The sequence below is a fragment of the Pseudopipra pipra genome, chromosome 9, assembly GCF_036250125.1.
Source record: "Pseudopipra pipra isolate bDixPip1 chromosome 9, bDixPip1.hap1, whole genome shotgun sequence".
Lineage (NCBI taxonomy): Eukaryota > Metazoa > Chordata > Aves > Passeriformes > Pipridae > Pseudopipra > Pseudopipra pipra.
In genome coordinates, this window is record NC_087557.1 from 1,741,221 (window position 1) to 1,971,793 (window position 230,573).

The window sequence follows — 230,573 nt, forward strand, 5'->3', positions numbered from 1 at the left end:
TTGTTTCTTCCATTTCAGTCACTCACATGGTGGCACCAGAGCGCTCTGCATTTTCCTCTCCAGACATGGAGAAGTTCAGTTGGTTCCGTTGGATTTGGGAATCCATCCTTCTTCCAGCTTTCCTTTTTAGACCTACAGCATCAGATCCCAGGGGCTGCCCAGCTAAATCCCGTGGAGGCAGTTAGAGAGAGGAACCACTGCGAGACAGTGGTAACTGGGAGTACTCACAGGAGTATTTCATTCAGGGGGGGGTTTTGCCTCTGTAGCTGGAGACCCCAAACTGCATATACTCCTTTTTTTAAGCTTTTACACACAACTTTGTGTTTGCCAGTGGCTGTGCTGCAGTTTTGATTAGCAAGAGAGGTGGGCCTTGCTTTAATGATGGGTTGGACTGTACCTGTGCAGTCCAGACCTCTCGGCACCTCTGAGGTGCTCTCTTGAGCCCCTTCTTGTGATCTGAGCAGGAGGGCAGGACTGTGCTTTGTGGGACTGGGCCTGCTGCTCAGCGAGCTGTTAAAAGGTTGGGAGGGGGCTTGGCTGGGTCCTGAGCTGGCTGAACCGCCCTGAATTCCAGGTGAGCTCTGCACATCGGATGTACTGTGCTTTTCCATAGACTGTATACAGGTATATATTTATTTAAATTGTGCTTGAGATGGATTCTACTCAATGTGTCTTCTCTTGACCTGTATGTAAACGAGTCTGTAACTTCAAGTGGGATGAGAAGCTGTTATTAGGGAAGCCATTTCAAGCCACTTAGTGAAGCTATCAAGAACCACAGGAGCTGTGCAATCCTCACTCCTGTGTGCTAGCTCTTCCCATTTTAGGAGAAATCTTTCCAATGAAATGCTATATATATATTTTTTTTTAAAAACCCCTTTTGATTCTTACATATTTTGTCCAAGAAATTAGCTGAACTTGGTCTCAAAATTAGCCCAGTTTTATAGTCCTTGCATAGGGTGAAAAATCCTCTGATAGTGTCTTCTCCTTGCAGCAGTTGCACATCATCACTTCAGAGCACTTCTTAACATTTGCTCTGTAATCTGAACAGCCTTGGTGGTGTTTCTGATGCCCCCATCATCTGACTGTTCATACATTATCATTGGAATCTGTGTGTTAAAGAACAATTCTTTTTATCCATATTTTTATCTGCAAGTAAGTATTCTTTCCCTTTCTAATACTAAATGTATCAAAGTAGAAGAATCTGGCACCAGTTGTGGGTGGGAGATGTGGAATAGCTGAACCCAATGATCTGAGAAGTGATTGGAGCCGAGTTAAGTGTGTCCAGACATGCAAATGTGTTTATAAAAGCCTGCAGCCAGTTAGGGATTACATTTACCATAATTCCCAGGGCATGGCTGGATACTCTGCTTGGATGTGGAGTTTATTAGTCCAGCACTGCTGGAGGTGTGATCCCTAACACCCCACTGAGCTCTGGCCGTCAGCTGCCACTCTGTGGTGTTTCCTTTCTGTTCCAGCTCACACCCAGAACCACCCTGTGCCTCAAAGTTTGTCCAGGGATACAAAGGGCAAATAAAGCCATGGGTGTCCTGAAGCAACAGCTCCACATGAATGGAGAACTTCTGTGTATGCAAGAGTTGGAACTGTCTCTGATTTCCCAGCAGGAAATACAGCTGCACTTCAGCAAGTCACTGAGGCTCTTCAGCATCAATGAACGTCGGTGAGGAAGGTGTTTGAGGTTTCCAGACTCCAGGGTGGTGCTGAGTGACGGTCGATGGTCTGTTGGGTTTTGTCCCCAGTCAGAATCTCCGCTGAAGCAAAGGCCGAAGGCCAGAAGGCTGGAGGAGCCAGAAACAAAGCACAGCCCTGCCCAGCAGCACTCGCCCATCCACACATCTGTACATCCCAGGATCCCAGCAGGGATAACTGGAAATGTGCCAGGTGGCTTCTTGTCATCCCCCTCGCCCGGCGTGTCCTGTTCCGCCCGTGTGCGCCTGCGGAGCAGGCCTTGGAGTGCAGCCCCACCACCTAATCCGGGGATCTCAGAGGTTGGGCTGTGCCAAGTTTGTATTGGCAGCAGCCTTGGATTGGAGCTGCCAGAACTAGAAATGCCTGTGAAGTCAAAGGGTAGCAGAGCTCCCCCTCAGACCCCGGGAGCAGAGTCCTGCCTGGAATTGCCACGCCAATGGGAGCGCTGACGGCAGCGTTACTCACCATCCGGCTCTGCTCCTGCTGTCTGGGTCTTGCTTGGCAAGTGGCCTTTCCTCAGTCAAGCACTGCTGCTCTGGTCTGTCCTGAGCATCCTTCTCACCTGGTAACTTGTTTTCCCTTTAACCCACAGGGCTGTGCATCCAGCATGGATTCATTACTGTGCCCGCTCCGTAGCTTTTTAACTCAACTGGTGTGAAGGAAAACCAAACCTCAGTGGATTTCCTCTCTCAAGGGATGGGCAAGCTGGATCCCTACAGGTGTGTTGGGATATTCCTTGCTGGCCTCTGGTTCCTGGAGACCTGCCATGTGCCTCACTTGCCCAGCCAGAGGTACAGAAACCTGATGGTGTATTGGGGTCACCTTTTAACAGGTGGTGGGTGTGTATTTTCTATCCTCACTGGCCCTGGTTGGCCCTGGTTTCATCCCTGAATTCCTTTTCCTGCCTTATTCTTCTCCTAAAACTTAGATTTGGAAGGAACCACACAGTTTTTTTGCCAAGTGCTGTATTTTAGCATGTAGTTTCCTTCAGGCTTTATTAAGGAAGGAGTGTTTGTGGAAGGAAAAGGGAGTCTGATTGTGCTCTGGCAAAGGCTTGGATGTAGCAGGATTTTTTCCTGGAATACAGGCACGGGCTGAGTGCTCTCAGGCATTGCTGCAGCACCAGGTACCTAAGGCATGCCCACCAGGGTGAGCTCCAGGAGACTGGTGTGCCCAGCTGCTGGAATGCCACCAGCTGTCACACTGAAACCACCAGGAGGTACAAATTAATCTCCACGGGGGATAGAAGCGCTTTTGCCATCTTTCCCAGGGTGTGTTTGATCTCGATAGTGTTGTTAATTAAATGTTGCCATGTTTGTGCCTGGGTGAGGCCCAGGGACAGAGGAAGGAGCCACTGTCACAGGGCTGTGTTTCAGGGACAGGGGCAGGAGAAAATGCCGCCCCAGGAAACCCAATGAGCAGTGGAACAGGAGGCTCCTACAGAAGGATGGCAGCACTGAAGCATTAACTCTGTGTTCAGCACATCTCTGAACTACTCCACAGCAATTTTGAACTCCTTTTGAACTATTTGGTGTAGTGTTTTTCTTCTAATAAGAACCTCAGATTCTCATATACTCATATGGTGTTAGGGAGTTCAAGCCAGTGTTAGACAGTGCTGGCTCTGGGATTAAGTAGGTATTTCCAGAGGGCCTTTGCTCCTTCTGGGATAGACATCACGTCTATGATTTAACTACTTAACAAAGTTCCTAGTTCTTTACCTGGGGCCTTTCACCACTCCCTCCAAATGCAAATCACCCTCTCTCCTTCCACAGTGGTTTCCAGGTCTCTGCCCTCACTGTCTGTGTACTGACCACAGACAGCACCAGGGTTCTGTTCCTCAAGCTGAACAATGAACAGACCTTTAACTGTGGTCATTAATGGCCAACATTCTTCCATTCAGTCTTGAATTAAAATATATCACAATGTTTAAGGCCAGAAGTTCCCTTTCAGCATCACAGGGGTAGTCTGGACTGTACCTGCAGGCAGAGTTAGTCAGAATTAACTGTTTGCATGTTCTCCATCCCAATTTTCACCTGCATTTCCTTTTGTATAGAATTTGATATAGGTTTGTTCCTGACAGGAGGGCATTTGCAAATTGTCTTGTGATAAATGATATGGTGACCAAATCAGCCTTCCATGGGATTGCAGTGAACCTTTCACAGTGCAAATATTGCTGCAGACTAATGACAAAGTGACTGTACAGCCCTTAGCCACTGAAAATTGCATCCCAAGGTTTGGTCAGCCTTACCTAAAGTGGTAATAAACACAGTAGAATATTTGTTGTATTTATGAAATTTAAAATTTGCATTTATGGGCACATAAACACATACTAACCTGTCTCTTGCCTCTCAGCTTCGACCAGAAAAACTAATAATAAACAGTAGCCTTTCCAACCTGTTTGCAACAGGGTCAGGGAGCTTGTGGAGGTTGCTCTGATATTTAATTACCATGTCTGCAACTCTTCTAATAGAGCAGAAGAGAAATTCATAACACAGATCAAGGTCCAAGGAAGAGAAAGCCACGGCCCGAGTTCTCCTTTATCCAGCACTTCCCTCCAACCATCCCTGAGTGAAGCCGCAGAGCTCCCAGTGACCCACAGCTCCCCGGGCCCTCAGTCTGAGCCATCAGCCAACACCTTCCACGTGCACAAGCAGCTGCTCCCTGAGCTGGGCTCCTGGAAAGCATGGGATGAGCAGGCAGACACGGGAAAGGAGCTGTGCATGTGTCAGTGCTTCGGTGACTTCCGTGTGGTAGGTGGCTGACCCTAAAAGTACTAACAGATTTGCCTTTAAAGGCTCTCCACTCTGTTATGGAGGGGGGGGTTTTCCTCCTCACAAAACATCTCAGAATAGAAATTTCCTGTTGTCTGTGAGTGGAGTTAAGAGTCCCTTAAGGACATCATTTTCAGTGTGATTCTCATCCTTAAAAGACACCGAGGTAACTACCCATACTTATTACAGCTTGCTCTCTCCTCCCTTCATGTCTTTGTCAGGGAATTTGTTTTCCTTGATCTGCTTTTATTTTTCAAGTCAGGCTTCAAGCTTGTTTTGCTTGAAGTCTGACACTCATGTAAATTTGTATAAAGAGCAAAATGGTTTTAAGTCATCCTTGTTTTGCAGGACTATCTCACTTGGTGCAATGGAAAGGGAACAAAGAGCAAGGTTAGGGGAAAATTGGTGGATCTTTCACTGGAGATAATATTATTCAATAATACACACAAAATGCTATTGGGAAACAATTTGTCCCTGGGGCTAAAAATATACTTTAATGCTGGTGATATAATCTCTTATTATCCCTGAGTGCCAGAAGAGGGAAAACAGCTGGAGGTGCTCCCTGGTTTGCTGGGCACAATACCTTCTGCACTCTCCCCTGGCACTCAAGGAAAGAGCTTTACAAAGGGGAAGGAATTTTTTTCAAAGATAAAACTCCCAGCAGTCACAAAGGTAATGGGAACCTTTATTTTGATTATTTTCATTGCACTGACATTGTCCTTTTATGCAAACTTAACTGTAAAACACTCTTGAGATACTGCATAGAAAATACACATAGGAAAAAACACATATATACACGTCCATAAAAATAGAATACATCTTGGCAAAATTACCTGTGTACAGTGTATTGACATTATTGAACCAAACTTACACCACCTTGGGAGAAAAATGTTCCATGTGCGTAAAAACCCAGCACCTTGACTGAGTTGGGAGTACTGCAATGGGTTAAATAAATGGCTATACCAGAATGGCAGAGTAAAAACAACTTATAAAATACCTGCTGGATAAAGTACAAGTAGCCATGTTGTTTTTTTCTTCCAAAAAATAGTGGCATCTCTACACTTGCATGGAACCCAAAGGTACCAGTTCCAACTCTCCTGTAATTTGTTGGCTGAAAACAGAGTTTAGTATCATTTGTTTCAGCGTTTGCAATCCCTGGGCACGGTGGCATTTGGTGGTTTTAAGCACACAGCACAGTACAGCACTTGTACTAATTCTATTGGGTGTTGAGAAGGAAAAAAACCTAATAGATATAAAACGGTAAAACACTTTGCAACCTTTAAAACCTTTAAAATATGCAGACCACTTGTTTTCTTCTGGTCAGGCTTTTCTTCAGTTGCTTTCAATGGAGGCTGCTCCTTCCTTACTGCTTTGACCACGTGGATTTTCCCTGCTGGTTTTCAGAACGTACTGTGGAAAATGACTACTCCAGTGTAATAAATAAAGCAAGCGGTAACAGGTCCTCAAAGCCACGGATTTTCCTCTTGAACTGGAACAGTGGGCCTGGGGAGGCAGCCTGGGGGAAGGAGCAGAGCGTGGCACCCCTGTAAATGGCAGGGGGTGTCAGTAGGGGTAGGCGGACACGGCGATGTAGACGATGAAGGTGGTCTGGTACTCGAGGCTGCCGTCGGCGCCGTAGGACAGGGCCCTCACGCCCATGCGGTACGTCCGGGGCTCGCGCAGCGCCCGCCGCGTGAACACCACCCCCTTGAGGTTCTCGTCCCGCAGGGCGAACGGCACGGCCGGGTCCTCCTCGGCCATGGAGAAGGTGGTGCGCGGGTGCACCACCTGCTCGTGGGTGTAGGCCACCAGCCGGAGCAGGTCCTGCCCCGCCGCGATGCCGAAGGGCAGCGAGACCAGCTTGTACTCCAGGGCGTAGGTGCTCAGGTCACACTCCAGGTCGTTGGCCGGGCAGCTCTTGAGACAGAACCTGGGAAGAAGCAGAAGACTTTAGCTCGGGGACAAGGCACAATATCCTCAGTGCTGCAACAGGTCTTAGAGGAGAAACTCTCCCCTGCTGCAGATTAAAATTTCTCTGTCAAGTGCTCATCTACTCCTTCATCCATTGTTCCTTTAAAGCTACAACCCCTCTACTGTCCCATTTTCCCTCAGTAGGATCACCTCAGAAACACACTGGCTACGTTTGTCATCAAAGTCAGGGTGTATGTCTTAGTGCCCACACTCTTAAACAGCAGAGCAGGTGGGCTGGTTTAAAATGTCCAGGGCAGCTCCATTTGAGGTGTCTGTCTGTTAGATCTTAAAGAATTTGGAATGAAGGGCGCAGAGTAAATTCTACTTCTATTAATCAAAACTTAAAATAGGAGAACTTTGCTAGTGCTGCTTGTCAGTGCAAACAAACAAGGGTCAAAGGACGTGACCCATGTCAGCTTAAATGTCACTGCAGTTGAGTTTGATCCCAAAAGATGGTTTCTGACTATGAATCAAGCTATTTCTTTGAGTATGTTAAAAGACTAAAAGAAATTAATGTGTTGGGGTTTTTTCCAGAAGAGGGAAATAACAAAACTTATCAGGAACTGCAGCATTATTTTCATGACTAAAAGAATATATTCGATGCTTTGAAGCTGGTAGCAAGTCAGGCCAGTAGAGAGATTCAAATATCAGGAATTGTTCCCTGTGAGGGTGGGGAGGCCCTGGCACAGGTTGCCCAGAGAAGCTGTGGCTGCCCCTGGATCCCTGGAAGTGTCCAAGGCCAGGTTGGACGGGGCTTGGAGCAACCTGGGCTGGTGGAAGGTGTCCCTGCCCAGGGCAGGGAGTGGCACTGGATAGGCTTTAATGTCCCATCCAACCCAAACCATTCCATGAGTCTATGATTCTATGATTTTTTTCAGCTTTACTGGTGTCTGGCAAACTTAAAATGTTCTTCTTTAACAAACACAGGTCTCAGCTCGGGATGGGTGAAAAAAGGCTGAAAATAAAACGTACCCAGAAAGTGGCTCTCGCTGGTAGTTGGGTGGACAAGGTGTGTCTATGCATTGGTAGCTTCCTCTCATGTTGAAACACATCTGATTGGATCCACAATTAATGTTCTGTTCCAGGCACTCATCAATATCTGGATGGAAAAACATGCAAGGGATCAATTGTTGGCAGAATTAGAGGGTAGACACCAAAGTGGGTAAAGGCTGAGCAGAGCACAGAGGGTGCCTCTGCCTGACCCTGGAGCTTGGGGCTCAGCGTGTAATGTGAGCTCACAGGGGAACTTCAGAGAATCAGAAGGTGCAATTGTCTTGTTTGCTGCTGGTTTAGGGAACATTAAACTGTGGAATATAAAACTTCTGAAAATTGGAATTTTGAAGGCTCTCCCATGAGCAGCTCAGGGAGGTGGCTGAGCCCCGTCCTGCTCTGTAGCTGGTTCCCTTGCAGCTCTGCCCGCTGCCCGTACCTTGGCAGGTTTTGCCGTTGGCCATGAGGCGATATCCCGAGGGACAGGCACACTGGAAGCTGCCCAGGGTGTTCCTGCACTCGTGCTGACAGGTGTCCCTGCTCTCACATTCATCGATGTCTGTGGAGAGAAGCACCATCACGTCAGGATTACCTGACCCTGGATGAACTGTTCAGGTGTATGGACAGAGCTGGGGGAAGTTGTCTGGATCTTGTTTCCTGATGGGGCTGAATGTGTCAGACTGGAGTGTCCTCTCCCCTTACCTGTGCCAGCCCTTGTAACTGCAGTACCTACAGCCAGCTCTGAGGGGGTCCTGCCCTCTTGGGACAGCAGCTGTAGCACACAGCCCAGCTGAAGGGAGCGGGAGAGGAGGGATCTGTGTCCACTGACAGGGTTATACAAACACAGATCTGCCCCCGAGGCAAGCAGAGTTGATCATCTGATAATCCGGTGTTAAGCCACATGCTTGGGGAACACCCAGATCAGTTATCTTGCCTTGACAGTGGGGAACTGGTTCCTACAGTCAGTCCCTCCTCAGGGAACACTGTTTCCCTTCCAAACACCCTTCCTATGCCACAGGGATGAGTTAAGCTCAGTATCTGGAAAGACTATCAATAACTGCTCTTAACTTTTTTTTTCTTAAATCGCCCTCTCAAATACAGAAGTACCAGACCACATTATGTAAAGTTTGCAAAGCAAACTAGTGTGATTTAGACACAGATAATTTATAATTATAGTGGCTTTTCAAACATCTGCCTAATTCAGCACAGCAGTACAGTTAATCTCATGCAAGATTTCAGATTTGCATGATTAAACCAGTGGCAGGAAGGTCTTGGCTTCCCTCTCTCTAATTTACAGGGGTTGCATTAGATCAAAATGTAAACAGAGAAGAGAAGCAGATGTGAACAGAAACCTCTGGTGTGTTATTATCAAATCCTGATGGTTGTCTGTTGAAAGAACTTCAACAAAAGTATCATTTGGGTGTATTTTTCATATTAAACAGTCATTTTTAAACCTAGATGATTATTACACGAAACAAAAGTACAATATTAACTAATTCCAATTGGAAACTGGGATGAAGATCAGAGGTTGGAGCTTCCCCTTTCCCTCAGTGGGAGCCGTGTCCCTGGGCCTCTCAGTTCAACTGCTGTACCAACCCCCAGGTATGTGACTACTGAAATCTCTTTATAACTTCAATACAAGGTCTGATGTCTGCCTGGCCTTACATTATTTATGAAATGCCTGTTCATGTGTGTCACCATGATATCTCACTGTATAATCCCAGCAGGAATTCTGATGCTAGAACCTCTCTGCAGATCACCATTTACCCTGGAAGGATGTTGTGCCTACTGGGAAGTGTCATTTCCTTAAGATACTCAAAACATGAGATAAGCTGGCAAAGTCTGGCTTAGAAGAAGTGTATTTCCAAAAATTAAGTAATTTTTTTTATATCCCCCAAAAACCAGGGGCAGAGCTTGCCAGTTCCTGTAACTGCCTAGTCTCCTCCTCAGGGAAGAAATGCCTGTGCTGTCACTGCCACAACTCCTGAAAACCTATTTGTTTACTTACCATCAGTCTATCCAGGCTCGCTGAACTATGCTGTAACCCCTCTTCTTATATAAAATAACAATAATCTAAAAGCTTCTGTGCCTACTGCCCATGTGACACTGACTGTCCCTGTAGCAGTGCTGGCACTGGCCCCAGTGTGCCCAACTCTAAAATCTTTATCCAAAACTTTTCTGAACCAGATTGTTGCTGCCATCAGTGGGAGTCTGACAGAAGCAATGGGACTAGACTGGGGCTGCTGGTGGATTTTGGAGCATGAGAAGATTCACCAAGGTGAGCTACTGTGATCAGGAGAAAGAGAGTAAGGGAGAGAATAACTTGGCAAACACACAATATGAAGCACAGTTAAAACAAGAGGTTACAAGGAGGTTTGAAAACATTTTTGCTACAAGGTGAGCAAAGACAGGAGAGGCAAGAACATGCAGAACCCTCTGAGTACTGACCAGGGTAAACAGAAAAAAAACCCCACAGCACCACAAACCCTCAGCCCCTGGTAGACATCAAAGAGTAACCTAAGAATAAGGCCCAAAACAAGAGAGTTGCAGAGATAGACTGACATTTACCTACACATCTGCCATTTCTTGCCTCATAGCCTTCAGGACAAGTTTCTCTAATGTTCCTTCTAGTCCTGGAGAAAGGTATTCTGCTGTTCCTATACTCTGAGAAGGAGCTGTAGAGATTTGAGGAGTGCCTGTAATAGTGCTGCTGTTGCTGGTTGTCTCTCCCAGGGGAGAACTGAGCATAGTTATAGCTACTGTAATAGGCCCCAGAACTTGGCAGCCTCTCCAAGCCGGCGCAAGATTTCCCATCACCCAGCAACTGCTGCCCAGGTGCACAGAGACACTTGAAGCTGCCGGGGGTGTTGGTGCATTGAAAGGCACAGGGTTTAGGCACTTGTTCACATTCATTAATGTCTGCCCATGGCACATGATCCAGAGCCACAAACCATGTGGAAAGGAGAGAAAACAAACAAACAACAACACGTAACTATACGTATATATACACACAGATACTTATCTCAGTCTGAGGAACACGCTGAAGACACAAAGGTGAGACTTTGAGGGCAGTAAAACATGGAGAACACGATGCCAAGCAGGCAGGTTATGCTGTCCTGGACTGTCCCACACCTTTACTCTCTAAGAAATGAGCCTGTGAGGCTCAGTGTGACTGTGCTCCCTCCGGACAGGAGCCCTGCTGAAGGGCCTGCCTCAAGTGTGCAGTGTTTCAGCCTCAGCTCTTCAGTACTATTTAGTAATGGTTTGGGTTTTTTTCCTTAAGTGCTACACACTTGAGGATGAGTGGGAGAAGCTGCCAGGTCCTTCTTTAAAGGAAGATACTTAACACAGAGCCTTCCAGAGAAGTGCAGTGTTAGAAATTCATTACCCGGCAAGGAGGGAAGAGCAACAGGCTCCAGTGTGGTTACTGTGGGGAAATCCTGGAATGGTTTGGGTTGGAAGGGACCTTAAAGCCCACCCAGTGCCACCTCCTGCCATGGGCAGGGACACCTTCCACTATTCCAGGTTGCTCCAAGCCCTGTCCAACCTGGCCTTGGACACCTGCAGGGATGGGGTCAGGGCTGGAGGACGAGTTTCAAGGCTGCGGGGGGAAGAGGTCAGGTAAGTTCTAACTTGTGATTCTGTTATTGGTCATCCCAGCTGTGACAGGTTGGGGACTTAACAGCAAATATTTAATTCACTTTTATACAATTAAGAAATAAAATTATTTTTGTTTTCTTAAGCAATGCATTTTTTTTAAGTTGTTTTCCTTTAAATTGCAATCCAAAGTAATTTGACCCACCCCATCCTTGAATCAAACCAGAGTGCTGAGCAGACAGAGTAAAGGGTTTAGGGTACAACATACTGAGTGTCCTTCACTCTGAGTAAACTGGGAGTGCTCTCAGGACCTGACCTGCCCCCACAGGTTCTCTGGCACTGCCAGTAAGAAATTTCCTAAAATTATCCTCAAGTTACTTCAGGCCCAGCTGGAAATTTGACATCACTGTATTTCTTTTCAAACTTACAGTCTGTCTTCACTAGAAGAAGACAAGAATCTGCAAATTCCAAACAACTCTGCAATGTCCAGAAATAAATAACCCAATATTAACACACATCACAACATATGTATGACATATATTATAAACCTTTTTCTAACTAGAAACTAAGAATTATCTTAATAGTGACTCAATTATTTAATATTAGTGGATAGTGTATATTCTTTCAACTATTATTGTAAAAATGCCATTAAGCCAATGTTGTTACACTTCCCTCTGAACAGAGGATTTGAGTTTGTAACACTGCAAGCCACAACTGCATGATAATGGTTTTTAAAAAGCAGTACTGTCAGAAACATAGTAGAACATTACACTGCATTTTTATGAAGTGTTTAATATCTGATATACTTAAGGTTTTAAAGAATTAAGGGGGGTATTAATAATTAAATGTTTTAAGAGTGGGAAATCCAGGAGTAATTACTGCAGAGTATTACAGTATTTTCCAACTGTTATCTGGCAAACAAACAACTGAAGCTTTATAATATATATATTATCCTCAGGGATAAAATCCTCAGGGTAGAATTGTCAGGTTTTGCAAACAAGAGAACTTCACTTTTTGTATGGCAACAACTAATCTGTATTTTAAATGTATTAATTTCATTGTTTTTCACCCTAAAACTTATAATTTCCTTAGCACTTAAGTGCTGAGTTTTACATTCTGTACATGCATAAAAGAAACTAACAATAATTCTTTACGACAACCAGTGTCCCTGGAACAAGTTGTGAATGAGCAATAGAAGATTATCATAGAATGAAAGAAAACAGGTGAAAATTGGAGCAGTTTCTTTTGCAGGAGCAGCCTGTGCAATACAAAACCCCAGAGAGTCACCTGCATTTACCCCATGGCTGTCCCTGTGAGAAGAGCTCACTGAGGGGTGGCAATCCTAATATTTACAAGAACAAGGTAAAATTACTTTGAAATTAAAATAGCTACATTTTCAGGCTTTCTTAAATTTGAAGAACAATATTTGATTTTATATTCTAGACAGCCTTGCATGTGTTATATACAAACATGCTTTATAGCAGCTTTTTGTGATGCCTTTCCACCTGTGATCTGGTATGTTGAGATTCCACAGAAATGCTGTAATTCAGTGGATTTTATTAACATATGAACTAATGCTTTGGATGAACCTATATTTTAAATATGTTTTTAAGCAGATAAAAATTGAAAGGATAAAAATTCAAGTCATACTTTTAAGAGGGAGCTTTCAGTGGTCCTTGGTCAGAAGGCAGCTTTAGGACAGTTGCTGGTGCTTTGTGGAAACCCACAGTCCTAGACTTCATCTAGCTTATTCCTGCCAGAAGTTTACATGGTTTTAATATATGTTAAGAAGTCTGGGATTGATTTTATTTCAGTAGAGATGCAGATGGTGGAAGTAACATCTTGGTCTACAGCCAAACACTTTCTTACTGTAATTTAATCTCTTTTTAAAAAAACCACCCAAACATTCCTGGGTTTTGGTAGTTCAAAATCTTAGGTTGTTAAAGAAAAATAAAATAAGAAAATAGCTATTTATCACTTAGGAAAGCTAATCTTGAAGAAGTCATGAGGGAGGAATAATTCTCTGCTCTGATACATGAGAGCGACCACAACCAACCTCACTAAATGTCAAATACTGACATTCAGGAATCATTAGCAGGGTGGATCAGCTATTTTGTTTTAAATATTCTACATAAATGCAAAAAAGGTGATGCTAAATGATTCCAGTGCCTTCCTGAGGTCTGTTAAATGCCAGGAAGTGTTCTGTGCACTGACAGCACATACTGAACTCTTGCTCTCCACGTCAGAGCTGCGAGAGCCTCCCGAGCTGCTCCACCCGTGTGTGGGAGAAAGCTCTGCAGGGCCTCGTGCCAGACAGCTCTGCACAGCTGGCACAGGGCAGTGACTGTGTGGTCAGCATTCCTGGGACGGACAGGAACGCTCCTGCCCTGCTCTGAGCCACCCACACCAGGATAAACGCGTTCAGCTCCCTCTGCTCTACCGTGTGGGGAACCCCCCTGGCAGTGCTGTGTGGGGAGGGGTGTTTGGGATGTCCCTGAGCAGAGGTGAGTTCTGGGTCTATCCTGCCTCTCACAACACTCTCCTTGGGGTGCTCTCCATAGGGGAATCCACGTGATTCCCCGTGTGACTGCCTTCACGTGTGAACCAGTGCAGGCCAGGGGACAGCCAGGCACAGCAACAAATCTCACCTGGTTTTTATAAACGAAGCCTCTTGTGGAAGGGTCACTCGCCACATCCATCCACCATTGCCCTGAGACCCTTTTACAGTTTGCTTTCAAAGCATGGCCCCAAACCAATCTCCGTTTGGAACCATTTAGCTTTGACTGCTTTGAACCGGATGCTTTGTTTTGGATGGGCAATTTGGGACTCCAGAGCAAACTCCTCTCTAGAGCACAGCGTTCACCAGGAACAGCAGTGCCGTGTGCCAGAGCAGCCAGCCCAGGCAGCAGCAGCAGCAGGGGGTGACAGGAGGGTGATTGCAGCTTACCCACACAGGGCCTGCCCATGCCCTGTGCCCGGAAGCCCCGCGGGCACAGGCAGCGGTAACTGCCCCGCGTGTTCTCGCACAGCTGGGGCGCGCGGCACTGGTGCGTCCCGGCACGGCACTCGTCCACATCTGCAGGGACAGCAAAGCAACAGTCACCAGGGGCTGGGGAAGGCAGGCAGAGGAGCCTGGGTGCATCTGGCCCTCTGAATGCACACTCTTCTTCTTCCCTGGTGCCCGAGTCAGGCATTACTGTCTAACGTGTGGCACCAAGTACAGCCTGGGTCTCACAAGCTGAAAGTAGGTTTTGGGCAGGTATAGAGAGAAATTTTCAACTGTTTGGCATTTACAGACACTTTTTCCATAAATTTTCAAAACTTGTCATTGAGGTTTCCAATGTGATGAGCTATTCTAAAAGAGAGACAATCCATCTTCCTGTGATATCATATCTGGGATTGCTCAGCCTGGAGAAGGCTCCAGGGAGACCTCATTGTGGCCTTTCAGTACTTCAGCACTTACAAAAAAACAGGCAGAGCAACTTTTACATGGGCAGAACAGTTTTAAACTAAAGGAGGAGAGATTAAGTTAGTTATGAGGAAGAAATCGCTCCCTGTGAGGGTGGGGAGGCCCTGGTACAGGTTGCCCAGAGAAGCTGTGGCTGCCCCTGGATCCCTGGAAGTGTCCAAGGCCAGGTTGGATGGGGCTTGGAGCAACCTGGGCTAGTGGAAGGTGTCCCTGCCCATGGCAGGTGGGCCCCTTCCAACCCAAACCATTCCATGATCCCATGAGAGTAAAAGCTTTGGTAGCATCTATAACATCAGCTTGTTAAAAAGCCTGAAGACAGAATTATAGAATCATAGAATCAGCCGGGTTGGAGGAGAACTGTGAGATCATCAAGGCCAGCCCTTAATCTGCTACCACTGCAGTTCCCAGCCCATGGCACTGATGCCACATCAGTCTCATCTTGGAAACCTCCAGAGACGGAGAATCCACCACTTCCCTGGGCAGCCCATTCCAATGCCTGATTACCCTCTCTGGAAAGAATTTCTTGCTAATGTCCAACCTAAACCTCCCCTGGCACAGTTTAAGACCGAGCCCTCTTGTCTTACTGATCACTGCCTGGGAGCAGAGCCCGACCTCCCCTGGCTCCCCCCTCCTGTCAGGGAGTTGTAGAGAGTGAGAAGGTCTCCCCTGAGCCTCCTCCTCTCCAGGCTGAGCCCCCCTCAGCTCCCTCAGCCTCTCCGCATAGGACTTGTGTTCCAGTCCCTTCCCAGCCTCACTGCTCTTCTCTGGCCCTGCTCCAGCCCCTCCATGTCCTTCCTGAGCTGAGGGTCCAGAACTGGACACAGCACTCCAGGGGTGGCCTCACCAGCTGAGTCCAGGGGCAGAATCCCTGCCCTGCTCCTGCTGCCACACTGTTCCTGATCCAGCCCAGCATCCATTGGCCCTCGTGGCCCCCTGGGCACACCTGGCTCATGTTCAGCTCCCTGTCCATCCCCACTCCCAGCTCCCTTCCTGCCTGGCTGCTCTCCAGCCCCTCTGGCCCAGCCTGGAGCTGCTGGGGGTTGTTGTGGCCAAAGGGCAGGACCCGGCCCTTGGCCTTGTTGAACCTCATCCCGTTGGAATCAGCCCATGGATCCAGCCTGTCCAGGTCCCTCTGCAGAGCCCTCCTGCCTTCCAGCAGATCAACACACCCCCCAGCTTGGTGTCATCTGCAAACGTGCTGATGATGGACTCAATCCCCTCATCCAGATCATCAATAAAGACATTAAACAGGACTGGGCCAAACTCTGACCCCTGGGGACACCACTGGTGACCGGATCCCAGCTGGATGCAGCACCGTTCCCACCACTCTCTGGGCCTGGCCATCAGCCAGTTCCTAACCCAGCACAGAGTGCCCCTGTCCAAGGCTTTTCTAGGAGGATGCTGTGGGAGATGGTGTCCAAGGCTTTGCTGAAATCTAGACAGACACATCCACAGCCTTCCCCTCATCCACCAGGCAGTGGATAAGCAGCAAGGACCTGGGATCTTAATTCAGAGCTTCTGAGCCAAACTCTTAAGAAACAATGGATAACCAGAGGTGGCAAGGACACATCTCTTCTTTTAATACTAATTCACAAAAGTTAAATATGGATGTTAAGTTAAAGTTGAAAAAAGTTGGTGCCTTAATATGTGCAAATGTTAATAACAGGAGATGGACAAGCCTCAGGATTATTTAAAAATCACCACTGTCCCTGTGTTTCTCATCACCATGGAGTGAATCAGTGCTGCTACTCACCAATGCAGGTCCCATTCTCTGCTTTGGTCATTCCACTGGGGCACAGGTCGATGCACTTGTAGCCACCACGGGTGTTCTTGCAGAGCTGATCAGGCCTGCACACGTTCTGCCTGCACTCATTAACATCTTATTCAAACAAAAAGGAAACAAAACAAACAAAGCTTGGCCTCTATATAATGAAATTACAGCTGACCATGCCTTTGGATCATTTCATGCTCATGCATCAGTCAGCCCAATTCCTGCTTCCTCTGGTTTTTAGGAGTGTTTTACAGATTCAGAAGTACAGACCAAGTGTATCATCACAGCAGGACTTTCCTTCATAAACAAACAGAGTGACAAATAAATGTTGAACTCTGCTGGAGAAAGGGAATGGACACTCAGCACTTCATCCCTACCCACGCATTTTCTGCCCTTCAGCTGGAATCCTGGGTCACAGCCACAGTGGAAACTTCCTATGGTGTTGAAGCAACGCTGATGGCAGGAGTTGGACTCTTGGCACTCGTTAACATCTGTGGAACAACACAAATCCTTGACACTGGGACTGGGAACTGCCCTGTGGGCTCAGTTACCTGAGCTCTGGCTGTTACCCCAGGGAGTTCTGCTCAGGAATGTTTGCTGCTCTCCCATCTTTGTAGAAGACAAACCCAAGAGTGTTAAGTTATTCCCTGACTGGATTTTAAATTTATTGCTAAAGACAGAAAAAGTAAAAGGGTAAAAAAAAAAAAAGGCAAAAAACCGCCCATTAAAAAACCCAACCCTCAAAGATCCACAACCTTAATAATGAAAATTTATAGGCAGATATTTGGAGATGCACCTTTAAAGTCACTTTCAGTTGCATGAAGGAGCATTTTCAGTTCCTGAAAGCCAACCCCCAAACCCCCATGTACCCTGAATCCAACCCCCAAACCTCTGTGTACCCTGAATCCAACCCCTAAACCCCCATGTACCCTGAATCCAACCCCCAAACCCCCCATGTACCCCAAATCCAACCCCCAAACCCCCCATGTGCCCCGAATCCAACCCCCAAACCCCCCATGTACCCCGAATCCAACCCCCAAACCCCCCATGTACGCTGAATCCAACCCCCAAACCCCCCGTGTACCCCGAACCCAACCCCAAACCCCCATGTATCCCGAACCCAACCCCCAAACCCCCCATGTACCCTGAATCCAACCCCCAAACCCCCCATGTATGCTGAATCCAACCCCCAAACCCCCCATGTATCCCGAACCCAACCCCCAAACCCCCCATGTACCCTGAACCCAACCCCCAAAGCCCCCATGTACGCTGAATCCAACCCCCAAACCCACATGTACCCCGAACCCAACCCCAAACCCCCATGTACCCCAAACCCAACCCCAAACCCCCATGTACCCCAAACCCAACCCCAAACCCCCATGTACCCCAAACCCAGCCCAAGCCCCCATACCCTGGCAGCCGAAGCCGTCGGCCGTTCTGCGGAAGCCGCTCCCACACCGGACCACGCAGCGGAAGGAGCCCATGACGTTCTCACAGTCCTGGCCAGGGTGGCAGCTGTGCCCTCCCAGCGCACACTCATCAATGTCTGGAATGACAAACAACCTGAAAACCCCCAGCACAACGGAACACAGCACCCTGAGTGTGAGCAGCTAGAAACACTAGCTGATTTCATTCAGGGATGAAATAACTACAATACCACCAAGAAATTGCATTCCTGTAATGAGAAATGGCCTAAATAGAACCTTTCCTTAGCAATGTGAGTGACTTTTAAGGCATTTTAAGGCCTTAAAGTATTTAAGGGGCGCTTTGTATCCGACCTGTCCCCAGCAGCACCTCTCTTACCCTGACACGTCCTCCCGTCAGCAGAGATAGTGAGGCCTTTGGGACAGGAGCAGTAGTAGGATCCCATGGTGTTATGACAGGTATGGGAACAAGGATTTCCCACAGCACATTCATCTTCATCTGGAACAAGGAAACGTTTGCAAACCCAGTGAGACTTCACAAGAAACTGCACCAAAGCGACCCTTCCTCAGAGGTGTGTGACTGATAAAGTCACAGGGCAAAACTGGACCCAGTAATGGAGCAGCTTCTGTACAACTCCCTTCATGGACAACCTTCCAGGGCCAATACAGTAAGCCAATGAAGTATCTCAGATGATTGCTCCCTAAACCAAGCATGACAGTCAGCTAGAGAGACAGCCAGAACGCTCACACCCTTCCAGCAGGGATGGAGGTAGAGAGAACCATCCAATAGGTTCCCCAGCAGGAACCTGTGGGCTGTGGTCTGGGTTGCCAACACTCATCCTTCTCTCCCACAGGTCAGGTAAGTCCTTTCTTGTTCTGCAGGTGCTGAGGCTCAGTGTCCCTCAGGTGTATCTGAGGGACTGAGGAAAAGGCTCTCTGGCACTACTCACATTTTGGGTGAGGAGAGAAGCAAGGTCTTCATCTGCCATTGGATCCACACCCTTTGTCAATGGCACTGACACTTTCAGAAGTACTGCATGGTTTGAAACTCTAACTAAAGGTGGTGTAGGTCCCGGGGGCGAGCACTGTGTCCAGCTCTGGAGATCTCAGTACCAGAAAGACACGGACCTCTGAGAGCAGGTCCAGAGGAGGTGATGGAGGTGCTCTAAGGGCTGGAGCACCTCTGCTCTGGACACAGGCTGGGAGAAGAGAAGGCTCCAGAGTGACATTATTGCAGCCTTCCAGTACCCGAAGGGGCTCCAAGAGAGCTGGAGAGGGACTTGGGACAAGGAAATGGAGGGACAGGACACAGAGAATGGCTTCCCGCTGCCAGAGGGCAGGTTAGATGGGATACTGGGAAGAAACTCTTCCGTGTGAGTAAGGCCCTGGCACAGGTTGCCCAGAGAAGCTGTGGCTGCCCCATCCCTGGAAGGGTCCAAGGCCAGCTTGGACAGGGCTTGGAGCAACCTGGGCTAGTGGAAGGTGATCCTGCCTGTGGCAGAGGGTGGGATGAGTTTTAAGGTGCCTTCCCCCCACCCCATGAGTCTGTTATTACATCACCCCTGTCCATCAGTACCTGAGCAGTAAGGTCCAGACGAGTACAAACCAAACCCAGCAGGGCACTGGTTGCTGCGATCCCCTGGATGAGAAAGGAAGCACACATTACTTGGGGATAAAAATATGGCCATTTTACTACTTTAGCACTAAGAATTGCAGCCCAGCTATTTATAAAGTATTTACTATACTTGAACACCAAAACAGAAACTTTTAAATCCAGCCTTCAGTAGTTTTTCTACTTGGGCTGTAAAAGTCAGTAATACATGTTTTATGCTGGTTTGAATAACATCAAATGGTGTGTGGAGGTTCCCCTTGGAGTGACTGCAAGTTCAACCTCATTACTACCTGATTTATATTTATGTGGGTTTTGCTGGGGGGAGAAAATACACAATCCTTTTTCTTAGTAGGTATGGGAACACAAACCCAAACATAAAACCCACCACACAAAAGCACCCTGACCCCACAGAAAAGCAACAGGTTGGACAGGGCTTGGAGCAACCTGGTCTGGTGGAAGGTGTCCCCACCCTTGGCAGGGGGTGGGACTGGATGGACCTCAAAGTCCATTCCAACCCAAACCACTCTGGGATTCCATGATAATTTCATTTTAGAGACTGAAAGGGACATGCAAGGAAATGGAACTATTTCAGGTTAACTCTGAGGCTGCTGGGGATGCCGTTGGCAGTGTGGTGAGAACCAGGGCTGAAGGAAGCGCAAACCGCAATAGCTCTTACGTGTTAGTCCGTGGGTACATTAATGAGACAGGTAGGTCTCAAGATCTACAATAAAGTTACCCAACTTTCACAGAATTTCCTTTTGAGGCTACAGGGAATGAATTCTAGGAGAAGAGATTATTTTGCCATTGTTTGATTTCTGGGAAAGACTAGAACAGTACCTTTTGCAATGGAAGCCTGGATTTTGAAAGCCACAGCTTCTTCCAGTGGGTTGTAGTCCGTTGCAATGGAGGAAGCGTGGAGTGTTTCCACCAGGAAGGGCATCTTGCCCTTGGTGTAGTCGTAGGTGACGGTGTGGTTCCAGGTGTAGGGAACGCTGACTCCATCCATGGTGAAGAGCCGGGTGGAGTGGGCGTACAGCTGCCCCGGGCCAGTCTGGATGTAGTCCTCAGTGTAATCCTGGAACAGCAGGATTTGGGCATCAGCTGCAGAGTGCAGCCAAAACCTGGGCCATCTTGCATTTTAAAGTTGCATGAGAGTTCAGAGAAAGGGTTTGATCTGAACAAATGGTATTTCACACACACATGTCCTTTTCACTCTTGTTTTAACTGCTGAACCTTAATGGCACGTGGTGCATTTCTTTAAACAAGATACAGACTGATGTACTGAGGAGCCTGATGATGGAGGCCACAGCACTGCCAAAAACCTGAAAATGATCCTACTCTTTAATAACAGTCTTTTCAGGTCAGAATATTTTGTTTGTATTCTAAGTCAGACGCTGACAAACGTGCTAAATAAACACTCAGTAGAGAAAAATTCTGCCACTAAAAAGAGGTATAAATATTGGACATACAGCACATTGCAGTGTAGCAAAATATCAACAACTGTATGTATATTTATTGTACAGTGGGATTAACACAGAGAAATACTGGTCAACTGCCACTAACTAATGACTAAGTCAGAGAGGTTAAAGATGCCCCTTTCCAGCTCTATCAAAAGCAACACCAATGTGCCTGCAATAACTACCCTAAAGACCCTTCTCAGCACCACCTGCCAACATCTCAGATTCTTGAGAGACCAACATCACCTGCCTGATGACGACTTTTTGCTTTCAAAGGCAACATCAGCATCTATCAGTTAAACCAGGCATAAAACAAGCCACATACAGTACAACAGTTTTCAGGAGTTAGTGTTTGCTGCTTTACCCTAGATGAGGAGGGAGGGAGGGATGGCAGCTTTACCTTCACGTTGACATCAGCCAGGGCCGGGAGCTGCAGCACGTGGCCGCTCACAACCACGTCCAGGAGCAGGGCCCCGTCGGAGTCCAGGCCCCGCGCGACGTGCGTCAGCCGCAGGACCTCACCTGGGGATTGCAGAGCACCTTGGTGTGTCCAGCTTCCCAACCAGAGACTCCCGTTACCACAGGGCACCAGAACTGGAATCCCCTGATGAGTTATTTTATACTTGCATTTTCTAAGGGGTACTATCATCAAAACCATGGCATGTTTCAAACCACAGCTCTAAAAGCTGTATTTAAGCCTCAGACACAGTCACTCAGAAAATACTGCTGTGAGCACAAGACTCAAGTTTCAGCAATGGTCCTGTGCAATTTTTTAAGAAATGCAGGATCTATCCAGCTTAATGGACACGGAAAGAGCTGGTCTATCCCAGGGAACTCACCAGTTGCAAACTCCACTTGAGTTTCCCTCTTGAAGACGGCATCAGTGAGCGTGAACCCGTTCATTGCTTCCCCAATTTCTTTGGCAGTTGTCCAATAAACTGGGCTGAGTATGGAAACGAGCTTTCTCATAGCTGGGCCTGAAAGAATGACCACAGAACATCAGGGAGCTTTAATCTGAACATCATGGGACCCACATCCCCAAGAGTGAATGCAGACCTAAAACTAAGGTAACCCTTCAGATCTAAACCAGAAGACAGGATGTACTGGTGTACTCAGAGCAAAAAAAAAGTGATCAAAGTGAAAAAGCCTACCAATGCTCCGAGGGACGTTTGTGATCTTTGCCTGTATGACTCTGGTGTCAGAGTCTGGGCTGTCCGTCACCGTGGCGTTCAGGAAAGCAGTCCCAAATTCCACATCATTAATGTTGCCAATGATGCTGCCCTTGGCACGGGCAGGCCCACCTGTGCAGAGGGGGGAAGGAGGGAGGGAAAAAATGGGCCACATGATGTGTGCTGTTGGATATTGTAGGGGAGATTGAATTGAGCTTAAATTGCAAGGGAGGTTTAAGCCCAAAAAATTAAATTACTCGGTCATCTGGGCAAGACATGAGAGAGCACCAGTGAAATCAGGAGAGCCACAGGAGGCTATCCCCACACCGCACAAGCTGTAAATGAACTCACCAGGACACGCTTGGGTGTTGCACCGGGATATCTGGGAGGAGTCCCCGGGGCAGGGCCGGCCGCGGTTCGATGGGGCGGGGCTGCTGCACAGGCGTACCCGGCTCTGCTCTCCCCCTCCACAGGAGGCAGAGCATGGGCTCCACGGCTGCCAGTGCCCCCAGTTCCCATCCACTGGAGAAACGGAGAACGAAGAAAGCCATTTTTCAGTTTAAATGTTTCAGGCTGCATCGGTTATGCTCAAGTTCATTACTTCTTGAGGGAACCAGTGTGTTAAAGGAATAGTTCAAAGGATGACCAAACCACCTTAGTGGGCAGGTGTGAACCTTCTCCCTCAGAAACATAGTGGAAGAGACATTTTCATATGCTATGTCCTGGTTTGATTTATTCCCTCTCCTTTTGGGAAAATTTAACATGTGAAGGGCAAAATCCTTGTCAAGTGACAGTCATTTAAAAAGGCAGAGGATTATTAGATTGTATGAAATCCTAAGGAATTATAAGGATTTTCACAGAATCTCAGAAGGTTTGAGTGGAAAGGGGCCTTAAAGCCCATCCAGTTCCACCCACTGCCATGGGCAGGGACACCTTCCACTAGGCCCAGGTTGGTCCAAGCCCCGTCCAGCCTGGCCTTGGACACTTCCGGGGATGTTCTACATTCCTTCCACAGTATGAAAATCTCCCACACATTATGGGATGCCCTCCAGAGCCAGCTGCATTGGCCCTGGGGCAGTGAGCACTCACCTGGGCAGGGGTCGGTGCTGCACCTCTGGCTCTGCAGGTCGGGCCCGGCGCAGCCCCTGCCGCCGCTGGCGGGGCGCGGGTTGTCGCAGCTGCGGTGCCGCCGGGCCTGGCCCCCCCCGCACGTCCGGCTGCAGCTGCCCCAGCTGCCCCACGGGCCCCAGTTGCCATGGACTGAAAAAATAAGTCACATCTGATCTGTCTTCCTCTTAATAACAGTTATTTCAAACCAGACAGTAAAGCAAGGAAAACACTTCTACTGGAGAGTAACTTCTTAATCTCTTTTCCCAAAATAAAAAGAACCACAGCTAAGAAAGGGATCCGTTCAGCCCCCTGGTTGTTGTGGGAGTGTGTGACTTGTGCAGTGCATCCCTCCCCTCCTGCACTCCCCCCAGGAAGAGGGTGAGCAGCCCGACCCGGAGCACTTACTGGGGCAGGGATCGCTGTTGCAGAAATCCATCTGAACGTCACTCCCTTCACACTTGTGTCCCCCGAACTGCGGGGCCGGGTCCGAGCAGAGCCGCGTCCTCTGCCTACTGCCCCCCCCACAGGACACGCTGCAGGCGCTCCAGCTGCTCCAGGGGGCCCACTTCCCATCCACTGCGGACAGAGAAACGGCACAGTTACAGCCTGACTGCGGGAATGACAAAGCAAAGCAGTGCTACCTAAGGAAAACTGACCGGGGGAGGTCACGGACTCTTTCCAGAACATCTCGGCTACACAGACATTCCTACACAGGGACCTGGGGGTTCTGCTGGATGAGGGATGGATGTGACCCATCCACGTGCGCTGGCAGCCCCAAAACCCCTGTGCCCTGGGCTGATCCCCCAGTGTGGGCAGCAGGGCAGGGGGGGATTCTGCCCCCCCAGGTGAGACCCCCCTGCAGAGCTGCTCCAGCCCTGGGGAACAGCACAGCAAGGACATGGAGCTGCTGGAGAGAGTCCAGAGGAGCAGAGGGATGGAGCAGCTCTGCTGAGAGGAAAGGGGAGAGTTGGGATTGTTCAGCCTGGAGAGAATAATCCAGTGACATTATTGCAGCCTTCCAGTGCCTAAAGGGGCTCCAGGAGAGCTGGAGAGGGACTTTGGACATGGGCCTGGAGGGACAGGACAAGGGGGAATGGCTTCCCAGTGCTACAGGATAGGGTCAGATGGGATACTGGGGGGAAATCCTGCCCTGTGAGGGTGGGGAGGCCTTGGCACAGGTTGCCCAGAGAAGCTGTGGCTGTCCCTGGATCCCTGGAAGTGTCCAAGGCCAGGTTGGAGCAACCTGGGCTAGTGGAAGGTGTCCCTGCCCATGGCAGGAGGTTGGAACTGGATGAGCTTTAAGTCCCTCCCAACTCAACCCATCATTCCATGATTCTATGACTTCCAGGAGTGACAGAGAGAAAGAGATGACCTGTCTTTTAAATAACCCATAAGCCTGACCAGAATCCTGGTCCTCTGGCTGCAGCTGCACTGTCTGAAGATGGAGCCATCACCACCTTCTCCACCCCCTTCCTAACCCACCTGTGACTGACTGGTCCTGCAGTTTGGATAACAACATCCAGCACCAATGGACATTGCTACTCTGGGATCTCACGTGGGGCAGGTCTGAGCAGCTGAGCACGGGGGGCTCTGATCTCCTAAGATGTGGTGACACAAACTGGCACAATCACATCCATGTGAGCACTGGAGCTGGGGGCTAAGAGGCTGAGTAGTCCCAAGCCATTTGTAAGCAACAGCATCCTCAGCAGCAGCACACGGAGCTGTATAAACGTGTAACATCAGGCCCTTGGGTGCTCCACTACCACGAGGTCAGTTCTCCCTCCCACCAGCTGTAGTCACAGTGGGGACTCAGCGCAGGATCTGGCATGTGAAAAATGGAGCATGAAGCCAGAAGGCTCAGTCTGAGCTACTGCACATTCCACTCCATGGAACTTCCCTTTGTTATCCCTGCACTCAGCCAAATATAGAGGTCCTGTTTCAAAATCATGAGTTTTCCTATCCACTCACGAAGGACTCACTGAAAATGTGGAAGGAAAGAATAAATGAAAAACAGATCCTAGGAAAATTAAAAAAAAAAAAAGTTTAGGAAACCTGTAATTTAACTGCCAAGGATTTAAATTGCTGCTTTTTTGGGGTAAAGGAAGAGAAGCAAGGACAGGAGAAGAAATCCCATCTCTAGGGTCTATAGAGGGAGGCTGAACAGTGACAGGGCCAGGACAGTAAAAGCCTCGAGGGGGAATTTGTTCAGTGCCCCGCGTTCAGAGCTGGCAGTGTCAAACACAAAGGGAGCAGACAGACGGTGTGAGCAGTGCCTCCTCACCTGGGCAGTGTCTCCGCTGGCACAGCTGCAGCTGGGTGTCGGGGCCGCGGCAGTGCTGCCCGCCGTGCGCGGGGGCCGGGCTGGCACAGAGCCGCGCCCGCCGCTGTGTGCCCTGCCCGCACGTCTCGCTGCACGGGCCCCACGGCAGCCACGGGCTCCACTCCCCGGCCACTGCAACGGCAGCACACAGCACATCACACATCACACCGCTCCTCGGGAGCTGCTCAACACCACAACGGCAACAACACACACCCTGAGCGTGCCCTGGACACCTCTGCCTTGAGCAACAGCTGAAATGGGTCAGCGGTTTGGTTTTTAATGCATCACCTCGCCGTGACCTTGGAACAACAGGACCGACAAGACCCGAGGGAATGGCCTGAAGTTGTGTCAGGGGAGGTATCAGGGAAAGGTTCTTCTCCCAGAGGGTGGTTGGCACTGCCCAGGCTCCCCAGGGCAGTGGGCACAGCCCCAAGGCTGCCAGAGCTCCAGGAGGGTTTGGACAACGCTCTGAGGGACAGGGTGGGATTGTTGGGGTGTCTGTGCAGGGCCAGGAGCTGGACTGGATGGTCCTTGTGGCTCCCTTCCAAATCAGCATAGCTGTGATCCTGTGAACACTTGATCAAATCTGGCATCTCCCAAGTTCCCTGGTTGGGCGGGAGGTCTGAGCCTGGCCAAAGCTGGCACACAGCTCCAGAGCCAGAGCTGATTCTGCTGCCAAAATCTGGAGAAATAAGTCTCAGGCCCATGGATGAACATTTGGAATCATGAGTTCAGGAAAAAGGGAAAAATCAATACAGTGAAAATTGTACAGAAGGGAACCTCTCAGTGGTGAAGGTTCTGAATAAACTACAACCTCTCCAACATAGGAAGTAATGAGACAGGAAGGAAACCTGAACATTCAAATAGTTAGCAGGAAGATGTGGCTGAAAATTAAAACAACAGAGGAAAATATACAGATAAAGTAATAAATTACCAATGATCATTATTTACATGGTTTTTAAATAGTTGGTGATTTGGGTTTGGTTTTTTTTTTAACTGGCTTTGCAGAAGAGGTTGAGAGTGGTGAATTTACTCTGTGAGAATGTGAGTATCAAGTACTGGAAAACATCAAAATACAAAATTTACTTTTTAGTGATGTAAAAAAAAAAAAGAAATTGCTGAGAATATTCCTTGCCGTTACTTTTGTGATTTCTGTTTCCAAGAACTAGTGCCATTCAGTGAATTACAACCAATTTTAAAACAAAAAAAAACAATCCCAACTTAAATAAGCTGAGAAAATTTGGGTTTGGAGAAAAAAAGAAATGTATAAATGACGCCCCTTGTGCAAATAACTTAAATTCCTCGTGTCTTACCTGGGCAAGGCTTGACATTGCACATGACTGACTCCACAGCACTGCCCTTGCAGGGCTGTCCCCCGTGCTGGGCCGGGGGGGCACTGCAGGTCCTGCTCCTGGTCCTGTTGCCGTGTCCACAGCTCTTGGAACACTCTTCCCACGGTCCCCACTCCGACCAGCTGCCATCCACTGGGAAACAGAAACACCCCCAGTTTTCTTTAAACAACAGTTTTTGGTATTTAATGAAAATTCCTCTTTCTTTACATGAAAGACAAAATCAGTTCCAACTGCTTAGAAAAATGAATCTGCCATGAAGGTCTGTGATGGTGATGATTCATTGCCTGGACACAACACAAGGCACACTAAAAATATCAATTCACTGTGGCCTTTTGATACTTAAACAGGGCTTATAAAACAGAGGGAGAGAGACTTTTTACATGGGCAGACAGTGACAGGACATGGGGGAATGGTTTTAAACTGCTAGAGGGCAGGGGTAGACAGGATATTGGGAAGGAATTGTTCCCTGTGAGGGTGCTGAGGCCCTGGCACAGGTTGCCCAGAGAAGCTGTGGCTGCCCCACCCCTGGAAGTGTCCAGGGCCAGGTGCAACCTGGGCTATTGGAAGGTGTCCCTGCCCATGGCAGGGGTGGAATGAGATGGTCACTGCGGTCCCTCCCAACCCAGGCCGCTGTGGGGTTCCAGCTGTGGCAGAGGGAGTACCTGGGCAGGGCCTGCTGTGGCAGCTGCGCACGTCGGTGACGGGCCCCTCGCAGGTCCTGCCCCCGTTGGCCGGGAGGGGGTTGTTGCACTGCCGGACCCGCTCCTGGACCCCCTGGCCACAGGTGACGCTGCACGCCCGCCATTCCAGCCATGGGGAGAACCCTCCATGCACTGCAGGGAACAGGGAGGCTGCTTGGAACGTGCTTGTGCTTAAAACTCTCTTAGATGAGTGAAAAATGCTCTCCCTGAGCTATCCTTGGAAATCAAACTCACTTCATGTCTTCACTATTGCAAAACTATCTTCCTGCAGCTCGCAGACAATTACTGCTTATGCTCCTAAAGGCTGCTCTTTTAGAGGCACAGTTCAGTGATGTGTTCTGAGCATGGGTTCAACACCCTTTCCATTATTATTTATGTCTCTCACTCCACACCCTCTGCCTCACCCAGCAGGATGAGTATAATGGAATCAAATGTCATGAAACAGAATCCCACTGACATCTCAGACAAGGCTTAACTTAGACCTCATAAGGAAGATAAGATCGAACCTCTTATCCATAAAATGTGGGTAGGATAAAATCCTGGCCCCACTGGACCTCAGGGAAGGCTGTAACGTGCCGGTGTGGAGCCACCGTTGGCTGGGCTGTGCACGTACCCTGGACGGTGAGGGGCACTGTGACGAGGACGGACCCCAGGAGGTTCCTGGCCACGCACTCGTACGGGGCCGTGTCCTCACGCCGCGCGGCCGCCACGCGCAGGGACCCGTTGGACAGCACGGCCACCCTGTCGTCGCCCACCACGGGCTGGCCCTGCCGGGACCAGCTGATGGCAGGGGCAGGCTCCCCCCTGGCCTGGCAGTGCAGCAGGGCCGTGGCACCGGCGTCCACAACGGTGCCCACGGGCTCCATGGTGATCACCGGGGGGCCTGCAAGGGACAGATCTTCAGGCAACAGCACTGCATACAGCTCCTTGCTGATTTCAGGTCAAAGGGTTGGGCAGAACGGGCACAAAGAAACCTTAAGTCAGTTCACTTCGACTAAAATTATTATTCTTGCTCTTCCACTGGTAAAACAGAATCACGGGATCCTTAAGGCTGGAAAAGACCTTTGAGATCAAGTCCAACCATCAACCCACCATGTTCACCACTAAACCATGTCCCCAGGTGCCACCAAACAGACACATGTTACAATGCACACAATAGGCCAGTTTAAAATGGTTTAACATCTGACGACCAAAGCTGGGATTGGGGCCCCACTATAAGAGCACACGGTCATCTTTATTGCTAAAATGTGGGGTTTTTTATAAAACAGGACGATACTGTTAATCATGTCCAGAAGCAACTAAGACATAAGTAACAGACCCACGGTGCTTCCTACAGGAGGAAGGGGATGTTTAGAAATTCTCCCAGTAGCAAAAAAAAAAAAAAAATTCTACCATATTATTTCTGCCAAAAACAAAACATCGTCACTAAAAACTGGGATTCATCTCCCATAAATTTCTTACTTTAGAAGCTGAGGGTCTAGTTCAATCCAGCTGTAGAAATCCTCTCTAGTTAACCAAGAGAAACAGGCCCTTCAGAAGGCCTGAAGTTGCTCTGCTCAAAGATGAGTCTCAATCCCCTTCTGCATCCTTCTCTTCTTTAACTTTAATCACAGCTTAGACCAGACACTTAAATATTCATGATGAAAATTCTCACAGCCCAGAGAAGCTGTGGCTGCCCCACCCCTGGAAGTCTCAAGGCCAAGTTGGAGCAACCTGGTCTAGTGGAAGGTGTCGCCGCCCATGGCAGGTGATCTTTAAAGTCCCTTCCAACCCAAGCCCTTCTCCGACTTTATGAAAGATGAGACAAGTCTTAACCTACAGGGCATTGCCCAAACTCCAGACCTTCCCTGGGAGCTGCCTCCACTACCCACGGGCAGGTGATCACCCCATCTGTGGCACTGCCCCTCCCTGAGCCTTACTCTGCAGCGTGAGGGTCAGGCTGCGCTCCACCACCCCGGCCTCGTTGGTAGCCACGCACTTGTAGTCACCAGCATCGTCGTTCTGGAGAACAAAACGGGGTCACTGTTCAGAGCCCCTCCAGAGGGGGAATTTTCTGTGACTCAAGGCAGCACTCCCTGGATCTGAAGGGCTCTGCTGTTAGATCCTCAACGTTTTGCCTTTATTAACAGTAAGCTGATGTGGTGCATTATTTTTATTATTCCATTTCTAATTTCCTTCAACTCCTTCATGCTAATTATCAAATTAATTTTTTAAACTTAAAGAAACTCAAGGGAGTTGCTGTTTTTAACCCCATTTCAAAACACAGACAAGAGTTAATGGGGGAAAAAAAAGGCCTTATTCTTCATATTAGGAATTTAGATGCTGAGGTATTTGCACAAGGAGAATGCACTTGCTGACCTGACTTTGTAGAATCTAGGGTCTTCTAAGGTTAAAAGCAAAAGTCCCATTTAATTGGGCACGACCAGCACACCAACAATTAGCACATAGATTGAGTTCTTCTGACAACCAAAGAGAACTATGACCCCCTGTTCTTTTTTGGTCTCAGTACTTCGAGTCTAATTCTAGCCTGAATTAAAACATTAGTTAAAGGTAAAAGCAAAAGTGGATTAAATGTGTAGCCTCACTCTTTCCAAATGATGTGATTTGGAACACTTTGAGTAAGTACAAGACAGAAGCTCCTGGCAGCAGAGCAGGACTCACCACGGTGCCGTAGATGGCGAGGGAACCGTTGATAAGCTGTCGGATCCTGTTGCTGATCTGAACCCCAACTCCCTTCTTGCTCCACTGGATGGTTGGAGGGGGATCTCCCCTGACCTCACAGTTCAACATGGCATTGCCCCCCAGGGGCTCGATTCGGCTGGAGTGGAAATCCCCCTTGAACACTGGGGGCTCTGGAACACCAGGGATGGCCGAGAAACAGCAGAGGCAAAATAAAATGCACTCAGTGAGATTGCTGGTTGGGATCATTCACCTCGGACTTTCTGAAGTGGGAATTTCAACCTGTTTCAGTGTTTCCCATTTAGCCATAGATGAGGTATCAAATGCTAGGGGGAAAGGTTTTAAACTGAGAGAAGTCAGGGTTAGATGGGATACTGGGAAGGAATTGTTCCCTGTGAGGGTGGGGAGGCCCTGGCACAGGTTGCCCAGAGAAGCTGTGGCTGCCCCTGGATCCCTGGAAGTGTCCAAGGCCAGGTTGGACAGGGCTTGGAGCAACCTGGGCTAGTGGCAGGTGTCCCTGCCCAGGATAGGGGGTGGAATGAGGTGACTTTACAGACTCTTCCAACCCAAAGCATTCCAACTCCACTCTGCAAGCAGCTGGCTCTGTGAAACTGCCCAACAGTGCCCACAGCTGCTGGCACTTCACATACCTTTGACATACACAAAGCCAATGGCTTTGATGGAGCCCACTGTGTTCTCTGCTGTGCACACGTAGGTGCCAGAGTCGTCCTTGGAGACCCTGTCGATGAGCAGCTCGCTGTGTCCATTGACGTCGTCGTACTGAGCTGGGGGAGCACAGGGACAGGGTCACTGCCAGGCCTCACACACACAGGCCATCAGAGGGTTTCTGTTCAGCAGCACTGCTCAGGGCCCCGTGACACTGCAGTTCTGAGACACCCCAGGAGAGCACAGAAAGCCACTACTATGACATTTGCCCACATGCATCTGTTCACTGAAGTTGTTCCTTAGTTTTGTTTATCAGTTGCTGGATGCTGAGTAAGCATCATCAGATACTGAGTGTTTTAATGTGCTACATTATTGGCTATAGAAGAGGAACAATTTCGTAATTATTTTCCTTACAGCTTTGTCTCAGAAGCCATTTAATTATATGATTGCATAACAGTGAAGATATTCCTCATGCAAACACTAACAAGCTTATTCCCTCTAGATTTTTCTTCTTCCTTACCTTAAACTACCTGCAATGCTGCATGGGAGAAAACTCTGGAGCAGAATGGCCACCAGGGACCTGGTGCTACCCACCTGGAATGATGTTATTGTTGAAGGTCCATGTTATTTTGGGTACAGGTCTCCCAGTTGCTTTGCAGGTTAACCTGAGCTGTTCTCCTTTGGTCAAAGCTACATCTCCAGGCAGTTCAGTGAAGGCTGGCAGCACATGGACTGTCAGGGTGACCGTGTGTGTGTCCTCCCCGGCAGCATTGGCAGCCACACAGGTGTAACTGCCAGAGTCTTCAGGCTGCAAGGAAACATGTGGGGGCAATTTCAGCTGTGATATATCCTACACAACACTGCAACTCCTAACAGGAAGAGAATCTCCAAAGGTCTGGAACAAGCATTCAGCAGAAATGCTCAGCGGAGCTCTTTCACTTCTCTAAATTTTTGGAAGTATGACCAACACTTCTTTTCACCATTCCTGAGAATTTACCACAACAAATTCTTCACAGATTTTACTCCTCAGTGGAAAACAAAACTTTCATAAAGACTTCGTAATATTAGGAACAAGAAATCAAAATAAAACTTTGGCTAATCCAGAGGTGGATTTTATCACTGCCAAACCTGTCCAGTAATAGCTTAGACTGAGGGAACTTACAACAACATTGTCCAAAATGAGGTCTCCACCTGGCACAGTCTGGTATTTTCCCACTATCTCTGTTAACAGCATGTTGTCCTTCTTCCAGTTTATTGTTGGTGCTGGAATCCCATCAGCCACACAGGACAGGACAGCCTGGGAGTCCTCCGTGACCGTGTACTGTGTGTCCGTGCTGTGGATCCTGGGGGGAACTGTGGAGAGGTTTATTACAAAGATTTACCTCTGTGCATTATCCCAGCACTCTTGTAAAGGCAACACTGGACTGAAGGGAACACTGCCTGGATCTCCTGTATTGTCCATCTCCATCAGTGACACCACCAATGACCACATTCCTAAATTCAAGCAACTGGCTGATACTACAGCCCAGTAACACTCCCCTATTAAGTTGCACAATTTTCCTGAACTCCTCCTGTTCATCCCAGCTCCTTACTTTCCATGGGGTCACACATCGTTCCCCCGCTATTCCACTTATCAGAGATTCCCAGAATGGTTTGGGTTGGAAGGGATCTTCCAACTCATCTCATTCCACCCCCTGCCCTGGGCAGGGACACCTTCCACCAGCCCAGGTTGCTCCAAGCCCTGTCCAACCTGGCCTTGGACACCTCCAGGGATGGGGAGTCGACAACGTCCCTGGACAGCCCGTTGCAGTGGCTCCCCATCCCAGCAGGAATGCCTTACTGTGCACAGCCAGCTGGGTGCTGGAGGAGCTGGACCCCGCCGCGTTGGTGGCTGTGCAGGTGTAGCGGCCGCTGTCCCCGGGCTGCACAAACACGATCTGCAGGGCACCAGTGCTCAGCACCCTCCTCCTCAGCGACTCCAGGATCTGCTGCCCATCCTTGTGCCAGCTGATCTCCGGCCCAGGGGAGCCCTCAGCCTCACACTGCAGAGTGACAGACTGATCAACGGGAACAACATATTCCTTCGGGTGGGACTTGATAACAGGAGGAACTGAAAGGAATTAAGAAATTACTTGAAGAATTAGAAACGTGGAATGCTTTTGTTCTCAGTGAAAATACTCCTAAAAGCATATTTTGATCCTAAAGTAGACACAGAACTAAAGGGAATAAACCTCTTGGGCTCTATTCAGTGTCATGGCAAACAGGAAAGCACCAGGTCCCTTTCAATTGCTCAGAATCGTGTTTGGACCAACAGAAAGAGTTTAAAGATGATTTACCTTGAACTTTCAGTTTGATCTTCCCCAGAGCAGTGCCAGCTGGATTCTGAGCAATGCACATGTAAGTGCCAGCATCTTCCACAGCTGTTCTGGCAATCTGCAAACTGCCACTTGGAAGAACCGTGTAACTGTTGCCTAAAACAAATATAAGCAAGGTATGATCCTTTGGGTTTGGTTTTTGTTTTTAAACAAATACACAGGAGGAACCCAAGCCTGCACATCAGAAACAAGAATGTCAGTGCCTGAGTCACAGCAAGCAGGTTGAGTTCCAGGGTTAGGATACCTGAGGTGATGATGTTGATGCCCTCCTTTTGCCACGTGATCACGGGCTGAGGGGTGCCCGTGGCCTCACACGGCAGCACGATGGGATTGTTCATGATGACATCCAGCACCCCTGGCTGAGCCTGGATAACTGGTGGCTCTGTGGAAAAAGGGAAAGGCAACAGGCTGAACCTTCAAGGCTAGAAAAATACAGAAGACAACTAAAAGTGCATAACCTGAGCAGGTTGGATGAGCACTGTGTGCTGGCAGCCCCCCTTACCCTGTACGTGCAGCGTGACGTGCCTGTGGGCAGTGCCGGCGGCGTTCCGGGCCACGCACGTGTACCGGCCCGCGTGGGCCAGCTGGGCAGAGGGCACCTCCACAGCTCCTGGGGCACAGACAGCATCAAACACAAGCTGCATCCTCTACTCACACACTTCTCCCTCAGCATCCCTCCCAGGAGGGCCACATTCTTATTCTGAGCTATCGGAGAGGGGATTCTGGGGGGTTGTTTGCACTGAGGTAATTAATTACGTCAAGATGTGCCCAACTGTACCCTCCCACTGGTTCTCTGCAGCACAGTACCTGAGGAGAGAATTCTGTACCCATCTCCTCTGGGAAGCAGCTTTATGCCATTTTTGGTCCAGTGGAGCGAGGGGACAGGAACTCCAGAGGCAGTGCAGGAAATCAGGACTGAGGACAGCTTTGTTACCAGAAGGTCTGTGGCTTCATCTGCTATAGATGGGGGCACTGGAAATGAACAGCAGTGCAAAGGTTACTTGCCCACGTTCACTTTTATAAATTCTTGGAAATAAATTATCTTTCTTGGGAATACCAGAGACTTATGGATATCAGTATCATAAAGAAATGAAATAAAAATCTCATCTCAACAGAAATTCTGGGTGCCACACACATGTAACAGCAATATCCCCTCTACCTTGAACAGTGAGCTCAACTGCTCTTTGATCTTCTCCTGCATCATTTGACACAGAGCACTCATAGACAGCAGTGTCATCCACAGTGGGAGAAATGATTACTAAGGAACCTGAAGACAGAAGTCTGAACAAAGAAAAAAGAAAGTGAAAGTCATTGAAACACTCCTTTTCAGGTCATCAGCCCACTGAATTTGCTGGCTACATAAGATTACATTTATACATGGCTAGATTTTTAAAGTGCCAAAATCATCCCTAAAAACTTTAAACCCACAAAGAAAAGAAAACACCTCTCACCTGTATGTATTCTGGTTCTGGTCAACACTAAGCAGGTGCCCGTTTTTCTTCCAGCTAATTGCTGGTCTGGGAATTCCAGTGGTTTCACAAGGCAAAGTGGTTTGCACATTTACAGTAACTGTGATATTCGTCTGCCCAGGAGCAATAGCTGGAGGAACTAAGGACAAACAAAGCCTAATTATTCAGAATAATTATACAGAGATATATATATGCCCATACATCTCTCTCACATCTAATTATATTGAGCTGAACTGTCTGAACACATTGACTTAATTTTTATAAGGAGTAACTTGACAGTAACAAACCTACTAAACAGGTAGCATGGGATGTGTCAGGTCTTTGTAGTTCAAGACAAGGAATAAATATTTTCTTCTCATGAACATTTGGGTTATATTCCTAAGGCTGGACATTTCTTCTCTGTTTGTTTTTACCAATGCAGCTAAAAAGGGGCTAATTTAAAATGGATATAAGTGTATTTCAGAGCTGTAAGGCCCCAGTTTTACCCAGGACCTGCAGGTCGATCCTCCTGCGCTCGGTGCCGGCGCTGTTGGTGGCCATACACACGTATCTGCCGGTGTCAGCAACCTGTGCTGAGGGGATGTGCAGGGACCCATCCTCCAACAGGGAGTACCTGAAACAAAGCCAAACACTGCTGTCCACTCTCCAACCAACAGGGCCACGGGTTATCCTGGCAGTGCTGAGGAAAGATGACTCAGGACACAACCAGTGGCCTAAACACGGGGTGTCTCAATTTGTCCACACGGAGTTTTCTCCTTTATTGCACTTATTCTGACTTCACTCTTCCCCAGAGGAATGATGAAATCTAGCTGACATAGTGATTTCACATAAATGATACTGGATTTACAGAAAATGGCCAAACTCCTTTTTTATAGTTTCTCATTTAACCTTAATAAACCCTAATTAACGCTTGTACTTTTTCTTCGAAATGTAACTGAATTCCTTACATTTGCTCAGTTCTAGAAAATGCCAAACTGCTTCCCTTTAAAACAGTCAGAAGATAGAAACCATTCACTGGTATAAAAGTTGGTACTAGAACATGTATGAAAAGTTTTATGTATTAGAAAATACAGAATACACTCCAGTAGCTTTTGGCCTACATGAAATTGCTTTTCTTCATCCCAAAACTCCATATATACATATATATATATATATATATATATATATATACATACATATATATATAAATAAATATAAAGATCATTCACATTTGGTGTTCAAAACCTTCAATATTAGAAGAATTACTATTACATTTAGCGCTAAAAGGAGGGGGTTTTTGTCCTTAACAATAAAAGGCTGAAACCTTTGCTATGCTACTTCTCTGTAGAACAACTTCTGGTCCCAGCCCTTGGAAGGGGGTTGGAACAAGATGGTCTTTAAAGTCCCTTCCAACCCAAACCCTTCTGTGATTTTTTGATTCTATGACATTACACTTTCTATCACTGTTATTTTTCCACATTTGAGAGTAAAAATATTAGTTCTGATCTGTGAAAACAAAATTGCTTTCTAAGTCATTGATGTCTAATTACACTTTCCACAATGAATACATTCTTAAATAGCAATGAGGAACATTTATGTTGACTTCAGGACAATACCTTGTATTGTTTCCAGTAAAAACAGCCCCATCCTTCCTCCAGGTGACTCTGGGGGCTGGGACCCCTCGTGCAGCACACTCCAGAAGGGCAGAGGCATTGATGTGCACCACGGCAGTCTGGGGACCACTCCGGATCGTGGGAGCCACTGCAGAGGGAAAACTGCTGATGATGCAAAGAAAACAACTTTACACTGCAATGATTGAAACTAAACACATGAAAACAGAGGCAGCAGCAGGTTTGGGATCACTGCAAAGACAGGAACAAGTTTCTTACCATTTTGGGCAGCACACGGTAACTGCCACAGCGCAGCAGGGGAGGAGAAAGAAACATTGGCTGAAATGCACTGCAAAGGTCAGCTCTGCAAGTTATAGGGTGGGAATCAAACAGAAATAGGGAAAAAACTCCTTCTCATCACCCGAGTGTGAGAGCAGAAGAGTTTCTTATCAGACTGGAGGTGAGAAAATAAACAGGTCTAAAATGGAGCTCAGGGCTGTGGTAGCACAGGACAAGTATCAAGCACAGGGCCCCTCAGGCCCTGCCCTCTCCTGCTGCAGGTGCAGAGAAGCTGCCACAGGTTTCAAGGAACCTTCCAAACCAGTGGCCAAGCCAGCTGTGAAACCCTGTCCCCAAGAGGCCAGTGAAATGCTTTCAAAAGAATCTCTCTGAATTTGCCCAGGAGCATTTCTCAGTCCTGTATCTGGGGGTTCCCTCTGGATGTATCCTGACTCCCTATCAGGATGATGGCCAGATGCAGCTCCATTAGCAGGAAGCACAGACAGATGGAGAGTGAGCCATGGGGAGACCCCAACAGGTCCTTTAGTTTGGGGACAGCTGTGGACTCAGACATGAGACCACACTCACAGTCCCACAATTTAGGCATGGCCTGAGTGGCCAACATGTGGCTAGAAAAAGACCACTAATATTTGCTTCCTGCTGCCTGAACTCCTGCAGAAATGCCATGCAAAGATGAAGGTGCACAAGGCTGATCGGTGATTTTACCATGCACTGTGAGCAGGAACTCCCTGGTCACCTCTCCTGCCACGTTCCTGGCCACACAGGTGTAACTGGCTGTGTCCCCCAGGTCAGCATTGTTGATCTGCAGGTACCGCCCGCCTGACAGGATCCGGACCCGCGGCGTTCCCTGAGGGCACAGACAGACACATGGACACATTTAGAGCTTTCCCATTGTCTTCCTGGTGAAGACAGAACATTCTCTCATTGCAGAGCAATGAAAACCATGAAAGAAGGGCATAGATAATTCATTTCTGGCTTAACTTCATTTACATCCCTCAAGATAAGAGGGTAAGCAAAGTTTTAAAAAACTATCATTGCTCACTGGTTCCCCCTTGAAACCCTTCCTGGGACTCATGCCTGAAGGAGATAGCCTTTTGGGCTATACAGCCAAAGGGCTTGGGAGTTTTTATAGAAAGGGGCAACTAATAACACAGGATTCAGTTTTTTATTATTATTTTTTTAATCTACGCACGCTACAGGCAGAAGGAATACAAGTTTCTCTACACTGTTCTTCCAGCATCGTAGTCTTGTTCAGGTGGGAGCCAGGATAGACTTAGCCAGCTAAGTTCACCAGCCAGGAGTTCACTAGCCACAGTTCTGGATACAGGCTCTGTATCCAGATATCCAGCAGTTCTTCCCAGCCCTACAGTGACTCCACAGCCCCTGCCACAAGGGCAGTTCAGTCAAAGCTTTCTTACCACAGCCAGTCTGGGTCACGTCTGCATGAACGACTGACAGTAACATCAACTACAAGTGCTCAAAGACCTGAGTGGATACAACCCAGTAGAAAAAAGAGCAGGAATTCAAGCTTTTCCAGTGTGTGCTACCCACCCTGTGGATAGAATTGAAACCTGACATCTACTCTTTTGCCTAAGGGTCTGAGCAGAGCACTACAGAGGTGACACTCCTCTGGTTCTCACTGGCACCCTGGAACACTGGTTTCATACCAGACACCAGCCCCAGGCCTACAATGCAGGACAAACAGCAGGGCTGGAACCTCTCCGGTGACATGAGTCATCCCCAGAGTGGATTAGAGACAGATTTTGGGTAATCACTGGTATTTCCTGTTCAGAACACAGCCTATGTGATGGTTTCTAAACACAGAGGCATATAGATGACAGAAGACAGGGGGTAAAGCTATAATTTAATCCTTATGCTCTACTTAAGTATGTTAGAAAACCTATCTTGGAAAAAACACAAATTCAGCAAGTTAAATAAAGCCAGACTAGGTCAAGAGGCTCCTGCTTACATCTTGTGTTAACCTTCAATGTGCATTTCCAAATTTATGAAGAGTGTCAGGACTCTAAAGCTGCTGGAGGCCACATCTTCCCACAATTCTGCTACCAAAAAAGGTGGTGCAGCACAATTCCATCATTTAGGATGCAGAAGGGGACTAGAGCAGACCTCATACTAGTGCAGACCTCAAAATCTGCCCAGTGGAAGACAAAAAAACCACAAGGCTGTTCCCAAAGAGCAGTGATGATATAAATGGAAATAACACTGCAACCTGAGAACATGACTTTCCCCAAACTTCTCTTGTCACTGTGAAACCTCAACATTTCCAGGATAAGGAGGATGATATGTCAATAAGCACCTCCCTTTCCACACCAAGGGCACCCCTTTCCCAGCTTTTTAGCAATAGAAGGCTATTACATTTCCCTGAGGTTGAGAAAGCAACCAGGCATTGGGAAGGACAGGATGTTCTCCTGATATCTGGAATATATCTTCACACAGGTTCACGAGTGGGGAGGCCCTGGCACAGGTTGCCCAGAGAAGCTGTGGGTGCTCCAGCCCTGGAAGTGTCCAAGGCCAGGTTGGACGGGGCTTGGAGTAACCTGGGACAGTGGAAGGTGTCCCTGCCCGTGGCAGAGTTGGAACGAGATGGGCTTTGAGGTCCCAAGAAGCCTCAGCCCTCACATACGGACATCAATGCACGAGGCAAGAGGAGAACTCACATTATAAAGCTAATTCCCAGGTTCCCAGCTCAGTACCTATGGCCATCACAGCCTTCCTCTCCTGCTTTGAGCCCTGGTGAATATTTTTAACAGTGGCTGCCTTTCATGCATTGTTTTCATTAAGTACTGCTTTTAAAACAAGAGCTTTCCAATGAAGACTTAAGGCAAAAAGTATTCATATATTTCATTTCCAAGCCTTGTTAGACCTTGTTTTCATAAAACCCCCCACTACTCAATTAAGAAATTAACTGTTCAGAAGCAGGTTTCTGTTAGTTTTGTTTCTAGCTGGTTCTTGGGCCATATTCAAGATCACAGTCTCTAGCAGCAGCTTGTAAGATATTCACCCACCATATTCTTACTTCTTCCAATAATATTTAATTCTTCTAAATTTACACTAGAGAAAGAGTCTGAGGAATGGTATGTCAAAAGGAAAGCAAACAAGGAGAAATTTGGGTGAACATTTAGTGATGGATCACAGTTAAGGGAGACAATTCAAAAGCTGAATTTGTTTCCTCATTAAAGAATAAAGATCAACTGAGGGAAAATTATCAAATAAGTTCAATCAATAACTGAACTTCAACGTTCAGTTGAGTAGCACCTGTTTTGTGAGTGATCCCAAGGATGGGAAGTAAAAAATTCTTTCTGTATAAACCATCCCCCTCCTGCTAATTGTCTCTCAACCAGCAAAGACTGGTTCCACTATGGAATTCTGAGTGGAAAAGATGCATTTGGTACAAAACTGTGGTGATTAGCAACCCATTTGCTTTGAAAGAACTTCCTTTCTAAATGCTACTAGAGTAGGAGGATGCATAATATAGCCAAAGGAAACATATAGTGTAGTCTTTTCTCAGCTACCTTTCCTGGGAAGCCATTCAGGAGTTTACCGAAGGCTTCTAGCATTGCTCAGAGGATCCAGGAGGAGCAAGGGATCCCCCTAAAGGAAAAAAGAACAAGTAACAGCGGGATGGCCACTTCACAGGTTTGCTGGCTTCAGTCAGGGCTACCTGGAGTTGGGCTGGGGCTACTCAGCTCTCTGGAGCTCATGTGCTGCACGGGAGGGGCGAGTGAGAGGAGCAAGAACCCTCAGGCACTGTGTGTAACAGCTACAGGGAGCCAGTGCAAACAAGGAACCTCTGTACCTCCAGGAGCACTCCGTTCTTCAGCCACGAGACGGTGGGAGGGGGCACAGCGTCCGACTTGCACTCCAGAATGACCTGTCTGTTCTGCAGCACACTCACATCCTGGGGCCCACCGGTACCAGCAATGTTGGGAGGAACTGGAACAGAGAACAAAATCAACACCACACATATGCTATCACAAAAACTCCTTATTGAAAACTTCCAACTTAGTTCTGAAGTTTAAAATAAATGCGATGGCTTGATATCATTAATTAGTTCTAATTTTCAATACCTGTGCTAAATGTATCAGCATATTTCATCTCCGTTTCACAATAAACTTCCTAGTATTCAAAAACAGGACTTGGAATTGTAACAGAAATCAGGTGGAAGTTTCCCTTCTAATTGTGTACCATGCTCAGAATAACTATCCTTATTCAGAAATGTTAGCTATGATCATATGGTGCAATATCACAGAGTATGTCCTTGTTAAATGAGATGTTGATTTACCTTAGCAGTTCACACTTTGAAGGAATAACTTTTTTTCCTAAACTGAACTTACCATGCACTCGCACTAAATATTCCTTATCATCATCCCCTGCTGGGCTCGATGCCAAACACGTGTATCTTCCTGTGTCCTCCACCTAGAGACAGGGACAACTTCAGCAGAAACCTCAGAATGTGGGAAAAATTCAGCAAAACCAGGAAATACAAACATGGCAACGACATAGGCAGCACTTGAACACAAACACAGCAGATAAGGAATGCCTGGAAAGAAAATGAAGTTCTTGAATACTTCATTATTTTACCATGCTGGGATTGTTCAGAGATGGCTTAGGAGCTGCAGGCCTCCATAAAATCTCTCTAGATAATGTGTCTCCAGCAAGAAAGATGGAACTGGCAGTGGGATCAATCTAAGAAAGGGTCAGGTCTGGGTACTAAGGAAATCCTTTTGTGCACACACAGTCATTAAATCCTTTATGGTTTCTCCTTCCTGTAAACTCCTCATTGTAAAGCCAAGAAGTGTTTGTTGTACAGACAAATGAATCCCCAGCCCTATGCCACTGCTGTTTGAGGAACTTCACCTGCCCACAGTTGGATCCAGTCTTTAGTTTAATGGTGAAGGTTTTTAAAGGTTGTTTTCTTGGACTCTTTTATTGTATGAATTAATCTGAAAGTCTTTCTAGTGTCTTTACTACTTTTTCCAAACTTGCAGTCAGAAGGCTGCAAATGCAGTTTTTCTGTGTCATCAAAGGGCTTTAGGAAAATCCAAGCTAATGGGAAGAGAAGAAAGGCTGAAGAGGAACTATAAATCACAAAAGAAAAGCAAGGGATAGTAACAAGAGTCAAATAGGTAGAAAATGAATAAGAACAGATCACAGACAGATTAAAACCATAAAATGATTAGTCCCAGCATTGAACTCTGAAGTGAACATGAAGTAAAAAAGCTCAAAAGAGGCTGAAGTGCTTGGGCACTCTCATCCCAGAATATTACTGTGTGTTCTGTATGGGAAACTCCAAGGCAAGGTGATTTTGTAGCAGGTTTTTAGGACATCTCTTAGGACAGTCCTAAGGCAGGCACTCTTTTGGGAATGCAGATCTGAGCCTATCTGGACACAAATACTCCACCTGAGCGCTGGTTATTCTCAGGGTTTCTCTCAGCACATGAACATTATCAGTCTGCAGAAGTGGGCGCCCATCCTTCATCCAGGAGATTTTGGGGACTGGAACACCAGAGGAGATGCAGAGAAGTTCAAGTGGGTTGTTAATGACGACAGAGAGTTCTTCTGGTTCATCTGAACCATTGATGTGAGGTGGCTCTGGGGAAGAAAAAACATTTGAGTTCTTTATTGACTCAAAAAACCTAACAACTGACTGTGAAAGCCTATAAAACATCATATACAGCCTTGGGGGTAGACTTAGTAGAATTAGTCTACATTATATTATTTCTGAGTGTGTCATGAACTCCCTGAGTAACTCAGGTAATTTCCATCTGCCTCTGCCTATTAATTTGCATATTTTAGGCATTGCAATTATTCATTAGGAAATGTTTTCAAAATCACAGGTAAAATATATTTTTCAGTTTCAGTGAATATATTTATTCATATATTTATATATTCACTGTTGTACTTTCAGCTGTGCATCTTCCAGTCAAGCTGAATTTCTGCTAACCAAAGTTCTTAATTTATAGCATAAAGTTGTATTAATTACAGCATATTTCAGTACTTGGGAAATATATATACTACATTATGCATTCACATCCTTTTAGGTATCTTTCACTTCTTTATTTCTCTCATTTATCATTTATTGAAAAGGCCAGGTTGGATGGGGCTAGTGGAAGGTGTCCCTGCCCATGGCAGGGGGTGGGACTGGGTGAGCTTTAAGGTCCATTCCAACCCAAACCACTCTGAATAGAACAGACAGATTCTATGAGTCTATAAAAACCCTCCTTATCCCTAGAGATTATTTGAGTGCCATGTTCCTGCTCCCATTTTGCCGCACTCCCAGGTTCACACTCACCCAGCACGCTGAGGACGAAGTGCTTGCTGGTGTCTCCGGCTGCATTGGAGGCCACACAGGTGTATCTGCCCATGTCCCCAGGCTCTGCCTGCACCACGTGAAGGACCATGCCCTGGTTGTTGGAGGTCAGGTGAGCCCCCAGGCCCAGGGGATGGCCATCTTTAAACCAGGTCACGGAGGGGGCAGGAGAGCCATCAGTGAGACACTCCATGGCAGCAGCGCTGCCCCTCAGCACCGTCACCTCCTCCGTGCCCCCCGCGTTGTCCAGGCTCGGTGGCACTGCCGAGACACAGAGAGCTGGGTCACACACGGCACAGCCCAGAGGGCAGTGCTGGATGGAAGACAGCTGGAATGCAGCCACCTTTTGGCATTTCCCCACTCACATTCATGTCTTAAAATTCACTGAGAAATTACATAGTATTCCTCTTTCTAAAAAACCTGTGATGTGTCATGGGGGTTGGAACTAGAGGAGCTTTAAGATCCCTTTCAACCCAAACCATTCTGGGATTCTGGGTGACAGTTCAAGTAAGGACTCTTCTAGGGTTAAAACACTTTCCATTTAGAAAAACCCCAACACATTGAAAAGCCAATGCTTCCCTCGTGATTATAAGATATACTTGTGGCTGTCTGCAACATGGTGTTGGTGAGAAAGAAAACTGGTTTAAGAAATTAAGAAATAAGATTCCCTTGCATAAAGCACTGAGTGAAACTCACCAAAAACTTGCAGGTTGTAATGTTTGTTGTCCACTCCGGCCCTGTTAGATGCTACACAAGTGTACACACCAGTATCAGAGATCTGGACTCGGGCAAGTCTAAGGAGAAAAGCATTTGAAGCAAGTTGTAAATGGAATACATGGAATCCACTACGGCATGGCTTAGACCAAATTTTCCTCTTGCTTCCAAGAATACTAGAAGATTTATGCTGATACAGTAAATGAGAACAGAAAACTGAGCTAGTTAAAATAGATGAAAACCAACCTGAGAACCTGCCCAGCTGACAGCAGCCTGATTTGAGAGGAGACAGACAGAGGAAGGCCATTCTTCAGCCAGTGTAGCTGTGGTGGGGGGGTCCCAGAAGCAGCACATTCAATATTTAGGGAGGTGTCCAAAAGGGCAGTGAGCTCCTCTGCTTCAGCTTTACTATTGGCTATTGCTGGAGGCACTACATTTTGTAAATGTTGAAAAGGAAGATATTAAAACCGACTCTTAAAATCATTGCTCATGTGTTACCTCGTAGGAAATCCTGCACCTAAGGCCCCACAGGTAACCTAGGAAGATGATCCTCATTTTTAATAGAGTAAAACCTCTAACAATAATATTGAGCACTAATAAATTACCCAGTTACATATTTAAAATCAGATGCACTTTAGAAGGACAGTAGAATCCTCCCTTTGATTTGTCAGGCTGTGGCAAACAAGAGGGAGCTCAGAGCCTGAAGCTCATGGAAAGAGAATGACAGTGCAGGAAGGGCCAACCTCGAGGGGACAGGCTGAACCCAGGGACAGAAAGGACCTGGCACTGAAACCTATGTCCTTCAATAAGACTTAAATACAGGGAAGCCACACAGGAGGAAAGTGAATTTATTAACACCTAGATTTATCTGCTGCCTTCATTTTTAAAAAAGGAAGTTTCATAATGCCTAGTTAAGTATTCCAGCTGATTATACAACAGAACTGCTTTGGGGGCTTTTTTGGTTTTATAGGTTAGTGTGAAAACCATGCTCTTGAGGGTTCACTATACAAAGAAGGCCCAGCCATGTGCAGCCCCAAGCTCTGGCTCACTCACCACCCAATCACACACGACAGCTGTGTCGATAAGACCATTTAAGTTGGTTATTGCTTGAATTTCAACCACTGCAAACTGAACAAAAAACTCTCTGCTGCTGTGCAGAGCCATTCTCCCCCAAAAGATGTGATGTGGTGACTAAGGATTGTTCCTTATTATATCAAAGATCATCTCATGCCTGTGTTCCCATTCGTTCTGAGGCTGTATAATGGGACAGATCCCTGCACAGCTGTGGATCCCTGCCTACACAGAACTCTCCCCTCTTCGCTTCAGTCATTGCACCTAATAAACACATTTTTCACAAATTAAAATATCCACTCTCTACGCTGCTAAAGAACCACACTCACTATCTTCTGGATGTCAAACTGTGGAAGAGAAGAATTTCCTTCAACACTCCATCATTTTTCTTTTAAACTCAGGACCTTTAACTATTAGTTCCCTATACACCACTCTGCTTTTAGCTGATGTACTTTGACTGGAATTAGTGAAGATATGCTTGGGGCTGATTTCCTATTATACTGCTTTTTTTGTTCCATTAGTTTATCTTTCTCTACAAGAAATAAAAAAATCACCACAAGCAGAATTCCTCTATTATGAAACCCACTAAAGGAATTCCTGTTTATCCCAGAACACATTTACCAGCGATTTCAATGCTTTTGTCACTGACAGAACATCCTGTGGATACACTGTGATATCTACAGTACATGCAATTGGAAACACGTGTATTTAGTATTCCACTGCAGACAGACATCCCTTGGGAGTGTGTACAAAGATGAGATTATGCACAGATTTTGGTTTCACATCTGGGAGAACTCACCATAGACATTCAGGTTGAAGATCCTGTCCTCCTCTCCCGCAGGGTTCGTAGCTACACAAGTGTATTTCCCTGTGTCCGAACTGAGAGCTCTGGAAATGTTTAATGTGCTGCCATCTGGAGTCACTCTGCAAGGAGCATCACAAAGCACAGTGAGTTTGTTTAGTATTCCTCTGACCTGGCTAATAAACAGTCCATTTTGGACGGTTAAATAACTACCTCTATCCTCCTGGGAATTTGGTGAGAGAACCATTGTGTTTTGCAAAATATTATTGTTAGAGATAGGCTAGGAATTTTTTCCTAGAGATGATCTGTTTAACTTTGTTTTAGGATTCAGTTCCAGCCAGGCTTTTGAAGGACCCATAATGAAAAGCATCAAGTAAAATGTTTCCATGCCTCAGATCTTTCTCCTCCAAAGGAACTTAATGGAACTTATTGACCTTAATAAACTTTCAGGAAGCTGATGAACTTTAATGGAATTTATTAACTGAGAAAGAAATAAATATCATATACTTATCTCTGTTAAAAAAATAGAAAGAAAAAATCAAAGTAGTAAAAAATTATACAAGATTTATAGAAGTTAAAGAGGGAGATGATGTTCTTAACTTGGCTAAGCTCCAACTCTGGCCCTCCTCACACTCCCTTCATAGGGCCCTCTTTTATTCCCCCTCTGAGCCTGGAAATTATAGAAGAGAAGGCAGTGTCTGCTTATGTTTGCTTGCCTTATTCTTTGTAAATCATCACTGGCAACTGTTTTTCCATCCTTAAGCCATTGCAGGTCGGGTGTGGGCACTCCCTGGGCACTGCAGACCAGCTGGATGCTCTCTCCCAGCAGGACACTGACCTCACTCGGCATCTCGGAGCCAACAATGTTGGGAGGAACTGGAAAAGCACAATGGAGGGAAGAGGATTCAGCAGCAGAAACATAACCTGAACTAGAAACAGTCCCACTGCAGTAGCTCAAGAGTGCCAGCATTTAGTGCAGCACCTGGAACAGGTTCTGGGCCGTGGCACAGGTTGCCCAGAGAAGCTGTGCCCCATCCCTGGAAGGATTGGCAGGGCTTGGAGCAACCTGGGCTAGTGGAAGGTGTCCCTGCCCATGGCAGGGCGTGGGATTAGATGGGCTTTAAGGTGCCTTCCAACCCAAACCATTCTGGGATTCTATGATAGTCCTGTTAACAGCCACACGATTATTCCATCCCAACCACAGCCATTTCTAGCCTGTTTTCTGGTAAATTTTGAGCATTTCAAACAATTTCAGTCACATTTACATCTTCATATTCAATTCCTAACCTTGGGGAAAACCTGACACACAGAGGCACAACTGATGGGGATGAGTCATTAGGAACAGAGGAAAACCCAGCCCTGGGACCCCCCCAAAGGCCCACAGGTGACCCCAAACCCTACAGGAGCCCCCTCAGACCCACAGGAGCCCACAGACCTCTTTATTCCCCTTTTTTAACTATTTGTTACTTTTCCTCCCCTTATTTTTAACCCATTTTATCTTTACAAGAAAGGAAACTGGTGTAAAAAACACAAGAAATGGATTTAAAAAACTGGAATTAAGGGGGAAAGAGGTCAAAAGAGAAACTTGAGGGCAAATCGCTGTTTGGGGCCAACTTTGGGCCGTTTTGAGGCCATTCCAGCAGCTTGGGGGCTCTGAGGGGGTGAGATGGGTGGAGCCAATGGGGCATGGTCTGACCCTAAAAGGTGGTGAGGAGGCGTGGCCTTAAAGGGTGGCGGCCATTTTGTGTGCGGTGCTGAGGCGGAGCCGCCTGTCCACCATTTTGGGTGTGGAGGCAATTCCACTGTCATTGGAGCCAGGGGGGACAAAAAGGTATTCCTAAGGGAATTCTGCCAGTATGTCTTTGCTAACTCCTCCCATTTGCTCTGGCAAGAAAGGCAACAGGGTATCACAGCTCCTGAAGCCACCTGTGTGTGGTGCTCCAGAATCCTCCAAAGCTGCTCGGGTGCTCCACAGGAGGAAGGATGTGACCAGGAGCAAACACACACAGCCTGCATGACTGCATTCAAGTTCCACAATCAGAGGTTAAGAATATTCTTTTCCATGCAAATTTCTAGCGGTATAACCCTCTAACCATTTCCCACCCAGTCACAGATCATAAAAATAATGATCTGAATTCTCCACTTTCCTACATGTTCATGTTATCTCGGTGCTTCTGGCAGAGATACAGTGTCACACTCGCTGAATTTTTGACCAGTTCTGCTCACTGAACCCTCATCCCTCACCTTGGATGGAAAGCACATAGGTTTTCTGAGCTTCTCCCTCTACATTGGAGGCAATACATGTGTAGGTCCCGCTGTCCAGGAGCTGGGAGTGAGCGATCTGAAGTTTGCTTCCACCAGACAAAATGTGAACGTCAAGGGAATCCGAGTTTTCTGAAAATATGTAAACAAGTCATCATTGCAAACCGGGCCACGGGAAGCAAACATCTCTTTTGGGAGAAATTCTTTCCTCAAAATTTCCAAACAAAGTTTGCAATCAGTTACCAGGAGAGTCTGTGTAGAGACAGATGAAGAAGAAACAACCAACAGACAGCAAATAGCACAGTGGTGCCTCAAAGAGGGGAAAACAAGGAGTGAAAAGCATGAAGAGAATGTTTTACCTATTGGTTTTCCATTCTTAAGCCACGCTAATGTTGGTGGAGGAATCCCAGTGGCATCACACACAAAGGTGACAGGGTTACTGACGGATTCACTGACCAACTCTTGTTCAGGGCCTTCAATACTTGGAGGCACTAGGAATTGAACAGAAGCAAGAAAAATTGTTTGGTTAAACAAACATATTTTGTAAACTGGTTTTGCATTGTCTAATCTACAAAGTCTATGGTTTGATACTATTGTAGATAATGCAGAGAGTGCTCACCATAAACATTAAGATGGAAATTTTTATCATCTCGCCCCGCAATATTTATGGCTCTACACGTGTATTGGCCTGTGTCAGAAACCTAAAATTAAAATATATTCAAAAAGAAATCATTATGGAGTCTGATTTTAATCCTACAGTTTAGAGACACGAACACCCTCCTGTGCTTCTGCCAACTCGAGGTCCTTTTCACAGCAAGAAAGGCCTCCAGCAAACACATCTACCAACAGCAAGTAAAATATACCAACACAGATGAAAATAATTGCCTAACAGCAGCAGAGCAGTGGCAGGTGCAGCCTCCCCACGGCCTGGCCTACCTCTGCACCCTTGATGCGCAACGTTTGCCCATCTGCCAAGATCTCCACGTGGGCAGACTCGGAAATGCTGAGCCTGTTCTTGTACCAGGTGATGACCGGGGGTGGGATGGCATTGGACTCACAGTCCAGTGTCACCGGGGTGCCCACCCGCACGTTCAGCACTGTCAGGGAGGCTCCACTGTGGTCCTTGATGCTTGGGGGCACTGCAGGAGAAGCTCAGAGTTACTTCTGCCTTTGTTTTGTTGAAACAACCCAGTAAAACAGATAAACCCCCTGTGTTTTCCAAGCAATAGGTATTATTCCAGAAAACAGCAAAAAACAAACCAAGGACAGTTAGGAAACTCTTCTTCTGGCTTTCCCCAGCTTGGTTCCTGGCAATGCAAGTATATTCCCCATCATCTGGTAGCCTGGCTCGGGGAATCTGCAGCGTCCGAGCACCTGAAGCAAAGAGGGAAGGCTGCAGATTTATCCCGTGGGGATTGTGTTAATCCCAAATGCTATTTTAAAACCGCAGGTCCAACAGGCTTTATAACTAGTGGCCATGGGCCTTATCAAGACAAACCACACAGAAGTTGAGCCCAAAGGCTGTAGAAATAGCTGAGATTCCTCACCAGGCACAATGAAAGTGTTGGAATTTGAACTGAGAGGTTTTCCATTCTTGAGCCAGCTGAGATCAGGAGGTGGAAAGCCCGTGACCTCACAAGTCAAAGAGATGAAATTATTCACCACCACAGTCAAATTCTCAGGGTTAGAACCAACAACACTTGGAGGAACTGTGGAGAGAAACACACATTAATAGGTTTACACTGCATCAGCAAAGGATATTCCACCAGATCCTGGTTTCCTAAAATAAAGCTGCATTGATGGGTTTCACCAGAGGGAAAAGTCACAAAAATCTCTCCCATCCCATGAATGGACCTGCTGTTTTTTGGATGCAGCTGGAAATATGACTGAAATCAATCTAACGGTCATTCCAGCTCCTGTAATTCATAAAAATGTCAATTATTTCATTTGTAGTCCTTCTGTGCTTGAGATTGGGGAAGGCTAATGAGCCTCCACGAGGCCCTCTCAATTTTCCAACACTACCCCATCAGACACTTGCTGTATGAGGCAGCACAGATCAGATTCCCCATGGCAGGATGTGTAGGATGACTGTCACTCCTTCCTGAATTCTTATTGCTCCTATTCTTCCTGAAGTAGTCCATTTTCTCATGATAGAGAACCCAAAATGATTCCTCCTGCCTCAGTTGAGGGCTGTTCTGTAACCACACAAACCTGTTGTTTAACAGTGAGCTAAGCACTTTTAGAATCCTGGCCTGCACCACTGCTCCAAGGGGTGCACTTTTTAAGCTCACAAGTCTCAGTACTTTTAAATCAAGAATATTTTGACATGTGACCTTTCTACAAGAATGACTTAAAACGAAATGACTGTAAATCTCTTCCTTTTAATAACCCCCAAGTTTTAGTTGCCATGTTTTTGCAGTGGGGATATATAAAACACTTAAGAGGAAAGCAAAAGCATGTTTTTGGCTCTATAGGGTGGAAAAATCATTCCAAAGAACACATGGAATCCTCTTCTTCAAAGACAGAAACGTTGAAGTATTTTGGCCCATCTCCACCCAAAATTCTCCAGCTGTTTGCTGTCACTTGAGTGACACAAACCAGTCATTAAGGCAAGTTTATGGCTCCTCTGGGCACTGGAGAAACAAGGAGTCCATGTAAATGGGGGAATTCAGTCCATATTTTTCAGCTTGGAATAACTGAAGGATATTTCCCTGATAAAGAGCATAAAATGGTTCACTAGACTAAGTGGAGAATTCTGATCTGATGACATTTCATAGTTATTTATATTTATTTACTTTTACAGTTCCTTTGCCACAGATGTGATTATTGGCAGTGGGTAATTCAATATACAGGGCCAAATCTCAGCTGTCTTGAATGTAACTTACTTAAAAAGTGGGCGATTTCAATTTCTTCAGCAAAAAGCCCCCCCAAATAATCTGCATATGCAAATTTATCGGTATGTGCCCACAGATGCAGCAATGGGCTCAATTATAGCACTCAGGAGGCAAATTACCTCCTTATTCTATATTAAGGTTAGAGGTTGAGATTTTAAAACTGGGTGCTTATTTTCAATGTTTTAAAAGGTTTTCTGTTAGTTTTATCACTCACCTTGGAGTTCAGAAGTGATTTTTCCAACCTCTTAAAGAACACCATCTTTAGTATTTTATTGAAATGTATGAAAGCAGTTCCATTAGAAACACACAAAAATGCTGGAAATAAGCCTTTTTTTTGACACTGACAAGACACAGATCATGGTGCTTAGTGATTTCCCTCAGTGCTTCACCCTGTGTGGTCCCTTCCTGAACAACTACACTCTAATTTTTCAAATTAAACTGTATTAAGAATAATAGACCTAAATTGGTAATACTGTTGAGCTAGAATTGAAGCTTCGGGCAAATATTTCTTTTAAGAGAAGAGGATTAGACTACTGTCACTCTAAACAAATATTTTAAAGACAAGAAGTTTAAATTAAAACACATATGTCAAGAAAAGGGAAATATTTTGATTTCAATACAAAACTCACACATCAGAAAATTTGGACAGGCGCCATTAAAAGAAAATAACTTCTCAAAGAATGACTCCAGGGCAAATTCTTCCCATGACAACACCATTTTTGGCTAATTGTATCACTGAATAGAAAAAAGGGCTATAAATCTGTGCCATTCAGGATGTAAATTTGCTGTATGCAAATGAGGAAAAGGGGAATTACTGTGTATGGAATAACCTGAATCCTCCCATTCCTGGGATGCTGGTCCTGCACTGCAGTGAGAGAGAGAACACAGCCCTTGTTTTCTATCCAGACTGGACCAAGAGGCTTAGCCAGTGACAAAGGACACCAACCCCATGGAGAAGGTTGGGATACAAGTCTGCAAACCATACTGTAAGAGCAAATAGGGATGGAGCTGCCAGTATTCCCTGGGAGGTTTAACCATGGAATGGTGCACAGGAATTGGTGGGAATAATGCTCCTCTGTTCTGCAATTCGGGATGGAAATCCCAATGTGGGGGGATGGAGAATGGGCAGAAATAAAAGGGGAAGGTTGGGTTTACTCTGAAATGTTAATTAGAGAGGTCCTGGTTTTCTGAAGCTACCCGGAGAGGGAAGGGAAGGTGGTGGAGGTATTATTCTTTTTTATGAAAAATGTCCTAATTTCTTGATTGCATTTGTTTTAGACTTCTGGTGCTTAAGGCCAAAATTTATTTTAACTCCATAAGAAAACCAAAAACAGAGAACAGAAAGGAACTCAAAGGGCGCATTTCTAAAAAGCAACCTTTTACGACGCTGTGTATCTTCATTTAATGCTTTCTAACCATTAATTTCCTTGGAAAATTAATTTTATGTACACATCAAAACAGACTATAATTCAACTTACTTGTAATTCATGATGTCAGAGCTCAGCATCCCCCACAGGGTGAGCAGACACAGCCACTACACCAGGCTCCCTCAAAAACAATTCCCACCTTTCTGGAATGCCTCTAAGGAGCCAAAGCCATGTGGGATCAAGAGCCACGTGTTGCCAAGGTACTTTAAACTGATCCTTGATTTCTGGTGTGTCAGAATGCCCATCACACCCAGTAAGATGATTTCCTGACATAAAGCCAAGGGTGTGCCTGAGCACTCCAAAACTCACACACCAAGCTGAACTAGTATTTGATGGAAGACAGCAAATTATGGGTTATTGTACTTACCATGAACGTTAAGATTAAAATACTTCTTGGCACTTCCAGCTATGTTTTCTGCAATGCAGATGTACCTGCCAGTATCTGTTATTTGGGAATTCAAAATCTAAGGAAAAAAAGAGAACATATGGCTGTGGAACTAACATAAAGACAACACTATCAAAGAATCAAATGGGAAGGATTAAGACCAGCTCTCTAAGTGGTTTGATAGTTTTACCCAATTTATCGATAGAAAGGGAAAGTTGTTCAGAATACACTATTTTCTCCACAAAAGTCAATATTATTTTAAACCAAGTGATTTCAATGAATGGTTCACAGCATGACCCCACAAAACAGTTGAGTCTAAGGGAACCCCACGGGAATGAGAGAGAGGAAGAAGGGACAAATTCCTTATGTTTGCAATACCGTGCAGGAGAGAGCAAGGATTGCACACTCAGCAAAACCAAACAGATCTGTGTTTATGGGCAGTTTGGCTTGTGTTTGTGAAGCCAAAAATCAGTTTTGCACTACAAGCTACCTGTAACCTCCTTCCACTAGACAAAAAGGTGTGTTTGTCATCTTCTGGCAGGAGCTGGCCATCCTTCTGCCAGGTGATGCTTGGAGAGGGGCTCCCACTGGGAACACAGTCCATCACTGCCACCCTGCTCACGAGCACAGTCACCTCCTCAGGCAGGTCACCCTCGGCTCCACTGATGGACGGGGGAGCTGCAGACAGAGAGAACACAGTCATCAGCACCTCTCAGGGGTGCTTCTGAAATCAGACTGGGTTTTCAGAAGGAAGAAGAGAAATCTCCAGTGAATCCAGTGAAAGATAAAAACACCCCAGGAGTAGTTCAGCTGGAACAATTCAGTATAACTCAAAGGACTGCAGCACAACTACATTTATTCACAGCAGCCAGGAAGAAGTAGAGGTGAAACTCATTTTCCAGTTAGCCCATCATGTTCTTTGCTATCAAAATAAAAGTTGATTTCCGAGGCATAACCCCTTCATAGCAATAAATCCATATTTTCTGTGGCATACACAGCAATGGAGGTAAAGAAATGTGTTTCCCAAGGCCAAAACCTTGAGTGCCTCAACGGACAGAGCAGATGGTCAACACGGTTGTGCAGGCATTCTTTGATCTAAACCCTCAATTTCCTTCAGCCTTTGGGAGTTCTGCAGGCATTTTAGAAAATGATGACCAAAATAAAGAGAGAGAAAAGCCTTGGTCAGACTTTTCAACGGGAAGCTGGAGAAGGAACAAGAGATACCAAGATAAAACCTGGATTTCTACCTACACTTTTCTTTCTGGTGAAGGGTGAGAGGGGTAACAATGGAGTTCCTATAAGAATAACAACCTAGAAACACTCTGAGCTAACAACATTTTCACACAATTCTGTGTAGTTCTACAACTCCAGCACCCTAAACTCATCGATTTAATAATTTACAAATACACAGACTTTAAAAACATGAAGGAAACCTGGGCTACAACGTTCCCTTAGTGAGCAGAGAACTCTTTTTTGCCACTAGGAGGAGAAGGGGAAGCAGGGGAGCTCACAGAGCACGTGGACATGGTAGTGGATGGAGTCCTGCCCGGCCTCGTTCTCCGCCACACACGTGTAAGTCCCGGCGTCGCCGGGCTGGGCCCGCGGGATCTGCAGCACTCGGCCTCCTGCAAGCAACACACACCAGGGAACCCCGTCATTCCCACACCACGGCCCACCAGAGACCTGAGCAAGCAAATTTATGAATGGGCAAGCATTTGGTCTGAATTATAAGTAACTAAAGGCTTTTATTTTGCAGCTACTTTTTTCTGCTGGCGGATCCTTGGAATTGAGCCATGTTCATAGTGGAATGTTAGAAAAGAGCAATTAATTCCACAGAAAGGAGTAACATTCTGCAGCAATTTGCAGCCAGGCATTATTCTTCCATCAAGAAGAGAAATATTTGTCAGTTAGACGGCACAGGATAGGCAAAAGGAAATATAAGCACAGAATATTCTGTTCCAAAAGATTCACTTGTAAGCTTAAAGGTACTTTTCACTCTATTCCTCATTAAAGCACTGCCACATAAGTCACTTCAGAAGGAGAGGACATCTTAGGAACACGTTCTGGGAGTGGCTCTCATTGCTCTCCCAACAGATGAGCAAGGGGGACAAGAAGGCATTACCCTCTTACCACTGCCCTTCTTTACACCCCCCATCCCAAAGCAGCTCTGCACAGCAAGACTCCCAGGACTACAGGCAGCCCTTCCCCTTGCCCACATGATATTAAGTAGGAGCTCATGGCCATTTTTCTGCTGGAAACATGATTTCCATGCTTCACTGCTTGGTTAAAAGGCTTTTCTACTCCAATTACAATTCTGTCAAAGCAAATTTAATAAGGAAATAAATCAGGAACACATCAGAGAGAAGGTATTGCTGTATTTTATTTCTCAGCACATGGAAGTGTTTCAGGCCAGACTGGATAGGATTTGGAGCAACCTAGTCCAGTGGAAGGTGTCCCTGCCCATGGCAGGGGGTGGAATGAGATGAGCTTTCAGGTCCCTTCCAACCCAAACCAGTCTGGGATTCTGTGATTCTCTATAAAAGTTAAATGGTGACCTTCACACCATTTTAGTGACTACTTTTTTAAATAAAAGGAAACAGCTTAAGGCCAAGGACTGGAGAGAAACATTTCCAGCCAACAAAGTCTGAAAATAACATTAAAGGAATGTTCTGAAAGGGAAAAGTGTGTTATTACTATACAAATACCAGCACTAAGGCCATTTCTTCATCATAGTATCCCAGAATGGTTTGGGACAGAAGGGATCTGAAAGCTCATCCAGTGCCACCCCCTGCCATGGGCAGGGACACCTTCCACTAGCCCAGGTTGCTCCAAGCCCTGTCCAACCTGGCCTTGGACACTTCCAGGGATCCAGGGACAGCCACAGCTTCTCTGGGCAACCTGTGCCAGGGCCTCCCCACCCTCACAGGGAAGGATTCCTTCCCAGTATCCCATTTAACCCTGCCCTCTGGCAGTGGGAAGCCATTCCCCCTTGTCCTGTCCCTCCACCCCTTGTAAACAGTCTCTCTCCATCTTTCCTGTAGCCCCATAGGCCCTGGAAGGCCACAGTCAGGTCACCCTGAAGCTCCTCTCTTCCACACTGGACAATCCCAATCCCCCCAGGCTCTCCTCCCAGCAGAGCTGCCCCATCCCTGCTCACCTTGGTGGCCTCAGGTCAGAGAGGGCCCTTTGAACACCCACCTGGCAGGATGAGCACTTTGTCACTGGAGCTCAGGGCAGAGCCATCCTTGTACCAGGTGAGCACGGGAGGGGGGACAGCGTTGGTCTCACAGTACAGGGAGAGGGGGTTGTTCACAATCACATCTTTGCTTTCTCCAACTCTTCCCCCATCCACCGTGTTCCCAGCTTCCCATTCCCTGTAAGGCTTTTGGAAACTAGGAGGGACTACAACAAAGGAGAAGAAAAATGGTCACATTTTGCAGCAGAAATGGTGAGCTTTAAAGTCAAGAAATGAAAAGGTATTGAAATATTAAATAAAAGCAATAAAAAAATAACTCTATTAAATCAACTCTTCCCCCCCAATTTAAGTTACCCAGGAAAATTCTAGTTCTTCTCATCAGAATGAACAACTGAGCAATCTACTGAGCATTTTCTCAAGACTAATAAATAACAGTGTAAGAAGACCTGCTACCAAACCCAGAGGACATCAATCAACAACACCACTGAAACAATAAGGTATCTGGTTTCACTCAAGTTCTCATTTTGTCTAAATTGTCAGAAATTACTCATGATTGTTTTCTTGTATTCACACAGAGTGTGTAGGCCAATGGAATGCTGATGTCTGGGGCCTCTAAATACTACTCAGTAGAGAGAAATAAAACATGATGTCTTAGTTTGAGTTAAACAAAAACCTTTTCTTGTTATTAGAGGAAGACCAGAGTTGTTATGTCATTCCACTGACTTCTGAAAAGCTCCATTTTTCACAACATATAAAAGAATAATCAAATACTGTATAAAGATCAGCAAAATATACGTGAAATAAAAATCACAGAAAAGACAAAAGTATTGGATTAGACCAAACGGGGGTGAAGGATATAAAACTATAAATTCCAACATCTCAGGAGATTAGAAAAGGAGGTTAGCAGAAGAATTTGATTCTCTTTTCACCTTGTATATTGACATCAAACTCCAGCTCATCCTCCCCAGCAATGTTGGATGCCAGACATGTGTAACGCCCAGTGTCGGACACTTGGGCCTCCTTGATGTGCAGAGTTTGGCCACTGGCCTGGATCAGGACATGGTCATCTGCCTTAAGTGGCTGTAATGGAATTTTATATGAAAATTAATACCTAGTAAAACACACACTAGAAACAGCCACATTTGTGGAAGTAATATGAGTAAACTTGATCGAGCTCCAAGGTCCTGGAGGCAATTTTCTTTTCATGGTTGTCAGAAACTGCATCTTCACCCTGACTGAGGTGGCTGGTCTGCTCAAGGATGGGGGTTTACATCACTCCTAACCCCAGTCAAGATGCTGCTGAGAAGAGTGATGCCATCCCCACCAGGGCTCTCCTGACACTGGATTAAATCAGGCTGATCCAACCCCTGAACTCACTGGTCAGGTCAATGAGCTGATGGGAGATCTACATGTGGAAAACCAGCAGTGTTCTGTGAGGTGAACAACTGGAGGTGACTCACCCTACTGGACCTGCTGCCCAGCAGGGACGTGGTGTGAACATGAAAGGACAGAGCAGCAGCACAGAGACACAGCACTGCATGTTACTGTCCCTGAAGACACATCACACAGGACAGCCTGTCTGTCTCAGGGCTGAAAACGGGACACCGCAGGTGTGCATCTGCATCAGCAACCTGGGCTAGTGGAAGGCATCCCTGCCCAGGGCAGGGGTTGGAACTGCATGAGCTTCAAGGTCCCTTCCAACCCAAACCATTCTGGGATCCCATGTTTCCACAGTTATGGAGCTGGCACTGAGCTCCCAGCCTGCAGGGAACAGTTCAGTCAGTCCCTGATGGGAGTGAAAGCCATTCAGCCAGGGCAGCCTAAGGAGAAGCAGCTGCTGTGCCCGTGGCAGCCAGCTGTGGAGAGCCATTGCTTTTAGGGACCTCTCAACCCCTCCAACATAATTTTTCCTTGGCAATCCGATCAGTACTCCCAGGAGATCCCAGAATTACAGTGCATGCTTGAATGAACCCGAGGCTGTCCCCACAGTCTCCCTGTGACTCCAGGCTGTTTCCACGTGCTCGGTGAGTCCAGGAATTGCTGATTCCACGATGATTGCCCTACCAAGAAGAGCTAAAGCAAGAGATTATTCTCTCCTCTCTTACAGGAGTTGCACCATTTCTTTCTCTTTATTTATGAGGTGTTTGAGTGGGGCCCTGTGCCCTGCCCTCCCCAGCTGTGCCGCTCCGTTCGGACACCGCTGTGTGCGGCAGGAATCGTGCCTCGCCCTCGCCGAGGGGCCACACGCTCCTGTGGCTTTGTGAGCTCTGCCAGGACCAACTGGGAGGTTCTCTGCAACTTCTGCAAGGGCAGCACTTGAGGGAACCATCTGTAACACGGTCTTTGGGGTTTTACACAACAGCCAAGGGACTTGTGGTAATACGTGGGATGCTCCTGCCAGGCAGGGCCCTCCCTCTTCATAGCACAGCCCAGTGGAAGGCCTGGAAACTCCAGCACTGGTGGCTCAGGGCACTGCCAGGCACCCAAAAAAAAGCAAGGATGTGCATTGGCAGAGGTCTGGCCCACAGCAAACACCCCAAGATGTGTGAGGGGTGATGCTACCAGCAGGAGGGGGGGAAGTGCCAGTGAGCTGTTTGTTAAGAGAGACAAGGAATACAAACTGTGTCTGTACAAAATCCCCCTGGGAAGGAAGGAAGTTTGTGACTGGCCTGTCCATCCTTGTACCAGCTGATGGCAGCAGCAGGAACGGCCTGAGCTTCACACTCCAGGGTCAGGCTGTGGTTCACTTTGATCTTCACTTCCCTGGGGGAGAGCCCTGTCCCTGAGACATCCCCTCTGGCAATGGTGGGGGGAACTGCACAAAAACAAAGGGAGAGACTGTCCTGACTTACTGTCTGCTGCAGCATTTCAGAATTAACCACACAAAGGCAAAGCCTGGATGATAACCCCAAGGAAAGCAAGTTCCCTTATATAAACTGCCTCTTGCCCACAGCCAAATTCTTACTTTTATATATAAAGATATATATATGCATGCATTTTCAACCATTTTTAGTACATTTATTATATGTAAGAATATATAAAACCGTGTTCAACACTTTTAAACATGCAAACCTGACTACAGCTTACCTAACTACAGCACTTCATTATGTGCTTGAATGCCATAAAGTTCAGGTTATTGTAATCATTAAAAAGCATTTTAATGGAAATTAATATTCCCAGAAACATATGTTTGAACTGAAGTCCACACTCAAAGTAGCTGGTCAAAACTCAACATTTCCACTCCACTGAAACCCCAGTGTTGCAAAATGTTGTTTCCTTCTGCATGAGAAGGAAACCAGAACATTTCAAAATTGTTCAGCTGCCCCCCAGCCTGGTCTCATAATATCTTTTAAATTATTTTGGATGCTTTCAAAGTATTTTCCACTCTTTTTTTTTTTTTTCCAACTGGAAATTTTAAACTCTCCCTAATGCTTACAGAACCCTAATAACTGACAGTTGCAATGGCACTTGGGGCTGGGGGGCTTTACGTTGTTACATAGCTATGCTTCAGTAATGAACCCTTTTGTCATCTTCTTATTATTCCAAATCCAATGGGGCCTTATTAGGGACTTAGTGTAATTAAAATAACAGTATGGTTACTGTAAGGGAGCAAACCAACTCCAATTCAGACTAGGAAATTAAAAAAAAAGGTAAAAATCATGGTTGACTGAGCTCATAATGAAGACTTTGAGCATTAAAACTAAGTATTAGGCACAGATGCTCAAAGGACAATGTGCTGACAGGATGCCTGGAAAGGGAAAGCTGTTGTGCATATGGAATTTTATGGAAGGATATAAAAATAGTATCCTCCTGTTTCACCTTACTCAGGAAAGTTTCCCAATAGGTGTTATGGGTCCCCTCCCCTACTGTTTTTCTAAAACAGTTTCTGTGCTCAGGAGATTCTCTGCTCACATCTCCCATTGTGCTGCACTGGTCTGATCTGAAAATCAGTACCAAAAAAAGCATTCCAGATGGAACTGCAGTTGAGTGTTCCTTCCATCTCCTCCCCCTGGGTGGTACAAAGGCTTTTAGCCCAACAGCAGCATTGCAAAGGATGCAACAGCAAACTTTTCTAGTGTCTCTCCTCCAGCCATGCCACAGGCCAATGCAGATGTTTGCTTAGCAAAGCCACTAATAGAAACCTTTGTATTCACCAGGACAGGAACAGTGCAGAAGAATGAAAAAAAAAAAAAAACAAACAAAAACAAACAAACAAAGAAATAAAAAAAAAGGAAGTATTTCCATACTGTAGACTTTCACTTCATAGTCCTTTGAGGTCTCTCCAGCCTCGTTGCTGGCTGTACAGGTGTAAGTGCCAGCACTGTCCTCCTGGGCACTCAGGATCTGCAGGGTTCTCCCACCTGCCAAGAGACACCAAGCTTTAATAGCACCTCCTCCTGCTTCCCAATTATTGAAATACTTTCTGCAGCATATTCTCACCCCTTTTGTCCAAACTGTGCCCATAGATGAGCAGGAAACCCTGTCTGCTTACCACCATGTGTACCAAAGGAGTGCATAATTCAGGGAAGTGCTGTGGATCACAGCTCCTGTTGTTTATAGATTCCTGGAAAATCTGTTAACACAGTTCTGTACACAAAATTCCTTGAAGATATTTAGACAGGGTTCATTCTTCCTCTGAGCACTTGTAGTTAACAAGGCTGAAGTACTTGCTCATCTACATTACTCCAGAGTTACCAGTGACCCTTGTTCCAGTTCTGCACCTCCATGGATGTGCCAGGCAAGAGTTACTCCACAAATTTAAAATGGCTAACTATTAATCACCTAGAAAAATGCCACCTCATTCTGTTTACTAATGCTGTCATTTATATCTTTGTCCCTCTAATTTCCACATTTAACTGCAAGTTATTTATATTCATTATTAACTCATATGAATTTTGCCATCACTTGGCTTTATGGAACAAAAGAATAAATACCTGAGAACAAATAAAATACAAATAAATAATCAGATAATTGTGAAAATATTGGAATGGGAAGTGCTACAAAACTACAAACATAGATTCACAAAATTATTTGAGTGGGAGGGGACCTTAAAAATCACCCAGTTCCACCCCCTGCCATGGGCAGGGACACCTTCCACTAGCCCAAGTTGCTCCAAGCCCCGTCCAACCTGGCCTTGGACACTTCCAGGGATAAGGCAGCCACAGCTTCCCTGGGCAACCTGTGCCAGTGCATTGCACTTAAAAGAAATATATCCTTTGATTTTTCACAGAAGTCTAACAACAACCAAAATGCTAAAAGAATAACCTGTAATGCTATTTCTCAATAACAACAAGAAGTTTACCTGGCAGAATGCGGATATTTCTGTTGGATTCTAAGGGATTCCCATCCTTCAGCCAGGTGATGGTAGCTGGAGGGTAGGAATAAGCCTCACAGAGCAGGGAGGTGGGGCTGTTGAGCATGATGGTGACACCTTCTGCATTCCCTTGGCTGTCTGCACCCACGATGCTTGGAGCCACTAGGAACAACAAATCATTAACCATAGGAAGGGCCTCTCTGAGCAGCCAATTTTCTGGTCCCTGGTCAGTCTAGGAATCTGGCTGCAGCCTCAGCTAGTTGGGAGGCATTCCTACAAGGAGCACTGAAACCCAGGGGCAGACAACACTCAGCTGCTTTAATGTTTTGTCCTGAACTCAGCAGTGATCCCAAGTCAGTGCAATCCATCCCCCCCCTTCCTTTGTCAAGCACAGGTCACCAGGAATTCAGCCACCACTCCTTGTGCAGCAGCTGGCAGAGCTGTTGCTTGATGATCCTGTTAGGAGGGGTGAGCCTGGGAATCCAGGCTATGGAAAACAAACTGGCCATTGTTTGCTCTTGGTTGTGCAATAGCCCTCATGGAAAAAACAAAGAGAACTGCAGATGGTTACAGCTTTTTTGCAGAGATCACAATCTGAAGGGCTCTTCAGATGTTCCTTCCTTGACTCACAATAAGCCAATGTGCTGTCCTGCCCATTCCATAGGGATGATATCCCGTTATGGTTCCCTATTTTCCAGCTCTGTACTGTCTGAGGGGCAGCACTGGTGTTTCTATTGAACCACTATCAGTTCCTAAGCTATACAGTTGTCGCTGTAGACAGGTGACTTGCACATTGCTGTCACTAAAGCACTACACTACTCCAGTGGGATTATCTTTCCTCCTGAGATGGCTGTTCCCGGCAGGAGCCAGCCCAGGTCCTCACCCAGCACGTTCAGGCTGTAGGTTTTGCTCCTGTCCCCGGCAGCGTTGGATGCCACACACGTGTATCGCCCGGTGTCGCTGACCTGGGCGTTGGAGATCTGCAGCAAACGCCCCCCAGACAGAGCCCTGTGCTCTCCATCCTCAGGCACAGGCTGCCCATCTTTCAGCCAGTTGATCTGTGGCACTGGGCTCCCTTAGGGCAGGAAAGAAAGCGGCAGATATAACCTCCAGGGTATGCCAAGATTTCTGAGAAACACAAAAATACAGTTTCAGGTGTCCTTTTAAAACACACCCCGTGGGGAGATGTTCTGGAACATGCATTATTGAAGACTTTGAACCTCCTCTGAAATTCCACAGGCTTTTGGAGAAGAAATACCACAGTAACTACCCTCTTGGTTTCATTTTATGCAACCTTTACAAGGAGTGCTTAGTCCTGCTCTAAGCACCAGGGTTAAATCTGAGATTTAAAAATTCCACTCAACTGAAAATTCCATTAAGAAGATGATGTTCAGCACCAAAAGTGATGGACACCATGGGTTTGACGAGCAAAGATAAGTAATAGAGTGTTCTTTTACCTGTCACTTCACATGTCAGGGTAACTGTGTGCTTCTCTTTCACTCTCACATCCTCCAGTTTGTCTTCCCCCACGATCCCTGGAGGCACTGCAAACGGGCAGGAACACAACAGCAGCATGGGTTACTCACAACATTTAAACACAACAGGCTGCCTGAAGATCCTGGCAGGAGGGATCCAGGATGTGGAAAACAAACTCACCACTGTTTGTGTTTGGTTGTACAATCATTGTCACAAAAAAAGAGCAATACAACAGATTCCCAACAAGTGGACGCTGTGTAAAGGCACACCCGTGTTTTATGCAAATACAGCTAATTCCATGCAGGAATAAACAAACTATGTAGGTCTAAAGGCATCTTGCTGTGGTACAAATTACCTTTCTCTAGGGAAATGGAAGATAAAACCCTTAAAATACCTATCCCACCCCAAAACAGCCAACTACGGGCAAGGCAGCTCTTACTGTATGGCTGACCTGGATGATGTTTCCAAGCAATCCTGATCAACATGTGCTTTTGGATGGGGGAGGACAGATTATTAAGGTGTGGTGGTTAAGAGCTGAGATCAGCTATTTCTTTTAAATAAAAGCATCAGTAGATTGAGGCCAAAAGAAAGTGGCACTAAAAAGCAAAGCAGGCAGGGAGTACAACAGGCTGAAAAGGAGACTTATAAGAAAGCAAGCTCAGTCTCCATGGGATTTTGGGAAGTTTATTCACAAAAATGCCACACTAAGGAGACAGATTTATACATTAATAACCCTATAAAATGCAAACTTTCATAGATAGAAGACCTAAAGAGAGAGGAATTAAAATATACATTCAGCAGCACATTTGTGATCTAGCACTACGTTGGAAGTCAAAGTTTTATGAAAAAACGAATCGTGGGAATATGCAGAATTCACTGTCAACAGAGAAAAACAATGTTACACCAGATTGCTGATACTTATGAAGGGTTCAAACTGGAGTGAAGGAAACAGATGGGGGCAAAACACAACTTAAAATCCTGAAGTTAAGGACTTAAGTGGGGCCAAATGTTACTATTCATAAACAAACACAGCAACTCATGCTTTGGCCCCAAAATAATACAGTAATATGTCAACACATATGAATTTCAAAAACATAGCAAAGCCACATCGAACCTTTTTCAAATATTGTGCTTATTACACCAAGCTCTCCCTGCAAACTGCTGCACATCCTCCAACAATCCAGAGAACCCCTGGCATGTCCCTGTACAGTTCCCAGTGACAGTGAGGTGGTGAGGATTCTGTGCCACCATCAGCCCACATTTCAGTAACTTTCCTCTAGAAAGACAAAGGAATTTTTGGGGGGAGGGAAGAGAAGACTGAACAATGGAATTTTCCACTTGAAGTCAGCTTCACTGAGCATTTTTCTTCAAGGCAAACAAAGCCTATGCAATAGAGGTTCCCAGAACCCTCAAGAACACCCTGCTACTAAAACCCTCCAAAGAAAACAGTCAGACAATGAATGCTCTCCAGTGTTTATCCATCTCTTCCATTCTACCACACTTACACTTCCATGAGCTCATCAAATAAACATGAACTGACATGAATGGGAGTTATCATGTACAGGCTGACTGTGCCCGAGTCAGCTGAAGGCAAGGGGGGCTGGTGGTGCTCAGCACCTCAGGGAGAAGAAAAATGATACACAGAAATGCTGTAAGACAACCTGCATCAGGCCTAAGAGTTGTTGATAAAAACGACAAACAGTTACTAAAACAAAAAGCTGTGTTTTCTGGAAAACATAGTGTTTTTTAAAACTAAGCAATGTGACCAAATTGCACGATAATGGTTCCAAATAGCCTCTAAAGAGCCTGCTGGACCACTCCTAGCCTAAATATGTCAGCAGGATCACCCCCTAACCCATTGGTCTCTATCCTTTGTCATACCAAAAGCTCTACTGACTGAAGGTTTGCACTGTATTAGTTGAGACTGTTGATCCTGGAGAAGAGAAAGATCCAGGGTGACCTTGGAGTGCCTTCCAGTGCTTAAAGATTGCTGGAGAGGGACTCTGGACAAGGGGGAATGGCTTCCCACTGCCACAGGATAGGGTTAGATGGGATACTGGGAAAGAATTCTTCCCCGTGAGGGTGGGGAGGCCCTGGCACAGGTTGCCCTGGAAGTGTCCAAGGCCAGGCTGGATTCCCTTGGAGCAACCTGGGCTAGTGGAAGGCATCCCTGCCCATGGCAGGGGGTGGAATGGGATGGGTTTTCATGTCCCTTCCAACCCAAGCCATTCTGGGATTCTGTGACGCTGTGTAGAAGAACCTTCTTTTTACAACCTAATTTTCTGTCCATGGCATCAAATCCACTTATTTTTTCCCTTAAGGACGTATGTTTGGGCTTAACGTTTTTAAAACACCAGCAAAGACCTCCTCCTTAGTGCCCACCCCCCCGCTGTGCTGTGCCAGAGCTGGTGCTGTACTCACCCAGGACGGCGAGGTGGAAGTCCTTGGCGAGCCGCCCCGCAGCGTTGGTCACCACGCAGGTGTAGCGCCCCGCGTCTGCCGCGCCCGTGTGCGTCAGCCGCAGCGTCCGGCCCCCTGGACCACAGCACAGGTCACACCCTGCCCTGCCACAGCCTGCAGAGCAAACTGCCCGCTCCTCTCAGCCCGCCCCAACCACCCGCACACGGAACTCCCGGATCACAGACACCCGGGAAGGATCTGTGCCTGTACTTCTGGCCAGGAAACTGGGACAGGACACAGCGTTTCAGCAGGATTGTCATTCACCTCAGTGCTTGGCCATACACTGAGAATCTACCTGAATATGCAGGAAAAATAATAAAGCCTCATCAGGAGGGGGGGCGTGTCTACACATAAAAATAAATTTATTTTTATAAACACTTAATGTTATAAATGCCCTAAAGATATTTTCACATGTATAAATGAGAAACAAAATTCCACTCCTCCCTTCTAGCACTTCCAATAATTGTGCCATCAGTAATAATAACAAGTAATAGCAGAACTGGTTTACATGTAGTGGTTTAAAATAACAGATTCCTTTTAACACTGTGGCAGAGCAGTTGTCAGGTCACCTTTGCACAGATATGTTAGTTTAAAAGGAATAACATCTGCAAGTATGTTTGACCAAAGGACCAGGAATATCCCTGCTTTGCCATGGCACAGTAACCTCTCTTCCCTTCTTGTTTTGGCAGAGGAACAGCAAAACAAACCTCAGGGAGCATTTGAGTGTGAAAACAAAGGTGGTGGCCAGCCTGCAGCCTTTCCCAGTTTCTGGCCAGCAGCTCTGCCATTAGCATTCCCACACCATACACCACATCCTAAACGGGCATCCCCTGCCTGTGGATGTCCCCAGGGGCACTGCTGGCACAGAGCCCAGGAACTGATGTTCCTGCTCATGCGCTCGGAAGGAAGAAACTGCCGGGCTGGTTAATGATGTGCCTCTGCCCAAGGAATTCTGCCTGGAAGGCTCAGTTCTTCCAGCCTCATGTCTCCCTGATCCCTTCTCCCATCCACCCCCTGAACAAGGCCCCAGAAGCAGCAAACTGAAGCAGGTACCTGGCTGCAGGAGACTGAGGCTTGCCCTGGTATCGCACACCAGAACACACCCAGGCCCCCAGTGCTGACGCAGCACAGGATTTTATATATTTAGCTCAATTAAAGCTTCTGTCCTTCCTAAAGCCAGTGTGCAGCTTAGGGCAGGGGCTGCAAGGAAAGCAGGTGGGCTACAGTGGAATGTTTTTCCTTTTTTTTTTCCTAGAGGATACACAGGAAGATCATCCAAATGAAACATCAGTATCAGCACAATGATCTCAGGGACAGGGTGGGATTGTTGGGGTCCCTGTGGAGGGCCAGGAGGAGTTGGGCTCCATGATCCCTTGGCCCCTTCCAGCTCAGGAGACTCTGTGATCTGAATTAGCCGACTAAAAGTTGCCAGCAGTGTGTCCACACATTGAAATTATCTGCAATGCCAAGTATGTTTTCAGTCAACAGAACCAAAACCTTGCTTTGGCAAAGTATTGAACTCCTAAATTAGTTGAAGAGGAGGATTTTTGTTGTTTTTTATGCTTGTACAAGCACAAATAAAGTTCCAAGTGCCATGATGGTTACACTTCACTCCCACAATGTGTAGCTTTCTGAAGCACTAGGTTTGCTGGCACACAAAGCCAGATCCTGGCATGTTTCCCCTCCCACAGCAGCCAAAATCCAGAGACAATAAACAGCCTTTTGTCTCCCCCCTCCCAATCTGTGATCCGGGTGGTGATAGTGGTGTGGGTGTAGAAACCCACAGACAGGACACAAACAATCAAGCCCAGAAGATGTTATTTGTGTTGATGGCAACTTCACACGAGGAGGAATGCAGCCAGCTCCCACTGCCAGGTTTATATGGATAATAATCACACCCCCACTCCTTTTCCACGTGCTGTATGTAAAAATGGAAAAGCAGAGGCCAGGACTACATGCAACATTAAAAGTCCCACTGATTAAAAACTCCTGAAACATTTCAGCTCTAAATCCAGTCTTAGCTGAGCTCCTAAATACCTTCCAGCTCCATTCCCTGCCTCTTGAGTTCATGCTGCAGGATGGTTTGGCTTTGCGTGGTGGCTATGCCAGAGTATCAGAAACTCCATCAAAACTTATATTCATGAGATTTCGAGCTGTGAGTGGCAAACCAAGCTCAAAGAAACACCTCAGTTGTCACCAAATACTTAACTTATAGAATCCTGGAATGGTTTGGGTTTGAAGGGACTTTAAAGATCATCTAGTTCCAACTGCCACGGGCAGGGACACATTCCCAGAAAGTTGATCCCTGAACAGATGGGAAGGCAACACAAAATGTGTTGGCACCTGCTTGGTACCCAGTTTGTCATCTCAGGGGCTGCTGACAACTCAGTTTCCTCCTGTAACACAACCCTTCAACCTCGGTGCAGCTGCCAAGCCAGTCCTCCCACTTCCCAACACAGCGAGGTGTTGCCACCTGAACTGCTTCTAGAAGCAAGTTCTGCACTAACACACACCAACAGCCAAAGCTGTGGCTCAGTCCATGTCACAGCACAAACATCACCAGCCTTTGGCCCATCCACTCAAAGCAGGTACCAACTTTCAGCTATTCAGCCAATCTGACCCCATTTAGGTAAAAACTTGGCACTGAGTAACCATTTCTCTTTTTTCCTGCTCCTTACAGATTCATAAACCAAACCTCCTCCTTTCAGGTGTAGATGCAGAGGGCCCTTCAGCCCTTTCCCTTTTTCATTTTTTATTTAAATAACTGCAGCTTTTGTACCTGAGAGGATTCGCACCGAGTTGTTCAGGGTGACGGGCCGTCCATCCTTGAGCCACGTTATTGCTGGCAAGGGAATTCCTGAGGCCTCACAAACCAGGGAGATGGGATTCTTCTCCACAATGCTGATGTTCTCAGGCATCTGCAGGTAACCAGCAATACTTGGGGGAACTACAGAAAGGAGCAAAGAAAAGCCATGCTTCAGAACAAATCAAAATTAACTTTGCTCACAAAACATAATTATAATTCACTGAAGCCAAGTTAGGCTTGGCAAGTGAGGAGCTACAGAACAGAGACATTTAATATTACATATGACTATTTCTTACTGTGTAGTGGTGTGGAAATAATAAACTTAAATTCTATCTACCACCTTTATTTTATGGCTTAAAAGCAAATAACAGTTATAGCAGTCCTGTCCAGTCTACACTAACTATAATTCCCAGCATCAAATGACACACTGGGGAAAATTCCTGCACTGACCGAATTATGACAGAATCTCCTCATGGAAAGAACAACCCCCTATTAAAATAACTACCACAAATTGATCTTTAGCTTTTCTTTGCTAGGAGTAAGAACATTTCCACTTTAGAAGAAGCTCTACAGTTCATACTTCAGAACATAAGGCCTGGGGTCAAGAATTCACCAATATCCTCCAGCACTGAGGAGGTTTGAAGTTTCTCTTTACTACCCACAAGTTTGATAATACAGCACAGCAAATATTCAAAACAAAGAATAAAACTGGTAAGTAATTTTGGCCTCTTGTTTTTAATAAGAATTCCTGTGCTCGCAGTAGAACATGAATATTCAGTGTCTGATGAAATGCAAAAGGTCATCTGCAAAAGGTGCTGTAAGATAATGTGACGTTCTGATCAATGCCACCAGTCCAACTGGATGAGTTATACCTGGAAGTACAATCTTTAAAGTGTTCTGACTGTAAAATCAGAGAACCTGATGCTCATATCCCTGTGATCCTGGCTGTCACTAGGTAATACCCCTGTGGTGGCCACTAGGAGGGTGGTCTCCGTTAAACCCTAATTTCTGTCTCCCACAGTAAAATATCATGACACTCACTCCAATATCATATAAAATGGTACCAGATCTTGGTTACCTTGGGAGATGAAGCAGCTGGGGGTAGGTTGATATTAACAGAGAGAGCGCTAAGATTTTAAAATATTCAGGAATTACACAACTGGATTTGGATTTTTATAACACTGCCTTTGAAACCGCACCAGTGACCTACAGGTGGAACTGCCCCCCGCAACAGATGCACTGAGCTGCACAAACAGCTGCTGTTTGGACAGCCTTGGGTGGATGTGGCTGTCCCTGTGCCCCCTGCCCCCCTGGCACAGGCTCACCATGCACACTGAGGTGGTACTTGCTGTCAGCCAGCCCGGCCACGTTGGAGGCCACGCAGAGGTAGTGGCCGGTGTGGGACACGCGGGCGCGCTCCAGCCGCAGGACGCGGCCCCCGCGGAGCAACAGCACATCCCCCCCAGCCAGGGGCCTCCCATCCTTCATCCAAGTCACTGCTGGCTCAGGAACACCCTGCACCTCACACTCCAGGGACACTTCACTGCCCTGCGTGACCACCACTTCCAATGGGTGGGGGCCACTGTTCAGGATAGTCGGTCGAACTGTGGAAGAACAAACACACCGCAGAGTCAACTGGAAGCAACACTTCAGCATCCTCACCTGCTTCTCAACAGAATAACAAGCAAGGCTGCCCAATCAGAAGGGCCAAGAACAGACAAATAATCTCTTCTTCCCTCCTTCCACCCCACAAAGTAAAAACGTTTTTTTTTAAAATGTTAACTTGCAATTCTAAAAACGCAAACAGGAAGAAAAAATTAAATCAAAAATGACGGCCCCAAACGCTGTCAATCCCTACTGATTTTGGGAGATTTTCTTTTTCATGGGATTGTTTCAAAACACCTCCTTTTGTTCCTGACCAAAACACAGTAAAATCTAAGGGAACAAGGGGAAATCTCAGTTCAGTTAGTTGTCATCACTGCTGCAGTTTGGAAACAAGAAACGTTATGCTACCTAAAAGGTTACAGCCCTGGAATCATGCACTTCCAACAGGGATCTGCAATGTCTTGGTCATGCTCTGAGTTCAGATTGCCAAAATTTTAATTACTTAACATTCTTCTTGGACTACCCTTGAATTGTCCCACAGCCAGCCCTCAGTCTCTGAAAACCCTGCAGCTCAACATCACTGCACTGACCACACTTCCATAACACTGCTGCAGAACTGGCACATACGATCAGGACTTTCCTGGTACTCACTGTGCACCTGCAGGCTGTACTCCTTCTGGGCACTCCCAGCCACGTTTGAAGCAATGCAGGTGTAAGATGCAGCATCAGACTTGTCAGCAATGGCAATCTGGAGCTGTCTGCCCCCAGACAGCACCCGCACCCTTCCCGACAGCTCCGGCACCAGGGGAGAGCCTGCAAGACACCTTCTCTCAGATCCAGCCACAGAAGAGGGTAAGGAGCACATGTGTCACCTGCTGTCAAGTCCACTGGCTCACTTCAAAAGAACTGAGCTGCAGAGCTGCCCATTTTACAGCTGCTCTGTCAGCGGTTTCCCAGACAGCAGGAACTTCACCCAAGCAGATTCCGAGGACTCCCCGTGTTAACTGCTGACTCCCTGGCCCAGAGCACCCTGAGCTAAAGCACAGTGAGTCACTCACATCCTCCCAGAGTGCTGGACACCTCCACTGAGCACAAAGTTCAGCACTTCCAATAAAATGTAACTCCTTTTTCAGTCCAGAATTGTCTCACCCAGCACAGCCAACGCTTAGAAACACCTGATTTAGTTTTCACCCCACTTGTGTGTGTGTCACACAGGGCACGTGCACAGCCTCCTGCCCAGGAAATCCTCAGCAGCCATGTGACAGCAAAATACCAGCACATTCTCTGAGCAGATTTTTCAGTCCTGGTGACCTCAGATGCTGAATCTTAACCTCTCCAAATCACAGGGGGACTTGCTGACAGAAGGAATGCACCTGCCATGGATCATTCTTACAAGCTCAATCTTCATTTCCCTCTCGTGTATTTAAAATCTTCTCTACAAAGTGCACCAAATGTCGAATGGGCTGACAAATCTACTCCTCCTCCTTTGTAACTGCTTTTCCAGGCTTTCCAACAAGTTTAAGTCCCCTTCCTGCCACTGAAGTGTACACATGCTGGTCTTGCAATGAATTGTTAGAACATATCATACAATCCTTTTTAGCTTCCAAGAGACAGGGTTTAGAAAGAACTTGATAAACTCCATCTTCTCTGAAAATGTTATGCATTAGAAATAGTGTTTTGTAATTAAAATCTGTTCTTTCCACGAGGCAAAATTACTTAAAGTACAGATATACACCACACTGAAATGTGCAGCCTAGATGAACACAGATCTAGGAAAGACTGATTAATAACAAAGGATTTACCACACTGAAAGAGTACAACACCTTATTTTGTCTTACATTCTGTCTCCAGAAGTGTCCTTGTTTAAAGGAATGTGCTAAAAAAACCCTGCTTTTGTCTAGCAATTCATAAAAACGTGTTTGGCAACGTTACTTTAATCCCTAAAGCAAAAAGGTGTGTAGACTGCTCTTAGATGGGATGAGAGAAAGAGTTCAGTAAAGCCCAAAAGCAATCACAACTCGATGCATTTTGTTACTTGTTACCCTGGCTGCAAATTTAAAAACAACTCAGAGGATCTGTCTGTTGTGCAGTGGATCACAGGGCAGAGACCCTCAACTCCACGGGGCTTCCCAGTGAGTCCCAGCCCTGCTGCCTGGGATCACAAACAAGTCTTACAGTCCCAGAACGGTTCAGGTTTGAAGGGACCTCAAAGATCACCCATTTCCACCCCCTGCCATGGGCAGGGACACCTTGTGCTGTCCTGCTGCCCCAGGGTAAATAAACACATTGAGAGGGGTTAAATCCTTCATAGTCCATTTCTCTGTCAGTTCAGGAATCTCTGCACTGGGCTTCTCTTGCACTCCTTTAGGAATACTGACACCTAATCCAGGCAGAGCTGAGTTAGAGAGAAGGGAATTATCTACTACCGGAGTTCATTTTACTCCACATCAGGACTGTGTAGATCCCTGCATGTTTTAGCTCCTCAGAACACACCATCCAAAACATGCACAAGCGAAAAAAGAATAACCCTCAAGTCAGAATTATCCCATTGGCTTTATAAAACAGACAATGGACAGTTACCCACCATTCTTTTTCCAGGTGAGACTGGGTGGTGGGATGCCACTGGACTCACAGATCAGGCTTATCATGCTCCCTTCAGTGACTGTGAGCTGAGAGTTGTCATCTGAGCCAGAAATACTTGGGGACACTGCAGAGAGATGCCAAGCAATTGCAGCATTAGAAAGAGCAGCTCATCAGCCAGCAGGAAACCCCAAACGACCCTCAGACAAATCTGCCCCACTCAGCTCTGAAGCAATGACAAGGATTGCATCCTCCTGCTGACAATGCAAACCAGGCCCTAGGTAGGGAATAATACACTTGGGAATGACTGCATCCATCCTTCCAGCTTCCAGGCTCTGCTGCATGCACAGGCTTTATTTTGGGCTGACTTTGAATGGGTGTCGCTGAACAAAGCTGGCTTGGGGACTTATGTCAACTGACTCCAACTCTGAGAGCCTGGCTCAGCCAGCAAACCTACAGAGATCATCACTAGACTTTTAAAATTCAGCCTATGGTTTTCCTTGGAAGTTTTCCTGCATCAGCACACTGGCTGCCACATCCAAGGTACGGACCCCATCCCTTCAAACACCCTCCTGCAGCACAGGGACAGCTTTGCTCTACAGCTCTGGGACTCTAAAGCAGCTGCAGATAAAAGGGACCAATGTTTTTCCTCTGATGCCTTCTAGGAACGAGGGAACCATTTTCATCAGATGGAAACAGTAGAGACTGAAAAAAAAAAGAGGTTGACACACACAGCAAATGGTATATGCTCCAGCATGGGAAAAGGGCACAGGGCTACAATATCCACCCCTAATTTAAATGCCATGAATGTTTATTTTTAATCAATAATGACAGAATTGAATTCTGTTCTAAAAAAATGTGATTTTACTGTTACAGTCCTTTTTGGATAATTTTAGCTGTGTGATTTCAAAGCAAGAAATTGATTTATAATAGCAAAAAAGAGATATTTCAATTTGCATGTGGGGAGAAAATGATGGTGCAGGAAAAAAAACTCAAAAATCAATTATTAAAATAATGTCTTAAGTCACATTCATCAGAGAGCCACAAAAAAATTTAACTAAAGCTATCTTTATGATTCAGCACTGATAACCTTGTAGAGCAAATAAATCTAGGTAAGGCAGCTTTTATTTATCTGAAAGTCCATGCTTCAGCACTTAAATGAGTGGAAAGTTGGTAGGTTACTTTAACTGGCACTAAAACTATGGATACAAACCCAGTTGGTTATCACAGAGTGGTTTGGGTTGGAAGGACAGTTAAAGATCGTCTCATTTCAACCCCCTGCAGGGATGCCATTCAATAGTTACAGCTCTAACTACTCATGCATGCAGACCCAGCCCAACAAAGGCCTAGGAAGTAGCTGCTATTAATTTAGAACTAAATTAAAGCAATTTGAAAAATGTGAGCACTTGGGCCTGTTCAAGTACAGCAAATACAACAACATCCCCCTGCAGGAGCCTCAGCAACTAAGTGCTGATGAACTAGAGAGGATTTTGGTGTCTCACACGACAATTTTAATAAGTCTTACCCCAAATATTGACATTATAGTTCTTCTCGGTCTTCCCAGCAACATTTGTGGCTTGGCAGGTGTACCGGCCCGCGTCCTGCACCTGAGCTCCTTCGACCTGGGGGGAAAGGAAAACCTGCATTTCTTCTCCTTATATCCTTACACGGGAAACTTGCAGGGACAGGGGGCTCAGGGTTCAACTTTATTTTTACATCTGTCTCCCTGAACATTAACAGCAGAGTATTAATGCAGCCCAGTGTGTCCCCAGACAGGCAGGTCTCTGAGCCCCCTCACTCCTCCCCCGTGACTCTGTTTTCCCAGAGCCCAGCTCTGTCCCATCTCCAGCGGTGCCCCTGCAGTGGGTGCAGCCCCCAGGAGGGCCCCCGGCCTGCCCAGCGTACCTTGAGCACGCTGCCATCCTCGGAGATGCTCAGCCCCGGCTTCTGCAGCAGGGGCTGCCCGTCCTTGAGCCAGCTGAGCAGGGGCGGGGGGACGGCGTTGCTCTGGCACAGCAGCTCCAGGGCCTGGCTCGCCAGCACCGACACGTTCTGCTCCTCGCCCGCGATGTCCGGGGGCACTGCAGCCATGGAATCACACAGCTGGGAACAGCCCTCTGGGATCAGCCACTCCAAACACCCCCCAGCCCTGCCAAGGCCACCAATAACCTCTGTCCCAAGGGGCTACAGACATAGGGCTTGGAAATCCCCCCAGGGATGGGGACTCCACCCCTGCCCTGGGCAGCTGTGCCAGGGCCTGACCACCCTTTCAGTGAAGAAATTTGTCCTAATATCCAACCTGAACCTTCCTTGGTGCATCTTGAGGCCACTTCCTCTTGTCCTACCACAAAGGACCTTTCAACATTGAAGGCTTCCCCACGTAAACATAATATGGAGTTAACAGACTTCAATTAGCAAAAATAACAGTTGCTGCCTTTCTGACACACAACTGAAGTCTCCTTTATATCACAAAAAGCACGAGAATAATGTTTTTACTTACAGAATATCCTCCACACAAGACACACACTAGGAAGGTATCAGCTACAGAGAAATCATCTAGATAAGCCAGGACTAGCTAAAAAAACCACCTTGAACCTTTGCTAGAAAGGAAAATCTCCAATACACAAAGGATGGGGAATGCATTCCTGCTAAAAGAGAAAGAGCTGCTGAGTGAAAAGGCTCACAAGATAATAATCAGCCCCAGAAGCTGAAAATGTCTTAAGCTGGTCCAGACAGTGCCAAGAAGGATAGCTGGTCTTAAGGAGAAATCTGACTTAGAGATGAATGTTGTCCAGAGATGGCCAAATGCAGATGGCAGAATAAGAACTTAAGTGGTGGGCAAGCAAATCAATGTGTTAATGACTTAATCATCAAGTCATAATCTACAATTAGTTTGTCTATCTGCTTTGTGTGGGATCTGCTAATTATTGCAGTTGTTGGCACTAAGCACTAGATTTAGATTTGTCCTGCAGTTTCAGTGATAACTTCATTACTACACTATTATTTCCCAATTATACAGTAGAAAAGTCAGCTTTTGGAATGGAAGTTTTCTGTGTAGAAGTAAAAACAGCCCAAACCCACTTGGACACTTAAGTGGAAGCCCATTAGCTGTTCTTGAACAGTGACAGGATTTAAGAAAACACATTTTTTTCCTCCCATTTTTAAATTTTGTGTTTCCACAACAAGAAAAACAAAGCAACTGAGAACCTGGAACAGCAAGTCAGCAATTTTCCATGGGGAAAGTGTTCATGGCTGGAGTCAAAAAGACAACGGAGGAAATATTATCCCCAGAAAGTTGACCAGGGCCAAATATAAGAACCTTTACTGTCACATTGCCTTTGCTTTTCAGTTTTGCAACCCATTCCTCCAGACATTGCAGGTCTGACTGCACAAAACCTTGGGGTGAGAAGGGACTGTCAGTAAGAACACCCCGGGCTTCCCTCTGAACCCAAGTGACTGGATCCTAACGAGCCCCAGAGTGGTGCCCACAGCTCTCGAGGTGTCCTGCAAAAGCCCACTGACAATAAAGCTTTGTGTTCCTTGCCCAGGAAGTTCTCAGCAGAGCTGCTGATTTCACAGTTTGGAAATAATTTAGGGAAAAGCCTGGTCCCTGTGGATAAGAAATAGAGTAAGCGAAAAGAAATCTGTTTATCTTTCTTTCTTTGTAGAACTCACAAAGGCCCAGATTCTTTATGAGTGCTGTGGAACTGAGAGCTGGAAGCTGATCCATTCCTGCAGAAGGCAAATTTGTTTCCAAAGACTTTTCCACCAATTACTTTTCCTCTCTGCTAAATGAATTGAAATGTGTTCAAAAGGAAACTGAGTTTGTGAAACAGAGAGAGACAGACATTAAAGCATTTATTTCTGAAGGAACAGGGTTTAAAATTAATCTAATTATGCTCATGGTAACTGTAAGTTACCCAAATTGTTCCACCTCCTGCCTCAGCACACTACACATTTCCAACCAACCCAGCTCCAACTGCACTCCAAATTATTTTCCTCCTGTGGCTTCTTAATTAGATTGCCCTTGTGAGGCAAGTCTGAAAAGCAATACTGCTTTTTGGTGACAGCTTCACTCAAGCTGGCCCTGCAGCTGAGCTCAACTCTGGCCAGCTTTTAATACAACACTAATTTTAAACATACACCACTCCTACCTAACTCTTTTCATTTCATCTGGCTAAAATGGACAGAGCTTCCAGAACACAAAAGAGGAATGACAAACATATCTGTGCCATGCTACACAGACATACACACCTCCACCAAAGGAGACCTTGATACTCCTTGTTCTGGACATAAAATGTTCCAGCCTAGGCTAACCTGGCTCACTTGCCATGGCACAGTCCTGGATTTCTGAACTGCCCCTTGCAGATGCAAAAGTCACCATGATTTGGGAGTATCCTAACCAAGGAAGTCAATTCTGAAGGCCAAACTCAAAAGTGAATAATCCCTGACTTGGAAAACATCCAGACTTCTAACTTTCCTCACAAGGTTTTCCAGAGTCATGCTCAGGATTGCCACAACGCTGGAGACTGGCACAGTCCAACCAGCTCTCTCTCCAGTGCCCCACTGAAAGCAGAAGCAGAAACACAAAGGTGCTGCGATTCCAAAACTCCCTCTCCACATCTGGTACCGCAAAATGGCAGATCACTGCTCATCCTCATTTCACTGGTGTGCACAGTCACTGAGCTGTCCAAGGAAACTCAAAGCTTGCCACAGCCACACTCCCTGGCACCCCTGGCAGCCCTCGTGCAGGAGGTCAGGCTCCTCAGAACCTGCACAGCACAACAAGCTCTGAGAACATGGTATGGGGTGACCTCAGAGCCCCTTCCAGTACCTGAGGGGCTCCAGGAGAGCTGAGAGGGACTTGGGATAAGGAAATGGAGGGACAGGGCAAGGGGAATGGCTTCCCACTGCTGGAGGGCAGGGTCAGATGGGACACTGGGAAGGAATTCCTGGCTGTCAGGGTGGGGAGGCCCTGGCACAGGTTGCCCAGAGAAGCTGTGGCTGCCCCTGGATCCCTGGAAGTGTCCAAGGCCAGGTTGGACGGGGCTTGGAGCAACCTGGGCTAGTGGAAGGCGCCCCTGCCCATGGCAGGGGGTGGGACTGTGTGACCTTTAAAGTGCATTCCAACCCAAACCATTCTGGGATTCCATGAATATGAAAAGGCATCTTACACAAGTCACAAACAAATCAGGATAAAACTTACACAAGTTACAAGAAAGCACAGAATCACAGAATGTCCTGAGCTGGAAGGTGACCCACAGGGATCATCAAAGTCCGATTTCTGGCCCTGCACAGACACCCCAATAATCCCACCATATGCCCAAGAACCTGTCCAACTCAGAAGGGAGGAGGAACTTATACGAGTTCAGACAATGAGATTTCAGAATTAACTTATTGACACAATCTGGAAAACTGACCAAGTACAAAAGATTTATTTCCTTCTCCTTGGAAGAGACCAAGTTGACTGGTTGTGCCCAACACAGCTCATAGCAGTGTCACTATCAGCAGTAAAAAAGTCCCCACCATTTAGGCAGGCAGGGCAAGGCTTGAGGATGGGATGGGAACCGCAGAGCTGGATGGGAACTCACAGTGACTCATTCTGCTGGAATAAACACCACTGAGCTCTGGCCAAAATAATATCTTTCACCTGGCAGATCTACATGTTTTTTACACAAACATGTATTTTCTCCTACCATTTGTAAATGAGCTTCTATGTATTCAACTTGTAAAGTCACTACTGCAATAATATTTCTTCAAGGACAGACAGCAGACTGCACCTGCAGGCTTTAATACATGGGGACCTATATGCATAAATATATTTTTACTTCTGTGCACACACCCCTCCTCCATCATGGGTTGGGACCATCTGTACTCGCTCTGCTCAAGGTCTGGGCCCTGGAGTGTTCAGTTCTCCTGACAGGCCGTGGGTCAGACACTCACCCAGCACCCGCAGCTCAGTGTCCCTCTGGCTCTCGCCCGCGGCGTTGACGGCCACACACGTGTAGGTCCCCGTGTCACTGAGCTGAGCGCTGGGCAGGGCCAGCACCCGGCCCCCAGACAGCACCTGCAACATGTTCAGGACACACCTCAGTTCCCCTGGGTCACGTTTTACACTATTAGTTTTCATTTCAAAATTAAATACTTGTACTACCGCTGCTTCCCACCATCTCCCTGCTCCCCACACTGCTCCCTGCACCCAGTGTTCTCTTTTGATCCAGACTTGCAACAGCAGAATTCTAACCTCAGGCAAGTCCACAGGGGACTCCTGGCATTCACAAGTGTTTGCAGGATCTGGACATCCCTCCCTCTCCCCAGCTTCAAACATTCTGTCACACCTTTAGTCTGTGCCCTGAGCCGTCTCCACAGAACACAAATTTCCCCTCTTCCCTTGCAGATCATAAAAATCAGCTTTAGAAGAGCAACCACGCTCTCTGCTTTTAGCTCTAAAATATCTCCTTATATCAAAGGTTGGGGGTTTTTTCTGAATTACTATAGTATGTAATGAGCTATTATGTGATCTTGAGCTCCACAGATCTCTTCAGCAGAGGAATACAGTCCAATTTCCTCTCCTTGCCAGTAAGTGGAAAATTGCTGATGCAAACTCTTACTCAGTATGAAATCAGTTGAAAGAACCACTTTATTTCAATATACTTCACACAGCAATTACTGGAGCTAAACTCACACCAATAACCCACAGCAAGCAGCCTTACACTTCCATTCCAGATCTTCTAACTTACTGTCTTCCATTAAACCTCGAAGGCTCCTCCCACAAGAGGGAACAGCACAGACAGAGCAGGATCTGAACCCAGTACCTGGAGTCCGTTGCTGAAGCTGGACACAGGGCTGCCATCCTTGAGCCATGTCAGGATGGGGGCAGGGATGCCTCTGGCTTCACACTCCAGCCTCACCAGATTATTGACCACCACTGTCACCGTGTCACTGCTGCCAGAGATTGATGGGGGGACTGAAAAACCAAACAGAAAAAGAAGCTGTAACAGCTCCCTAAGAGTGTAAATCACAATGAAATTCATTGTGCCGCCTGCTTTTGGACGTTATTTCTCTTCTCTCATGTTACTCCTACTGAACTCTTGTCATTTCTTTGCTCTGTGCCAAATCCTGCTCTTCCCTTGCATAAGCAGGCAGATAACTCCAGTGGAACTACTGTGAGCAAGGTATGTGGGACTGGGCCTGCTGCCCAGAGGACAGCTGGGAAACCCAGGAACCACCACTCAAAGCCAGAAAATATTCCCTCTAACTTCTCTGATACTCCATTTAGACCTTGTGAAAGGCATTAGGAGTGGCGGGGATTAAAGAAAGGAGTTTATCATGTAAACTACATAAAGCAAGTCCATACACAGAGTGATAAATTGGCCTTGCACAGCATATGGGAACAGTTTCCAGCTCAGATTGCATAACATCTGCCTGTCCGATGACACCAAACATCTTAATGGAACATCTCTAAACACTTACTCCAGGCACACAGGCCAGCAAATGTTGTAGGGCTGTGTCAGAATGGGAGACCAGAAGCATTAAAAAAAGGAAGATGTTTCTTTTGTTGAGAAAAATCAAACCAATTTTATTTGCTCCTACCACTAATAACTTGATGATAAAACTTAAAAGTCAGTATCAGTACAAAACTTAATATTTTAAGTCACTTCAGGAAAGGGATGAGAATGGTGTGAGCTACTCATACACATCCTCTGTGAGGGGAGAAAACAGGTAAAAAATTCTGTCCTGAAAATAAGACTCATTAAAAAATTCAGCAAACCTCAGCCTTAACTCAGGTTGTGGCTGCCCCACCCCTGGAAGTGTCCAAGGCCAGGTTGGACGGGGCTTGGAGCAACCTGGGCTAGTGGAAGGTGTCCCTGCCCATGGCAGGGGGTGGAATGAGATGAGCTTGATGGTCCCTTCCAAACTAAACCATTCCATGATTCTCCCTACTCTTACACACATTTCAGTAATAGCAGGAAGGGCAGAAAAAAAGCAAAGGATTTTATAATCTTTGTAACCGTTTTTCCCCACACACACGCACACAGCTCCCCTAATGCAGTGCAGTAGCATTCATTGTTCTCAAAAGCCTGAGAAAGTTACAGTGGGGAGAGAGAAGTGAAAAAAATTAATACAATAAAATCATATGAATATACTAAACTGGAATTCCACCTGCTTCCTTCAGCTGCCCTGCCTGGCTTTATTTAACGCTAAGCCTGCAGTAACAAGCATTGTTTTTAATGCCAAAAAGATGTGATAACACTATTAACAACAGAAATCACTGAATAAGACCAAGTAATAAGTAATGACCAAGGAAGGTGCTCATTCCCGATGCCAAGTGCCACATGGAAATCCAGAGCAGCCTTTCTGTAAATGCAGCCCAACTTTCTTGGCATTTCTGAGTCTGTTCTCCTTCAAGTAGTCATTGCTTCCACTAGGAAGAGGGAAAAAACTCGAGCTTCCTCTTCTCAAACTCATAAATTCCAACTAAACTGGATGACAACCCTGTTGATGGTAAATTCCAGCAGCTCCCCACGTGTGAGCTTGGCAGGACACAAGCTCAGTTAAGTAGGTTCAGGGACAGCAGTTTGGGTTTCCTTTGATGCAATTAGTTCTGCCTGCAACTGCACAGATTGTGTTCTAGAATTCTGTGCCTTAGTCAGAAAGTATTAGTTCCCCAGAAAACTCTGGACATATCCACTGAAATTCTGCCACCCATCAAAAGACACGCAGACACTGTGGGTTATTCTTCATTTAACTAGAATTATGAGCTCAGTTCTAAGTATTTCTGGGAATTAATCACTGGGTGGGGTTAATTGCCTTTGACCATGCCTTGAGCCATCAGTTTCTCCCCTGATGGTCATTAATTCAATGGAAATGCACTGCCCAATTAACATTAATAGGAACTAGATACTCTGCGTGCATCTCAGCTGGGGACACTGTGCCAAATTTGGGCCACAGTTCTGCATGGAAGACTCCGACAGAAAATCAGCTACAGGCATATGCATGTATCAAAGATAAGAATTTGGATTATGGCCACATCAAAAACCACTGAAAACAGTGGAAAAGCTCCAATTTGGCTTTTGCTCAGGTGTCTCATGTCTGCAAACACCCACACTTTCACTTCATCTTCTTAGACACAGTACATTTTTCTTTAAAGCTCTTGGATTATGAAAAAGCATTTCATCTGTGTCCTTTATCTACTGTGAGCTTCAAAGTCATCTACAACAAACCCCAGTCATTGCCAGGCCCTGCAAATTGCTGAAGTGGTCCCTTAAATAAAAGACCTCTTCCACAAATCTTCCTAGAAATGCCTTCCCTTTGCACATTTTCCTAGCTCAAAACACCTATTTCTAATGTCACTGATTAAAAAAAAGAGTGAAGAACATGGAATGACAGGACAAGGGGGAATGGCTTCCCACTGCCAGAGGGCAGGGGCAGATGGGATACTGGGATGGGATTCTTTCCTGGGAGGGTGGGGAGGCCCTGGCCCAGGTTGCCCAGAGAAGCTGTGGCTGCCCCTGGATCCCTGGAAGTGTCCAAGGCCAGGCTACCTGGAGCAACCTGGGCTAGTGGAAGGTGTCCCTGCCCAGGGCAGAGGGTGGAACGGGACAGGCTTTCAGGTCCATTCCCACCCAAACCATTCCATGATGCTGTGATGATGGGATGACTGACACCAAGTCTACTGAGCAGACCTGAAGCTTGAGGAGACCAAAGGCAGTGCGTGTACGTGTTATTCCTACGTGTCACGACACATGGTGAGAGCAAACGGCCTCAAGCTGTGCCAGGGGAGGTTTAGGTCCGACAGCAGGACAAACACCTTCACAGGAAGGGCGGTCAGGCACTGGCAGAGCTGCCCAGGGTGGAGGTGGAGGGATCCCAAAGCCCCGTGGCTGTGGCACTGGGGGCTGTGGGTTCCGGCCAGCCTGGGCAGCGCGGGGGGAACGGGCGCACTGGATGCTGTGCACGGGCTGTTCCCAGGGCAGGACGCGGCACCGCCCGGCTCTCACTCACCGTGGACCTGCAGGCTGTAGAGCAGCTCGGCCATGCCCGCGGTGTTGGCAGCCAGGCACCGGTACAGCCCCGCGTCCGAGAGCTGCGCGGCCTCGATGAGCAGGGCCCGGCCGCGGCCCCTCACGGCGCCCACGGCCAGCGCGCGGCCGTCCTTGAACCACGAGATGGCTGCGGGAAGGGACACGACACCCGTGAGGGGGGCAGAGGGGCTGCGGCCTTCCAGTCACACACCGACCCTTACAATGCCCCATCACCAGTAATCAGCGTTAACAACAGTGAAAAGCAACTCGAAATGAGGAAATGGGTAACATTTGTGCAAAATACTGACAATCCCCCCCAGAATTCAACAGCACTCTCGACACTATCATCTACACACATCATATATTTAAGGACATTTTTTACCTTCAGGACATTTTATCTCACAAACCAAATTTACTCATCTCATACCGAGGTCACAAGCAGCTGTTTAAAAACACACAATAATATGAAGGTGTCCCTGCCCAATGGCAGGGGGTGGAATAAGATGAGCTTTAAGGTCCCTTCAAGCCCAAACCGCCCTGGGATTCTACAATATGTATCATTTTTTCACCTTTTATCCTAAATTATCCCTACATTAAACTCAACCACCTGGGACAAAGAACCAACATGTAAGCAACAAAATCAAAGTTCAATTGAAAAAGAAAGTTAAAATAAAGAGCAGGAATCCGGTGCTGCTCCAAAAGAAAGTTTTACAGGAACTCTATAACCAGCAACATCTGAGGATTTTGCATCTCAGCCAAAAGATGGCACCAGCCATCAGGAGAATGAGCCATGTAGGATTTATGGTACCACCACTCAGTAGATGAAATTACCACTTATTGATTATCTGTAATACACAAGTTTATTTGGGGAAAGAGCTGCATTCACAAAGTGTTCTGGTCTCACTGATAAACAAGACTGTACAGGGCTCCTCTCTTTTTCAGTGGAATGCTGTGCTATCACTTTTCTTTGCTAATGTTATTTCTTGACACTATGATGTGGCATCACATCATACCAGAGGTGACCAAACTGTTCTTATTGCATAAATCATCTGAAATCCATCATTTTAATTGTTTGTTCTAAAATAATTGTCAATTTGGAAAGAAAAAGGAGGAGAAGAAAATAAAGAGAGTGTAAAACGGATATAAAATCCTGATGTTTTTACATTTTACTTACACCCTCAGTATTTTTAAACTGTGTTTTATACAAGTATAAATTATTATAGAAAACAATACTTTGCTGTGAATTAATTCTCAAAAAGGCAGAAAAGGTGAATCTGGATGTTCACCTGAAATGTAATAACACCTTTCTTCTGAAAATGTTGCTGTCATCAGCACGAGAATAAATTGCTATATTAGATAAGCTCTTAGTAACTATTCCTCCAGTTTTGCTGTACAACAATTAATATAGAAAATTGTTCTCACAGTAACATGGTATTTTTATATCTTATCAGAAGAAGGTGGGAGCAAAAACACACTCTAAAAAAGGTCCTAGATATGCCCACACTTGACATGCTCAATGCACCAGGTCTGCTCTACACTGTCAAATATTTGGCTGGCAGGAGATAAAAGGGGATGTGTTTAAAGCTGATTCCAGATGTTCCCCAAGGTGCACGTGGATACCTGGCAGAGGGTTCCCAGAAGCTCTGCATTCAAGATGGATTGGGTTGTTCACCACCACTGTTTCATTTAACATCTTTCCCGCATCTTCCAGACTAGGTGGTTCTGGGGAAAGACAAAGGCAGCAGGTTTGCATTAATTCAGCCACCCAGCCAGCACAGCATCCAACCACAAAGTCATCTGCCCTTGGACAAACTCTGGGCTATGAGTTGCACAACCTTCAGCTGCTGGATGACCAAGGAATTTCTCCAAGAAGCTCATCTTTGAAAAGGGGATATTCTCTAACTATATAACCACATTAGTGGTAAGAGGAATAAAATGTTATTTTTGTTACTTCTAATTTTTTTCGTGAAATTGGGACTTTAAAACAGAGTTGCAAGGAATGGGTGCACAACACAGAACAGCAATTCTTTATTGTGGCAGGAACATCCCACTTAACTGACTGTTGACACAGCTTTACCTTACTAACGTTTAGAAATCTGCACCACGTCAGAAACACCAGATAATGACACTTTGAACATGAAGACAGCAAAAAGAGACATCTCTGACATGGGGCTGACACTCAAATTAGCTGTGATGCAATTATCACAGTATAAGATGAGTGTGGCTTCTCTTTCTAAGTCTCGTCCATGGAGACTCTGCAGCTTCTCCTCGTTTCAGTTGAACATTTTCCAGATACTGAGTTGGTTTGGCAATAAGAGTCAACATAATGATACTCTGTGAGCATTTTGCCATGGTCCATTCCTACACCTCCTGAGGATTCCTACACCTCCTTTGAGGATTGGATCACATCAAGAATGCAAAAGCCAATTTCTGAGCCAAACATACGTAAATCATGGTGAGAGCATTTATTAAACTCACATGCAAACAACTGCTTCTCAAGTTTCCCCAACTCCTTTTATACCATTGTTAGCTGCAAAAGACAGTTCCCTTTAATCAGGCTGAAAAATCCCCTCACAACAGAATGTTTCTTTCTCAGAAAAGTCATTCCTGTAAAAATTTCCCATTGCAGGGTCACAGGGAATACCAATATCCACAGACAATTCGGATGAAATTAATAATGTCAATGGTGGTATATCACATACTGACTCAGAAACAGGTACCATTCTGAGGGGTGAGTTAGTGGCAATGTGTTTGGCTTTTTCGGAGACCTCTGAACAGCAATTACCTGGAAAGGGAATTAATTCATTTATTTCTGGGCCCTTGGTACCACAGGAGAGAGGCCAGATCTTAAGAAGAAGAGTTTTTTGCCTCACTCCTTACTAATGGAGTGGGACAAAAAAAGCAAGACAGCACAAAAGCCAGAGCAGAGGGCACCCAGGTGCCAGAGGAGCTGCCGAGAGCAGAGACGTTACCGTGCACGTGGAGCCGGACGTGCTGCTGGGCCTCTCCGGCTGCGTTGGTGGCCACGCAGGTGTAGTGGGCAGCATCCTGGGGCAGGGCCCTGCCCACCTGCAGAGCACGGCCTGAGGACTCCAGCTGTACCAAAACAGAGCACATGGACACGATGGCCCAGGGCAGAGCACACGCTGCCACGGAACACCGCCGGGAGCGGCTTCCCTCTAACCCAGGGAAGGGGTGTCTGGGAGTTCAGATGCTTCAGTAATCCTGGGACATCAGCATTATGAGCTGTACAAGTGTAAGGAGACCCATATGGCAGCAGGGCAGGTAGGCAAAGGGCAGAGGAGGCTGCAGTCAGGATGTCAAAAGCTGCTCCAGCCCACAGTAAATCAAAGCCATTGCAAGCAACCAAACCCCTGGAGCATGGAACCACTGGGAAGGGCTCTTCATGGAAAGGCAGGATGTCACCATCAGAAGGGAATTACAGGTAGCTGCTGCAATGGCAGCAATTATAGAACAGCTCATCTTAATGCCTCCTCACAGGGAAAAGTGGGCAGAGCCCACCTCACAACCAGCAGACAGCCACACCTCGAAAGGTTCAAGTAGCACTGGAAGGAGCCACATGCTGAATTTCCAGCCCTGGACTCCTCTGATATGAGCTGTCTAATGGGATTCAGTCTACTAAACACTGCTATAACCAGAGATACCACCCTGGGCAGGCAAAAAGCCCCTCGTTCTCCAGGATGGATCTTTAGCATCTTTATATCACAGCGCAAGGGAAGCAACAGGAAAAGACGCACTGACCTGTGTAATTCATTGTAACTATCTGTCATGGTTTGGATCCCACAAGAGAGTCATGCTTACTCTGAGGTTTCCTCTGGCTGTGTTTACTGGCTGTCCATCTTTTAACCAGGTTATGGAAGGGCTGGGAATGCCACTGGCTATGCACTGCAGTGTCACAGGCTTGTGGATCACAACAGCTCTCTCGGAAGGTCCAGTTGATTTGATGGTTGGAGGAACTGCAAGAAGTACCAGAAAAAAAACCGAAGTGTCATTTGAACATGTGCATTTAAAGATATAGAAATAATACCCCACAGGTGAGTGCAGTTCTATTTCTACTCCTAGATCAGGACAACCTGCTCTAGTGGAAGGTGTCCCTGCCCACGGCAGGGGGTTGGGATGAGATGGACTTTAAGATCTCCTCCAACCCTAACTATTCTATGATTCTACTTCAGCTTATCTCATCTACAATTTTTCAACCCACTAATACAAATAAGCATTTACAGGAGATCTGAGCACCTTCTTGCCAGCAATTTAAAAAGAAAAGCAGTCTGCTGCTTTCCCCCTTGAGTAACCTACCATGCACTGTAACATCAAATTCCTTCCCATGTTCTCCTGCCTTATTTGCAGCCACACATTTATAGTGGCCGGTGTCTGACACTTCAGCTTGTGAGATGACAAGTTTCTGTCCCTTTAATAAGATCTTGTGCCCAGCTCCCTCTTCAACTGGATGACCATCTTTCAACCACCTGTCAAAGAGAAAGTTCAGCCTCAGCTCTCTGTGAAAGAAAGATCTACAACACTCCTGAAATATGCACAACTCCATTAAACAGAACAGTTCAGTAACTCAATTTGCATTTCCAGGGAAGTTTGGAGATGTCATATTCCACTTTCCTGAGTGCCATGGACCAAAATGGTTTATCAGAAGGGAGTATTGGGGAACAGGCACTAAAGAAGACATCAGAAAGGTGACAGCAGGTACCATCAGAAGCAGAGAGAAATCTCCACAGCAAAAGCAACCCCAGGTGGCAGAACAAAAGTGCTCAGTTGCATTAGCACAGGAATGAGAGTTTTGGCTGCTCTTGTTGTCTATGCCCATCTCCAGAACGTGGACACTGGCACAACAAACCAAACTCATTTAAAATAAAATCCTGATGCTGCCCAGTGAGTGCTGTCTTCAGTGGAGCCAGGAGTTTGTCCTCTGCTCATTAACCATCACCAAACAACACAGGTGGCTCATAAAGCTCAATTCCACACTCCCCTAACCAAGCAGCAGATTTATTTATTTTCTACTGTCACACGAGTGCCCTTACGTGATAGTTGGTGAGGGTGTCCCTGTCGCTGTACAATCCAGCTCCAAAGGGCTGTGGAGAATCACAATGTAGTCCAAGAGCTCATCCCCACCTTCCACAAATGGTGGGACTGTGAAAGAGAAAATCCACAAACAGAAACATTTAAGTATCAGAAATATCATGACAGTCTCTCTCAAATAGCAATGTTAAACACACACTGATTCATTAGGAACCTCAGTTCCTTTCTGAAGGGAAACATTTACCCAGTAATATTTTGCGGTTTCAAATCATTCTTCTCTTTTTTTTTTTTATTGTTTCTCATTTGTTTGGTTTTCCCAGACTCTGTCAGAACAACCTTATGAATGGGTGGGGATGGGGGGGCCTTTTAGCACTCCCTGCCAGAAGAAGGAGAAAACAAAGGTGCAGAAGAACCTTTTCCAGGTCCTTCTTCACCCTGTCTCGTCCTCTCTGGGAAGGAAGCACTGCAACACAGCTCCTCACAGCTCCTCCACTGACCCAGACCAGTGAGATACACCTGGAGCAGCAGAATGGGTGCTCTTCTCCTGCATTCAATACTATGTTCTCCAAGAGAGCAATTCAAAGTTCATTACAGCTCATAAATAACTCCTGCCATGTCAAGAGAAGGTGGCTCACGTTTTTGTACAATTCTTTTACCTCAGGACAGTCAGCAGGGACTGCTGAGATGCAAACTGTGGTAACAGATTCAAGGGATACAAAAGGAAAAGCATTTTTTCAAGAGAAGGTTCAAAATTTGCACAACACAATTCAGAGAAAGATGTCCTCTCCTAGAAGCCACTACTCAGTGATATTTTTAATGGATACCCTTGGGGATCTATGATTTTCTTCTATGAAGGCAAGTTAAAAGAATTTTAGGGGTTACTGAGAATAATATTTACCAACCACATGCAAAAAAATCCTTCAAGAACTAACCTGAAAGCCTTCCAACTGTCCTGTAACCCTGGAGAGCAAAGTTGTACAGTGCTCAGGTTCAACTAAATATGGAGCCTGATAACTGATCTTTCACCAACAAAAATACAAACAGGGGGGTTTTTTGAATCTGTCCATATTAGGTTTATGGGAATGTGACAAATCAGTAGTTGTGCTGCTCACACACCTAAGATTTCAACTTCATACTTGATTTCTTGTTCCCCAGCTATGCTTGTGGCCACACACCAGTAGTGGCCCCGGTCGGCCTCGGCGGCGTTGAGGATCTCCAGCCTCTTCCCAGCAGCCAGGACACGGAGCCTGTCGCTGGCCTGCACGGGAACCCCATCCTTCAGCCAGGTCAGGAGAGGGGGAGGGTTGCCAGCAGCATTACACTCCAACGTCAGGGAATTCCCAGCAACCACCTGCCTGCTCTGGGCTGTGTCAGCATCGCCCTCGATCACCGGAGGAACTGGAAAAAGGAAAAAATACACTGCAAGCCATTAATTCTGTAGCCAGAAAATGAATTAAGAGCAAATGGTTTGGTTCCTCCCTCCACTTTGGCTCCCTAAGCCATTCTGTCACGCAGGATTTCATGGGAGAATTTGCTGCTGGGGTGGGACAAGGCAAAGGGAAACAGAGAATTCAAATTTTTTACTTCAGTATTGACCAGTTGTATAACTCACAGGATCTGCAGGGCTTTGAGAGGGAAAAACTAAATACAAAGGACTCAAGAGGGCATTCTAAAGATCCCCTGCAGACTGGGTATTGCAGGTAAGTATTGTTCAGCATACAGATGGGAATTTGAGAACATATACATGGAGAAGAAATAGTGCAGCAGAAGAAAGTGTGGTACCAAGGCTGGTGAAGGGACTTTGGACAAGGGCATGGAGGGATAGAACAAGGGATGATGGTTTTAAACTGCCAGAGGGCAGGGTTAGGCGGGATATTGGGAAGGAGTTCCTGGCTGTCAGGGTGGGGAGGCCCTGGCACAGGTTGCCCAGAAAAGCTGTAGCTGCCCCTTGGAAGTGTCCAAGGCCAGGTTGGATGAGGCTTGGAGCAACCTGGGCTAGTGGCAGGTGTCCCTGCCCAGGGCAGGGAGTGGAACTGGAGGATGTTTAAGGTGCCTTCCAACCCAAACCATTGCAGGATTCCACGAACCAAAGAGCTTTTTGAGAGTCCCACAAAGCAGAGGGTCTAAATCTCCTGTCCATGGCCCTGCTCAGAGAGGCCAGTCTTCAAACACAGTCCCTGCCAGGCTGCAGAGGCAGCAGAGCTCTCCCAGTGCAGCTGTAACCCAAACCCCCAGCCCAGGAGCTGTCCCTCACCGTACACATCCACGTGGAACACCTTCTCTGCCGCGCCGGCCGCGCTGCTCACACGACACGTGTACCTGGCAGAGTCTGACACCCGGGCACGAGGGATCTGCAGGAACTGCCCCCTGTCCACGTACAGAGCCTGGGGGCTGGAGAGAAGGGGGTGCCCATCCTTGTACCAGGTGATGGTGGGGACAGGGATGCCCTTGGCCTCGCATTCCAGGCTGATGAGGTTGTTGAGCAGCGCCGACACCTCCGTGGTAACGTTCCCTCCTTTGATACTGGGAGGGACTGTTTCAAAAGACACAACAGCAGCATTAAAGCCTTGGGTTACAAAGATGTGCAGATTTAAACGAAACATCAGAATGCTGTAAGAACAAAATATTTTAATCAGACTTCCAACCCTTTGCTTGTTTTTTTCCCCAGCAGAGTAGATCAGAGAATCACAATCACAGAATCACTGAGGGTGGAAAAGACCTCTGAGATCATCCAGTCCAACCTTTGACCCAACCTCACCTTGTCACCCAGACCATGGCACTGATGCCACGTCCAGGCTCTGCTTAAACACCTCCAGGGACGGGGACTCCACCCCCTCCCTGGGCAGCCCATTCCAAGGTCTGATCACTTTCTCTGTGAAGAACTTCTTCCTGATTCCAACCTAAACCTCCCCTGGCACAGCTTGGGACTGTGCCCTCATGTCCTACTGCTGGTTGACTGGGAAAAGAGATATATCACCTGTACAGCTCTCCAAGGCAACACAGGGTAGATAGCACAAAGAGAACACAACAAAAAGGGCCACCAGGCTCCAACCTGTGCCAAGTTAGGGCCTCCATGCATCCTGCAATGCATCTGGGCACCCCTCTTCCCTGTCTCCAAGGGGTAAAGAAAGAGCAATCCCTGTATCCCTGGGGAGGTGCATCCTCCCAGCAAGGAACCTGCCATTAAAAATACCAGATACGCCCAAGAGCCTCAACAGCTGCAGCGGGAACTGCTCAGGGCTCCAAACTTCTGAGGATGAAGTCACTTTGAGACTAAATATGAGCTTAACAGTCTTGCTTTATGCTCCTATTTTTGAAACTTTTTGGCCCACAGTCATTTCCCTTGCTCACTGGGCAGCAGGACTCAGATTCTTCTAGCAAACAAGCTCTGGTGTAAATCAGCCAATATAAAGAGTCCGTAAATCTCTATAGAAGTAATAAAAACAGAGTGCAATTGGCAACGAGTAAATTTATGACTGCTGAGAGTACCAGACACATCTGGCAGACACATTGACTCCTGTACTGCCAAAAATGCTCAGCACATCCACGGATTCCACTGACTTCCATAGTGGTCACTGAAAACCCCACTGCAGAGATGTAAAGCAAAGTGTCCGTGGACGGATCTACACCTGAGATGGGCCTTGCAGATTATCAAACCACAATGAAACATTTTACTAATTAAACTTTTTTTGTTGCCAAAAAACCTAAATCCATAAAACATGCTGAAACAAACCCAGATCAAAGGCAAATGCACTTTTCTATAAGCAAATGCTGACAGAGGATCCACGGAAATGGGGAATGGTTTTAACATGGTGTTTTGGGAAAATATTAAAGTCAAAAATATGGTTGAACTGCTAAAACAAAGTAAGAATGAGCAAGAATTAGCATCTAGGCTGCTCACTTACTCTGTGGGCTTCTGTTTGTGCAGCCAGGATTAATGAGAAATTTAAAAGTAAAGAGGTGTTCCAATCTACTATCACGAGTTCACCTCTCTTGCCTGAAGAATCTGAAGTAAATCTACTCATCCGTGAGAGTTTTACTTGGGGGCCTTTTTATTCCTCTAATTTTTATTCCTCTAACCTCCCAACAGCCACAATCACCTGCAAGTTGTGCCAGCATTTCCTTTGTTCCTGCTGGACACAGGCTTGCCCATGGCTGGTGTACAGGCAGTGTGCTGTGGCTGTTCCATACTTCAGGAATGTCCCACCATGCTACCTGAAGATCATCTGGAATATTCTTCTTCAAACACTATTTAGGTCTGACTCTTACTGGTTTTGCACTTTGCTTTATACTTTTGCACTAACTTTAACTTATTCCTGGCTGAATTTACTCCTAACACTAACTAAAGGAAAATAAGACCACAAGTATATTAAAACAAAAATCTTCTATTTCATTTTTCTTCTTCATAAGACAGATCAAAATTCAGCTGAAACTAATTAATAGCAGAATTTGAGAAAGCTTGTCAAGATTTTTGTCTCTCAACAGTTAGAAAATTATAAAAAGCACAAAACCACCACTTAAAGGCCAAGTCTGCAAAGACTGGACCCATACTTGACTTGATATGTATAAATGCTCAAAAAGGATCTCTTTGTCAACAGATGAATATTAAGTTATGCTTGTTTCAGTAAAGTTTCTTTTTTGAATGGATTTACTCAGACAAATACAAATTAAGGATCTGATCCTGCAAAATTTGTGTGCATCTGAGCATCTCCATTCCAAAAAGAAACCTTATGAGTAAAATCCAAGGATGTTCCAGGGCCAGGCATTCTGTAAACTCACCGTGGACAATGAGCTTGACCTCCTTGACTTGTTTGCCAGCAGCGTTGGTGGCACTGCACTGGTAACGACCCTTGTCACCCCTTCGAACACTCCTGATGTGCAGAACTTGATCTCTGTCCAGAAGCTCAACATTGGGATCTCCCAGAAACAAGGGCCTGAAACAGAGAGTGTTTTGCTTCCCAGAACTCTGACCCCATCCTTTCAGCAGTAATTTAAACTGACAGTAAGATGAAGAGGTCCTTTAGTGGCAGAAATTATCCCGTTCCAGAGAACCATTTAGCACTAAATTAACAGCATTAAGCACAAGGAACACCATCAAGTGACAAACTATTATAATTAACTCTATTCTTAGTTTTTAGAAGAAAACAAACCACAAAAATTACTTCACTCAGGTCATCCAGGATGCCAGCATCAGAGCCAGAGTCCTATGCTTGACCTCAGTTCTTTTTCCTAATATCCTTAGTCATGCCAGGCCTTTGCTGATAACAAAATGTCAACTACTAGTTGAAAGTGTCAATATATCCACACCAAAGAGTAAGGAATTGTCACAGCAGGATATCTGTGAGTACTAACCCGTGTCTGTACTGAACTATATTGTTAAACACCAAAAACACAGCCCAGCTGGATTTTCAGCTAATAGTCAAGCCACTAAGAATCCTTCTCCTGGTGTGCTTTCCTGGAGGATGAGGAATGGAAGCATGTATATATTCATATATAACCTTTAATGTAGATGTGCAGAGGTGCACAAGGCACTAGCTAGAAAAATGTCAAACACGTCAGCTAAACTGCATTTTAACTAATGATATGTTTAAAATAATCCAGAAATGGCTGAGATTATAATCAAATGCTTCAAGCGTTGTCTGGCTTAAAATATCCTAAGTGTGTTCTGCAAGTGCCAGTCAGGGGAGAGTTCACAAAGATGAGCAGAAGGTTAACTTTTAATTAAAGGACTCACCAGCTCACACCACCCCAAGTTCTATCTGAGGACAACACTAAGTAGTCAAACCAGAGTGTGCAGGTACAGTGCACTTCCTCCCCGTGTTCCAGGGCAGGAACAACCCAGGCACAAACCTCAAAGGTTGTAACACACTCACTTGCCATCTTTGAACCAGTGGATGTCAGGAACAGGGAAGCCTTTGGCTCTGCATTCCAGGCTGATTTCCTGGTTGAGGATGACTGCAACTTCCCCAGGGGTATCAGTACCTATTATGCTCGGGGGAACTTCAGAAAGACAAACATTAAGGAAGAACAGTGAGTGGAAGAATCTATTTATAATGAGTTGAAATTTACTGCCTGCTTAAATATCAACTGTTTTTCCAATCACCAACTTACAAAAAAACCCCAAACAAAACAAAAACCAACCCCCAAACCATGAACTGACCTAGTATATCTAGGTTAAACAGCTTCTCAGAACTTCCTGCCACATTTATGGCTTTGCAGGAATATTGTCCAGCGTCCTCAGTAGCAGCTTTCAGGAGCTTCAGTATCTTCCCATTGTGCAAAATCTGGACAGCACTGCTTTCCACAACCTTAAAAGAACCCAAGACATCAGCCTTATGTGATCCAAGTTACATCAGCCAAACAGCACAGCTGGATTTTTATAAGAAAATGGTAGTTTTAAGTTTAGGGATAATCTGTTTCCCCTCTCAGTTACAGCACTAATCCCCTGCACTGCTGCAATCTGTTCAATATGGTTTGGAGCTCACAGCAGGCAAGGGGGGAACCAAAGAAACCCTCCATCCATCAGCAAGGGGCAGTCACAAAGTGCATAAAGGGCTCTCTCCTCATCTGAAACTGTGACTTATCAGCTACAACTGGGAGCAGAGGACTCAAGGATAAATCCTGAGGAATTCAAATAGCCTCCAACAGTTCTTGTTTCTCCACCCATAAAATAAAGAAAATAGCATAGTTGGTCCCCTCTGGAAGGACTCTGGCATCTGCAATACTGGAAGATTATTAAGGCTAATTCCTAATGGAATCCTGAAAATAAAGAGCTTACTTTAAACTTATTGAATTCATGGATGAACCATATTTAGCTGTTTTTTTGTGGAGGTGTTCTTAGTGCACTACTAAGCACACAAAGGCAGGTACATGTATTTACTTCAGTGAGTTTTCACACCAAGCACTTCGAAGTCCCCCCAAACTGAGTGAGGCTGCCTAATTTCAGTAATCACACATACCTGGATATCTTCTTTATACCAGGAGATGACTGGGAAGGGGTTACCAGTTACTTCACAGAAGAGACTTACAGGGTGATGAACAACCACAGATGTGTTTGTCACCTTTTCTTGATCTCTAATTTCAGGAGGAACTGCAAGAAAACTCAAAGTCATGATTTCCCACTTTTTCCTTCCTCCTCACTGTCAAGGACCACCGTAATCCAAATTTCTTAGACCCTTTTCATTCCCTCCTCAATGCTTCCTTTTGCCTCTGGGCATATCTTCCTATGTCTTTTCTTATTCTTCTCAAAAAACAGTCTTCTCTTGCCCAGTAACGGACTCCCAGGGAAATTCACTCCAACAGAACAACCAGCAACATTTTTAATCTCAATACTGAATCTTAATGTTATTTAACCTTAAATTTAATCTTAAAATCTCCTGTTACTTGTTCAGCAACACTTGTTTAGCAAAGGAAGCAGATTCCAGAGTTATCCTTCCTCTTCACTGCTCCAGTCATGTTCCAGAACACCTGTCTAATATTTATCTCACTATGGATGCAAACAGAATGGCCTTATGTGGTGGATTAGAAAATCCCAACCCACTGACAAGTCCTGCTGGCACAGGATGGAATTCCTGCTTTTCTCAGGATAAAGATAAGGATATAATAATCCTGCTCACAGGCATCAGCACTATCATGGGAAGTGAACAAGGCTGAAATAAAAGTGCTCTGTACAAATCAATACCTCAATGCCACCCATGGAGGTTTTGTTTTCTAATGAGGATTCTGGAAGAAGAATATCAGGAACAAAAGTTCTCCTATCCTATGTTTAATCATATAAATAACTTTTCTCATATTTAGATCTGAAATGCAGACCTATCCCCCAGTCTTTAATCTCTACAGTACAAAAGTCTTCATTTGTTATTTGCATTGAAGATTTCAAGTATAAATAGTCTGAGATGCACCTGGCTCCTGGAGCAAAACAAAGATGGTTTGTTCCTAAAGTCATGGAGAACAGAAACAACAGAAAAAAAACAGAGAGAACATCTGAATAATAGAAATGCAAGTAGTTGGATCAGCTTTTATCATTTAACGGCACATGGGCAGACCTGGGCATGCAATTCCCAACAGTAACATCAAAGAGATTCCTCCAAAGCAGTTCCCAAGGCTTGTGTTTGTTCTGTACCGTTCACTTTGAGGCTGTATTTCCTCTCAGTGCTCCCAGCCTCGTTGGTGGCCACACACACGTAGTCCCCGCTGTGCGAGGGGGTGACAGCAGCGATGACCAGCAGTGTCCCGTCCTCCAGCACCGCAATGCCTGGCTCTCTGCCCGTCAGCTCCCTCCCGTTGTGGAGCCACCTGATGGCAGGCTTTGGAACACCTAAGGAGGCAAAGGGGAAACTGCCACAAACGCTTCGCTCGGCTCAGAACAAGAGAGGTTCACACAATTCCTGCTGCTTGCTGGAAGTCTTACTGCAAGGACAACACGTGTCCTTCCAAGAGGAAGCCCCAGCTGCTACAGGATGATTTTTAACATGAAAAATCTTAGTCCCAAACATTATAAAATCCTTTTGGCTTGCAATGACTTTCCACAAAACTTCCACACACGGTGGTTATTTAAGTTACCATTAGCTTGAGTTTTTCCAAATAAAGTATATATGGAAAATACTGTGTGGATTGGACATTTTTACAGGAACTTAGTAATTTTCAAAGGTCAACAGCAAAAGATACTTCTGGAAGTGGGAGCAGTGGCACACACCTCTAGCAGGGCACGGGAATGCCACGCGCTGGTTTGCCACTCTCTCTTGGAAGGGACTGTTGTATGGAGGGTCCAGGTCCTCGATACTGGGAGACTCTGAAAGAAAATCAGACCCCAAAAACTTCTTGATCTCTGCTCTCAAATGTAAAAATACAGTTTGGCAATACACAACACTCAGTCTCTCCCATCCACACGAGGTCAGACTCCAATAACCCCCTTTACACTGACTGGAATGTGTATCATACAAGCAGTCTTATTTCAACAGGAATATTTAGGAAGCAAGCGATACAAAGAGGCTTTCAAATGTGACTGCAAATGGTTCTCTTGAAAACCTGCTATATTTATTTTGAAGGCAGTGTTTCTGAATAATCTGAAAAATACTACTGAAACTGCTTTTCCCCAAACATTGGTGCTACTGCCATCCTTTGTTCTCGAGTCTCATTTCGAACTCGTGTGCAGGCTGACAATACACAGAGAATATTATTTATAATTACATAAAGTTACTGAGAGTTCTCTGTTGTCCGTAAAAAGTGTTTCTCAGCACCTCTAATCCAAAGGGATCAGAACACTGCCTTTAGACTATTGCAAAGAAGAAGTAGTTCCTGCTCAGCTGAAGTCAGTCATGCTCCACTGATGTCTGTGACCCCGTGACAGGTGAGGAGTTACACTATGGATTTAAACTGGCACACTGACCACTGTTACCCCATCACCATTGCAACACCATCTTGTTATTTAAATACATAGAGAGAGAGAGTTTCTTTTTTCTCATTTCTGCAAACTCTCCAAAGACTATTTGCTTATTCTAATTTTCCTTAGTTAACATCAGGACATAACATCAAAAACAGATGTGGATGTTACTTCACGTGACAGTCGGCAGGAAGAGCACTGCCCTCCCAGACACCAAGCAGAGAGCACTGGCACGAGATCCCTGCTGGCCAGGCAGGAGCAGAGTACCTGGCCAGGCAGGAGCAGAGTACCTGGCCAGGCAGGAGCAGAGTACCTGGCCAGGCAGGAGCACAGTACCCGGTCAGGCAGGGGCACAGTACCTGGCCAGGCAGGAGCACAGTACTTGGCCAGGCAGGGGCACAGTACCTGGCCAGGCAGGGGCAAAGTACCTGGCCAGGCAGGAGCACAGTACCTGGGCAAGCAGGAGCACAGTACCTGGCCAGGCAGGAGCACAGTACCTGGGTAAGCAGGAGCACAGTACCTGGCCAGGCAGGAGCACAGTACCTGGGCAAGCAGGAGCACAGTACCTGGCCAGGCAGGGGCAAAGTACCTGGCCAGGCAGGAGCACAGTACCTGGGCAAGCAGGAGCACAGTACCTGGCCAGGCAGGAGCACAGTACCTGGCCAGGCAGGAGCACAGTACCTGGCCAGGCAGGAGCACAGTACCTGGCCAGGCAGGAGCACAGTACCTGGGCAGGCAGGGGCACAGTACCCGGTCAGGCAGGAGCACAGCACCTGGGCAGGCAGGGGCACAGCACCTGACCAGGCAGGAGCAGAGTACCTGGCCAGGCAGGGGCACAGCACCTGGGCAGGCAGGGACACAGTACCTGGCCAGGCAGGGGCACAGTACCTGGCCAGGCAGGGGCACAGTACCTTGCACGTGCAGGGTGAGTTCGGCCGTGTCGCTGCCGGCGGCGTTGCTGGCCACACACGTGTAGGTGCCGGCGTCGGGGGCCTGGGCACTGCTGATGGCCAGGGCACCGTCCAGCCCCAGCCTGAACTGCCCCCCGCCCACGGGCACGGCAGCCCTGCCCCTGAGCCAGGTGACCGCCGGGGCAGGGACCCCCTGGGCACTGCAGGGGAGCTCCACACGGTGCCCGGCCTGCACCTTCAGGACTCGAGGGCCACGCTGGATCCTGGGAGGGACTGAGGGACACAAAGGCAGTCACAGAAACGGGGAGAAAAACAACGTACGAGATCATTCTTAAGGCAGAGAGAGCTGGGGGGGTTCACTTGGAGAAGGAAAGGCTCTGGGGAGACCTGAGAGCCCCTTCTAGTGCCTAAAGGGGCTCCAGGAGAGCTGAGAGGGACTTTGGATAATGAGACGGAGTGACAGCCCGGCTTGCCAGTGCCAGAGGGCAGGGTTAGATGGGATATTGGGAAGGAATTCCTGCTGTCAGGGTGGGGAGGCCCTGGCACAGGGTGCCCAGAGAAGCTGTAGCTGCCCCTGGATCCCTGCAAGTGTCCAAGGCCAGGTTGGACGGGGCTTGGAGCAACCTGGGCTAGTGGAAGGTGTCCCTGCCCGTGGCAGGGGGTGGGACTGGGTGACCTTTAACAGTCCCTTCCAACCCAAACCATTCTATGATCCCATGAAATTCTTTTCCACTTTTATTATTTTAGAAAATGTCCTTCTTTGTTCACCAAACCCCAGTTTCCTCAGGAGACTACAGAAGCAGACCTGCATGTTCTCTGCACAGAACAGGATGCAAGATATCCTGGTGCTTGACTTATTTGGAGAAGTCACATTTCAAATTCCACTGCATGACTCCCATGAGCACTGAAATACTCGGAGCACATTTGAAGAGCTGTAGGTACTGGCTCCTCATAACACAAAACAATTCAAAAGCTTTTATGATAAAGTTAATCACATTTTCCTTTTGACATTTTAATTTCCTTCCCCTAATCCCTGATCTTTGTATTCTTCCAAACACAAGTTCAGACAGGGAGATAAAATATGACTGGAAGTGATTTTCCTGGTCCTAAAGAATAATCTAAATCCACCCTAAGTCTTTTGCCACAATGTTTTTCTTTCTAAGGATCGTTGGCAATAAAAAGACTTAAAAAGAATGTCTGAAACAATAACAAGTGACATTTTTCCAGACGTGTCACTGTGCGAGTGGGTAAGAGAAGGAGGTTGGGGCCCCAGTGTGGGGAGAGCAGGGGAGAGACAAGGGAGTGACATGGGATGATTGAAGGAAAGGGGAAGCTCTGCATGATGCAAAATTCCATGTGGAAACTTGTGGCTGATTAACCTTGGAGTCCCAACTCACCATGTACACTGAGCCTCACGGACTGAGTCACGTTCCCAGCAATATTTGTGGCGACACAGAGATACATTCCACTGTCTGAAACTTGGGTCTCACTGATCTTCATTGACCCCGAGGGTAGGAAAGTGTGTCTGGAAAAATAAGAAGCAGATAAACCATATAAACATGTATGGAAAGGTGAATGACCTCTACTTACACACTGCTAACGATTGCTGTGAGCCCCAGTAACAGCATTCTGTGCCGTGTCACTCAACTAGGACTTACATTTACTCATTTTTTCTCCTTCCTGAGCCACTACATTCAGAATACACAGCAAACATCTAAAATCTAAGCTCCAAATTACAAAATTTGAATTCTAGCTATTTATAAGACACTATGATGTGATAGAGGCAGAGAAAAGGAGCTCAGAAGTTTTTGCTCAGCCCAGGTCAGTGAGGTCAGAAAGTTAAATAACTTCTCATACTGCTTCATCCTGGCAAAAAATGCTATCAGGTTGACTCAGGATGGAAGAGAGGTTCTGATTCAAAACTGGCACTTCTGATATTTCCTGCAACCCTGGCATTATCAACACCATGCTCCCACCAACTGAGCCAATGTTTCCTGATTCCTTCTCTGCTGCCCATATCTTTCCAAACATTTTGGGGTTTTTTTTCTTAATAACCCCAAAAGACAAATTGCTGGGGCTACTTCTCCCTCTTGATTTTGTCCAGTAATTACATTTGCTTTCTGATAGAAGTGCCTTCCTTTCTGATTTCCCTCTTCCTCTGTTTACTGTACACATTGCTAACACGATATTTGGGTGGTCTCAAACCATTTTGTTTGGATTAATCTTTAACTTTTGCTGCCATCTGTAAACAATTTTATGGAATGGGCTGAGCTGGACTTCAGTTACTCTGGATAACTTGGATCTCACCACAACAGCCATGAGCAAGTAGCCTAATTTATCAATGTCTCCTGAGGTAAAACAAGGACAAGGGACCAGGAATGCAGATCTGTCAGTGCAGGCAAGTGTTCACAGGACAGAGTAGAGAATTCCACATGGATTACTACCCACAACCCAAGTGCCTGTGCACGAGCCTCCTTCACCAGACACGGTGGCCAAGGAGCTGCTGAGGCTGTCCCAGGCTCACTGGAATGGCTCCAACGTGCAGATTTGGCCACAAGGGAAAGGGGCTCATCTGCCTGATTCCTTAATTCAGCTCAGACCCTGGCTGATCATTCCATGGATCACTGGGAGACACCAACAGGCACAGCCGTCACCACGGTGTGCCTGTGCCTGGCCCTACCATTCCCTGTTCTATGGATACAGCTGGAGGGACCTGGAACACCAGGAAGCACCAGCACAGCCCGTGACAGTCGCTGGCACTTCAACGGGGAACATCCAAGGATAATCAGCTGCTTGTCTTGTCTCCCCCCTTGTTCTGGACCACACTAAAACAAGGAGGGAGAACTCCAACCCTGCTCCACACTGCACACAGGACAGTCCCCAGAGCTCCTCGTTCTCTCAGGCTGTCAAGCTCAACACTTCACAAGCATTTAGTTGTGCTTTCACTTGTTCAGGAATATCTGGAGAGGTTTTGGATCTGAAACACGGTGAGCAACGAGCCCTTGTGAGCACACCCAAACATTTATTGTCATCTGTATCCTGCTGACAGCCCAGAACTCATTTGAATCACAGACAATGCTCCCCTGAGCACAAATGTGAAGTGCATAAGGAAAGAAAACCAGTTTTTAAACATCTCTAATCATGGCCAGGTGATGTGGGTCCCTGGGCACCGCCACAGTATGAACAGAACAGGATCTCTTCCATCCTGGCCCCCTGAGATTGCACACAAGCACCCTGGGAACAGGAGCTGTGCAGGGATGTATCCTTGGGAAAGAGGGTTTCAAGAGCCAGCACACGAAGTCATCAGGCAGGACAATGCAACACCTTCTGAGTGATCCTGAGGCAATCAGGAGTCACACCCCTCCCACAACCCTGACAGCTCAGAGGCCATTTCACTTCTCTTTGGTTTCCATCAAACGTTGTTACCTTGGAGAGAAGGGAGATATGAGCTGCATTTCTCTGGCCCAGCTAATGATGGGGGGTGGCAAACTCTTCACTTCACAGGGCAGTGTGACATCTTCCCCTGCAGTCACTGAGACCTCAATGGGTGCATTTCCCTGCTGGTCTCCAGGCCTGGACACTCTGGGTTTCACTATAACATGGAACACATTAAGAAGCTGCAATGAATAAACACATTTGCACAAATGTAACACCATACAATTTGACTTCAGAGCAAACATCTACTTTTTTATCAGGTATAAAACATTACAATCCTATTTTTAATGACTTGTCTGCAGCAGAGATAAATCCCTGCAGTGCTGATGTAGCTCAGGCACAGGCTGATGCCTCCATGTAATTCCACAAATACCAGAAAGACATGAGTATCCACCCAAAAAGCTGGATAGAACAGACACAAGTGCTGAGCTCTGTGTTGCACAGGTAGTTTGAAACTACTCCCTGAACTCTTACACTGCAGCACCAGTAACTACAAGCTATAAGAGCCTCACAAAGCTCACCTACACCTAAATCAAAGTTTTAATAATACTGAGAGATGGCAGGAAGCTTTGGGACTGGTGAGATTAATGGATCTTCATTCTTCTATTAGTGGGAAATCCTGTTCCTACACAGATGCTTCTTATCCACTTCCATAAAAGACAAAATTATGTCCAAGTAACTAGAGCCAGGTTTAAACCCCACGTGCACTGCGGGTGTGTCACTCCCAACCCACCTGAGGGGGTTTTACCACCCAAAGGGGTGCCCAGGGTGCTTTACCACAGCAGGGGGGCCCAGAGGACACCGGGGCTGAGTTCAGCTCCCACCTACCATAGACAGTGAGCTGGACCTTGCGCGTGGCGTGGCCGGCGGCGTTGGTGGCACTGCACGTGTACTCCCCGCTGTCCTCCCCCCCGGGGGACACCACGGACAGGCTGCCATCCGAGCCTGCAGAGAACCTCACATTGCTGGGAAGGATCACTTCTCCTTTCTGGGGAAAAATCATTCCACATTAATTCAGAAACTTGGCCCCGAAATTCCATTTATACAAACTAATTCATTTCTACTAACTTGTCACGGCCCTTGAGTGTCACTTTCTAAGTAGTAACAAGAGCAGAAACACAGGGATTCTGGTGCAGAAAACTTGCTACATTTTACAGAACACCATTCTTAAAAGAAAATTAAAAAAAAACAATCGGGATTTCGACTGAGTTAATTTTGACATTGACTTCTGATGTCAAAATGGATCTTTACACATTATATAAACTGTCAGTCAGCAGATTCTTCCTTGTCTGCACTGAATGTTATTAAGTGATAATTAAGAAAAACCACTCCTCCCGTGTTCTCTTCCCTCCCAAACCAACAGTTAACCATGTTCTATTCCTTCTTTAAAATGAAGCTGTTTCACATGGTCCCAATCAGCTACATCTGCACAACTTCTGAGGCCCTACAGTGCCTTCACAGCCATGTCATGTGAGCTGGAACATAGCCCAAATAACTGTTACTACCAGAAATTATTCTGTTCAAATAGGGGGGAAAAAAGAGCCTGACTTTCAGAGAAATTCCCTGAAAGACTGAGGTCCTCCTCAGTGTCAAAGATATGGCTGAAAAGTGACAGGATGCCATGATTAGATACACTTTCCTCAGAGGAAAAAGTCCTCTTAAAGCTCCAAGAGAAAATGAACTCTCAATCTGTGGCAGGCTGCCTAATCTCAAATTATCAGCTCCCAACAGGAACAATTTCTGAAGTGTTAAAAACACCCAGATACAGCCCTTGCAAAGAACAGAACACTGAGCTATGGCAGGAGCACGGCCAAAAGTCCTGCTCGGAGAAACAAAAGCAGTTCTGAACAAACAGTTTTCCAGGTCCCTCACATCTGACACTTTGGGCCATGTTCCTGGCATATAGTTTTTATGACAACTAAATGATGTGTTCAATTCATCTTTCACCATGAACCAGCTCAAAGGTGAGGAATTACCTTGGACCAGGCAATGGATGGCTTGGGAACTCCGCTCGCTTTGCAGGGCAGTGTCACTGGGATTCCTTCAATGGTGCTGAATATCTGCTGTCCGTGCTGAATGACAGGCAGGACTACAAATAAATGCAAATATTGAAGACTTGCACAAGACATTTCAGGCCATGGCACAGCTATTACAAAATTATCCTTATACTACTTCCTACAGGCAACAGGGTTTGGGACTGTTCAGCCTCTTCTCCAACCCTAACAGGGACAATGAGCAGCCACTCTCCATTCCACTCTCCAGCCTTTTGGGACAGGATAAATCCCTGTTCACTACAAAGCATGAAAGCCACAGCCTGATCACTGCATTAGGTATATGCAGTCTTGACTGCAGGTATTTCACTGACTGCAATTACTGCAGTAAGGCTTTGTCACATTATCCTCTGACAACGTTTTAGGCTTCACTTCCCAAAATCAGTAACAAGAGACAAGAATCCCAGCTCCCTTGGCTCAACTGAGCTGCCTTTGAATTAACAACAGAAAAATAAAATCAGATTTAAGGCTACAATACCAAAACCTAGAAATATCTAAACACATACAAAGGTGTTTCTTTTTGTTCCCAAGTTCTGAGATATCCAAAAAACTAATGCTGACATGGAAGACCTTATGAGTACTTGCTTGTATTAAAGATTTACAGCTATTCTTAACATAAAAGGATGTTCCAGAATCTTCAGTGAAGTTTAAAATAAACCTCCCATGATTAATTTAACATGTGAGCAAAATTAACAAGTGAGAAACCATGAAGTGCTTGTGGCCTCACAGACTTAACACATATATCTTCAGCTGAAATGCAGATGGGTTACACCACAGCGCTAACACTTCGTCTTGCTGTCAGTGCAATTTTTGATATGTTTTAATTAAAGAGAAAAAATAAGGGGGAGGAGAATGGGGATGACACCAAAAACAACAAACAAATTTTGAGTCTTGCCAAAACTCGTAATTCATTTTCTTTCATTCTACTTCTCCCAGGAGCTGTGCTTCCTTACACCAGTTCTGAACCACTCAGACAGCACTTTTCATGGGTTCCCACTTGTTAATAAAGATGAAGAGTGCACAGCCTGCCTTTGGAGGTGTTTAAAAATGAGGATGTTTTATGATCACAAAACAGTGTTGTTCAATTTTACTTTAAAAACTATATGGATGGCTCAGCTCTTCCCTGTGCAGGGGAATCTCCCCTCATGTTCCTTTCCAAAGTCCCACTGTTACAGCAGAGGAATGTGAGACATCAGTGCCACTGCCCAGCTCCAGTGCAGCTGCTGGGGGTGAGTGTCACCCCTCCCTCTCCCCCATCCCTCACCCAAGGGCTGTTCCTCACCGTACACGTTGACAGCAGTGGTTCTGTTGCTGGTCCCAGCCACGTTGGAGGCCATGCAGGTGTAATCCCCCCCGTCCTGCAGCCGAACCCTCTCCAGGTGCAGGCTCCCGTCGCTCCGCACGCTCACGTAGGGGTTGGGCACCAGCTGCCAAAAGAGGGATGGAACATTTGACTGGCAAGAATACTTGGGATAATATTTATTTGGGGATGCAGCGTGGCTTCACTTGATTATTTCACATACATAAAAATTCTGCGTTGGTGGAGAATTTTACTAGAGCTTTTCCTACTTTCCATCTTTCAGGGAAACGTAATTTTAATGAAGAATTTTGGCAGCACCTCGTATTTATTGCTGTATTAAGATCTGCAAGAGCAACTCTGCTCTGCCACAGCACATCGAGAGCTGCCACTCCTGCTTTTAATGGGGAACCCCAAATTTAGCTGAATTATTTCACTGCATTTGAGTTGGTTATTCCAGTAATTCAGCTTGGTCACAGATCAGCTCTTGATGAGTGCAATGACATGTTCTTCCACAGGCAGGTCATTTTTCTTTACAGTTACCAAAACCTTCCAAATTCCATATCCATCAAATAGAAGAGATCAGCCCTGCAGCAAACCATTTGGAAGGACAATTGTAAGTTCCACCAAAGAGTAACCCTCTAAGAGTTCTATATCCTACAGGAATACCAGAGATCCCTGAGCTCGGCAGGACAGCCTGGGCTCACAGGAGGGTTGTTAGAAAGCAAAGTTGTTCCAGTCACACTCAGATGAAGAATTCTTCCCTAAACACAACTTGCTCCAACACCTTCCCTGGAGTGCAGCTTTTCCCACCAGCTTACAATGACAGGAAACCAGCTCTGCTACACAGAGGAATTAGCAACTCAACAAGGAGGATCCTGCCAGTGTTCCCCCCCTCCTCGCACTCACACAGCCTGAGGAAAAGCCAGTGGTTCCCAGAGGCACCAAAACTGAGCTGGAAACTCCAGTAAGGGCCACGTAGTGCCAGGTTCTGGCACAATCAATTTAATTCCAGCTGTGGAGAAATGACTTCAGGGAGAAATGAGCAATCAAGATAAAAAGCAGCTCCACAGGGATGTGAAGTCAGTAATTTCACTGTTGAAGAAATGAGGTTTCATGCAGAAAACTAACCCAGGTGGGGTGTCTACATCACCTTTCTGGAATCTCCAAATGGCTTGGGTTGTAATGGACCTTAATGATCATGCAGTTCTGTCTGCAGGAGCAGTGAACTGGCAATGGTATGTTCCCAAGGGGAAAGAAAGCACAGTCATTATTCACACTCTGAGTAGAGCACCACTAGGAAAGGAGTACATGGAACAGGGGTAGTGACATTTACCTCATCCCATCAGAAACAGGAATAGCCATGATGTTAAAACACCTTAAAAACCTACAGAAATTTTCAGGTATGTTTATTTAAATTAAATATGTTTATTTAAATTAAAAAAAAAAAAAAACAAAAAAAAACAGGGAAAATAAAAGCTTTTGCATTGCCACAGTTTAATTTCCAGCATGTCATTCTGGTAGGTATATCCCACTAGCATTCCCATATTCAGAGCCCAAGGCTGAAATTTATGAGCCACAAAGCTGCATAAATGGAAGTAAAACAGAAGTAAAAGGACAATTCACCAATACTTTGGTTCACAGCTATTTTCTAGATCTTCACATCTCCCATTCTCTCATCTGTGCTTCAGGGTCAGAACTCCCCAGCATGGGCAGCAATCACATTAACTTTTGTAAATCAAACCAAGCTGATACTGTGCCTTGAAATGTCAGCTGGAGCTTTTCTGTGCCAATAAATCTCACAAGAAACAAAGTAATCTTACCACCACACTGTTTTTAATCCACCTCCTGTCTGGAATGGGGTTCCCAGCAAGCAGAACACATGGCAAAGTGAGCTGCTGGCCCTCAAGGACATTGGCTGTGGCTGGGCTTGCTCCAATCAGAGGTGTGACTTGAACAAAAGGAAGAATGAGTAGAATTATTAGGAGTTTTTATATTTCTACACACAGTACTAAAATTAGCATTACAATAAAGGCAGGGAAAAAAAGATAAATCAATGTAGGGGTGGGGTAGCACAGGAGAGAAGGGAAGCTGGAGAAACACATGTAGTGTGATCCTTAGCTGAAACTGGATTCAGCCAAGGGTTTCCCTGAGAGCTCGTGTTCCCTGACACCAAGTTGATTTTTCCTTACTGAGGTAAAATATTGAAGAACAAAAGTAGCAGGTTTGGAGAGGACAAAAAAGAAGTGGCCATTTCTTCAGGCATAAAATTATGAAGGATTAGAACAGAGATGACAGCCCAGCTGAAAATCTGGGATGATCTTTAAGGTCCCTTCCGACCCAAACCACTCTGGGATTCTATGATTCTATTGTCATTTATTGTCTTGTTGGATCACAAGGGTTCCTTCACAGTTACACCAACACTGGCACAAGCACATTCATTGCTGCCTTTTTTGGTGTTTTTTAAGGATGAATTAAATGGCAGAAGCCCCATCATTACAATGACTTCTCACTCCTCATTAAATTCCCTTAGGAAGAAGAAACAGAAGACAGGACAAACCCTGTTTAAGGTCTTTGTTACACACACAGGTGGAACTAATTCCAACTAGTGCAGCCAGTCAAAAGACAACACTCTTAACATGCAAAATCCACGGAAATCAATGACAATATTCCATGTAAATGCTTCCTAATTCTATGTGTGTGGATGACATGGAAGTAGAGCACACCGACAGGTCAGCAGGGATGGACATAACCCCCAAACCCCCCCAGCTCCCACTGACACCCCCACTCTCACCCAGTCCTGTCACTGTGACCGTGGCTGGGCGGGACTGGATCCTCCCAAACTGGTTCTCAGCTTCACAGACGTAAATCCCCTCATCACTGACCCACAGATCTAGAGGAGACAGAGAGATCTGACTGCAGCATCTGCAAGGAGTCCATAAATGATATATGGCAGTACATTACATCTCTGCACTACCACAAGAGTGCCCTGACTGGGAATATTGCCCAGTACACACTGCAGTGTTTCTGCATGTGAACAGACACCCACAAAATACTCCCTGTATGTACAGCAGAGAGGAACTGCTTCACCCCACCTGACACTGTCTAGAAAGAAATTCAAAAGCTAATTAAGAAAACAGAATAACATCACTTATTGTAAGGGTGACTGAAATGCTGCCAAATAATCAAAATCACAAAGCCACTTGCAGAGTGTTATCACCCAAATTAGGACTGGTCTAAAATAGCGAGTCTAGAACCAATTCTCTCCAAAAACCCAAACAAACAAAAACAAAACAAAAACAAGAAATCAAACAAAACCACTAAACCCCAAACAAAAAAAAACCACAAAAAACCCTCAGCTCTCAAAAAACACAATTCTCTCAAAAAAATACTGAAAATGAAAAGCCATAACCCCCGGATATTTACACAAAGATGTAATAACTTCCATGAAGAGTGAAGCCAAGACCAAACACAACTGATTTCACAAACTCATGGGAAAATGAACTGCATGTCAACATGAAGTCAGCATCAGAAACACAACCTGGGATAGAAATGCAGTGTTTTCACCAAGTTAACAGTGCTACCAAGCTGTGCAGTAACTCCAGTGCACTGCACATGTCCCGTTCCCCTGGAAGGTTTTGTGTCCAAGCTCAGGGTACCTACTGTGAAAGGCCAGAGCCCCTGTCCTGAGCTGGCTGGTGGAACTGGCAGTGAAGGGCCTGGAGAACAGGGGAGCCCCATCCAGCCTCCTCCAGGAGACCCTGGGCTCGGGATAACCCTGCACGTAGCAGGGCAGGGTCAGGTTGGAGCCCAGATCCGCGGATTCATCGCTGGGCTCCTGCGTGAAAACGGGGGGAGCTGGGGAAAGACACACACACACAAGGTGACCTGGGGTTCAACACAACCCTCACATCTCCTCACACCGCTGGTGACCTCAATTTATGCCCCATTATGCACAATTACTCCGACATTCCCAACTCTAGGAACACCTAGAGTAGCCCTGCATGCTGTTCTTACACTGGGAGCTCGGAAAGGGGATAAACATCTCATAAAAATGAAGACAGAGCCACCCCCATCATACAGCCCTGCATACTCAAGTGTTAGGGTTGTTAAGTTCTCCTCCCCTCATTGCTTCAGAAGATGCATGTCCCTGACAGGAACACTGAACAGCCACAAGCAGATGGAAAGCATTAGGAAAAGAGGAGAGGAAAGGCTGAGTTACGACAACCTCTCACAGTAATTCAAGTTTGTATAATAAATTCTCTATATGGAAATTTTGTTAGGTTGAGGTTTGAACAGTTTCCTCCTCCTCTGCCTCTCTCTTCCTTCCCATAACTTTATGCTTTGCAAAAGAATCAAGGAGTGGGCTGGAACAAAATGATCTTTAAGGTCCCTTCCAACCCAAAGCAGTCTATGATTCTAAGCTGGAGCCCAAATGGGACAAGGAAACAGCTCAGTCAGCACCACCCAAAAGTGTCCCCAGCACACACACAGGTTATAGGTACTTGTGAGGAAGGCTCAGAGAACCAGGGCACCACTCACTGCCCAGTGCAGACACTGGAACTGGAGTGTTCCCAGCAGGTTCCAGTTTACTCACAGCCAACATCCAGAGTGATCTTGCCAGAGGCTCTCCCAGCAGCGTTGGAGGCCACACAGGTGTAGTCACCAGCATCCAGCTCTTGTGTTTCCTGGATCCTCAAGAGACCCCGGGGAGGATCAATAATGAGAAATGCTGATGCCCTCAACTCTAAGTCACCTAAGTCCAGACAGAAAGAGGCAATATAACTGCATATATCAACATCAGAGCTGTATTTATCAGAGTTATTCCAACAAAACAGTGCCCAAGTTTGAGATGGGTCACAGCATGGCTGTGTGAATTCAGCAGATGAGAACTCTGACTCCCACTCAACTGAGTGGAAAAAATCATTCCCACATTAAATACATCCTTTTTTACTGATTGGTTCCACAAGGGAAACACAAACCCAAGTAGCCCTGGGCAGAGATCAGCACTAGGCAGTGTCTCAGGCTGTATTTCTCCCTCTCCAACTGGAGGCCACATGAAAACAGGACATCAGAGGCTACAGAAAAATGTTTTGTGACTTTTGCAGCATATAACTTAAACATTTTCTGACAGAAGAATGAACCTTATGTAAATGGGCAAGAGGCTCAGCTTTTTTTTTTTTTTCTTTAATTACCTATGCTACGAAAAATAATTCACTGTATTTAAATAGGAGCAGGAATTTATGCCCTAGAGGCCAATGCCATTTATTCTAGATTTACAGTGTTTCACAGGTCTGTCATTGGTTGAATACTACAAAAACCTTCTGAGAGAAATGAAGTCACTTCCAGATCATTGTTCTAAATATTGCTGCTAAATAAATAAACCAAACACCAAGCAATAAGCACACCTTTAAACCATTTAACTTGGGGGGCTGGGATTCCAGTTGTTTTACATTCCATAACAGTCGTGTCTCCAAGACCAACCAGAATTTCACTCTGAACTACAGTCAATGTTGGACCCTCTAAAAAGAAACAAGATAAAAAAAATAGTTTTTTCTAAAACATAAACAATGAAAGACTCTTATTTTGTCTTTTTATATAGAAGAATAATTGCATTAAAAGTCATTTAAGGTGACAGATTAACTCGGGGAAACTTGGAAAAGTAAAGTCAGCCCCAGAGCATCTGAATCACACGTAAAATGTGCAGGGAATGAAAGGAAATAATCAGGAAAGTTTCATTATGTAGGAAGTAAAAACATCAAGAGTCACTCTCCTTCTCCAGCCAGATGTTGGTCATCAAACATTTTAATGCTCTGCTATTAATATATTAATACAGTATTTAGATACAGAAACACAATTCCTTTTCCAACGACCTACTCAGGTTTCCAAGCCCATCCCACAGCAAACCCACATTTTTAAGCTTAGAAACAGCATGAGAACAAGAAGCCCCAAATACCACCCAACAGCACCAGTCAGGTTGGAACAGAAACCCAAAGGGACATCTGGGAGCTGCTCAACGTGTTTTCTGACATTTCTAACACCGTGTTTTCTGCCCAGTTCTACTCATTCCAACAGTCCCTGATGATATATTAGTTTGCTTTTTTAACTTCACTGCCTTGTTTCCTTCACTCACCAATGTATGTGAGGGTGGATGTCTGTCTGTCTGTCCCAGCTGAGTTACTTGCCAAGCAGCCATAAATTCCTGCATCTTTGGGAATTGCCTTCCTTATGATTAAGGTGCCTTCTGGGGTCAGTCTATACCTGGGAACACACAGGGCAACAACCAAAATGATTAAAAAGAGCAATGGTTGTATCCACACTTCCAGCAGTCACAGCAGCAAGACCAGATGGTTTATAAATAGTCTTGCTGGGTTTTTTCTCATGATAAATAATAATATCTTCCAGAGAACAGCACTACATTTTGTGAAAAGCACTTGTTTTGTAAAGAAAAAAAAAAAAAACCTCCCGAAGAACAGAACTAAAGTGTTTCTATTTTAGAGATGAGATATTTGCAATTAAAGAGTTATTAAAAGTGAAAGTTGAGGAAATAATCAGAATATTTTGGCATTATTCAAAACTTCCTTCTCACACAGGAAACGAAAAGAAATAGAGAAAACTATAACTCCCACCTGCTTGAGCCAACGATAAACATATCATTGTGTGTCCACACGACTGTTGGCTTTGGATGACCTGTTGCAGAACACCTGATGGACACCTCAGAGCCTTCTGTGAAAGTCTGGTTCTTGGGGGAAACAACAAGCCTCGGTGGTTCTAGCAAAAGAAATCAAACCCAGCAATTAAAAATGTCTGTTTAGAGAACACAGGCTACAATAACCACTTTATACCCGTTTCCAAGAAGTGACGAAGCAATCCCATGAGGGCAGAGCCCACTGTGCCTTCCCCTGGCACAGTCTCCCAAACCCCCAGCATAAAACACCTTTATCACACTGCAAGTCAGGGTTCAGGTGCCCTGGGCCCACCTGAGACGGGATTTAAAAAAGCAGCAACAATGTTAACAAATATAAGACAATGAGCAGCCTGCTCTGGTGAAGGTGTCCCTGCCCATGGCAGGGGAGTGGAACTGGGTGGTCTTCAAGGTTCCTTCCAACCCAAACCATCCTGTGATCCTTAGGCAGTGACCCCCAAAGCCGTTCCCCACGGCAGCAGCCACTTTGTCCTACGGTGCATGTGACTGTGCCTTAGTTAGAGTGGCAAGAAGGAGACTCATCCCCAGAGATAAAAACTAAGCTGAGGAATGAAACTGGCTCCTATGACATGAGTAGTATCAATCTTCCTTTGGAGCTTTGCCTTTTGCTAATCACACTCTGTATTGATCTGAATTCCTCTGGGGCTGATCATTCCTGTAGCAATCACAGGAGGAAAAGCCTGAGCCTGTCCTTTGGGAGAGTCAAAGCACACATAACCCAGGGGTACCTCATCTAGGGCTGCTCTGCACAGCTCATTTTTATTACCCTCAGAGGGAATTACACCATCCCACAGACCCAGATGGTGTTTGATATGTTTTAGTGGCTGCTAAGCAGAAGTGTGTGTAAGAGCCAGCACACACAGCCTGTTTGGATAGGTGTGGTTTAATGCATCAAGGACAAGGTGCAGGTGTGATGCTGTGCAGTGTCCAGGTGAACAGCATCCATTGTTCCAGTTCCATCTGTCATGGACAGAAACAGAGCACTACTACAAATGCCTTTGGGGAAGAATTAATACCATGTTTTTGCCTTACATTGCTGGGAGGAAGATTACTGCCCAAATTCTGTGTTGTAACACCACTTGCTTACAAAGCTGCTCACTAAAAACCACAGTGTTCTTGGCCTGGAAGAAAAACCTCCCTGCAGAAGACTCTGCTGCTCCTGGGACAGAAGCAAGGCAGGTTCTGCCTCCTTTCAGAGCACAAACTTTGGAGTTTAGCCAGCAGATTTTTAGGCAAGTGGCATTAAAACACAAAACTTGGAAAACAATCTTCCTCCTCACAATCACAGTACAGAGAAGGGGATGAATGACTGATAATGAGATATTAGATGGTTTTTCAAGTGGTCAACCATCAAATTAAAAACACAGAGAAGAACAGCAGTAGATCTCTTCCTCTTTTACAGGAAGAGGTTTATCAAGAGTAGCATAAGTTTAGGAAATACAGGTTATTAAGTCTGTAGGCATTATCAACTGAGCCACTGCTGACCCAGCAAGGAGTAGTTTTGTGTTTGAGTTTCATGACTAATTCCCAGCTGTTAGTGTCTCATGGAAACTTATCTGTCTGCCCCTAATTAAGCACATAAACCTCTCTTTGGAAGAGAAATATAATTGCTGCTTGGAGAAGACTCTTTGCTGAGTGCAGCACCTGGAGAGAACTGGCAGGACTTTATTTTCAGTCATTAACTAAACATGAGAACTTGTAAAGGATTCTGAGATCTGTAGGAGTAGTGAATGCAAACCCACACTGCTGCACTGCTAAGGAAGAAAGTCAGTAATAAACTGCAGCTGACTTGCACAGTTGCAAAACTGTAAACACACATGCAGATAATGGTTGATCATTCCCTTTCTTAAACTGATGCACAATAACCTTCCCCAAGTTTATCAGTTGTTCACTTGTAGGTTCAATAACAACTGCAGGGTCCCAAAAAGTCCCTCCTGTGTCGTGTAACAGCTCTGAAACCTCTGAGCCCCCAGAGAAAAGGCACCAGAGGAAGGCAGAGCTGTAGTTCCCCAGAAGCACCAGGACTAAATCCAGATCCAAGGGGGCAGGGAGGGGCCAGAAATGGCTGCACATTACAGAACTGTCCTTGAGTGGTTCATGATGTGCACAGATGCCTCAGCTGGTTTTATCTGGTTTGAAATCCTGCCCAGAGTCACTGGGGGTAATTCTGCAGGCTCTGGGCCCATGGAGGGTCTCCTCTCCTGCTGGGATTAGGAAACTGTCTCCAGTGGCACTCACACAGTGTGCTGTGGCACTGCTGCCCACGTGTGATATTAGCAGGTGAGAAGATAAAAGAAATCTTAATTAATACTGTATTTGTAATAAAATTAATAGAAGAAAGTCAATATACACAGCTGGAATAAGATACTGGCTAAAAACAGTGTGACCACATTTGCCACCAATTAACCATCTTGTTTTCTTGCCCAAAGGAAGGCACACAGAGGGGCTTTCCTGTATGTCAGGTCAATTGAATTTCCTTTGTTTTGTTCTCTGTATCACAGAGGTGAAGATCTGTAGACAGAAGCAGAAGCACAAGCTCCTTACAGTGTCCACCGCATTCAAAGCTGCAGAATAAAACCCTTTAAACAATACAGATCATGTGTAAAGCTTCTTAAGAGACCCCACCTGCAGAGCTGCCTCCAGCCCTGGGGAACAACAGCACAAGGACATGGAGCTGCTGGAGAGAGTCCAGAGGAGGCCCCAGAGATGCTGCCAGGGCTGGAGCCCCTCTGCTCTGGAGCCGGGCTGGGAGAGCTGGGGGGGCTTCACCTGGAGAAGAGAAGGCTCCAGGGAGAGCTGAGAGCCCCTTGCAGGGCCTAGAGGGGCTCCAGGAGAGCTGGAGAGGGACTGGGGACAAGGGATGGAAGGACAGGACACAGGGAATAGCCATTCCTTGTGGCTAAGTAGCACAACTACTTATTCACCCACTGCCGGAGGGAAGAATCAACAGTGTTTTGGTTTGGAAGGGACTCCAAATGATCCAAAGATCATTTATTCCATCCCCTGCCACAGGCAAGGACACCTTCCACTAGAGCAGGGTGCTCCAAGCCTCAGATAGCTCCAAAAACAGCCCAGAGGGAAGCACTGAAGGCACTAAGCTGCTTTTCGTTCTTAGCACAGACACCTCACATTCATTTTACTTTAAATCTGAAATAGCAACTAAAGCAGTAATATTTCAGTTTTACTCCCTTTCTTGTTTTCTCAGTGTTTAAAGAACTCAGCAGAGTATAACAACTTTCTCCTTGCCCATTATCCCAGCGTGTATCCATGGATCCAGGTGAACAACACTCACACAGAGAACTCTCAAAGCCCAACACGTTTATCTCTGTATTGTGTCTTTTCAGAGAAAAGAGCAGAGAAAATTCAGGGTTATGCCAAGGAGGTAATTCTCCTTTTGCCCTCCTGGGCAGTCTCTTCCCTGGAATTATTCCATTCTTAATGTGACTGTTCATGCAGCACTTCTGTCACCCCTTGGCTTGATAAAAGATCCCTTATCAAACTGTTATTACAGCCAAGACAATTCTTCAATGCCCAAAGGCAAACATACACTTGATTTCTGATGTGGGCAGGTGGAACACATTATAAATGTGCTTATTTCCTGCAGGTGTGGCTTAGCTGCTTCTAGCAGAGACCCCTGAATTATTTCTGTGTTCTAGCACCCAGTTGGGTGCTGAATTATTTATCACTGCCATTTGCAAGCAGGTGCTGAAAATGCCTGTCAGCTGTGATGGTGATACCAGACAGGCATTTAAACATTTGTAAATGATAAGGAAAGGAAAGGAAACCCATCCTGGTGTAGACAGAACAGTAAGTACAGCACATATGATTTTATTCCATCCATATATTGAGATAAAGAAATCCAAGTGAACGGGGTGCTGACTTCACTTCTTGTTGACCTGCTGCTGCAATTCATCATATGCCCAGATACTAAACTCAAACATCTCTACTATCACCAACCTAAACACAAGGCAAAGCTGTAGAAGGTCTACACATACACAGCTGTGGTGTAAAGGGAAAAGACAGTTGCAATCATTAAGGTAATTCCTTCCCTGGCTACTCCGACTTAAACCAGAACACGTGAAAAAGCAAGACTGGCATAAAATCACATTTACCATCACCCAAACTTCAGGGATCTGAGCTTTAAAGGTGTAGTTGAAATTCTTGAATGGGGAAGGAAACAAAAAACCCACAAACCCAGCACAAATCAGTCTCAGCATGCACACTGTTTCAGTTGAATAAAAAAGAAGCCTAAATTACTAAATTTACCCTCAAAATCATTATTACTTACATGTATGAAAGTATCAAGAACAAAAGAAGCTACCACAACGTGCCATGTTAATTCAACCTGACCAATATTCAAACAGCAAACTCATATTTCACCCACAAAGCTGCAAGAATTGGCAAAGAAAAGGTTTAAATGCTCATGGAATTGCACTCATCAGTGAGAAACAGATCACTGACAGGTTTAGAGGATCAGCAATGCTTCCCACTCCTGGCCAACCTCTAGCCTCACACAGTTGCAATATGCTCCTCCAGGCACCTGGAAAAGTAGGGAACTCCTGACAAATTCATGGCTGTTTCCACACAAGGCCAATCCCATGGGAGGACTGGAGCAGGTCACACCACAGAGATGCTGTTTCCCAACCCCCAAACTGGAGCACGTGCTCTGAGCACTCCATAAGCACCAATACTCCCTGGAATTCCTCAGAACTGCATTCCCTGACCCCCCAGTGCCCGGAGAGGCCCAGGTCCAACTGGTTGCTCTCCTGCCCGTGGCCCTGCTGCGTGGGACAGTGGTTCACAGTGGGTGCCTGGGGGTGCTGTGCTGCCCTGGGCTGGGAGCACAGGGCTGGGGACACAGGCAGCTCCCACGGCACATTCCAGGCTGTTGGCACAGCTGCTGGCACCACAGCCAGGGCAATGTCCCCTTTCAGAAACAGCAGCACCAAACCCAGCTCAAAACAAGGGGTTACTCCAACCCACTCCAGCAGGGAGAGCAGATGCCGGGCTATTTTTAGAGCCACCAGCATTTGTTCTGTGCCTCAACCCCCGTCCCAGAATGAAAATGGGGATGAAAGCAGTGTTTATTCTCTTATGATCCAAAATTCAGAGATCTACATGGAACTGTTCCAGCAATAATAAAGGGCTTCAATCTGAATTTAATTTGACATTCTGAATTACTTGCAACTACACAAAGCCCGAACCCATCTCCATCAATTAACAAGACTTCAAATTTCCCTCTTCAGCTTGTTAATAATGACAAGCCCATAAAGCTTTTGCTCTTACATCTGGCCACCCTTCACTCTTTGCTGCCAAACAGAAACTGGTTTCTGAAAACTGCTCTGGGCCCTACCAAGCACTACAAATTGTACGTGACAATCGCACAGTAAGTACCTCCAGGAATCTGAGGGAAATCATTTTGTCCAAGCAAATTAAAGTGATCACAAATAACAACAGGGCATGCAAAGCCTTTGGATACCACTCAGCTCCTGCACGAGCTCTTGGAAAGGTTGGCAGTAGATTCCTTTTTCCAAAAAAATGGAGGCAGACACTGCTGCTGAGACCCGAGTTCAGCTGCAGCTCAGCATTTCCTGCACATTTATTCTGTTCTAAGCACCTTTCATCAGAAATCAAAGAAAACACAATTCTCACCTAAGCCTGAAGTGCCCAAGAGGGTTCTCCCAGACATGTCTGAGAGCAGTACCAGCCAACATGTCATTTCCAACTATCCCCAATAATCATCATACACAGATAAGTGATTTGAAACTCAGTATTCTGCTGTGGCAGCAGTAAACTCAGCAGTACTGAGTTTACCTTTACTAGAAAAAAACTGCCAGAAGCAATTTGGTCATTGAGTTAAAGCTCCCAGCTGGCCTACAGACATCAGGGAGGAAAATCTAAATCCCAGGAAGAGATGAATGAGGGAGGAGCTGCTTCTCTTGCTGCCTTTGACATGCTTGAATGAGTGTCTTGATGGAAAAAGCCTGTAGCATTTAAAACTAAGTTTTCCAAATGTAGGGGGGTTGAGCTCTTTTCATGGCTCTTTTCCCCTCAGCCTTGTTAGAAGTTTAAGCTATTGAAATCTAAGTTAAGTTAGAAATTAAGTTATAACTCTGCTGTATTTTGTAATAAGCATGTCCTACACGTTTCATTGCACAACTACTTGTTCCCCCTTGTTAACCAATATGCTCCTCCTGTAAGAAAAACTACATCCCATTAATAAGTGTTACAACTCCACTTTTGACCTTTCTCTGTTTTGGGCACCTTAGGCCAAACAATGCCATTCAGTATTTATTTTTTCCATAATTCTAAGTTTTCCATCAGCTAACAAGTACTGAAATTAGTGCAGCAAAGTGAATGAACCAAGATACCCACTCTGTACAGAACATGATCCAGAAGAACCCGCGGGCAGAAATGCTGTAGGAATCACCTACGTGAAGGCAGAATAGTTTCCTTCCTAAAAGATTTTGATTTCCATCTCTCCTAATCCAGTGACAGACAGCTAAGGACCAAGGTTCAAACCTCCATGTGATTGAGGCAAACAAAACAAAAAAAAAACCACAAAACCATGCAGCACTTTCAAATTTTGAAAAGACTCAAACTGTAAAAGGATTTGCTGCTCCATTACAAATTACTGCCTTTATGCATATACCTTTGTGGTGGTTTGGACTTGGCTCCCCACCATGTCCCCAAGTCCACAGCAAAAACTCCCCCCCCTTTTATAAAGGAAAGGGAAGGAAGAAAAAAACCAAAAGAACCAAAATAACAGAACTAAAGCAATATATATATATATATAATAGACTTAAATACAGTCACAAAAACTACCTACGTATAAGGAAGAGAAACCCCAACACCCCAAAGAAAACCAGAAAAAAGACAGTTATACAGCCAATAGAGAGCTAGCAAACAAAAATCTTAATACCTTCCTTAAGAAAGCAGAGCCATGCCACCAGACCTCTCCCACTACACTTTTAATTTTTTTCCTGGTATGCAGCAACAGAAAAAACCTAGAAAGTGTTTGGTCTCACTCGTGCTTTTTCAGTTTTGACATTTTTTCATGGAATCCTGCAATGGTTTGGGTTGGAAGGGACCTTAAAGCTCATCCAGGGATGGGCAGGGACACCTTCCACTAGCCCAGGCTGCTCCAAGCCCCGGCCAGCCCGGCCTTGGACACTTGCAGGGCCGGTGCAGCCGCAGCCCCCCGGTCAGGCTGTCCCAGTCAGGCTGTCCCGGTCAGGCTGTCCCCCAGCCCCCGGTCAGGCTGTCCCACACCCCCCCGGTCAGGCTGTCCCACACCCCCCCGGTCAGGCTGTCCCGAACCCCCCCGGTCAGGCTGTCCCCCAGCCCCCCGTCAGGCTGTCCCGGTCAGGCTGTCCCACAGCCCCCGGTCAGGCTGTCCCACACCTCCCCCGGTCAGGCTGTCCCGAACCCCCCCGGTCAGTCTGTCCCACACCTCCCCCGGTCAGGCTGTCCCCGCAGCCCCCCCCCCGGTCAGTCTGTCCCGAACCCCCCCGGTTAGGCTGTCCCGGTCAGTCTGTCCCACACCCCCCCGGTCAGGCTGTCCCGGTCAGGCTGTCCCGGTCAGTCTGTCCCACACCCCCCCGGTCAGGCTGTCCCGGTCAGGCTGTCCCGCAGCCCCGTTACCTTGGACGCTCAGGAACACGGTGGCCGAGGCGGAGCCGCCCTCGTTGGCGGCGGTGCAGGTGTAGGGCCCGCTGTCCCCGGGCCGGGCCGGCCGCAGCTCCAGGGACAGGTTGGGCAGCAGCCGCAGCCGGCCCGGCTCGTCCCCCCCAGCCCAGCTCAGGTTGTACCGCCCGGGGCTCCGCACCAGGCACGTCAGGATGGCCCCGGCCCCGGGCACCACCGACACGTTGTGCGGGACGTGGATCACGGGCGGCGGCTCTGCGGGGAACAGAGAACAGAGTCAGGAGGGAAAAGCCTGGGGAACTTTCGATTCACTTGGGGGTTCTCGATAAACAACTTCAAGTGTGCTACAGTGTAAGATAAAAGTAATATTTTAATATTTAATTATTTACCGAATGATTTAGGGGGTTAAAATATCCAATTTAACAAATTGAGTTATTTAATAATGTAGGGTTAATACTGAGTTTCATTTCCTGTTCTGAAGCCATGGAACAGAAGCCAGGGCAGCACCCTCATTCCCTGACCCTCACATCACATCACATCACATGGGCACAGCTGGCCTCGGCCCCAGCTCTCACCTAACAGGGGATGGCAGGTCACATCCTGCAGCAGAAGATGCAGCTCTGTGCTCTTGGAGCCCCTCTTGCACTGGGGTCAGCCAAGAAGAGATCAGTGTCACCACAACAGGAGGGACAGATGACACCACCATGGGACTCCCAGTCTGATCCCCAACCCAGGTGTGACCACAGCTGGTGGCACCTGAGCCATGCACGGGGTTGTTACAGATGGTACAGGCAAAAAACACGTTCCTAGGAAGTTCTAACAGCAACAGTGAACCCAGGGAAGAGCTGCTCGATTTCGCTCCATGATGGATTCTACGAGGGAATGTGGAAGGTGAGGGTGCCTGTGCCCTTGTTTGATCAAGGACCTCATCAAATAAAGAAGGGGGGAGGTTATGAACACACTGGGCAGAGAGACAGGCTGGGCAAGAGCCAACCTTCCCCATGCTGATGGACAGGCCAGCATGGAGCCCCTGGGACAGGAAGTCTGGGGGAAGCTGGGGAACTCTGGAGATGGATGAAGGGACATGCAGGGAATGGAATCACAGAGGGGCAAAGAAAGGAGGAGGGCCTGTCACCTGTCAAACACTGCCAGGCAGTGCCTGAGCCTGCCCCTGACCACCACGGGCTGTCCTCTTATTGATGTCCCTCTGATCTCACTCCCTGTCCCTTCTCTGTGTCCTGCAAGGACAGTGTCAGCTGCTGGGGGGACTGGTGTGAGGGGACTGGGTGCCAGCTCCTCGAGGCAGAACAGGGCTGGAGGGACCTGTGGCACCGGCCACTGGAGGGACTCGGGCTCACCACCAGCTACGGGAGGGACTGGGTTCTCAGCACCGGCTGCTGGAGCCCACAACAACAACCCGGTGCAGTTCTGCTCCTTCCCCACAGGTGCCCCTGGGGGCAGGACTGGGCTCCAGAAGCCAGGCAGGAGGAATTCTCGGCTGGAGCTGCTCTAGCCTGCAGCTACTTACAACATTCTCAGCTCCACTCAAATCTTTGGGAATTTCATTCTCTCTCCCTGTCTGTATTTGATGTCGTAACTCCCACCATTTGTTATTATTTGCTCTCCACCCTGCCCATCTGTACACTGCTGTCACGCTCTCAGAAGAAAGCAGATGCAATAATTTTGTACTGGAGTTAAACTTTGAAACCACAGATGCTTAAAATAGCAGCAGTTATCCTGCTCCTCCTTGAGATATCACTGATCAAAAAGGCAACATTTCAAGAAAGAAAATAAATTATCTATGACTTTATGCATTTCCCTTAAAATATTATATATATATTCCATTTGGTTTTCCACAGACTGGTTCCTGAACAAAAAAAGCTCTGCAATAAATAATATTCTGAGGGGGATCCTTGAGCAGAAATGAGACAGCTGTAAAAGCAAGACCAAATCTTTATCAGCACACACTAAACCACAATTCTCTCAAGAAAAGCAAGGATAACAGGGAATAAAAAAAAAAAAAATCTCTATTTATTAAGGGTGAAGGTTACTCCTTCAGCGCCAGCTCAGAGCCAGCCATAAATCCCCCTCCTTGGAGATTCCTGGGGGGTCTCAGATGAGGTTCACAAGCTCTGTGTTGAGATCCCTGCACAGCACCATGTGCTGGAGTGCAGCCCTGCTGCCCTACAGACACAGCCCCCACCAGCATCACCTTAATCACCAACACTGTGTTTCACCCGTGGACAGGAGAGGCAGGAAAAGCTGCACTTGGCTATGAATGGAGCTTCTGCCCTGCACTTCTGGGTTTGGGTTGTTTGGGAGAAACAACCAGTCCTCTAATGCTCCTCCTGGGCATAGCACCAGCATGTTACATGAACCCAGGGAAGAGGGAGAGGAGGCCAGCACAGGACTGAAATCCCCAGCTCGGGGTTAACACATCCTTTGGACAACAGCAGCCTCCCACACAGCCACCCCCCAGCACTCCTTCCTGGCCCTGCAGTTAGTGCCACCCCGGCTAACGAGCCGTTTGACATTTGAAAGATTTAATGGAGTAAAACAAAGTCAAGCTCAAGTGTTTGCTTTCCCTGAAGTGAGCAGACGCTGGCCCAGCTCCAGCCCTTTCACACAGCACTTGCCAGAATGGGTCGTCTGTGCTACGCTGTCTGTCAGCTGGGTAAACCAAGGGCACTTGAAAAGATTGTTTACTTTGCTTAAAGGAGAAATTTCGAGTCATTTTCTTGCAAATATTTGTACACAAGGATTTCAAAGCATCTCACTGCAAACAGAAGAAATTGCTCATGTTTACACAGTGAGTCAGCTCCAGTCTGTCCCTCAGTGCTCTGTAAATGAGGGGATACGGGACCTTTCCCCTTACTGCTCTTGACTTTCAAGTGCTATCAACATCACTAGAAAAAAGTTAGGATTCTCTCTCAGGTTTCCCTCTGATGAGGAGCATGGTTGCAACTTCCAAACCAAGAATCTTTATGCCCACAACTCCTTGCCCTCCAAACAATAGTTTGAAATGCACATCTGGGGACAGCCCTATGTGCTTGAAGGATTTTTGCAGCCAAAATATAAAACAGTGCTCTAGAGCAAGGACTTGGGTAAGCATTGATGTTACTGTTCTGTTCTACTCACTACTTTGTGTGACTAAAAGGATGTTCCTCTCCTCAAATTCTCACTGTTTCACCACAAACTTTGCCTTGCATAGAATCAGTGATATCTCACTGGTTTCCTTGGGTTTGCTCTCACTGCAGTGAGAGGAACATGTTTGCCTGGAAAAGGGAAGGTGAAGGGTTATATACCACTCTCTTCAGCTACTGAGGGGGTGGTTTTAGGGAATATACAATTATTCCCAAGGCACAGGAGATAAATTTTAAAAAAAAGATGAGAATCTGTGGTCACAACATGCAGCAGAGGAAATTCTGACTAGACATGTAAAATATTTTCCTAGTGGGGATAGTTAAGCACTGAAGGCTGCCTGTGGAACTTGTGAAATCTCCAGCCCTGAGGACATTCAAAGACTGGTTGGACAAGTTCCTGAAAAACACAACCAAGCTGGGAAGTTAATTCTACTTTGAACTGTGGATTGGAATAGGTGGCTTGCAAAGGTCTCTCCAGCCTGAATTGCTTTGTGATTCTATAATTCATAATATTCAAACCTGTTGGAACAAGTCCAGAGAAAGCCACAGAGATGCTGCCAGGGCTGGAGCCCCTCTGCTCTGGAGCCAGGCTGGGAGAGCTGGGGGGTTCCCCTGGAGAAGAGAAGGCTCCAGGGACACCCCAGAGCCCCTTGCAGGGCCTAAAGGGGCTCCAGGAGAGCTGAGAGGGACTGGGGACAAGGGATGGAGGGACAGTACACAGGGAATGGCTTCCCACTGCCAGAGGGCAGGGATAGATGGGATAGTGGGAAGCAATTCCTGCTGTCAGGGTGGGGAGGCCCTGGCACAGGTTGCCCAGAGAAGCTGTGGCTGCCCCTGGATCCCTGGAAGTGTCCAAGGCCAGGTTGGACGGGGCTTGGAGCAACCTGGGCTGGTGGAAGGTGTCCCTGCCCATGGTGGGATGAGCTGAGCTTTGAGGTCCCTTCCCACCCAAACCATTCTGGGATGCTGTAAATCCAGGGTAACTCACCTGAAGGAGCTACCACAAGGAGACAGAAGACAAGGTAACTTGGATTTCAAGCTGTGATGTGAAACCCTGGGGCTGAATTCACACTGCTGGCTGAGCTCTGCCACCCCCACTGCCACTGTCAGTGCCACACTCAGTGCCAGTCTAGGAACAACTTAACACCTGTGGATGACCCATCTCTGAGCAGCACCAGCACAAGGCTGTATAACAAGGCCTTCAGTCACAGAAGTCATTTATCAGTTCCCCCAAACTGCATTGCAACAGTGAAAAATAAAGTGACATTTGCTCTAGTATGGGCAGGGTTTTCATGCCCCCACCCACAGGCATAAATCTGCTTTTCTTCTTAATCCTTCCTGCAGAAGATCCCCACTGCCTCCTGGGTTTATGTGTCTGTGCCTGGGGAGCACCTTGGTTGGCAGTTACTCACACTAAACTCCTCTGACAGAGTAAAGGGTTAACTTTATTCAGTGCAATCATTTAGTGCACCAAGTCTGCCAGGTCATTCACTTCTAGAAGGGAAATCCCCTCTCACTCAGCAAGTGACATATCTGTGCTTTCTGCTTTGAAACTGCTTGAACACACAAGGCACATCAACTCATACTAGTGAACGAACAGATTTACAACTAACTGGCCATTAAATTGAGATTTTTCTGAAATTAGGAACATTTTAGATTGGTGGGGTTTTTTGTTGGTTTGTTTTTTTGTTTTTTTTTTCAAAAAAGTGATTAAAATTATCTACTGGGTAAATAATGATTGGCTAGCAACCAAATACTGCTGTTTATTCAAAATTATCTTTGTGATTAGCTTGATTCATAGAATCATAAAGGTTGGAAAAGACCTCCAAGATCACCAAGCCCAATCTTTGACCAAATATCATCATATCACGAAATGTCACATCAATAAGGCCAAATTATTCCTCATGTAATTTTACTTCCTTTCTCCTTGTTATTCACTTTTAAAAGATTCCAAGGTAATAGATGAGATTTCCAACAATTTACTGAATTTTGTTTTTCTAAAATGGCAGAAATTTGAACACAGCTTTTGTAACTCCCTGTCTATCAGATAACACACACATACAGTCAAGCAAACATGTAATTGGTACAACCTGAGGCGAAAATAAGAACAACTGAAATCTGAGACTTCAGTTTCTGCTTCTACAGGTCCTATCTCTTCTGCCAGTCCAACTGACAGTGGGCACTCACCAAAACAAATCCAGTGTTGGTATTTCAAACAGGTTTGTGAATGAACATCAGCCCCCTCAAGGACACGGGTGAGAAACAAACCCATTAATTAAAAATACACTCAAACTGGGCAGGTATTTTGTTGGCTGCTCTCTGAGGGGTCCCAGCCCAGTTCTGTCCAGCAGGAGGGTGTGCTGGGACCCACCTGACACGTCCAGGAAGGTCTGTGCACGCCCCGTCCCCACGCTGCTGGAGGCCACGCACTCGTAAAAGCCCTCGTCAGACACGGCCACCTGGGCAATGTCCCAGCTCATGCTGGAGGATTCCCTGGAGGAAGAGAAGGAAAAAAAGAAGAAAAAAAATCCTGAAGGAACGAAGGGAAACATGAACTTGGCTTCCTCACTGCAGACACAGGAGAATTTCACAATAATTAAGAGGCAAAAGAGATGTTCTGATGAATCAAACTAGGTCGAGCTGTATGGATTTTAGTTAAAGACATCATATATACATTGTCAGGCTTCTTATAAAAAGCCTTTAACATGTCAGCAACTGTCACCCAGACCCCAAACCCTCTGTATTTGCTGTCACTCTCTCAGCTGCCCAGACTCTTATATTTGCTCTACCCTCAATGCCAACAATTCCCAAGCACAGCCAGTACATGGTACTGAACACATGGCTCTTACTAGCAAGGGTAGTAAGGGTTCATCCTCCCTCCTGAGCTTCCCAAACTCACAGGTACAGGAATCCAGAGAAACACCTGCTGGTTTTCCCTAAGTCCCAGCAGGGACAGAGCTGTTGGGCAGCAATACCACGTTGCTATCACATGAAATGTGAAAGCAAGAGGAGAATAAAAGTGCAACTACATTGACTGGTGGTTTCACAGGCTTCAAAACAAACACTCCTACAGCTTCTCACGATTCACACCCACGTTTTATGAACTCCTGGTGCTACAGACACACAGACAATGACATAAACGAGCCAAGCAGTGGTTCTGCAGTGTCCAGTGCTCCCCGTGGGCTGTTGCTATGGCACATAAACAACACTGATAAGCACCAAAATAGCCGTGAGAGCTTTGGCAAGGCATTGCCACATTACAGGAAAACACTACATTAGTGACCCCTTTGTTTGCCTGAATGGATTGATTTATGCAGAAGGAACAAGAGACTTGGACTATGTGAGGAAGTTCAGTCTGTAGCACCACCAGACAGACAATCCAACTACACCACAAATAAAGCAGAGAGTCTGGTGACCTGAAATGGCTCCTTCCTTGTTCCCTCTTACCTCATCCTTACTCTAGATAACCCCACATATCATACATCACATCTGGGACAGCTCCCAGTGCAATGCTGGCACAGGGACATGGCAGGGAGGGCCAATACTAAAGAATAAGGTAGTGTTTCTTCCAAATAACAAGGGAGAAACTGCTCTTTTTCATGGAAAGTATGTTAAAAGTGAGGTTAGGCAATGCCGCTCCTCCTTCCCCACTGTGCCACACACCACATGTCAGACACGGGAACAGAAGCACAGAGGGAAACGTGTCCCGAGGGGAGCAGCCTGGCCAAAGCAAGACCTGTGGTGGTGTGTTGGGAACAAACCAAACCCAGAGTGGGAGCACTGACTAACACAGCCCTCAGGGCACCGGCTCCAACAAGCACCGACTGCACACAACTCTTGCAACACGTGCTGGGGGGTAACCCAGCACCTTTCAGCACCAAGTCATAACCCACCCACATCACCTACTGCAGATGTAATCTGCTGATTGAGCTGTTTATTTGGTCAGTTGGGGAAATACAAAGATTTTAATTAACTAAATTAATTGCCTTCCTTGTCAGAATTCCAGGCATTATTTTTGCTGATTCTGACCTTTGCAGAGTCGGTGGGATCTGCCATTTATAAAACAGAATAGATTGTAAAGAACTTTAGTGCTCAGTTCTCGCTGATTTCCAGTGGAATGAGGTGCTTAGCTACTGCTCTTGGCCTCCCCTAAATCAGCCTCATCAGAAATGCACCAGGATATTAAGCAAATTCTTATTACACCACCACAGGAGGCAGAAATCTAGAAAAACAAAGCTGTTGCAATTTTACAGAAGTTTCTTCTTCCTAAACATGTTACTCATTTAAAATTAGGAATTATTATTGCAGCTGGTGTTTTCACATAGACAACCGTCATGATAGAAATATAATGTTCAGCTTGTAAACAGCTTAGTTTATGAGAAAAATGTTTTAGAATTTTGAGTAAAGATGACATCTTGTCACCAAAACAAAGTCATTCAATGAAGAGCAATAGCACAGCTCAAATCTGCATTAAACTGCTAAGCTGAACAAATCCTATATAGGACTTTACTAGTACAAGGCTTTACAAGACACTGTTAGCCAGGGCACACATCCCGTTGGCTTCCAACAACCAGAATTACAGGGTGGACTTTATGAGTATTTTAATTAACTTCTGATTTTTATTATTATTATTACTTCACTCTACAGAGAAAGAGCGCAAAGTCCTTTTTCTATACAGAAATCTGAAGAGCTTCCTGGTACATTCAGGATAAATTTTCTTATTTTGAAAGATTTTCTGAAGAGGAGAGTTTCCTCAGGTGGGTCATAGGACTTATTTCTAGGGCATCCATGAAAGGCATTGAAAATAAAACAAATCAGGGGATGTTGCAGAGTCATCTATGTATCACTGGGAGGCAGAGTGAGGGGGGTGTTTCAGAAACAAAAGCTAGTTACCAGTCTATTTTACATTACTTTTAATATAAATTTTAATATAAATTAATAATATAAATTAAAAGCATTTGCCTTCTAGACTTTTAGACTCAGTTTGTCATAATTTAGGAGCACACATCTGAGGAGGATTTTGGCCAGAACCATATAATCCCATCATATGTACAGAGTGTACACCCTCCTTTGTGTATCATATATAGGTATCTATATATTTAAATATTATAAATATTTCCATAAAATACAGCCTCCCTAAGGAATATCACCAAAAATAACAGATTGGAAGTAGTAGGATATAAGCAATATATAGCAGTAAATGATAAATAGAAATCACAAGCTATAAATATGAAATAAAACAGTATTGAGGGGAAAAAAGGTCAGTACTTACTTGAAGAACTGATCCACTCCCAGTTTTACTCCATTTCTAGTAAAACGCTGAGTAAAAGGTATAAGACTTTCCACATGGCAAGGAACAGAGCCTGGCTGTAAATAATATCCTGGAGTCTTCATGGGCATTGTAACTTTTGGAGCATCTGAGGAAAGAAAACATTCCCCAAAAAGTATACTAACAGCTTCCTGTATCTATCCTGTCTTTCCTTTTATTAAAGGGAAATTCAATTTCTGATAGATTTATAACAACATTAACTTGTCCATCATGATCTAGAGACAGGACTTGGGGAGCAAAAAGCACAGAAAGTACTTGTGCAAGTTATAAAAACATACAAGATACCCATTTTAACTGATTCAGATATGACAAATGGACATTCAGTTCAAGTTAAAATCTCTTACCAGGAGTAATGCTAGAAAATGAGACACTTGAAACCCTCTGAAAAAGATAATCATCCTTGTCATAGCCTGTTATTTTGACAAAAAAAGCTTCATCTGGTGGAATGAAGTCAGAAATATTCCAGAGTCCATAGGGCTTTCTGTCAGGGTAGTATTTCACAGGCAAGGTCTTGAGGAGTTCCCCTGTAATGCTCAGCAGTTCCAGTCGGTCTACTCTGGCTGGCAGCAGGATCCCCGTGGTATTGAGCAGCACAAAGGTAGGAATCCCTAGAAAAATAGAAACAGGCTATTTTAAGTGCTAAAGAAAATAAATAATTAAACCACAGAAGATTAAATTCCATCTGGATGGCTCACCAGCCCATGAATGCTGCATTCAGCTCCAGCCCTCAGTGACTGAGCAGGGAAAAGCTAAATTGTGCTAAGATGTGCTCTGCTTATTAACTGTCATGGGACCCAGCTGGGTTGGGGGTTAAATTACTGATTTCCAGCAGGTGTTTCTGAAATAGCAGCTTCTTTATTAACTCCTCACCCTGCCCCAGGGCTAAAGGGCTTTTCTGAAGCTCCAAAAGTAACAGAAATAGCCCTGCTGTGTCGAGGCATTTCAGAGCTAAAAATATCTGGATTTGTGTGACTTTAAAAAAACCAAGTTAACACAAAAAAATGACACAGCCTGGTAAAACAAGAACTTTGGCTGCTCTCACAGATCCAAGGCCCCTGAGAACCAACCAACAGCACCCCCAGAGTTATCACAAGTCATCAGAGAGCTGTACTTGATTTGGGGGCCAGGAAATTCTTTAGGATGGAGTAAAGTGGAAGCAAACCTTGCACTGGTCTGCTGGATGTCTTTTTGAAGTCCAGTGTTGGCTTCCTGGAGAAGCCAGCTCGGAAGTCGATGGTGCTGAGCCCTGTGATCCGGACAGAGTGCCTCCCACTGCTTGAGGTCTGCAAAAGCACAGGGAAACACCTGGGAATTAGCATTTCAGGAACTGCACAGCCCTGAGCCATCCACTGAGCATTCCTTAAAAACAAGACAGAAAGGAGGCTCGTGTCTGAAGTTGTAAGTAAAAACCACCTTTGACAAAGCCTTGCTTTCAGATCCTGGGCCCCACAATTGTGGGGTCAGCAAAAAGAGCCGGTTTTGTCTTGGGGATAAATCACAAAGAAACACGAGATCAACAACTACTCTGAACCAGCATCTGACTATTACAAAGCCTACTAGGAAAGTGTAAATGATTTAGAACTGCACAGAAAAACCGGTGTATTAAAGGTGTTTCTCTTCCCCAGCCAGGAGCTCAGCTGGAAAGCAGGGGATGCACAGGTACCTCTCACCTCTGGTCTCCACCTCGTCGTCCTGGGTGAATCAGCAAAAACCAAATCACCAACAACCCCCAGCCCTCCACCCACCCCTGAAAAGCCTGAGTTTTAGGTTGTTGGAGGGTACAGCTGCTTTGATGTGAGTCTTTTGTGTTAAAGAAGATAAATCAGAGTAATTGTCAGTTATTTTCTATGATTCTATGCAGAGAAAGAAAAGGAAAACTGCTCCTTGCCAAAGGATGCTTTCCACATCCTCAGGTGTATGGAAGCTTCCACTGAGCTTTCCCTAGAGAGTAGTACCTGATCCATTCCCAAATATCCAGTTCCTGGAGTTCAGTAACCCCCTCTGACACTGCTGCACGTGAATAGCAAATAAACACACATTCTTACAACCAACAGCCCAGGGACAGGCATTAGACACTGTGACAAATCAGTGTCTGTCTGATTAAAACAACTTATTTCCTTCTATTTGGTTACCCTCTCACCTCAGACAGAGCACCACTGAAGTGTTTTTATATAAACCAGCTGTTAACAATACAAAGAAATACTTAATTGTGCCAAACAACTCCTGGTATCAAGCGTTAACTGCCCGTTAAAATTTCATTAGACAAACTCTGTGATAAAGTTTTCTTTTTATAGCTCAATGTAGAAGGAATTTATGGTGTGAATAAACTTCTCACAAAGCTTAGGTCTTCAGTCACAGTCTTAAAATCTTTGTGTAAATAAACCAAGCCAGTGACTGAAGCAGAGTAAACAATCCATAGAAAAATACACTGGGAAATTGTTTCTCTTTATGAATTACTCAGACCTTTGGATATTTGTGAATTTTAAGTCCAGAATAACCTTGTAAAATTTTACCATTTACTAATAACCATTAACTCATCTACCACTGTCATGCCCAGGAGCTGGGGGGTCTTAGGCAAACACAAGGAATGTTTCATCCCAAAGGATTGCTTTCCAATTAGTATCTTCATCAAGTCTCTTTTCATTACCTGTAGTTTAACATGGATCACTGGTGTTGTACATTAGTGTTTCCCCTCCCAGACTGGATGAGCACAACCAAAAGAGCAAACACTTATTTGTCACAGATGTTTTCTTGTCTTGCAAACAACACAAAAATCATTGCCCCCAATGCAGGTATTTATAAAGAAATGTATGGCCTGGCTGGCTCATCAAAGTTAAATTCAACTATTTCTACTCTATATTCAAGACATTTTTCTTCTTTTCATTTTTTAAAGCCAAAATACATCAATTTGTATGTTCTATTCTCCCCAGAGCTGGAGACAGCATTATGCTGAGCTTAGGAAAACAAACCCAAAAAGATCCCAAGCCCAAGAAACTGCCAAGTCCTGCCTGCAGGAGCAGCTGCTGCCCTGGCTGGGGCTGACTGCTGACCCTAAAACCCCCAGCAAGGACAGAGGTCAATGCTAAGGCACTGACTGTAGGGAAGGGTCTCTCAGTGCCCAACTTGGCTGATGTTACCAAGTCCAGCAGGACACCACTTCTTTGTTATTTTTAACAGCCCTCCAGGATGTCTCTGTACCAGATTTTTCACCATTTCCAGTCATAGAATCCCAGAATGGTTTGGGTGGGAAGGGACTGTTAAAGCTCATCCAGTGCCACTCCCTGCCATGGGCAGGGACACCTTCCACTAGCCCAGGTTGCTCCAAGCCCCGTCCAACCTGGCCTTGGACACTCCCAGGGATCCAGGGGCAGCCACAGCTTCTCTGGGCAACCTGTGCCAGGGCCTCCCCAGCCTCCCAGTGGAGAATTCCTTTCCAAAATCCCATCTAACCCTGTCCTCTGGCAGTTTCACACCATTCCCCATTGTCCCATCACTATCTCCTTGTATAAAAATCCCTCTCCCTGTGTTTTGTAAGCCCCCAGTCTCAGACAGACGTTCAAACAATTCTCCCCAGAGCTGCTGAGCTCAACATGCTTTTGTAGCTCCAGTTGTGCAGTGGGATCAGTAGCCTCCCACAGGGCTGGGTGGGAATTAATGATCCTTTTCAAACCACCCCTGTGCTCAGGGCAGGGACAATGCCCAGCAGGCTCCATTCAGCACTGGCTGTAAAGGTACCTCACACGGGTGACTTCACCTCCAAAAATGACTGTGTAGTTTTCAGAGTCATAGAACAGAACATGATAACACAGTAAATCATTACAAGCTATAGGACAGTAATTCAGGAGTTCTGCAGTAACTTTACCTTAATTGTCCATGTTCCAGGCTCTGGATCTTTGACATTTACTACCTTAGCAGAGTTGTGGATATTCAGCAATTCGTTCAGCCCCGATCCTTTACTGAGCCGCTTGCCTAAAAAAAACAGGGAGTAAATACAGGACTGAGAAGGTACAGTATTGCCTAAAGAAAACAGAGTAAATACAAGATTGTTGGGCTGTACCAATGTATTTGTGATACTTGGCTTACTCACTACTTAGCAGTCAATGACATTTATACCAGTCTAACTGCCCTGGGGTTCTTTGCCAGAATGCTAAAAATGCTCCTTTACAGATGAGTGGTTCAGGCACTGGTTCTTCACAGAGGCACTTTGCTCCCCCAAGGCTGATTCTGGTGTACCAACAGCACTGAAACCCTTTCACAGCACTAAAGGGAAAGGTGAAGTGGAGAATGGGTTGTCCCGGTGCCCATTTCTAAGACTTTATTAGACATGCCTTGACTAACGTGGGTGAAACACTGTGGATTTAGATGAGTGGAGCTGAACCAGGAGATAGGAAAATGGGGGGGGGGTCACAGCCTCAGCTAAGCCTGACAGTTGCACCCAGGACTGTGTGTTGTCATGGCCTGAAGAGAGACACTGACCAAATCTCTTTTCTCTAAACACAGAATTCCTCAGTGTAGCACTGACCAGGGAACACATCCTGGGCATAAAATATTTCCAGGATGCTAAAACTTAAGCTATATCCTCAGGCAAAAGTCATGCAGAGAACACAAAGTATGATCTGAATTTATTTCTGGAGTGCTGTTCCAGGTTCCCAAGGGATCAACACAACAATGAGCAACAGATTTGTTCAGAAGATCTTCAGTGACGAATTAGCTCCCAATCTCTCATTGCTCAGCTGGAGATGGGTTTGATTCTGAATGCTGTTGTAGTTCAAAGAATGCAGGCCTCGGTTTGCCTTTCCCCAATAAACCAAACCATCACCTATAACCCCTAAATGATGGCTCAGTGAATACATGAAGAGATGAAACACAAATGTGTCCATGAACTTGGAATACAAGGACAAATTGTAAGAAAGAAGATGGAGATGAGACAAAGTGAACAGAATAGGGAAGTTTTCCAGTTTCCTCTCAGCCAAAAAAATATTGGGAATATTGGGAAAAATTAAAATGGCAGAAGTGCTTCTTCATTCTCCTTTTTTTTGTCACAAAAGGAGACATAAACTGCTTCACCTAAAGGATCATGGATCTCGATTGCTGGTGAAGGACCACTCAAGGACACTGTGACCTCTTTCAGACTGGGATCAAAAGGGATCTGCCAAGTATTTACAGCCATGGACAAATGGTCTGTAGACAAGAGGTGCACTTTGGAGGCTTGAACTGCTTCTTCAACCCATTTTAACACCTAGAAGAGAAAGTAACAGTTGTTATTATACTGTCAAAAGCATTTGCTGCTGAAATACTGTCTTTACTGCCTTGTAGAGATTCCATGTTAATTCATTTTTAAAAATATTAATGCTTGTAGGAAATGTCATTTTAATAGCAGATACTACCAAAGCCATGCTCAGTGTGAGGCTTAAAGGAGTACACAAGCAGACCTGGCTACATCTCCACACAACATCCACAGGTACACTTTAAGAAGGAATTAGGGATGCAAGTCTGTGGCTATTTCTGGTCATCAGCTCTTAGCTGCATGAAGCAAGAAGGAAATCTCCCTTGTCCAGATGTACTGAGCAATTGCCATCTGTGGACTCCTGTGGTTCTTTCTCCCCTCAGACACATCATACCAATCACTGTCAGGCACAGCTCAGAGCGGGGACTGGAGGGAGCAAGGTTTGGAAGGCACGTCCTGCAGCAGGGAGGGAACTTGTCTTTACTTCCCACTGCCCAAATGAGGAATTCAATACCTATTGTCATTGGCAACAAATTGATTTCCCTTCAGACAGTTTGTTTTGCCCTCAGCAGTGACTGGTGATTCCCTGTCCTTATCTGGACCCAGAAGGTTCCTCACCCCACTGCTCCCGTGTTCTGCCCTGCCCAGGGGTTGGGGGAGGTGGACAATGAGCCCACCATAGGAGCTGCAGGGGGTGTGTTTGAATGCCATGGGAGCAATCCTGGGTCTGTATAACACTGTGCCCATGGCTGACAGTGCTGCTGAACCTTGATTTTAGGTTACAGTTGACCAGGATTGCATTACAACACCTTTTAAAGGAGCTTTGGATTATGACAGCTCAAGACTTGGAACCCAAGAATAAACTAAGCAGCCACCAGCAGTGTAGGGCTCCAGAGCAAGCCTTTAGCTAAAGGACATGACTCAACACACCAGCCCAAAAGAGCCTCATTCCCTTGGCTTGTTGGGCATAATTTGCCTGGTTTTTTTCCCTTAAAAACATGGGTTATACCATAGGTTTGTGTGCAAGATAACTTTATGATAGAAATGAGATTCCAGCCTGCTTTAAATAAAAGTGCACTTTTCTTACATGTTACTCTATGAATGCCCAGCAGCCTTTGTGCAAACATGAAAGAAGTTTCAATAAGTGAAGGGCATCACTGAAAACACATTTGAATGTGGGGGCAGGTTTTCATCAATTATTACTCCTCCACTCTTAGTAACAGCTCACCAGAGACATGATGAATGCTCCCAGCACAAGATGAGGTAAAACAGCAGTGACCAGGTGTCCCTTCGACAAGAGTCTGTGTGAGAGAGGGGCTTGGGCATGGTTTCAAAAGAACATACCCAAAAAATCACAGTCAGATTCACTACACTGCTCCAGTCCCCTGAAGGCACATGGCCCAAGAGAGAAACAGGGTTTGTGCAAGAGCTGGTGACACCTCTGAGGCAGCAACTCTGCTTTGGACAAGCCTGGAACAGGAATCACAGAGCTTCAAAAAGATCCAACTCATTTCAGTTTTACCTTTAGAAATCATACATCTGGGTCCAAAAATGCTTCCAAAAGAAACTTCACTGTTCTCCTCACATATATTGAGATGAGTACGACACCTTTTTGTACTTGGTAGATGGAAAAGTTTCCACTGAATTCCAGGTAAGTTTTTAAATGTATTGTAAAATTTAATGAACCCATATGAACTTCAGTTTCTGAGAGTTTTTTCAAGATCAAAACTGAAAATGGGAGGCAAGAGAAAGGCCCAGCTGTCTGAAGTCTGGCAGCAACTTGCTTTTATAGCGAAATCTTTCTCCAAAGTTCAATAGGCAGTTCTGGGAGATCCATTTCCCAACCATCATTCCAAAGAGGTTTGCAACACTGCTGTAACACTGCTTTGGAAGTAGGTTTTTTTCCCTTTGGGATCCTTACAGAAAGCCCCCAAAACAACAGCAGTTTTTGTTGTTTTGCCAAAATGTGACTTGGGGATTATTAGAGGGGGAAGGGCAAATGCAGCAATAATTTATAACGTTTCTCCAGAGAATTTGCTCTTGCAACCTGCCCTGCTGTCAGGTCATTCCTTGGAATGCATGCTGAAACCTGGAAAATCTATGGAGCATGGTCTCTATTCCCATTTGTTTATTCTGGGACTCAAGAATATTTCTCAAGCAGTCAAAGCAACAGCATTTCCAGTTAACTGTTTCATTGCTTGAGTAAATGTAAGTTCATACTCACACCCAAAAATTATCCATTCTAATAATGCTTTTAAATGCGTGTCAAAGAGTAGGACTGAGAAAAGCATGTGAAAATTATACTATGAAAATAAAACATAAATGATATCTATAACTACAACATGTTTAAAAAAACATGCAAGTGAAAAGTTTCAGTGTTGAACCTCAAGCTCTTGCGAGGAACCCAAGAACTGAGCCTGCTCTCAGCTGCCTTTGACAGCCCCTCTGCAGTTGCATTAGGACAGTCTTTGTGTACATGAGCACAGCTTCTTCTTCCAGAGCCTCCCAGCTCCATAGGAAACCGAGGAAGGCCAGCTGGAAGTGTTTGTTTATCCCTTCCTTGGCTGGCATTCCCTGTACAAAATGTATCCTCAGAGTAAAGCATTCAGCTGTCTCTGCCATTAAACCATTCCTCCTTTTTGCCATGAAAAAGGATAATGCCTGTTTGGGATGGAGGGAGAAGAGAAAGCAAAAACCCTTCCTCCTAAGCTGTAATGTTGAGCTTTTGACTTTGTGCCCTTCATTTTACTCTTGAAGAGCCTTTCACATTTTTAAACCTTCTGTAACCCATCTTGTCTTCAGTCCCCTCCCACCCTCCTCTTACTCACATAATCACTGTTATTCACAGGCTTCTCACCCAAACTCCAGACTCTTTTTTCCCCGTCTAGTCTCATCCACCTTTCAAATCACTCAACAACACCCTCTTCTTCCACCAGAGTCAGTGCCAGGGCTCCCGACTCCTCCACAGGATTTCTACTCACACTAAAAATCAGGAAGAAAGCTTTACTTTTAAGCAGTCTAAGGAAAATTTTTCCTTCTTACAAGAAGAAAATAAAGTAAGAAAAACCAAGTGTTTCTATACAAAAAGAAATGGAATAAGACCACTCACTAGCTCAGTCCCTGGGACATCCCAGCTCTATCCACACTGGTCAGTCCAGTTCATAAGACACAGCAATGACTCAGTTTTACCACAAACAGTCACAAAATGACCTGGAGACACGACCTGAACCACCAGTGCCTAATAAACCTCCTAATAAACCTGTTTTTGCACTGCAGCAGAACCCTCTGCAGGCATTTCCCTACAGCACTCATTGTGAGGGGAATAAGTAAGTGTGGGGTCAGATAACTTCAAGTCAAAATTAGTACCATGGTTATGAAAATACAAGATCTGCTCTTAATAGGAGAATTTAACCCTTGTTTGATGGGCATTCTCTGTGCATTTTAATTCTGAGCAATTGTTGCAAATTAAGCCCTGAGCCTACAAAAGCAGCCAAGGGAAGCTCACCCTAAAGAAACACCTCTCCGGTGCTTTGACAAAAAAAGCATAACAACCTTTCTAAGACATTGGGGACAAAATGAGAATGCTACCATTCCTTTGTATGGAGGAGATCTAGAACTTTAGATAACGAAATCAAAGTTGGACCTTAAGAATATTCTTATTAATTGAATGCATAGAAACCATGGCAAATTTGTCAAAATATGCCCTTCCTCACAGACTCTTAGATGAGCTACATTCATCAGATAAGTGGAGATACTTATGTATTTCATGCTTTGCTGGGCTGAACCCAATCAACAAAAATTTTGCCCAAGTCAGCTGTAGTATTTGAAATCAGAACATGTTTCTCAGAAGTAAAAAAGGCACTAAATTTTCTTATCCTGCTCAGTGCACGAGCATTGGATGTGTATCAAGTTTTGTTTTGCTGTGTTTCCTTGTAGCTTTGAATGTTGCTTCATTCTCCACTTAATGCTCAAAGGGTGAGCAGGGAGTAATGGTTTGAAACTTTATACACTAAAAATAGCTTTGTTTGGGTTCTTTGGGGGTAGAACAACCAAGAATGTTTGAACAAAACAAGGCAGTGGTTTGGCAGGGGGTTCCCTCGGTGACTGTGGAGCTGTTCCTTCTCCACACTCCAGCTTTAGCTCTCTCTAGGCCCCCAACAGGGAGTGTGTTCAGCATTTATAAACTGCATTCTTTACACATCACCAGCTACTCAGAGACAAAGCAGGGCAGGTTTTACTTCAGCTGAGTCCTGCCTGAAGGCTGCACCACAAACAGCAAGATCTCCTGTCTCTTTGCATCCACCCCCTGAAATCAGCACTTCTGATCCAGGACTGAAATCTGCAGGGAAGGTTTCCTGTGGGATCACAGCAATTGGGTCAACTCACTGTCACAGTCCCTTAGCCCAGACACAGCTTTATGTGAGGTCAGTGATCACTGAAATTATTTCAGAGGCTTTGGGGTTTGGTTTTAATGCAAATTGTTTGGCAGTTATTGTGGAAAACTTCTGAAAGTGATTTCATGGGGTTTTTCCACCTTAGGCAATCTCTTACACTGCTTAAGACAAGTGGCTTTTTCTGCTCACTTCTACCTCCCAAAAGCAGAAGAAAACAAAACCAAAACAGTCAAACAAAAGCTTCATCCTAAAACTTTAGTCCCAGCAAAGAGCATTTCCCATGGGCAGTACCAGAGGACCATAGAATGGGTTGGGTTGGAAGGGACTTTATAGACCACCCAGTTCCATCACAATCCCTCCTGTATAAAGGGATTTCATGGAGTGTCACAGAGGCAAGTTTTACCCTTCATACATAAATAATACCAAAATTCAGGTCAGGAACTGCACATTCCCAACAGCTGATTTCTTTTATCTCTGACTTCTAACCTATCTAAATCCTCTGGGAAGTTCCTCCTTTTGATCACCTTCACATCACTGCCAACTGTTTCTATCACTCCCAATAAGAACATCAGTTTTTCTAGGCAACAACAGTAGGAAACTGCAATTTATCTCCAACATCTGTCACTATCCAAATTCTAGGAAAGAAAGAAAAAGGAACAAACCAGAGTAAATTTTTGTTAAAACACCTCACCTAGTCGTTCCCTGCAGGGGGAACTCAAAGGGGAATGTTTACAACATTTATAAACAATTCCAGCTCTCCTGATAACTACCATGTGATTTCATCTCTCTCCAAATTGTTTTCTCATGCACTTCTGAAATTTCATTTCTGCCTAAGACCCACTGGAGTTTTCCAAGAAAACAGTCATTCATGGCTGTGGATCAGGAACCACAGCTACCAGCAGAGGTGGCAAATATTGCAACAATAACCTCAGTTAAAAGTTACCATCGATGGAAACCTGAGAGTTCATAGTGTGAGGAACATTCCAGGCTAATTAGCAATCCCTTGCTTGCTGACAAAATGCTCATTTAGAGCTGGTACTGAACTCTCATACTGATTAGAAAAGCCACTGGGCTCTGGGAGCCCAGAACCACTCCTTATTTTAAAGGCTCTCCTGGAAGCTTTGTGGCACAGGCAGAGGGAAGCTGGGGAGGTTCTGGTTAGATATGACACTGCACATTCCCTGACATCAGTAAAAGTCCCAGATCTGCATCCTGATACAGCAAATGGAAAAAGAAGGAAGGGAGAAGTAGAAGAGAGTCCACATACCAAGACCAGGGCATTCAGAATTTCCCCTTCTGCTCCCTAACCCATGATCAGGTCATTTAAAGGCTTAGAGGATAACCCCTGCCTTGTTTTCTCTGTACATTGCAGAGCTCAGGCAAAGTTACCTCATTCACTTGCTTTTTGTCCAAGTGAAAAACCTGACCAGAGCTGGTGGAGGCAATCTCTTCATAGACCTTGTAGCCAACGTGCTCCCTGTCATCACAGTCCCCAGTCAGCACAAACACCACCTGGGTGGAAAACAAAGAGTCAATTGTTTGGCACCTGGGGCACATTTTAGAAAACGTTGCAGTGACAACAGAAGAATGTATTACTTGGGCTGGGCTTATTACTTTGCATAAAGGACAGCATCACTGCACTCAGGGCTGATGGAAAAGGCAATGAAGAAAAGGAACAGATAAGAATCCCTTTACACTGATCCTCATCTCTCAGCCCTGTACTTCGCACAATATTTACTTTACAGCAATATAAAAACATCCACATAAGTGGTAAGCTGGCCAAGAATACATATACTGGTATCAGACTCAGCTGCACTGTTTAATTTACAATACTAAAAGGAATATCCCTTTCAGTTTGGGTTTTTGGTTTTGTTTTTCAACCAGATCAAGTAACTCTCTATTTGAAAAAAGAAAAAAAAAAGGTCCCTAGAATGCAGTGTTCTGTAAAAAGGTTTCACTGAGTCTCACACAGGAGAATTTTACCCTTTGTCACCGAGGAAAGAGGGCATCAAATAACACAAACCAGCTCAGAATGCAAATCCTCTGTACCTGTGACTGTTTCTGCTGGATGAGCTGAAGCACCTCGTGGGTCAGTCTGTAATCCTTGGATCTGGCATCAGTAAAGACATAGATGAAGGAACCAGGCAGGGAAATTTCCAGAGCGATCTTTATTGCCCCAATGCTCATCTCTGGGCAGTCTCCACCACCCTGGTCACAAGTAGAAGAAAAATAAAGCATTTTTTTAAGAAAAAAGAAACATGCCAAATCTGTTACTTTTTGGGGACATTCAAGACAGTTATTTCCTTAACTTGTAATCATTCATTCCCTTTTTTCACCCTAAGGATTGTGTGGTTGCTGCAGGGTGCTGTCACAGACAATTCCAGAGGGAACAGGAATATAAAATTGATTTCGTTTATTTTTAACACCGACCCACCTTCACACACATGTATATACAATCTCCACGTGCTGGGAAGGAAGAGGAGAAAAGGTAATGCAGTTGCTGCCCTGAATTTTAATTCTTGAGATGCCATCAAAAATTATGTTTTGATGTTAAACATTCACACAGACACACAAACCAGAATAAAAACCTGCCCCTCATACCAGAGAATTTTGGTTGTCCTCAATGAAATGTTCATGTTGGTAACAAGTTTAATCTATCAGTATTCTTAATCCCATTTCAAAACAGGAATATCAATAAATTCCTCATCTCTGTTAAAGAATAAGGACTTTGCCACTATTCTTTCTATAAGTCATATAAGAACCATCACTCTTTTTATGTCAGTCCTTCCTGACCTGGCCTTACTTTTATAGGAAAAGCAAGTGGCAGATTCCAGACAACCTGAAATTCAAGGGAGAATTTCTTTTTATTCCCATGATGTAGAAGAGCATTTTCAAAAGGCAGCTGGGTGGAACTACAACTCATCATCATCATTATCATGGAATGGTTTGGGTTGGAAGGGACCTTAAAGCCCATCCAGTGCCATCCCCTGTCCTGGGCAGGGACACTTTCCACCAGCCCAGGTTGCTCCAAGCCCCATCCAGCCTGGCCTTGGACACTTCCAGGGATCCAGGGGCAGCCACAGCTTCTCTGGGCAACCTGTGCCAGGGCCTCCCCACCCTCACAGGGAAGGATTCCTTCCTACCATTTAACCTGCTGTATTGCCTTTATTTTTAAACAAATAGGAAAATTTTCCATTCAATATGTCCTGCCTTTCTCTCCAAATTAAATATGGTTCCAATTACCCTGTGAAGCTTTCTGGAAAGCCAGAGGTGAGGAAAGCCCAGCAAGCCTCCTTTTCCCTTCAGTTTGGACAGGCACACCCAAATGGAGGTTGGCAGCTGAGCCCATCTGTACTATCCCCCCGTTTAATACCTATTTTCTGAAATGGCATTGTAAACACCCACAAAGGGGTAAACCTGGGATCTGAATAAAAAAGCACTGCCAGCAGCCTTACAGAACACTCTTTTATTCCTGAAGTTGTCATTTTTGCACTGAGCAATGCTCCAATCAGGCCTTTTCCCAGCTGCTGACACGAGTGCATTGGCAGCTGTATCCCAGGGCCACAGAACACTCCAGCTGTGGGAACACACTTTAAAAGATTGTTATACAGACAAGATTTCAGTATAGAGCTTATGCAAATTAGTATCCATTGTGAAAATTTAATGCTGGAGTACACAAAAAATCTGCTTAAGTCTTAGAGAAATAGAGACACCAAGGAGCCACTGCTGCCCAGGTCCAAGTCCTTATCATGCTGTCCATGAGAATGATTCCCAGTTAATTCCAGGTCAAACACAGGTAACCCAGGATCAGGTTCTTCACCAGCCCTCATTTAGCTGAATGAGCACATCTTGGAAGTAATTATGAACTATGCAATCAATCAGCATTAAAGAAAGAAACCTCAAATTCGTTAGGCAGCAATTTTTAAACATCTCACTTGGAAACAGAGTTTGAAATTCCCAAAAGCTTCATCTAAATCATGTACCTTTTAGAAACAGCTGCCTGTATTGCCCGTAACTATTGAGAAAACAAAACATCTGGAAGGAGTTTTGAAGTTTAAACTTCCCCACAAAGGAGGAAAGCATAATAGCTATTGTTTTCTCTGAATTCAAACCTTCTGCCAACTTTGAATCTTCAAGCAATCTGCTCCTGCAGGGATTACACCCTGTGCCAGTGTCTGAGGGACAGCCTGTCTGGCACTGCTGACTCCAGCAAGGTTTTCCACAGGTCAGCAGTATTTTGCTTGATGAAAGACAAGACAGTAGGAACATATTTTCTGCCAGTCAGGGTAATTCCATTCCAATACTTCCCTTTCTTTCCATCACCTGAGGGAATGGCTGGAGCTGTGCCAGGGCAGGGTTATGTTGGATCTCAGGAAAAGGTTCTTCCCCCAGAGGGTGGTTGGGCACTGACCAGGCTCCCCAGGGCAGTGGGCATAAATTAAGATGACCAGAGAACAGAAAGAGGACAGTTTGTGCAGGTAAAATGGTAGAGGTGAGTGAGCTACACCTTCAGGAATCCTTGTAGCAGGAATTTCAGCACGAGAGGAAAGATTAGCATAAGGAAATGGAGTCTTTGCTAGAACCACAAAGAAGTTACTCACCTGAACATAAAGCTCCCTGAGTTCAAACTGAAATTTCTTGGGATCTGTGGTTATTGTCACTGGACCAATGTCTAAGATGAAAAAAAATAAATTGAAAATATGAGGCAAACACAAAGTTATCAAAAGGCATCTGATATTAAAGAAATGAAACTAAAACCATTAACAGAAAGGAATAGTTGAGAATGAGACCCCCAGCACTGAAACCCATGATTTGAAATCTAGTAACTTTATATCATTCCAGTATGACCAAATTCTATGAGTCTTAAACATTTACAGGCACACAAAGCCTTCTTGCTTTCACCTTTGGTTTTGACCAAATATTTCATTGCTTAGTAATCAGAAGGGAACAAAGTCCCCAAAACAAATGTGGCTGGACTAAGGAATAATGTATTTTTCCAGAAAGAGGCTCTTCAACCTGGAGAAGAGAAGGCTTTGGGAAGACCTTACAGCAGCCTAAGTACCTAAAGGGGCTCCAGGAGAGCTGGAGAGGGACTTGGGACAGGACAAGGGGAATGGCTTCCCACTGCCAGAGGGCAGGGTTAGATGGGAGATTGGGAAGGAATTGTTGGCTGGGAGGGTGGGGAGGCCTTGGCACAGGTTGCCCAGAGAAGCTGTGGCTGCCCCTGGATCCCTGGAAGTGTCCAAGGCCAGGTTGGACGGGGCTTGGAGCAACCTGGGCTAGTGGAAGGTGTCCCTGCCCATGGCAGGGGGTGGGACTGGATGGGCTTTAAGGTCCCTTCCACCCAAACTATTCCATGAGTCTGTGATTCTTGGTAAACATGAGGAGGCCTTTCTGGACAGAACACACATACTGCCTTTGTAACTTTACCCATGGAAAAAAAAGAAAGTTAAAAAAAAAAAGAAGAGGTGCCACATCTCTTCCCTGAAAAAACTACATACCTCTGGCTGGAAAACCCCTGTGTGAGCCCAGTACCCAGCCCCAGTGTACCTTGCAGGAGCTGGCAGAAAGAACCAGAGCAGAAACAACTCTATTCGTGACATTTCCCATGTCTGTCTATGGAGAAAAGGCAGGACATCAAACTGCAGTGGTCTGGGGTGTGTAAGCAACAGCAGCAGGTATGTGAGCACTTCCCAATCCCACTGAGCTGGCCCTCTGGCCCTCCAACAGCTCCCTTCCCAACGGTATCCAGTGTGACTGCAGCCAGCTGGATTCCTGTGGCTGTGATTTCCTGCCTGTGCACCTTAATGTGCCTTGGCACTGGTGCCCTGCATTCCTGCCCAGGGCCAGCACTGGCCCCCACCCAGCTCAGCAGGGTCTGGGTGCTGTGCCAGAAATAAATAAATATACACACACACACAAGTGAATAGATTTGTGCCAGCTGAGTGCCCAAACCACTCAAAGGGATCAGCTGAGTCCCTGCAGACCAAATGGGGCACAATTGTGCTGTCAGGGGAAAAGCAAAGCAGGAAAGTGCAGCGGAGCCAATTCAATGCAGCTGCAGCTCACAGGGAAGTGCTGCCTCAGCAGACCTCACAGCGCTTTCCAAGCTCTATAAAAGTTAATGTGCACTTATCTTCTATATAACCTACACATTTTTCTGCTTTAAACAGTCCAAAGTTTTATTTCACTGCAGTTTCAACAACAGCCATCACTAAGGTCTACTCTAACACACCCCTGTTTGCTGGGGGGGCTCTATTTACGAGTGCCTTTTGCTAAGTGTAGGGTTTCATTTGTTTGAAAGGCACCCAAGAGAGATCACACAAAACCTTTCCTAGAACATTAAACTGTCTTAGGGAGATTTTTTTTGTATGGCTGTGAGTCAATTTATCTGTGCATGTCATGTACTAAAATACTACAGTATGATCAAAAGAGCTGCTCTAAGGACTCACCGTTCCTTCCCACACCTCATCCCACTCCTCCCATTCCACCTGACACCACTGTCCTTCAGGTGTCCTTTGAAGCCAGTACCTGTAATAAAGCCCCCTCCAAATTGTTTTGCTTCAGATCTCTCCCCTGACAACCACTGTTGTAAAGCACATCACTGCCTGGGGTTTATCCACACAACCCCGCTGGCTCCATTACTCTCAGCAGTTGAGGGATTAGGTTTTTCAATCTAAAGCAGTAAATCCTTTGGAAAGGCCTTTTCCCCCTATAAAATAAAGATCTGAAAAGCAACACTACTGCAGCTAAGCCAAAGCAGCCCCTCAGGTAGGCTGGGCTGCGAGCTTGGCCTTGTTCCCCCTCAGGCAGCCCGGGCTGGCTGCGATGCCAAGCCTTGCCCTTGGCCGAGCTCCCTGCAGGATCACCCCAAGGCTCCAGCTGCCCTCTGCTGAGAGCTCAGCAAGGAGCTGCCCTGGGACACACCTGCATCAGGAGCTGTGCCACCAGCAGGAGTGACCTGCCTGCCAAAAAAGCTGTCCTTGCCTTCACAGCCTCCACCAGCTCCATCGTCCTTCGCCCTCATCCCGTGGCCTCAAGGAGCAGCCCCAGCAGGGCTGTCTGAGCAGCGAGGGGAACACAGGCCTTCGAAGGGCTCGGCAGGGAGAAAGGGAGAGGACACTGGGAGAAGGGCTTTTAGTTTATCACAGACTATCCTGAGCTGGAAGGGACCCCCAAGGACCATCCAGTCCAGCTCTTGGCCCTGCACAGACAACCCAACAATCCCACCCTGTCCCTGAGAGTATCATCCAAACCCTCCTGGAGCTCTGGCAGCCTTGGGGCTGTGCCCACTGCCCTGCGGAGCCTGGGCAGTGCCAACACCCTCTGGGGAAGAACCTTTTCCTGAGATCCAACCTGACTGTCCTGGCACAACCACACACCATTCCCTCAAGACCTCCTTCCCAGCTGGGAGCTATCTCCAAAAAGGACCCTTGGAAAGAATGGCAAGCTCTCTCACAAAACACTCCAGAAAGTTCTTACAGAGGCTTAAATTACCAATACAATAAGAACCTCAAAACTTGTAAAGTGTAAATCAAGTTGCAGTGCTGACTCTGGACACAGAATGAGGGGCTCAGTGCAGCTCAGTGCAATGGCTGGACAACAGATCCATAGAACCATTTAGGCTGGAAAAGACCTCCAACATCATTGACTCCACATACAAAATGTCCCCGTGTCTCAATGACCACATGACATAAATCAAACATCACTCAAATCAAGCAGAGTTACAAACCTGTCATTCCAAATACAGAATATTCACTCAGACACTACAAGCAGAAGAAAATAACACTTCTTTTAACTTCACTGGTTCATTAGGCAAAGGTTGATACACAGAATACTCTAACAGAGTGGTTTGGTTTGGAAGGGACCTTACAGATCACCTCATCCCACCCCCTGCCACGGGCAGGGACACCTTCCACTAGCCCAGGTTGCTCCAAGCCCCATCCAACCTGGCCTTGGACACTTCCAGGGGTGGGGAGGTGTGGTTTTCCATTCTGATGCTGAAATATGAATCCATTTTAGGCACCTATATGGGAATGTTTGGTGTAGTTTCTTGTGGGGGTCTCCTCAGTGCTCACCACTCCAAAGTTTTCCTGGTCCTCCAGAGGGGACTGTGGAAAGGTGAAAAACCTGAAAAAGCCCCAGCAAGGCTTCAAGGCTTTGTGAGGCAGCAGCTCAACTCTCTTGTCTGCCAAGCACAGCATACATGTCAGTTCTGTCAGACTGACCTGGGATCCAAGACTTGGTGTTGCACACACACATAAACTAATAGCAGAAGAAAGGAAATGTCTAAAGGAATGGCTGCACATTCTTGGAACAAAGACTGGATTTCCTAAACTGAAATCACAAAACTCAACGTAGCCACTGTGGTGTCTGAGCTTGTACCTACAGAATTAAACAACTGTGACAACATAAAACGGAGTAATAGGATTTTGATACTTCCTTTCCAGGGCACATCTGGTCAAAACCACCTCCTCTGTAAATAAGGAGAAAAGCCTGTGGTGAGCTGGCCATTCCTAAAGGCTCTGCTGCTCTTCCATGGCTTTGTGCCACACCTCAGATGGCCCCATGTTTATGTACAAGCTGAGTTGGGAAAACCACACATTCCCCAGGCCACACAATGGCCCATCATGACACTGAGGGGGATTGCACATTTGGCACTCCCTGCTCTGCCCACAGAACACATCTGCACCACGTCTGCTTGGCACAGCTGGGGGCTCCAGGACATCTAGCAAAGGAATATGGAAGCCATTTGCCTACCTCTCATCAGCTCAGAACACTGCATTTGTTTGTTCCAGAAGGAAAAAAAAAAAAAGCTCTAATTGATACTTGGTAGCTGAAGGAATTTTGGCAGAGATGCTGAGTCCTGTGGAGCACTCTCAGCCACAGAATTCCTTCTCCTAATTCACAGCAAGGACATTTCCCTAATGCAAAACCATATCCAGGATTAAAAAATAAATAAACAAATAAATAAAACAAGAGATCCCCCACAAAAATCTGCACACCTTTGGATACTTCCAAAGAAATATATTCTTCAGAATTACAACACTACAAATGAAAAAGAAGAAGAAAGGAAGAACCAAACCCCAAAACCCAACCACAGAACAGCAGCAAACCACTGATATTTTAATAGCACTAATAATTTATATTCAGTTATTTCTTCATTACATAGTCTACAGCTCACTAAGAAGCAGTTTTCCCCACTTGGTAAACCTGAGTGACCATTATATTTCACGTTCTTTTTTATTTGTGGACTGGCAAGTTTAGCACTGGGCTACAGCAATTCTGACAGTTTTGGGGATCAAGAGACTAACATGGGTTTCATATATACATACACAGACATATATATTCATATATACACATACACACCCCTGCCTGCCCATTTATATATATATATATGAAAAATAATTTTCACCACAAGTAAAGAGATGTTTAAGGATTGGGAATAATCAGCTGGGACAGCTAAAATGCTGAAAGCAAGATCACTGCCAAAAGAAACTGGTGTACAATTATTCCTTAAGAGTGCTGAGCACTGAGCTTTGTCTGATTTAATGCTCCTCTCAGAGAAAGAAGAGGATCTTATCCAATTCTTTGTAAAGCTCTGCCTCTAATTCTTCTGCAGACCTTTAGGAGCAGCTCCCTCCAGGGGTTAAGGAAATCAGAGTGTTGCCAGGGTTCCTCCTCCCCAGCTGTCTGTCCCGGGGGCACGGGAGCACAAACCCCTCATTTCCCAACAGCCAACTGGGTCCTGCTGGCCAGGACCTCCCCCACTGCAGATCCCACTGGAAGTGCTTCCCAGGACTCATCATACAGGGCCATCGCACAGGTACAACTAAATAAAACACTTTTAACTGCCATCTCACTGGGCAGTGACTATTTTTGTTCCTCACACAGCTGACAAATATACACAGCATTAGAGGGTTGTTTTTACCATTACGTTTTAATGCAAATAAAATGACTGCAAACTTCTATCACAGACTACTAAAACCAAGCAGCTGACTCTGAAAATATAAGCTAGAAAAGTATTAACAAACACTGTCTAGAAAAAAAAGACCAAATGCAAAGCCTTGTGCTTCATTCTAACACAAGTGTTGGTAACAATGTGCCTTAGTAAGTGCCCCGTTTGTATCATTATTTCCCATTGTTATAACAGTTATGAGCCCGTGACTTTTTTTTTTTAAGGAAAACAACAATACTAAAAAAAAAAAAGAAAAAAAGTATGATGTATGTTTAATTTCTTGGAAGAGAAAAGCTCACTGGACCCACAGTGGATAAAATCTAATATTCTCATCTTTTGTCTACTGCAACAAGCACAAAGTTTGGCTTATGGGCCTCCAGTGTGGTTGTCTTACAGTTATTAACCATGTGCAGCGACAAATCATACAAACTGGGGCAGACTGGCCCAGCTCACTGTTAACTCCACCTTCTGAGAGCTACAGGCACAAACCACGGGGTGTGCAGAGAGACCTCCTCTACCCAGAGATGGGTCAAACAAATCCAGATTTGCCACAAATTCTTTCTGAAATGGGTGGTGCACGGAACAGCCTCAGAGCTTCTCGAGCCCCCTGCAGGAGTGGTGCATCACACCATGGAACCAGACACAAAACCTGCTCCCTCTGGCCGCAAGTAAGAAAAAGAAAGTTTGAATTAAGTAGAACTACAGGTTGATTATTTTTCTGAGGAAATAATCCACCTGAACATCCCCTCTAGAAGGTTTTGTCTATTCCTGGTGCACAACTAAGAGGCAAAGAGACCAGAATACTTTAAGTTTTAACCATGTGGAGTCAAGTTATTGGTTGTCATGGCTACTAAATGTCCCAAAAAGACTGACCCAAAGCAAGGCCTTTTCCTCTTTCCAGGGACAAGCAAACAAGCTGAACCCTGAGATCCTCCCTCCCGTTGTCCTTTGAGCAGCCCTGGAGGTCTGTCCCATGGGGGCCTCTGGCCAGCCCCCCGTGGGGGGTTGCCCAAACCACACACACACAGGGCTGGCAACTCATCTCACAGTCCCTGGGAGAGGCCAGAGGGCTGAGGGAGCCACGGAGGTGATGGAAAGCTCCTCCAGCCAGGTGGTCCCTGACACCCAAGCCTAAAGCCTGAGCTGCTGTCCGTGCTCCTGCAGCTCTCTGTGTGCAGAGGGTTTGCTTTGGGCCTGGCTGCCCAGCACTGCCACCAGTGCAGACGTTTTCCAGCAACAAAAGGCACCAGCAGACACAAGGGGAAAAAGAGCTTTGAGGAATGTGCTTGCCTGAGCTTACAGTAGAGGACAAGCAGCTGCTGAGGGCTGGGCTCCCTCACTGTACAGCCTGGGAGCTGTTCCACGGAGCAGCTGAGAAGGCCATCAGCTCCCATCAGCTCCCATCAGCTCCCGCTCTGTTTGTGTTTATCTCCCCTTGTTAACAACAAGCTAAACCAAAGAAGACTCAGCTCACAGTGCTCTTCCAATTCCTTCTCCAGACTGAGCTCCAGTTCAGGCCAGGGCTATTTCTGTCTCATCTCTGGGCCTGTGTATTTTGGCAGTGCTCCTCCTGCACTTGTAACAGTGCTGGAGAAGGAACTTGCCCTGCAGAATCGGGCAGCAATGAAAGCAACCACACATTTCACGGCGCTGCTTTGGGATGGATTACCTCAACACACTGAGGTCAAATCAAATAAGATTGAAAACTCCATTTTTAATTCACCATTCATACTTAATATTGCATTGCAAAATGAACTTATTTACTGTGACATCCAGCACAGATTGATTTCAAGCTGCTGCTGGCCGGGAATATCTGAGCTCCACCGTCGGGAGCCTCCTGGCACTGCAGGGGACCACGACCTCATCCCTAAAGCTCCTTCTCCTGCCTTGTGGAACTCTGGGTCCTGCCGTGTCCCCAAATGTATCTCACCATAAGAGGGGTCCAGAGGCTGACTGGCAAAAAAAAAAGAAAATCACAGCTTCTTTTATTTTTCCAGAATAGATGAGTCCAATTACAAGGGCTAATTAAAAACTTCTGCTGCCTGGAAGATTATAGTCCCAGATTACTTCCTTCAAAGAGACTTGGAAGATCCTTGGAGAGGGCTACCTTACTGAAGCCAAGTCAGCTTTTTGATCATGAGACATCAGCAAAACTGAAAAAGCAACTGGCTCTTTTTTGCTGGAACTGCAGCCACATTGCTTTCCTGAAGGATATGGAATTACTAATGCACTCAGCACCCACAGCTACACAAAAACAGACTCTGGAAGCAAAGGAAGTCACTGAGAGCAACTTGAGCATCCTGAGAGCAGGACAATCCAATCCTGCTCAGTGTGGGATGAGGGGAAAGACATTCTGTAGCACACCGTGAGATCCCAAGGCAGGAACCACCGGTGCTCCTTCCTGGTTATTAATAACCCAGGAGCCCGTGTTTGCTGAGGGAGCCGTTCTCCTAACGAGCTTCATGGAGACCACAGCACTAATCCAGCAGTGCTGAACACTGCCAAGAGACCATGGGAACAAGGACTTCCCAGAGGACGTTCCCATATTAATCCTACGCTGTTCTTTAGCAGGCTCATGTTGTGGTTATGTCTTCACATGGTAAAAGGGGTTTTTTTTCAATCATCACAGGTTTGGGTTGGAAGGGACATTAAAGCCCATCCTGTCCCACCCCCTGCCATGGGCAGGGACACCTTCCACCAGCCCAGGTTGCTCCAAGCCCCGTCCAACCTGGCCTTGGACACTCCCAGGGATCCAGGGGCAGCCACAGCTTCTCTGGGCAACCTGTGCCAGGGCCTCCCCACCCTCCCAGCCAACAATTCCTTCCCAATATTCCATCTAACCCTGCCCTCTGGCAGTGGGAAGCCATTCCCACTTGTCCTGTCCCTCCAGGCCCTTGCAAACAGTCTCTCTCCATCTTTCCTGTAGCCTCTTCAGGCCCTGCAAGTTCACAATCAGGTCACCCTGAAGCTTCTCTTCTCCAGGCTGAACAATCCCAGCTCTCCCAGCCTTTCCTCCCAGCAGAGCTGCTCCAGCCCTTTGCTCATCTCAGTGGCCCTCCACTTAACTCCCAGATGCAATAAGGTTTATCATGTTTGGACAGCCCTGTGGAGGCTCCTTTGACAAGAGGGAGCTCCATGACCTGGGACAAAGCACGACTGTTGTGTACAAAGCTCACACACAGGGAGGTAAGTTTTAGGGTTTTTTCCTCACGTAAGAGAAACACAAGAAAATAAAGACTGAGCTAAAATGCCTCCAGATGCCAGACACAATCCTTGGAAAGTTATTGACTTAAATTTTGCTCAGAAGATTATCAGCAAACCACAGAATTAGTCAATTAGCCCTAAACAAAGGAAAAAGTGAGACACTAACCACAGACCTACCTACACTTACATAATTCAAACACTACTAAATAGATTCTCCCCAGTTTTCATGCCAAGTCACTGGTCTCTGAATAGAACTCAAAGAAGGAAAGAAAAAAGGTTTCTTTTAGAAAATTCTAGGAGAATAAAACCAACATCCCAGGAGATGACCCCATATGTGTGTGTGTGTGCACAAATGTACATACATGTGCATAACATCATCATTTCAAAAGGCTTTAGGACTTATCCAGCTGCCATCCTGTGTGAATGGAGATTTCCAAACATAACAAAAATCAAGTAGTCTGAGGCCTGCTGCTGGGAGAAAGAAGTGTCACATTCAGTACAGAACTCAGATATTCTGCATGAGGTTACTCTGTATCTAAAATACTCTTTTTTTCCTTTTTACTGCTAAAAATGCATCTGCTTTCTTTCCAAGTCAATGACAGAGGTTTTATTGATTTCAGTTAGAACTGGGCCCAGCTCCCCTCCAAGTATTCCACTATAAAACAAATTGCTAAAGGATTACCAGTGTAAAACCATTAGAAACCCAAACCTTTCAGGCATTACAATTGTAAATTCAAATCTCCATGCATCATTCTGACTAAGACTCCACTTCACAGAACTAATCCATGTGCAGCTGACAGAACATGGAATGTCACAGCAGATAACTCTGTCTGTATACACCAATTATTCACTCTGACAATATCCAGTTGGGAATATTATCCCCAGGGCTCTAACAAGGGTCCAGTGATGCCTCAAATACCACTGTGAATAAAGAGGCATCGATTAGTTGAAGTTAAAGCATCTATTTAAAGATGTTCAAAGAAGGGCAGCTACTGGTGTACCAAATTAAGGTGAACTTTCTGGTCCTTTCAAAGATCTGTTGTTAATTTTGACAGTGAAGACTGTAAATAGTTCATTTTCTATTTCTACCTAACAGACACATTTCTAACTCCTGGTGAGGCTCTGTTTGAGAGGTGGGACCAGATGATTTCTAGAGGCCCTTTCCAAGCTGAGTTGTTGCAGGACTCTACTGTACAGGATGGTGCTGGGAAAAAGCTGCAGAAAATAAGACTGCAAAAGAGCTTCTCTGACAGAGCCAACCCGGGCAGAGGAGGATGCTGAAACATTTCTATTTTTAAAAATATGTGGTTTGGCTTTAAATGCCAATCTAAAAGGAAAGATATAGCAAGTTTTTCATGGCCAGATAAGCCTCTCAAAAGCTTCATTAGAGCACTGTTTACTTTGGTAACTGGCGAGTCAGCTGGAAGCAGCTCTCTCCCATCCCTTCCCTTGTGCCTGTATCATTTGTAATTGTGTCATTTTCTAAAAGGCACCAAGAAAAACATTTTTAAGCAGCAGAAATCATTCAAGTAAGGGATAAACTTCTTCCTGGACTCTGGGGACCCAAGGCCAAGAAACCAGACCGCTCACCACAGCCCGGGTGAGGGAGGGAGTCGCGCCAGGCTGAGGAGAGGCTGCGGAGCTGCCAGAATAGCTCGGGGGTGACAACAGTCTGATGTGTCTCCTTCCTTCCCAGGGGCCAAACCAGTGGGAATGCCTCACCTCTGGTCCTTCCCAGCTCAGCTCCCCTCACGGAGGGAGGCTGCTGGGAGCCCTTCACAACCACACTGGGAGTCACAAGATGTTCCTGCCTCCCCTCTGCAGCACTCACTCCATCTTCTGATCTGGCAGGAGAATGGAAAACCAGACCTTGTCCCCACAGTAGTCACACACTCAGCTTCTGAGGATGAGTGTCTGTTAAAGGAATCCTGTTGCACAGAAGTCTCTGACTGTGCTGCTCAAGGGTGGCTGCAGGACAGATGTGTTTACTCATCACTGGACAGAGCATCCGCACATTCCCTCCCTCGTGTAAGCTCTGTGGCACATAAACAACCCCCAGGCCAGGTCTCAGCATCATTTCTGCCCGCAGTCATGTGTTGTACAACACTGAGATCTCAGACAGATAGCAAAACACCCAGAATCATGGAACAGTTTTGGTTGGAAAAGACCTCCGAGCTCATTGAGTCCAACCACTCCCCCAGCAGTGTGAAGCCCACCACTAGACCATGTCCCCAAGTGTATTAAATCTCTCCAGGGATGGTGACACTTCCCTGGACAGCCTGATCCAGTGCTTGACAACCCTTTGAGTGAACAAATTTTCCTAATAACCAATCTAAACCTCCTCTGGCACAACCTGAGGCTGTTTCTTCCTGTCCTATATAACAATAGAGTTTTAAATATCAACTGAGAAACAACTAGAAGAGACCCACACTGGCAGACAGTCATCACTCGTGTGAAAAGCACCCCTTTCAGGTGGCTTTGGCAGCTGTGAAACAGCAGCTCTGGGGTGTCACCACCAGCAGCTCAGCCAAGCACACAGAGCGTGTCACTGTCTCACTGTGACCTGGCTCCCTGCAGGATCAGCATCCTAAAAGCTCATCAGGGACTTTCTTCATCCTCCTTGAGACTCCACCTAAACCCTCCAGGGTATGACAAGTTTCTGAAGGAGATGACACTGCCTGACTAAGCTGAAGGACTTGCCCAGAGAAGCTGTGGCTCCCCAACCCTGAAGTCGGACCAGGTTGGACGGGGCTTGGAGCAACCTGGGCTAGTGGAAGGTGTCCCTGCCCATGGCAGGGGGCGGTAGGTGATCTTTAAAGTCCTTCCAACCCAAACCATTGTGGAATTCTATGAGTCTATGACTCCATGACGTTGCTGGAAGGATTTAGTAGATGTCATGGATTAAAGGTGAATAGAGTGTCCGTGCTTTGGGCTCCTCAGCAAAAACCAAGCAGGTCTCAGCTGTAGCCGTGCCCTTTCCCACCTGTGAGCTGGCAGGGCAGGAGCCTTTGCTGGCCCCCAGCAGTCCTACGGTGCAATGCCTTCAGTCCCTGTGGGTTTGGCTCAGGACAAAGGCAGAGTTAAGCCTCCAGGAGTGTTTCACAAGAAGCTGATCTGAAGCCCAGCTCACAGACCCACACAGACAGCTGTGTGTTACAGGCCTGGCCTGGCCCTCAGCCCGCAGCTGTGCCCAGATGCCATCGGTGAGTCCCACAGGTGCCATCTGCTCCCTCTGCACCGGCAGCTCCCTCGCAGACACCCTGCCTTTTGCCAGCTCCTCTCCACAAGCAGTGACTGCAGGCAGCTCACCACAGCAATACCCAGGAGAGCTTAGCTGGGAGCTGCTGCTGCACCAGCTTTGCCCCCACCCAGTGCCTGCACACCCCCAGCCCAGCGGGGCAGAGCTCCCTGCTGGCACTGCCCGGCACACGGCACATCCCACACGTGCCCGAGCACCACGGGAGCTCACTGCCTATGGCAAAGCTGTTTCATGGCTCTGGGAGAAGGAAAGGGAAAAAAAAACATGAGAATATTTCCACTCGATGCAGGTTTGAGTGTCCAGTAGTTTTTAGGAAGCTGTGGAAGAGAGGGAAACATTAAATATTATCTGTGGGTTATAAAATTCCACTGAGTTTTAGTAGTGTAAAAATGCAAGTGTGTTCCAAACTAATTCAAAAAGCAGATGTGAGGAGGGAGGGAGGAGGCAAAGAGGATGAGAACATTAACTTTTTTACCTTAAACAAAACAGTCTTTTCCTTTCACATGAGGATAACTTAAATCAGTTACAGGAATACATTATGCAAGACCTTGTTTTCTGTTTGCTCATCTTGTAAAATTTGTTTGAAATAATAATACTATTTAGGTTTAGACAGAAATTAATTTAGACTAACTGATTTGTGTGAACCCTGTATTTCCCAGTTTCACCCTCTGTCTGGTCTAGTCCAACCAGACTGGAAAGTGCTCAGCTGACTACTGGAAAAACATGGAACTCTCACATGGAAATAAAATAATCAATGCTAAATAATTACCAAAGTTACTCTTCAACAGTTTAAAAAGGGAAGCATTTACCATGATGATTGTTTTCACTAAACTGTTCAGCCTGTTTATACAACACAAAGCACAAAGATTTCTTCTCCAGAGAATTTGGATCTGTGACCATAAAGCCATCAAGCTCCAAAAATCAATGCTACCACCTGACTTGTACTGTTTGTGCAGGTCAATCGAAAGCATATTTTCTTCCAGACACAATGCAGACCCTGAGAAAACTCACACTCAACACACAGGTGCTTTCAAACACACTCTGACAGCTCCCACTGGGTTATTTGCAGTGGCAGCCACTCCCCTCGCGAGTCAACTCGACTGAAAAGGGAATGGGAATTCCTGAGCTGCCGTGGCCAAGGGTAGGAACTGAGGGTGCCACCAGTGAACACCGGGGAATCCTGGAATGCTTTGGCTTGGAAGGGACCTGAAAGCTCACCCAGTGCCACCCCTGCCACGGGCAGGGACACCTCCCACTAGCCCAGGGTGCTCCAAGCCCCGTCCAACCTGGCCTTGGACACTTCCAGGGATCCAGGGGCAGCCACAGCTTCTCTGGGCAACCTGTGCCAGGGCCTCACCACCCTCCCAGCCAACAATTCCTTCCCAATATCCCATCTAACCCTGCCTGTGGCAGTGTGACACTCCATCCCCTTGTCCCAAGTCCTTCTCCAGCTCTCCTGGAGCCCCTTTAGCCTCTGGAAGGGGCTCTCAGGTCTGCCCAGAGCCTTCTCCTCTCCAGGCTGAACACCCCCAGCTCTCAGCCTGTCTGCACCCCTGCCCTCCCAGCCTGGATCCTGTCTGTGTCCCAGTGTGTGCTCAGTGCTGCTCTGGGCCACCCTCCAGTGCCAATCCCATGCTTGATGTCCCTCACAGGCAGCAAGACTTAGGAGTCCAAGCAGACAGTCACTCAACACTGAGCCTTCCATTGCCCATTTCACCCCCACCCATGCACAGAACTCCAACAAAAATACCCTGTTCCTAAAGACAGCCACAAACCAGCATGAAATTCCTGCAGACATTAGGAGTCAGGGTAAACTTCTTGAACACTAATGCCATGAAACCAAGGCTGGGAGGGCATCACTAACTCTTTAAACACCATCTGTTTATACCAACCACCCACTGGAACGGCCATGGTGAAGACTGTCATTCCATGGAATTCAGGAGACATTCAGGTACAGACATGAGCAGTGATCCAGCTTTCTTGCAGCTCGTGTTCAGGTGTCTGCAGTGCTAAATAGCATGCCAATGGTTAAGACAGGAGCACTCAGGTCTAAATCACTAGTTCTGCCACAGATTCTCTTTGCTGCCAGAGGCAAATCTTCAGGCCTCTCAGGAAAACACTTAACCATATGTGAAAATGGTATCAAAATCAACAGAATATATATAAAAACATTCTGAAGTGTTTTGCTGAAGTACTTTCTCCCAACTGCAAAGGAGGTGGTGTTTCCCATCTCCCATCCCTTCTTTATCCCTAGAGCAAGAGCTGGATATCCTGGGCAGGATTATTTATCATCACAGGAGTGCAGAGATACTGTACCAGCAGGTACAAGTCCAAAGGTAAAGACAGCAATACAAACATTATGGATTAATTTCTGGCATGGTTGTGAGGCCCAAGCCCCCAGTGTCCCAGCTAAGCTACATAAACACAGACAAAACTGTCCAAACTTCCAACCCAAAAACCAAACCCAGTGGAACTAACGGAATAACCTAGATGAGATCCCAGATGTCTCTCACACATGGTAAATTAAAATACTCTGTAAGAGAGTTCAGAGTACATTTCTACAAAGGAACCAGGAACAATTTAATTCGTCTCATTCTCCGAAGTCACATCTCCCATTTACCAAGTCCTTCCAAACAAGTTATGTTGCTGATTAGCAGGAATGCCCTAAGGCATAATTATTTCTCTTTTTCTGATCTTTGGAGTTAAAAACTGCTTTGAAATCTCAGTGAGGCACACAGTTCTTACTGAAGGATAACGCTGGGGAGCACCCTGTAATTTAAACCAGCCCACTCCTAATGGACAAAATTGAGTCGAGAAGGAAAAGCAGGATGGATCCAGAGCCCAGCCTGAGCACAGGGAGACTTCAAACAGGGCTGGAAAAATGAAAACCAGCTGAGCTAATAAAAACCAGACCCTGCTTAAACAATCTTTCATCAAGTAAACTTCACCTATGTTGTTACTCTTGGAATTTGGGAAAATAGGAGGAGCCAGCAAGGTCTGAAGACAAGATGAGAAAGGGTATTTGGGAAAGATGTAATATTTAGCAAATTAAGAAGGCAGACAACCAAAGCCAGACTCTGAGCTCAGTCATACTGGTGTAAATCCAAACTAACATCACTGACTGTAATGGAATTACTCTGGATTTACTCCATGTTAACCAAGATCAAAACCTGTTCAATGAGACAGAATATCAAAGTGGGGGAAAAGGCTTTTATATCCACACAATGGGACATTTCATTGCAAGTAACCAAGAAACTGTTTAACGTTACGTAGCTACAACACAAAAGGTGAGATGGGCTTGAGTCATTCCATAAATATCCACAGCCAAAATTCTCCACAGTTTGAAAGGGTTTATGTACTACAAATCTACCTCTGAACAGGATTTATGCAAATTAAAGAGTCAATTCCAAACATGCTTCACATATGCAGGGCTTTTCTTGTTCTGTGAAGAGCATGGTTTGAGAGGAACCAAGACTCATCCCCACGAAGCAGGGATGGAACAGCATCTCTCCAGTTGTTCCCTCCTGTCCTTTCCACAAAGGAATTCAGCCTCTCTTACCACTTGCTAAGCAAAAGCTCCATCTCCATAACCTCCCATACACCTCTAACACCAGGAGTACTTCTGTGCCTTCCCTCTGAAACAAATCCCAGCCAGGGGCAGGTATCACTAGAGGTGGCTGTGCCAAAGCACCAGGACATTGAAACATTTGGTGGATATGGTAAAATTGCCACGTTCTTTAAAATGCCATTTGGCCAACACACATTCTTTTCATCTCCCCATACCATGGCTCACTTCAGGTGACAGAATGACATTCAGTTCAGCTTTTGAGGGTGGGGAAAGAGCCGACTGTCGACAGCAGTGACATGATCCCCACTTTTCACACCCTAAGCATGGGCCACAGCAAGAATATTTAGAACAAAGCTTGACACACAAAGCAGCACATTTTTCCCCCACCGTCAGCATTCACAGAGCCTGTCCAGATTCCCCCACAGATCCCATGTAACTCAGTCCTTCCAGTTCATTAGCTCCGGGGACACCCACTCCCCTCCCGCTGCAGCTCTGCCAGCTGAGCCCACTGCCAGCCTGGCTCTCCAGGGCCAGCCCAAGCTGTCACCTCCTCCACTCGCCAGCCCAGGGCTTTGTACACACCCTAACCAAGAGCTTCAGCAGCCTCTGCTGATCTGGACCATTTGGGAATGAACCTGGAATTGCGACGGCCCCTCGTGGCTGGGGATCAAAGGCCACAGCCACAGAGAAGAGGGGAGCAGCTTGCAGTGCAGAGAAGTAATATTTTGTCCACTACAGCTACAACTTTAAGAAAATGTATGTCAACAAATTCAGCAGGATTTCAGAGAACAAAATATCCGGGTCAGCTGATCCAATTCCGAAACTGGAAATGGAAATTTTGAGGGAGGGATGGGCTGAATGCAGAGACAAAGAAGATAAAAAGATGTGGGAGTCCAACAGACTAGGAAAGAAAGGAAAAGAAGGAATAAACATTTCAGGGACCAAAAAAAGCGATTTGTGGTTTTGTGGTTAACACAAGAGAACTGTGACTCAGGGTAAGTCACATGAATTCCCTGTGCTTTGATTCAGCTTATGTAAAATTTAAAAAGGGAAAGACATGACCAAAACAAAACAAACAAAAAAACCCAAGGCACCAAAGAAAAGTGAAGTCACAATCTTAGGACAACTATAGTAAACAGAAATATAAATTAATATGGGGACATAAAAGAAACCACAGCATTCCTAGATGTTCTAAGGCAGAGCACTTCATTTTTGCTGCACAACTTCCCTCCTCTTCTTCTGTTCCTCAATAAATTCCAAGTGCAAAAGCATAGTAGTCCAGTGAACTAACTAAGACCTCACTAACTAAACAAAAAGCTCCATCCTTCGGAAAACAGACTCGGACATACCATTGTAGAGCTTAAGAGAACTCAGGAAATGTTTCAGTGATATTCAGCATCCCCAGAGACACTTCACTTCAGCTCATGAAAATACACTGGTGTCCAAGGCATGAAAATTCCAATGGCTTCCTGCTGCCCCCCCGGCCCCCAGGCCAGGAATCTCATTGAAACAGGCTGGCAGGGCTCCAGCAGCAACCTACAGCCACAGCCCAGAGCTGCTATCCCAGCAAACAGCCCAGACCTTCAGCAGCACAACACGTTCCCATTTCGGGCTGCAAACCCACCCCCACTCCCCCCACTCCAGCAGGGTTTCTCCAGGCTGAGAACTGGGGTCCCGTTTTGCTTTGGTTCCATTTCATTGGAGAGCAAGCTCTGCTGGTTGTACTTTATCCTAGGAAGTTGATATTGGGAATTTGGCTCTGTGAAATCAGCTTTTAAAGCTGTATCATCTTTACTCACTGTACCTATACCACACGCTAACTGCTGTATTCCCAAGGGCACACAGTAAGGAAGCTGCTTTTCCAGAGAGAATGGATGAGACTGCTCATAGGACCACCACTGAGAATAAATTCAACACTTCCAGGTCTCCCTGGTTGCATGAGATGTTTGCAGCGTGCTGGCTCGCTGTCTGGGAACCTGTCATTTGCAAATATGCATGTATTTGACCAGTCATGCTCTGCAGGCCCCAATCTGTGGCTAGCAATGCTTTGGGAAAAGGGCTACGACTTGAGCAGAGCTGGAAAAGTGCACAGAGCGAAGAGGAGTACCAAGGATGCCAAAGGAAATGAAGATGAAAGAGCACAGGGGGGATACAGAACAATAAGTTCACATATCTGCACAAACACACACAGCCTGTTTACATCTGCAATCCGCAGCAGCAACTCTGCATCCCAGTCCCTGAGGGGGGTTTGTCCCACGGGATCATCAGCCTGGGAGCTGCCAGTGCTGCTCCTGTAGCTGAGACAGAATGCTCAGCACTCAGTACCCTCTGGCAGGATGCAAACCTGCCTAGGAAACAAACCTCGGGGACCATTATTTGGACAGCCAGGCCCAGCCCAGGAAAATGCTGGAAAGCCTCTTAATTCACTTCAGACCTTCTACATTCAGGGCTCTGACTGAACTCAGCTTTGCTCCCCCTGCAGCCAGGGAAAGCAAATGAGATCTCCCAGGAGTATCTGGACTTTCCCAGGTGATTAATTGCTTGTTAAGGTGCCAGTTTTGTTTTTGATTTACAGAAGAGCTTTTGGGTCACCAGTCTCTCAGCTGAGGGTCTTCAGTTGAGTGCCTGAAGTGAAATGGGATTAATCCTGTCCTCAGTGCCATGGCTCCATGTATTTGACATAACCTGATGCCATTCAAGTGCTTCAGGAACACAAAGTCATCGTGCTTCTCTGGTAAAATGAGGGAAAAGCTCAGCTCACACCCACAGTCACCAAAGAATAGGTTGCACGTGTTCTTCAAAAGGCAGCAAGGGAAGTTTAACCATAGACCACAAGGGGATGTGCCTGACCTAAACCACCCTGATGCCACTTAAAAACGTAACACTGCAAACTATCCCTTTGCAAAATCTTGAACCCAGAGCTCACCCAACAACTGCACAGCATGAATTCACTGCAGGCATCACCGAAGGATCCCATAAATCAGACGGGAGAGCAACACACCTCAAACAGGAAATCCTAAACACTGGCAACGGTTATAAAAAACACATTGTGTCCAACAATGTGACTGAGGGGTAAAGCACATTCTCCCTGGCTGGAGGAAAGGAAGCAGCCAGCCCAGAGCACTTTTCATTAAATCCATCTTATTTCTTCTCACAAAATTGTTGATTTTCAAGGCATGGTGAGCCAGTCAAGTAACACCATCACTCTCTTTCAACAGAGAGACTGTTCTGCCATTTGCAAACTGAAAAACATGTGTTCTCAATATTTCCTCTAAGGCAGGAGTCTCCTTCAAAACCAAAGTCCACAGCACATGCCAAAAATCAAACCATTGATTGGAAAATACGTACCAACTGCATCTGAGGGCTTTCTCTGCCTAAAGGGTTCCTCCTGTCATGCCTTAGGCCACATTCAAAATCCATTACCTAAATTAAATATCTGCTCCTTTTCCATACTCCTTAATCCAGCTTATCCAGATTCTCAACTGACTGGACTGAATCCACTCTGGTATAAATTCCAAGCACGCTCCAGCACACACGGGAAGCAGAAACGGGCAAATACTCTCTGAGCAGCCTCCCTGCCAACTCCCCTCCCTCTATTTCTCTGACAACTCACCTTACAAGGAACACTATTGCCTCAGTTAAAGTGAGATAAAGGTGTGTACAATATGCATGCCTGTTTACTCACTTCATCACCATGATCCTCAGAAAATAACTGTTTTCCAGATGAAAAAGGGACAGAATCTATCAGTCTCAGGGAGGGACAGCTTATTCATGGCTTAAAAGCACCTGAGGATCTGCATTAAATATCTGCTCTTTACCCATCACTAGGAATTTGATTTGTGTGCATTTAAACCGACCCAGGAGATGCAAACAGCAGCAGAAACTGCTCTTCTCTTTCCATGCCACAGAGCTCCCATCAAGCCCTGTAACCTGCTGTGAAACAACCCCTGCCATGAACAGGATTAACGGGGTCTCTGTGTGTGACTGTGTGAAACACAGGCTGCTGGAACTCCTGGGAAATAAATTCAGAGGGGGAGGAGGAAGAAGGGAAGGTGAACAGGGGAAGTTTCTTTGTTTAAAAAGTGGTTAAGGAACTGGGAAAAGATCTTTCTGTGGATGTTTCTTTTTGTCTTTAGCCATAATGTTGCTTTTCGCTCCAAAGATTCCAAGAGACATATTTTTTTGGACACTACTTTGTTCTTATCCTGTTTCCCTTTTTTAAGTACACTGAGACAGCACTTGGGTGCCTGCTGACAGGAGGGCTCCCGTGCTAAATGACATGAGCAGTAATTATGGGGACAGAATAACACTGGAATACATCACTAATGAGCTGCAGAGCTTTCCATGGAATTATCACCACTTGGAGCTCAGGAGAGCAAAGCAAAATAGAACAAGTAGCTTCTAAGTCCTGTAGGCAACACTTTGAAATGTAACATGATAAATAACTTTAATTCAAGAGAATTATGTATTTGAGGCATTATCACTTTTTTTCCTAAGGAAAAGAACCTCCACTGTATCTTCAAATAAAAACAGGGATAAAATCCTTTCCTTTGCCAAAAAGATTCAGGAATCGGGGGGGGAATTTCCCACTGTGCACACCTTCAAGGCTGGACAGGCAGAGTTAAGACAGTAGAAAAATAAGCTGTAAGTGATGCTCTAGCAGCCTTTTGGATCATGTCACAACATTCTGGCTGGCTCACAGATTTTGGAGCTTCTGGCACTGGCAATACTTACTGTCTCCTGTAATCTGTATAAACAGCTGCTTTGAGAGGGACCCCAGATAAATCCTTCCAGAGGAACAAGAAAGCATCCATGCAATCACATGGAACTCATTTTATAGCTGTCACAATGTCTCCATTAAGGGTGACAATAAGGTTTCAAATCCTCATTTCCCACACGGGCAATACAGTGATCACAAAAGCCTCAGAGATGGAAAATACCTGTAGGTGCATTTAGATTTTATAAGTTCTAGCACAAAAGGGCAGAATTCACAGTTATTATGTCCAGTTCTGCTTATCATTTGCCTTCAGACACACCAAGACAGCACTGAACAGCTGTAAATTTACATTGTGTCTCCTAAAATGCCAAAGAAAAACTCAGAACTTGGACGTGCACTCATTATTGTTGTCTCTGAGGAAGTCCAAAACAAACCAACCTCCAAAAAAACCCCAAACCCTTACACAGCCTTGAGTTTTTAGATAAGATATTCACAAATGTGAGGCCACCAAAGAACACTACTCTGAAAAACTGGCTGTGGCAGCTTTAACCTGATGTTCTGTGATGCACTGGAAGAACAGGGAGATCAGATTGCTTAAATTAGCATTCTTCTTTTCCCACTTTGGATTTTGGTAATAATATAAAAGCCACTCGACTATCAAAATAAGACAACTATTTGAATTAAGGGGAGAGCATAATTGTCTTTGCCTCTGACCCTACTTTTACCAAACAGAGTTGGGGCAACTCTTCTCTTTCCATCCTGTGCCTGCATAACCACAATACTTTTTCTATCAGCAAGTAGGAAAACCTTTAATTCCATTAATAGCCCAATTTTCATTTCTTATGTTCCTCCTCTGGAAAAGACATTACTTCTTCATTAGAACTCCCAAAAAAAACTATCAAACCTGCAAACCCCAAAGCTTCCAGACTTTTCACATGCCCTCCTGAACTTGATCCAAGCTGGTGTGGGGCTCAGCAGCCTGCCATGGACACAGCACTGCCAGTCTGTTAATAAAGGAGACTCCAGGTTCTAAAGCTACAAACAATTCCGTGCCTTCACTCCAGGAGAGGACAGAGCTCTACTCTGAAAAAAAAGAGTATTTCTAGTTCTCCCACACATTTACTATGTGTTTAGGTTCAGTACTGTTTCCCCCTGTGAACTAAGCAGTATTAACGTTTTCCCATTTCTCACACAGTGTTGTCTGTCTGATTTGTAAGAAGAGTGTCAGCAGATGCTCAGGCAGAGATCTGTAGACATGCAGAGTATGAACAGCAAACATCACCCTCTGCACTAGGAGGTCCAGAGGTTATATATTCATTTTTCTTGTAATTAATTGCTGGAGTGTGGTCTATAAAATAGCCATTCACACCAAAGGAATGCTTGATTAAATCACACAGAGTGAGTTATGGCTGGGATAATTCCATTAGCTTTACAGAAAAATACTAGGGATGAATTTGTCCTCTCTGGCTTATTTTCCATTCCAAAATTCCTTAATGGCATAAAGAAAAAATAGCAAAGCTGGCCTCAGATGTTAAATAAAGACATTCCGAGTCCAATTCCATTTCCACAGGATACAATGGGAGTTAGTAGATCAGGACCCACAACACGCAATTACAAAAGCATTTGCTGATCTTAAGCTTCAGTTCCAATACAAAATTTTCCTGAGCCAATTCCTCTTAATTTGGGGCATTTTCCTCCCCTCCCCCTCCGAGTTTTTCCACTGAACACAAGTCTGGCAAGAGATTTCTTAGTTAACAGCCCTTTTCACTATCTACAAAGCTTCTGTGATCATGTTTAGGCATTGAAAAACCACAATAAAAAAATTCCCTGTAATCTGTTAAAGCAAATGTTTACTCACAAAGCAGAATCCAAACCAAAAGGGTTTTCCAAAATGGAGATCTTTGCATCCCATCAGATGGTCCACAGTACTGGAATGTGAAACCCACGACAATTTTTTTCTGTGGGCCATAATTCTCTGCCAACAACCTCAGGTTTGATACTAAAAAATACACTTGTATTGCTGTTGTTCCCAAATACCACAGCAACAGGCATAACACTACCTATAAATGTACCACCAGAGACAATGTGTTGGCATATCCCAGCCATGGAATCATTAAGGCTGGAAAAAACCTTTAAGTCAATTGTCAACCCAGCACCACCACCATGTTCACCACTATAACTGCACACTGTGCAACATGGATCAGGAAAACAATGGAGTTAAAAACCCAATCTACACCAAATTTAAATTGTAACTACCTCTCAAGAGCATATCTGCATCAGGACACCTTTATACCAAGGGCAGCTCCTTGGATCTGGGTTCCAACTGATATTGTACCCCCTGTAGAGTCCCATTTGCCTCACAGACCACAGCACCTCAAAAAAACATCAAGAAAATCTGTCCGTGGTGCAGCTACATATAAGGCTTCTTTTTGTTGAAGAAAAATTGAGTAAATAACCAGACAATTTGAGAAAAAAATAGCTTTGTGCTCATCGAGTCAGTTGAGCAGCCTTCAGAAAGAACACTAGATAGATTAATTGGATGCTGTGAAACACAAGCCAAGCAATATTTTTTATTAGATTTTTGAATAAAGTTACTTCTCTATAGACACAAAAAAAAAGATGCTGAGGTGGTCACAGCAGCACCTCTTGCATTTTGTTTTCCATTGCCTGGGCTCGGGGCCCTCAGGTGTGAGGTACAGCTGCCCCGCAGCCAGCACTGCCGTGTCCTGTGGCGTGTCCTTCCAGCTCTGAGAAAGACCCAGAGGAAGAGTTTTCAGAAACCAGGACACAATGAAGTTAGAAATTGCAGGTTCTCCCCTCCCCAGCAGCGTTCTGACCTCCCGAGTTATCCATCACAGTAAAAAGCCAGGCCCCCCAGGGGAGCTGGGCTTCCCCACAGAGAGCTGTAACTGGATCCCCACGGCTCTTTGCTCTGGGGGCACCCTCTGCAGCTCTGAGGCTCTGTCACTCCACTGAGTGAAACCGAACATTTGCCAAGGAAAGGGCTCTCCTGTGGGAAGAGAAGGAAGGGGGGAGGAGGCAAGGAAGCAAGGAGTCAGTGAGTGGGAAAATGTGACTCAGGCAGAGGAAGGTGGCAGGAGATTTGTTGCTGGTGAGGTTTGGATGGAGCAAGGAGAGGTGGCACAGCAAAGCATGGATAAAGGGCTCCGTCTGCAACACAAGCACAGATCCCAGAGAGACACTGGGAGTGAGAAAGTGAGGAGGATGGGGGGGGAAAGGACAGAAAAGGAGACCATGTGCAGAAGAAAAACTGGGTGAAAAACTGTGGGATGAGAAAGAAATAAAGAGCTGTTGGAATGATTTGAAAGTGACCTGTGATGAAAGCTGAGTGTTGGGATGCACAAGAACAAAGGACCATCCTCCCAAACCTGCAAACTAAAAGGGCACCACAAGCTCATCTTCTTGCTGTCGTGGTTGCAGTGTTTACACAATCCCTCTGAAAAATAGATCTATCAGCTCTCAGAGTGAATCCCTTTCTGATCACTGAAGATGTATAAAGAGCTATTATAGAGAGAAAATTAAACCAAAACACTCCCAACCCATCCTGTTGATCTTCTACCCCATCCAAGGAGAAAGAGCTCCAAGGAGATCTATCAGCTTGATTTTCCAGAAGGATATAAAAGATTTCCAGGCTCTACACGTGACCAAAATCTTTCCCTTCTTGTTCACTTCTGTGGTATGATGCTTTTAAAGTCCCATATAAATTTGTTCCATAAAATAACCAAAAGGTAAAGAAGATTAAAAGAGAAAGTGATGCAAAGGTGGAAAAGGTAAGGTACAGAGAGAGACCATTTTGGGATAGGATGCTCTGATACCACAATGATGGGCTCTTTATAAGAAACAAAAAGAGAACCTATACAGCCTATAGATGGCAAAGCAGCAAAATCCACAGACAAGTTTTTCTTTAAGTTCCCAAGCATATGGTTTAAGGTATTTATGCCAATAGAAAACACATCTTGTAAGCAGAAGTGCCTGTGACTGGGGGAAATAGAAGGGCTGTCTTTTTTCATTTGCTATCATCCCTGCAAAAATGGTACTCTTAGGAATTGACTTCTGGAATATCGTATTCTGAGATATTCCATGGAAACTAGAGCCACAAAGGTAATTTCCAAGGGGTTTTTTTCCCACTTTCTGATTCTCTCTTTTTTATTTTTTTTTTTAACAGGGAGTTTTTACTGCACAGTACAGCACACATCACCAGCCTGGGGCATCCTGTTCCTATTTCCTCTTCAAGTCAGCAGAAGATATTTGACAAGGGAAGAGGAAGAAAGCCAGAGAAAAGGGGTAGGAAGGGAATAGAAAACAGATGCTGGAAGAAAAGGCACAATGCACAGCAGAAGGGAAAAAAGGTAAAAGGAGGGAAAAGAATAAGAATCCAAACAAAAAAACCCACACAAGCCAGACCATGTAAAACTTCTGGATCGTTTCACTGCAAGTTACTGAATGTAAACAGAGGACCACAAGACAGGAGGAAAAGTGTAACTGCGTTATGTATGTTCCTAAGTGCATTCCCATAGAAGGGCGTTGAAAAACTTAGTAGCATCGTTACTACCACACGTGAAGGTCACTGAAGCCACATCAGCTCGTATCAGAATTACTAAGACAATTATTTGATCCCCTAGGTTGCTCTTTGATGCACACAGCGCACCGCGAGCCCACTCCAGTGCTCCTGAAGGCTTTGTGAAGCTCTGCAGGCAGACAGGGAGGTGGAGGTCACAGAGCACTACTCGCCCCGGCAAATTCCCGAGCGGAGAGACCCGCTCGGCGAGGAGGGTCAGGATGGGACAGTAATACCCAGGCTCCAGTCCCTGGAAGCGCGGGATACACAACCTTTTATAAAAGCCAGCCCTGAGCGGCAGCTCCTTGCTGCCCTTCCCGGCTCCTGCCCATCCTGCCCGATCCCCTACCTGGGTCGTGGAAAGGCACCAGCGCGAAGTTGTACAGCGGCCGCTTGGGTCTCTTCAGCGACGTCTCCAGGATCTTGGATGCGCCCTCGATCACTTGCACCAGGTCGTCGTACATGGAGCCGGTCACATCGAACACGAAGGCCAGCGTGGAGGCTCCGTCGGGCACCGCCTCGGGCTCGGGCACGGCGCGGGGGCTCAGGGCGAGCAGCAGCAGCAGCGCCGCGCCCGCACCCGCGCCCCGAGCCCCGCTGCTCACACCGGGAGCCATGGCCCCGGGACAGGCACCTGGGACACGGCGGGGACAGCGGAGAGCGGGGATAGCCCGGGACAGAGCGGGGACAGCTCGGGGACAGCCCGGGGACAGCCCGGGGACAGCTCGGGGACAGCCCGGGGACAGCTCGGGGACAGCCCTGGAGCGCACGGCCCGGCGCCCACGGCCCGCTCCCCTCGGGCGGAGCGCAGGAAGCGCCGCCGCTTTTGTCTGCGCGCGGCTGCGGCCCCGCTCCGCCTTCCCTACCGGGCAGGGCTGGGCAGCACCGCCCCGAGGGACAGGGCTGAGCCCCGGCCGTGCCGCGGGGGCTGCTGCTGCCGGCCGGGATGGGGATGGGGATGGGGACGGGGCTGCCGCCCTGGGAGCCCCGGCTGCGGGCGGAGGTGGTGCCAGACGCGCCCTGGTCCAGCGCCGGTCCCGCCTCCCGTGGCCCGCCGTGGCCCCTGCCCTCACCTCGGGGTCCCGCCCTCACCTCGGGGTCTCTCCTTCATCTCTGGGTCTCTCCTTCATCTCTGGGTCCCTTCCTCACCTCGGGGTCTCTCCCTCACCCGGGTTCCCGCTCTCACCCGGGTTCCCGCTCTCACCCGGAGTCCCTCGCTCCCCTCAGGGCCGTTCCCTCCCTCAGCCCGGGGTCTCTCCCTCGCCCGGGGTCCCTCGCTCCCCTCAGGGCCGTTCCCCCTCACCCTTGGCCGCCTCCCCGGCGGGAAGGGGCGCCGAGAGCTGCGTTCGGAGCTGCCCCTCACGGCCCCGGGGCTGTGCCCGCAGCTGCCAAAGGTGAGGACGCGGCGCTGGCTCGGCTCGTCCCCAGAGGGCAGGGTGAGGCTGGGGACTGGGAGGGAATTGTTCCCTGGGAGGATGGGGAGGCCCTGGCACAGGTTGCCCAGAGAAGCTGTGGCTGCCCCTGGATCCCTGGAAGTGTCCAAGGCCAGGTTGGACAGGACTTGGAGCAACCTGGGCTGGTGGAAGGTGCCCCTGCCCATGGCAGGGGGTGGAACAAGATGGGTCCCTTCCAACCCAAACCAGTCTGGGATTCCATGTAGTGTTTTATCACTGGAAACACGTGCTATGAGACTGAAATCATTTCGACACGCGGTGCTGCCCCGGCTCTCCCTTGGCTTCAGTTACAATTCCACAACTACTACTAAGCCCTGCTCAGCACCTATGGGCATATTCTCACTTTTAATAGTTTAATGGGGTAGTAAAGACCCCAAAATGTGACTAGGACTATGGCTCCAGGCACTGGCAGTCCCTGTTGAAAGAAAAAGCCTGGACAACAAAGAAAAGGAAGTGGCCTGAGTGGTGTTTTAACCCTGCTCGAGCGATGGAAGACTTTAAAGGTCCTATATTTCAATCTCTTTAGTTGTTTAAGGATGCAGTGACATCCCAGCAGGCAAAACCCAGTCCTGGGTGGCTGATCCAAGGCCACACAAAAGGGCTCTGGGGAGAGCAGGAGCCAAAGTCCCGGTTCTCCAGCCCACCTCAGCGCTGCTGTCACAAGCCTGCCTTCCATGGGCTGCATCCTGCACAACAGGACATCGCTGTGAACACTGACGGGGAGGGACATCCAGCCCTTGCACAGCATTCAGTGCAGCTCACAAAAGTGGACCATGAAGCAGGATTTACCTCATTAGTTTCCATCCTTATTTTACTAATCTTCAAACCGGTGCTAAAACTGCGCATTATTGTGACTGGAAAATAAATCACGTAGAAACACTGCTTATCCTAATCAAGTTATAAGCCTGAAATTGAATTATAAAAAACAGATGTTTACATTCTTTCTCCCCTTCAGCACTGATGTCATGAGAAGGAAGCACATAACCAGAGCTGTGCGAAGCATTCGCAATAAAACCCCAAACCATGGAAAACTTGCCTCATCTGTAGCTCCACTAGCAGGAAAGTAGAACCAGGTTTGTCAAAAATACTCACAGATCTTGTAAGGAGAGATGCATTCATGCCATAAAATAGGAATATGTATTTTGAGCACCCAAGGGACTGGCGGCATTTGGATTTAGGGATTGCCTTCAGTCCTTTAAGAAGATGAATTCCTGATAGGTTTTGCCTCATAAAGAAAGCCATCATGTGCTTTCTGTCTTAAATTATTCCTCTTTTCAATGTAGACAAGCGAGAGCAAACCTAGTGCCTGTATGAAAAAATAACCCTCTGGGATACCCACTGCTGTGTCTCTAAAATAAAGCCTTTGAACATGGCTTTTAAGGTGCAACATAAAGCAAAACCTTTATTTCGGAACAGTGGAAACTGATATTTATTTTGGTTGCTTCACACTTTCCACTATAAAATAGCCTTGAAGCTTGGAAGCACTGACACTATTATTCACAACAGGCCTTTGAAATTTGCAGGAAGAAAGCCCTGTAGCAAGAGGAACGACTTTTTTTTTCCTTCTTCTCCAATGAAATTATTTTCATAGTTTGCCAAAGAATCATCTATTGAAAAAAAAATCCCTATGTTCCTTCTGACATGCTCTGCAGTAACATTTTGACATCGTGCCAGGGTGAGAACTTCAGCACAAGCACTCCAAGGTCAGGCCCATGGCACAGCATGGCACAGCCCAAATAGTCCATATATATTTATATATATCCCTACATGTTTATCCTTGATAGTTGTAAGTTATTAGATGAGGTGAAGTAAAGAGTTAAGTCATTTAACTCCTTCTCTTTTCATAGCTTGTCTCAAATAAAAAGAATAAATTTGTATACTAGTTCAGAAGATTGGAAAGGAGATAAGGTACTTTTCACCCTTTGGGCTTGTGTCTGAATCTGCCCCATTTTGTAATTCTCAGCTAAAAATTGTTACTATCCCATGGCTGCTGATGAGGAAAGAGCTGCACTACTCATCCTTCTTCATAGTAAACAGGAATCCACTGCAAAACCTGAAGTTTTCATCTCAAGGAGAATCTCAAAATGATTGTTTTTAAAGCTGATGCTGCTCTTTAATACAGAGCAACTGTTGATACCAAAGCAGATGCTCCTCCTGGGATCCCATGGACCACTCACAGCAGGCTGCAACTACCAGAGCTCTTTCTCACGACACCTCCCTCCTGGCCAGCAAGTTCTGCACGTATTCCAGATCCTCTGCACTGCTTTGTCGCAGAGATTTGACAACATTTTGTTTCTTCTGGAACTCCACACACATTTAAAACTTTTATTCCCACTCCTCCTAAAAGTCCCATCCCTCCTTTTCTTCTTTTCTCTGTTTGAACTCGACTAATGGTGGGAAAGGAGGGACGGGTTGCAGTTTGTTTTGGGTAGGTGGCTCTGGCTCTCCCTGTGACAAGTGTGTGTATTGCAGAGTGAGATCTCTCGGCTTCACTGACAAGAGAGTTTTCTTAGCCCGTCCTGTCCGTGTATTTTATGTACACAGACACTCTGGTCCTGCAGAGGAGAGGTGCACATTCACTGCTGCTTGTGTGCAGGCAGAACCCGTGCTGCTTTTGGGAAGGGCAGGGTTAAAGTGCCATCCTGGGACAGGAATGCTACAACAGGAATTAGCAGGTATGCTGGGGAGCCTGGAAGCAGGTAAGGCAGCTCACTGGAGCTGCTGCTAACAGATCTGCAAGGAAAGATAAACAAGGTGCAGAAAAGAGAGAGGGCTGATGGATTAATCTGTGCTTATGTGTGGTATAATCTTCACATTCATCTACAGAGGCCCTGAAAAGACCTGCAAGACTTTTGGGGGGAGATACTGTAACGTGAATGAAATCATGTGAAGAGGGTTCAGACTCTGAAGGGATCAAATAAACCCTGACCTTCTTCCAGCCTGTGACTCCTGGTTTTCAGCTGTGCAGCTGCTCTCACACTTGGACAGCATGTTTTTAGGATTGTCTCTGCTGTCAGAGACCAAGGCAGGTCACTTGGGATGGTTAAAAGCTCTCCTGCTGAGAGAACCACAGAACCTTACACCAAATCATCTCAAAGCCTTTTACTCCCAGCACATTCCCATCTTCCTGTGAGGTACATTGCCTTTACCAACAATACAAAAACTATGATTTAATATAAAAATGGGATCTGTGTAACTTTGGCCTGACTTTTGGCTTCTGACTCTTCAGAGATTGTGGGTTTTCTCCAGAATCCACATGACTTTTGTTAAGGAAACAAACCCTGGGATTCCAGCAAAATCACCTCTGTAGGAAATGGTATTTTTATAGATAATCCAGATTCTGAAGAACTGCAAGTTTCTGATCTCCAGTTTTCCAAAAGGTTTGAATCTGAAATCAAGCTAAGGCTATATTCCCTGCTCCTGCCCCTCAGGTATAACGAGAGAAGCTGGGAGCAGAAATCTGTTTTGAGCTGTTCACACTTATAGTGTCTGGCTGAATTCTGATCATCCTGTATTTTAGGGTTCCTGCTTCGTTTATAAACTCAGTTTGCTCTAGTTTTTCAAGGCTTTGCCAATTAAAGCTTTACAGCAGAATCAGAGCAGACAGGTGAATGCTGTGTGTACTGCAAAAATTTCTGATGACAGAGCTTTTGATGGAAAGGTTGTAAAAACGAGACATTTTCAGATGCTGTGTGTTCTACCTTGCGAAGAGTCTACAAGTCCTACAGAGAATCTTTTGCCATTTTGAATCTTCTTTTTGTGCCCCACGGAAGTTTGCTGCAGTCTAAACGTCAGTTTGATTCAGAGTTCAACACTTCTCAAACTAGCACATAATAGACAAAAGGAGTGAGGCACAGGCATAAGTAGCTGTAGCAACTGGAGTAGTTTGTTTAATAAACCTTGTGCCTGAGCCAAGAGACCATTTCACCCCACTGTAGCACTGAATCATCCCTCATCTGCAAGATGAAATCACTTTGCTTTTGGTTATAAAACATTTGGTTCATAAAACAGGCCATCCTGTGACCATGACATAGAAGGCAGGGGTCAAAAGTTTTGTTTCTGGCTCAGAAGCAGGCTTGCTGCCTTCATTAATGCAATTATGGGGCAAGACCAGGACCAAGGCAGGACCTGCTCTACTGATTCCCTGCTTCCTTGGAAAAAATGGAGTAGATAAACTGATGGATGGAGATTTCAAGGTATTTAATATCTAATGAGAAAGGGAATGTATTTCCTGATGAAAACAATGGGAGCAGTATCACACACTGAAAGCAAAACGAGGACCATGCAATAAAGGTCATTTTTCAAGACCAGTTTCATAAGGTCAATAAATCCCATACTTGAATTTTTAAACTCTGCACACAGGAAATTCATGCCAATTATCCACAATTCCATGCTATTTTACTCACAGCCATGTCATCATGCACATCTGACTTGTGGCTGTGTATTAAATACAGTGCCTGAGGCAGTGTGGGGTTCGTGGCCCCTGAACTGTCAATAACTCCACTGACCATGGGTGTCCACATCCAGCCCAAGCTCCTTTTCCAGCCCATGGAGATCTCCCGTTTGATTTCTCCAAGAAATCCCCAGGGATGTGTGCACTCCTGAACTTTACATCCAATTCTATTCATAGAGAACTAGATGTAGAGATGTAACAAAACAAGGGTGAAAGGAAGAGCTAGGGGAGGTCTAGATTGGAATTAGGAAAAATTTCCTCATGGAAAGGGTGGTCAGGCATTGGAACAGGTGGCCCAGGGAAGTGGTGGAGCCCCAGTCCCTGGAGGTGTTCAGAAAACATGGATGTGGCACTCTGGGACTCGATTTCGTGGAGGCCTTGGCAGTGCTGGGTCAACGGTTGGACTCGATGATCTCAGAGGGCTTTTCCAACCTAAATGATACCTTAAAATTTTGTCCTTGACAAGCATTATATTACCAAAAATTTCAACATATTCTACTGGCCAAGGCAGGATTTTCATTAGAGTTTAGCCAATGAGGCAACCAGGGTGAAAATAAGAAGAACAAGAACACGATCTCCCTCTGCTGGTAAATCACAGTGAAATGTTGTGAAAAGGGATTACGAAAAGTAGGGATCTTTACTCTTCTGTTTAATAGTTACAGAATATAAGGTGAAATTGCTTTTCACACTTAAGTTTGGAAACAACCTTGAAATGCCAGCACAATGCCACAGACTCCCACAGATCCATCCCTACGTCCAAAAATTTTGTACATAACGTTTACACAAGTCTCTTCTACAGGGAACGTTTTCTGGAAAGGAAATTTAGAGGCACAGAGAGATTCTAGTGATAAGGGAATTCAAAAAGCAAGTATAATTTTTATATTTGGGGAAAAAATGTATTTACTTAGAGTACATTTTTTCAAAACTGATCCATTTATACATTTTTTAAATTAATTTGACCAGAGAAAATCTAGCCTTTATGTTGTCTCATTAATACTTCTGAATTACTTAAGATGGACTCTTGAAATATTCAGAAAATCTACAAAACTTCCATCACACTATAGCCTTACAGCAACTTGCAGAATGCAGAACTATTCTTAATTATTTTATTAGAAGCAAGTCCTCTACACTGCAGAAGGATCTTACATTAGATGTTTGCTGCAGTTCTAACAGCATTAGTCCTGCAGTACAGCTCTGTGTTTCTTATCCATCAGGCAAGCAGCAATATTTCCTGGCTGACACCCAGAATAAGTTCTGAAAGAAGAGGAAATTACTTCAAGTATCATAATCCTGGTACAAAGAAGCTGCTTTGCCACTTCAGTCCACAGACTAAAGCTTGTTTTGGAGTCAATGACAGGCACAATTCATAGATAACATCAAAAAGCATCCCATTCCTCTCATGCCAGGAGCTATCCCCTGGAATGCAGTTGACAGATTGAAGCCCATGATCTTAATTACTGCAGCTCTTGCCTTGGAATGAACTCTCCTATTTTGAATTTCTCAGGAGGAGCTGGGGCACAGCATCACAGCAACACCCATGAGAGAAAGGGGATAGAGCTGCCCTGTGGGTGTGTTCTGACAGAGCTGGACTAACAGAGACATCCTGGATCATAAATCACGAAATAAAACTACTCCCTGAAACAAGAAATCCCAGACTGGTTTGAGCTGGGAGGGACTTTAAAGCCCATCCAGTGCCACCCCCTGCCATGGGGGCACACCTTCCACTAGCCCAGGTTGTTCCAAGCCCCGTCCAACCTGGCCCTGGACACTTCCAGGGATGAGAATGAGTTTGGGTGTTTGTGCCATTCACACAATGAAGAAGAGAATGAATGTTTAGCTCTCCAAAGTTACACACTCTGCCCCTTTCAAGCCTGTCAGAAATGTATTTTGTTTAAAAACAAACTGAAGTCCAGATTCCAGGCACCTGTCTGTGCAGGCTGAGCCCCTGATGACAACTGCATGGCACCTGTCCCACCACCTCCTCATCCCCAGGGAAGTGTTACAGAGTGAGCTCACACTTCCAACCTCAATATTATACTTTTGTGAGTGTGTAGGCTTGGCTAATTGAAATATTTCCCACATTATTAAATATCCTGCCTATTTCTTCAGCCAGACAGCACTAAATATCTTCAGGCACCTGAAGTGTGTTTTCCCAGCATTTGGAGAAACCAAGTCCACCTAATTTACGAGTTCATCATTTTGGGGTGATTTTTTTCCCCTGCAGTTTCAGTTTTTACATTTAAGCCCATAAAGACCAAAACATCCTTTAAAATCCTGCCAGCCTGTAAGTTAGCACCTCTGCAGTAGTTACCAAGGATAACTTTCCAAGGCCTCTGTGCAGTGGACAGGTAGTTTTACTACCAAAACAGACTATATTCTCCACAGGCACACTCTTCTTGGCAGAACAGAGATGTTCTTAAAACTTGGAATGTTTTTCACGTCATTTTTTTCATTATAGTCTATTGGGAAATGGGAGCCTTTTGCCAGGCACAGCATTTTCTAGGATTAAAGGGATGAGTTAAATAAGAATGGACTTGAGCTTTAATTCATAAGAATGAAAAGCCTTTCATGGGGAGGGGTGATAAAAAAGGCTTCCCCTTACAAAACACAGTCGTTAATGCACACACAGGTGACAGACAGAATGGGTAATTCATCTTCTGGCATCACTCACCTGGCAGTTTCCATTACAGCCCTGCTCTCGGGGCCCTGTTGCTTGGTGAGACTCATGGTCTGCTCTGAAATGCTCCAGACAGAATGTCTGCTTTGGGGGAATTTATCGATTGTTTAGAAGGAGCTCAGGAGTTTCCAAGAGCTCTTGCTGCCCCAGACCAGCCCATCTGTGCCTTTGCAGAGCACAGGGAGCCAAACAGTGCTCAAAGCAGGACCCACCAGCACCAGCAGCTCTGCATCCCAGATGTACATCACCCCTAAAAGCCACAGGTGTCCCTGCACACAGCAACCGTCCTGCCAGGCACCAGTTCATCCTCATGGGCAGCAAACACCTTTTGGGGTGTAGAGGCACAGACACAGTAGAGCAGAGATTCAAGGAAGAAGGATATCACAGAATCCCAGACTGGTTTGGGTTGGAAAGGACCTTAAAGTTCATCCAGTTCCACCCCCTGCCATGGGCAGGGACACCTTCCACTATCCTGGTTGCTCCAAGCCCCGTCCAACCTGGCCTTGGACACTTCCAGGGATCCAGGGGCAGCCACAGCTTCTCTGGGCAACTGAATATGATATTTCCTAAGTAAAATATAAACCAACAGCCCTGGTTTGCCATCTAAAGCTGTGAATGAATATAAATTAATTAGCTGTCAAACTGCCCATTTGGTTTGTGTCCATGCCCACTCATTAAGAGACCAGATTCCTCCGAGCTGCCAAGCACATCCTGCTCTCTGCACACTTTGGCAGCTCCTTCCTCTGAGCAGAACTCTGGTCCTGGTACCCTTAAAAAGCTCCATTCATAGAGTGATTCCAGCCTAACTAAAAGCAAGAGTCAACTGAGAAGTTATAAATCAATGTATACTGGCAAGATTCCAGGCTCATTCTCCGAGACCCGAGAAAATCTAATTGCTTGCACCAATCCCCCCAACCCTGGCTGCAGCTGGGCTGCACAGCCCTTGCAGGCTGCTCAGCCTCACCTTCACACCCCCCAGAGCCAGCCAGCCCCAGAGGGGGAAAACGAGCTCCTGGGGGGCCTTGGGAGGTTGGTGCAGCAGCAGGGAATCATTCCCCTGGCGTCACTGAGCCCCTCAGCCACGCTCAGAGCACAGCTCCTGTCACTACATCAAGAGCTCAGCCTAAAGTGAGCTTTGCCAGTGCCCTGTCACAGGCTGAACTTCTATAAAGTCTGACTTGTGAGAGAGAGACTTGGTTTGGGGCCAAACCACAGTGGCATGTGAGACAAGCAGGACCATTCTGCTCTAGTCATGGAGCATCCAGTGACACTTTGGTCATGGCCTGTGGTTTGTCTGAGCTCCAAAAGCGTGAGCTGCACGTTTCCCTCCTTTTGTACAGCTCCGAGACAACCCCAAGTTCACATCCTGAGTAACCAACACCAGCCAAACTGGGAGAGTGAATTGTTCCTGCAGCTACAGCAACTGGCCCATACCAGGGAGAGTGTCTGAGCTGTAGGAAAATTTTCAGGGATATACTTAAAAAGACAATTCCTATTTCGATGCTCCCATCTTGGTTAGATTTACCTCCTGCCTTCGGGCTCCTGGGTTTAAGAGTCTAAAAGCCAGAGGTTGTTATGCAGAAAGCCATCAGAAATAATGTTGATTCCAGTGAAATTTAAACAGTAACCCATGAGTGACCTGAGCTGCAGCTCATGAGATGAACAGGCTCCTTCGTTTCATTTCCAGCCACCTCTGGATCGAACCATCGCTGTTTATCAAGGCAATGGATAACATAAAAACAAAATGTACTCCTTTGCTACAAGGAGAGGACACCTCAAGTGGCTGTAAAACCAGACATTCTCTATGCCCATCCTTTCTGAGCTGCTGGAAAGATTGTTAAGATCTTCACACTTTAATAACTTGGAACATAAACTTCAAATACAATAAAATCATTCACAGGAATGGAACACAGCAGAGTTTTCTGTTACATTTCTTGAATGCCAAGATAAAATTTATTCTTGCTTAACACACTGGTGGCAGTAACAGAGGGGTTGGGAACGTCCTTGTGATCAGAGCATCTCTTCAGCCTTTTTTGGATGCTAATTGCAGTCATTTAGTTACTATTTCTTGCTTGATTTTATTGTGAGTTTATTTGCAGGGGGTTTATTGTTGTATTTTTGTTCTTGGTAAAGTATTTCTAAACCCAGTCCTCAAAACCAGAATAAAGAGAGAGCACACAGCTGAACTGCAACATTGGGCACCCAACTACCCTTTTCTGTTCCTGCCACTCCATAATGTCACAGTGTGGCTTTTCCAGCACAGGCTCAGCGACCCAAGGAGCAGGGGATGGACCTTCAGAAATAGGCAGGCAGTAAGGTTTTGCTTTCAGGGCAAGATATCAGATAAAAACTGTGCACTGGTACTACTAAAACTTTCACTTTAGTGCTTGGAGCTGGTTTCTCTGTGTATTGAAAGGAGTTTGGGTGTACAGAGCTTTCCAGGAAAACAATTTCCCTCTTCACAAGCAGTTATTTCATAGAATCAAAGAATCCTGGAATGGTTTGGGTTGGAAGGGACCTTAAAGCCCATCTTGTTCTAACCCCTGCCACGGGCAGGGATGCCACTCACTATCCCAGGTTGCTCCAAGCCCCTTCCAACTTGCCTTGGTTTCCTTTTGGGCTCAGAGACGCTCACTACCTGACATTCCAGTTGGGAAGTGACCCAGCTCTCTAAATTCTTCATTTGTATGAATCCAGCAGAGGCTGCTGCCCCAAAGGCTGCTCCCATAGCACAGTCCCAGCTCTCTCCCGATGAAAGGGGCCTGCACAGATAAGATGTGCTGTCCCAGGCAGAGACATCTCCAGAGCAGCATGGGCAGAAACCCAAAGGCACAACAACTCAGTTATTAAGCTGCTGGACTTGTGTGCTGGGAGCTTTGAGATGGGAACAGTAGGTTAAGAACAGCACATAACTGTCTTTGAAGCAGGGCCATTTATACCAGAGAACTGAGGAAGAATTCTGGGGAGAAAATGAATTATCTGTACAAAAATGAAAATCAATTCAATATCTAAGTTGGTTACATTTGCACTGGATTTGGCAGAAAGATAATAGTGAAATAAATACTATGTCCTGCTGAAGGTTTAGATGGATGAAATCAAGAAGTGACCCACTGGGAGTTTTTAAACTGGCATTTGGGTTTGATGATCCACTGGTGTGGGTTTTCTTTTGGAAAGCAAGGAAAAGCACAGAAGTGGAGAATATTCTTGTGATCAAGGTGCCTTGGGACTTCTAAAGGTCAATTTTATGTTACTTTTTAAACAAGGCTCTCTTTCAGAGTATATTCAAAGCCCTTGTTAAGTGGGTAGTGAGGACTGGTCCAAAGCTCAGCAGAAGCCCAGCTCTGCTGATCAAACAAGGTCTGTGATCCCAGCAGAACACCAGGATAAACAGCTCTCTTCAAATCCCTGGGAACAGTCCTGGAGAATCAGTTCCTATTGCCTTAGGGACAGGAGCCAGAGATGGAGGTGGTGAGAAGGAAAGAACAAGTTCTGCTCAAAAGGGGTGTCCTGGTACACTCTGCTGTGTTTGTCTCCCCGGGAAACAGCACCTCTGGGACCCAGCAGATGAGAAAATGAGATGAATGGATGAGAAATTAATTTGCCCTGTGAGTGGAGCCCAGTCTGAACATCTGTGTGCAAGGCCCAGCCCAGTGTAAAGCTCCAGCACATCTCAGCTCCCAAGTGTTGTCACTTGGATGAATCTGAGGACTGAATGGAGGGTGTAGAGCTGTTAGAGAGCACCCAAAGGACAGCTACAGAGATGGGGAAGGGCCTAGAGGGGCCGTAAGAGTGGCTGAGGGCACTGGGTGTGTTCAGCTGGAGCAGAGCAGGCTGAGGGCAGAGCTCAGAGGGGGCTGCAGCTCCTCCGGAGGGGCAGCTCCGATCCCTGCCCTGGGTGAGCAGGGACAGGACCCTGGAGCAGCTGGAGCTGAGCCAGGGCAGGGTTAGGCTGGATCTCAGGAAAAGGTTCTTCCCCCAGAGGGTGGTTGGCACTGACCAGGCTCCCCAGGGCAGTGGGCACAGCCCCAAGGCTGCCAGAGCTCCAGGAGGGTTTGGACAACGCTCTGAGGGACAGGGTGGGATTGCTGGGGTGTCTGTGCAGGGCCAGGAGCTGGACTTCGATGTAGTGACAGCCCAAGGGGGAATGGCTTTAAACAGACAGAGAGTAGGTTTAGATTAGATATCAGGAAGGAATTGTTCCCTGGGAGGGTGGGGAGGCCCTGGCACAGGTTGCCCAGAGAAGCTGTGGCTGCCCCTGGATCCCTGGGAGTGTCCAAGGCCAGGTTGGACGGGGCTTGGAGCAACCTGGGCTAGTGGGAGGTGTCCCTGCCCATGGCAGGGGGTGGGATGAGATGAGTTTTAAGGTCCCTTCCAACTCAGACTATCCTATGATTTATGCTGCCGTGAGCTTTGTGGGTCCCTCCCGCCTCAGGATACTCTACGACTCCATCACTGAGTCCCAGAAGAGTCCAGGAAGCCACGGCTTCAAAGTCACCCCTCACACTCGTGTATGTGTGAAGGATTCCCAGAAGGCTCTCTAGGGCAGTAACAAACACGTGCCGGGCTTGCCTTTCCCCTGTTTGAATCGCGGGCTGGCCGAGGCGGCTCATGGCGCGGCACAGCCACGAGGTGGAGACCTTCCCACGATTAGTGCAATTACCGCAATTAACCGGCGCTGCCGGGAGCGCTCCCCCCGCCGGCGGAGCCCGCGCTGCTGCCGCCGGGGCTGCAGGGACGGGTCCGGACAGAGATCCTGGTCAGACACCGGTGCCTCGGGACTGAAAGGTTCGCTTTTGCGAACACAGAATCCCGGGATGGTTCGGGATCGAAGGGACCTTCTAAAGGTCGTGTGGTCCCACCCTGCCCCGGGCAGGGACACCTCCCACCAGCCCAGCTTGCTCCAAGCCCCGTCCAGCCTGGCCTGGGACGCTTCCAAGCAAACCTCCAAACCATTAGCATTTTCCCCATTTTCTTCAGGTTTTGTTCCAAGTGGACGGCAACAGTCCTGAGGAATTTCGGCAGGGAATTGGTTAAATTAGGAACAGCTGAGCTGCAGTGCATTGTATCAGCTTCCCCCACAGTTTTGCCTGTAGTTTGAATTACGTTGTATTTCAGTCTTAGCGGAAGAGCTTTACATGAAGGGCAGAAAATTAGATTTAATATGCTTATGTTTGACTTTTTGCTTTGGCATTGAAGCAGCTGTAATTTCACTAACTGGGATTATAAATAGTCTATATATAGGAAATAGCAGGCCATGGATATAATGCAGATTCTAGAATTAAGTATATTAATGTAGTGGGAAATAATATTTTTTCCCAAATGCTGGAAAGGACTAAAGATCTTTGTGCCATAATCTGATTAAACACACAAAGTGTCTCCTTCAGGAGGAATAATGTCCTTCAGTATAAGTGGTTGACAAATTGGCAACCAAAACAGGCAACTGCTCCAAGGGCTATGAAATCTATAGTTTGTGCAATGCACAAGGGGTTAGTGTTGATGCCACAAACCCCAGAAATCCTGCTGTGAATTCTTCAGTGCCATCACACCCATAAAGGCAAGCTCCGTGCCCCAGTCCTTTGGGAACGACCTACTCTTCCTCCTGACTAACCCCCAGCACCATCTGCTGCTGTTTAACCCCCCAGCACTGGCTGAGCAAACACAGTTACCAAGGCTCATTTTGGTTCCTAACTAGTTCCTGACCTCAGATTTAGCTGATCACATGAGAGTAAAAACTGTCAGAAATAAAAAAGGAGTCCAAACTGTGAAGACCTCCCACCCTGGGAGCATCCATATGGTTCCAAAAGAGCCAGGCCTACAGAAAAGCCATTCCCACACAGCAAAAAAAGCAATTTAAGAACAGTTTTAACATATCCATACTTGTTTCTTGTGTACTTCCTCAGAGAAGCCAGTTAGGATTTTTGCCTTGTGTTTACCTCGTTTAAGTGGTTTTCAACACCAAATATCCATTCTTTTAAATCAGCTTTGCATTCACTGACCTCCAATAAAGTGCATCTCCAAACCTAGGGAGGGATATGAAAGCAATATTTTCACTTTGAAGTCAATGCCCAGACACAGCACTAACTCCTGTGAGCTGAGTACTTTTGGGTTCTTACAGCAGATTTAGGCTAGTTTCTGGCAAGAAGTCCCAACTCACCTATCTTTAGTGTATGGGTTTAGGTGTTATTTACCAGCAGAGGTGTTTTAATGACCGTTCAAGCCTGGTTAAATAATAATGAAAATAATAATGACAAATATGCACTTCATTAAGTAGAGGACAGGCTTGTTCACTGGGTTGGATTAAGGTGCACTGTTCATTTAATTTATGAAGTTTGACTGTTTCCAGATTACATTTTTACATTAAAATAGTCTCCATTGTCTCTCCCTTCCCAGAGCTTTTATCTGTGATGTAACTTGTTTCCTTGAGGGATCTAATTTTATTCATGAAGATACTGAACGAAAGCAGCAGCCAAAGGAGTTGCCAGAGTCACAATTTACAGTTCATTGTTAGCACAGAACCTGGTACATCCAATTCCCTGCTCCCAGCCCACTCCTCCTCTTCCACAGCCTCCTGCCTCAACAGCCAGGGGAACTTTGGGATGGCTGGTGATGTGCAAGGCAAGAAATGGGATAAGGGGGAGGAAGGAGTCCTGCAGCTCTCCAGGCTCAGGAAATGTTCATGTTATTCCATGGGGAGCAGCTTTGCTCCTGCTTTGCTCTCCCTTAGGAATGTTCCCGCCATCTCTTCCCACCTGTAGGCAGAATGTTTCCCAAAACTATCCCTGGGGATGTGTCCTCTCCCAGCCTTCCTACCTCACTCCAGCTGCTGAGGTCAAAGTTGGGTTGGTGTCTCTTTACAGCAGCAAAGCAGCTGCACACTGGGAAATGCTGCATGTGAGGAATATTGTAAAGTAGCAAATAGTTCTTGCTTAAACAAAGAGAAACTCAATGACATTCCAATTATTTTGGAAACAAAGAACCCAGCAGCAGCAGCTAATAAAGCCAGATTATCTGCATTTCTATACCCAGAGCAGCATTACACTTCCATATTCAAACGGCATTACCAGTATTAAGGAAGAGAAAGAGCTGGGAATGTTCCCAAAAGTTCACTAAATCCTTTGCATTCCAAAAAGAGCTAAATTCCTCATTCCTATCTCCATCAGGAGCTCTGTGCACAGAGAGCACCCAGCTCTGCTCCCCATGGTCACCAACATGCCTCACATACTTTTTGTCCTCATTTGCACCAAGTCATTAAAATGCCAGATAAGAAACACTGAGCACAGAAATGGGGGGAGGGATAGACAGAGACATTTCCTCTCTCCAGCTGGTGCTTCTCCATCCTTTCAGGCTCACTCAGAGCTACTTTGCCTGAGGTGACATGATATTTCAATAATTTAGTTTAGTCTTGTAGGAGACGGGCTCACAATTCGGTGACACCGTTTCATTGGTTCCCCTCCCACTTTAATTACTCCAGAACTCCTGTTAGAAGGTCCAAGCTCCATAGGACCTTGCCCAAAGCAGAAGGATCCCTGTTGCAGTGGCTCAGCACACCCCCCCTGAGCTGGGAGTGCCAACAAGGATTCCAGGGGTTGGTGCTGATGGGGACAGACCTCTCCTCAGGCACTGCTGGCTCAGGCCAGGCTAATGTACCATGGGAAGGTCTTTCCTCTTCAGGAAAGACCTCTGCCCACTCCCCTCATGGATTTCACCATCCAAGCCCTCCAAATTCCTTTTCCTGTTGCATTTGCCAGTCTCCCCCAGCGCAGGAGCAGCAGAACTGCTCTTGCACCAGCACCAACCTGCTCACGAACCCCAGTGACCGCTGGCATTGGGGGTAAATGTATTCCCTTCTCTCCTCCAGGCCACACTTCCAGAGAAGTTCTGTCAGGTCTTTAAAATCTTCTTGAACAACAATGAAAAAGGGATAGAATGGATTGAGGGCTGGACTCCATCCAGCTCCTGGGAATTCAGGGAGAGTGACACATGGGGCTCTAACAGCTCTTCACTCGTAGGAAGAAGCGCGATGAAAGGCTTTCACTCTTCTTTATTCCCAAGACCTACAAGAAACTTTTATGTGTTTGATTTTACTTCATCATTTTTCCCATCTAGTAGTTGGGATCTGGTGTATGGCATGGGAAGCTCTCAAAGAAACCAGTATGTTCCCATTCCCAAAGCTCTTTGGCACAGGCAGATTGGTGGGAATTCAACAGAGACACCAGAACTCTGCAAAGCCAATCTACATCCCCAAGTTTCTGAAGAGACTTGTGCTGTTCACAGAGGGAAAACAGCTCCATCAGTCCCACCAAAAGCTGAGCAGAGCATGTCCCCTGGGACACCTCAGCCTTGGTGTCTCAAAGACAGGATGACAGCAAATGGTCACAATTGTGAATTTAAGTTTTCCATGGAAAAAGAGAACACTGACACATAGAAAACTACACTGGCAGCCCTGGGAGGGAGGAAACCAGGGGGAGTCCAGCTGCTGTGACCCCAGCTCTGCCCCAGGTGAGGAGGTGGGAACAGGCTGTCAGAACGTGGAATGTCAGCCCTCAGTCCTATCAGAAGATTCCAGAAATAGCCAAGTCCATTCCCTCCACGATCCCCGTGCCCAGTGATGAATTTGTCCAACTAAACCAGTAAGAAACATCTTCCTGACCCCGCCCAGGGCTGGGGTTTGAAGCAGACAAGTATGTAATTCTTCATTTCTTGCCGGATAACTGCAAAGTAAGTTTGGGAATTGTTTCCTGCCTGTAGCAAACAATCTCCAGCGGCACAGATGTGTGTGAGTGTGTGAACCATTGTCTGGAGTGTCCGTGTGTTTGTGTACAAATATTAATGGAAGAGAGGCCAAACAGGAACTGAACTCCCTCTGGGAACGGCTCCTGCATGGCACACCCAGGGAAGCAGGGAATCAAACACTGGGTGACAACTGTGCCCAGACTGCTGGCAAACAAACACTGTCTTCTGTTGTGTTTGTCATTGGGGGAGATCACTGAGAGACCCCACGAGTGTGTTTATGCCACTCTCAAGTGGGGTTTCTTGCCTTTGGTGGTTTATTTGGTTTTATTACAAACTCTAACTTGATTTATGGCCACATGAAATGTTTTGTAATTTGCTCTGGATAGTTGTTGGAGCTCCAGAGTGACTGGATTCTACACACTACACAGAGCAGCTCTGCACACTCCTCCACTCTGCTGTTCCATCTTTTCCTTCTGTTCCCACCCCTGGCCTTTGTGTGCTACAAACACTTGTGTGGCTGTTGCAGCCAAAGACAGATCTGAGCTGGATTTAGGCTTGGTATTAACGTCTGAGAAACCACAGGAGCACAAAAATTAGCCCTGCACGTCCTGGGACGTCTTGGGCACTAACTGGGTCCTTCATAGAATCTCAGAATGGTTTGGGTGGGAAGGGACCTCAAAGCCCATCCAGTGCCACCCCCTGCCATGGACAGGGACACCTTCCACCAGCCCAGGTTGCTCCAAGCCCCGTCCAACCTGGCCTTGGACACTTCCAGGGATCCAGGGGCAGCCACAGCTTCTCTGGGCAACCTGTGCCAGGGCCTCCCCACCCTCACAGGGAGAAATTTCTTCCTAATATCCCATCTACTGTCCGTCAGCTTGAAGCCATTCCCCCTTGTCCTGTCCCTCCAGGCCCTTGTCCAAGTCCCTCTCCATCATTCCTGTCAGCTCCTTCAGGTGCTGGAAGGCCTCCTTTCCTCAGCACAGAGCTGCTGCCTTTGCACCAGAGCATCAGACACAGACAGAGGTGATGTTCTTACTGAGAATGGCCTCCATTTCCCATTCCTCAGGCAGGAAAAATGTGCTTTCTAGGGATGAAAATAAGTCATTGATTAAAAAAACTTCCTGGAGGGGAAGTGGGTTCTGTGGTTATTGTTTTCTTATCAAACTGATCAAGTGCCAACACCAGTGGTGAGAGAATGGCCAGTGCACTCCACCTGAGGCCCCTTCTGAGGTTTCTGGAAGAAGGCACCTTTTAAAAATCGTTCTTTAATTCTTGCTGTGACTAGAAATGCTGTAACTGTGACAGGAGCCTGGCAGGGTGTCCGTGTGGTGAGGGAAGGATCCCTTACAGGTTAAAATCCATGGGAGTGGGCAACAGATTTACCCTGTGTGGTGGGAGGGGAAGGACACGAGGCAGAAGAGCTGGAAGTTTCCTGGCCCGAATGGACAGACCAACGTCCACCGAGGTTTTGAGGTGGTTAAATGCTTTAAAGGGAGCCATTACTTCATCTTTTGTCACACCCCAGGTCCCTCTGGAGAGCCCCACCCCTGCCAGCAGCTCAGGACAAAGCTGTGCTTGCACAGAGCTGACAGGCAACACCTGAAGGAGCAACAAAGCAGAGGCAGGGAAATCCTGAGCTTTAAAGATGATGTTGTGGTTTATATGAAATACAGAAACCTGAACTCTGGCTTTGCCAGTTTTGTTCTGTTCCCATTTCTTGCTTGGAAGATCAGGCTAATACTTACACAAAGGGTTCATTAGTGAATTTAACAAGTGGATGAAAACACCCAGAACAAGGAAAGGAATTTATTGTGCTTTGAAAAGAAAGTCGTGGGGGGAGGAAGAGAAGCAGAGAGAGAGGTGGTTTTAAAGAGAGGTAATCCAGTGATTTTTATCTAATTAAAATTAATTTTTAATGTTTCTGAAAGAGAAATTAGATGGGCTCTACCCAAGCTTAAATATACCCTGTGTTTGACTGGTAGCTCATCTCTAGTAGGAGAATAAAGGTGTGAACACCCTTGAGAGAGGAAAAGACAAGTAGGTCAAGAGAAAATGAAAAAAACCTGCACAAACCTTTCAGAGAACATCCCAGAGGAGCCACAGCACTGAACCAACACCAACATCTCCCAAGGCTTATGGACAACCTCAAAAATAGTTTTGTTTCCCAAAATATTCTAAAAGGAACATCTTTCATGTTTCAGGAATAGTTCCCCCCATCTGCTGTTCTTTGTAAAGTGAAAGAGAGAAATTAAAAATGTGCTTGACCCGTGACCACCTTCAGATAAAGCTTTCACAAAACTCCTGGTGCCTGAAGGAATGTTCTCCACTGTTGTGTGGCACAGCAGCTGATGGGGCAGTGCTTTAGGAGCACAAAGGATGTAGTACTTCCCAGGCAGGCTCAGGACCCGGCTCATGGACAAGTCCTGCACCCCAGGTGCACCCTTTTCACAATTTCCATGCACAGATGTTGAAGTGAGTGGCATTCAGGGACAGGAAATAAGGACAGACCCCTCCCAGTTTGCTGGTAGCCAGAATCCTCTCAGTTTTGTGGGACACAGCAGTTGCAGTGATATCTAAAAGCCCTAAAATTGGCTTCTCTGTTTTTCTCTTTGCCAAGCAATGACATATTGCCCTATTTTCAGCCCAGGGGGTTGAGGCACCTCCTCTCCTGCTCCCTCCTCTGGTTCTCTGGGTGTCAGACTTTGCCCAGAGCTGGTCCTGCTCTGGCCATTCACTGAAGGGCAGGCACAGCTCCACTTCATCTCAGAGAATCACAGAACCACACGGTTGGAAAAGACCTCCAGGATCATCAAGCCCACCCTCTGAACCCCACCATGCCCCTAAACCATCTCACCAAGTGCCACCTCCACTCGTTTTTTTGAACACTTCCAGGGAATGGTGAGTCCCTGGCAGAGGGATTTCTTTCCAGCTCCCCTCCTGATTCAGGAAGGCACCAGAAAGGAGGCTTGCTTGGCCTGAGTTAGCTGTGTATTACATGTTTCCTCTGTATTAAAGTGTTCAATCTCTCACCCTGGCACCCACAGGGAACTCTTCTCTCTGGGTTGCTGCCCTTTGCCTTCTCCCTTAGCACCCCTTCCTTGTCCATCCCACACCTGCAGAGGGATTTGTCCCCCGGATTTCAGAAGGGAAGGGGAGCCTCTCCCACTGCTGGCCTCGAGCAGTTTACTCCAGTGCCAGAGCAGGAGATAAACTCTGTTTACATTCCCATTCCCTGGAAAGATCCCAGGATTATTGAGGTGGTGTCTGGGCAGTGCTTTGAACATGCAGAAAAGCCACACAATGTTAAGATTTGTATGAATAGTCTCCCCTCTTAATACTCGAATTTCCAAACCCATGCAGGCAGCCAGAGCCCCACGCAGATGTATGTGGCCACAAAATCTCCCCTGAGGCCCCCCCAGCAGGCCCTGACCAACCACAGACCATGTGTGATGCCCTTCACTCCCCAACACAGTTCCCATAGGATGCCTTCCACCCAAAAATCCAGCGTTAGAGGGTTCTGTGGCTCACCCTTACACAGCTCCCCTGGAGTGACCTGAGGTAAACCACCCTTTTTCTTCATTCCCCATACACAAAACCAGAGAAAATACTATTTCTCTTCAGAGTTTTGCAACATTTAAGTCACTTTTGACGGTAAAGCAGCTTGACATTTCAAACAAAAAGGTATTATAGAAATATGAAAGTTAAATACTCAATTTATTATTGGTTTTAATGAACCATTGGCCTGAACTCTACCCCCTTTAACATGCAAGCCACCTGGAGTGCAGTGCTGTTTGTGATTCCCCCAGCTGAGCTATCAGGGCTGTGGGCAGAGGCCCGAGAACACTTTCACTTGGCTGAACAAGTCCTCAGTTCCAGTTCAGTTCTGGCCTTGTTCTTGTGCACACAGGGAAAGAGGAATTTAGGCTCGAACTGCACCTCCCTGTTCACCAAACTCAGTCCCCATTTACCACCACCAGTATTTCCGTGTAAATATCATTTAATCCCTTTCCTGATGCATCCAGTTCCCTCACTCCTCCCCCTCCTCAGAACTCTTCGGGTCTGTTTGGAAGCCTGCAGCCAAATTCCGCCTGGTGCTCAGACAGCTCAAACCCTTCAGCCTTCACCTGTACAGCTTCTCCCCTGCTGGCACGTCCCTCCCCAGCTCTCCATGGGCGGGAATGATCCAGGGGCTCCCCCACGGATCCCTGGGAAAGCACCAAAGGAACACAAAGAACCACAGAGCAAACCCAGTGGCTGCAGAGCCCAGGGCAGGCAAGGGCAGGGCAAGCCCGGGTTGGGTTCCTGGGACCAGGATTCACCTCCCCCTGCTCTGCTTCCTCAGTACTGAACCTCCTGGAATCCTGCAGGACTTTTCTGCCTCTCCTGCCAGGGTTATCCAGCCCCTTCCTGCTGCAGGAATCTGCAGGTGCTGCTGGCACCCCCTCACCCCTCACCACCACCAGGAGGGAGCAGTGTCTGCAACAGCAGCTGTGTCCTCAGAATAGCCTGGCATGTCCTGGCTGCCCTGGGGAACCTTCTGGCAGCCTCTTGGGCTTGAAGGTGGGAAAAAGAGGAACAGGATCACGACAAACAGCAGTTAATTATGTGCTGGGGGATGGGGGAAGGCAATTTCCCACATGTTGGAAGAAAAGAATCCCAGGGGATTCAAAGAATTTCACGACTTTTTTTTTTTTCCATAAAATCCATAATAAAAACAGACCCATATTAAGCAGAAATGAGCCTACCAGAACTTATGAATAACTTGCATTCTTCCACTGGAGCCCAGCCAGTTACCCTTGGAAAAAATTCCTGTTTACTTTGTAGTGAATGTGAGAGACACGCAGTCTGCCAGAGCTGTTCCACAGTAAAAACACAGCCAGGGGCTGTCACAAGTGGGGAAATCACAGGGAAAGTTAATTTGTTAACTTCAAGGACTAAGATTAAAATAATATCTATTTGGTAAAAAGTTATTTGCTTTATCACACAGAAGACTTCAGTTGTCTTTACATGAAAGCTGTGCTAGTTCAAAGGCAAATTTCAGATGCTTCTTCAATACTTAGCTCAGGGTTTAACATTTTTATTAGATTTACTAAGAAAATGCCTTTCCCTGTTATTCTCAGTTTGTCTGGGATTAATGTTTTGCCCTACAGCTGCATCTCTCTTCCCCAAAGCCCCAGGCAGGGTTGGTCACACCAGGAATTCAATGCCAGTGTCCTTCCTCAAGGCACTTCCTGAACCCTTGAGGGATGATTGGACATGCTTGTTCTTCTGGCTCCTCAGATCCCAGGGGCATTCCTACAGAAATCCTGGCCTAAGCTGTAGGCCTGGCATTTTGAACATCTCAGAAAACATATTTCCAGTACCCACAAGCCTGAACACTGAGGGCTGATTAAGTGACAACTTCTTTGAGAGCAAAAGTATATGTGGCCTTAGAGCTCGAGCATTTGATGCTGTGAGCTGGGATTTCTTCCTTCCTGATCTTCAGCAAGGGTGGATGCATTTTGTTTATCATTCCCATACTTTTGTGTGCAGGATTTGCATTCCTTCTGTCCTGGCAAAGCTTGACGGAGCCGTAAGTGGAACATAAATTCACTTTCTAGTGTTCACTCGTGTTCTTAATTCCTCTTTTTATTTAACTTATCACTTAAAAGCAACTTTCCTCTTCTCCCCCAGAGGAATGCAAGGCTCCTGTCGTGCAGATGTGTGTTGTGCCCCCCTGCTGTCAGAGCTCCTGCTGGCTCTGATGGATGTCCCATTGTCCCTCTCAGCCCTTTAAAGCCCATTTTCTAGTCTTTGTTGTTACTTCAGACCAAGAACGTGTTTAAGTCTTTTCCTGAACCCGCATCCAAGAACTGGTGACCTGATAAAAACGGGAGTAAAAACAGGAGACAAATATCACCTCAAAGGGCCACTGGAGCATATCTGGCCTTGTCAGGAGCAGGAAATACCAGGGCTCTGACAGAAAACATCTCTAACCTCAACTGGAAGACCCAAGGGGGCTCGAACGGGGCTCAGATAAACATCCAGCCTTTCTGATGCTTATCCAAACTCCTTGGGAATGCGGAAGTTGTGAGGGTCACTCCTCAGCAGTACCTGCAGTGCATCCTGGAGGCACCTTGGGGACAGTCAGGCTGGTTTTAGGCAGTAATTACACCGTGCTGGGGGGAAGCTCTGAACAAGGGGTGATGGAGACATGGCCAAGTGGCAATGAAGAAAGAAAGAAATCAGAGCTGGCCAGAACACAGCCCCACAGCAGCCACTGCGAGGAGAATTAACTCTCCCCCAGCCAAAACCAGCACAAGAGGCTACAGAGTAAGAACAGGGCAGTTGTTCACTCTCCTGGAAAAGCAGCATCTGTGACACAAGAAAGAAAACATTTTGAGCACCTGCTTGTGGAAATCTCTTAGCAAAAGGGGAACATTTACCTGCAGAAAACCAAAGGAGGTGCCAATTGATGTGCAGCAAGAACGTGGGAATAACCACTGTGGGATAACCACTGTGGAATAACCACTGTGGAATAACCACTGTGGAATAACCACTGTGGAATAACCACTGTGGTGACCCAGCCAAGGGAGGGCAGGAGCAACTCTTTTTAAAGCTGCCGTATTTGTCAGGAGCCTGGGCAAACAGGGGCATTCCAGGCATGAACTTTTCAAACAGATTGATGAAATCTCTATTCAGAAGTCAAGTCACTTTAATTTGAGTTTGGAAATTAAGGCAGCTATATCAAATCAAGGCCAGATTAGCTCTGGTTACGAGGAAGCACCCAGAGGCTCAGTACAGTTTGATACATGTTAAAATCACATTTTTAGTTAATTTAGATTATTGCTTTGGTGTTCCTGCAAAGGCAAGTCCTAGATCTTATTGATAATAATTGGCCAAAAGAAAGGAGGCCTTGCATTTAACTGGTCTTTCTCCATCCATTTCTTCCCTTGGAAATCCTCCAGCACAGTGCATCAGAGCATCAAAGAAACCTCTCAGGCTGCAATGGGCAGAAACCTGTTGGCTTTGGTTAAATTACCCAAGATAATTAAAAGGGAAGGTATTTTCAGATCTGGTTGGTAAACACCCCAGGTTGAAGGGTTTCTGCAGGCAGGATTTGGGGGTGACTGGTGAGTTGGGAGTACGTACAAAGGGACTAATTATGATCTGTAAAAAGAGGAAAACTCACTGTCTCCACAGCTCCTTACTGAAAAAAAACCTGAATTTCCATTTAGTCTCAACAACCAATTTACATACATTTGGGTATTTATCTTTAGAAGGCAAAAGTCTAGACAGGGATTCCCACATTTTCTGAGAACCTGCTCTTCCCTTCCAGCTTCAGGGCAACCTGTGCCAGGGCCTCCCCACCCTCACAGGGAACAATTCCTTCCCAATATCCCATCTATCCCTGCCCTCTGGCAGTGGGAAGCCATTCCCTGTGTCCTGTCCCCCCATCCCTTGTCCCCAGTCCCTCTCCAGCTCTTCTGGAGCCCCTTTAGGCCCTGGAAGGGGCTCTCAGGTCTCCCTGGAGCCTTCTCTTCTCCAGGGGAACCCCCCCAGCTCTCCCAGCCTGGCTCCAGAGCAGAGGGGCTCCAGCCCTGGGAGCTTCTACATTTATCATCATCATTTATAGTCCTCCCCAGTCAGGATTTTATGTGCCAGCCCTGCTGGATTCAATATTTTCTCAGAGATGATTGAGAGAAACAAATCCCTATTTATAGAAAAATTCCTCCCAGGCTCTCACACATTGTTTTGCTTCCTTATCTGTTGTCCCTGTGGAACTATAACTCAGTGCTCCAGATTCCCCACTCCTATCTATTCCTACTCAGAAATGAATTTCAAGATGCCCCAGGCTGGCTGTTGGTGCCAAAATGCTGTGAGGACATTTACTGCCTTTTGGAATATTTTCACTTCAAAGGAAAGGATTCATGGAGATTATGGAAATGCTCCTCCATCTCTGCATTTCCACCGACCTGGTTTTCCCCAGAGCCCACATAATGATTTGTTAAACTGTGTGTCAGCTGTATGAGAGAAAAGAAATGTGCAGTGCAGTGTGGAGTGGGAAGTGCAATATTCCAGATGCACACACCACTGCCAAGGTAGAAATTCTCTGGAAGCACAGCCAGACAGCCCTGGCACTCAGCCCCTCTGCCCTGGAGTGGTGTAGCATTGCTTGGGGCAGTGTGAGCTCCCCCGTTCCCAATAAAGTGTCTCAGCTCCAGCACAGCACAGCTGCCAGCACTGCAGCTGCACTGCTCCAGGACAACCTTGGCTTGCTCAGACTCTGCTCCCTCCTGCTGCTTGGAGCTGCACATCCACCAGGAATCTGTCCTGGTCCTGCCCTGTGTGACCATGGGGACAGCAGGGAAGGAGCAGAGAGCAAACAAGACAAGTGGACTATGACAGTGCATCTGAACAATTCATCAGATCAGCACAGACAGTGTGAACAATATGCAATTTATCTTATTTCAGTTCCTAAGAGTACCTGGAAGTTTGTGCCACGTTATCTGTATTGATGTCACCTACTGAACATCCACACTGCCCCCTCCTTGGCCTCTGTTAGTAAAACCTTTATTTACAGACATGAAGGAAGTGTCCAATCCCAAATACCTGCAGTCTTGTCACACTTGAGAGCAGTCAAACAGTGGCACAAGTCACCCAGAGAGGCTGTGGAGCCTCCATGTCTGGAGATATTAAGAACTCAGCCAAGCCCAAGTTGACCCAAGTTCAACTCGCTTTGACCAGATGGCCTCCAGAGATCCTTCCAGGTGAAGAAGAATCCTTCAGGTTGGAAAGGATCTCAGGATGTCTCTGGGCCAAGCTCCAATTCAAAATCAACTCAAAGGTCCCAAGAAGAGAACTATGTCCCTGTGAGCCTGAACATCTAAATAGTTTTTTAGATTACCTGATAGGTAAGCTGTAACTCCTATTCTGTGTTTCAGTGAACAATTTACTCTCTCATGTAACCCAAAACCCAGTTTTAATTTCCTTGTTCAGTGTATTCTGGAAGACACCAGTCAAAGGACATTGGAATCACTCAGAGGAGCAAATGTCCTCAGTAAACCCCTTCAGCAAAGACAAAAGTTTCAGGACTCCAGCAGAGTATTTAGCACAGTTAATGCAGCTGGTTTTGTCACTGAAGATATAGAAGAGCTCAAGACATTATGATGAAAATAATTCATAACTAGGTTTTGGGGGTTTTGTTTGGTTGGGGTTTTTAAGATCAGTTGTAAATAGAGCAAACAGTGGTGGAAACCTAAAGGGAAAAGGCTGTGGGAAAGTGTCGGGGCTGTCGCATCCCCGCATCCCGTGGTGTGTAACCAGTCTCTCAGATATGCTAAACTGGGCAGGGAAGGAGTGGGAAATGTTCCCTCGGCCATTGCCCCCAAGGCCTGTTCATGTCCCTCCCAAGATCAGACGAGTCAAACCCGCTGGTTCGGCTCCCCCGGCGGGGCAGCAGAGCCGGGCAGGGGCTGTGCAGGGAAACCCCCCTTTTACCGATACCTGGGTTAGGGAACACAGCAGGACCGATCCCCCCGTGTGATGGGACACTGGAACAACCTGTAACGAACAGGGATAATCCCAGAGGAGCGCAGGGGGTGTTGTACGAGTTCATGGGGCACTATTTGAATTACCCTCTTTAAACAAACAAACCGTCTGCAGACACCTGCAGTTAGGAACAAGCCACCTCATCCTTAAACACGAAGCGTTTTACTCGGTAAATGAGCTTACCCGGGCTTTGCTGGGGGGATATTTGGGCTCTGTTTTGTTTAAATGTAAATATATTTGCATTTCAAAGCAGCTCATTAAGAAAGAGATCCGTCTGTTGGGGTATGTGGGTAGCTGGGGGCACACTGGTTTTGTGCACAGCTCCTGCAAGGGGGAGATTCCATGTAGGTCCATCACACAGAGCTCCTTGGAATGCTCTGTGCCAGCCGGGAGGACTCTTGACACTGCCCCAGAGCCGTGTGATCAGAAATGCCACACACAAAGGCAACTTGGCTTTTCAGTTCTGCTACAGAAGACACAGAACGAGCAGCTTTTCTGCCCCTGCCAATCCAGCCTCGTGTGCCCTGCAATTACAACTGACAACAGATGGGAAATTGCAGTGACTAAACCCAGCAACTGGTGGGTTTCTATTTTTAAATTGGCAGTTTAGTGTTTTAAGGTAAAATATTTGCCTATTGCTGGATCACCCTGCGAGTATGTTAAACACTGGGATAGGGAACAACACCACGAGTAGCTGAGCAAACGTAAAATCTGGAACTGAATCTGGATTTGCAGGTACCAAGAGCTCAGAGACACACAAACAAAGCTCCCACACCCAGAAATGAGCTGCCCTGTGCTTTGTCAGAAGCACCAGGTGAGAATATGCAAAATGAAGTGAACAGTTTGCAAGCCCAGCCCAGCTGGATTTGATCTCCAGGGGCAGAGCTCCTGTGCCCACCCTACACCCCTGTGGGCTTGGAGCCTCACTGCCAGACCTGCCTCCGTCCTTTGTGCTTCACACCCTTTGCTGGAAGATTTCTTTCCACCCCAGAAGTATAAGAAGACCTGGATTTTGGTATTCCCTGTCTGTGGAATGGCTGTTTCCATCATAAGGCGGGAAGAGGGAGGTGGCATGGAAAAGCAAAAGGAAAGACTTAGGCTTGGACTGCTGATCCTGCTGCCAGGAATAGTTCTAAAGGCAGAGGCAGACCCTGCCCTACACTCTCCACTCCTCTCCTCCTCATGCCATCATGACTCCTTTGTCTTGCCTGACTCTGAGCCGGATTTACAGGATCCAAGAGTGAAGTGTTGGGGAGGAGACAACCCGAGCTATAAATAACTGAGGAGAAAAGCAACAGGAGATTTGAAGGCTTTGCTGATTCAGCAAGAAGGCATGAAATTCATCTCCTCAGCTATTTAAACACTTACTCAAAATAGAACTCTTAAAAGTAAGGATATTAGGGCAACCAGGATATGCTGACAGGCTTCACACTGTCCGTTGGTCCTTATAAAGTGTAGGAACAGGAATGTGCAAACCATAAATTGCAAAGCCAGCATCTGCAAACCTTCATTCAAGGCTCCTAATTGCCCTGTGATTCAATTAGACATGTGGCTCCCTTTCTTTATTATTTGTGAGTATTCAGGCACACTGGCTGGGATGAGCACATGCCTGGGGAATGGCCCTTTTCAGGGAGGTGTTGGCACATTCCCCCTCTGTTTTTAGGAGGTCGGTGCTTTGGGACTGCACAGAAACATTTCAAAGCCAGCACAAACATTTCTTCCAGATTATCCTCAGGGAAAAATAACAGTCTGGCCATTGCATAGTTGTAAGAGTTACAGCCTTACTCCTGCCAGCGCTTTCGGCCATGACTTGCACCAGCACCAGTACAATTCCACAGCCCTCCAGGGGCAATTCCCCACCTCCAAAGGAGCACAGGTTGCTGTGGAGCTCCAGGACCAGAGGCAGGGGCTGTTTCAGAGCACGTACATGTAACACGAGGACAATCAGTGCTGCAGAAATGGTCCTCAGAGCCTGGGGATTCATTTTAGAGAGCACAGGAAGGCTCTGGAATGCTCCAGGTTACTGACTTTGTATCCAAAGATGTTCTGTGGTTTAATTGCACAGTCTGTGGCACCCAACCAACACTGCAAGCACGGGGACAGAAGGGCATGAGCCATGGGTTTAGTTCTCTTCTAAACCAAAGCGAGATACCAATTCCACCAAAAATACATATCCAGGCATGTCTCTGTTTCGCCTCAAGAAAATGATGCCCTAAAACATGAAAAACAGGACTAATTTCCCCTGGGCAGAAAACATACATATCTCGAGGGGAAGGTGTCCCTGCCCATGGCAGGGGGTTGGACTGAGGGGATCTCTAAAGTCCCCTCCAAGCCCAACCACTCTGTGGTTCTGTGAACACTGGACAGGGTCACCTCGGTCCCCTGGCACAGCTCTGACTCAGGCTGCCTCCTCCCACTCTCTTGGAAGGCTTTACCATGAGCACTAGGCTACTGAAATCCTTCTGAGTTACTGAACAAACCTCCCCATTTGTTGTTAGGTCACTAAAAGAAGAGAATCAGACCTCTGGGATATTCCTTACTGTAACTGATACCCAAGCAAATGCCTCGAAGACACGTCCCTGGGTGGGGGAGAAGGGCTTCAGGCCACCAGAAAGGCACGTTTGGCAACTGCCTCCTGCCCTCGTCCCACTGCCATCTGCCAGCACACAGGGCTCAGAGCCCTCCTCACTCAGCCTTTGCTCGTGGGACAGTGGCAGAACAGAGGGAGTTCCTCCAGCCAAGGCCCGGGGCAGTGGAAGGGCCCCAGTGCAGCTCCCCAGGTGTCTGTGTTTCACACAGGCACGGGGTTGCAGTCACTGTTCTGTAGAAGCATTCAGGTTTTCACTGGGTGCTGAGCTCTGTATCAAACTCCTTTCTCCAGCCAGACTGCAGTGGAGCACAAAGCCTGGGCAAGGGCAGGAGGTTGTAGCCCTGGCAGGGCTCAGCAGTGCTGGCTGTGACACACCAGCTCACAAGAGTCTGTCTCTTCCCCTGGTGCCACAACACCCTCCTCCTCACCCCCTACAAGCAGCTTTACAACACTGGTGTTACTACTGCACCAGCTGCTCCAGCCTTCCCTGCTTTTCACTTGGTGAACACAGAACCTCTGCTTTCATTGAGGGAAATTACTGTCGCATTGTTGAGGACTTGAGCTTGAAAATAACAACCTAAAAAGACACAGGACTTAAACTGATGTTCACTGAGCAGCCAGAACCTGTTCACCCTCAGCAATGGGCTGCAGAACTCCTTGTCCTCGTAGGGAATGAACACAAACTGGTTTCTGAGTTAGGCTTTGTGCTTGTACCTACAGAAGGCATTTTCCTATGGGCATTCTTTTAAAAAGAGTGAAAGTGAGGACAGGTGTGGTAATTAGAAATGGCTTAAACCAATTTAAATTCTAAGCTGCAAAAAAAAGGCATGTGCTCACTTATCCCAATTCCTGCCCTCAAAGCTGACCCAAGTCAGTAGATTCATCTGCTAATTAACAGAGAAAAACAATTCAATTTGAAACCAGCCTTTACCTGTCTGGCACTGAAATTATCCACTCAGGCAACCAAAACATCTTATATTCTGTACAATTCTGTTCTGTTCTGTGGCAGGTCTTGGGGCTCTTAGAGACCTCTTAGAGAAGCCCAGGTTTCAGAAAAATGCTACCACAGCCCTGAATTCCTAGAAACCAAGTTAACAAGATTTGCCAGTATATGCAGTGGATGTTATTTCCAGTTCTGCAACTTGGGAAAAAAACAAAACAACAAAAAACAGGAACAACAGAAAATAGGAAGAAACACCGGAAACCATAACCACACATAAACAGCCTGAACTTCCTCCTCCTTCCTCAGCACAGGCTTTGTTTCTGCCCTCCCAGCTGTTTGGGTGTCAGGAGAGGTCACCCAGGCAGCTCTTCAGCTCCTGAGAGCTGAGGGGATGGAACCCACTGCTCACCCCTGTGTTAGGGAGCAGGAAACGCCCTTTTTAACAAGCTGAGTTTCCCAAGCTGCAAAAAGCAGCTGCTGGGAGCCTGAAGAGATCACTCCCAGTGGCAGGAGTGAACCTCCAGCTGGTGTCACTGGAGAAAGGCTGCATCCCAAGGATGTTCACCCCAGTAATGGGGCTGAGCCAAGGCAGCTGTTCCTCAGCACAAAGGGGGCAGAGCCCAGCCAAGGAAACAGAAATCCTTGGAGGTGAGCAGGGAGGGGAGAAGACAAAAAACAGAAACAATAATTTCAGGTACCAAAGCAGGCAGGGAGAAAGGAGCACAGTGTGTTATCTGTGCAGCCATGGCCACACCCTGTGGGGTTTGCAGCACTCACCCCCACTGCACTGACACCAGCTCCTCTTTTCTCCTTCACTGCTCCTTTTTCTCTCACTTCTCCTCCCATTCTTCTCCCTCCCTTGTGTTACCTGTGCTCAGAGTAAATCTAGCTCAAGAGAAAAAGTAAAAGGGAGTGCTATAGGGTGTTTCAAAACCCTTTCATAGAAGGCAACAACATAAGCAGGAGATGTTGTTAAATCTGGAACAAAACCAGCTCTCTGCTGGAAAAGATTCCAAGTGCTGTCACCACTGGCACATGTAACACTTGTCCTTCACTTACTGTAGGGGCAAAACATCCACAGACCTCAATAAACCCCCAGGTCCACGTGTTAAATGATCCCATCCTTTTTTTCAGGATGCACAGAAACCTTTCAACGCAGTATGAACCAATATTTCTGATTTTGCATCAGGACAATGGGGGGCTGAGTTTGCCTGCAGCAAGTGATGATCCCCAGAGATTCCTGTGTGTGCAGAGCCTGTCCTTGCATTGTCCAGACACAGAGGGAAAACAGTCTGATGTGGTTCCAGCCCCTGCCCCTTCCATCACCACCCCACAGCCCTTTGTGCAGCCAAAGGAAGAACACACAACGTGCACTCAACCAGACAGAGCTCGACTGCCTGCAGCCAAAAAACAAAAGATTGGATATCTGGGGGTTTTTTTGGTGGTGTAATCGCTCTGTCATGTATAATGGATGCACAGGCAGAGTTTGGGCTTTTGAAAACCTCGAGCAAAGCTTTACTTTATTCCTGTAAATCTCCCGGGCTCCCAATGGAAGCATTCCCTCCTGTCAGCAGCACAGCGCTGAGCAGGGACATTCCACGGCCCGGGAGGACTCCCAGGCTTTGATTACACTTGGAAAACAGAGTGTTATCAATGGGTTTGCTGGTTTGGGGGTATATAAGGTATAAAAGCCTCAATACATCAGTAACCCCACAAGAGGTGTGGGAAGGGAGGGACCAAACAACAAATCACCCCAAAATTCTGTTTTCTTCATTGAAGACTAAAGATTTGTGGAGGTCTGAGAGTGGAGGAGGCTGAAGGTGTTGGGGATGTGTGGGGAAGGATCCAAAATACCTGGAGGGGGTGTATGGAATTAATTAGGCAACTCTTATCAGTGTGCTCCAGGTGGAGAACAGGGAAGGGATGGAGAGCTGGGGCTTTTGCTTAGTTGTGGAGGCTGGAGGGAGGGGGGGGACAGCACAAAGGGGACAAGAAGGGACACTGTGGAGCCCCTCCCTACCCAAAGTGAACAGGCAGCCCCAGATAACTGAGGGCATGGAGAAAACGTTTCATTTAGAAAGTTTTGTTTCTCTGTCTGACAAGACTGTTTAAGGCTCATAATGCCAGATATCAAATATTTCAAGTATGTTGCCCTATCCCTGGAGGTGTCCAAGGCCAGGTTGGATGGGGCTTGGAGCAACCTGGAATAGTGGAAGGTGTCCCTGCCCATGGCAGGGAGTGGGATGAGATGGGCTTTAAGGTCCTTTCCCACCCAAACCAGTCTGAGATTCGGTGATTTTCTGTGGCTTCATTTTCCTCCCAGGGTTTCAGAAATGTGGTCAGCCTTGTTTCACAGAAGGAGAGAGCAGATGACATGGCCAGGGTCAGCCTGTGGCCGAGGTGGGGATGGGTCAGAGCCCCACAGCTGCTGTCCTAAATGGAGATCACACGTCCATAGGATGGGGCTGAGCTGCAGAGCCCAGGCTGGGATCAAAGGTTTGGATGCCTGGCATCTTGGGAATTCAAAGCATCATTTCAGTGGGATGCATTCCAGTGGAAGAGGCCAGAGACTGCACTTGGATCCAGATTTCCAGATTTTGCTGTGGTCAGCACTAAAATGCTGGTTCTGCAGCACCTGCCCAGCCCTGCTCAGGTGCCCCCTGTGTTCCCATGACCTCTGAGAGATATAACCCTCCAAAGAAATGGTAGTACCCCACGTGCCCGGGGCTGGCTCAGAGCACACAGGAGCTCACAGACCCTCACAGGGTGCTGTCCTTGCCTGCTCCTATCTGGGGCAAGCACACTCCAGCCCCAGCACAGAGAATTCCAGCCCTGGGGAGTCTGTAGGCTCAGCTGAGCAGGGAGGGAAGTGCAGCAGCAGAACCACTCCCAGATTATCCAGAAGAGGGAGTGCAGAGCACACGCACCCAGAAATCGGGGGTTGCTCTGCCGTGCCTCGCTGCAGAGCACGGGGGCTCTGCAAAGGTCCTGCACCCCCCCAGCGAAACACCGCCTGCACCCTCATCCAGCGAATGAGCTCCCCTTTGCTGTGTGCCTGGGTCAGAATCTTCTTGAGGTTTTCTTTTTAAATATATTTTGGGGTTTGATAAGCTTGCTTTACATCAGCTTTCTAGGCAAAATTAATTAACTGAAGTAAGTTTGGTTCCAAGTCCCTTGCTCCCTGATTTGATAAGGAACTTGTAAGGAATGTTGCCGAATGCAAATTCAGAGTTAATTGCTCAGACTTAGCCAAGAGGGAAGTTTACAAATTCCCTTTCCAAGTGGAACTGCCAGCGTGCGTGTCTCTGGTTTGCAGCATCAGCCCGAGCCGGTCCCGGGGCGGTGCTGGAGGTGCCCTTGACGATTCAAATGCAGGAGCACGCAAAGAGAGCCACGGGCAACCCCCGTGTGCAGCAATGAGCCGGTTAGACCTGGGCTGTGGAAAGGAAGCACGAGATATGGGCAGCGGGGTTGGAAAGAAAACAATTCTGACAATGTTTCCGTGTTTTTTATTTCTCCACCGGCACAAGCCCTCTCCCACCTCTCAGCACACGCTGTTCACCACCCCACTGAACTCCTGCTTTTACACTGCCCTAAAGCTCTGGCCTTGATATGACTTTTTTCCATTGTGCTTATCTTTGTCCTTCACTCTAGTTAAGAAAAACCCCCACAAGACTAAATTCTGAAAGGCGATATTAACTTTGTTTAGCTCCCAGTAATAGTATAAACAGTAACAACACAATTCTTTAATGATTATTACCTGATTTTATGTGTCTTCCTTACTTAACCTTTCTCTTTTATTTTTTTAGTGTCTTTTACAGATTATCAAGAGCCAGTATTCTGTGGACTTTTATTATTCATTAAAAAAGTAGTTCAAGGTCAACTGATAAATACATGTTGTTGTTATGGTTTTGAAAACAAATAACTTCCATTGCAGTGCAGTGAGAAAGATTCTGAAAAGACAAAAATGGAAACAAACTTCCTGCCTGTGCTGCATTAGCACCCAATTCTAAGTGGGTTAAAAAGAAAACCACTGCCGTAAATCAAATTCTCAGTGCAATATTCTGCATTATCTCGCTCAACCTTCACCCTCTTTCTGCAGAAGAATCAAGACAGCAAGGCCAGGTAATAACCTCTGGTTATCTTCAAGGTAAGCAAGGTAAATACCTGAGGCAGGCATTGGTACAACTTGCAATCTCTTAGCAGTGTTTGAGCTCTGTTATCGAGCCCTGGAAAGGTGAAGGTCCAGCCCAGCCCAGGCTCCGCTGATCCCGGAGGGATCACACACACTCCACTGCGTGAGGGGCAAAGGCAGCCTGAGAGGGCACAATGTGGGCACAGCAGAGCACAGGCACCTCCTGGGATGGTCCTCACTGCAGGAGGCCAGGCTGGACGGGGCTGGGAGCAACCTGGGATAGGGAAGGCGTCCTGCCCGTGGCAGGGGTGGGACTGGATGGGCTTTAAGGTCCCTCCCAACCCAAACCATCCTGTGAGAAGACACAGCAGTGGCTTCTCCTGGGAGGGTTGCAGGAGGCACTGCAATTCCTGGAGCCAGCATTCCTGGTCAGAGGGCAGGGAGGTGCCTGCCAGCTGGGAGCCTGAAGGTCCCCTGGCTCCCAGAGGCTGGGCAGGGCAGTGGTCCCGGCCAGCACACAGGGGAGCTCCAATCCGCGGGAGAGCAGCCCAACACAGAACCATCAGGATCCCCATGGACACCTGGGGAGCAGCAGATGAACCACTCTGGCCAAGTGTCTCTTGCCCTGAGCAGGCCCGAGGCAGGAGCACTGAGAGCAGCCCTTACCAGAGCCCTTCAGGAGAGAGGCAGCAGGAGATTCTGGTTGCTGATACACGGCAACTCTGCCTTGTTTCCACGACACTCCCGACGTTTTTCCAGCATAAGGATGACTGGGCACACACAACAGCTTGCATCACAATGCTTGGCAAAGACATTAGCTTTTTTTTAGGGCTAATAAACCACTTAATGGTGTGTATTCAAACACGGAGCCATCACCGACAGCAGCACTGATGGAGCACAACCCCCTCAGCCCTTCAGTGCCCTCGGAATGCCGGGGATGTTCAAAGCCCCGCCGCCAACAAAGGCTGGAAAAACACTAATCCTCCTCCTCCTATGGAGAGTTACCTGAACAGAGGAAGGGAATGGCAGCAAGTGACGCCAGTGAACAACTGGGATCAGTAAGAACAGCCACGGAAAGTGGAACGTGACGGCAAAGCTGCAGCCGAGTGGCACAGAGTGCTGGACACTGGTGCAGAGCAGTGAACCTCCCTCACCTGAGCTGGCTTTCCTCCAGTGAGGAAGATCCCTGCTCCAAGGATTGGTTTGTTTTGGTTTGTGAATTTTCTAGAAGCTGAACCTGTTTCCAAGAAGAAACAGCTGTTATTTTTATTTGAGCTAAGGTTCAGCTGGGAAAAACATCCCAAACATAAAAGCCATGGTGGAATCCAGTGCAAGCTTTTCTACGGGAGCAGAAACCTGAGGAAAAAACAAATCCCTACTCATTGACCAAATTTCTGCTTCCGAAGGGCTTCACAGCATATTTGATGTCCTACAGGTTGTTTGAAAAGAAAACTAGGAAGGCTTCAATGGGCCTTTCTTTTCCTTTATGGGCTCCACTACACAGAAATGTTAAACCAAGATAAGGAGGAAAGAAAATCAACAGAAATTCCTCTTTGCACAATTCCCACCTCATGTGTTTGGAAAGACCACAAATATTGGGTCAAATGAAGCACTGCAAACTCTGGCAGGTTGAAGGTAAAACACAAACCAAAAATAAAACATCCAGACAGGCCAAACCAAACTTCTGAGGGACAATTAGTAAAAGGCAAGGAGGAGGTTTTGTCTTAACAAAGACAAAAATGACCCGTGAGCTGACACCAGGATCATCCTCAGACTGCTGACAGGTCCTGGAGGGTCTCAGGGATCATGCAGAGCACCTGAAGTCTGACAGAACTCAGGGTAAGGCACAAGGTTCCTGTGGTCACACTGCTCCAGTGGGGATGGCTGTGCATTGGAACAGCCACATTTCGGGGATTTTCCAAAGGCTGCTCTCCCCTGCAACAGTTTTATGTGGTGCCAAAGGTAAAGTCACTGACTGGTTTGCTGGTCTCTGAATAAAGAACAATTTCTTCTTCTCCTTTCACCCATCCTGGCAGTGCTGCAGGGTGATTTTGGTGCCTTCAAGGTGCCCACGCAGCTGAGCCACTCCAGAGATTCGTGTTTCCCCAGGTACTTCTGAGTCTGTCTGTCTGTGGGCTTGTTTTCTTTTGTCTTTAAGAATTCAGCTCCTTCAGTACTGACACATGCATTCTGTCTCAGAACATCCTTTAGAACCAGTTCTTCATGCTTTGTAGTGTGCACAGCAATCAAATACCCTTAAAGAACCCAGATATTCACCTTCTCCTGGTTGGAGCCTGTTTCCCACAAGTTTTAAGGAAGCCTCAGGCCCCTTCTTCCCAGCCAGAATTACTGTTACCACCCAGAGAAACATCCCAAATCAGCTCATGCTGTTCCCAGCTCAATGTTACCAGCCCAGCTGCCCACGGGGATAAGGCATTCCCAGGAACAAGGCCACTCAAGAGTTATGTTGCAAACTTCAGCAAGGCTTTCTCTGGTTCCTGATTTAAAAATAACACCAAAATTGGTCCACTTTGTAATTTCCTCTTCCTTATTAGTGGATCTTAGATATCAATATGAGATCACTCTCATCTGTTCTGTCCAGTTACACTTGAGTTCTCTTGATTTTATATGGATGAACTGCAATTAGTTGGTGGGGGGAAGTATAAGCAAAGTATAAATAAACTTTTGTTCAACAAAAGATCAGTTTTGCTACATCCAGGATTTTGAGAGCACCTGGGGCCTTTTACAGTTGTCCCTGTGACTGTGTGGTTTTCTATAATGGTGTTAATAGCTGTTATAATCACACAGAATTAAAACACACCATAAATTTGGATAAATATATACATATTGTTAAATGACATAATAAATCCATATAAATATGCATTTAACCTGCTATTTTGAACAAAATGGGTGTGGTAACTGAGGAAGTTACTCATAATATTTGAAAACTAAAAAAAAAATAACTTAGAGAGCCTAATTAAAGTAAATGTGCAAACCCTCAGTCACGTGAGTAATCCTTTCCCTGCAAATCATTTCCTGACGTCAGGTGACGCTCCCCGTGTGGATTATTTACGTGGCCAAGGGCTTGCAGGAATTAAGGCTGAACATTAGTCCAGAAAAAGTCCTCCGAGGTCTCTGCAATTATATTAATTATTTTGCCCTTTGTAAAGTACTCTTTCAACTGAAATGCCACCAACGAATTCGGTTCTCTCTGGGCTCTCTATTGGGTTTGTGTTGGTTTGTAGTTATTTTCTTGCAGTCACAGGGATTGGAACAGTGACCTGAGGCTTAATTCGGCCCCATAACGTAATGCTGTTGCAAGAATAGCTTGTGCTGGGCTGGGGTTAATTCTGGTTTTAGGTCACCACTACGAAGGGTCCGAGTTCATGTACTGATATATAAATATATCAGTATAATAGGTGCTGATACAGCCTCAGTCTCTCACTTCATTCAAGCAGTGCCAGTCTGGTGCTGTTTCCCTTGAGCTGCTTGATACAAGATTCCAGTGCCAAATGATCTCTTCATAAATGCAAGAACCCAACTGGCACAAGGCTTGAAAGCTTTTAATATATAAATGACAAAAAAACCTCCTCTTCTCATTTCATTTCAATTCAATCCTATCCTGACTCTCTAGTAAAAAAGATGGTATATATTGTAATCCACACCAGTAATGCATCACACAGCAGAGTCACAGATCAGACTCATCCTTCTGAACTGCACTTTTAGCCTCGCTCCAATCTTACACTATTTTATTGAGTTATGTAGCAGGATATTTAGAAGGTCACTACCACAACCTTAGTTCAACAGTGTCTATCATTTTCATTATGCAGCATGAAAAAGGCACAACACAAGTGGGGTTTGTGTTTACTTGTCCTCCAACCAGATGGGATCCATAGCTTGATGCCATAGCTGGTTGTCATTGTGTCGTGATGCTCAGATCCTGATTTTGATTTGTTTTTTTCCAAAAAGAGCCACTTGGTAAACACAGCTTAGACTGTACATCAGAGTTTCCCATACCCACAACCTCCCCATTTGTGAGTGGTGAGCAGTGCAACACTGGGTTTAGCAGTAAAACTGAGATGTAGATGGCAGAGTGAGGGAGGTGTACACGGAAATCCAGGGCTTTTTAATGGTTTCGGGGGGAGTGTGGGGGGAGGAAATTCCGGGTGGATTTTAGTGATAAGACCAGAAATCAAGACTTATATTTACACAAACCACTGTGAACCCTAAAATGAACACAGTCCCTTGGGAAATTTGATCAATGCCACAGGATAAGGCTGCAAAAAAGTGAAAAATGAGTATTCAGGAGTTTCACTTCCAATCTATGTGGGATTTGATTTCATTTTTTAGAGGATCATGGAATTATAGGATTGTTAAGGTGGAAAAAGACCTTTCAGATCAAGTCCAACCATGAACCCAGCACCACCATCACAGTCATCACTGCACTGTGTCCTCAGGTGCCACATCCACATGTTTTTTGAACACTTCCAGGGATGAGGACTCCACCACTCCCTGGACAGTGACCTTGTGTATCAAAGTCTCTCATGTTGATTTGTTTTGGTGTTTTCCTAAAATGTTCAATTGACCCATCTATTCCATTTGCCAGGTAACCTTGTGAATTATTAACACTGCAATCCATAACAAAATAAATCATCAACAGCAAACCAGAAAGGTCTGACCAGGACAAACCCAATCATTTAATGAACACCCGAGGCTTTAAATATTAAATTATTTCTTTCCAATTTGAGTTGCTTGTATTTCTACTTAGGATAATGCAATTCCAAGTGAAAAGCTCTCACAGAAGAGATCAGCAGCAGCATCTTTAAAGTTTGAGTTTCTCTGAAAACTGCCAACTCTTACTGCAGGAGGAGGGGAGAGGAGCAGGACAACAAATCTCCCCAGAATCTGTGCTGTTTATGTCCTTTCAGCTCAGTGTGGTGGATGGACAATGGATCACAACGTCCTTTCCCTCCCTCCCTCAGCAGTAGTGTTTAAATTCATCTAACATCAGTTCAGAGAAACTCTTCATAGACTGTTTTTCTGGACTTGTGCTTCAGCTGAAGTAATAACTTCTCCCCAGAACCAGCCTGGCTTATCAGCAGAGTAAAGCCCTGAGAGACTGCAGTGCCCTGTTCCAAAAGAAACCAGCAGGCTCCAGAAATATTTTCCTTCTGGGACCAACACTGTCATTTATATCAATATAACAAAGAAAACATTTGCTGTGAGAAAAAGCCTTCGCTGTACTATATGAATATAATAAATTAGGGCTGGTTGTTTGGAATTGGAGTTTCATTTAGGCCACTAAAATAAATCTGCAAACATTTGTCTGAGCTCTGAATATTTGTTCTTCCTCTGAGAAGACATTAATGTGGTCAGATCTAAAACTCCCCCACATCCCTGTTTCTTTCCATTTACCTTTTAAAAACAGGAAAGGGTCTGATCAGGGGTGTCCTGTGTTGGCCTTGCTCCCTTTATCAAGCTCTTTAGGGACAGATAAAAACCCTAAAAAGCTGAGATAGGGCTCCACAGGGGATTTAAGTCCATGGGGGGGTTCACATTGACTTCAGATCTACATCCAAGTTTATTCCACCCTTTTAGTACAAATGCAGGGTTTTAAAGGAGGTGTCTCAGAAAGGGAAACAGTGAATAAAGCCTTTCCACGGGTGATGTTAGCATGGATTTACTACCCAAAGTATTTCCATAACAGCTAAAACCAGCATCATGTTAGAGGCTCCCTCTGCAAATTAAGGGATTTCCTCTGTAAGCCTTAGTTTGCTTTAGATTTGTACTTATGTAGTAAAACGAATGTCTTTATATAACTAATTAAATTTATATTTTTGCAACAGTTCACTTCCCTTCATGAAAAAAAAAAGTTTTCTGAGTTGCTTTCCTTTAGCCCAACAAATATTGCTGTATTTCAGCAGCCTGGAAGCTCGTGCACTTTGCTTGTCTGCCTATGTGACTCCATATAATGTGTCATGCCTTTGACAAAAGTCAATTTTTAATCCACTGCAGTGTTGGTGACCTCCTTTGGAGCATTCAAAGTACAATCCAGGCTTGGTTTACATGTTGAAGGTCACTCCAGAGCAGGGCCAGTGAGCCATGGCAGTGTTTCCATCCCAAATATGCTGCCAGCAGTTGGTCAGACTGAAATGCCCCTGAGCACTCACGGTGAGAGCCTGTTCTGGCTGAGCCTGGCCCAGACCCCTCCGGAGCAGCAGCTCTGCCTGTGCCTCACAGGAGTTTTCTACCAGGCTGAACCCAGTCACTGCTTCTCCCCAGAGCACTTTCAGGCATGGCTGAACACGGGCCTCTTGTCCAAGAGCTTTCCACAGATTTATGTACCACAGTCAGCTTTGGCTCCCAAAAAGCAGGGACTGGAACACCTCCACTACAGAGCAACAGGCACAAAAATGCTCCTGGGCTCTTCAGGCATCTGGCAGCGACTGGAATCTTTGAGCCCAGGGAATTGCTTTGTCTGTCCTGGTGGATTCACTGATGTGCATGTGAGGCACATGAACATGTTGGCGGAGGGGCCACCTCACTGCCTGCCATCCTGAGCAGTGGGAGACACCAAGGAAAGGCAGTTTGGCTGCAGGAGGGGAGGGAAGGGGGGCAGGCAGAGGACATGCCAGGCAGCAGGGACACCCAGCACCATCTCCCAGGCCAGGAGCAGCAGGAGGTTTCTATGACATTTGGAAATTGCTTCTTTTTGTTAGCCTGGAAGCCAGAACCGAGCAGTCCCCACACACCTCAGGGGGGAAAGGCTGCCTGGGTTGGCCTGATGTGGTTGTGCTCCAGGGAGAAGAAGCCAGGCATACAAAAAACATATAATAAACTCCATAAAACACCTCCATGTTATAGCAGTGTTCGCTTAAATCAAGTGAATAAGCATAAATGGAGCTACACAAATGCAAGGGGAAATACGAGCACAGATCCTCAGAGTAAATCAGAAGTTTGCTCCTTCCACGGCTATTATAGATTATCCCAGGTGGAATATTTGTCTTGAATGCAGACTAAGCAGAAATATGGTTCCTTTTGTTTATTGGAAGGACTTCTCTGAACCACTAGCCAGTTAATTTTATTTTATAGACGTTATTCCACAGCTAGGTAGAGAGATGGATGGAAATCTTGCATTTCCATGTCTTTAGCCAGTTTGTTGTTTGCTACTTCCAAAGTGTCCTGAACATCTGATAAATGGGAAAAATCCAGAGTGCTAAATAAAACTGGATCTCCTTCAGTGCTAATTGAACTGTGCTACTACCACCCCCTGTTTTGTGTACAATAGATACAGAGCACAAATAGTCACAGGGAGTCACTGTGGGAATGGTGTATCCTGGGCCCCTCCTCAAGGCTGCACAGAGTGTTCCCTCAGCCTCACCCCTCACCTACTCCCTGTGCTAATATTGTGTTGATGTTTTCAACCACCTGAAATCAGTTTGTTGAAGTGACCCACATCCTGATGTCAACCTGGCCACAAAATGAGCAAGCTCATAAAAATCCGTTTGGAAGGAGAAGGCAGGAGTCGCAAGGCAGGAGTTGCTGCCCTGCCTGGGTGAAGGCCCTGCTGGCAGCTTTCCAGGGAGCAATGGTTGGGTCTTGTTGACACAGAGCTGAGCAGACAACCCCCGTGGAGTGGGACACCTGCCTGGGGAAACACGGCAGGCAGGGACCTGTCCTCTGCAAAGGTCACTTGTTCCACAGTCAGGAGGACAGCTAAACCCTGCCCCTCCTCCCTGTCATTTGTTTTCAGTCTGAATCGAGATTGCACTCTGGAAAGTGCCAGATCCACTCCCAGAACATGTAAACACTCATATTTCCTTTTCGATATTTACAGCAGGACAGAAACCAGCCCAAGATTTGCTGGCTTTGCCCCAGCAGTGTGTACAACCACTCTGCAGTTACAACATTCCTGCAGGCTTGGACTCACCTCAGTCCCATCCAGGACCTTTCTGAACCGGTCCCTTATTTTACAGAGATCACTCCACGGCCTCTCCAATCCAGCCCAATGTGTGTAGTGTCCTTTCAGGGATATGGGCTGTTTACATAAACTTGTAAAGCAGGGTTTGATCTGCAGTGTACTGAGGAAATGCACCACTGTCTTTAAAAAAACAAGGTGAAAGGAAATGTGGGGTAACATGTCCCTCAGCCAACCTTTAATCCCTTGGAAACTCATGCACAAAGAAACACAAGACAAGAAGGAAGGTTAATTCTAAAAAGGCCCTCCTGAAGGGCAGGATCAAAAACCAAAGCTGTCTTGACAGAATTAAAGGTAGGTCAAAGAGCAAAGAACCAGGACTCTAAAGAGATCTACCCTGTGACCCACAGGGTCAGTTCTGTCACTTCCAGTTGTTTGCTTCCAGTTGTTTGTCAAACTTAGTCTTGAAATCCTCTCGTGGTATTCCATGGGCTCCCTGTGCAATTTGTTTTTTTTTCCTCAAGACTTAACAACATCTACTGCTAGAAGAGTTTTTCCAAAATCAACTCAAATCTCCTTAATGTCATTAGAGTCTTTTTCTTTCCTGTCTTGTCCTCTGTGGACACAGAGGACATACTGTTTCTTTTTTGCAGCACTCTTTAAAGCCTTCAGATTTATGTCCCACCCTCCTTCCTTCAGTTCCTTTTAACCTGGGAGAACTGGGGTTGTTTCAGTCTTTCCCTGTATTTCTCAGATCTCTGACCACCCTCACTGCTTCCCTCCCAGTGCTCCCAAGCAGCCCATGTCTTTCCTGAAATGCAGCATCCAAAGCTGGACCAGGACTCCAGTTAAGGTCTTACTAATGCTGAGCAGAGCAAATATATCACACTTTTTCAAATAAAGCACTTGGTTTGTGATTCCCTCCACCAGGCTCAACTCCTTCTCTGCAGAACAGCTGCCTTGGAGCACGTGGTCAAACTACACCTCTTGGAATCAAGTCAGATCTCCACATCTCTGTTTGCCCAGGGGAATTACATGGTTATAAGCCCCACTGGGATGTTTTACAGGACTGGCAAATCCTTTTGGGGTTTGGGTGCCAGGAGGCCAAAGGAGCAGCTGTTTTACACACGAGGATTCGTCCTTGTGACGTGGAGTCGATTTGCCAAGATACAGACAGTGCAGGACCACCCAGATGCACCTCCCAGCACCTTCCTGAGCGTGACATGTCCTTCAAGCACATGCCTACACCCCCCTGATCCTGATCCTTGCTGAACCAGAGTGACACCACTCTGCTTACCAGGGCACTCACAACGTGTCACCTCCCTGCAGCAGCAGCCCAGCCCTGCCCACCCCTCGAGAGCACTTGGCACGGGCGGTGCCTCCCTTGATCCCTGAGCTCGGGGCTTTGGAAAAGCAGCTGCATCACCGGGTCGGGTGAGGTCAGCTGAGCCCTCAGATCTGTTGTTTGGGAGGCTCCTTGTCAGGCACTGCACTGCTGGCTGAGGGGTTCCCTCCCTCTGCCCAGGCCTCCAGCATGCAGGGGAATGCACAAGGCATTTCTCCCTGCTTTGTCTTCCTTTCCTGTACTTCCATTCCTATTTTTTCTCTCTCTCTGGTCTTCTCTTTCATTCTCTTCCCCTCTCTCTCTCTTCCTTCCTATACATAGAATAATAAAATGGGCTGGCTTTGAAGGGACCCTAAAGTTCCTCTCATCCCACTCCCTGCCATGGGCAGGGACACCTCCCACTAGCCCAGGTTGCTCCAAGCCCCGTCCAACCTGGCCTTGGACACTTCCAGGGATCCAGGGGCAGCCACGGCTTCTCTGGGCAACCTGTGCCAGGGCCTCCCCACCCTCACAGGGAGTAATTTCTTCCTACACACCCTGCCCATATCCACCATCTATCCCAGCTAATTAACAACAACAAGCCCGGTACATTAAAAACTCAATTACTCAGATATTTTCCATGCACTACAATAAGCCAGCATCCCATTTCCCATTTTCAGTGACGTCAGAAAGTCAATGCTTTAAAAGCCCCCAGGCACGCTTGGCAAATACCATAATCCCATTACAGATGGGATTTCTATTTAATTAGAAATAAACAAGCAGGCCAAACACCCCCCACCCCCAAGTCAGGCCGTTACCCCCCACTGCTCCACCTGAAAATCCATGTCCATTAGTAAAGACACTTTGCAAGTGTGACCAGGCCAGACTCCAGTCCTGCATTTATCCCTGGAAAGGGGATCTGTACCACAGAAGCATTTCCTCGCTGCCCTGTCACAGGGAGCAGAGCAGGGCACTGATAATTTTCCAGGGAGAGCACCAAAGGGGAGCTGGAGAAGGAGGCTGGAATAAGGTCACCCCCCAGTAATCCTGTGAGCTCCACAGGCTGACGTCTGTCCCACTAAGTCACTAATGACCGAGGAGATGGAAAATCAGGGATGGGAATGCAGCCCAGCTGCCAAAGGGGAGGGAAAATACTGGATGGCAACCACTGAAGCAGCTTGGGAAGGTTCTGCAGCTAAAAGCCTTCCAACAGAAAAGCAGGATCCCAGACATTGCAAAATTCACTAAGGTTTGCATAAAGTTAGGTTTTCTTGTCCTCAAACATAATGAAAATTTCGGTTTGCCACTTCTGCACTTCCCTCTCTTTTCCCAAAATGTTCTTTTCCAATTGTCTTTCCAAAGCTGTCAAAGTAATGATGTCAAAAGGAAAACATGCAAAGGAAAATATGTGAGGGACCCAAAACATCTTCTTGTGAGCCTCATCCAAAAAAAATAAAAAAAAAGGAGAGGGAAGCCAAGGAAAAATGGAAGAACACGAGAAAAATAATATTAAAAATGGATTTATGAACATAAGACCATCCAATTCACTTTCAAAGAGTTGTTTTATCATAAAAATCCACACAGGAGAGTAAGAGCTTCCACTAAGAATTCCTCATTCATCGTTGTGTAGAAGAAAACAGATTTTTCAGAGGCATTTAACCACAGACTTCAATGCCCAAGAAGAGAATACATATAATAAACCCTCTCATCTTACTCCATAAGACACAATAAAAGTTCAAAATTTTTTCTCGAAAGCTTCCAAATCATAGAAAAAATACTAATCATGACTAAAAATACTCTAGGAAAGGTTAAAAACAATCAAACAAGCAAAAATCGTGAGATTATATTAAAATACAGGTCAGTAAGACCTTGCCAGTGGGGTTTAAGTGGTGAAATGCTTACAGGAGCTCCACTGCCATCAATGGCAACATTTCTAGCAGCTTTTGGTATTTCTACTGACTGGCCAGGCTTTGCAAATATATTAGTTTAAAACTGTCTAAAAACTTTATAGATATATGTAGTTTTTGTACATATATGTGTGTATAAAAACTAAATAAGTAGGACCCTTGGCAAGACCCTTATTCCTGAGGTAAAGATTAAGCAACAACAAAAGATCCTCTTCTCCAACCTTTTGATGTTTCTTTAAATTAGATCCTAAAATACTGTGAACCTATCAAAAGACAAATGTTTTAATAGACATTTTAATTGTCTCTCTATAATAAGGATATTCTGAAACAGAACTGATGTTCTGCTAAGTGCTTCCAAATTCCCATGAGGACTCAGCCCTTGCTCACAGTAAATACAAGACCTTCCTCTGTGCCAGAATCAAACTACTCAAGGGATGGTTGAGAGCATCCTCGTGGTAAGTTAATTCTCTGACTCACTTCAGAGTGACTTTCCCACCCAGGTTTCACTGTGTTCATTCTTCTCTATGTGTGTAGTTACAGTGGGGTTTAAAAGGATAACTGGCATCTCCTTTGCTAGAAATTATTTGATTTTATTGCTGGAATGTCTTTTGGATTTTCCCAGAGCAGTTTTCCCCTTGAATATGACCAGCTCATTTTCTAAGCACGGCAGTTACTCCTTTCCTTATCTCTGTTGCCTTGGAAACATGGGCAAAGATTAATTTTCTTAGCCAGGCCATTGATTTGCTCTCCCTTCTCTCCTCACACTAATGCTACACTGCAAGAATTGTGCTCCAGTGAGACTCCAAGCTCCCAGTAATGCCATCCAAAATGGTGGGAGCAGGAGGTGCTACTGGTGTGATTCTTCCCTTCCTATGCTTATCCATGCTGGAAACACTGGCACAGAAAAAAGGATCAATGTACACATCCAGAGCTTCAGAAATTTTGGGGAAAGAGTGCAGCTGAAGGAATTCCACTGCTTGATCCAGCCAGCACTTTCTTTCATTTGCTTTTTTATTTGCTTTTTGCTCTGTCCCTTCCTTCCTGTTAATAACCTTATGAACATGAAAAATAGGAAAATCCAACATTTAATCCTGACTATTTCCCAAAGATCACATCTTAAGTTTTGCACGAACAACAATGAATCCCCAAATCCATTCTTGTGTGGTCACACACAGGGATGGGAAAGGAAAGGAAGGTGCTGGGAAAATCACTGAGATTTAGCCCCTGATGGGCTCCATAACACAAAACCAAAACACAAACACTTCACTACTGATTGAGGGAGAGTAAAGTACAGCTGAGCATTTACACCAGGAGCTGTGTCTGGTGAGGGATGCCTGGAAGAACTGAGAGAAGCAAGGCAAGCAAACAGTATTCCAAGGAAAGGCTTATCTGTGTTGACCATTTTTTAGGTAACCACTGATAACTCAGTAGGAAATAACAGTGATGTGGATACCTATGTGTTCTGCAGTCTTGTATCTTAAAAGCATTTAAGCAGACTCTTAAGGGAAGAAAGGCAAATGGGAAGTTGTTTAATCTGTGACTAGGAAATATTGATTTATAAATAAATAAAAAATTGAAAACCACCATGACATAATTCAATGGAATCAATGATTCTGTGATTTTTAAAATATATTGTGAGTCTCTTCCAACTCAGGATATTCTTTGTTTCTGTAATTATAAAATCCTTATATTAACATCCATTTAATTGTAACTGCTGTTTAACTGTAATGGCACACGGGGGGAAAGTGCTGCATTTTGGGCAACTTAGACTTTAATCATCCAAATGAGCTGTCTGTGAATGGTATTCTGTACTCTGTGGCACACTGGCCCTACAGGGTGGTGTTCACCCCTGAACACAGCCCCGTAGGGCTCATTCCATGCTTTGCAGCAGCTCTCAGCACAGCTCCTGAGGGAATGGGATCTCCAAGGCCCACAACAGCCCAGGAAACAGAGAAAGTACCAGAGTGTTTTTACTGGCTCAGAGGCAGCAGTGGCAAACCAGCACTGACAGCTGGACACAAACATAACCTACATCTGGCAAGGGACACATCGGAAAAATAAGAGAAGTGGAGCAACAAAAGGCCAATCTCAATCAGCTTTTATTGACCCTGTTGCAGCAACATTGGTGGAGGACTCCACGTGCAATTTGTTCCTTTGGTTGTTTTTTAAAATGTCCAAGGGAGGGAGGTCCTGAGAATATTCCACCCTGCCCACATGTGCAGCACAGCACAGGGCCCACCTGGACACACCTGAACCCAGGCCAGACCAGACAGCGGCTGAGTCCTTGTCTGCTTGGGCAACTTTGGGGCAAAATAACAACTCCCTGCTCACAAAGGAACCTCAGGAGAGCTTTGGCAGCTGCCGCAACATTTTCAAATGGAAACTATTTTTACCATGTGTTTCCTCACTACACTGACCAAGGGAAGAGTCCATCACCAATCCTGTTGTCAATAAAAGTGGCATTTTTAAGCAGTTCTGTGTGGGATAAGAGGTATTTTCTTCCAGAAGAGACTAAGGAAAAAAGCTTTAAAACAGCACTGAAATTACAAATGTGTATTTGGATCAAAAGAGGCTGGCATTTATGAAACTATGGAATCATGGAATGGTTTGGGTGGGAAAGGACCTTAAAGCTCATCTCATTCCACCCCCTGCCATGGGCAGGGACACCTTCCACTAGCCCAGGTTGCTCCAAGCCCCGTCCAACCTGGCCTTGGACACTTCCAGGGATCCAGGGGCAGCCACAGCTTCTCTGGGCAACCTGTGCCAGGGCCTCCCCACCCTCACAGGGAAGAATTCTTCCCCAATATCCCATCTAACCCTGTCCTCTGGCAGTGGGAAGTCATTCCCCTTGTCCTGTCCCTCCAGGCTCTCTTGGAGCCCCTTTAGGAACTGGAAAGCTGCTCATTACAGCACTCCTAATGAAAATACCACCAGAGGAGATGCAAACCCACATTAGGATGCTAAATTCAGCATTACCTGAGGAACAAACTTCATGGCCAGCACAGAGACACCATCAACTAATTTTGTCTAGAGAGGAAACGCTCATGGATCAAACCTCATCCCAAACTGTCATTGAGACACTCACATGGCCAGGTATTCCTGAGCAGTCCAGAGGAGGAGTGGATATCTCCTCTTCTGAATAGTGACTGTGACAGAGATCAAAAATAAATGTTAACGTGCAGGCCAGCAAGCAGAGCTTGGAAGAGTCACTGCCACTGCCTTTCTGTTCTGTGTCTGAGACAGCAGCACCTTTCCCCTTGTCCACAAGGCCTTCTGGGAAGCTGAATTTTGCTGGTTTTATTTTTCAAGCATTCTTTTCGTGACTTTGCCCTCAGATTTCCCAGTGTTCTGGCCCTCCTGGCAGGAGGTGCATTCCTGCTGACGCCCATCCTGACTCACGACTCTCACAGCCACGGCTCACCTCAAGCACAAAGGTCAAGGTGTGATCCATCTGCAGCCCTTCCTCCTGCAGAATCAGCATGGGAGGAGCCATCTCTGAGGTCTATTTTAAGGGGCACCTCTTCTGCCAACCTTGCAAGGAGTGCTTTGAAGGAAGGTTTTAAAGCAAACCTTCAGAGGCAGATTTTGGCCACGTGACTGTGGCAAATAAACACGTTTAGTTACCACTCCTCACTGCTCTGAGGGGAGTTAAACCTGCCAGCCAGCCCCCTTTTTGGCAGCTACAGCAGCCACTGCCAGAACTTTGCCTCAGGCAAAAGCAGGCAAACCCTAGTTCCTTAATCACCTTACTGAGATACTTCAAGCACAAAGCACCGAGTTTTTGGCAATATCATCATTTCCAAGTAATTACAGGAATGGGTATTTGGAAATTAAATATATAGACTGTCACTATAGAAAGCAATCCTACAGCCTGATATGGGACTATCAAAATTACCCTGGTAATAGCTCTTTAATGCTCCAGGCTGCTGGGGAACTCTAAATGACTCACACAAAGCACAGGATCAGAATATAAATTGATGCCATGGCCAGCTCTCAGAATATCACTTGTATGGAACAGGTAGGTGAGGTTTTGGCTCTTCAAAGTGCTTGACATACACATTAGATAACAAATGCAATCGTTCTGTAAGCAGCAGGAGCATTGTTCATCATATGTTAAAAATGTGGAACACAAATGCAGCGGGAAGCACCAAAATGTACCCCCACTGAAGCACCAAAATGTACCCCCACTGAAGCACCAAAATGTACCCCCACTGAAGCACCACAGACAAGGCCCAGTTCAGTCCCACCCTCTGCAACCCATTTGAACAGTGCCCTCACCTGACATTCATACAAGTTAAGGCCAGCAGGAGTATGAAAAGTCACCAGATTTCGAGTTTTTGCTCCTATTCTCAGGACACAAAAACGTATAATTATTGCCACTGAATCTCAGGTGCTGATTCTTGTACAGAAAGGAAGGTAGAACCTCAAAAAAGCACAAGTGGGAAGGGAGAAGGGATCACTTGTTGGGAGTCTCCATTTGTAATCATCCATTCTACCATTTCCTCAGCTGCATCAAAATTCTTGCCCAAAATTCTTGGAGTGTTTTGTATTTTTTTATATTTTTTTGTATGCTTCAAGAATGAAAAAAAAGGCTACCCAGAGAAGTAGCACAAATCATGGAATCATAAAACAGTTTGGGTTGGAAGGCATCTTAAAGCCCATCCAGTCCCACCCCCTGCCATGGGGGGAGCAACCCCGTCCAACCTGGCCTTGGACACTTCCAGGGATCCAGGGGCAGCCATAGCTTCTCTGGGCAACCTGTGCCAGGGCCTCCAACATCAAAACAGCAGCTGCTGTGTAATTTTCCTTTCATTTTCTCCTACTCTGTAGTCCCAAGGAACTTTATGGGGTGCCTGTGGCTACAAGCGCTGGGGGGAATTAGGATCCAACTCTAAAACTCAAAAATGTTGCTGCTTCTCTGGTCTTGAGCAAAGAGGTAAAAATGAATGTGCTGAAGAATAAAAACAGCATGGTCCTAAAAGTAATTATATTAAAAAAAGGGGGGGTTACTCCCAAGTACTGTAATTACTGTGCACTCATTTGCACATTGGGAAATGTCTTTCTGCTTCATCCTTATTAAATCCTTGAGAACTTGTCCATGAGAGTATTCTAATAGAGGCTGACAAACTGTGAAGATCCCAAAGATATTCTAAGCATTAGATTATTTACATCCTTAAGAACATTGTGCTCCAGACAGTGAAATTAATTTGAGCTGGCTTGCCCTGAATTTTTTTTCCAGCTTCTCAAGAGATTTTGCTACTGAGTTTAACAATATCAAGCTGGTAAAGAACAAAGCACCACAAGATTGGGAGAACAATCTGTAAATCACATCTAGAATAAAAGTGCAGGGAATTAGATCCACTGGAAATAAAGGAAGTCAAAGAAAAAAGGGGGGAAGGGAAAAGAGTGATGTTCTTTCCACACAGTAAGTCCAGATATGTAATTGTGTTTTTTTCTCTATAAAATATCTTCGTAAATTATTGTTTGATTACTTTTGCCAGCTATACGTAGGGCTGGGAAGAATATAAGGAAGTACACTCATACTCCAAATTGGATCAACTCTTGTGGTCCTTGAAAGTTTATGTTCATCTTCAGTCTCCTGAAGGAACAGGGTCCTCATACTTTTCTTCACAGAAAGGTGGTCTATTATTAACCATTAGTGTATGAACATATTATCAGTAACTGGAAGGTATCTCATGGATTGTCCATTCCAAAGCCTGTGGGATTGCAGATGGCACAGCTCTGTTTCACAGATTGTGTTACACAGTTATGATTATGGTGACCCCAAACTGCCACAACAAGATATTTAACATTATTTCAGGCCAAATGTAAAAAAGATATCCAGATGCCTAAAGATGCAGATTGAAATCACTCAAATTATTAAAGCAAATTAAACTCAGCATGCATATACTTGTAAATAGTTGTAATGAAAATATTGTTTGTTAGGTTGGGAATTATTAAATCAACATTTTGAGCAGCTTCAGGGAAACAGGCACAGCGAGAACCAGGGCTAGATGAAGACTTTTGTAAAATCATCAACTGCCAAAAAAGAAGGTCTCAGGAGTTGTTACCAGAGCAATACAGCACGAAACAGAAAAGAAGAGTGTGCCATTACACACATCTGTGGTTCTCTCCCACTGAATACTCGGGGAAGCTTTGGTGAAACACAGAACATTAAAAGTGGAAAAGAATCAAAAGCAAGCAATGAAGATGATGAAATTCATGAAACAACTTCCACATGAGGATTGACTGAGCAGAAAAGGCAGCACAGAGAAGATTAGACTGAAAGGGGGTGTTTCAGATGGGTTTGTGTTCTTGAATAGCCTGGAGGTGAATAAAAATCAACTGTTTATCTCATGGCACTGGTGCTTGTTGGGTTCTGGACAAATCGAGGATGTTGTTCTTTCCAAAGCACTTGTTCAGCTCTTTCAAACCCCTACAAATGTTGGGCATCTCCAGCATCCCTGGGTGAAGGGTTTACAGGCCCACCAGAAGCTTCGTTTCTCCTCAGTCAAACCTCCCATGGAGGTTGTCCTGCACCTTTGTTGTCCCTTCCATTTGTTGCCTTTTCCATTTTTAATCAGTGAAAATCTTACAGGAGGAGCTCACAAGGCAACTGGTCAACTGCTCGGCACAGAGCTGCAGCTGGGATTATAAAACTGGCAAATCCCTTCAGCCTTGCCTGAAAAAATGGCTTGGAGACCACAAGGGATTAGGCAGAGGAAGAGAGGGAGAAGGAAAGGTATGATATAAACCCTGTCTTCACTTTTTTCTTGGCATCCATCCCCTTCTGGCCCCTATTAGAGTCAAGGCAGTGGGCCACCCGTGGTATGTTTATTCTTACAATGGCTAAAATTTAACCCCCCAAATAATTTAATGGACTTTTACCCAAAAAACTATATAGCATGTACTGTTCTGCCTCAAGCTGTTATTTTGAGAGCACCGCGCTTAGAAGTAGCTAGAAATCAATGATTAGTGATTGGTAAGCAATTATTGAGAGCACTGTGAATCTTGCTGTACGCTTTCTAATTTATCAGGATGTTTTGTGGAGATGCATTCTCACGACTCAGTTTTCCAGGATAATTTTTACCTTCAGGACTCGTGTTGGTTCTCTGGGATGACTCATTCCTGTTATTTATTCTCCATGCTGAGGGCACAGCTGGTTTGTGAGAACAGTTGGCCAGACTGATGGATTATCATCAGGATCAAAACAAGAGGGGATGGATGGCTTCAACCTTTCACACAGTTTTAATGTTATTAGACAAACTGCCCATAAACTGATGGAAAAGATACAGCCCAAGTCACTGCAGATTTTGGGAGAGATCCCACACTCTGACACACAGATGTTGAGACATCTTACTCTTTATCTTTGACAAGGCAGAGGCCAGAAATGGGTGACTTTTGTTGTACAGAGCTGATAAGCACACACAGATGCTTCCTGCTTGATACTGGCAGGGTTCAGCAGAGCCCTCGGTGTCAGTCGTGAGACCTGACAGGGGCAAACAAACTCTTATCTTTGCTGGGATTTTGAGTCCTTTGATCCTCTTATTTCAAATCTGGATCCAAAAATTCCCAATTTATCTTTATTTTAGGCTCCATGAAACTTCTGAGCAGTGATGAAGCCTTGTATTTTGAAAACATTTCTCCCACCCCGGCAGCATTCAGAGGGCAAGGCTGGGCTCAAGAACAGGACTACTGTTTTTAGAGAAAAGGTGGTTCCCTATTGTAGCCACACAGGCTCAAAGTATGCTGACCTTTTTTCCATCCAGCCCTGCACAGAACAGGTTCACTTCAAGCCCCAGAAAAGCCTTGGGGCTCCTCTGTTCACATTTACTCTGCCATTCACACACCAAAAATATCCACCTTCAAAAGAGGAGCATGAACAAATGCTTTGGTGTTCTTCTATCAGCAAACCAAATATAAGAAATCAGTGCTTATATTTGCAAAGTCATTTGTTACATCAGACTACAAGCCAGCCTGCTGCATTTATAAATTCCTTCCCTTGGCAATATTTGGGGAGCAGCAGGATGAAAACTTTCCGCAGACAAACAAGCTCTGTATAATCAGGAAATTGGTAAAACCTTGTTGTGGAACAACAGCATCAGCTGCATAAACACTTTTACATTTCATGACTGATAAACAAAAGAGAATTTCTAGATTTCAAAAGGGAACAACTAACAGATCAAAGTGAATGAAAAATGTCTTTACTGGCCACCCTTGGAAGCTTCCTGCACATACAGTCACCACCAACCCTCACAGCCAGCCAGGTGCCATCACGGACCAGCCAACGGCAGCACCTCAGAAAACAGAGCCTGGAAATTAAATTCTTATAAGGTGTCACAGGTTCCTTTATTCATAAGGGGACCAAGAGAAGTGAACCAAGCTTAAACCCATCAACAGCAAGACCTTATTTCTGGTATAAACATCAGGGAGTGACATCACGGAGGAGAGACTTCACCTGCAATCCAATTGACATTGTCTGATCTGCCCCAGAGACAAACACCCTTAATTCCTGCAGAGCTAACTGCCAAGCAGTTTACCAGGTTGATCACCTTGTCTTTGTAGGCCAGCCCAGCCTGCCCAGCCCCAGGAGCTGTGATACTAACCTTAGCTGGGAATTTGGGTCACTCCTGGTTTGTCTTGGTGATCACACAGGCTTTGGTTATCCCATAACACCTTTCTCAAAGGCGGGGAGTAGGAAAGGGCAGCTGAAAACAGCAGGGACAAGATTTACCTGCAGAGATCACTCAGCAGTAATGTAGTAGTCTGGCAGCAGAACAGGCAAATAGATTTGATGGGATGATATCTTTTTCACAGAATGCATCATTGGTCTTTTTGCAAGGGTTGTGTGTTATAGAAAATTTAAAAGCTTAAAAGCCGATTTTTTTTTCTGCAAACGCAATATTTTGCCACACTCTTCATTTAAACTAGTCAAAACTGTGGCTCACTGTGGCCAGACACTGAGGAAACACAGCAGTTCCCAAAAGTCTGTGGAGAAGATTTGTTTCCTTTGCCTACTCAGACAGTCTTTCCTTTTAGCCCTGTCATACTGCTCTTTCCACCAGATGGTTTGCTGGTTCCTATTCTAGCTAAGAGGGATTTGACCAGCTTGAATTAATCCCAGCAGTTGTCATCGACTAAGTGTTAATGCTCTGACACTGTTTTAATCCTTGGGGATTTCTTTCCTCTCTGCCCCCACCCTGCCGTGTGGGGAGGGAGGGAGGAGAATGCTCAGCTGACAGAACAGACAAGACAAGACCGTGCTCCACTTTAGCAACGAGGTTACAGGTACCCAGCAGGCACTGCTGGATAATCCATCCAGGGACGTTCAGATGGGACATACAAGTGACCAGGAAAGGGCTTTTATTGTCATAAGGAAACTCAGTAATGGTGTGAAGTGATGGTGTGTGAAGCACATGTAAAATTTGGTTTGTCACTTTTTAGCTTTCTCGGGGTATTTTGTGTCTTTCACATTAGCCAATTTTTTAGATTTTTCACTTTAATGTATTCTCGATTTTCTGAAAACTACACTCTGATTTAAAGTAACTTTAACACTTTTTTTTTCCTTCTAGGGTCGGTATTTCCTCCTGTACTCCTGAGATCAGGAACCCAACACACGTGCACACCCTCTGTGTGCACTGGAAACATCCCTGGGGATTTGGGTCATTAGCCTATCGCTGATCTCGAGAAACTCATTATTATGCACATGCCCAATTTGCACCGACCTTTTCACCGTGTCGCTTGGAATCCAACTGCACCACTGACAGACTCCTACCTTTCACTTCCCACTGCCCCTCAGGAAGGCACAGGTACTGGGTGCTCCCAGGAATTACAGGTACCACCTGGCAGACATTTAACCTAAAAGATGGTAAAGTTTGTCACTTGTTTAGCAACAGAAGCAAATATTCAGGGGGAAAAACCAAATTAAATTAGATTTCAAGAAGCCTCTTTGCTGCTGATAGAGTCCCTCTATAGCAAACCCTGCCTCCTGAAAACATTTGAGCTTCTTCTGCAGGGCACAGAATTTCCATACAGGCAGCAAACCTGGGAAGCAGGATAGCTATTCATGAAGAATGTTCCTGCTGTCCCTGCAGGAAAGCTACACATAACAGAGAAATTATTTGGACTATAATATCAGAAACCATTTTCCAGAGGAGTGATTTTAAACCATGTAGCATCAGGTCTGTTTAATTGTGACAAAATCTTTATAGCAAAAATGGGCAGTCTGCCACCCCCAGATTTGAAAGCAGCTGCATTTGAATTTTTTTTGAAAATGCTTTGATTGGGAGGCTTATAAATTGTCTCAACAGCAACCAGACAGCCTAGACATGCCACCTTCAGTAAACCAAGCATGAAGTAATTCAGCAGAACTTAGACTGTGATCTCACACCCACTGAACTTAATAACCACTCACAAGTATGAAATTAATACTTTTAGATGCTTGCAGGGTGAAGCTTTTAAATAAACATTTCCAGGTACTGAAAGAGCAACTTCAAAAGAAAATTTAAACCTTCTCTGGCTATGACTGGGATCCTGAAAGAGTCATTCATAGTTCCAATTTTATCTTTTCTGTCAGCTGTTTTTTTGCTTTTTGCATTAGCATTTTAAGGGCATAACCAAGGTGTTTTTACAATAGAAGTGTATATTTATTCTACTTTCCTGTAATGCTTTCAAGAAGCAGCAAAGGAATTTTTGCTCAGGTTTTCTAACATTAGTCTTCAAGCAGCAACAGGTCATGCAGGACTTCTGCCCAAAAAAGAAGCAGGTGAAAACATGTTGCTATAATGGAGACCTTAGCAGGAGTGCAGCTGGCATGAGCAGCTTCCAGTGTTAGGGTTTAGGTTATATTTATATTTCTCTGTGTATATAATTTCCAAAGTGCTCTGCTATCCCTTCACATGTTTATACACTTTGTGTGTTCCCTTTTGTCTCTATGCCCTACTGGACCACTTATCTTCCCCACTGCACACCTGGGCTCCAACCTCTCTCTCCTTCCACAAAGGACAAGATGAACAAACACAACTTTTCAACCCACCACTGTGAATTATGGCTCTGGAATTTATATAGCATAGTTAATTTTAAGCAAACTCTTGAACAGGAAAGTACTGGAAGATGAAAAGATATGTAAAATGCAATTAGAACTGGGTGGAACATTTAGTGTGCTACGACAGCTTTTATTATCTATTTTCACATTACACAGAAATTTTTTCTGTATTTTTCAGTCAGACTGACTTTTTTTCCCTCCTCTTGCTCTGTTCCAAATAATCACAGAATCATGGAATTGTGTGGGTTTGAAGGCACCTTAAAGCTCATCTCATTCCAACCCTGCCATGGGCAGGGACACCTTCCCCTAGCCCAGGTTGCTCCAAGCCCTGTCCAACCTGGCCTTGGACACTTCCAGGGATCCAGGGGCAGCCACAGCTTTGCCAGTGCCTCACTGTAATATCTAATTATATATACTATTAAATATATATTATAAATATATATGTAAATATATATAAAAATGCCCGGGTCACAGCTCAGCAAAGCAGGGCTGATGGCTGAGTTCAGTGGGCCCAGCTGAGGCTGATTCACAGCATTATGGGTTATCTGCAGTGTCTGCATGAGCCAAACAAACACCAGTCACCACCACTCCCCTTCCTCGCCCCTTACTGATCCCTTTTTCCCCAAAGCTGAAAGTATAAATTAAAACATTAAAATGAAACCCGGGGTTTCACTCTGCCCTCCAATTTACACACACACACACTCTCCCCACAGTAACAGAGGCAAGAACTGCAGCACCATCTCTTTTCACTTACTGCAGAAAGAAACGTGGTTTGACTCTTGATGCTGCAGCTCTCATTTAAAACAAGCAAACAAACCACAAACAAACAAAAAACCCCAAACAAAACCACAACCACCCAATGACAAGGATCAATTTAACAAAAATTTAACAACAGGCTGGCTTTGGAAGAGAGGGAGGTGAGAGCAGAGCCAGGGACACCCCCCTGGTAAATTTTCGTACTCTGCTGAAAATTCTCTTCCCCAGGTTTATAGAACATTAATTTTTATTTTTTATTTTACTATTTTTTTTTAATTTTAAACCCATAAGTAAACAAGGACTAGCCTTTGTTTTGCTAGCCCCAGTGTTGCTCTGTGCATAGCTTCAAAGTTTCCTTTCCTTTTTTTTATATTTCTTTTCTATTTTGCAATGTTTTTCTCAATATTTAATACTTTCTCCATGTTTAGATTTTTTTTTCCGACCTTCTAGACTGTAGCCTCGGATTTCACAAATACTCACTTTACCTCCTGCCACTGAAATCCCCCTGTGTCCATTAAGGACTGTAAGACTATAAATAAAAATTGAACCGTAGCAAATAATCACATTGCAAATGATCAGAAGAATTGGTGCTCCATCAGTTATTTCATAATTTCTACCTGAAGCCCTTTACAGAGGCCCTCAGCCAGCAAAAAAAAAACCCACAAAAAAACCCAAAAAAACCCACGGATAAATTAAAATGTATATCCCACTGCAGAAAGCCAGCTTGAGTCTTTGTGGCAATAGCTATGTCTGATGCAAGTGCTGACCTCTTGATGTATGGGGATCTAACATTTAGGATTTCTCCAAGGTGGTGATGGGAATACCCTTTAGAAGGATTATCCTTTGCTGGACATGTCTCATCTCCTCAGACTGAGTTCCTAACCCTTGTTCCTCGTTGCTGTGCTCCAGAGGTTACTTTGGTTACATACAGTACATTTACTTGCAAATGCTTTCAAAATTATGGCCATGATTCTTATCCCCTAAGACTGTTAATTAAAAAAAAATCTATCATTGCAGCATTATTTACATGATGGCAGTGATTATCTCTGCTCTTACTCAGGACAACATCTTGTGCAGACCTGTGTTCCACAATTAGTAAGATAGTACTCCTGGACAAAAAAGCAAGGCAACAATTCTTTTACTCACATCCTTCACTGAATTTAAGCCCCAACATGTACACCTGCTCACACTAAATACCTCTGGTTATTGTCTTTTATTCCAAGTAAGTATAAATGTCTATTATTTTAACCAAACACAAAGGTCTGGCTAGAACATGTAACAACTAAGAGTCTTGGTCTTGTTGTAACCTGTAACAATCACCCTACTTTCCAACAGTCTGGTTTAGTGTTTGCTTTGATGAATGTTTTCCCTCCTGCTCACTGGTTAAAACAGAGAGTTCACCAGTGCCAGTGGCTGCATGTTGCTGTAACACTGCCTTGTCTTCCGTGGTGGGAGGTCAGGCCAGGGACAAAGGAGCACACACCAGGATTGTACTGGAAAGGAAAAGGTCCCCACACACATGGGAAAGATACTCCCCTGTGCTGCAGCCTCTGCACTCAGGCTGCCTCTGACAGAAAGGAGGAGGAAAGGCTTCCCAGAGCAGTTTTCCTCCCTGCAGAGAGGACAAAGATAAAGCAAAAAGCTGCAGTGGAGCTATTCCTGCTCTGATGGAAGTTAAAGCCTCTTCCTCTCTGCTGTCCCTCAGAGGAGGAAGTTTTGGAGAAGACAAGAGACAGCTGATGCCTCCTCCATGAAAAGCACTAGCCTGATCTTTATATATTGATTTAATGGACACCAACAGAAAGAAATCAGGAATTCTGCACTCAGTAGTGTAACCCCTCTGCCTGGAAAATCCCTGTGCCTGGAGTAGCTGGCAGAGCTCCAGGGCAGCACAGCACACCTTCTGTTCAAAAAAGTCCGCTGGACTCAGCAAATACTGTCTCATTGAAACACTTTGCCAGACCTCTGTCCCTTGTCACCCCACTAAGGCTTGGAATAGTCTCACAACCCCAGTGTCTGTTCCGGTGGTGAGTCCCACATGGCTGTGGACTAACCAGCTCCTCAGAGCCACCTAAAGCCTTCTTGAGAGGTCCCCAGCCAAAAAAATCACAGGGCCATTAAAATGTAAGGTTATCCTATATCCCACTGCAGGCACTAGTAGAGGGAATTGCAAATTTAATCCAGTGAAATGTGCTGTAATTGAACCGTGCCAGATACCTTGTTTTGTCAGGTTAACGACAGGCTTTTCCATCCATGGCTTTATTACAGGAATAAAGCTCTGCTTTCAAAGGAAATAGCTTTAGGCTGCATCACATGTTCTCCCTCCATATGGTGAACAGTTATAAAACCCTTTTCTTAAACATATCCAGGAAAACTCCGAGTTGCTGTCAAGGCTGCCAGAACAGTCTGCTTTATCTCCTTAGTGGATGAACAGACCAAAATAGCCTTTTCCTCACAGAATGCTAACACAGTTCTGTTTCTATATATAAGCCCATGGATTTATTGCAAATCTACTGATAAAACTAGCACTACAATAACTTCTGCAGACTACTCAGGGATTTCTTTCCCCCTTCAGAAAAACTGAATACGCTCCTAATATTTCTCATTTTGAATGCTTTTAAAAGTTGCTTTAGGAAAACAACTTTTTTTTCAGAGCATGTCATAAGTTGACAAGCACCTCATAAAGCAGACGTGAACCAAACAATGCTAATGCATGTATTTGGGCTGAATCTGGCAACTTGGAAGGGACCTTAAAGCTCATCTCATTCCACCCTCCCATCACGGGCACCTTCCTCTAGACCAGGTGAAATAAAGTTAAGCAGATGCTTTAACTTATCAAGTGTCCATGCAGGTGAATTCCCAGCTTTGCCTGCAGTGGTAATGTCTAACCCTGCCTGCCCAGATGTGACCTGGTGACCAGGCTGGGGAGGCTGCATACCTCTGCCAGTCACATGCAGCCTGCAGGCTCCCAAACACCTCTCTGTCCTTTATGGCTTGGCCTGAAGCACTAGGAATTCTTCCTTTCAGACACATGTTCTGCATGCTGTTAGTAGCTGATGGTATGCCAGCCTCCTTCTCCTCACCTACTTCCCAGACAAACCTTTATGCAAGACTTTTTAACTAACCTGAAAATAACCTCGAGGGTCTTTTCCATTCTAAATGATTCTATGAAAAATGGGAAAAAAAATAAAGGGATTATTTAGGGTAAGCATTCAGCAGGTTTTTTTCTACTTAATTTCTTCTTTGTCTCTGCTGTAGTCATTGGCATGTTCTAACTACTTGTGGATTCAAGTTCAAGATCTGATGTAATTCAACAACAGTAGACCACACCTTTCTAAGGTTTCTAAGAAAGGTGTGGTCTAGAAAGTTTCTAAGGTGTGGTAACTATTGCTGTGTCTTGTGCTGGGAGGGATGGGGAAAGGGGTGAGACACAGCTGGATTGGGAAGTGCTATTATATAATGCGCCAAGCTTGAGCTCCAATTATCCACTAATGCAATTATTTTTTTGTTTTCTTAAAGTTCTTCTGAGTAAGCTTTTTTTTCTGCTGTCAAATCAACATAGGGTTTAAACATGAGAATTTTCTTTTATCACTTTTCAGCAACTGGTTTCCATTTCCTGGTAATTAGTAAATGATGGCCTAGATATGCCAGAGCTTGAGAGAACAAAGGGGAGAGAATCCTTGGATGGAGCCAGAGGGGAGGGGGACTGTGTCTTGTATTCTATCTCAACAACTTGTTTATGGTGCTCCTTTGTTTTGCAGTTTGGAGGTGGGCTTTGGGGCTTGTATATTTTTTTTTTAAATGACTTGATTTTCCTTAAATACAGAAGATGATGCAATGATATCATGTTTGCAGGCAGCTGTGCTGGCCATCACCTCTGCATGCTCATACCAGATGTAAATCTGCCCAGAAAGCCCTGGGCTAGCCAGACATCTGAAGCAGATGGGAATGCAGGAGGAGGCAGGGTGGGTGTGTGCTGTCAGATCTGCTATAGTGACACTTGCATCCTCCTTTATTGCTCACACACTGACTGCCTACAAATCACTTGTAATTCGGATAATTATACTGCTATTCAGCTCTGGTACTTTGCTTTTAATGCTCTGTGTCTTGCTCACCTCCCTCTACTAAGATTACATTGGTTTTTAGGAAGGGCAGTTAAAAAGCTGTCACAGAAACTGAAGCTGAGGCATCTAGGAAAGTGCAAGATGTTCCCTTCCCTAAACACATGAAGCAGAATAAAAATGAAGAACAGATCTGGCAGCACAGTTTGCATTTCCCATTATTATCTGCACTCTCTGCATGTTGTGGATTGCAAGGGAAAATAAGCTGCTCTGAAACCTCTTTTCATTGCTCCCAAACAGTCTAGTTGGTCCATGTATCCAAACCTCTCATTACTCAGCCAGACACTTCTACTATTTTCACCTCCTTGCTTTGTTTATCCATGATAACATGACTGAGTGCATTTCTGCCTTACCATGCAAGTAGGTGTTATGATTTATGCTTTGTTTTCTTAAATAGCCTCCTACAACACACTCTTTTGTCTTCAAAACACAATCCCCTCTGTGCTTCTATTTTCTCCCAGGCACCAGCTGAGGTACCACTCACATTGTCATTGCTCTAACTCCTGAAGTCTAATCCCAGCACAAGAAAGATGTGGACCTGTTGGAGTGAGTCCAGAGGAGGCCAAGGAGATGCTCCAAGGGCTGGAGCCCCTCTGCTCTGGAGCCAGGCTGGGAGAGCTGGGGGGGTTCATCTGGAGAAGAGAAGACACCTGAGAGCCCCTTCCAGGGCCTAAAGGGGCTCCAGGAGAGCTGGAGAGGGACTGGGGACAAGGAATGGAGGGACAGGACAAGGGGGAATGGCTTCCCACTGCCAGAGGGCAGGGAGAGATGGGATATTGGGAAGGAATTGTTCCCTGTGAGGGTGGGGAGGCCCTGGCCCAGGTTGCCCAGAGAAGCCGTGGCTGCCCCTGGATCCCTGGAAGTGTCCAAGGCCAGGTTGGAGCAACCTGGGCTAGTGGAAGGTGTCCCTGCCCATGGCAGGGGTGAAGTGAGATGAGCTTTAAGGTCCCTTCCAACCCAAACCAGTCTGGGATTCTGTGAGTGAGGCAGCCTGCTGGAATTACTTAGGACTCACTGAGAGCTGTCTGCCAGCCACAGCCTGGATATAACATTGATTGAGAGGCCATGGAGAGAGAGTAAGGGCTCAGTCTTCAAACCTCTTCAGTCCTTGTCCTTTTTACTAAAGCATTTGGGAGTAGAAATCCTTGTCCATCTGGAATAGAAAGGAAATGACATTTCCACCTGACTAGCCCAAATTGTATGTTTTTTAGCCCATGCAAACCTGAGTGTGAACTGACAACTTATAGATAAAAATAATAAAATGTCATCCTTCAAACCAATGATTCTTTACCATTGAACTTTACATGGAATGAAATCATTGTGTTCTGCAGTATGCCCATAGCAACTTCAGGTTGTAACTAGTGCTAACCTGTGATTTTGCTGGTTTACAAGTCAAAACAAGAGAAATCTTCATGATACAGTACAAGAATTTCCCAAACAGGTAAAAATTATGTGCCTTTACAGATGAAAAAAAGTATCAGAAATTACTTACTTGCCAGGCACTGCTGGAATAAAGGACAGTAAATAGAGGAGGACTGGTACACTGTACTTACCATTGGATACACACTTCTCCATTAGATCTGCTATTCCCAAGCACATGGATAGTATTTACATTACAGATTAACTACACTTGGAAATGAAAACATTCTGAAAACTTTGTCACTAGGTAAATGTTCAAGTTAAATTTCAAACCCTTTTGTCCAGTTCATTACATCCAACTGGGCAATGTTTTCCTGTTAAACATCTTTCTGAATTGGTTTTGCTCTGCTTCATTATTCCTAAACAATCCCTAGAGGAAGTTCAAAGGACAAGGGTTTATCATGTCTCTCCAAATACAAATGCCTCTCTTAAACTGTGCTGTCATAACAGTCACGAGGTCTCCCAGCTCAGTTAGTGCATGTGGTCAGAAACAAGAAAAATATTGTACTTATAAGCTTTGGAACTTATAAGCACAAAGAGTCAAAGCTGATCACAGGCTACCTAAATTCAGTTACCCCAGAGCCTGCCTAAGAAAGGTCTGCTCTGCCCCAGGTAAGTGCAGTGACCTGTGTGGGAAGCAGAGATATTTTTTTTCCCCTTTTATTTGCCTGCCCTTCATCTTCAGATGAACCCTCTTGACCTTCTTTGTAAAAGGCCACTTCATACCCTTGTGTATTAAATACTTTCAGCTTTACTCAGAGTTTACTGTTTTGTAACAAAACCTCCTCAAAGCATTCAAGGAATGGAAAGAGAATGTTGTAGTAATAAGGCAGAATTCTTTTTCTCTGACAGAAAGACCCAGCAAGTTTATATTGCTCCGTCACTATAAGACTAAAAAATTTTGGTTCCACTCAACCAAAACTTTCGTAACCTACATTCATGTTTTTTATTTGTCCTGGAATCTGACCCCTTCAGCCTGTCACAGATCTGTTTTTTCAACATATAATGCCATTAATAATTAGGTATCTCAGTTCTCTGACCGTGAGAACTAAATTATATGTACCACAGAACATCCTGCTTGCCTCAGAAATCTTTTTATCTCTTAGTTATCTCCTCATCGCCGTCATTATAAAAATGGATATGGATTTGAAAATGGGTCATGCAAAAAAAACCCTTCCACAAATGATGCCCCAAGACATAATCAGAACCCTTAAATCTCTATATTTCAATGGGTTCAGTGGAGCTATAGTGACTTTAGTAATTCTTTTTATGGCAGTCAGTGATCAGAAAATACTTCTGCATATTCAGTAATGCTTCATCTCTCGTTCTTTACACACTGTAATAGTTTATTTTTCAATTTATACTTACAAGTTAGGTCTCAGGAGGTTAGTGGTATTTTCACATATCCATATAAGCTCTAAGTTTCTTAAATGTAGTGTCATGAATAACTGTCATCACTCAAGAGGCATGTAAAGCCTACCGAGTTCTTTTCAAAAAAATTGAATAACCCTTATCTCACACCAGGGATTTCTTGGTTTTAAGTGTCTCCAATTAATTACTGCTGCCTCGTAGACTCATAAACTATCCAATATTTCCTGGAGAGACGTAGAGGCAGAATTCTTTTAGACAAGCACATCCAGAAAACAACCCTTGCTCAGTACAGATAATGCTTCCCACTGACTGTGCTAATGTTTCTTACATCTTCAACAGCTACAGCCTTGAAAGTATTTGTAACTTTTTTATCTTCCCTTTTTCCCCCCCTTTCCCATGGTGTCATATGAGATCTGACTGTGTATCATTAACTGTTTGACATGTCCTGGATATCATTTGGAGCCAGGCTGTTTTCATGTGAAATCATCTTGAAG

At 46.0% G+C, this 230,573-nt stretch overlaps 1 protein-coding gene and 1 long non-coding RNA gene across 10 annotated transcripts; one reads left to right on the forward strand and one right to left on the reverse strand.

Annotated features, from left to right (window-relative positions):
• Nucleotides 1-5,140: 5,140 nt before the first annotated feature.
• HMCN1 (hemicentin 1) lies at nt 5,141-166,889 on the reverse strand. Of its 9 annotated transcripts, XM_064664037.1 has the most exons (107): nt 166,050-166,887; nt 141,017-141,087; nt 138,465-138,623; nt 137,805-137,927; nt 131,862-132,033; nt 130,657-130,763; nt 127,957-128,077; nt 127,139-127,402; nt 126,738-126,882; nt 123,837-123,958; nt 118,320-118,577; nt 110,599-110,740; nt 110,103-110,230; nt 109,378-109,491; nt 108,567-108,725; nt 107,633-107,827; nt 106,764-106,862; nt 105,793-105,920; nt 103,955-104,099; nt 102,598-102,710; nt 101,450-101,609; nt 100,613-100,778; nt 98,584-98,711; nt 97,187-97,459; nt 95,589-95,684; nt 95,016-95,210; nt 93,853-93,983; nt 93,054-93,201; nt 92,767-92,893; nt 91,673-91,827; nt 89,148-89,426; nt 88,010-88,291; nt 86,896-87,004; nt 86,162-86,331; nt 85,667-85,821; nt 84,817-84,940; nt 83,465-83,566; nt 81,825-81,992; nt 78,635-78,786; nt 77,763-77,886; nt 73,725-73,900; nt 73,345-73,441; nt 71,824-71,946; nt 69,891-70,052; nt 68,960-69,238; nt 67,608-67,775; nt 64,790-64,903; nt 62,350-62,436; nt 61,776-61,967; nt 60,881-61,054; nt 59,826-59,939; nt 58,248-58,393; nt 56,508-56,658; nt 55,581-55,784; nt 53,894-54,007; nt 52,873-53,060; nt 52,365-52,461; nt 49,224-49,385; nt 48,937-49,050; nt 48,613-48,815; nt 48,296-48,377; nt 48,036-48,167; nt 47,659-47,808; nt 46,131-46,290; nt 45,412-45,536; nt 43,788-43,971; nt 43,524-43,621; nt 42,810-43,088; nt 41,919-42,109; nt 40,852-40,933; nt 40,314-40,450; nt 37,205-37,346; nt 36,206-36,350; nt 35,096-35,223; nt 34,593-34,749; nt 34,301-34,422; nt 33,949-34,113; nt 33,644-33,751; nt 33,386-33,523; nt 33,103-33,237; nt 32,607-32,876; nt 31,929-32,119; nt 31,361-31,574; nt 30,751-30,885; nt 30,083-30,273; nt 29,341-29,422; nt 28,035-28,304; nt 27,383-27,553; nt 26,682-26,852; nt 25,330-25,500; nt 23,454-23,624; nt 23,028-23,198; nt 22,290-22,460; nt 21,921-22,070; nt 21,609-21,746; nt 21,170-21,291; nt 20,150-20,387; nt 19,277-19,339; nt 18,080-18,199; nt 17,688-17,822; nt 16,654-16,767; nt 16,259-16,384; nt 13,984-14,112; nt 10,008-10,358; nt 7,879-7,998; nt 7,422-7,548; nt 5,141-6,408 (listed from the first exon to the last, which is right to left on the reverse strand). In XM_064664037.1, exons 1-107 carry the CDS (start codon nt 166,315-166,317, stop codon nt 6,042-6,044), a joined length of 16,881 nt encoding a protein of 5,626 aa, XP_064520107.1. In that variant the 5' UTR covers nt 166,318-166,887; the 3' UTR covers nt 5,141-6,041. The 9 variants fall into 9 exon arrangements, 7 of the variants coding, with proteins under 7 accessions (XP_064520107.1, XP_064520108.1, XP_064520109.1 ...); XM_064664038.1 differs by lacking the exon at nt 25,330-25,500; XM_064664039.1 differs by lacking the exon at nt 10,008-10,358.
• Nucleotides 55,559-56,514, forward strand: LOC135418621 (uncharacterized). Its single transcript, XR_010432576.1, has 4 exons — nt 55,559-55,636; nt 55,746-55,830; nt 55,929-56,075; nt 56,154-56,514. It is a non-coding gene; the product is annotated as an uncharacterized LOC135418621 (long non-coding RNA).
• Nucleotides 166,890-230,573: the final 63,684 nt, after the last annotated feature.

Excerpts from the sequence above, each read along its gene's own strand:
- HMCN1 (XM_064664037.1), bottom strand. The coding sequence starts at position 166,317 with ATGGCTCCCGGTGTGAGCAGCGGGGCTCGGGGCGCGGGTGCGGGCGCG. Across the intron at positions 48,168-48,295 it reads TTTCCATCTTAATGTTTATG|TGCCTCCAAGTATTGAAGGC; the intron begins GTGAGCACTCTC and ends TTCAATTCCTAG. Across the intron at positions 30,274-30,750 it reads TGGCTTTGTGTATGTCAAAG|AGCCCCCAGTGTTCAAGGGG; the intron begins GTATGTGAAGTG and ends CTGGTGTTCCAG.